Genomic DNA, 252,369 nt, shown 5'->3' on the forward strand with positions numbered 1-252,369 from the left:
TATACTGAAAATACATTATTCTTTGCAATATCTTCCCTTTTTTTAGTTTGTGACTTGGGTCAAGAATTACATTTTGGACCTTTTATTGCTGGACACAATACAATGTATCTGTGTGGCTGTAACATACAGTACAGTACAGTTCCACATAGCAGGAGAAGCCAATACCATAATATCATTAATAATTGTGCCCAGTGGTCATTATTTAAAACATTTACTGCATGTGGCAGACATCCTCATCCAGAGTGACTTACTTTTTTATTTCATTATATAATAAGAGCAGGGCCCTTAACCCTATCTGCTCAAGGGGCGCCGTATCAAGACTGACCCTGCGCTCAGACCCCAGGTACGCTGGGATATGCAAAGAGGGATTTCACTGTGCTGTAATGTATATGTGACAAATAAAGGCTTAACTCAAGGGCCCAAAGGTGGCGACTTGGTGGTGGTGGGGTTTGAACCTGGGACCTTCTGATCCACAGACCAATGCCTTAACCTACAGTAGAAGTAAGCTACCCTCTCCCCTTATAACAATAATAATGACACAATAATGATATAATGGCATGACAGTGATACAATTCTTGAGGGGTCCAGGTTGAATCTCAAATAGTGTTAAATGGAAAGTTAGTGCAATTTGTAGAATGTACAATCCTTTGTTCCACACAAAGTGCCCTTGACTAGGGGTTAGAATGGAATTTGGGATTTAGGCTGATGTTAGACACTAGTTAGCGTTTATAGACATAAATAAATGAACCTGTACAGTTCAGATGAAATTCACAAAAGAAACAATTATTACAATATGATATAATCAATTATTAAAAAATTATAAATAATATAAACTGTTATTTAAAAAGACATAACGTGATCAAATGTGAAGCCTCCTTTGTTTTGAATTGGTTTTGGCAGGCAGCTGCTCTCCACTCATGCTGGTGACTTACACTTGGTGTAATAAATCGTTAGAAGGAAAAAAGCGATACATATGGTTAAACATATGTTCCAGTGCTCAATTGTTTATTTCCACACCGCTCTTATCCAATCATAATGCTCAGTTGGAACTAACTGTTGTGTAAGTTTACTTATATCAGAGACACTGTAGGGATTTGGTTCTTGGATAATTTGCCAGATGAGGCTTTAAAATTGTGTGATGTCAAGTTTCATATGTATATTTTATAAATTGAGTGCAGTATGGCAGGTTTTACAAAGTGATAATTTTTGTTTTTCAGTGTGTCTCCACTCTACAAACCCCATTAAAGTGATTTCTGCGTTGAATTTGGAATCATTTTTGTGTGCTGATGCATGGACATTTTTCAAGCGCTGACTTATTTCTGATCGACATGATTTTTACCAATGTAGAAGAGTTTTTCAAGGCCTTTGACACGCCTTGTTTTGTTTTTCCAACAAACCAAAAGCGATGAGATAGGAGACAAAGGAGAAAAGTGGTTCGGCAGGCGTACCAAATTGATCCTCATGACATTTTTTATGGTGTGGTATCTTCTTCCACTGTGCTTGGGAAACCCCACCAAACATTTTCCTGAATCGGAAAAACAGGAATTTTGAGAAAGCATTGGTCAGATCCCTTAAAAAAGTAACAGCAAGCCTTGCCTGGCGGGGAGGGTAGATCAGCCTCCAATTGGCACCGGCGCTTCACTCCCTCTGCAGATTGTAATTTATAACTTTAGCCAGTGGTGTATTACATTGCCTTGCATCATAAAACACTCAACAGTAGAAATCACAGCTATGTTTAATAGTGAAAAGTGTGCGTATAACTATTTCTACACAAACAATGTGTCAAGAATTTGCAAGATTGGAATTAAACACCTGTGTAGACATAAGAAAACCACTTGTAAGTGTGGATACTCAAAATAAGCTTTAAATTGCAAGGGAGCATAAGTATTAGACTTTAGAGTAATGCACAAAGGTAATGCAGTCTTTATAAGTCCAGATTGACCCTGTTCCAGAGCAATGGGCAGGTCTGAATATACCGAATGACCAGAATGACAGAGTGGTTTGATTCTCCCATCATCAGTATAAACTCTGCGTAGAAGTAAATGTTTTAGTGTTGCATATGGTATTATTAAAACAATGCATTTGTTTTCTTTTTTTGGCCACAATAATTTTATACAGCTTAATACAATCCCTTAATCGAGTGTTGAACCAACACAGAAGATGGTTGTGTTAAGTTCTGGCCAATGCAGTAATGCAGAGTTTAATCTGTATTACTTCCAACCAGTTATACATACAAATTCTATTAACCATACGTCTAGTCTTTTCTAACTTTTATGTGAGCTTCTGAACCCCATGCTCCCTCATGTGACCAATCACTGCAATTACTGTCACATACTGGGCCGACCTGACCATGGTTAACATCTTTCTAAATCCTGAGCTGTTTTGCGTGTCTTTGCAAAGTCTCACTAGAGAATCCTTCTTTTTTATGTTATTAAACGGTCTACATCCACAGTTCTTTGGTTTGGAGCTCATTTTCTCTCTTTATGCCCACTTTCTCACATCTTTGTTTTTTTTTTAATGGTTTTGGGTGTGTTTCTGTTAATTAGCTTGGCCCTTATACATGCATTCCTTAAGTCTATAGGTTCAGTGTACACATACCATTATGGTGAGCTCTTTAATTAAAATGAAGCAAGCTGATAAGCTGCAATTTGGGTTTGATGCTGAACAATAAGTACTACACTGTCTGTGTGGATCAATGAGCTTTGATCATAGTGGACCTTGATTACAGCTTCAGCTGTGGCTTGCTGGTGTGTTCATCCACCCTGATACTACAGCGTCAACATCATCTTCACTAGTTTACACACTTGGCAATACTACTGTTATTATTATTATTAATAATGTTGGCACGGTGGTTTAGTGGTAAGCAATGTTGCCTTGCACCTCAATTCAATTTCCGGCCAGGTTTGATTCGGGTGTTGACCTTCCATGGTCATATAAGATGGGAATAAATACAATGGTCACCACTGCCCTCCACAGTCCTTAGATTGATGGATGAATTTATATATAAGCGCCTTTTAAGTACCCAAGGACAACCCGAGTTAACTATTAATTAACTATTAGTTAATTAACTTTTACTAATGAAGATATACACTGTTAGCACCTTAATGAGTTACGATCCTGAAAAACCTGCACTTGCATTAAAAAAAATTTTCTTGATGCTTCATAGCAGCATGGTCTCATGAAGCTGCCAGAGCTCCAGACTTTTCAGGAAAGTTACACGCTCACAGCCCTGGTCCTCTCTCTAACAGCCTTGACTAACTAGCTCCATCTAGTGTGTAACAAGAATAGATTAAGATGAGCTTTCCCATAGAGTAGGATGTGATATAATGTTTAAATAAAAATAGGTTCTCTGTTCTTTTTAAAAAACAGAAAACATATTATTATTACCAAGGCAGAACTGATTCAGACTCTTAAGTGTCTACATGTTGTATTTCAGAAATCTTGCAAGGCCACTCCATTATGCTGAAAGGACACACCAATTCCAGTTCCCATAAATATATTCCGTGCACGCGTGCCACTGAAGTTCATCTAAAGGGCATCTGTTATTGTAAGCCTGGATGGTCAAGTGTATTCATGAAGTCCATGGCAATTCAAAGAAAAACTAAGATAATACACAGCTTTGTACCCTAAATGAATAAATGTCAACGCACAATATCTGTAACATTGCACCTTCATGGTATATCATTTTAACAGATTCTATTAGGATTTATATTAAAATGCAACCTTATATGAGAAATTGCTTTTTCTTGCCAGTTATTCTGCACAATTCAAAAGGTGTGAGCATACATAAGGCTCCAGCTATACACACTTACTCACTCACTTACATGCTTTATCCTGTGTACAGGGACGCGGGGAGCCCATCCCAGGAGACTTTGGACACGAGGCGGGGTACACCTCTGGACGGGGTGATAATACATTGCAGGGCATGCATCTACAGTATACAGAGATGTGTTCCTCTCTTTTAACACAGAGAGTTTCTTTGTAATTAGCTACAGACTGAAGGCAGGTGTGTTTAGTGAGCTAGCACCGTGAGAGATCCGCACCTGTGGCCTGCAGCAGTGATCCTAGCTGTTCAGTGTAATCACTGTTATAAGGAAACATTCAGTATGCCTATCGAAATTGGCTTCAGAGAAATTAAAGCAGAGGGGATAAAGAATTTAATCTAAGAGGTCCTAAGAGGTTTGATAATCTAAAGTGCAGAAGATGGAAATATTCACTGCCTGACCCCAAAAATGTTGCATATTCAGAATTTACATCATTAAAACTTGGAAGCGAGAGTGCAAGACCATCAAATTTACATGGATGTCTGTGTATTAATGTTGTTTAACTGTTGCATTATAATAAATCACATTGTGCAAGCCTCTAGAGGCAGTGTTGTGATCTGGGGTTGCCTCAGTTGGTCAGGTCTAGGCTCAGCACAGTTATGTGGCAATAAAATGAAGTCAGCTGACGACCTGAATGTACTGAATGATCAGGTTATCACATCTGTGCATTTATTCTTCCATAATGGGATGAAAATATTCCAGGACTCAAATTGAGCATAAGGAATCAAATTCCACATAGAACTGGCCCAAAACACCACCATTATTATTATTATTATTATTATTATTATTATTATTATTATTATTATTATTTTTTTTTAATTATTATTATTATTATTATTATTATTATTATTATTATTATTATTATTGTTGTTATTATTATTATTATTATGTAACAATGCAGTCTAGAAAAAAAAGCAATGAATCTTGATAGCTACTGTGTGGTCAGACGATAAAGACCTTATTTTATTCACATCTCTGTAAGTAAATACTAAGGAAATAAATTATGTTTTGAGAATTATTTAATGATTAGATTTAAGTAAAATATAAAGCATAATTAGTTATATTTAGTTGCAAATATAGTTAAGTGCTACAAAAACAAATAAAAGAAAACTTAATAAATAAGTAGAGACACGTATTGAGAACAGATGCTGTATGGTTTTATGTGCAGTTGGTGCCCTGCATGATTATTAAGCAATTATCATCCTACCATGCTCTGTGGCATGTATAAAAATGTCACACATCAAGTTGACCTTTCGGATTAAAATGGCAAGAGAAAAAACGATCATGAAAAGTGATTTTGAAAGAGGTTCATTACTGTTGCACGGAGCCGTTGGATGGCTGGACCTTCATGTGAAATAGTGACAGCTGCATTTAGATATAAGTTAAAGTGCATGTGCCTCATATAGAGAAAACTGCACAAGTCTAAATGCTTTACGCCTACAGAGAGGCACCCTGAGGGCATTTTGCTGACGTGATCTGGGTCTCCAAAAGGGAAAAGTCACATAAAATGTTCTTTTTAAAGTTATTCTAACCCTTATATGATAAAAGATTTTATTCTGAGTATATAAAATGTATGTCAATACCTGTGAATACCAGCTGCGGTATTCACCAGAGCTAAAAAAAAAAAGAAAAAAAAAAACTCTTAAGAGAGGTTCTTGAGCAATGCATTGGCCAGAACTTAACACAACCTTGTTCTGTGTTGGTCCAACACTTTTATTAAGATGTATGAAATGTTTGTACAGGATAATACACAGTGATAATAAAATAGCATTGAATTTATCTTATTTTTAAAATTTATAAAACTGCAAAATGCATATCACCATGTTATGGTTGTTCTACACATAAAACATATACAGATAAAATGCTTTATTAAAGAATTGATGCTAAAGTGATTGCCGGTCACCTTGCATAGAATCATAAGATACATTATTGATCCTAAAGGAAATTCCAGAAATAATTCAGCAGATCAATAGAAACTTTTGTCTAATTTCAGTTATACACACAATTATACAGTAGTGTCTGTAAGAGAGAGGCACTTCTTACTTCTCTCTGTTTGTATTTATATACACACTCTATCACACACATACAGACACGTAACCAAACTCCCCCCCCCCCACCACCACCCCCACTCTGGGTTATTTTTCTTATTAAATCATACCAAATAAGGAGTTATTTTAATTTTCTGAAGGTTCAGTTAGGGGGCTGGTAATAAACATCTTTATCAAAAACAAAAATATTAAATTTTAGGATACAGACAGTCCTTCTCAGCACAGAATAAAATACAGTACATGTATAGAACACAAAGTTCTGAGCACTTACTGTAGTATCAAGCTTTAAAAGAGCCTTTTTTTCCCCATCAGAGCTAGCAGATATGTATTTACCAATGAGTAATTCCACCGAACAGGCACAAGTGTAAGTGTTATACACTCACCGGCCACTTTATTAGGTAGTGCTGGGTTGGACAACCTTTTGGCTTCAGAACTGCATTAATTCTTCAATTCATTTCAATTCAATTTTATTTGTATAGCGCTTTTAACAATTGACATTGTCGCAAAGCAGCTTTACACAATCAAAAGAATCATTTCATTCTTAATGGTCTAGTTTTAACAAGGTGCTGGAAACATCCCTTAGAGATTTAAGGCCATATTAACATGATAGAGTCATGCAGTTGCTGCAGATTTGTCAGCTTCATGGACATGTTGCGGCTGGAAGTTCATGCTGGAAGTCTTACGTTAAAGAGATCTTTAACATAAGACTTCCAGCATGAACTTCCAGCCGCTTAACACACAGTATGACTGCGAAAAAATCCCTGCTATTTTCCGTTATCTCCCAAATAAGGATGGGTTCCCTGACGAGTCTGGTTCCTCTCATGGTTTATTACTACTGCAATCTCAGGGAGTTTTTCCTTGCCACTGTCGCCCTCGGCTTGCTCATCAGGAACTAACTGATTATACACATTTCCATAATTTTCTTTTGATTGTCTTAAGTTGCATTGCGATAATGACACTTGTCGAAAGTGCTATATAAACAAAATTTCATTTAATTGAATCTCCTGTTTCACCACATCCCAAAGCTGCTCTGTTGGATTGAGATCTGATGACTGGTGGCTATTATGTCTATACAATTGTTTTATTTATATTTATTATGGATTAAATTGTAATGTACAGATGTTAGCAACAAACTTCAACCCTGACTGCCTTCCACAGTATAAGACATTACTTATTACTTACTCATATCAATACATTAATATTGATGGCAGCTTGTAATTAGGGGGTAGAGCAATTTATCTCAGCTTTAAATGTCAACAAATGTTAATGTGTAATTTCTTCTTCTTCATTCACAACTTCATACATTTTTAATTTTAAAAAACCTTTTTTTTAAATAGTTTTTTAACAGCCATAACCTAGTATTTCAAAAAATTTGTTCAGCCTTCAAGGGTAGTGCTCACTGACTGAATTATTTTCCATAGAATTATTATTGCACTTGTGGACAAAAACCACAACAAGCTCTAATTTAAATCCCAGGGTTTTAAAATTATTTTTTTATTTATTTTTTTTACAAAAAGGTAAAGTGTGTAACCAGATCCATTTCTATTATAAAAAGATAGAGAGAGGAAAAAAGGATTATTATGGAATGTGTAATGTCTCACTCATTCTCATTCACTATACCATCTATCCTGTTTACAGGGTTGCGGGGATGGAGGCCCTCCCGGGAGACTTAGGGCACGAGGCAGTCTACACCCTGGACAGCATGCCAATCCATCGCAGGGCACACACACTTACACGCACATTCACACAATACAGACACTTTGGGAATAATCAGCCTAATCTGCATGTCTTTTGGACTGTGGGAGGAAACTGGGTCACCTTGAGGAAACCAACCAAGCACAGGGAGAACATCAACTTTGGTTGAGAATCTTATACAGTATAAAACATACTTTAATAATGCTATCTCTTAGCTGCTAAACTATATACTGATTGACTGTATGTTATCCTTTCTTAACTCTAATAGTCACAAGTTTTAGTAGGGAAAGGCCATCCTTCTCAACCAAAACCAGTGACTAGGAGCCACTGCTGCTCAATACGTTGTCCATAACATGGTAAAAAAAGGTATAATCTATTGTATTTGCTACTCATCGAATTCATGGCTTATTTCTAATAGTTATTTATATATATTAAAATTCAGGCTCTTTAGTTGTAAAAAAATGGAAACGTGAGAAGTGTTGTCTGATTGTTGTTGATAGTCTTTTGGCTGCTCCTGTTGAGGGGTCGACACAGTGGACCATCCAATCCACACAACATGGCACAGGTTTTAAGCCGGATGCCCTTCCTGACGCATTCCTCCCATTTTATCCAGGCTTGGGACCGGCAGGGCATTTAGTGGCTGGGGTCTGTTTTTTGGCTGGGATTAATCCCAGGTCTTCTACAAAGCAGATCAGAAACCTACCACTGAGGTGGTCGCGGGGGGGCCTGGAGCCCATCCTAGGAGACTTAGGGCACAAGGCGGGGTACACCTTGCATGGTGTTCAATCCATTGCACACTTTTATTTTAAATATTTTAAATATAATAATATTACTCAAACCACTTATGTACCATTTAGTTTTCCCAATGAAATACCATGAAAGTAAAATGTATTACATTAAGGCACACTTTATTTTTTTGCTCAAACAATTCTCAAGAAAATGTAGCAAACCATCACAAAAAAACTCAGATAAACTCAGATGTCTGTGTTTACTTCTCAAGGTCTTTATCCATGATACGGCCTTCACAGTATGTTCCACTGCTGCACTATCAGTAAAGTTGCCTTGCAGAGACATTGGCGGAAAAAAAACTGCTAGTTAAAGATTAATTGAAAATAGTCAAAAGTAAAAAGAAACTTTAGTCCTGTTTTATGTTAACCCATGAACACTTACATTAACAATTACTTTAAACCACTTTAGCCACTTTATTGCTCATAGAAGCCATAGGCCTACATCTTAAGAAATCAACACACTGAATGTACACTGAATAGTTGCTCCTCTAGAGGTCAGTATAGCATGGAATAAAAAGCTTAGAGCTCATATTACTTAACTCATAATACTGTATATGCAACCTCTTACTGTCTGAACATTCACATTTGGTTCTTTGGATATTTCAAGTTTCATTATGTGAAATTATTTACGATGAGAAAATTTCTAGAGAATCAGGACATTTCAGACAGAAGTATTTTATCAGTGGTGCAAAAAAAAAAAAAAGACCCTTATAAGTGTTAAAAGTAAATACATTATATATAACAATATTTTATGTTGTTCTAGCTGTAGTTAAATGTTATGTTAATTCCATAAAACTGTTATATTTGTTTAACTATCTCTAACTGCAGAAAATGCCTACTAAGAGTCAGTTTAATGGTTATATGATGTACAATTAAAATACAGTAATTAGCACCATTTTCTTCAGATTCAATAATCTAAAAATCATATAAGGGCATATCAATAATTTATCCATAAGAAAGTTTACCATGATATAGGCAAAATGTAGTCCAAGATGTCTGCTAAAGCTTGATAACCACTGTGCTACCTATTGAGTTCTGTGGAACTCACCATAGTACTACCATGGTACCCACCGAAGTCTCATAACATCTGCTATGATACTCACCAATGTACAATTGTATATATTATAATATTACCATGGTATCCACTAACGTCTCATACTATTTACTACGGTATTCACCAAAGTATTGTTATACCATAGTACTACCATGATTCCCACTGAAGTGTCACAGTACCTACTCTGGAACTTTATAAAGTCCTATGGTGGTAATGTCTGAAGAACCATGGTAACACTACAGTATATAATTGTATGTACTTTAGTTTGTCAAAGTAAACTGCAGTACACACCATAGTTAATTTCTTCTGGTCTTATAATTTATGAAATAGTTAAAGGAACAAAATATCCCATTTGAAACAATAAACCGTTAAAAAAAACGCAGGGAAGCTCCAGACCAGCTGATACTTGTGTCTACTTTCTTCCACTTTTCCCAGTGTACTACTGGTGGACTTTACATGGAAAGGCTTCCTTGCCATGAGCTAAAGTGCTACACACAAAGCACTTCCAGCAATAATCCACCTTTGATGAAGAGCAGTAGCCTTTAGGACCCTAAACCTGGAAAGGTGGTATTAAGGGGCTTACTTTTAGCTGCTTAAAATTCTTTTAATGCAACCAAAGTGAGCTCAGTGAAAGCTAAAATGTGTTTTGTGACACATTTTCTTCCAATTTTTAAAACTTGCACTTGTGGCTTATTCTGCATATGGTCGTTGTTTGAATAGTAGTAAAGAGACAATAGTAAAGAGTGTAAGGGTCTTTAACACACTGCTGGAAAAAAAATGTCATTGTGCTTAAGAGTTTGAATATACTCACAGAATGCTGTTAATAAAGCGTAATAATAAAGTCTAATAAATAAATCTTTTATCCTTTATTTATCTCCCTATGCATAAATGCAGGACAGTTTTATACTACCAACTCACCTTACTGTCAATAATATGACATTGAAAGAGCTCTCCATAGCGCACACATATCATTTATCAACCTCCATTGCACAAGTGTTAATGATGAGCCACAAACAGATAGAAGAGGTGAGCCAAACATGAACAAATATTGATTTGAAAATGTAGTGCAATGTGCAATGCATAGAAAGTAATATAAATAATCAGGCAATACAATCTGTTTAAATACACGTTAAAGTTTGGTGCAGGGGTTATGTGAGGTGAAATACAGAGATGGGTGCTCAGCATGTTAATAAGTAACAGACACACGCTTCACAGCAGCAACCAGTGCAAGTCCTTCAGTTCTGGAGAACAAAGGAAACTCTCTGGCCAGCTGTTAAGGGGCATGATTAAAAACTGGAGCACATGCCTGGAGGTGGATTCAGCGAAGGTGATAGAATGACAGATGAGACCATTGGCAGGGCACAACACATGGCCTAATATTGTAACAGTGTAATTATACACCTGTCTGACCTAATCTCTGGAACTATAAGAAGTAAAAACAAGCACAAACACTATTATCTGTCCACAAGTGCTCACTCTTACTGGAAAAAAATACAATCATTTCAGATTTTCAGGACCAATGTTAAAAAGAGGATGCATTTTCTAATATTTCAAACATAAAAAACATTAAAAGATCCCACTGTTACAGTTCAGTGATCGTGCTGAGATCAAATAACAATTATGAAGTACATCAATAAATGTGTAAATTAGTTCAAGGAACTGCATGTTTGTATATTCGATGCATGTAATGAGAATTGGGTAAAGGCTAACTGCTAAAATGATAAATAATAAAATATTCTAATCAGATGAGCAACAATTATCAAAAACATTAAAACAAATAATTAGACAAAATAGAAAAATTCTAAATAAAATGTAAAGCATTATAAATGTTAGGTTCTTTAAATGGCCACCTTTAGCTTTAATGACAGCTTTGCACACTCATTCAGTCCTTTTACCTGATTTATGAGGTGGTCACCTGGAATGATTTCATAACAGTTTTGAATGTGTTCCCATTTATGTTGAGCACTTGTTGTGCGTAGTGTGCAAAGCTGTTATTAAGGTGCATTGTGACTATTATGTGGTTAACAAAAAAGCCTTTATTTTCTGACCTCACTGTACCTATCAGGAGGTACAAGGACTGCTTTTACCCAAACTGCATTGTTATATACTGCTTCTAATTCTACCTCTACTACTACTAATAATAATAATAATAAACTCCTTGACCAAGAAAAATACACATTTTAATATTTACTTCACCTGCATGGCCTGTCATTTGGTTAACAGTTCGTATATAAATATTATTTCTAATGCTGCCAAGACCACTTTTGTACAATTTAAGTTCTGAAATATTTGGGAATAACAAATCCTAGATGAGATGGTCATTCAGTATAGTCAGGTCATCAGATGATTTTATTTTATTGCCACATAACATTGCATAACCTGGACCTGACCAACTAAAGCAATACATAACACTGCCTTCTTTTGAGTCCTTTTAGGTACGCCTCTGCTTCCACATTATTATGAGACTACAGTAAGTTGCATTCAGGTCCTGCTAATCATCAGTCCTTAATTTATTTATTATCAGAAGGTGTGCAGAATTTTGCCAATTTTCTGATCTGATGATACTGTAAATTTAACATATGGTATAAGGTCATACAGATAACAATTACTTTAAATTAATGCTCCTGAAGATCGATCTACAAGCTATTTTTTATATAAATAAAATGAGGATGAAAATTAAATGTTGTTTATCTGTGGTTTAATTTGTCCAATTATAAGATCTGCTACAATCAGATTTCTATTAGGTTTTTACACAGAACAAATAATTTAAATTTACACATTTATATACACACTGTATATAGTATATATAACACAACTGCTCATAACTTCCCTTTTACTCAACAGTTTGATTTCATTTATGGCGCAGGTTTAACTTTAATCAAATCCTGAGGGACTGGCAAAATTGCATTAAATTCTGTCCTGTCAGTTTTGTGTGATGCTGTGACAAATTCTGTTTGGAAGGACAGGCAGAAATACATACAGAATTTGATTTCGGGTCCTTCAATGTATAAAACATCATTGTTTATATGTAAATATATCATTGAAACAAAACCTTTCTTGACATTACTGTTCTTGAACGGTTCCGGAACAGCCAACCTTTGTGAACAACTGACTGATACTGAGGAAAAGTCGTTAAGACGTGTACGTGTGTCCCAGCTCTTGACTGTTAGTGTATATGTATGACTACATGAGTGAACTTTGTGTTTGTGTGTAGTGACTAATCGGTGCGCTGTGTCTTTAAGTGGCAGGACGCCGTGCAGTTAGTGTTAGTGGGTGTTTAATCCGCTGAGGGCGCACTACTAACCGTCACAGCGCAGAGCAGACAGCTCGTCCCCTGGACACACTCCTACGGGCTAGTTTCCGTCAAAAGCGGGCAAAACTTTCGCGCAAGTCACTTTTACGTGTGAACATTCCTGGAGCGCCTACATAACCGACAGTGGAGTACTTTACTGTGCGCTTTCCGCGCGGTTTGTGGACTTGAGGCAGAACCGGAAGTGAACAGGTGAAGTACACCTGCTCAGGAGCCATGCGTGTGCTTTGAAAAAGAAACATTGTGTTCGTTTGGAGTTTTTGAAGTGTTGACCAGCATGCGCGTGTGGAACCGTCTGTCGGCTCGATAATCTTTTGCGTGTTGCTGTTTTTTTTTTCTCTCCACGGAAGTGACCTGAAAGTGTTGCTGTCTTTAAAAGTCGAGCGCGATGGGGAACCAGGTGGAAAAACTGACACATTTAAGTTACGATGAAGTTCCTACAGTCGACCCGAACGGATACGAGGACGAAAGCGGGCCGCGGATCGGAGTCTCGTACATTTTCTCCAACGACGACGACGAGGATGAGGAGCACCCGGCGGAGAAAGGCGGCGGCGGCGGCGGGGACGACGACGACGACGAGGACGAGGAAGGAGAGGAAGGCTACGCCAGCCTGCGTGAAATGGAGTGCGCGGTGTATTACCGCGATGAGTGCGTGTACGAGAGGACGGCCGCGGAGACGGGATCGCTGCAGTCGTGTGAGAACTTGCTGAACAGATGCAAACCGGGCGACTTGGTGGAGTTCGTGTCGGCTGGTCAGTACCCGCACTGGGTGGTTTACACCGGAGACTTCCAGGCGGTCCACCTGCACAGGAGTGAGATTAAAATGGACCACCTCTCCGACGCCGCGCAAGGCAAACGCGGCCGAATCGTGAACGACTTGTACAAATTCCGCGCGCTGAATCCGGATGTCGTGGTGAAGAACGCGCAGGATCAGATAGGTGTGAAAGACGGCGGTGTGTGCTGGAGGAACTCGGAGTGCTTTGCTGCGTGGTGCAGGTTTGGCAAGCGCGAATTTAAAACCGGTGGAGAGCTGCGCATCGGCAAGCAGCCTTACAGGATGAAATTACATCTCTCTGCGAAGAGGAGCCACGACCTGGAGTTCCAGAGTCTGGAGGATCTCATCATGGAGAAGCGCAGGAATGACCAGATCGGTCGAGCCGCCGTGATCCAAGAACTGTCGAACCATCTGAATTCTAGCGAAGAAGTCAACAGCGACTGCAGCTGTGATTGATTTACTGAAATATCTTTTATAAGGACAACTTATTGTATATGGACGTACATGACCAAGCCTTAAAACATCTACAAACCAGTCCATCATATCTCATGGTCTCACGATCATAAGAATCACACATGGCACCTGATATATAAAGTTATTATTAAAGTTATGGTCAGGTGGCAAATGTAGCATGTTTTGGACAGGTTTTTGGAGGAGAAGTTAAAACCAGAGTAATGTGGACAACTCTATACAGGGTCACAAGGGGCTCGGGGTCTACCCCAGGAGACTTGAGGTACAAGGCGGGGTACATCTTATCCTGTATGTAGGGTCGCAGGGGGCCCGGCACCTACACTTAGGGCACGAAGAGGGGTACACCCTGGTGCCAACAGCACAACCTTTCTAAACTAGATAATTAATTTACAATGATAAAGATACCCAGTTCACTCAAGGAGTGCCCTGAAATAATACACCAAAGCTAACGTTTCCTGCAAGGCAGTATCCGCCAGTTTTTGACTCCTGAACTTATTACCTTGTTTTATGGTCTTATCTGTGTGAGCACAGCCACCTACATGGCACATTTCAGTGGATCAATAAAACATTTGTTTATATTCACTACATGCCGACATTAATCATAGGTTTTGTGTTCCTCAAGCCAATTGATTGATAAGTACCATACATGCTTGCACATCACCCTTCTTTATAGAACACCATAAAAACAGCAGCATTGTATTTTATTTTTTTACAAATCAAAAACCAAACCGTACTTTCAGGTGAAAAGACACTACATATGAACTGTTCTCTTTGTTATGGATAAAATTACCATGTATTTTCTTTTTTTACCATGAAAATAAATAATATTTTGAATAAATTGAGCTAGTGATACAGATATATATCGTACATTGCAGTTTCAAAGTGAACACTAAAGTACATATTATTTACATGACATTGTAAAAATACATTGTTTTATAGTGCTGCAATTAATCACATAAAAATCTAAATCACTATATAGACCTGAGAAATTATTTAATCACAAAAGGGTGCAATTTATTACAGGTATTATACTGATAGTCTGCAATTTATGTAGAGTTTGTCAATAATTGAAGTTTTTTTGTTTGTTTTTTGTTTGTCTTTTTTTTGTTTTTTTAGAATTTTGAGTTAATAAATATTGACAAACATGCACTTAATGAGATTTTATGTTTTAATTATTTGGTCCTAGTCTATATGAATATTTGAATACACAATGATGCGTTTAATATCAAAATGATCACAATGTGATTTAAAAAATTCAATCGTGCAGCAGTGTACATTTATTACGGGTGTTTGTTGAATTGATGCACAATTAAAAATGTGTTTCGTTTAACCAGGAATGTTATAATGCAGCCACTTTTTTATATGACCAATAGCATTTTGAGCATTTTCTAACACTGTGGTTTCTGCAGCTCATGACACCTTTAATTGTTAAAAATCAATTCTGCAGTACAGATTTATTTCATGATAAGCCAACTATTTTAAATTAGAATCATTGTTTAAAAACGTACTGTAATATTTTGCTCATTTGTTAAAGCCCTAAAAAGCTTTCTATGCATTTACTCTTTACTGAACAATATAGATAAAAAAAATCAATCATATTTCAGTTGTCATTGATATCCCTGCTTGTTGTTTTTGAGTAACTAAATTTTGGATTTTCCTCAATTTAATGTGAATGTAAAGTAATATATGGTAATGCCTATACACTGACCATTCACTTTAATAAGGAACTCCACTTTCATGTAGTTATCTAATCAGCGAAATCTAGCACCAGTGCAAGTTCATGCATATACACGTATACTTTAGTTAAAGTGTGATTGTTGCATGTTTGTTGATTTAAGTATTACAAAAATTTCTAGGAACCCCACACATAACATTCTTTAGCATTTATTCAGAATGGTGCATAAAATCATTAAGTTAGTGACGGTTCTCTTTTTCCTTGTTGACAAAAGATTTTGTCTGAGCTTCCAGGAAGGATGTAGTAACTCAAATACGCACTCTTTTTATCTCCATGAAAGCAGAAAAACATCTTGCACAAACATTTAGCCCTGACGTGGATGAGCCACGATAGCAGAAGTCACCACAGGGTTCCAGTCCCGACAGCCAAGAACAGGCTCATCCATGATGGACTCAGATTCTCATTTTTGGTTGATATGAGTGGAGCCATATGATGTCTTCTGTTGTCATGGTTTATCCAGGTGAAGGTATAAGATAATTTTCTGTTGATCACGGTTGCAAAGAATGTTAATTTGAGTTACTCTGGACTTCCTGTTTACTCGGACCATTCTCTGACGCCTATAATAAACAAGATGCCATGCAACATCCTGTATTTTGTGAATTACTGTAGAAGATCATCAGATTCTGAAATCTGAAAACAACCATATCACGCCACTAAATCACTAGGATCACATTTTTTCCTATTTAGATGTTTAATATGAGCATTAACTTTGGATCCTGACCCGAATATGCGTTCATTTTCAGAATTGCAGCTGCTGCCACATGATTAGCTGCTTAGATAAATAAATGTGCATTTATTAGGAACACCTGTTCAAATGCACTTTTATTTATCTAGGCAGCTAATTTATTTATCTAAGCAGCTGATCACTCAATAAATAAGCAGAAGTAACTTTGCAAATGGTATACCTAATGGCTAAAACATTGTCCTGCTGGAATGGGTTTGGGTCCTTCGGTTCCAGTGAAGGGAAATTGTAATGCTGCAGCATACAAAGACATTCTATACAGTCAGGTACTTTCATCATTGTGCTGGCATTTTGAGCAAAACCCTTATACTGGTGTTAAGGCCAGGTGTCCAAATACTTTTGGACATATCATGAAGGTGGTATTTTCCAGCAAAATACAAAGATTCCTTTATTCTTGCTTTGCTCTGTAGAGCATTTGGGGTCCCTGCGCCTCACTTTGGGAACCACTGCTGGGCCAGCGCTCTGATTTCTGATGGGTTGATATGCATTCATTTTAGATAAAGTCATTTTTTGGCACCAGTGTGCAAACAACATTCCTTTTAAAGCTTCAGACTGATTCGACACAACTGTACCCGGGGGAGACAAATAAAATTATTTTTGATTGTCAAGCAGAGCAACAAAGCGGTGTCTTTATATTTTAATGTAATTTAATATGACAACTCTTTGTGAATATGTACTTTGTGATCATACAATCCCCACAGATCTGAAATAGGCTTGGCTGGTGGTCTGGGAACCAGGAAGTAGAGAATATTTTCATATAAATTATTGTTCAGACTATATTTTCTGCATTTAATTTGTATTTTTTTGTTAAGCATTTCAGTGTTTTAAGCAAAGCTCAGTAATAAACAGTCATAAACTGAACATATAAAAGTCATTACATTTGAGCAAAAACGACATTGATTTGAATTATACTGTATTTATCTATGTATTAGTCACATTGTGTGTATTGAAAGTGCTTGTGCTGTGGACAGACTGGGTAGTCGCTGTATGACTCACTGCAACTGGAACACACAACTTGTCGGGTATGAATTCAGAAAAGTACTGCTATGTACACGGTTGTAAGAGTATATAATTTTATTTCCAGAAGTACAACTGTGTCAAGGAAACGTAGGAGTCAAGGTCAGTAGTAATTACAACACAGCTTAATAAAAATATGACATGAGAGGGTGTTGAGTGAATAATTAAACTGTTTATCTATTTGCTTTTGGTTATCCATAAAGAGCAGACACTGAGCAAACACTTCACTTGCACAATGATGACATAGTTTATAGACTATGGTTTAACTTCAATGAAGAATCTGAGATTTCTCTGGGTTCACACATCACCGTTGCATGCAAAGGCAGACTCAGAAGCACTATCTACGCCTTCAACTTGTTTAAACTCACAGACATCCATGATTGGTTAGTATCTCTTGACTCTTGGAAGTTGAACTTGCGAAGTCTGGTTGATCGTGTTTATTTGATTGTTTAAACAGTTAATAGCTCTGAATATATGCTCTTGGTTTGAGTCCTGTGTTTACTTAAGCTTTTATCTCATACTCATCTTTAAAACCCAAGTCTATTCAGTGTGTACAAGGCAATATTAAAAAAAACTAAAATAAGAATTTGGTGGAAACTGAAAGTATTGCAGTTACAATGCTTCCAGTGTAAACTGGCCTTTAATTAGTTTGGCTATTTCTGTGGGGTTTTTTTTGTAATGTCATGACAAATGGGAATTGTACGTAGACATGTTTTTACTTAAAACCACCCTATGTGCCTTTGATACTATGAAAAAAATCAAGAAACAGTCCAGTGTTTCATCACCTAAAATAACAGGTCATTAAATTGGGAGAAGAAGAAGAAGAAAAAAACAGCAGCCAACTTCAAACCATTAAAATGAACAACTTGATAGATGCTGACTTAGAGCCGCATCACTTCACGGGATTATCCAATAAATGGTTATGTAAATGAGATGTGTCTTCTGTCTGCTATATACAGTACAGTATAATCTCACACTGGGTAACCTTTAAGCGTGGTGTATAGTATATATGAAGGTGGACTTACCGTAGTGAAAATGTGTATTATACTGAAAAGAAGAAGAATGTCCAACAGTCTGACAATTTTTTTTTTTTTTTGTGGTTTTAGGATACTATTCAGCTGTTTATATAGTAGCCTGCATCATGTCGATCCTCATATAAGTATGCAAGTGCTACTGCATGAGACAATAGTAAATGACAATTCTAAAGCAGAACTTTAAGGTTTAGTGTCTAAAGTTCCTTCCTCTAAATTTCATAATCTGCTTGTGAATTGCTCAGGGCTACATGAATGTATGTATGTATGTATGCATGTATGTATGTACAGTATGTACTGTATGTGATCCCATTTATTAAATCAGATACAAAAAAACTGTTCTGAAATGTACACTTTATATGTAATGTTTAACATTTTAACTAACAAAACAGTTTAATGGCAAAAGAATTTAGTAAAAGACACAATAATGACCCACTTACACAACTTTATCCAGTCCACATACAGAACATTGTCGACCACAGTAACACAGAACACAGGCACATCTCAGATCTCTGTCATAACCTGTCTCGACAGTGTCTAAAAGCAGGGTTTATAGCTTTCAGTAGCCTTTGGCTGCAGAGATCTTACTCTGGTCTGCTTGTCATTTCCACAGCAGTCCCATATTTATTTAAAGTCAAACAAACTGGATAAGTAATACTAATTATTACAACATTTTACTATGTGTAAAATGGAAAAAAACATGTTGGCAATACTCATGATTAGTATTGCCAAGTACCTCATGATTCAATAGCTTGTAGATCCACATTTAGCAACAATAACTTGAATTGATCATTTCCTTTATTAGTCTTTCACATCATTTTGAAAGACGTTTGGCCCATGATTCTTTACAACATTACTTAATTTCATTCCGGTTTTTGGGCAGTTGCTCTCTTAAAGTCCTGCCACAGCATTTTAATTGGGTTGAGATTTGGACTTTGAAAAGGCTATTCCAAAACCTTGATTCTTTTATTTTGAATTCACCCTGTTGTAAATTTACTGATGTTTGGATCATTGTTCTGTTGCCCACAAGGTTCCCAGGTCTTGTGGTGGCAAAACAAACCCAAATCATCAAGTGTTCCTCACCATGCGTGACAGTGGGTGTTTGTTCTTCTGAATTGCTGTTTGTTTTTTTCCAAACATGGTGCTGGTAGATGAAAGAATTCCCCTTTGATCTCACTTGTCCATAAAACATGGTATAGGGCAATGTTGGCTCAATTGGTTTAAGGCTGTGGGTTACTGGGTTACTGATCAGGAGGTTCGTGGTTCAAGCACCAGCACTACCAAGTTGCTTCTCCAGGGTTGCTGTATCCTGGCTCGCCCTGCGCTCTGACCCTAGCTTCCAAAGCTTGTGGTTTGCTTAAATGCTTCCATGACTTTTTAAACAGAAGAGGCTTTCTCCTGGCAACTCTTCCAAAAAAAACCTTTCCTTAACATTTAACATGCTCGGCTCAGGTCTGTAGGATCTGAGCTATACAGTCTGTAGATCTTTTTTTTTTTTTTTTGTATTTCTTGGCCTGACCTTGGGGTGAATGTGCTGGGGCATCCATGCCTGGGAAGACTGAAAAACTGTCTTGCACTAAATGCTTCCATTTTTATACCCATTCCAAGATTGATGTGTAGAAACAACTGCTTCTCTAAGAGCATTGATTATATATTCCCCACTTGGCATTGTATAACCATACACCTGAATGTTTCAGACAAGCAAACTGCTTGTCTGAAAAACTTCTCCTATTATGAAGGTCTGCACACCTGCTGATGATCAATCAAATCAAGGGCTGTTGATTAGCAGCACCTTGCTGCAACTAACCCTTACTGCCTTCCGTGGAAGCAAGAAGAGGGTACTTTGGTATTGTCACAGTGAAAAAGTTATATGTTGTTGTATGTCTAAAGTTTTATTTGCTTAATACTAAGACCTTATATTGTCAGATGGTTTTTATTATGTTTTTACACAAAAACACATAGAATTAATAGAGGGTGTACAAACTTCAGAACATGACTAGACAGTTGTTGACTGTATGTTGTAAGATTACTTTTAATTTAAGATTAGAATTTTGACAATGACAACGATAATAAAAAGGCATTTGTGTCAATTACTTTATATACATAGCGTTAACATAAGGGTCAAACAGGTAGCGTGTTGCCCAAAATGTCTCCTGGACCCAAGTCTGGGATTGTAAAATAGTCCTTTTAAAATCTTGAATCTTGAATTGTTTTTATTCAGAAAGTCTCTCTGCAGCAGTCAAGGACAGTAGAGTAGTATTGCGTTGACGCGCTCTTGTTTGGCGACACCAGTCTGTTGTATGTATCCGAGGAGTTGTTGTTTAACGTCGGCCATGTATTTTTGTGCGAAAATGTAAACGATTGAAGCACATTTTTAAACCTGGAGATAAATACAAGCAGATTTTCTAAACCATGAATATCACATTGCAATATTGCACAAGATCTAATAAATAAATAAATAAATAAATACGAGTCAAAATAATGAGTTTCACTAATCAAATATTTTCCCATAAGCTACTCTACGCTGAACTTTTTGAACACACGTTACATTACTTTTGCACACACCATATTACATCTGTTGGTGTACAACAGATGTAATATGGTGTGTGCAAAAGTAATGTCAGCATTAAGGGTTTTAGTGTTGACCTCCTTGCTCCTTATAGACGTGCTGCTCTCTCCATCAGGAGCTTAATTTTTACGCTGCTGTGGCATCATTGATCATGCTATTTTTCTCAATATATTTCGACGTGGAACTGGCTAGCAGAAGAGAGTATGATTGTTCTGATGATTTCATCATCACTCTGTTATTCATCCATGAATCCCATTTCATTTTTTTATTTCCTACTGTTTATATCCAATCTCTTGTGTCTGTTCATCACCTTAGTGTATAGCTTTTTTCTCTGGCTGACCCTTGCTTCATTAAAACAGAATGGAATTAGTTTTTATTAGAATGATTTGTCAACCCAAAGGAATTGCGGCTCTTTACAGATCCTGCCCCAACAATTGGTTTAGATGGGTTATATACAGTAGTAGTCTCTTTTAATCAGCTTTCTTGCCTGCTAAGCCTACATTCCTGCCTCTTGAGGAAACGAGGAAGTAAAGTGTTCCTTGACTGGAAATCGCAGTTGTGCATTCTTACAGTTCGGTAGCTGTGCACATTAATTCTCAGGGAAATTCTGAGTGATTGGTTATTCCAGGGATAAAATTGTCATGTGCAGATCACAGGCAAGCCTTCAGAAACATCCCACACCATCTTCTATTAACATCAATCAAGTCTTCTTGTGTGTTCTCAAAAAACCTTCTTCCATCCACTATTCTCTCTCACTATGGTCTATACCGCTTTATCATGTTTTCAGGGTCGCAGGGGCCTGGAGCCTATCCCAGGAGACTTAGGGCACAAGGCGGGGTACACCTTTGACGGGGTGCCAATCTATCGCAGGGCACACACACACACACACATTATGAGCGATTTGGGGAATCTCGTTTAGCCTAATATGCATGTCTTTGGACTGTGGGAGGAAACCAGATTACCCCGAGGAAACAAAAAAAAATGTCATCTTCCACTGCCTGTTGTGTTTTAAGCACTAAGATGCACTTGCTCACCTGTCGTTATGTTCATTGAAACATTAAAAGTATTTGCCCTGTAGAGTCCCACGCAGAGACGACTGAGAGGACGGAAGGTTTATGTAATCTAAACGCAGCATTTAACAATGATAAGGGGAAAAATTAGTCAAATATGTTATTTATTTCTACCGGTTTTTGATAGTTATAATCTGATTATGAATCACAGAGCAGATCTTATTCCTGACACAGGAGTAATATTATGGTAGAGTAAAATGTATTTGTTAAATGTTTGATTTTTTAACAATAATATAATCCATAATAAAAAATATTTAATAAATGATAATAAATTATACATGAATTTATACTGTATGAAGTGAGAACCATTGATGAAGCTGTGTGAATTGATACCATGAAATTCAAAGGAATGATTGTGATAATGAATCGTGGTGGAAATAAAAGGATCCCTTTCAATAACATTATGCTAATTATGAAAAGAGGAATAAAAAGCTTTATTGTCTTGATGATTTTTTTGGTCATATCTAATTCCATTTCAGATGAGAAAGAGCCCGTATTTGCTTCAGGGATTTGCTGAACCTGTGAACGGATTCTCTTCAACACAATAGGACTAATCCTTTGACAGGCACCTGTTTCGAATTAGAGTGCTCTCACACGCTCAGTGCCTGATTGTGTGTGGACATGGCAAGTCCTAAAATTCAAATCATTCTATTTAAGATCTAAGCATGCCACTAAATATGACATTGAATGATAATCTTTGTCTATGATTTTCTAAGGAAATAACTTCTTGTAGTCAATTATAAAGTATACTGTATAATTATACCTTTCTCTTCAAGTTATCATTATAACTTACACTTATTATGTACAAATAATTTTCCATTCCTTTCTGCACTGGGTTAAAAGCTGATTCAAGCAGTGTAAAAAGCTGTCATCCTATAAATACGAATGGATTACAGCCCACAAATTGAATTACTAGAAAGCGGAACAGAATGACAAATACAAACAGTTTTCCTTTGGATTCAATTACGATCGTAAAGTTTATTGCTTGGATCAGATTGCAGAACAATATGGAAAAATAAAATTAAACTGACAAGCTGCCTTCGTTTAATAAATAAAACTACATTTTGATCTCTTTATTTGCACAATGCTAAAATGATATCATCATTCTTAGATAACTATTAGACTCTCAGCACCTGAAACAGTTTGTAAAATCTTTAGTACTATAGTCATTAGAAACACTGTCACGGTACAAGAGTGGTTCTTAATCCAAGTCATAGGATTTTGCCTTTGCTTTCTTAAACACCAAGTAGATAAAGTGGTTAAACATTTGTAAAGATTTTGTAAAAGTACATTTTTGGCATGTACAACAGGAAAAATCACAGAGTCCAGATTCCCTATGTGGTACCCTATGATTACCTTAATGTAGCTAGCTGTATGTAGTTTTTTTTTGTTTAGTATTTGTACAGTGATTAAACCAACATAAATAATGAAAGGCGGCATGATTCCTTAGTGCTTAGCACTTGCACCTTCAGGGTCTGGGTTCGATTCCCGCCTCGGGGTCTGTGTGCATGCTCTTCCTGTGCTTGGTGGGTTTCCTCTGGTTTTCTCTCACAGTCCAAAAACATGCAGGTTGGGCTAATCGGCGTTTCCAAATTGCCCGATAGTGTAGGCATCAATCTGGCAAACCGTCCCTTTAAATAACTGCCACAGAAATGACAGATACTGTATATCTCCAGAGTAGAGAGTATGTGCCAGATGGCACGTGGATGGACCAAAAATATATAAAAACTTGAAGCCAGCATTTCTTAGGACAGTGACGTCTCTCAATCACAGCATATGAAAATCTAATACTGTATAGTGATAAGTGATTTAGCAATATAAAAAAAGCTTATTAACCAATGACTGATAAGAATTACAAATAAATTCTACTGTATTTACCGTAATGTAACTAGCTGTATGTAGTTTTTTTTTTTTTTTTTACAGTGTCAGTAATATTACTGTTCAAGACTGGGTTGAAATTCAATTTGAATGGAAATCCAACCTTGGAAATTCATACACATCAGCTCTTTCTGCTAAACCGTGCACTGGCATTGCTGTCAGAAGCCATTAGTGAAAGAAAAGCACCCCGGGCCCTCAGTGATTCAGCGCTTTAAAGGCAGAAAAGAACAACATGAATCCACAATGTAACAAAAGCAAGGCTCTTACATTTAAACATATTAATCCATCCACTCATTGCTAAATGATGGTGGGCCACAATGAACTATGATTTCACACCACAACGATCATTGCTGTACTGTATGTGAATGTATGCTGATGGGAACTTCAACCTCTAGCCATTTAAGGGTGCACACACCCACTTACGGACTTGGATATTTTAAATATACTATACAAACTAGATAAGAAGGGAAATAAATTGTGTAATTTTGATTCCAGTTTTTTTATTTGTATAGCACTTTTAACAATTGTCATTGTAAGAAAAACCAGTAAGAAAACATGGATGTCAGTTAAAAGCTTAATTGTGTGGACCAATAGCTCTTGCCAAAAGTTTTGAGAATGACACAAATAATAAGATATTTATAATATATATTGTAGATACAGTATGTATAACCTCTCTTTTCAATGTTGTTTGAAATTTTGTCAGATGTTCAGTCATCAGTCCTGTGTCATGCAAACAGTAAAGCATTCTGAGACCATCCATATGTGGGATGCTTCTCATCAAAGGGATCAACTAACAATTTTGCCTATGAACACAGCCATGAATAAAGAATGGTACAAAAACATTCTCCGAGAGCAACTTCAACTTATCATCTGGGAACAGTTTGTTGACAAACAATGACTTTTCCAGCATGATGGAGCACCTTGCCATAAGGCAAAAGTGATAACTAGATGACTTTTGAAATTTTGAGTCCATGGCCGGGAAACTCCCCCTTAATCCCATTAAGAAATTGTGGTCAGTCCTTACGAGGTGGATGGACAAACAAAAACCCACAAATTCTGACAAGCACTGATTATGCAAGAATAGGCTGTAATCAGTCAGGATGTGGCCCAGAAGTTGATTGACAGCAAGCCAGGGCGGGGTTGCAGAGATCTTGAAAAAGAAGGATCAACACTGCAAATATTGACTTTTTGCATAAACGCAATGTAAATTGTCAATAAAAAACCTTTGAGACTTTTGAAATGCTTTTAATTGTACTTCACTGTACTATAGAACATCTGACAAAAAAAATATCTAAAAACATTGAGGCAACAAACTTTGCCAAGTCATTCTCAATACTTTTGATCATGGCTGTAGTTGTTGATTGATCCCTTTTGTGTGGCACAGGTTTTTGCTTTTAGTGTAGAGCCTGAAGGCAGATTAAAATAATTTAAATGAAGCATTCCCAGGATAAAGCAGTTACTAAAAATGCAAAAATGAATATAAAAAGACAAATAAAAAACCCATACAATGCTCATCTATTGATTTAATCACTCGCTGACCTCTCCAAATGATTTGTCACTCATTAAATTAATCAATTTTTTGGAATAGAAAGCATTGTTGTTGTTGTGATCATGTCTTTGTATTAATAAGCTTTCAGTAAGCTTCAACTTCTATACATTTTAAAAACTATATAATAAAAAAAAAGTTTTTTAATTCTTATTTTATATTGTATCACGGATGCTTGTTTCAGCTTAAAATAGTTGTCTTTTTTACCTCATAATGTTATTTTACAAGTTAAAGCAAACGAAAGCCAGTAAGAGACAGCAAAGGGAAATTCTCCGCCCTTCCTCTCGAGTGCAGGGGAACACTTATAACAATGATAAAGGCTTGCAAAGGAAGTCTGGTAGCTTAGACAGAGTAAGTGACTTTGCAGAAATATTGAACCTAAGGTTGTTTAGAGCAATGCTTGGTCATGCAGGTTTATGATTAAAGGGTTTATATCTAAACTGCTTTTTAAATTAATACATTAATACCACTAGTATCCCTCCTACACCAAGCGCTACGGTCAAACATAACCGACTATACACTGGGGTAAAACAATGTATTATTTATATTGTAACAGAATTATGTACTAGGGCAATGTATTACTTCTATAATAGATGTTACTGCATAATGTTTTAAGACAAGTCTATTTCGAAACCCCTCATCCTCCAGAATAACATTCTGTTCCTGTAAACATTGTTATCAGGCGAGGTGTAGCTTCCAGGATTTCCTTGGCAGTCACAACTCCTCCTGCAACACATCAAGATTATTGGGACTGAAAAAATGAAATAAAATAAAAATTGACAACTGTTTTTGCATCAATCTTGAGATCAATTTTAGAGCAGAAACTATGTCACATAGAATAAGTACTTGTAAAAAACTGCTTTATTTTAAATTAAAAGTCTAGTTGTGGTAGATACTCAGACTGAAAACTTTGAAACACCAAATTTAACACATAGATGTATAGTTCAGACCGGTTTTAAGGTTAATAATTAAATTATGTCACTTACTACTTACACTTAGACTATTAAGAATAAGTTTTAGTTCTGAAATGCCGCTTACTCAGAAGCCAAGTCATATAACAGTAGTCTTTACAGCCATAAAAATTTTAGTTTAGTGTAAAAAAACACAAAATGGTTTATGTTTAAAGCTTTCAATTATGATTTCACTCACTTTACTCACTTACTTATCACCGATATGCCACTTTATCCTGTATACAGGGCCAGGGGTTGCTCAGTGGTTAAGGCATTGGACTACGGTTCGGAAGATCCCAGGTTCAAACCCCACAACCACCAAGTTGCCACTGTTGGGCCCTTGAGCAAGGCCCTTAACCCTCAACTGCTCAGATGTGTAAGGAGATAAAAATGTAAGTCGCTCTGGATAAGAGCGTCTGCCAAATGCCCAAATGTAAATGCAAATGTGAATATACAGGGTCGCGGGGGGCCTGGAGCCTATCCCAGGACACAAGGTGGAGTACACCCACACACAGTGCACAGTACAGGCAATTTCAACCACCAATTAACCTAATCTGCATGGTTAAAGTAATCTTTGGGCTGTGAGAGGAAACCGGAGTACCCAGAGAAAACCCCCAAGTACGGGGAGAACATGCGAACTCCATGCACACAGACAAAAGGCAGGAATCAAACCCTTGACCCTGGAAGTACAAGGTTTTACGTAATGGTGTAAGTAATTTAAATGCATTGAAATTTACTAATTTAATTAATAAATTAATTACATTTTATTGCTTTTTTACTTGGTTGTGTGTAAAATTAGTGGAGGTTTTCAGCATTACTGTTACTATTTAGAGAAACAGACATTTTGGCCACACCTCCAACTCTAAATATGGCTGAGGATTTCATTAATAGTGTAACAGATTTACTTATGGTATATGCACAAAAATGCCCCAAAAGTATTGCCCATGGCTGGGATTCAATGGTAATAAATGGACGTTTGTATTTGCTATTAATATTCATTCATTTATCCGCAGCAGTGGCTTTATTTTGGTCAGGTATAAAGTGAACCTGCAGCCTGTTCTGGTAACACTGAGTGCGAGGTAAGAGAATTTACCCTAAATATGGACAGCGGTTCCTCACAGGGCACCATTCATTAGATGTTAACTCCCAGTATATATGATAAAATATTTGTCAGCCAGGTGGAGGAAAATGTAATTTACATCCCAGGATAGTGACTAGTTTCAGTTATACATACACTACATGTTTCATTACTACCCAGATTCATAGTAACAAACCACAGGCAATATCCTTCTCCTAAGGATGACATTATTTTTTTATGGAGACAATCTAAATTACTGTGATTAGAGATTAATATAAATGACATAATTTTTTAGGAACAGGTAAATGCCACCCTGGATCTCAAAATAAGCTTCTTTTAACAGCATCAGCAAGGTGCGATGTCATTTTTTTTTAACCAAGCTTTCTGGGTGAATACACTTTTTAGCAAATCGCAGTGACATTTTTTTATTTGCATGGACCAACTGATCAGGGAGCTGGGGTCAGGAAGCATGTTCAGTGTTTTTGCCCAACTTACTCTTGTACTGACACATCTTCTGTGCTGGATCATAGTGACATGTATAGACAATGTTATGGCCCTCAAACAAGTGAAAATGAGCATCAGCACCTCTATATGCAGTTGGATTATGGACTTTCTAACCAAGACCTCAGTCTGTATTGGCAATCCAATGTCGAATTACCTCTCCTCTCATTCTACAGATGTCCTCCTTATATATATATATATATTGCCAGATATATCAATCTAGTTGAAATGCTGTGGTGGGAACTTACGAGAGCTGTGCACAAGCGACTCCCCAAAGTCGCTCAGAATGAACTGAACATTGCCTAAGTGAACTAAAACAATATTGTAAAAAAAAATGGGCCAAAATTTCTCTACAGTGATGTGAAAGACAATGATGATAAATTCATACAGAAAAATATTACTTCAAGTTATTACTGCTAAAGGTGGGTGTACAAGCTACTGAATCATGTGTGTGTGCGTGTTAAGGTGGAAAAAGTAATATGTTATTTGTCTGAGGTTGTATTTTTCCTAACACTGAGACCCATATATATGTAAAAATATACAAATATACACAGTATATACATAGCACACACACACACACACACACACACACACACACACACACTCACAAAAAAAAATAAAATAAATATATATATATATATATATATATATATATATATATATATATATATATATATATATATATGGTACAGTAACATACATACTGTAACTATTAAGCCCCCACTGCTTGGGTGTGAATTGCATTAGTATCCATAAAGGTTTTATCATGAAATGTACCAGAGTCAATATCACACTTTCCTCACAAATCCTTGCACAGAGCAATAGAAAAGGTGAAAATTACACTTCAAGCAATAAAACATCTTTTATAAGCTTTTCTCTTTCACCAGTGTGTGGCATGTCGCATGTATGCACAGTTTGCACTATAAAGTGTCTTGGGGAAAAATTATATGTATTCTTTCATGACATCCACACCTTTCTTACTGTTCTCACAAGCATCAAAGAGGCTCTTTAATCCACTCTCTTTTTTTTCATCTTAAGACAGTGGTCTCATGCTTTTGTGTGAAATCCCAAACCTTATCTAATCCCTCTTTCACATCTCAGCACCTCATGTTTCCCATCTGACTAACTTCTGCTTAGCTACAGAAAAGAACCACAATGGATGCAATTTCATATGTATAAAAAATCTATATAGATGTATAACACATGCACTTATTTTTGGTACAATGTTCCAAAATACTGTATAGTTATAATAATTTTATCACATAAAAAATGGTTAATAAGTTTTTTTTTTAATAATTTCTTGCACGTTTATCTCCTAGAATTAGCAAGTCATAGCAAGTGTTTAATTTTAGGCATCCAACAATAAAAATTTGCTGGATCTCGGCAAAGTGAGAAGTGATCTGTTTAGTGTGACCTGATTTGCACAATTATTTTTCACATGTTGATTCATGAAACATTTAGCAATCGAAAACAGATCATTTTTTCTCAAAATCTCCTTCGATATGTTTTCAGTCATACAGCTCATTTTTATGTTTAAAAGCACTTAATCAAGATATCTAGTAATAAAGACTATTTTTCACTTATCTGAAAGTTTTCTCAGTTTATTAGCTTCACTAACAGTAAGTGCCAGATTGAACAAGACAAAAATTTTCTGTGTTTCTCAATTTTACAGTATAGTAGAATAAAATAAATTTGAAATCCTATCCAATAAACACCATTGTGCAATAAATAAAGTGCTTTCATGGGGAAAGAAAGACATTTGTTTAATTGCATGTAGGTAATTACATAAGGAGCACTGTGAACTGTGCATTACATAGACTGACATTAATTCAATCAATTTTGTACCCAAGTCTCTACCAGTGTACAGCTAACTACCTCATGTGTTGAACTAAAAGTTGTTTCTGTTATACAACTGCACAGTTATAGAAGGAATTTATACTGATCAGAAAAAAAAGCAGTCACATGTAAAGTGTATAAGATTGATTATCTTTTTACATCGACATCTGTCAAGAGGTGGGATATATTGGGCAGCAACAGAACAGTCAGTCGATGTCTTGAAGCCGATGTGTAAGAAGCAGGAAAAATGGGCAAGCATAAAGATCTAAAAAACTTTAACAAGATCAAGTTCAATTCAATTTTATTTGTATAGCGCTTTTAACAATTGTCATTTTCGCAAAGCAGCTTTACACAATCAAAAGAACTATTTAAGTTTGTATGAAATGTAAATGTGTATGAATCAAAATGGTCAGATAGTCCCTGATGAGCAAGCCGAGGGCGACAGTGGCAAGGAAAAACTCTCTGAGATGGAAATAGGAAGAAACCTTGAGAGGAACCAGACTCAACAGGGAGCCCATCCTCATTTGGGTGAAACAGAAAGCAGGAATTGAGGCAGGTTGTGATGACTAAAAAGGCAGGTTTGAGGATTTCCAAAATCATAGGTCTTCTGGGGTGATCCTGATATGCAGTTGTTAATATCTGCCTATGTATCTGTTAATATTTGAATTTATTTTTATTATTTTATTATTTGCACATAATGTAAATTTATGATTTTTTTTTACAGCCAAAAGTTTTACTATGTTTTTATTAGGTCAGGGACTCAATTAAAAAAATTATCTAATTAATTAGAGGCTTTGTAATTAATTAATCGAAATTAATCGCATATAAATATTTGACCTGAGAACAGTGAGAAGTACGTTTTTTCATATGGATTTTTAGCCATTGAATAATGACTCTTCAACTCTATATGTTTAGCATTGAGGTGATACTTGAGGCTTGATGTGCTGCGGTGATATGCAAATTCCTTGTTGCATAGCTTGCATGTTCACAGTTGTCCATGTTCACTGTGGTTTGTTTTTGTCTGAACGCTAGTTGGTGCTCCAGTATAATCGGTCCGCCGAAACTCATCCAGTGAGAAACGTTCCGCAGTGCAAAAATAAGTGCGATTAAAATGCGTAAAAAAATCAAACGCGTTATTTTTGTGTAATTAATTAATCTAAATTAACGCGTTAAAGTCGCCGCCCTAGTTTTGATATATTTCTATTTTTTTATCTCATTTAATTTTTAGATTCTTATTGAAAACTCTTACTTTTCTTATTTATTTTTTTTTAGGCCTCAGCAGTCGTATAAGAATTTCATTCCTTTGCATGACTGTGTATGTGACATAAAATTAGTTAAATATGTTACAGCTCACAGTGCGTCACAGCTTGCCGTTCATGGGGCAATTCTTTTGATTGTGTAAAGCTGCTTTGTGATAATGTAAATCGTTAAAAGCGCTATACAAATAAAATTGAATTGAATTGAATTGAATTGAAATTGAATTGGGCTGTGTAGCCACAGACTGGTCAGAGTTTCCTCCGGTGTCTACACAGTCTAGAGACATGCACTGCGGCCTTATTGGTGTTTACAAACTGTCCATAGTGTATGAATGTGTGTGCTGCATGGGGTATAATGAGTTGACACCCCATCCTGAGTGTACCCTGTTTTGTGCCCTGAGTTTATCTGCTGAACCTGGAGACTCCTTCCATAAATGCCAAACAAATGTCTCATGAACATAGCCATCTAAACTAATATACATCTTTCTTTGTTAAATAACAAGTTTTTGTTTGTTATTTGTTTTAGACAACATGGAGAATATGCTATACAAATTCATGTGAATGAGTTGTTAATGTTTATAGAAAAAATATATATGTATCAGAATAAGGTCATTAATATAAACCTTTGTTTATCATTTTATTTGGATTGCAGAGAGCAGAGCTGCTGTTATTAAATGAATTATGTGTATGATCATGTGACGTTCAGCATAAAACAGTTACAGAAAATACAAGAAACTACCCAATTAGAATGTTAGAAGGTTGTATTCACAAAAACAAAGAAGATAAGAGAAAACAGTAATGGTCTTTAGAGTAGACTTGCATGCTGTCAGTTGTGTCAGACTCTGACAGGGTAAGGAGCGCTGTAACTGACTTCTTCCCAGCTGAGGATCATCGATGTGACACACGTTAGCCCTCCTCTCTTTGATTTACCCTGTAGGATATTGTGTGTGTCCCTGCTCCAAATTTCCCTGCTTCCTTGCAACTTCTTAGATGCTTTTAAAACTGACCCATGGCTCTTATTGTTTCATCTCTTTAAAACTTAAAATTGTAAATCACTGTATTATGATGCTGTACTTACCAAACCGTGAAAAATATTGCTTTGTCACAATTAAAGTTTAGAGCATTTTAGCCATTCTTTTTTTTTTCTTTTAAATAACCCTAGTACAGTGAAACCTTCCAGAAGCAGGCTCGTATTCCAAAACACTCGTAAACCAAATTAAATTTTCCCATAAGAAATAATGGAAACTCAAATTATTTGTTTCACACCCCCAAAAAATAAATACATAAAAATAATTAATAGAAAATATTAAGTAAAAATAAACAAATTAACCTGCACTTCAGCTTTAAAAAAAGTAAAAATAAATCCCGATAGATAAGTATTTCCGTTTATGCACGCAGGCGCTGTGTGTGTGTGTTTGTGTCTGTCGTTATGTGTGTGTGTGCGCGTGACACCGTGTCAATTCACAAACACACACACACTAAAGACAAGAGAAAGAGAGAGAGAGAGAGAGAGAGAAAAATGTTGATTAGACTAGTGAGAGACGCGCACTAAGCAGGGAAGATCACCCACTTCTGCATCGCAAGAGAAAGAAAAAACACTGGCCCAGTTGTGATCACGTGACGCTTGGCATCAAAACAAGAAGTGCATATGTAATATGTGCTTAGATACGTATTATATTGTGTGTGTGTGTTATACATGAAATTTAAATTGTAAAATTCTAGAATTTGTCTGGGTCTCTTGAGACAATGTGCATTTACAGTAAACTTATATTTTTTGGGCAATTGTACTTGAAACAATTGATTGTTTACTTGTTTTTAATAAGCAAAAAACTAGGGGAGGATGTCTTCTCATGCGATGTAACAATAAAGGACAAATCTCACTGGCTTGTTTAGGTTCAAGCCAATGCAAAAATGGATATAAAAAAAACAAAAACAACAGAAAATTCACACTGAACACTCATCTTAATGTCTAAAAATTACTAAATTGTGAATTTTGCTAAATAAGTCTCATTTAAGATGAAAACTTGGTATGGGTTGCTTGCTAGGATAAAGGTCATGTTCTAAGAGGAGAAAGATTTTTTGAATTCCCCACTATTTGAAGGGAGGACTCCTTCTGCTTAGGTCTAGCAAATAACTTGCTCTGTTTATCATACTCCTCTTCTCTTGTTCTTCAAAAAATGCACAAATGATAACTTACTCCAACCTTGGTCTCTGGACATTTGCATCAGGGAAATCTAAACCACTATCCCACATATTAAATGTTTCTAGATTAATGAAAGGAATTTATGGTGTCATTTATGTAGTAGGTGTGTGTGTGTGTGTGTGTATGTGTACCACTATGCTTGTCTCATTTCCTGTAGGACGGAGGTTACAAAGGCACTTTAGGAATCAGAAGGTGCTTTAATGTTTATTTATGGTTGTTGTAACATAGGAGCGAGTAACATCCAGGAGTAACAATTAGTAGTAACACTGAAATAAAATAATAAAACTTACTCTTGTTAGCCAGTGCCAGGTTCCTAAAGCCATAAAAGACCATATAATGACATCCAAATAAGCATCCTGGGTAATTATCATCTTTTCCTTTCAACTAGTCATTGTAACAGTTAGACCCAGTCTGTATAAAGATAAGAAGAGTTTGATGTTTCGTCTGGTAATTACCAGTTATGCTGAGATTGTTGTCTTACACGTGATCTTATTCCAGGGACTCACTGCATTGTTTACACAGCCCGGCTCTACATCTTTCTCTCTCTAAATATCATTGTATCCATTGAATACAGATTCACATAATGCTGCTAGATGTTAATAGTAAGTCTAAAATAATGGCAACTGATATTACACTTTCAATAAGTTTGTCCAAGAAAAAAAACAAAACAATGTTCTGTTCATTATTCCGGGGTGTTTTAATCTAAGTACTGTTCTGCGTAAATGGAGCAGCAAGGCAAGAGCGAACCAAGTCCCTGAAATCCTATTAGAGCCAAACTGATGTAAGATTATTAAAAGATTAGCTTCACCTAGTTTCATCTCAGTACATGGTTTGGACCTCAGTGTAAACAAAGAGCCTGTACACAACAAGGGTGACTGAGAATTTAACCAATGACACTCCTGCCACAGTGGGTAGTGTTTATGAATTTGGAAGTGGAGCTAACTGGTAAAGTCAGTATATATAGTATGACTTCAACACAGTATATTGAAGCTTACACACACACATACACACACACACACACACACACACATAAACACATGCATATGAAGGGTGTTCAAGTCAAACTGGCACTTTCTCATCAATAAAGATGTAAAAACCGAGGGGCATTTACAGGAGACTTCAGGCACAGTACAGTGATTAGACTCCTAGCTGCAGTAAAACAGTTGAATGATCCAAACGTAAATGTAAATTCTGGCCGAGGTTCAGATCATTGTCTTATTGCATGACCTAATTTCAACCAAGGTTTATCTGTTGGACAGATGGCCTCACATTTGCCTTCAGAATACTCTGGTACTGTATACAGAGGAGTTCATGGTCGACTCAATGCATTGCTGCAGTAATTCATGCGAAGGAGCCCGGACCAGTATTGAGTGCTGCCGTACATGTTCATACTTTTTTAGTAGTCCAACATTTCTGGTTCAAAAATCTTTTATTTCTATTTGTCTAGAGTAATATTAAAATTAAAAGATATATTATATATCAATCTGTGTGTAATTAATCTATATTATATATTGGTTTCACTTTTTAACTGCTAAAATTTATTTAAAAATAAACTGTTAATATTCTAAAATGTAGCAGAGGTGCTTATTAGGTAAAATAGGTAATATTTATTTATTTATAACAGATACTGTACAGTCCGTGTCTCCCTCTTCTGGCTAAACTGCCATTGTACAGTCCAAATGTACTGATGACTCAATAATTGTACTGATGTGTTAATGGTTCTATTTTTCCTTCTGCGTTACTTTTAACATTATGAAGCAAAATTAAAACCAAAAAATACTACGCAGTTGCTCTGTAAATACAAAACAAAAGACAAAATAATGTCCTATTTGCTACCAAAGATGTTTTTATGATAAAACAAAAACAAAAGAAAAATTGCTGTGCTACTTTCTAACTCTTGTACTTAAAAAAATGCCCTTGTATGACTTATGCAACAACCAGTTTTCTTGAACTGTAACCAGAGTCCAAACTAACACAAAAAACATAACTTCTAAAAGGAATATATGTAATACAAAATTAAATATGTAGTACAAGATTATATATAATAATACAATATTACATAAATATACTAGATTACTGTGCAATACTTACAAGTGGCCTTGAATCATATTCTGATGGTACTTACTGTTTTAAGAACTTTGTTTTTTAAAAAGATTATTATTATTTATTATCTTTATTCTTTATTACCTTTTTTTGGTTAACAACTGTGAGCACCTGTAACCGAGCATAAGCAATTTCCCTCTGGGATTAATAAAGTTATTTAAATCTTTGAATCTTTGGATCTTTAAATGTAAATTTTTTGACAGCAATAACTCAGAAACTTTGCTCTCATTGTTAGCCAAAATATATTTAGAGACCTTTGTTGAAATCTGATGCAAATAATCCTAGTCAGAAGCGAGTTAAATTTACATGTACATTTACACTTTAGGCAAATGCTTTTATTCTAAACTGTAGAGTGTTGAAGCTCGCGCTCAGCTGCTCAGGACTGATCATTTGGTGGTGTCCTGGAGAAGAGTACAGATCCTACTTTAGTTTGAAGATCATCCTCTGTTTGGTGTTTAAAATAATCCAAGAAGTGTGATGAGTAATTGGTTAGGATGTTTAGGTGCTGGACAGAGACACCTTTGAGCCTAATGCTGTGAAATTGTTGAATGAGACTCCTGTTGATGTATGTTGGATCAGATACTACTGTATTTGTACTTTGTGAATTTCTTGCATGAAGTTCATATCTTGTGTACATATCTATCTATCTATCTATCTATCTATCTATCTATCTATCTATCTATCTATCTATCTATCTATCTATCTAAGCACTAAACACTTACAGTGCCTTGCAAAAGTATTCATAACCCTTCAACATTTCTCTATTTTTTTCATGTTACAACCACAAATGTAAATGTATTTTATTGCAACAGTTAATTTATTTTATGTGACAGACCAACACAAAAAGGCACATAATTGTGAAGTGGAAGGAAAATGCTAAATTGTTTTCAAAGTTTTTTTTTTTTTTTTGTTTTTTTTACAAATAAAAATCTGAAAAACTAAAATCCAGTGGTTCCAACTATTTTTAAAAGTCACCTAATTAGTAAACAGAGTAATAATTTAATAGCAGTAATTTAATCTCAGTATAAGTACCACTGTTCTGTGAAACCCCTTAGAGGTTTGTTTGAGAACATTAGTGAACAAGCAGCATCATGAAACCCAAAAAACAACAGACAGAGAGGCAGTTAATCAGAGAGGCAGCCATGAGGCCCAGGGTAACTCTGCAGAACTGGAGAGATCCACGGCTCGGGTGGGGGAATCTGTCCACAGGACAACTATTATTCATGCCCTCCACATCAGCAGAGTGGCTAGAAGAAAGCCATCATTGATAGAAACTTTGCATGGTGGTGGCAGCATCATGTTGGGGGATGCTTCTCTTCAGCAGGGACAGGGAAGCTGTTCAGAGTTAATAGGTGGAGCCAAATACAGGACAATTTTATAAAGAAATCTGCTAGATTCTGCAAAAGTCTTGGGACTTAGGCAGAGGTTCACCTTCCAGCAGGACAACGACCCCAAACATACAGCTACAATGCAGTCAAAGTCCAGACCTGAATCCAACTAAGAATCCATGGCAAGACTTTTAGAAAAAAAAGTAGAAAAAGAAAACAGAGGCTCTCCATCCAATATAACTGAACTTGAACTATTTTGCAAAAAAGAATGAGCAAAAGGTTTACTTTCACAAGCTAACTGTTGGGGTGGAGATTCTGTTCTCTCGCTGTTGTTTGACAGTTTCAAACAATCCAGAAGAGGAACTGGCTAAATCACTGCTTATCATGTGTTCGTTTGCACAATTCAATCGTGTTTGTTTTGTCCCACAGTTTTTGTTCCACTGTTGTTCGGAGTCTCATTCTGGGCGTATCTGCACCTTGTGCCCAAAATACCTGTTATTCTGTCATGCTACATGCTACCTATTGAAAGATTTTCTGTGCATGTGTCCTTTACTGTGTGTCAGAGTTTGTATTGTAAAAATCTACCATAGAATACATCGTATGCGAAATGCTTGAATGGCGAATGACTCCTGTTACAGTAAAAGTAGTAGCACTTCTGCTTTATGTTAAATGACTATTTTAAAGTGATACAGAGCAGCAATTTATAACATTAATTGTTTTTATTTTTAATCGCCCTAGTTGAGATCAGTCTTGGACTCTAGAGAAAGAAACCTACTGTTTATATACTTTTTCCTCGACTCATAATCATGCGATTTGTGTCACTGAATTGTTCTTGGTGGGGAAGTACCATTTTAGCTTCCCTCATGATTCAGACATTAGAACATGTGCACTTAAGTTTGTTTTAACAAATGTTTTTAATCATTTGTATCAATATACAAACATTTCTACAATAATTTACGTTAGATACGTATTTAGCTACATGATACATAAAAATGAAAGTAAGATGAACGTAGGAATTACCAATATAAAAAGCAAGTGTCCATACAGTATTATCTACATTTTAAGACATACATTTTGTACTCCGGAACGCCTATTGGTCCTGCTGTGTCAGGAAACACTGACAAAACATTTTATGGTCATATTTCAAATGTAAACGATTCAAAGTAACAAATTTACAGAACAATTAACAATGTCTAAAATCGCATTGTAAAGCTTGTTGGTTTATAAGGTGTTGCATTACTTCCGATACTGATGAAGATCGCTGTATATATCTGACTGTACGCCATATAGTTCCTGGTACAAAAGAAACAGACATACATTACATTACAATCAATACATTAGTATGTCATATGTGCATAAATACTTCCATGTGATTTCATTACAGGTTTAGCAAAAAATATAAGATGTATCATTCCTGCTTACATTATAGACTTGGTCATAATTTCTTTTTATTACAACTTTTCAAGCATAAATTTTACCTGATAAGGTGACTCTGTAATTTCCACCTGCTTTGGTCTGCTAGACGTTTGCCGGAATTTTCCTTTGTCTTAGGACAAAAAGGAGCCTCAAGTTCATTTACATAAGATTTACTCCAAGTCTTTGTCTTACGTACCAACGAACGCACACACACAGTACCTTTCTCACTGGAGTTCTTATGCGGACGCGAGCTGTTCTTGTTTTTTTCCCGTGATGCATAGCAGTAGACAGAGATAGTAATAAGAAGTGTGAGAATTATATCACAGGTAATGATACCAATGAAAACCCCCATGTTTAGGTGATAACATGTACCACAGTCTGAAAGAGAACCAGAGAGACGCCATATTAGTACGACATACAACCTGCTTTAGGAAGCAAGCACGCTTTTTTTTCTTCACTAACAGAGCAAACATTACCTTGAGCTGCTGCTGCATAACCTGAGAAAATATTTGAAACATTTCACGTTAGAAGCAGCACCCATATAATGTTTTTGCTCAAAATTTTACATCATTCAAATGCACTACCAAGAAGGTAGGACCTTAGTTTTATTGTATTATTTTTTTTTTATAGATTTTAATAAACATAAGTTTGGTTATAAATAAATCCAAACAACATCGCAGATGTAAATATAAAAGACTCAAAAATTTTCAACAGGTACAACAGAGATACAACACAAACTCACCAAAGAGTCCACTGACAAGAGCCAGGAAGTGCAAAATCCAGCCCATGGTGGCTGTACCTAAATACAGTGAATTATCCTCCTGTAAAGGATCAACAAATATTTTATCCGAACCTCATGTACAGGATCCTTCAAAGTTTGTGCATATGACTGAAACTAAAAAAAGGACATGGGACGTAGATGTGTCATGGTCGGTCAGTGTGATAACTAGGAGGAGTCACGAGTTTTGTTTTGCTTTTTTTTTTTACACAGAATAAAAAACACATTCTTCTTCGGTCCTTTAGTACTATTCAGTAAAAACAGAAAAGATGTACAAACACTAACAAAAAGAGTAAGGCTACTGTAGATGTCAGACGTGTTGAACCAATTTTTTAAATATACTTATACATTTAATCTAACATATGTATGAAAAACTTTTTTTTAGTATTTTCCTGTGCTAATTTTCAGAATTTTATTCACATTGATCGTCCATGCACCTTTTGCCTAAAATAAATGCAGAATTGATCCACCTATTTTATAAACCTCATATATTCAAATTGGTGTGTGTGAGTGTTGAAGAACATGAGATCGGCTTTTGGCGTGCGACAGTTTCCGTCCCTGCCCAGGCCTGTTTTTGTATGTCTATGTTCTCGGCATGTGGTTAGTGTGATTCAGTGTTGTGGCCTTACAAATTCACATGTCAGCACTGTCTATGGCGATAAGCGGTGTGGTTTTTGTCAGCAAAGCATGGATAACCTGAAGAATTGTTACTTGAATCTTGTAAGATCGCAGCCTTCAACAACAAAGGATATTCTTTAAAGACTTTTCTGCATAAAAGTACATTTAAATATCATAATGGTCAATGTCCTCAGAAAAGTCACCATGGCAGCATCTATGTTGCATGAGTAAAGCATGGTCATGTGGTTTAGACTTTTTGTAGTAGAACCATGCTCTAAAGAAAATGGGAACATGGTTCAGTGTGGTTTTAAAATGAAATTACAAATGAGGTCTAAAAAATGTATGAAGAATGTTGAATTATTGTTGTTATAAACAACTGAAATGGTAAACAATATGAAATTATAAAGAAATGTTTTGAAGTAGCCCAGTCACAATAACACTGACATATAGATATGGTCGTAAGCCTTCATTTCCTGTCAATATTTATGCTCGCTCTCTCTCTGTCTCTTTATCTCTCTCCTCGTCTCTCTTCATCTCTGGCCAACTTTGGGTTTTTCCAATGACCTTTATTTGAACTAAATAGAAACTTTTTAACTCTTATAAGTAAAGTCCGATAATACTGTTATTTTTTTTTATTTGATGCTAACAATGCCATTTTTAGAGCATTCTTCCATTTTTATTGTTTCATTTTTTTGAATGGATGAATAAATCCTGGGTTCTCCTTTCCACTCAGTCATGCATGCACCAATGCATATAACCCTGACCATAACCCTGTCCAAATTGGCATATATGCAACAAACTTCCCTGTTCTGTAAAACAGGTCATGGGGCTCCAGTTCAAGTCCTCTGAGTTCTCTTGAATATGGCACTTTTTTCTTCCAGATGCCTGAAACCAAGGGTTAAGCTAAACGCTTCATCATATACTTGCAAATAAGAGTACATATTACAAGATGATGTATACGCGTTAGCTAATGTAACTAGGGTTAGCACGATTCTGAGCTAAATAACTAATTCTAACATTAATATCCCTCTGTTTTTTCTCTTACATCTGAAAAAGCTTGAGATATGAATGTCATATTGTCTATCTTGTATAGAGCCTAAAATATACAGCAGATGAAGGAAATCTCTTTAATTGAACAGTAAATTCCTGCCACAGCTCCACAGTCACCAGCTACTTGAGCCTCGAGCATTTCACATGCTTTGTCAAACGCTGATGGTTCTGGTCTAGCATCAGTGTCATGATCTTAAAGCAGCAATTCGGAATCCTTTTTTTTATGTCATTAATTTCCTAGTGTATTACATCTTTTTTTAACAATCAGATTGGTGAGACCCGCGTTCTGGTTTAGTCATGTGACATTCTTATAAACCTTATAACACATCCATTTAGAGCATGTCAAAGATCCACAGAACAAAGTCTTAACTCAGTCAAGTGGCTTCTTTCTTGTTTTTGACCTTAAAACTCTTCCACTAAATCTGCTTTTTAACAAATTCTTGGTTAGCGTGCTGCGCTTGGTGGGTTTCCTCTGGGTACCCTGGTTTCCTCCAACAGTCTAAGGACATGTAAGTTGGGCGCGCATGCTTAAAGCATCGTAAAACATCCATAGGTTACCTTTCAGTCTTTGGACTGAGACGTTTGTTCTTTGTCACATGACTCCCATAGACGCTATACAGTGCAGTACACAGGAAACAGAATTGAACGGTTCTCCTCAATGAGTCTTCCAAGTCCTAGTCATAGACGCTATGCAGTGCAACAGATTTAAAAGAACGAACAACATTCGGATATGATGGTGAGCTGCTCTTTCTGTTTATCATGATATGTTCTTAGCTGCATTGTAATATTTTCATTACTGGAACTATAGCCAAAATTTGTGTATGTAGACGTGTTTGGGGGTCTTTTTATTGAAGATTTTACATTTTATTTCTGGTCAAAAGAACGAAATGAACTAAATGACTCAAAAAAAGATTTGTTCATTTTGATTCAAAGAACCAAAAGATTCAAAGAGCCAAGTCACTAAAATGATTCAAACCTCCCATCACTACTTTATAGATGGTGAGGGAGTGGGTGTGTGCAGCAATAAAAAAACGTGTGGCTCTATGCCACACCAGAATATTTGTTGGTGTTCATTGGCATGTGCCCAATAATTAATCTTTAGGTTTAAGAGCAATATGTCCATAAATAAATATAAAAATTTTTTCTTTCTATTCCTCGCATTTTTTTAAGGTCACCCATTACAAGCAATATAGGTAAAAGTTTGTCATAGAAACTGATGATAAAATATTCACATCCTGGCAGCTACAAATTGAAAATTTACTCCTAATTTTTAATGATTGAGTAATTAATAGAATTATTAGAATGATTATTGAATTATTTTTGAATTGCCTTGTGTGTGTGTGTGGGGGGGGGGGGTCCCCCAGTGTCCCAATCCAGTGTCTTCTTGTGCCAGTCCCAAGTCTGGATAAATGCAGAGGGTTGTGTCAGGAAGGGCATCCGACGTAGAACATTTGCCAAATCAATGATGCAAATCAAGAATATAATTCCCATACCGGATCGGTCGTGGCCCGGGTTAACAACGACCGCCACTAGTGCTGTTGACCTACAGGGTGCTGGTGAAAATTGGGCTACTGTTGGTCGAAGAAGGAGAGGAGGAAGGCGTGTTCGTAAGCAGAGAGAGAAGAGGAAAGGCAAGAGTTTATGAGTGATAGTAGGGACTTTGAATGTTGGGACCATGACAGGGAAGGCAAGAGAGTTAGTTGATATGATGCAGAGAAGAAAGGTGGATATACTGTGTGTCCAGGAGACCAGGTGGAAAGGTAGCAAGGCTAGAAGCTTAGGATCAGGGTTCAAATTGTTTTACCATGGTGTGGATAGGAAAAGAAATGGAGTAGGAGTTATCCTAAAAGAGAAGTTTGTAAGGAATGTTCTAGAGGTGGAGAGAGTATCAGATAGGGTGATGAGTCTGAAGCTGGAAATTGAAGGAATAATGTTAGTGGTTATGCCCCACAGGTAGGATGTAAGTTAAAAGAGAAGGAGAAATTCTGGAGTGAGTTAGATGAAGTGATGCAGAGCATCCCCAGAGGTGAAAGAGTGGTGATTGGTGCAGACTTCAATGGACATGTTGGGGAAGGGAACAGAGGTGATGAAAATGTGATGGGCAGGTTTGGTCTTCAGGACAGGAATGTAGAAGGACAGATGGTGGTGGACTTTGCAAAGAGGATGGAAATGGCAGTAGTAAATACTTTCTTCCAGAAGAGGCAGGAACATAGGGTGACATATAAGAGTGGAGGCAGAAGCACTCAGGTTGACTACATCTTGTGTCGACGTTGTAACCTGAAAGAGATTAGTGACTGCAAAGTGTTGGTAGGGGAGATTGTAGCCAGACAACACAGAATGGTAGTGTGTAAAATAACCCTGGTGGTGAGAAAGGTGAAGAGGACAAAGGCAGAGCAGAGGACAAAGTGGTGGAAGCTGAGAAAGGAAGAATGTTGTGAAGTCTTTAGGGAGGAGTTGAGACAGGCTATAGGTGGTCAGGAGGTGCTTTTAGTTGACTGGACAACTACAGCCAATGTGATCAGGGAGACAGGTAGGAGGGTACTTGGTGTATCAGCAGGTAAGGGGAAAGTGGACAAGGAGACTTGGTGGTGGAATGAGGAAGTCCAGGAGTGTATACAGGGAAAGAGGCTAGCTAAAAAGAAGTGGGACACTGAGAGGACTGAAGAGAGTGGACAGGAGTACAGGGAGATGCAGAGTAAGGTGAAGGTAGAGGTGGCAAAGGCCAAACAAAGAGCATATGGGGACTTGTATGCTAGGCTAGACAGTAAGGAGGGAGAGGGGGATCTGTACAGGTTGGCAAGGCAGAGAGATAGAGATGGGAAGGATGTGCAGCAGGTTAGAGTGATTAAAGATAGAGATGGAAATGTACTGACAGAAGTAAAGAAGGTGCAGGATTTTAAGTACTTGGGGTCAACGGTCCAGAGCAACGGAGAGTGTGGAAAGGAGGTGAAGAGGCGGGTACAGGCAGGTTGGAATGGGTGGAGAAAAGTGTCAGGTGTGTTGTGCGATAAAAGAGTATCAGCGAGAATGAAAGGAAAGGTGTACAGGACAGTGGTGAGACCAGCGATGCTCTACGGCTTACAGACAGTGGCGCTGAAAAAAAGACAGGAGGCAGAGTTGGAGGTAGCAGAGCTGAAGATGTTGAGGTTCTCTTTGGGAGTGACAAGGATGGATAGGATTAAGAATGAGTTTATCAGAGGGACAACCCACGTTAGATGTTTTGGAGATAAAGTCAGAGAGGCCAGATTGAGGTGGTTTGGACATGTTCAGAGGAGAGATTGTGAGTATATCGGTAGAAGGATGCTGAGGTTGGAACTGCCAGGCAGGAGGTCTAGAGGAAGACCAAAGAGGAGATTTATGGATGCAGTGAGAGAGGACATAAAGTTAGTTGATGTGAGAGAAGAGGATGCAGAGGATAGGGTTAGATGGAAGCAGATGATTCGATGTGGCGACCCCTGAAAGGGAACAGCCAAAAGACAAAGAAGAAGAATAGCATCCTATTAAATATTTATTTCTATATCTGCCCATGTTTCTCATTTGTATATTTTAAAATGAGTCTAAACCGAATATTCTGATAAACCTTGCAGGCGTTAACTGAGAGCAGGTGATTTCTGTGATCTCAGTGGCCAAAGAGAAATTTAAGTTAACAGCATCTGTGAAGCTTTATTCTGAATAAGGTCCTTCAAAGTATTGACGTATTTTTTTTATTTTTTATTTACTGACTTGGAATATTTTGAGTAGGTAATTTGTCCCTTCTTTATATTCTCCCTGACAAATACAGTACATGCTTCTTCCAAAAGCATCTCTTTGACCAGAAGCTCATACTCCACGACAGGACCATGTAACACATGGAGGAAACCATTATTTGCTTAGTTCTGCACACATGAGCTTAAATATTCATATGATTGGTTAGTGCATCACTAACTGAAAACGAAGAACGACATAAGAATATTAGTGACCTGTGGCATGGGGTTCGGTGTTCTGTGAAGCCAACTTCTTCCACTTGTCAAACCCTTTACAAGTTTATGAAGCTCGCTTCGTGCTTCGGCTACTGTCATGCTAGGGCAGGTGTGGGTGTCAGTGAAGTAATGCTACAGCATAAAAATGCATCATGCGCAAATATGTGCATAAGGGAAAGACCCACATAAGGGTGTTAGGTGTCAGTGAAATATTTATCTAGCCTTGTCAAGCAGACGTCCTGTTCTAGCCTGAATTACCCTGGTGACAACGATAATGCACAGGATTTGATCATTCAGATTAGCCAAAAAGCTAAAGTATTTTTCTTTGGTTAGTTATCAGGATGAAAGATAACAATGGCTTAGCTTTAGATTGTCAGTGGATGCACAGACTGCAGTGAAAACAATTCCGCTTATTGACCAAAAGATTACTGTATAATTGATTGAGTCTCATAGTTAGGCTTTATTTTGTCTCCTTAATTAAATAAGATTGGGGTCACATGCACAATATAATGTAGATATGTATTCTGTATAAAATCTAAAAACAAAGAATTCTTTATTTTATTTGAGGTAAATAGGTAGTTACCTAAACACACAGGACCTGTTTTTATATTCTTTGCTCTCGTAAGTACAAAACAGTTAATTATTACTTTCAATGTACATTATGGTGTGCTATAAGATGAGGAACAGAAGAATACAATATGATTTTAAGCAGTTAACACTACCTATTGTACCAAATAATTTATTACATGCACTGTGACTGTGGTGTTACATGATCTCATGATCCACAATCAGTACATTTTAATCAGCCATTCTGTCAGGCAGTCACGTCCGCCAAAGAATAATTTTACTGAACAAATGATGAGATACTGGATAAACGTGTATAGTGAGAAACGCTGTCTAGTCGTTGGATCTTTATTGAGCTCCATCTGTTCTTTACAACACTTTCAAGGAGTGTTCACAGCCAGATTTTCAGTTTAACTATCATTTTAATAAAATCAAAACATTGTTTAAGCAGAATATCAGAGCAATTTACATTGTTATTAAACATGTCTCTTTCTGACACATTGTTTTTTTTTTCACTCTTCCTTGTCATCCATCAGTGGAGAAGAGGAAGAATTCTATCTAATACATTTATGAATTAATTTAAATTTGTAGATTTCCAAACTAATTAACACCCAAAAAAAAGATAAAACAAACCAAAAAGACTTAAATAGATTTATTTATAAATGTTAAAATTATTCACAAAATACAACTGTACAGGTATAATATATGAATATACATCAATGTACTGCAACAATGCACCAATCAGCCATAACAGTAAAACCTTAACATTGTTAACATTAACATTATGTCCATTATTGTTTAGAATACATTTGTGCCACAGAACCACAGAATCTGACTTGTCCAGAGCATTTCATGGATGCACAATCAGTCCAAAATCTGGGGAATTTTGGAGGCCAGATCAACATGTACAGCAAGCTTTGATGCACTGAGTGTTCTAATACCTTTCTATCATAGCCACTATTCATTTTTTTCAGCAATTTGTTCTACATTAGCACTGATGTGGGATTAGACCTGCAGTTTATTGGTATATAATTGAGTTATGTCCTGTTAGGTTGTATGTATGTAGCACCTTGGTCCTGGAGGAACGCTGTTTGAATTGACAATAAAACCCTACTAAACTTGACTTATAGTTATAGTTATAACTTATAGTTACTGTTATGTGGTGTTAATATTATGGCTGATATATAAATAAATACAATGATTCATACTTGTGCTGGTCTGAAAAGTAGAGTAGAAAAGGCTAGAACCACACCAGCGTTTGTCATGTTTTTGTTCCCGTCAGACCTTTATCCTCTTACATTCCTGATTGTTTGCAGTTTGCTCTGACATTCATGTAGACTTTATCAGCTGTGAAATAATGCACATCAAATGAATAACATCCACAACTGATAAAATGTCCATTAGAATTACAGGATTTACCTTTTTCCTTCTTGATTCTACGCTTACTAGCACAGTAATACGTAGCAGCGACAATCAGTATCGTAAGTGCGATGTCACCAAGAACCACACCTGCCAGCATACCTGGAGCTATCCGGTAACATGGACCGCTTTCTGGAAAAAGCATAATTTAAAAAAATTAATTAATAAATCATCTTAGCAATTAATCTTGCAATACTGCAATATAAAGTGTATATAAAGATCATTGATTATAAGCATCATTGTTGTTGAAGATTTAGTAATCTAAAGCTGATGCTTACCTGTCTTTTCTGCCCTGATCATGGCTTATGATAGAAAGAAGAGAAGGAATGGAAAAAGAAAATGAGACCTAAATATACGCCAACAGTTAAATATCAGCCAAAGCCTGCTGGATGAAAGATTTATTAGTAGTTTATTTTAGCATAATACTAGCAGTAATCAGTAGTTTATTTTTTAAGAGATTCAATACTAGGATTACATTCTTAGAAGTAAAGTTAGATTTCTGACTTGATAAATCACTGAGAAATCCTCTAGCTCTGTCATCTTCACAATTAGGAAACTTTTATTCACCTACACATGTGTATGTTTTCAAGTTGCCAACGTTACATACTGTACACACATTACAGTCATCATCAAAACACCTTAAAATAAAATGGATTGCTAAAGGCTGTTTTAAGGTTAAAAAATTGTGGTATTTAACAGGAACTCATCAGATGGCAAACTTTGCTCAAAATTAAGAGCAACAGTTTTTTTTACTGGGTTTGAATTTCCTGTACTGTAGGTTTGGGGCTTCAAAAGTACACAGGCAGACAGACAGACAGACGCGCGCACACACGCACACACGCACACACATTGTACAGTACAGTACATTCTAGAACAATATTGGAGATTTTAAAACTATATAATAACATTGAATTGGGTAACTAAGCAACATCATCATCAGTCAGTTAAAATTTTAAGACGCAAAGGTCAAATGTTCTTGAACAGTGCTTGCATGAGCAGTATTGCATCAGTGCATTTGCAAAACCCATCAAGCACCATGATGAAACTGCCTCTCATGAAGACCTTCCCAGGAAAGTAAGACCAAAACCTACCTCTGCTGCAGAGGACAGTTACCAGTCTCAGAAATCACCAGTTAACTAACAGTCGCCATGAGATTAGGGTGTTTATGAAGGACTTACAGATCACACACATCTCAATATTAACTGTTGAAAGGATATTACTGTATTGGTTATTTTGACTACCTTCAGCATTGTTTCACCATAAAAATCAGGAAAGACCATGGAATCAAAATGTGTGTCCAAACTTTTGACTGGTTAAGGGCTTTAAACAATTACTACATTCTCAGACATGAAGGGGAATACATTACTCAGACACATACTGAGTGGAAACAAAAAGTGTATGCACAGGAAATTGGTAGACCAAGCAAATGCAAACTAGGGTGGTCGCACTTCAGATATGAGAAATGTGCAAAGGTGTGAAAGAAAAAAAAAATGCAGTTACCTAAGTAAACGATGAACAGATACAAAGGAAAGCCTTGGTTTTTCATTTCCGGTAAAGGCAGATTTCAACCTGCAAAACAATGTTGTAAACAAAAATGCAGCAGTTTTGTTATAAAAACTCTCACCAACTAACTTAATGAATGACATTATGATATATACTGTATCTGAATCTAAACACATTTCACCTAAAAACATTACCATACCTTCATTGCCTTTTGAACTATATCTGTTGCTGTACTGCCTCTTCCAAATGCCTGTAACTGTATACTTCCTAAGCACCACAGACAAGAGTGCCTTATGTACTGTAAGTACTAAAACCTCCTATATTACTATATTATTCATTCTAACCAGAATAAGATGTAAAAGTGAAATTGGGTAATCTGTATCAATGTTGTTTTTCTATATCTGGTTTTTAAATCATGTAAATGATAACAGTCATTTATATCCAAGGGATCATAGGATAGGAGGATCATATCCAAGTGATGTCAGAAGACTCAATGTCTTTGTTTACATCATGACAGCCTGCTTGCTGTGAATCGTACAGACCGGGCAGACAGTGACCCCTGAATGACAGATGACGGCGCGCATCAGAACAGCTTTCATCCCTACAGTATGCATTCATCATTTTGTAGAAATCATGGCCAGGCTAATTAACAAGGATCTAAACATAAAAAAAGGGTAAACAACTAAATATAGTAGCAACTCAGTGATTTGGTAAGGGTTAGGCCAGAATCTACCGAGTTATAAATTTGGTTTGGCTGTTTCTTTTTCTTAAGGTAAAAAGTATTTTTTTTTTTTATTTGAGATCAAAAGAAAAAAAATGAAAACAATTTACAGTTTAAATAAGTAATTAATTTTAGAATGTTTTCCATGTATTATGACTGTGTGGAATCAACCATAACCATAAAGTATACAGGAAAGAAAGCAAGCCTTCTAAGTCACACTTTAAGTAACATTATGATCACTTTTTACATTAATGTTTCTTGTTTTAATTGTAAATAATACACCAACACAAAATGTCCCCGACCTAAGTATCACCTACAATCAAGCCGTGTCTCTTTTTAAGAACCTAACGATTACAAATTGTATTTTGTCACCTCATCATTTATAGAAGAAGAGGGGTTTGTTCTGTGCTCTTCTGAATAAAAGTTTCAAAACTACTAACCGAAAAACAAACAAACAAATAAACAAATCGCAAATGCAAATCAAAGGGCTATGTTGGGCCAATATTAATGCAAAGTGAAAGATATCGAAAAAAGAGCTTACCAAAAACAGAAACAGCTTGCTTAGAGATCGGCAGGATGAGAAGTAGTTCACTTTTTTCCTTAAACACAGAGGGTTTTGTGGGTGGAGGCTGTGAGTAAGTGGAACATACACTACCTGTGCCTCGCATCATCATTTTAAATATCCTGAAGTGTGGGGGGAGTGAAACTATTTCTAACCTATTTCAATAATGGATTTATACAGTTAAGTGTGTAAACTTGAGGTGTAAATAATTTAACTTTAACCCTTTCTCACTACACTATGCTCGTTTACTTCGCCTCCCACTGCTGATTTCTAGTTCTCTGACTTTTTCATCTCTCTCTCGTCTTTTCTTCCCTACAATAATATACAGTTTAAGAGATTGGTTTGGTCAGCTGCACGTTCATCATTTACCCAATAAATGCTAAACTTTAATATTTAACTAAAATTAAACTTTAATATTTATGAAATCATATTCCGGTGCATCTAATCTATAATGGCAATCAAAAGGTTACAGGATGGAAAAGTTTGTGTATTGAGTTCTAACAAATGTTTTTGACTCATCATGTGGTAAGAGGCTGGCAACTAGAGGATTTATTTGAAAATCACAGGGCAGTCAAAGTAGATCAAGAAAAACCCACAAACTCTATATGGTGAACTACATAGAAGTATTTATTCTATATTACTGGAAATCATGTTTTTATTATGTCTAAAAATTAACATATTGAAAAAATATGTAGTCAATGTCAAAGTATAATAATAATTATAATAATAATAAAAATTATTATTATTATGTTAAAACTGTTATTAGTGTCCCAGCTTAAAATCATTCCCCCTTTCGACTCATTAGAATAAAGTTTTCACCCTTGTAATGCAAATGGTCTTAAGTATCTAAAACATTCCACTTGACAGTTGTGGGCAAGGACTCGCACTGCATAGAGCACATCTAAATGAGAACGCTAGCTACCATTTTTTCCCACTGTACTGTAATTTTTTTTTAAACTACCAACGGCAAAACAGCTTATACCCAAATTGTGTTCACTGTTTAAAAAAAACAAACAAAAACATAATACTTATTGTTTCAATTGATTTTCAATTCATACACATTTTTTTTATTTCTTACAAATTCCCATGATTTTCTTTTGATTGTGTAAAGCTGCTTTGCAATGACAATCATAACAAATAAAATTAAATTTAATTGATCTACTTGTGGTTAATTAAACATGAGAAAAGGATCAGATGAAAACATGCATAGTCACACGGCAATTACACAAAATGCTTCTTACCCAATGTTAAAGAAGAATAAATAAATAATCTTCGATATCCTCATCTGTTTCTGTGTTCTGAACATTGTTTTCTTTTTTGAACTAGACATATAAAGAAATTCCTGTTCTTCTTCTGAAATTACATGTGAAATTTCAGTTCCTAAAAACAGGGATAAAGCTTGGGGACTAAAGGCCTGCATAATATAATTGCTGAAAAAGTTAATGCTAGCTAGAATAGAAAATTTAATTCAATTCAATCCTATTCGTATAGCGTTTTTAACAATTGACATTGTTGCAAAGCAGCTTTACACAATCAAACGAATTCTGTTTATGTGAAATGTAAATGTGTATGAATCAAAATGACGCAGGTGAGGATATCGAAGATTATTTATTTATTTCTGAAGCTTGCTGTGTACAGGGTTGAGTTACCTTAGACCGGTCAGAATACACATGCTGCCCCAAGTCCATCACCGACGAGTCCACAGTGGGCATGTGAGCATCAGAATTGGACCATGGGGCAATGGAATAAGGTGGCATAGAGTGATAAATCATGTTTTAAATTTACATTTGGCAGATGCTTTTATCTAGAGCGTCTTATAAAAAGGGCTATGAAGTTTCCGTCACTAGATAGATCACACAGTGTGATTGGCGTGATTAAAAAAGTAAGTGGGTGCTGGGCCATTTTTAGCTTTGTAGGCGAGCACCAGGGTTTTAAATTTGATGTTACAATGTAGCACGTTAGAGTACTTGGATTACTTTTTGATGTAAAGAGTAATCTAACGCATTGAGTCACAGTACTCACTTATTTTTTCCAAAATGTAATCCGTTAATCAGACACGTTATGTAAACCGTGAGCCAGACAGCAGTCACAATCTGTTAGTGTGTGTGTGTGTGTGAAAAAGTCGTCTGTTATACCCCTATCTCACCTATGCAGTTTGACTATGCGAGGACCGACGCGTGGAAAGATGAAAACCTAATCAGGGTGCCAAAACTCGTGGATGAATCGTACTTATGGCTAAACCGTATAGGTGAGATATGGTATTAGTAGTTAACAGATTATAGGCCAAACTGAGTGATGATTATAAAGGTCTTGGCTAAAACAACATGAATCACAAAAGAGTTTTCATTTTCTGCAATAGGAAAGTACTCTAACTAGTTACTTTAATCAGAAAGTAACAGTGTAATGTAACTAATTACTTTATAAAGACGGTGATTTAGTAATGTAATTATTCACTTCAAAAAGTAACGTCTCTCAACACTGCTTCTAGGTAAGAAGCAAAACATTGCCATGCTGTTCCACAGATTCCAAGGCTTGTAAGAATATAATAGAATCTTGCGATTGACTGTGTCTAATGCAGCCGACAGGTCCAACAGGATGAGGACAGATGATGGGTTAGTTACACTAGCAGCATGTGACTTCTTAAGTTCAAGTTCAAGTTCAAGTAGGCTTTATTGTCATTACAACCATATACAGTTAGTACACAGTGAAACGAAACAACGTTCCTCCAGGACCAAGGTGCTACATGCAACATAAACTTACAACATAAATTAACAGAGACACTAAACTAGCTAACCAAGAGGCCTAGTTAACTGGCTAGCAGAGACAGGACAGAGAGATCTAACATAAATTACAACATAAATTAACAAAAACTAACTAGCTAAGTAACATTTTTACAGACAACATAAAGTGCACGTGCAAATGTGCAAACAAGAGCAACAACAAAGTGACAGTGCGCAACCACGACATAACAGAACATAAAATATGGTGTTGAGGTAGTGGGTAAACGTAAACATTCCTTAAAACAGCAGCAAGATTTGAGGAATTAGTGCAAAAATGTAGTCCAGTAATGATCATTGTGCAAAAAGATTGTTAAAAACAGTGAAGCATTTACAGGTTGGTGTGTACGATAATTTGGTGGTGTAGGTCAGTGTGTCTGCACTTGTGTTGATTAGTCAGTCCAGTCTCAATATTTTGAGGTAGTTGAGTTAAGCTGTGTGATAATGTTTGTGTTTGTGTGTGTGTGAGTGTGTTTGTGTTTATCAGTCCAGTCCCTTTTTGTTGAGGAGACGGATGGCTTGTGGAAAAAAGCTGTTGCACAGCCTGGATGTGTGTGCCCGAATGCTTCGGTACCTTTTTCCAGATGGCAGGAGTGTAAAGTGTGTGTGAGAGGGGTGTGTCCGATCAGCCACAATGCTGGTGGCTTTGCGGATGCAGCGTGTGGTGTAGATGTCTTCAATAGAGGGGAGAGAGGCCCCGATGATCTTCTCCGCTGTCCTCACTATCCGTTGTAGGGTTTTGCGATCCGATATGGCACAATTCCCAAACCAGACAGTGATGCAGCCGCTCAGGATGCTCTCGATAGTTCCTCTATAGAAGGTGGTCAGGATCGGTGGTGGAAGCTGGGCCTTCCTCAGTCTTCTCAGAAAGAAGAGACGCTGTTGGGCTTTCTTCTGTAGGGAGCTGGTGTTGAGGGACCAGCTGAGGTCCTTCTCTAGGTGGACACCCAGGAATTTGGTGCTTTCGACAATTCCCACAGAGGAGCCGTTGATGCTCAGCGGAGAATGGTCGCCTCGTGTCCTCCTAAAGTCAACAACCATCTCCTTTGTCTTGTCAACATTTAGAGACAGGTTGTTGTCTTTACACCAGTCTGTTAGCCTCTGCACTTCCTCTCTGTACGCTGACTCGTCGTTCTTGCTAATGAGACCCACCACGGTCGTGTCATCAGCGAACTTAATGATGTGGTTCGAACTGTGTGTTGCTACACAGTCGTGAGTCAGCAGTGTGAACAGCAGGGGACTAAGCACACAGCCTTGTGGGGCCCCAGTGCTCAGTGTGGTGGTGCTGGAGGTGCAGTTCCCGATCCGTACTGACTGAGGCCTACCGGTCAGAAAGTCCAGGATCCAGTTGCAGAGGGAGGTGTTCAGGCCCAACAGGTTCAGCTTCCCAATCAGTTGTTGGGGGATGATAGTGTTGAATGCTGAGCTGAAATCTATGTACAGCATTCGAACATATGTGTCCTTCTTGTCAAGGTGTGTGAGGGCAAGATGGAGTGTAGTGGAGATTGCGTCGTCCGTTGAGCGGTTAGGACGGTACGCAAATTGCAGTGGGTCCAGTGAGGAGGGCAGCAGGGACTTTATGTGTCTCATGACGAGCCGCTCGAAGCACTTCATGATGGTGGGTGTGAGTGCAACGGGACGGTAGTCATTGAGACAGGACACAGTAGACTTCTTGGGCACGGGGACGATGGTGGTGGCCTTGAAGCACGTGGGAACGACGGCGCTGCTCAGAGAGATGTTAAAGATGTCGGTGAGAACATCTGCCAGCTGTTCAGCACATTCTCTGAGCACTCTGCCTGGGATGTTGTCTGGTCCAGCAGCTTTACGTGGGTTGACTCTGCGTAGAGTTTTCCTCACCTCAGCTGTAGTGAGACACAGCACCTGGTCGTTCGGAGGAGGGGTGGTCTTCCTCGCCGCTACGTTGTTCTGCCTGTCAAACCGAGCATAAAAGTTGTTCAGCGCATCTGGGAGGGAGCCGTCACTGTCACAGGCAGGTGATGTCGCCCTGTAGTTTGTGATGGCTTGTAAGCCCTGCCACATGCGCCGTGTGTCACCGCTGTCCCTGAAGTGATTGTGGATTTTCTGGGCGTGTGCGCGCTTTGCCTCTCTGATGGCCCGAGAAAGTTTGGCCCTTGCTGTTCTGAGGGCCACCTTGTCTCCCGCTTTGAAGGCAGAGTCTCTGGTCCTCAGAAGTGCACGCACTTCCGCAGTAATCCACGGTTTCTGGTTGGGTCGTGAGATGATGCTCTTGGAGACAGTAACGTCATCGGTGCACTTGTTGATGTAGCTGGTCACTGATGACGTGTACTCCTCCAAGTCAGTGAAGTCGCCGTAAGTTGCAGCCTCCCTAAACATGTTCCAGTCAGTGCACTCGAAACAGTCCTGAAGAGCAGAGATGGCTCCTGCCGGCCAGGTTCTCACCTGCTTCAGAACCGGTTTTGAGCGCCTGACGAGTGGTCTGTATGCTGGAATTAGCATAACAGAGATGTGGTCTGAGTAGCCGAGGTGGGGGCGGGGCTCTGCCCGATATGCGCCGGGGATGTCTGTTAGTGACTGACAGAAGGGCAGTCTCTGTGGAATGTACCACTTTGAATCCAGATTGGTTAGGATCATTAAGGTTATTTTGTGGGAGATAAGGAGACATTTGGTTATAAACAGTCCTTTCATGAATTTTAGAAATAGAAGCGATACTGCTGACTTCTGCTGGACCCAGACAGGGTTTCTTAAGGAATAGGAGTTATTCTTAAGAGTTATTCTTAGGGAATAACTCTTGCTTTTTTAAAGGGAGCAGGAACATGACCACATAAAACGGAATGGTTAATGATGGTTAAGGTAAAGAAGATCTTATGAGATGGACATCACATGGACAGGAGAGTGTGTGTCACTTCTGAGCCTGCATCAGAGATGGCATATGGATACACTCATCATCATCACATCATGTATACAGGGGGTGGCCTGGAGCCAATCCCAGGAAACTTGGGGCACGAGGCAGGGTACACCCTGGACAGGGTGCCAATCCATCGCAGGGCACACACACATACACACCCCCAAACACTATGAGCAATTTGGGAACATGAATTAGCCTAAACTGCGTGTCTTTGGACTGTGAGAGGAAACTTGAGTACCCTGAGGTAATTCACCAAGCACAGGGAGAACATGCAAACTCCATGCAGACAGAAGCAAGAATCAAGCCGGACCCTGGAGGTACAAGGCGACAGTGCTAACCACTAAGCCAACGTGCTGCATGGCGTCAGGATACAAAATGGGGAAAAAGGCAAACCTGGCATGAGGTCATGTGATTCCTTGGGCAATGTTCTGCTGGGAAACCCTGGGGCTGCAGACTGCGGCAATTGTTCCACTGTAAGGAACAAGAAAAAAAAGGCTAAAAAAAAAAGAACAGTATGCACAGTGGGCAAGATAATATTGTAGAACCTGACAAGAATGTCATCAGTGCATTCACATTTCACACATGTGCACCACAACCACTGAGAGATGATTAAAAGGAGACGATGGGGGACTGTTACAAGATTTGGGTGATAGGGTACCTGAAGGGCCAACTGAAGTCAATGTTACTTATATAGCTCAAAGGTCACAAGGTCTGACATGTACAGCAGTGTAAAGCAATCACAGTATCATGGCCTGTTATCTAACTCAAGAAGTCTGTTATATTGAAATTTTGTGAATTTGTCTTGTCTAAAAAATTTAAAGCCTATTCAGTTTGACAGCTGCTATACACACTATGTCCACTTAACCAAAAACTTCTCTTCATCTGTGACTTGCATAGCTGCTGCAGAAACTGCTGATCTACTGGAACTTGCGTACAAAACAGTTTCTAGTATTCAGACAGGATGGAAAGAGAAACAAAACATACATATGCACTAAGCAGCATTGCAGTGGTAGGAAAATACCTTGGTGAGCAAGGGCAGTTAAATTTAATTTAACTCTGGAAACACCATGCTGTCTTTCATGAAGCTGGCAATAAACTATAATGCCAAAAGTTTGTAGACATCAAACTTTTTTTTTTTTTTTTTAAACATCAACTTCACAGTTGGTTCTCCCCTTTTGCTGTTACAAATACATGCACTCTTCTGGAAAGATGTTACCCTAGATTTTGAAGTGTGGCTGTTGTGGTCTGTGTTATTTCAAACAAAATAGCATTAATGATGGCGCTCATGTTAGGTAAAGAGCCGTTGTTATTTCGAGTTCAATTTCGAGTTAGTTCAGTGTGGCAGAGGTCAGTCCAAACTTTAAAAACACTCCCATCCTGGATCTCAGTTTGTCCACAGTGGCATTCCGTTCTGGGACAGGTCTGACCCTTTTAGTTTCAGTAAAAGGAAAATTATTGTGTTACAATAAACAAAGGCACAAACTTTGTGGCAAGAGTTTGGGGAAGGAACACACATAGATGAGAAATGTACATTCAACTGGAGGAAAGAAAAAAAACTGAAGCGAAAAATAACCGATTGCGCTTTTATTTCCACTGACGTACAACGTAATGTTTAACTCATCTCATAGCTAAAATTATACCTCCATCATGAACTCTTGTCTTGTTATACGAAAACAAGTCTATGTCAAAGAAAAAAAAAATGTCGGAAAAAAAATAGTTTCGATAGATTTAATTCTGAGGATAATCTCTTAAAACGATTGCACATTACCTTTTAAATGCAATTTGATATTCATACACAAAAAGAAATTAGCTAAATTCTGTAAAACAGTGTAAAGCATTTGTGAAAATTACCTGCATAATCCGCAAACCATCATTTTTTAAAAAAATATTTAGTGTTTTATTCATATGAATATGAACACACACACACACACACACAGTCCATTACTGTTTTCTCCAAAATACCGGATTCAAGAGAAAGATTTTCTTTGCTTTAAATTAAACAGAAGAAAGAAAGAAAAGAATTTAGTATAGAGTTGTATATTTTATAGTTTATGTTCTCACGCAAACAAAAACCTGTAGCAGTTCAAGTTTACAAAGCCCAGGATCGAGGAACTGGCAGGAACAGGAGAGACTTAATGCTTCATACCATGTTGGACCAAGTCGCTTTCTAAAACCATTTCCCCACAAGTTTCACACTGCACTATATCCGCTTCATCACCTAACTCCACCAGTGTGCTCTCCAGACCAAGGCCGTTGTCCTCATGTGGTTCGTCTCTCTCGTGTACGTTGTCCTTTGATGCTCTCTCTTCCGGGTTTGAGGAGACTGATGCTGGGATTTGATCCTCTTCTGTTTGTCTCTTAACGGTTGAACTGACAAGCATGTCTGCTGAAGAATCAACACCACGACAACAAGGCTGCATTTTTACAGCACTAACACTCTGTCTCTCTGTGTTTGCTGTTATTTGGGCGTCACTGCTCTTTCCAAGTGAGGGGTTTTCCATCCTTAATCCGCTTGGCTTTTCACCGCCTGCTGTTGTTTCTGCGTTGTCTGAAGCTGTAGGTGGCGGGGTTAATAGATTTTCCTTCGGCTTATTATCGCAATTATTTTTCTTCATCATGCTCAAGACCTGTGCAATCTCTAGGTTGGACAAAATATTCTTTTTCTGGTCAGTCTTTGCATTTAGCCGAACAATTTGCATCACGGGTTTAAATTTTAAATTAGACTCTTGTTCACGCTGTTTTATCACTGTGTATATTTTTGTTACTGAACTAGATGTGCACGGACCATCTAATAGTGTCCATGCTGTTTTCTCATTTTTCACAGTTGGTAAAGGTATCAGTACATTGGAGCTAGGCACCGGGCCAGCCATGTCTTTTAACAGTACTGTTCTGTCAGGCTCATTTTGTACTGAACAGTTATTCAAGGGTAATGGAATGTGAACCACCTGTGGAGCCGACAAGCTTCGCTTTGAAACATCAGAATGAAGCTTTTGGGGAGCCTGGATGGCGCTGGATGCAGACGAAGATTGTACCGGTAAAAGCATAACCAGTGGTACAGAAGAAGCCGGCTCTTTGTTTGAAGTGAATGTAGTCAGACCTTCAGTAGCTTTTGTTTGGCCACTTAGTACAACAGCTGGACGTGACTGTGCAAGCTGTGGGAGCGGTCGAATTTCCCTGCGTGTTGGAGTGACAACTGGTTTCTTACTTGAATTTGGCTTTTGCTTCTTTAAGAGAATCTGTAAAGACATCAGAATAAGTGATTATTTTTTGTATTTCTGAGTGTAATTTACACAACACAACACATCTCAGATTATTACAAGTAATATCCAAAATATGCACATAAATCTTAAATTATTTTGATGCAGTGTGGATTAAGATTTCTGGAAGCTCCCATTTGTACGGATTTTGCTTTCTCCCAAGGTCCAAGGACATTTGGTCTCTGCTAACTGGCGTTTTCAAATCTAGTGTGTGATTGGGTGTGTGAATGTGTGAGCTTCGTGGGTTGGCACCCCATCCAGGGTGGACCCCACCTAGTGCCCTGACATCCTACACAGGATAAGTGGTATAAATAATGCATAGATGGATTATGTGCAGTACCTCAATGTAAAGCATGCAATCTGTAACCCTAACCATAATCAGAATATGTAGAGAGCGCTCAGATTTATCAGCTCATCATTAAGTGAAGTACAAGTCTACCTGAGTCTTCAATAACTACCTGGACTCCATATTAACATCAATTAACATCAGCTATTATAGCTGAACTGCCTGCCACCCAACACACTGTATGAATGCAGATCATTTACTGCTTTCTGTTTCACCCAAATGAGGATGGGTTCCCTGTTGAGTCTGGTTCCTCTCAAGGTTTCTTCCTATTACCATCTCAGGGAGTTTTTTCTTGCCACTGCCACCATGCATATACTGTATATATAAACGTTTATATAATGCTGGATGCCAATTTGTGTATAGTTTAAAACTGCTTGTTTCACTAGTGCATTGATACCGTGTAAGTTTTCCTTCTTTCTCCAGTGTCATGATCAGCCTGCCTGCTTTACTTTTGAAATGCTTTCCTTTATTGGAAAAATAACGGGGTTTAATCACGAAAGGTGTTCTGTTTTTGCAGGACAACACATGACCTCATATCGCCCACCTAACTATTTGCACATCAACGGAACTCGGCTGGAAGTTATTGCCACATCCAACCTACAAGATGCAAGATGAGTAAGATTGAGCAACCTCAAGATGGTTTTTGGAATTTTTGTCTGTCTGTTTGTGCATGCATCACATTTAAATTTGAATGGGGTGTTCACAGGTTTATATGGCTAAGCTTGAGGTAACATATATGCTTTGTTTCACTGCACGAAAAGTACTTTTAAATGACCATATATAATAATAATAATAATAATAAAAAAAAAACATAAAATTCGCCTTTAAAATAATCATTAGTTTTTTCTTAAAATTTAACAGATGGCGCTGTGCTTTATTTTTTTTTATATGCACTTATGAGTGTGCAATTCAATTCAATGTAAACGAAGTCGTGGGAACATCTAGTATTAGATATGAATTTTGTTCTTGTTGTGTCAACTGTTTATTAAATGATTAATAGTTCATGGAAAAGCGTAATAGATTACCTCTGCTGGATTCACAAGCCCACAGGTTTTAAGATGGCTGTCATAAGCCTGCTGATGACAAAACCCAACGCCACACTTTTTACAGAGACATGGCCGCTGAGCCACATGACCTCCCATGTGCGACATGAGCATAATGGATGAGCGAAAACCCATGCCGCACTCCGCGCACTTCAGGATCCTCTGATGCATCCCGGCGTGCTTCTTAAGTTCCTCTGAATTGTCAAAGACCTGCCCACACTCCATACACCGGATGTCATTAGTCTTTGAGCTCGGAGCAGTCTGATGACCCCAGCAACCTGTGTCCTTCTTGTGCTTCAGGAAGTCCTCCTGACTCTGGAAGACGACGAGACATGCCACGCATTGCAACTGCTCTGGTTTACACTCGTGCTTCATGTAAAGAGAGGATAAGCGGAAATGCCGCTTGCAACGTATGCAGGTGTACGGCAACAGGCCCAGGTGATGAAAGCTGTGGCGCAGGAGCACGGCTTTTGTGGAGAACGCCAGGCCACAGTCCGTGCAGACGAACATGCCCTTTTTGTGACGCTTGAGATGGTAAAGCATGGATCTGCGATGGCGGAAGCTGTGTTCGCATTTGGGGCAGGGGTAGCGTTTAGCGCGCCGCTTGTGTGTCTGCACGTGTTTCTCGCACTCCACGAAGCTGGTGAAAATGCGCTTGCAGAGATCACACTGATAGAACTTTTCCTCAAAGTGGTTCGTGTCCAGATGGTGCTTCAGTTCGTCCTGTGTTGCAAACTGGGCTGTGCAAATGACGCATTGAAGAGTGGACGCTTGTCCGTGAGAGCGCAGGTGCTTGCGATAGTTCACGAGGTGACAGAACTGCTTGCCGCATTCTGCGCAGCGGTAGAGACGAACGCCATTATGTACATGCAAATGTTCATGTAGGAGGAACATCGTGGGAAAGCTGAGGCTGCACACCTCGCAGCGGTGCTCTTCCCAACCGTTTGTATCTGAGGAGACATAACAGTAACTATTAACTTGTTCACTGCAAAGAGTAAGGATAATTAAATAAGTAAATTTTTATTTATTTATTTATTTGTTTTTTTATTATTATATCCTACTGTATACTGGTAGAAATAAAGTCATTTGAACAAAAAGGTAAAAATGAGAATCACCAGGGAGCACACAATTCAAATTTAAATTCAAATTGTGAAATACTTACACAAACTAGAGTAGGAAGAAAATAAGAGAAGCAAATGGCAACAGAAAATAATGTAAAATATAAAACCTACAATATGCAGTAATTTTGTTAGAATAAGATAAAATTATAAAATGTATAATTTATAAAAATATAAAAAAGTGCAAACTGTATAAACCATATGAAATGTGTGTTAGATCCTGAGGAAGAACAAATTCGATATTATTACGATACAAACGATTTAATATAATCACGTTACTTAGGTAGAGATTCGATCTGTATCATGATTTTATCTCCATTTAATATTCAATCGTTTTTTCAAATTTTGTTACAATTCTACACAAACAAGGCAAATAATTCACTCCCACTGTGCAGGATGCTGTGCTGCCTGCCAATGTGTAAATAGTTTAGAGCACACCACCAGTAGGATTATAGATTATTATTATATTTTTGACCAAGTTGTATAACATTCATTTTGTTAGACTGAAGAACAAATCAAACTTATGAACGTGCTCCCGGAAAGTACCTTATTTATAAGTAGGGGACAATTTCTAATTTTTAAAAACCGCAACTTGGGTAACAGTGCATAAACTGGAACATTAACTAATTAAAATATGTAACTGAGTAAATGTTCCTCACCATCTCTTAGGTAATGCTTATACTTTCATGACACATGAACAAAGATCACTTAAATTTTTAGTGAAGTTGCATTGTAAAATAAATAAATAAATAAATAAATAAATAAATAAAAATCAACAGATGAAATTACCTTTTTGTTTAATAGTGAAAGTACACACACACACACACAATGTGACAAGAACTCAACAGATTGGGACTAAACATTTGTCTTGTCATAAGAAAACAACTTGTTAGTGGGATTAAATTAAAGGTTTACATTTGCTAGAGCGCATTAAGATTAGACTTTGAAGTAATGGAAAAAGGTCCTGTGAACTGATGAGTCCAGAACCTATTCCAGAGCGGTAGGTGTGTCGAGGTAAGAAGGAAAGGGCATGAAGCAATGTGTCCCATCATGCATAGAGCCTACTGTACAAGCCTCTGTACGCAGTGTTAAGATTTGGGATTTTTTCAGTTGTTTAGGTCTAGACTCAGCAACGTTATGTCTAGGGCTGTAATCAAATATTTTAGTAATCGAGTATTCTACCAAAAATGTAATCAATTAATCAAGCAATCAGATAAAATGTACTTTTGCTTAATTAAACAGCAATGTCAAATATATAGGAGAAACAAAGATTAATTGGTTTTCTTTTTAGAAAAATCAACTTAAAAAAAAAAAATGCATGCAGCATTTTATCAAACATAAACATTGCCATTATTCATAATACAAGGAATAGCTTATACCCCCATCTCACCTATGCGGTTTGACTAGCGTGAGCCGGCGCATTCGCCCGCCGTCGTTCCGCGACGTTCTGCAAGGTCCGCAAACTTCCGCGAGGACCGCCAAAAAAATTTAACGTTTAAACATGTTTTTAAGGCGACTTAAACATATTTTCGCGTGAAAAGATTAAAACGCAATTGCAGTGCCAAAACTCAAGGTGAATCATAATGAACCATAGTTCCGGCCACCGCGTGATGAATTAAGTGTATTACAGTGCCATACATTCTTATTTTAAAGCCTCTTTTCAGATGCAAAAACTAAAAAAATTAAATTAAATTCAAATGACTTTAAGGGTCAAAAAAGCTAAGGCACTCATTAAAATTTATAATTATACAAAAACACAAAAGGTGTGCAACTAAACTTTCAGATCTAAAAGTTTCAAAATCTACAGCTCAGACATAACATAAGCCTTTACTGACGATTTCTGTCTGGTTTCTTCTTCTCTTGGCTCGCTGATAATTTTATCGCTCCCTTCCATTTTGTAGCCCGCACCAGAATCCTCCCTCAAATTAATACACAGCTAACTGATTGCGTCTCTTTACGCGTTGTGGGTGATGTAAGCGCATCTTCTTCGTTGGTGTTTACTGGCGGCTTGCACCTGAAAGTGCACTTTGTTAAAAGCGTGCTGTCAACAATAAATTGCGTAAAAACATAATGCAAGCTTTTAAAATTAATTAAAAGAAGCTTAGGGCAGAAGATTTGGCCTCGATCATTTTATGTAATCGAATTACTCGAGGAATCGTTTTAGCCCCAGTTATGTGGCAATACAATGAAGTCAGCTGACAACGGCCAGGATATTACAACGATGGAGTTTGCTTTTTCCACTTGATGAAGGGCCATATTCCAGGAGAACATTTATGTGACTTTAATTGTAAAAAAGTGGTTCTAGGAGCACAAGGAATCATTTTCACACATGAACTAATCAGAGCTAAAGCAATCAAAGAAAATCATTGAGTGTGTGACTTGTTCAAATATGATGTTAAACTGTTCATGAAAATCAGAAGTGCTCAGCCAGGCGAGTCCTACTGCTGAAAATATGGGTCAAAATAAGGGAATTGTCAAATATGTTACCTGTTAGTGACCGTAATCAGTCTATGTGTCACACATTATTTATATGGGTACACTTTTACACTCTTTCTCATCAAAATTTTTCAATCCAGTTGTTTGAAAAGAGAAGACAAAAAGCTAGTTAGGGTGCTGATCCTGCATTGAGGGGAGTGTATTTGGAGAAACAGAGAGAAGCACAGCAAGTATTTTATGATCCAACAGACCCACTTTAATCGAAAGATGCAGGCTGCTTGTAAGTACCGTGTATAATGTAAACTACATTTGGGAGGAGGGATTTTTCTTACAACGCCCCAAAGTTGGGGAAAAGCCTTCTAATTAGTGATCGGGACTCTGTCACAGTCTCAGTGTCGCTGTTTAAGTCTTGGCTGAAAACCTATTTATTTTTCTTATCTATATTATAGCCAAGCATTTTGTAAATAGATTTGTCTATTCTCCCTGTTTCTTGTTGGGGATCTTGTCGCATGGAGGAATGCGTAGTCTGCTTGGGATGCGTGTAGTGACTGGGGACGGATACACCTGAAAATGAAGATGGTCTCAGACTTGGCTGATGCAGACAGCTGTTCTCTGATGACTTGTGACTGCAGTCACTCAATAGTTGAGGACTGAATTTCCTACAAAATTCTAAAATCATATTAATCCTAAATCATTTTTTGTTGCAGGACAAAGTTCTGTTAGTAACATAGTTGGCAAACTGAGTTGTGAAACTGTGCTTTACCTTGAAAATAAACTGTTAATGTTTAAGCTTTGCAACAAGCAGATAAGATACACTGAATGAATTTACTCACTTGAAACACTGTTTGTTCTACTGAGACAACAATGCCCTTGTATTTTGTGTCTTCAAAAAATATAAAATTTGGCCTGTTCTTGTAGATCCATGATGACTTTTTAAATACCTCACATTCAGCGTTTATGAAATATAGCTCTAAGAGTCTCCACAACTGCACTACTCAGGAAAATATTTGTTTACACACTCACTCACCTGAAGACAACCCATCATCACATTCCTCATCTTCTGTCGAGTCGTTGTCATCATCGTTGTCATCATCTTCCTCATCGTCCTCCTCATTATCATTTTCGTCTTCTTCCTCAGAAACATCAGCATCGCTAGCCAGCTTCCTCTGAGCTCCTCCTTCTTTCAGCTCAGCATTCTTTCTCTGATCTTTGTGTAATTTTTTCCTTTTGTCCCCTTTAAGTCGCTCTTCAGCATTTTCATCATACCATGGATATTTTCTTCTTTTTTCTCTAACACATAAACTTTGTTCTTCATGTACAGTCTTGTCGCCATCGCCTGTGCTCGTCTCTGTGGAATCTGCATGCACTGAACTGGTACTAAATTCCTGAGAGCCATTATGACTGGGAAGAGAAATTGGATGAACAACAGGAGTAAAATGCCTCACAGATGTTTCCTCCTGCACGAGCATGTCCACTGGCGTGGGACACGCCGACGTCATTGTTGCAGATGCATTGTCCAGGTCTGCATTGTCCTGATGTGTCTCTTTCTGTTTTAATACCTGGAAGTCCCAGCTTGAAAAGCCCAGCTCAGTGAGCTGGATGTCAATAGTGAACTCTGAAGCCATGTCTGCTAAACAATAAATAATCAAAATAAAGACATCCGTTGCACTGACACTTTCTTCTCTTTCTGCACGCGCAGTGTGAAAAGGATTGGTGTGCTGTTAGTGTTGTGTTGCTAAGAGCTGCTAGCTAACCTTCCTAATCCACCTCACAGATTCCGCTTTGACTTTCACAGACGAGTCATCCGAAAGCACGGATTTCGCAAAGAACTGCTTTCAAGAGGCCAACAAATTAAATAAATAACTACTAAAACTCGTTTACAGAATAAAAATATGCACCATTTTCTAATACTGCCTGCTGCTTCTTTTGCTTCTTCTTCCTCTCCATTGGGGTTTGGCGGTTGTTATGACAGGATAAAGCGTAACCGCGCCATCTAGTGTACTGGAGTGCGGAGGTCCTTAAATATAAATAAAAGAAAGGTTTTGGTCAGAGCTGTCTTTTCAATACGTTGCATGCACATTGCAGTACTTGGATATGTACTTAGTTTAACCTGCACTATAAGTAATACCAAAATGTTAAGTAAAAGTAAAATGTTATGAAGAGTTATGTGCTAATCCACTTTAAAATAAATTACTGATAAGCTCTTTGCTCAATGTAAACAAACTCATACACCAATAGATATTTTTAAAAAAAATCAAACTAAATACTTTTACTGGGATTAGTCCATATTAACAGTGCTGAAGGTATAAGTCATCTTTATATGATCTACTTTTTCAATTTATCATTTCTGATTCACTTGCTGATTACTGAACAGGGAGTTCTGTTTAAATTGTGTTTCTTTGTATTGATAAGTTATACAGACAGTTTTTCCGTACAGTAAGACAGACAGACATGTACGTGGGTCCTCAACCTAAAATCATATCACTGATTACATTAAAGCTGATCAGCTTGGTGACTATGACCAGACAACTCATACATGAACCATATATTTTCCTACCTCAAATAATTAGGGCTGCATACCAGAGATATTTTTAATAACAATAGTGTTTTAAATAATTATTACCGAATGCATAAGGCTATCAGGAAAAATCTGATTCTAGCCAATCGAGAGACTTGAGCTAACTGTTCAGCACCACAGCTGTAATTAATCCCAAACTGTTTGATCAATGCTGTTAGACGACTAACTTTTGTTGTTGAAAAAAAAAAAAACTTGAAATTTGGAGCTGCCATCCATTTGCTGAATCAGAAAGTCACACTTTTGCAATCAGGCTATCTTGTCACACATGAGCATCTAATCTAATATCTGATACATTAGACTGGTGTATAAAGCCAGGATCTTCAGATGATGGTCACATTTTTATCCACCATGCCATTACTGCAGTTTGAATGCTAATTTAGCTTTTAATTCCTTTGTTTTTTCAATATAAGCATTATATAACAATCAAGTACAGTGAAATTACTGAAGTGTTTTCAGGCACTGAAACTCACTTCCTGTCACAAGTTATTATATTATTTATTTCTCATTTGTCCCAAAGGACACTGTAGTCTATATGGATTGATATGAAGAGACATTGTTAAGTCAGTAAATGTTTTAGCTTTTAACATCATTACACATCTAAATTACTAAAACTACAGAATGAAGAACTGAACTGTCAGTTTCTACCACATGCTTTGTAGTAGACTTTAAAGTGAATTTGTTTAACTGATTATTTATTTAATCAATTGTAAGCTTTATCTTACTTAAAGTGTCTGAATCAGAATAGACAAAATTCTGGACCGTAAACATTTGCACACTGATTCCAAAACATCTCCTTAAGGTGGTATTCTTTAATTTTAGCCAACATGGGGAAATTACACTGCAGACACAGCAGAATACATTTTTTTCCAGATGGATACAGTGGTCAAGGTTTGTGCATTACTTAAAAAAAAAAAAAAAAAAATCATCCAAAATAAATCATCATCAAAACACAGGGCCACTGTGTAGGCATTAATTTACAGATGTCATATGAAACAGTTTAACTTGCTTGGTAACACAGACAGACCTGAGCTAACTCTTCTGATTCAAATTAAAACAATTAAACTTATTCTGTGCATCATTTTAAGAGTCTCAAAAATTTACCTGCAATACTATGATAGAATGAAAGGCCATATAAAAGTTCACAATGAACAATTCTCACTAAGTAATCAAAGTAATATCTTTGCTGGTTGAAGTTTGCATGATTTTAATGGAGTACATGTACATACACCTTTAAAAAGTTAGCTCAGATAAACAAAAGACCAGGCATCTCTTCTCAAAACAAACTGGAAAGAGACTGAATTCACTCCTACATAGCAACAGGTTCTGTACATGGCATCCTGTCGCATCATCAGGGTTAGGAGGCACAGATCAGATTATAAACAAATGAAATTAGTTTTTTCTAAAAAAAAAAAAAAAAAAAAACTCAGGGAAAACATGGAAAATCATCTCTTATCACTCAGCTCTGAAACTGTAGTCGCTGGTAACAAAGTTTAAAAGTAGCATCAGGAAATTAAATAATCAGCTAGTTCTCTAATTGATGAAGACTAATTCCACTTAGGCATACCATTTTCCCCAAACCTCTAAAAAATCATGTAAAAACAACTCAACTCACTCGTGATAGTTATAAAAAAATTACATTAAAATATTGAAATAAAAGCCAAATTTAAAGCCTTTCACTAGGAGTGGGCTTTTCTTTATTATTAATAATCAGGTTCATGCCCCTACAGTTCTGCCATGTTGTAGACATGGGTTTGATTATGCTATACATTTAAATCGTGGCCCAAACCATATACTATGCCACATCTATAAAAACATCAAAATGAAATGAAGCCATTTGAGACTTTTGGGTTTCCAGTTTCCACATAAAACACTCCAGAAAGTCACCCACTCAAAGCATATTAACAAAAACACATTTCTCTCACCTTCCTTCACTAAAGTCCACTTTAAAACAACTGAAACCCTCTCCCCTGTTCTGTCAAACCCTCGTTCCTCTATTATGCACAGCTTATCTCTTATTGGCCCCAGCAGACTTCTCTTCCTCCTTTTCATGGCTCTGTTGGTGGGCTTTAAGGTTGCTCTCTCGACCAAAGCTCTTGCCACATGTTGCGCAGGAGTAACGGCCAGCCTTGTGTGCGCGAGCCATGTGGGCCTCCAGCTGCTCAGCACGGTTAAAGCTCTCCTCGCATTCTTGGCATGGATGTGGTTTGCGCTGTGTGTGCTTCTCTTTTTTGTGTGCTCGGAGCTGAGCTGGTGCAGAAAAAACGAGATCACACTCTGTGCACGGGATTTGGCGAGCTGCTGGAGAAGCCGCCTTTGGTTTCTTGTTGTCGGATTTGTCTTCGTCAGGGTTGGAATCCTGCACGCCAGATTTCGGTGGTCGTCCTCGCCTTCCCGCTGTTTTGGGTTTAGCCTCGGCTTCAGGTGCTGCTGTTGGTGTTGGCACGTCCTCAGGCGTCTCCGCTATTTCGGTTTCTTCACTTTTGCTCAGCTTTTGCTTCTTTTCTCCAGTCGCTGTGCTAGTTTCGGCTTTGGGAGGCCGGCCGCGCCTTTTGATTGGGGCGCTGCCATTGCAGTGCTGGTCAGAGGCGTGGTTTTCTTGATGCTGCAGCAGCTCGGACTCATCTTCAAAACCCCTGCCACACTTACCACAACGGTAAGTTTTGTTTGCATCGTCAGTGTCATTTCCATCTGCGGGTGCAGCGTGCTGAGCCAGACGATGTGTACGGAGAAGTGCCGGGCTCCGGAATGTCTCGGGGCATTCTTTACATACAAAGTGACGCTCAGGACACACCTGCCGTCGGTGTGTGGTCAACTAAGGACATGAGAAGACAAACTGACCAATTAAACAGGGCCGATAAAAAAAAAAAACTGATTTAAACTATACAAGTTAGTTACCACAGCATTAGGTAAAACTAATAGGACAGCATTATATTAGTTTCAGTTTCTTTATGATCTATATGAAATAATAAAAGAATGGAATATGGCGCATATGTTGCCTTCCTGAAGTTTTAAATTAATAATACTTTCTTAGATCTTAATTATATTTGTGTACTCCTGTTTAAAATAGTTATTTTTTTATTTTTACAGCTACACATAGTAAATAAACAAGCAATAAATATAATGCTTTAAATTGAAGATCACGGTAACCCACACACCAGTCGGCTATTCTGATTTTTGTGATCGACTTCAAACACCTCGAGCAGTGGTAAAAATCTTTTTCTTACAAATCTACTTAAGCAAAAGTAATCGCCTTCACACATACATATAGTATCAATATCAGTAGCTTACAACAGCATTGTCAAGCCAAAAAAGTCTGTCTCTCTCGTCAGTATCTGTAACTGTCTCCTCTTCTGATTTCAAAAACCTGATACATAATTAGGGAAGGCAAATCATGCAATTATGCATAACAGCCAGCAGGTGCAAATACTACGCACCGTTCGGGGTATGTGATGCAATATCACGGCTGCTTTGCGGCAATGACAATTGCTAAAAGCGCTATACAAATAAAATTTAATTGAATATTATGCAGAAATGTACTGGAGTAGAAAGTACAAATATTTGTAGGATATAGTGGTGTAAAAGTAAAAAAATAAAAATAAAAAAATAGCATCTAATAAAACTACTTATTAAATACAGATATGTGAAATCTATACTTCTGTAAAGAAACTATGTAAATGTACTTAGTTACCCTTCACCTCTGATTACACATGAGAAATATCACACATTTTTGTAATGGGCTTGAAATCATCGCATCTGTGTGACGCATGTTAAAAAACATTTAACATGAGATTCATTGCTGTTCCATACTTGACTGATCACTGGTATGGAAATGATAGCTAATTAGCTCAATCAGGTTGGTGCTGTCAACTTATTCTTTAGACAGACCGATTTTAAACTCTTTGAACCTAATAAACTGGCTCCTTATCCAGGTACGTTTAGAAAGCAATTTTGTTCCTGTTTGACCAGGATGTACAGTAGCTGCATCTGATTTTTCCAAACTGCTACACAAGATGATGAGCAGCAGGAGTCAAAACCAGCCTATGCTCTAAGGACACAGACACATGCAATGACGCCAAAGAAAGTCATAGGAATATCCCTGTACCTCCGAGAATGTACGAAAGCTCTCTTTGCAGTGAACACACTTGAAGGGCTTGTCTTCCTTGTTGTGAGTGGACTGGTGTAGAGTTAGTTCCTCGGAGGATGGAAACGTGCGGTCGCACACATAACAGGTGAAGAGTGTGTCACACTACAGGAAAGACAAAATTACATTATAATTTTATAAAATACAACTCCCTAAAAAATTTAACAGCTCTATATTCAGAAAAGCACTGTCATTCAATAAAAACAAAAACAAACAAGTGACTTTAATAATATTAAACAATAGGGAATATTACATTTTATTGTTTGGTATTGCTGTAATCCAGTGGTTCTCAAACATTTTCTGTCATTCCCTGCTTAAGGGAGTGGGCGAATTTTTAAGCCCCACTTGTCAACAAAATGATAACGAAATCGGCCAAGTTTACTATTTATTGAAGTATCAATTTCTAGGGATGCACCGAAATGAAAATTCTGGGCCGAAAACGAAACCGAAATTTTTGGATGCACTTGGCCGAAAACCGATACCGAAACCGAAAATGGCTTCATCAAAAAACGTTTAAAATATATATATTTTTGTTTGTATTAAAAAAATGTTGCATATTGCAACTTTGCTGTCCTCATCTGAAACTTTGAATTGCTTCCAAACCGCCGACATACTCCGTGTTTGATGCATAATGACAGCGCGAACGAGACGGGAGGATGGGAGAGGCGTGGCAACAATTTCGGCTTGTATTTTCGGCGCTTTCTTACATTTCGACCGAAACCGATAATGCTATTTCGGCCGAAAATTTTCGGCGGCTGAAATTTCGGTGCATCCCTATCAATTTCTATAAGTTCAAAACAGATAAAATAAACGTGCAATTGTTATAACAAGCTTACTTCGTCACTTATCTAGAGGTCTCACAGGTCTCTTCTCTGCCCCCACCATCCCCACCGTGAATCCAAGCGCAACATAGGCTTCATCATGTTTTCCTTTCGACTGGCTTTTTGGTTGATTAGGCTGCAGGTGCTGAATCACCTACTTTTTTGTGGTCCATGCAACAAACGTACCCATTGACGTGATTATGCTCACTACATACAGTACGCTACTGACCCGGTTTGTGTCCGCGGTTTTATAGTTTTATATTCGCATCTCTGAATTCAATAGCTAATAAGCAAATAAGATACCCACGTATATTTCCTCTCTACATTGTCTTTAAGCAACATCTGCCTTAAATTATACATGTTTAAAAGCATAAACACCATTATTCTCTACGGCGCACGAATGATTTAGGGATCATTGTAAAATGCTGCACACCAACAAGAAGTGTAGAACGATACTGATCTTCCCTTCTGTTCAGCGCCTAAAGGATCAAAAAGCAACTTTGTTGCCAAACTGGAAACTAGAAATGCCAGACTAGTACTGCCTGATAAAATATTAATTTTTAACAAAAATACAGAAACATCCACATCCAGCATACACATTGTAATAAATGAAATTACATAAATAATAACAAATGTTTTCTTATATATTGTTCCTCTGGAATTAACATGCCGACGTTAAACCGTTATTGTTGCACTACGGTTACACTTTTTCTCTGACGTTATTTTAATTTACTTGTATTAATGATCCATTTCTTTGCGTGTGTTTGTTTAGTTTAGAGTGTCCAATCTTTATTGTCAATAAAGAAAAGCATGAATTAGAATAGGTACTTTCCTATTATTTTCCACTAATTCCCTCCCATTCATTGCGCCCCACCTGTCATGTCTGTATTCCCCACACTTTGAGAACCACGTCTGTAATCAATGACTAGTTACACAGTCATATAGTCAGATAGTGCTGTAACACCTACCTGTAGCTTCATAGCACAGTAGTCTACTACTTTGTAGTCTGTAATGAAATATGTCTAGATCGCCCTCATTTAGTATTGCTTGTTCAAATGGGCGCAACATACACTAGTCTAACGTCACAGAGCATTAAATTCTTTAACAAGTAAATGTTAATAAGTAGATTTGTATTGGACTAAACAATTGTTGGTATTAATACACTTTTAAAAATGAATGTGTACAACAACCTTGGTTAAAATTTTCAAGAAACTCGGTCATCTAAAAGGATTTAAACTAACCTGCTGCAGTTGCTGTTTGTATTCTTCACGGTGACTCTTCTTCATATGCCTCTCTTTGGCTTTAGAGTTGCAGAAGGTTATAAAACACTGGAAACATTGCAAGCTCTCATGCTGGTCTGTGAATTGAACAAAAATAGATTTTTACCCCCAAAACAATTACCTACAGTTATTACTGTAAATAAGAAAAACCTGATCTTTTTTTCCATGATTACATTTCCTTTAGTTGAACAGACAGACGCAAGCTTCAAATTGTCCCATCTTTTTTTATTCTAGTTATTAACGTATGCATATTTCCTAATCTATGAACCGAAAAAGTTATTAGATACATCATTTAATCCCGTGTAATCCTTCTTATTTATTTTTTTTACTGGTTGATCATTTAAACCTGCATAAAACGCAAATGTTTATTATAAAAGCAGAAGTATGTAAAAATGGCATCGTAATTAGACTAACAGCACACGCTTTCACATAGACCACGGCTTTAAGCTTCAGTGAAACCTTAGGATCACAAGAAGCCGTTTACAAATGCCAAAACATGTGCCTCAAAAATAATATCTGAGCTGTTAGACACAACACGCATTTGGAAATTAAATTTAATGCTCCAGAGCAGGATGTGAAAACTGATCCATGCTCAGAAGTGTCATTAATGGATCCAGGGACAATTAATAATAAGTCAGGAATTGTTCGATACTAAAAAAAACAATACAACCCCACTATAATCAATATTATTATACTCAGTCTAACTTTGCTTTGATTGTCTTGAGCATCTTCACAGGTGAGAACAGAAAGCAGTTCTTACAGGACTGAATGACAGGAGGAGGAAGAGGACGAGGAGGATCAGGGAGAAGGATCGCGGTGTACGGCTTCCCTGCTTTCTCGGCATTCACATCAGCAGTGGCAGCCGTCTCTCCACCTCCCATCACGATCTCCTCGATCTTCAGTAGATCAGAATCCATTCTGAAGGCCTATATGGACATGCACAACTGAAAAGAAACACATGGATATTTACAAGACTATCAAACAATAAGACTATTAAGTAAAGTTTTTTTTATTCCATTATTGGACAGATGAAAATAGGTTCTTTTAAAGTCTGGTTCTTCTTAGGGATGTTACAATTTCATCAGAGATTTATTTATTTTTTTGTAAAAGAAGGTAGGATTGTGGCCTTGCATTTCCAGGGGCAGAGGTTCGATTGCCGCCTCGGGCCTGCACGAATGGAGTTTGCAGGTTCTCACCAAATGTGCTTGGTGAGTTACTTCCCAAAGTCCAAAAACATGCAGATTGGACTAATTGGTGTTCCCAAATTGACAATAGTGTATGAAAGAGCATGCAAGTGTGAGCCCTGTGCTGGACTGGCCCCAAGTCCCCTGGAATAGATACCAGGCCCCCACGGGACCCTGTATACAGGATAAAGCAGTATAGACGATGAGTGAGCAAGTGAGTTGTAAAGAAATATGTTTAAATCGTAACAATCATCCGAGGACAAACGTGGCAAAGAAAAACTCCTGAGATAGCAATAAGAAAACAAACACTCACTCAGATAAACTTAATCACTTAAAAAAAAAAAACAGAACTGATAAACACACACACACACGTGCAAACACAATCAACAACCATTCAGCAAATTTCACATAAAAACCTGCTTTATAACGGCTTTGCACAATATTAATTGTGAGAACTGTCTTTAGGTCTTCGCTGCTAACTACAAGAAATGTTTACAGTTCGCAATTCATTACCAGAACATTGGATTGTCATGTTGTTTGTCGTGTTCTCTTATTGCACGTGCACATTATGTTGTCTTTTTTTTTTGTATAATAAATTTAGATCTGTTTTGTCTCGGCTAATTAGATGTCTTAGTTAGCTAGTTTTTAACCTATGTTGTTTGGTCCAGAAGGAACTGTGTTTCCTTTCACACTGTACTGTACTGAACTGTAAAGGCCTTTTCGACACCTAAGCCTCAACTCATGTGAGTGACATCAGATAGAGTGGATTGATCTTACAGGCTAAGCTCTGCGTACTAATTAGCTGCTTCATGATGAAGTTGATCTTTAAACGTGTACACACCTAAGAGGCAAGTTTAGACTTGAGAAACAATAGTGGTAAAAGTTCAGAGAAGTACACCAAGTTTGCAGTCTTTCCTCAGCTGTAGTGAGACCAGAGGAGATTTTACACAGACTCTTATTATGGTTTGAAGCCCTCACCTCTTACTATCTAACATTACTCCTAAGGCACTCTTGTGTATTACGGTAAACTTTCCTTTCATCACAAAGTGGACCTGGTTGTTGGTGTAGCCTGTCCTGCTAACGTAATTAAATTGCCAGGAGGAGTTCGTAACTAATATTTCAAAAAAAAAAAAAAAAAAAAGTTCAAGAGTCATGTAAATCCTGCCGTGACCACCACCACCACCACCATTGACGGCTCGGCTAGCTAACGAATTAGCCAGTTAGCTCTAAACAGCAAGCAGGACAGATGTAAATGATTGATTTGTACTAAATGTGCGGAAAGTTAAAGAACAGAAAAAGAAATAACCAGAAGAGTCAAATAAAGCGCAGGTAAAACGTATGTTAGTAATGAGCTGTGAAAGAGTTAGACATTAGCTAGCTCGTCGCTAACAACCCGGGGCCTGGTGACATGGCCTTGTCCCAGCTGCAGGAAAAACACACCGCCAGCAGTCCGAGCAAACGGCGGGCATGTGCTCCAGTGATTCAGCTCATACCTGGTTAATGATAAAAGCTAACTTTTGCGTGAATTCCAGGCCCAGAACAAACCATCCTGTATGTATGTATGTATGCTGTAGCTAATTTGTCACCAAGCTAAGCTAATACCCTCAGAATTTAAACTAGCCAACTGTTGACCCGAATTTGTTAGCAACCTGGCTGCTAAGCAACGCCTTAACAATTCGGTTCGCGTACAAAATATTTAGCAATCCCGGGAAGGGGGAACGGTAAACAACAAACAACGAGGGTTACTGCTCGCTTACCTTATATAGCTGCACTTTTTTATGGAGGGAAAACACCAGCACAAACTACTCCTGCAGTTGGTGTAAAGGGGGCGCAAGTGGGCAGCCGTTACTGTAGCCTACGGTTAGCTCCAGGCGTGGAGTTAATAGGGGCCAACTGCGCATGCGTGACCCAAATTCCGCCTCCCCCAGGTAAATCGGATCATATGGTTCGGTTCACAAAAAAACAAAACAAAAAAAAAAACCCGACTCTTTGTCTGAATCATTGATTCGGATACAAGCTTGAGCTGTGCTATTGTGACCGGTGGTTGTTCTTGTCATGGCTCAAGTTATTTCGTGAGGTTTTATGCTACCTTTCAATAAACCAAAAAATAGCATTGTATTTCACAGAGTACGTTTACATAATTGCAAAACAATACATCATTTAATACATTATACAGTAATCCCCAACATACGAACGAGTTTCATAAGTCCAACGAACATTGTCTATGTAATGGGACACTAACGATATAAAATATAGACAGTATAAATCTAACATGATCCGTGCTCTTGCCCTTGTTCTTTAGAATCGTGCCGATGGTTGAGCGATTTGTGTTAAAAAAAACAAGCAATGTCTGCCACTTTTTTGTCAATTATTTTCACTTTTGTATCCATCATAATTGCTTGGCGCTTCTTAGCAGAACCAGCTTCATCGCCGGACAAGTGATCCATGTGAACATCTGCGATGGAACATGTGTGAATGCATGGTAGCATCTTTAAAGGGCCGTAACTCGAATGTTCATATGTATGGGACCTAACTATATACTTACTATATATTCATCATCGGTAATGATCCTCAACATGAAGGATGGGAAACTTGGCAGCAAAGTCTAGCAAGGACTCCATTAGCATGCCATGGATGACCTGTCCTTCATGTCAAGGATCATTACCGGTGACAAAATTTGGGTGTATGGGTCTGACCATGAGACAAAGCAAAGTGGTAATGCACGTGGTCAGAATAGCACCAGTCGCACAGCTCTTGATGTACAAAGGACAATGGCTTTTGGCATGCTGATGAAAGTCGGTGCTCCCTGTGACTGTACAGTACGTGCAGCCTTGTGCTGCCATCTGTTGTTGCGTCTCAATCTCAAAACTTTTAGATACCACCTTACAACGTATAATGTTTAAAATTGTCAGTACCCATTGGCCCCTTTTAACTCCGCTCCTAAAAGTTACAGTGAGTCCAGCCATATCAGCTTGTTTTAGACAATTTACTTCCAAAAACTCACTTTTTATTATCAGTAGAATCAACCCTTTAATTTTTATCTCAATAAATTCACCAGTATTATTCATATTATTCAATATACCATATGAAAAACAAGAATAAAAGTTATATTGTGAATTCACAAGATTTACTCGTAGAATTGGCGGACATGCATTAGGATATAAAGTTCATTTGTATAATTAATCAAATTCTTGAAGCAAACATTTGGTTAATTATATATGATCATTAACACTGTTTACTTTACCTTGGGTCTCTTGACTCTTCTACAAAACATTTTAGTTTCATTATCGAGTTAGTGTGTAAACGTGTTTATTTTTAAATACACTGTAAATAAAAATTCTAATTGATTTCATAGAAAGAGGACAACTGAGGCATAAAATATACAAAAATTATAGATCTGCAAGGTCACAGTTTTACAAACACACCAAGCTTCTTTTATGTACTGTACATACAAACACATTTAAATAATAGTATAAACAATAAAACACACCATGGAACACATTCTTTACTTAGCAATGAATTCATTACAAAAATAATATCGGACAAAACAAAAGACATTTTAACAGTTCAAAAGTAAAACAAAATTGACACGATGCATGCTTTACTGACATCTACCATATATTAAAAAAATTATTCTTTTCACAGTTTATAATGTCCAACTAATATTTTTTGTACAAATTGTGGACCTGTGGATACATTCTGAACTGACGCTAAATACCTACACAGTGCAAATATGGTTAAAACTTTAACTTTTAAACAATTGTCTAATTGATTTATCATGTAAACAAAATTCTAACATTGGTTGTTTTCAAACCAAAATAAATAAATAATATGACAATTCAATGGTTTGACTAAAAAAGCAAAACCTAAAAAAATAGATATCTTAAACAAACAAACAAAACCCACACAGCTCTGGGCTAGATTTTATTTTGAAGAAGACATGTCTGTTATACCCCTGAAGGTGTTGTAAAAACACCTGTCTAAAAATCTCCTTAGCAAGAATATTTGATCAACTGGAGGTCCCCTGCCCAACACACACTAACACACACATTAGCTAAAATAGTATGCTGAAGACAGAAAAAAAAATGTAATCAAATCCATTAAAAAAATGGAAGAGTCTTAGATACATGTGGTAACAATAAATTACAGTATACATGGACTAGCCCCTGGTAAATGCATATGTTTACATAATCCATATGTTAAATAAGGGTTAAAAAAAAGGGTCTCTGAAAATAAAGGAAAAATGAACACGAGAGCTAAAACTATTTAGTTGTTATATACTTTGGGTCTCAATACATATAAACCAAGCAAAACTGCTTTTTTGATTGGAGTTTAAAAATTTTAACTGGTGGCTACACACTCTGATGTAGTGTCTCAGAGATTACTTAAAAAAGTATAAAAACGCACAAGTGGCCCACCTGGGCGTGGCAAACCAATGTGTATAACTTGCTACCCTGTACTATTCCTACCAAACAACTTGTGGAACAATGTATAAGGCTTCAAATGTATTAGGCACTCAACATGTGATTCCAACAAGTGAAAAGTATAGTTATATTCAACTGGGTTCTATAATTGAGTATTACAGTTGTGGTTATTATCTTACTTTTGCAAGCAAGTTAAGCAAATAAGATTTTTCCTTCATTTATTGGTGTTTGTTCTTTTAATAAAATGAGTGCAGATTAAAACATGATTCTGCCCTACACCAAGAAACAAATCAAGAAGGTTAAAAAAATCAAAACAATAAAAATATTGGTTTAATATGGCTAATGATCAAAGCAGTTTAGCAGATTTATGTAGTTCCTTGATTGTGAAACTTCAGGAAGCAGTTGTGATTGCGAGATATACAGAGGAAAACACAGCATTTAAGACAACGTACTCTAGACATTTGCTCACAACCTCCAAATCTACACCTGGCCTCTTCACCCTCGGAAAGTTGTTCTGGCCAGTGACCCAAACCATCATATCGTGTGACTGCATCAGGTAAAGGGGTCTCAAAGACATCCGAATGTCCTGTGGAGGCATTTGATCCAAGCTGTGCTGGTATTGGGAGATATGGAGGCGAGGAGTCTTGTACAGCAATATGGCTGGAATGAATTAAAGCTTTAGAAACTTCCAGTCGGAAAGCCATAAGTGACAGTGGCTCTGAAGGATGGTTTTGATTTTGCTTGTACTGTAGCCAAGAATTAACTAATGCCAGATCAATAAGGTCCCAAAGAACAGACTGTGGCCAGGCACTGGGTGATGGGCTTGTGCAGGGTGTGCGATAAAGGCTTCTCAAATCTCTGTTCAGATTTGCAGCTTTGATGGCTCTCTCAAAACCACTGACAAGCGATGTTGAGCGTGACTTTTCCTTTGTTACTGCTGACAGAATAAAGCCATGATGGCACCTGAACAGTTTCAGTTTACCATCAGACGTGACAAACTCATCACCTATTTGCCCCCTAGCACCACCAACTTTTCCAGCACTGCGCACTCCTGCCTCTAGAAGATGCTCCAACATGGAGGGCGTTGATAGCTCAGGCTTGCAAAGAAATACCATTCCGTGATTATCAGTTTTTTCTCGAGAAACCATTTTCTTAACAATCTCCTCTCTGTTATAGTCACTGACTCGCAAGTTAAAATCCATGACCAATCCAGCAGAATTTATCATGACTGTGTGATGTAATGAGTGTGTTGGGTGTCTCTGAAAGGGAAGGAGATACTGGTCAACTCCATAGTTTCCGTTTCGTTTAAGTGCTTGACACCCTTCTCGAACTCTGTTTACTATTGCCTCAACCTTCCATAGGGGATCTTTCTTAAATATCAAAACGTCTGTGCAATTCTGTGCATCTTGATCTTTATGTGTATCCTGTCCGCTGCAGTTTAATCTTTCCCCTCCAAGACTGGCAAATCTTAGATTAGATGCAATTTCAGAAAACATGTCTGCAGGCATGGCATCAGCAATCAGTGGCACTCTGGTAAACTCCTCCCAGTACAGCTTCATACTTGGAAACTAAGTGAAAGAAGGAGAAAGATTTAGCATAAATCTAGATTTAGTATTTAGCAGGTGAAAATTTTATTTAATTTTTGTTTTAATTTTCACTTTGGTCTAAATGTCAATTTAATCAAAATTATACACAGGCAGCTCAAGAGTTAGTGGCACACTTGATAAAGAATTACATTAAATAGATTTTCATAATCAGACACTAAAAATGAGAAAAATATAGTCAAATGAAAAAAAACAATTCCATGTTTAAATTATTTTTTTTTTTACCAAAACCACATGTCACAAATTGACACAAATGTCCTGCAGATATAATATTTAAAAGACTAAATTTTCTTTATTCACCACCACACACATAACCTCTCCTAATCCAGGAACTTGGTCCTCTCTTGTAAACTCTCATATTCGGGTCACACCACATATGTACAATGCAGCAATCATCTTCAAAGTTTAATTATGTGGTCAATTAAACTTTTTTTTATGTTGGTCTGGATAGATATTTTGGACTTTTATCCAGGTAGAATATTAATTCCAAGAACTAGAAATAGCTTCCAAACAAATGTATAAAGCCATATGTATTTTGTTGTTCTCTGTACCACTTATCCTGTACAGAGTCTTTGGAGGGCCGCAGCCTATTCCAGAGGACTTGGGCCGTAGGTGGGGTACACCTGGAGAGGGGTGCAAGTCCATCGCAGGCCACAAGCACACACACACACTACGGGAAATATGTAAATGCTACTTAGCCTAATCTCTATGTCTTTGGACTTTTGAAGAAAACTTGAGTACACAGAGGAAAGCCACAAAAGAACACCAAGGCGAGTCAGGAATCCCCCAACCTGGGAAGTGCAAGGCCACAGTGCTAAAGGTAGCCATAGGTTTTGAAGAGCAATACAGCCTCCTCTATAAAGGTCCTCAATCATTATTAACTATTTTACAATAATGTTTCCTGTTGTATTCATTGCCAAAAAGCTGTTTGTTTTATCTGATTATAAAATCTCAATAATTCAAGTTGTGTACAGTGAACTCTAGCTGCTTAGGTTTGTTGATGGACAAAAGAACAGGCTTTCGTCTCCAACTACGGTCGTGACAAAGGTTGCAAAATATGTGTCCTCTTCTACAAGGGATCATTACAGCCCCAATATCTTTCTGTATTTCACTTTCAACAGTGAAATACAGGCATTTTCAGCCACCTACCTATTTTTCGTAGGACCACTGTTTGATGTTAACACAGGTCACACTTTTGTCTCTTTTCCTTTGTGCATTCTCTAAACTTTCCCATGCTGATAAATGACTACTGGAATCAGGCTTTTGTTTGTTTTTCTTGTGAACCAGGAAGTCAAATGAAAACGCAAACAATTTTAATACTGCACTAAATAACATCTGACCCTCACAGCCACATGCTTACCTTTCCCAAACTGTTGCAACAAAGTTGGAAATACAGAATTGCTTATTATGTGTTTTTTTGCTGTAGCACTACAATGCACTTTCCTCCTGAGACTTTTGGAATGTTTTTATTTTGTATGTTTTTTCCCCCTTGAATCAATTTGACCATTTTTTAACTGTAATTGCTAATGCTAAATGCTAGTAATTGAGGGAGCTGTCTGCATACATTTCACTTATTGAAAAAAGCCCTGACACTAAATTTCTTAAAAACATAAAAGAAAATGTTTGACAAAGGAGGATCATACAGAACTGTTTAATGACAGAATTCCATCATTAACCTTCAGTAACAGTTTTATTGTGATGAGAAATATGGTGAATCATGAGGCCAATCCTAAGAACATTGGGAATAAGAGAATACAGCCCAGATGATGTAGACACACGCCACACATAAGATGTGCTGTTATTCCTACACCATTCCTATGATTTGGATGTGGTACTCTCAAGTTCATGATGGAAGTCTGAATTATTGTACATGTTGTTAACAAACGTAGAAAATTTACTGTGCATATTCCACATATCTGTACTGTACTTGAGTTCTACTTCACATCATTTCTGCTTGGCATAGCCTTTAGCCATGTGTAGCATTTTAAGTGGGAATATCGCCACCTGTTGACTGTTATGTTTAAATGTGTGATCACTTTTCTCTCCAATAAACAGTAAGTTCATAGTCAGGAGGAAGCGAGGGACGGAAGAGAGAGACTTAAAGGCTACTGTGAGCTAATACAAGCTCAGTTCTTTTGATACTTAAGTAAATTTGAAGATGAGTACTTTTGTATTTTTATTCAATGTAAAAGATGTAAATAAAGGACTTGTATTTTTACTTTATTATTATTTTACTGGTTAAGTACAAAATTTGTGCACTTTGCCCACCAGTGAGCTTAACTACAAGAAAATGTTGAACACAGCTAAAATAACTACAATATGACTGTCAATATTTATAGACCTGGTTGAATGCTTTTACTCACCTTTAAGGTTCCCATTGCAATGTGGATTCCTACAAACTGGGCCACCTCCTTTTCAGTAACAGGCTTTGTCAATTTTGACGCTTGCCCTGTACAAGCTGCAATATCTTTCCATGTATTCCAACCAAAATACTGAATGAAGTAGTCGATAGGCTCACAATGCTCTTCATTGCCTGTCGGTTGGTCATCTGCTTCAGGACAGCCTAAAATTCTACTGAAAAAAAAACAACACAAAAGAATGTACACATCAGAAGGCAGAAGGTACACTTTTACTAATATAATTATTTATGGCAATAAAACTTACTTAGATGTTTTTGCATGCTGCTCACTGTCGGTCGATTCACACTGTCGCACCGCTCCATTAGCACAGATATCATGGTAACAAGACATGAGATGAGTTTCAGTTTCTGGCTCGGAGTGGACGCTCTCGCAGTTCTCCGTATCCGATGGGCGGGAAAGGAACTGTAGAACATCTTCAGCGCTCTGCTGCTCTGCACCAACATTGCCTACATGTGACAATCAAAAGTTTTTTTTTAATGAAAATTCTTTTACTTTGCTTGACATCACATTGCCTTAATATCGAGCAGAAAAAATAAGCTTCAGTCATACTGCTGTTACTTACCATCTTCAGGGCTGGTGTATAAATTATGGTGCATTTCCATTTGTGAGCATCCTATCCTCATGTCACACTCCTCTAAACCAGATACAGCCCCTACAGATTAGCAGAAAATACATTATCTGTTGTCTAGAACTTCAGTTCCGAATTGTCATTGACTTCAAATATTTATTGATCTTACATGGTCGAGTCCTCTCTTCCATCACTTCTGAACCTGAGGTGCCTTGATTAGTAGCTTGAGGCTCCACCATCATCTCCCCCTCCTCTTCCTTTACAGGGTAGAAAATACACTGCTTGGCAGTAGACTGAGCCACTGTTGGGGAACCAGAAGAAACTCCAACTGCAGAATGATCTGTTTCTTTACAGTGTGTGAGAAACAGTGATTAAACACCAAATACAAGGGACAAAAACATACAAAACAACCACATTTATTAACAAAATACATACCTGGACATGCAGTATGATCAGTTTGCATATCTTGAGCTTCCTGTGAAATCAGAGGATCATTTGAAATTTGCTGATCTTCTGCTTTTACCAAAATCATTTCGACTCCTTGCAAAAAATCTCCATCGTTGACCTGAACATCCTGGGGTGTGAGAATAGATGGACTGACTTCTGTTTTCACATCAGTAGAGGTGCCACCAGAAGTTAATCCATTATCTGACTGTAAATTTTAAAATTCAAGATTTAAATTTTGTGACAGTAGTGAAATGCAATTGCAACAACTTCAGACTGAGCAGATTAAAAAAATAAAAACCTCTAATAAGGATAATATATGTATAACTTATATTCTTGTTTACAAGTTTTGTTTCACACAAGTTATACTGGGCAAATATACAGAAAGCATAAGTAACACTATTTCCTTGCTTTTAGTGTTGTGAAGTCATAAGTCGTGGTAAGTTCACACGATGGAAGAGTTAAATAACATAAAATGCTAACATAACCAACAAATAAAAAGCACAGTTGTGGCAGAGCACCCCTTAATTAACATTATAAAAATTAATCTAAGTATTAAATAATATTCTTGATTCAGACTTTTGTGTTCATCCTGAACACAGTATGTGACTTACATATAAAAATTTTATATACAGAAAATTTTTAGCCAAATGCACTATTTAGACCTATAAACAAGATTAAACATATTGTATACAGAAAAACATACCTGCTCTCGAGTTCCACTCTGGCAGTGTACGGAGAGTCGTCCCTTCTTTAGGCTACTGGAGGAACGCCTGTTTTTCTCATGTTCTCCAGACTTCTGAGTTAGAGAACCACTTTCTGGTTTCATCATCTCCAAAGCACTTGTAGTACCAGGTTGTGGTAACACAGACACTTCCTGAGCTTCTGAAGATTCCTTCAAGGCTGCAGTGGCATTAATGATTTTTCTCGTTTTGAGCATTTCTTCATTCATTTCCTCACTGTTACCCGTAAGTGAATAAAGTTCAAAGACAACCCGGCAGTCTTCTTCACTGGCAACCAGCTCTTCTGTATGTCTCTTTTCAGCAGAACATCTTTTTCCAACTTGTCTCCTTCCCCTACCTTTGCTTCCTCGTCCTCTTTTTCCTTTTGGAATAGAATTGTTTTTTTGCCTGGCTAGTGTCTGAACAGATATCTCGTCTGCCTCTTGCTTAATCTCAGATTGCTCCGTTATGTGAGATCCAGCATTATGAGGGGATCCTGGATTTACAGTTTTTAAAGGCAGTTCGTTCTGAATAAAGGTAATTTTGTTACCAAATGTGTTGTGGTTTGATTCTCCTTCCTGTGAATCAGAGACCTTAAGCGCGATATTTAGAGAGGGGGTATATAACTGAGAAGATACTTGGGAATCTTTTTCATTTTTGTCCAAATTGATCAAATGCACATCTGAGGGCAGTGCCCCTTTAATAGCCATTCCTTCCTGTGGCTCAGACAATGTGAGTGAGTGAGCGTCTACATTCTCCTGTTCAGCTCTCTTAACTTTATCTGATTCAACATGATTGGCAGAAGATTCACCAGCTGCTTTTTTATGTCCAAGTGAAGGTTCTTGATTAAGATTGTCATTGTGGTTATCCTCTCCTTCAACAAAAGTTGTTGTCACAAGAAAAGAAGGCGAAGGACTGAGGGCTGGGAAAGAAAGCCTGGGCTCATTCCTTTGTTCATCTCCTAAACCAATCACTCTCATTTCTGAATCTACGTCCCAGTCTGTTGGTACATGCATTTCAAAGTCACTCGAGTGGACTGCACTTGCAAGCATTATTTCATTTGACCTCAGGCTAACTGCACTCATTTCAGAAACATCACAGGGCACAACAGAGTGAAACAATGCCATGTGCTCTTGTAAAGCAGATACCTCCGAAAAGCTCTTCCCACAATCATGGCATCCAATTATGAGCCGAGAATAAGGAGGGCTTAATGCAATTTCCTGATCTATTTTTGCAGAGGATTTACGCTTTCTCACAGCTTTTTGATTTGCCCCAGAGGGCATGTCACTGTCGACACGAGATGCGTGCAAACGAGAAGACTGCTTTGAATCTACTTTGGATTTTTTTACAATTGTTTTTGACTTTTTCTTTTGGCTGGGTGCTTGCAGTGATTTTTGTGTCCCTTTCTTTGCTGGCTCTACTGTCGTCTCATGGTCATAAATTTCTTTTGTTTGACATGTATGTATTAGTTGGTGATCTAAACCTGTCGTCTTAGCATCCAGCTTGTGCACCTTCAGTTGTGGTTGTTTATGACCTTTTAGCAAAAGCAAGGCCTGTTGCTTTATTTGATCGATGACTGGGGTCTCAGATACATTTTTATCTTTCTCCCTTTGTTTTGCTAACTTGTAGGTTTTTTTACTCACCTTATTTACTTTATTTACTGTGATCTTACTCTTTGCTTTCTTTTGAGATTTTGCCTCAGGAACTTTACCTGACTTTTTCTTCTTCGGCACAGGGGTTTCATCTTGATTTGACTCCTGAGTAGACTTTCCTTCCTTTGCCATATCTCTCTGGTTTTCAGATTTTCTTTTTTGAGGTTTCCCTCTGTGTGCTTGTTCTGACACCTTCATTACTTTTTTGTCACAAGGAAAATTAAGGGCCTGGGTGAGTCCAGAAGACTTTTCAGTTTTTCTTCCCTTTTTGTGCTTCTGTTTCAAATTTTCCTTTTTTGACAAAACAGGCATATTTCCTAGATCAATGTCTTCTTGATCTTTACATGGACTATTTTTAGAAATATTTAACAGTTTTTGCTTTGAATATTTTTTCTTATTTTGTTTAGATCCAAAGTGGTTCTTTGTCTTCTCTTGTTTTTTCGGTTTCTTTGAGCCAGCTTGAATTTTCTGATTTGGTGTTATGGGTAATGAACTTTTTGCAACTTTATCCTGAGTTTTCAAATGCCGGGACTTTACCTGCTTTTTAGAACTTTTCTTCTTAATTGGCAATGACTTCTTAACCTTTGGGAAATCTTCTGCCAAAAGAGTTTGATCGTTGGTTTCCACTTTGTTGCCTTGCTGTACACCTGATTTACTACAGGTTGCCTGCTCCAAGGAAGAGCTTTCTTGATCAGGCTGTATGTTCCTAAGAGAAGAGTTATTCATGTTTAATATTTGATCCTCTGGTAGTGGAATTTCATTAAAATTCTGTTGCTTCAACTGGATTTCATTGTCTTGTCTATCATCAAGTTGTGGATTCCCTTGCTCAGTTGCCTCGATTGCATTTTGACAGTGGGACTTAGTGAGTTTATCTAAATTTGGCGGCTCAGTTTGTGGCTCAGGGTTTACTCCTAAACCTATTACCTCGGCTGCCTCTTGAGTTTGAGGATCTGCACTGGTGTTGGTTAAATCAAAAATAACCTTACTCTCCTGCATAGTTTGGGTCTCATGTTCAATTGTTAAGTCTGCAGCTTCAGAGACCTTTTGACTTGGTTCTGCATTAATGTTGGTCTTCTCTGACAAGGCGATGTCTTGTGGCTTGGTTACAGGTTCCTTCTCACTTATGCTACTTTCAAAATCAGTTGTCAAAGATGAATTGTTCTCTGGTTCTGCTGTTTTGACATCTATTATGTTATCAATCTGCTGTTCTTCTGTTGTAAGAACAAGTGGATGACTGGCTTCCAACTGAGGCGGTAAAATGTCCTTTTCACCCTGTTCTGGCAAAAGTTCATACTGAACATTATTTACCAGTTCTGCTGTGATGTCTGATTCAACAACTGTGACATGGTTCTCTGCAGAAATAGCTGTCCCACCATCAATCACAGTTTGCTCTTGTTCAACAGCAACTTCAACCTGTAATGATTCTAATAACACGTCTTGCTGAGTTCCAGTAGATGATGTTCCTTCATGTTCCTTTTCATCCTCCGCCTGCTGAAGTCCAGTTTGTTGTACTGTTGGCTGCGTGAAATCAAAATGCAAAGGTCGTATAAGGCCTTGTGGCTGTTGCATTCCATTGCTTGGTGTCTGCGAAGGTAACTGATCAACTCCAAGTATTACAAGCTGATTTACTTTCTGGACATTTCCCATTTTCTCTATTAATCTTTTAATATGTTCAACTCCAAGTGGGCTTATTTGCGGTACTGCCTGTCCAACAGCTTCAACGTGTGGTAAAGGTAGTTGAACTACTTCAGTCAGAGGTGTAACACACAGGCCTCCTTCTCCCACAGCACTGTTGGATGATGTAATGGTTGAGCCCTGTGAGTGCCTTGTTCTATAGTGGTGCAGCTGTGATTTGGCCGTCTTAAAAGACTCGTTACATTGTGAGCATGAATATTTCTTAGACGATATACCTGAAAGTAGAAAGAAATGCTTTTCATTTAAAACAGGATAAACCATATACATTTCCCATAAATGTATTTTGCATGCAAAAACTTTGCATCATGCCTTTAGGAAGGCCCTAAAGTGGTCCTTTCTACACTAACCGGCCAAAAAAAAGTCAGCATTTAGATTTAGGAAAAAAAGTACTTTGGCATAATGACCACTGTACAAGCCTCTGGAGGCAGTGTCATGATTTGATGTTGTTTCAATTGGTCATGCTTAGGATCAGTAATGTTACTTGGCTGAATGTGTTGAATGACTAGAATTTAAATTATGTTATCCCATTACATTTTCCATATATCTTATCTTCTAGGTCACGAGCGGTCGTATACGTATTTCACTGCATATCATGCTGTGTATGAAACAAATAAAATGTTTTTCCTTCCCTGATGACATGGCCATAGTCCAGGATGACAATACCAAGATTCATCAGGCTAAAATTGTGAAAGAGTGGTTCTAGGAACTTAAAGAAATAATTTTCACACATGAATTGGCCACTACATTTGTCCTAATCTTCTCCTAACCTTTACAATGTACCATGAGTACAATTGTGTTGCTAGCAAACGTTCAGTAATAAACATTAAAGGCACCAAAACAATTATGTAACGTTAGTTAAATGACAATAACACTGTGCCGTTTCCAGAATAAAAAGCATCTGCAGTTTAGGATGATGCCCTGGCACAGTCCAGGCCGGTGTTGTTCCAGAAAGTGACCGGTTGCCAAGACTTAACTGGACTCCTTCGATGCGTGTGTTGCATACTGACTACAAGCACAAACCAAAGACTTCATTCTGGTACTGTAGGTATAGGATTGATGTTTTATATTTGCTCGCCCCGTTCCTTTTTCATTTGGTTATTACTCCCACCAACATTAACATGCAGCTTCAGTTTGTCACTGCTTTGCATAAATTTCAGCAAAGAACTTTTCTGTAACAGCAATGAAAAATCTCACTCACTTTTATGTTATTTCAAATTTTTCTTCAGCCCAAACAGTGCCTCGTTCTCAAATTCGGACATATACTTTGTGTGACAGCAGCTGTTAGACCTATCCAACAGCATGAATATATATTCAGTAAAGTTGACCAAAACCTACCATTGCTATCAACATAAATTTTATAGCAATACCAATTTTATATATCATTTTACTGCCCATCCCTACATGCCACTATCACTCCCTGGAATACTATATAATGCACCCATTTGGATTATCATCATTGACTGAAAAGGTAAGACCAATTTCTTTTTTTTTGCTATACAAAGAACAGCAAAAAAAAAAAAAAAAAAAAAAGAGAGAGACAGAGCAGAATGACAGCTTTTTTTTTCTTGATATTTTCATGCGAATCTGTTCGGAACATGGAAAATGTTGTTAAAACATTTTTTTTTCTAAAAGATTTTTTTCCCTTCACACACTCAAAATGTATTTCCACTCTCTCTTGTGCTCTTGTATACTAAAAACAGGGCCAGGCATGTACTATTTTATTTGATATAACTTACTGTATTAGTTACTTGAACCTGAAGTGTTGATTCTAGCTGTTACACACAGAAAATAGATTAAAAACTGAAGAGAATTAGACTAGAATTTAGACTTAGAAGTTTGTTAAAATCAGGCCATAGAAACTTATGCAACAATAAATTCTACTCTGAATTTAGTTTTAAATTACCTAACAAACTCTGACATTTACCTTATGCAGAGAAGAATAATAATATGTTTAAGTCCTAGTTAGCTGAGTGTCAAAAGAACATAGCCATCCTATATCCAGCGCCAACATTAACATGCAGTTTCTCACCACTTATTATCAACAAATTATGGCTTGTTTATTTACTTGACCAGTTATTTTCAGAATTTTTGTCTATCTGTCTGTGCACGCATCACGTAAAAACTACTAAACGAAATGTAATAGGGTTTTCACCCCATTTTTGGCTGACCTTGAGGTAACCTACTCGCTTCATCACAATCGAGCCACAGGAACAGGAGATATGCTAATTTGAAATTTAAATGAAAAACGCAATTATATTATTTAAACAAAAAAAAAAAAACACCTTGAAAAAAAAAATTAAGTCCATCTTAAAATTCAGCAGAGGACGCTGTACATGTCTTTTATACGCACTTATGAATGTGCAATAACTTCGTTATCGCTTAAAGTTTTTTTTTTTTAAATAGCCTTTTTGCTTTTCCATTAAATACATCCTGCATTAAAATCTTATTGTGTCCAATATTCCTAGGTTTATTCTCTGGGTAAAACCTACCGCACAGATGTTTACTGGGAAAAGCAGACCGGGAATTGAACTGCAATTATTAACATTTTTAAGTAGTGGGCCATGGGGTTCAGCATCTGGGGGTAAAGTCTATAGGTGTAAAATAAAGAAATGGATACAGTACAACAGTGATCATGAATTCTATGATCACTAAGAGTGATGGTCTACATGCGAACGCATTTTACTACACAATTTTCCCTCATGAAAACAATAGTATGATTCACCTTCATGTCAGTTAATCATACACTATGTTCATGGAAAGTTCATGCATGAGGAGAATGTGCCATAAACCTAACTGTTAGACAAAGAGTACTACTTACCCTTACCCCTCCTTTTCTTGGTTTTGCTTGTGGCATTTGTCGAGTTTTCTACACCTTCCGTCCCCTCATTTTCATGTGCTTCCAGGTGCTTTTGCAGAGCTTTGGGCATGGTAAATCTCTTGCCACACTCTTTATGTATGCAAACGTATGGCCTTTCTCCAGTGTGTACTCGCTGGTGGTACTTAAGCAAAGTAAGGGTCTTGAAGAGCTTGCCGCATTCTGAGCAGGTATATCCCTGCTTGTTATAGTGTACCTTTTTATGGCTTGTAAGCTCGGACGATCGACTGAAAGCTTCTCCGCAAATGGGACACTTAAATGGCTGCTTCTCTGTGTGAGCGCGCTGATGCGCCATGAGCTCCGTAGAACAGGTGAAATGTCGATCACACACATAGCACGCGAACAGCGCATCACCAAGAATGCACTGTTCATACTCAGAGGGGTGGTTCATTTTAAGGTGGCGCTGCTTGCTCTTGTTGTCACTGAAGATGATGTGGCACTCCAGGCATTGCAGTGAAAGCTGAGATGCTGAAAAACGTTCACACACTGTTAACTTTGCAAGTTCAAATTCAGTGTAATACAGGTAAAAAAACAGAAGAAAAACACAACTATGACAATACTTAAAAGCTAACGTCTTAGATACATGAAAATCAGCAAAGAGGTCAGGAAAAACTTACAGGTGAGTGGCATCACTGTAGGCTTGGACATGTCCAGTTTTAGAGGATCCATTCTGTCCTTTTTTGGCGGGATGAACTTTCTGACACTTGCACCTACTTTAGAGATTCCCGTCTCTCCAGGAGCTGTAGGGCTAGATGTCACATCTCCAAGGGACTCTTCACATGATGGGGTTTCAGCTGAACCTTCTGACGCTTCACTGGGATTTAAGTCTGGTACTGAACTGCTGATCGCCATTATATCATTTGGCATACCTTGATCTGGATACTGATTTGACTCAACAGGGTGACTGGTTATTTCGTCTTCAGTAGCCTCATATGTTGGAACTGCAAGCACACTTTCCTCTGGCATGTCCTCTGCTGGAGATATTGGTTCAATTATTGCTTCTGATGGGACATAAAGGTCGATTTTCCCCTCGCCCAGACCAATGACCTGTGCTGTAAGGTCCTGATCTAATGCTGTTTCTGCGGGAGACACGTTCTCCAACTCTAGAGTTATACCTTTGGCAAAAAACATATCAGTGACTGACTGACTGGCGAGCTCCATGATCCTAAATTCTCCAGAAGGAATCGGATGAATGAAGATTTAGAAGTAGTAAAAAAACTCCTGAAATGCACAAAACATAATAACAAAAAAATGTTAATGATGGGACATTTAACAAATGCAAACTGTTTAAATCACACAGTTTAGTAACACAGTGGTATGAAGTGGTATCAAAACGTTTTGAAATTTGCGCACAACAGATCCAGCTGCTTTTGCTGTACGTTCTCCTACAGACGCCTTAAAACCTGGCAGTAGAATTCGTTATTAACAGTCTGGCCCCTGAATTCTCAAAGCACAATGCTGCAAATGTCGAAAAAGAGGATGAGCATGCACACAGTCGATCTGCGGACCTTCCTCGTCTTTCTCGGTCGTGGAAATGATGGGCTCTTCCACTTTGAAGACTGTTGCTTCGTCACCGGTAATGATCCCCGACATGAAGGACAGATCATCAACGGCACGCTGACTTTAATACCATCTTCCTCCTGCTCCTGAGTCAGCAGTCTGATGACAAACTTGGCAGCGACACGGCGCCAGTTCATACCACACATGAGGATTGCCTGGACCGTTCCATACGACACACTGACAACGGCAGCAATGGCGCAATTTGCTCTACAACGGTGATCACACACAAGTTGCCGAATGGTTTCGACATTTTTGGAGGTTGAGCTCGTTGAAGGTCTTCCTGATTTTTTGTCTGGCGGTTTCAGTCTTTAAGCGCGTGAAGCACCTCGAATGACCCATCGCAGCATCGCTGTAAACTTGCAGTTTCATGCAGAATTTCATATTCGCTCTTTGTTCTAACTTGCTATCCATGACGAAAAAGCAGACGTGGTATCGCAGGTGGCCGGAATAGCCGCAGCTGCATAGCTTCAAGACGATGCCTTTTGGCACGCTGACTAATGAAGGCGGGTGCTCCCTGTGACTGTGCATGCAGCCTTGTGCTGCCATCTGCTGGTGTGTTACAAAACTAGTCTTGAAACTTTTTGATACCACCCAGTATACAGACCTCACAAACAATAAACAACAATATAGACGAGAGACTGCAGCTTTTAAAAATATATATTAATTTGAAAGGTATTAAAAACTGAAAAGCGGTTAAAAAAAAAAGAAAGAATGATATACCTTTATGCAGAGAATGAATAAGTGTTGGCAATAATCTCTAACCGTGCTCATTACCCACTGATGTGTTGTGTAGGGACTGTGTACGGTGGCTACATTCATTCAGAATGCTAACTGCACCAGAATAATGCGAATATTTTAAAAACCAAACACATATTTCGACTAACAACGGCTTGACTCTTGACTCTCTCTCTCTCTCTCTCTCTCTCTCTCTCTCTTTCACCCCGACGCTTCCTCGACTCGCCCACTGTTATCCTGGAGCAGACGGCTAACTATGGAAGCTGACGCTAGGCTACCTGATTTATTCACCCTTATAACGCTCTCTCCCGACCCTACTCATACACTTCACCAAAAAACATGTCTACTAAATTTTTTTTAATATAAATTACATCCCTTACAGCCACTGTAATGAACAAAAACCTTACCAGAACGCTGTTATGCTGCCGCATTTATCCAGCCTGCATTGTTTCTCCTTCGCATCATCACCAGCTTCCACCATATCAACGTGAATCCGGAGGGTGTGACGTCACACGGGAGGGGGCAGATCCTCATGGATATTGTAGTCCTTAGCATTGTTCCTCTGGGTTTATTTCCAGGCAGGGGCGATTCTAGGATTTTGTAAGTGGGAGGGCACAGGGGGGAACAGGAACCAGTACGGGGGCGGGGGACCAGGGCAAATCAGATTCAATTGGCAATATATAATGGCTTAGAAAGCATGATTTCCAAAGTCTTGATCAATGCCCTGTGTCCTAATATGAGTAGTATTAAGTTAAATGTGGTTTTTGTACATTTATTCATAAAAACAACTGATAAAGTAACATTTAAAACTTTAGCTGTCAAAAGAATTTTAAATTTACATCATGTAGAAATAATAAAATAATTTAAAAAATCCAAATAATATTGAATAAAATTGAATAACTGCATTAATCAGAAAAAAAGGTCAATGACAACATGTTAATTTCGCTATTATCTCAACACCACCTGAAAATAAACAATAAACCCTTGGAGTTATAAATAAAAGCATATACATGTACGTACATTGGTTAGAACTCGCTTTTTCAATGATATCTTTATGTTTCATACATTGAAGGACCCAAAAACAGTCTCAGAAAATTTTCTGTCTATCTAAATTACAGTATATCACAGCATCACGTAAAACTGGCTGGACAGAATATAATGAAACTTTTGCAGTACTTAGATATCTGCTTTAATGTTAACCTGCACCGTAGTTGAAATCAAAATGCAGAGTAAAACTGATGTTTGAACAGTTATGTGTCCTGGATTTATTAATCTACTTTAAATTCAACTACTAATAAGACTACTAATTAATAATTACTACTTTATTTCTTTGTATTAATAAGTTAGACAGAGAGTTCTGCTGTACAGACAGACATGTATGTGGGCTTCAACATGAAATATTAATATCACTGATTACATTAAAGCTCATCAAATTATTTTAATCTTTCAACAGCTTTAACCTTTTAACTATTTCTACAAACTCTTTTCCCTTCAATAGGAGTGTATAATAGCGTATAATAAGTGCTTTGCTTTGTTCGGGACAAAAGAGTAAAACCAGTCCTGTTCATGAACAAATGCTCTTTACCCTTTAGACATTTCGTTTCAGAGCAGCATCACAGCATTCCCAGAACATTTAATGTTTTGTCTTTTCATGGTAGAAATATGACTTAAGGTGGCATGGGTGGTGCAGTGGGTAGCATTACTGCCTCACAGCTACAAGGTTCAATCTTTTGCATTGATATTCAACTGCTAGTTTCTGTGCATGACAAGGTGGGTTACACCCTGGATGGAGTACCAATCCACCGCAGGGCTCGCACATACGCATACTTACAGACTCATTTAAACACTACGATCGATTTGGGAATGCCAATTAGCCTGGCAATTAACCTGCATGTCTTTGGACTGTGAGAGGAAACCGGAGTACCCAGAGGAAACCCACCAAGCACAGGGAGAACATGCAAACTATATGCACACAGATCTGTGGCTTGTTAAATCAACCCTGGACCCTGGGGGTGCAAGGCGACAGTGCTAACAACTAAGCCACCATGCCACCCTGGAAACTTCTCATCATGTTGTAATACCTTACACACAAGTATTCATCTGCGTGTTTCTGTGCCTGTTCACCTGTGGGGGTTTCCTTATAATTTTCTAGTTTCTTCCCAAAAAAGATGCCCGTAAGTGGATTATATGCACATTAGGTGGCATGATGGCTTAGATAGATAGATAGATAGATAGATAGATAGATAGATAGATACATAGATAATAAAATAAAATAAAAAATATATATAATAATAATAATAACAACAACAACAACAATAATAATAATAATAATAATTATAATAATTATAATAATTATTATTGTTATTATTATTATTATAAATTATTAGCACTGTCACCATGAACAGCCTGTGTCTGGGTTTGATTCTCACCTTGGGGTCTGTGTGCATGAGATTTACATGTTCTCCCTGTGCTTGGTTGATTAGTTAAACCAGCTGTGTTTAAGAAAAATAATTGTCCAAACTGTGGTGGACACTGACCCTGCAGGACTGTAGTTGAAGACCTTTAACTAAAGATTATCTCAGGAACACTGAGCATGAGGTGGGAATATAGCCTAGATGAGCTGGCAGTTCATCATGGGGCACGCACAGGGAATGCACATATAGCCTATATTCAGAAGCTCAACCACACCTGGAGCAAATAATCTTATATCTATAGAAATGGAACATTTTAAGGCACGATACTAAGTAAGCTTTCTCCCTCTGAGAAGGACGGTCTGTGTCCTGAACTTGAGCATCTCATTTTTGAAATAGACGGTTATTACCGAACCCCTAACTGAAACTTCAGAAAATTTGAATGAAAGCTTGTTCGGTATGATTTATAGACAGAGACACCAGCAAAGAGACTGGGGGGCGGGGGGTGGTTCTGTATGTACTAGTTATGTGTCTGTACAGTATGTGTGCGACTGTGTGTATAAATACAAGCTGAGAGAAATAGGAAGTACCTATCTCTTACAGAAGCTATGTTTGTTTACTTGTATCTATGCATTTAAACGGTGAACAGCTGGCGCATGATAGTTGAAAATTGTCAGACAAAATCTAATGATGATAAACTTGCACATAATCTATCTGTCCAGAGTACTATGTCTGTTTTAGACGACCTAGATGAATGTCATCACAGGACCATTCCCTCAGCCTCTCCCCTCAGAGGGCGTCAATGACGTCCCAACAGCTCGATACATCCACAGTCGCAGCACCAAAGAACAAAGGGATGTATAACAGCATATTGAACTATTGGTTTACTAAGGGCTTTACTAATTACTCCCAAAAGTCTTGTGAAAAATGTGTCATTTGTGCAGTAATAAAACTTTGCTTTTGCTCATCCAGATCCTCTCTTGTCTTTACGTGTCTTTGATGCTCGGGTCTGTGTGACATGCGGAATAAGCTTATTGGCATTTTCAAATTGCCGTTAAAAATGCATAAATATTAAGAGATTCATATTATTTGTGTGCCTAAGAGTGTCAATTACTGATTCACTGTAGAGTCACCTGATCATTCCTGTTTTAACCATGTATTTGCTGCTTTAACCTCCTCCTAAAGAAAGTCTTTCTATAAGTCTTATCTATAGAAAAACAAAAATAAATAAATCCTCATTCAGTTCTATATTTCTATTTATTAGGGGTTAAATTATAACTGTGAGGTCCTCACCAATGTCTATAAACAGACAAATAACCTCACATGACAACAGGAAAAAAAACAAGCAATTTTCAAAAAAAAAGTTGTTTCTGTAGGAGCTTTCGGTTTCTCATAACATTTTGCCAAAATTGCTTCAAGGCGTTTTTTTTTAAAGTAGTCTTTATGGTTGAATTGTCATGAACATGAAATAATGCACTTAGAAAAGCTTGTATGTCACAAGATGTAGCTTTCATTTTTTTTATTTAGGCATTTAATAATCTATTTGCTGGGAGGATTGGGAAAATTGGCACGTGTCCCCATGGCTGGGGTGTCTATTGTAGTAGGTTTTAACCCTCCCAGTTTTCCCATTTCCATTAACAGTTGCTTTTCGGAGGTAATAACTGATGTCCTTTCATTTTTGGCATGACTTAAAACGAGAGAAAACTAAACCATCAAGAGTGCCGCTTTTATGGAGGTAGTCACACTTCTTAATGATTAACTAATCTTGTACATTTCCTTAGTAATAACTGGCTGATTTAGACTTTTTTAATTAAGATTATGACAGTAGGAAGGGTGTGCATTGTTTAATTCCAGTAAAGTGAAATTGTAAGTGTACAGCACACAAAGACATTCTCAAGAATTCTGTGATGCTTCCCTTGTACCAGCAGTTTGGGTAAGGCACTTTTAAGTGTTTTTAAAGTGTCTCTTTAAGACAGCTAACCAAGGTACTGAATACATTTTGATTTATTAATCAGTGTAAGTTACACAGTTAGTTAAGCTATATAACCATGTGGGTCTTAAACTCTTTTAAATCAGCTTCTGAGTGAAACCAAATATTACGTTTGTTAGAATTTGAAAATGCAGTTGTGTAATAAAAATGCATTTTGAAAATAAAGGCTTTTTGTACGTACAAATTGTTAATGGGCTTAAACAAACCGCATGCCTACATTGCTGACCAGATTTTAAGTTTAGAGCTGTGATGTACAAATGATTATGCTGACATCATTCCTTGAGTAAATAAATAAGGATGCGAAACAATGTGTGGCAAGGTTGTAGATTTCAAAGAATGGCTATAATCAGATACATAAAACAAATGACCATTCTTAAATAATAATTTATTTCTTAGTTGGTAGCCATGATGTTATTGATCCAGTCAATGTAGCGACAGACTTCAGCATAGACGCCTGGTAAACCAGCGAGAGCACATCCATAGCCCCAGGACACGACACCCTTCAGCTCTCCATTACATACAAGAGGACCACCAGAGTCACCCTGGAATGATAGACATACAGATAAATGAGTTAGTGATATACATGACATTATAAATGAACCTCACGCTTTATCTTGTATTCAGGATTGCAGGGACTTGGAGCCTATCCCAGGAAACGTGGGGCATGAGGTCGGGTACACCCTGGATAGGTGTTTACACACACAAACACAAACACACACACACAGGCTATAGGGAAAGTGGTGTTTTCCTATACCCAAAGTTAGTGCCTTTGAATTTTTTTTTGTGTAAAAACATGATAAAAAACATTTGATCATCATTGGTCTCAGTATTGGGCCAATATAACCTCGGACAGGCAACAATATATAACATTTTTCATTGTGCCATTATTTATTTAACAATAATAAAGCAAAAAAAAAAAACATTTGGCAGACACTCTAATCCAGAGCGACTTACATTTCTATCTCATTATACATCTGAGCAGTTGAGGGTTAAGGGCCTGGCTCAAGGGCTCAACAGTGGCAACTTGGTGGTTGTGGGGTTTGAACCTGGGATCTTCCAAACCGTAGTCCAATGCCTTAAACACTGAGCTACCCCTGGCCCCCTAGATCACGCATTGATTCATTTATTCAAATGAATGAATGCATGATCTGGTCAATGAATTAATCAGGTCATTTATTTATTCATCCATTCCTTCATCTTCAGTCATGTACCCATCATTTTCAACAGTAATCAAATTCAAACGCAACAATAACACCTTTTAATGTGACATTATCAATTCAGATTTGTAGCAATATACTCAGGTTAAATACTTTAAAACTGATTATTCATGTATTTTAATATAATGTATAATATTTATTATATACACACCATGCTCAGGCCAGCTATTAATGTTTTTTTTCAAACAAATAATTTTCAAAACATTTGTTAGAAATAATATTTGTACAGAAATTATTTGTTCCTTACCGAATACTACATTTGGATTTGAGTTTTAGAATACAATAAAAAATATTCTGCATTATTTACTGTACTAACACTATAAATATAATTCTCTTGGGATTTTACCTGGCATGAATCTTTGCCGCCCTCCAAGTATCCAGCACAGAACATGTTATCAGTGATTTTGGAAACGTAGGCTGAGTTGCATTGTGAGCGTGAAAGTACAGGCAAATTCAAGCACTGCAGTAGTTCTGCATAATTCACTGGAAAAGATTGCAAAAGTTTGTCACCTGTGATTTTTTAAAATAAAAATCCCCTTCTATTTAGTATTATTGCTGCCGTACCTCCAGTGTTGATCTGATTTCCCCATCCAGACACCAAACAATTCTCCCCTGCCACTGTACAAGAGGATGCCAGAGGTATAGGCTGCACATACTGGTTAAAAACTGCAGGCTGGCTCAGTTTAATCAGCATGAAGTCATTGTCATATGTTATCTCATTATAGCCTGGATGTGGTATGACCTTCTCAGCCCAAATCCTCTGCTCTGTGCCCTCATCACTGAACAAATGGTGTTCTCCCAGGTGAAGAGCAAGACGACGAGGCCTTTGAATGAATACAATTTAAAGGGCATAATCTGCTTTTTTGGGTTATTTTGCATTATATTCATACTACCAGTAAAATACACATATACTTAATACATGTAACGTTTTCATTAAAATACTTGTTATAAATGTAGTTTAATGGTAGTTTTTGAGGCTTCTGTTTTAAGTAACTTAATAAATTAGTAGTGTTGGGAAATTATTTTGACATTATTGTAACATTCATTAATATTAAAAGTATATTAAATAATAATTTATATAACAATAATAATAATAATAATAATAATAATAATAAAATCTTTAAGGTTCAGTACATTTAAAATTTTTAGAATCATGATGACGGTGATACTCTTTAACTGAGAAAAAAAAAAAAAGTGTTGTAGGATACTCACTCAACATAACAGTGTGCAGCAGACACGGCCCATCGGCTGTTAATTAAGGACGCTCCACACCACCGTTCTCCGTCATCATAGGTTAGATAAATCTGCCAGGGCTGCGAGTGAGGAGCACACTCATAACCCCCGATGATCTTATCATCATCAGCTCTGCTGTGGTCTAATTTACAAACATTTAAACAGACATTAATGAAATACAACAAACATGACATTTAAAACTGTAGATATATTTTAAGATGAATCAGTTGAGTAAGAAATAAAAAGATTTTCGACTTACGCACAAACACCAACAGTAAAACAACAACAGTAAGCCTCATTGCCACTGGTATGATTAAAACCGAAAGGGGTATGATAGACATGTGTATATATACACAAGTTATTATCTTACATGTGATGTCATGGAGCATTGCCCACAGTCAGATTTAGTAAAATATACCTGAACTGAAAACTAGCAACTGTTCAAACTATCTTATCAGATGGACTTGTAAATAAACATAACTACTTTAAGGTTACACACACAGACCGCTTAATATAGCCCACCTAAATAAATACAATACAGAAACCTTGGGAAAAACATCTATTTCTACATATGTCAAGCAGAAAACTGTTCAAATATCTAAAAGTTGATTTACTCAGGTTCATGTTTCTCCTACCTAGTCTACCCTAAAAAAAATGTATAATACTAAAGCAATAAAAAAGAAGCTACGTAAAACAAAGCAAAAAATATATTCTAATGATTCATGAATAATTTTTTTCTAAATAATTTTTATTTTTATTTTATGTTTACCTTAAATCTTTTTTTATTAGATTGTATATAAACTGCCTAGTCAAAAAACACTTTAGATTACGGTCATGGCATTATTTTGATAAGCTTATGCAATGTCACGACATTTATTTCTGTCAAGAGTTGCACTAATTTCTGCCCAAGATCTTATATCAATGATGGGAGAGTCAGACCGCTGCTTCTCCAGTGCTTCCCAAAGCTTCTTGATGGGATTAAGGTCTAAACCCTTTGGTGGTCAGCAGTGGCAGTACTTACTAAAAGTAAGGCAGAGAAGAATGCTACTTTTAACATGTAATTATTCAACATAAGAATTATTTATTTAAATAATGAAATAAAGTCATTTAGTCACAATATCCTGCTGTATTTGTTAATATAATTTATTTACAATAGAAAAAAAAACTAAACTGTATTACGTTCATTTGTGTTCATGTATGTGGGGCGCCGGACAAACGAGTGTCTATGTAGAAACGTACATTTTTAAAGCATGTGATTTGAGGCTAAGCTCTAATTGGATTTTTTTCAAATCATCCTTGGGGCACAGCACTGTGCGCACCGTACCCTCCCACTTTTGTTCTTAGCAATCAATATTGTTTTAAAGTATTTGGCTTATGCGATTGGACCATTCTCAATGAGTCCTATTAATGGTCAGCAGATTGTTAGTTAATGTAATGAATAGTGATTGATGTGGAAGCCAGCTAAATATGAGAGGAAATTCTGTAATTTCTTTGCTAAAATACCTCTTCGCAAGGACAAATAAAGAAAAAAGTTAAAAAGCTTGGACCAGATCGACCTGATCTTCTAATTAAGCAGCAGTCAAGTGATTGTGGCCGAGCTTACACTCCAGCACTTCTTATGGCTATTTACATCCGATTATTAAAAGTTTAATTTTCATTTTGTTTGCACCCTCCCCAAAAAAATTTGCACCAGCCGCCACCGATGGTCAATCCATGTGTAAAAAATATTTCATGCTCCCTAAACCATACTGGGTATGTATTCTCTATTAATCAAGGTTTTTAGCCCCTAAGCTTTCTTATGAATAAAATAAATAGTGATACATTGTTTTAGCAGCGGTCTAATTCTTTTTCTTCTAAGCCTAAGAAAAATGCTTATGATGTTGTACCTGGGATACTAGGAATGCAACAGATGTAGCCCATTTCCTGTAAACATCTGTGCGTGGTGGCTCTTGATGCACTCACTTCAGTTTACTCCACTCCTTGTGAAGCTCTCCCTAGTTCTTGAATTGGCTTGAGGTTGACAACCTCCTTGCAGTCATCCTTGTTGCTTGTGCACCTTTACCTACCACAATTTTCCCTTTAATTCAACTTTGCATGAATATGATTCAATACAGCAATTTCTGTGGGGTGGTGTGCAAGAACTTAGTAAGGTTGAAAGCAAGCCATACATTTCCATTCTGGATCATCTGCAGAGGACAAATGGTGCACAGAGGAAGACCAGCCAGGAGTGATTAGCAGCTGTCCAGTCTTGAAATAATGTTGATAGACGTTGATAAGAGCAAGTAAAGTTAGGAGAAAATAATTGTTGATTGACAGTTGATTGTCCAGAGTTACTCCAAGCTTAAGGGAGGAATCTGAATGCTAGATCCTGACAGTGGGATGAATCAACAGTTAAGCAGCAGTTTAGTTTTACTGAGATTAAGTTTTAGTAGACAAGATGCAATCCAGTATCTGACCTTTGCCAGACATGCTGAGATCCAGGTGGAATCCTAAGTGTCTGAGGGAGAAAAAGAAATAATGATGTAAGTGTCATGCACATAACAATGGTATGAAAAGCTGGGTGAGGATATAACTTCACCAAATGATTAAGAATAGAGGGAGAACAGAACTACTAAGTGTTGTGGGACACCAGTGGAGAGTCTGCATGGAGCAGATATGAATCCCATCTATGTCACTTTATACAACTGATTGTCTTGGTAGGAGGCAAACCATTGGCGTGTCATGTACCACCACGCACTGCACCCTCCGATCCTCCAGCACTGCTCGCCTCATCCCACTATCTCTCAGGGATCGAGGGTGGCATTCATCTAGGCTCTTTTCTGTTCTGGCACCTAGGTGGTGGAATGAACTTCCTCTAGATGTCCGTACATCAGAGACTTTGACTATCTTTAAACGACGACTCAAGACTCATCTGTTTCTCCAGTACTTGGACTAAAAAACAAATACATAAATGATTGGCAGAATCGCCATAAATTCCCTGACTATGCATATATTAAGTTTGATGAATTTCAGCCATTTATAGTTAAATATTTGCACATTATTGTGTCTTCCTAATGGGGTTATGCCATTCTGGACCACTATGTGGTACTGTTGTATTGTATATTAAAAGAAAGTCGATGTAGAGAAAGATAGGGATGGGCGATACTGCACGATTTGGAATCGATATATCCAATACTTTCCTGCAGTGGAGAGCAGTGTATCATCATTAATGAGGCGAATGCATTATGAATATCGTCTATATTTAATCAGTGTGCTAAAGTATCAAGAACTCATGCTAAAGATCATACATGACTCTCAACATATTACTCTCACCACTATATATTAGTTACCTGAATATTCTTTGCCTTCCTGAAATGACACTATACTACTGACTCCTCTCCTTGTTTCAGTTGCAGCTTGGAGTTTTCTATATCATATTAATATATTTGTATAAATTGGTGGTGTTGTAACAGAGGTGAATAGCCTTTCTAAACACATCGCAGTTAGCAATGTTTTTATTAACATCCATAAAATAACTCCTGTTTCTCTCTGCCATTCCTCACTCACCACAACCAACAGTCTCTGCTTAGTCACATGATGGCAGGACAACAAAACACAGCAGAACAGACCTTGGCATGGGGAAATTTTCTGAGAAAGCCAACTGAGACAACCTTCATATTCTTTTTGTTTAATTACAGCGTGTGCATGTGTGTTGCACATCATATGCCGCTGCTTTAACAACCAGAAAAACTTTCAGAACACTGGTAGGATTTTTACACAAAATTGCATTATGCAGATTCCTGTTGTTTTAGACAGGCTGCTACACATCTGCACATGTACAGTATGTGCACATATTCTAGCCAATGCTTGCATTTACACACTCTCTCACAGGGTTCTCAACATTTAATTCATGCAACTTCCTTCCAATTAATGTATGAAGCAACAATTTAATCACCTGGCCAGGGGTAGCTGAGTGGTTAAGGCATTGGGCTATAGTTCAGAAGGTCCTGAGTTCAAACCCCACAACCACTAAGTTACCACTGTTGGGCCCTTATTTCTTAAAGAGATAAAAATATAAGTTGCTTTGTAAAAGGGCATCTGCCGAATGCCTAAATGTAAACTTATGACCTATAAACCCTGTGTTGTGAACTTGACAAACAAATTCTTTCCATATGCAGTATTTTCTGTGTTTTAACAGTGACCACACCAGTAAATTAACATATACTGCTAATCCAGTCACGTAAAGCACAATAATCAATATAAGGGCCATCAAAACAACAGCTGAAATTTAGCACTTCATGTTCTTCACTGAAAGTCCAAATACCCCATTTTTCCCTGTCAATTTGTCAATCTGGTGTTTAATAATTCAAAATCTCTTTTCCCCAAAATTGCACTTTCTAATGATTGCTAACGGTGAAGTAGTAGCAGTTCGTCTGGCTACACAGTTTGATGGTGCTATGAAGGTAATCTCACTTTATTGGTTAATATTTCGTAATCATTTTATCAAGTAAGCCAATTTCACTCTGACTTCTTACAGTTGAACAATACTCTGATTGGTTAATCTTTCGATTTTTTTGAAAAAAAAAAAGAAATTGAATCCAACTCAGCCTGGCTTCCCTTTGGAAATGACAGGATGGGGGAAATTGCAATACCGTGTTTTATCACACATTCATCACATAACAGTTAAGGGTGCACAGTTTCAAACATAGTTAAAAACAGAGAAGAAGAGAATTGCAGTCTGTAACAACACATAGGAGTTTAATTAAAATGACAAGTACAGTCTGAGAAAACCTGAGAACCCTCAGAAACTGTTAGAAGTATTAGATGACCAGAAAAGCCAAAGGACATTTATATAATAAAATAATAAGAAGTACACTGAATGTCAGGGCAAAGAATGAAGTTTCCCTTACAACACTGTAGAATTAAATATTCTCTCAGGAGCCGCCACTACAACCGTGGAGCTGAACAGAGGCTTGTTCTGAAAAAAGGGCAAAGACAAGAACTCCTTATTGGCTTAAATAAAGTAAGATAAACTAAAGGGACTATCATTTTCTGGCTTCTGATAATGATTTTGAATCTATTTTGAAAGATATCTGGGTTGTGCACCAAAAAGGCTTCAGAGCTTGGATAAGCCCTTAATTATTGCCCACTGTGCCAGTGCCCTGTTACAAAGTATCACTTGGTGAAATTTTTCTATTAGGTTTCACAACTAAACTCAGCAAAAAAAGAAATGTCCTCTGACTTTCAACTGTTTTTACTTTCAGTAAACTAAAAATGTTTCACAATGTGTCCCTAAATGAAGAGAGGCTCAAAATCAAAAGTACCAGTCAGTATCTGGTGTGGCCACCAGCTGCTTGAAGTACTGCAGTGCATCTCCCCCTCATGGACTGGACCAGATTTGTCAGTTCTTGCTGTGAGATGTTACCCCACACTTCCACCAAGGCACCTGCAAGTTCCTGGACATTTCTGGGGGAAATGGCCCTAGCCCTCACCCTGCGATCCAACAGGTCCCAGACGTGCTTAATGGGATTGAGATCCGGGCTCTTCACTGGCCATGGCAGAACACTGACATTGCTGTTATGCAGAAACTCACGCACAGAACGAGCAGTATGGCTGGTGGCATTATCCTGCTGAAGGATCATGTCCGGATGAGCACGCATAAAGGGTACCACATGAGGAAGGAGGATGTCTTCCCTGTACTGCAAGGCATTGAGATTGCCTGCAATGACAACCAGCTCAGTCCGATGGTGATGTGATATACCGGCCCAGACCATGACAGCCCCCCCTCCACCTCCAAATCGATCCCGCTCCAGGGTACAGGCCTCCACAGGTGCATGTTAATTAATTGATTATGGTTAATTGAACATGCATGGAAAACATTGTTTAAACCCTTTACAATGAAGATCTGTAAAGTTATTTGGATTTTTACAACATTATTGTTAAAATACACAGTCCTGAAAAAGGGACGTTTCTTTTTTTGCTGAGTTTATTTTTGTCTTACTGTTACCTTACTTGCCATATCAATTTTTCACCGCCAAAAACCAGGCAATGCTCATCTGCCCCTGCACAAGTGGATGCCAGAGGAATAGGCTACACATACTGGTTAAAATTTAGGGGCTACAACAGCATGAAGCCATTATCATGCATTATAGTTTGGATGTGGTATGACCTTCATGACTGCCCTCATCAATGAACACAAAAAGTGTGTCCTTTCATCTTTTATGACAAGGGAAGGCCAACATATGTGTGTGATTGTCAGGTTACATTTCATTTAGACGTAAAAGACAACCCAAAAGTACCGCTTTTTTAGCAAAATATTTTTTTAAAAGCTTTATTAAAATCATCCTCTACATGACTGCCATTTCTTAGTAAACACATGAAGTGACTCCTCCAATTCTTGAATGCATTCTGTGAAAAGCTGTTTGTGCTTTAACTTTTTCTGGTATACCAAGGATTTTATGTGTTCATATATGTACACTTAATTATGAGCCTGTTGCACTGCTTGTTACCGCAAATATATAGTTGTCCAATCACATGGGACCAACTCCATGCATTTGAGCATGTAGACATTGTCAAGACAATCTGCTGTTAATTAAACCAAGCGTCAGAATGGGGAGGAAAGGTGATTTAAGTGACCTTGAACATTGTATGTTTGTTGGTGCCAGATGGTCTGATCTGAGTATTTAAAAAATTGCTGATCTACTCTTTTTTTGATGCATAACCATCTCTACAAGTTACAGAGAATTGTTTGAAAAGAGAAAATATGTAATAAGCGTCAGATCTCTAAGCAAATATGCTTTGTTGATGTCATAGCTCATAGAAGAATAACTGGTTTGAGCTGACAGAAAGGGAAAAGTAACTCAAATAACATCTTGTTACAACAGAGTTATGCTGGAGAGCATCTCTGAATGCACAACATGTTAAAAGTAGAAGATGTAAAATGTTATTTTTATAACAATGCCTGGTCCGGTGAATCTCAGTTGCTGCTGTGACATTCAGATGGTAGGGTCTGAATTTGGCATAAACAACATTACAGCATGGAGCCAACCTTCTTTGTAATCAAGACTCCCCTTTGCAACAAAAATATGGATTATGTATAGTAGATACATGACAATCAAAACTCAAGAGGGTAAATACTTAGGCAAGCCATTGAGCATATATGGGAAGACCTAGAAATAATAATCCTTTAGGATAAACAGTAAATCATTTAAGTGGTACCAAAATTTTGCTGTATTTCATAAGGTGGTAATTATTAACGTTTTGGACAAGAAAGTACCTCCAAAGATAAAATATCTCTTTACATCAGAGAGGCTCTAAGGATTGGACCTTTTTAGAAATTCATGCACCTGGGTGGAAATTGCGCAGACTGTTTTTGTCCTGCACTTTATGGCTGAAAGTACAGCCTGCACTCTTCTGGGAAGTCTTTCTACTAGACTTTAAATTGAATTTAATTTTATTTTATTTGTATAGTGTTTTTAACATTGACATTGCAAGTAGCTTTACACACTCAAAAAAATAGTTTAAGTTTAAGAAACCTTGAGAGGAACCAGACTCAACAGGGAACCCATCCTCATTTGGGTGAGACGGATAGCAGGGATTGATCTGCATCATACTTTGTGAGAAAGCGGAAAGTGGATCTGTCCCCAGTCACCACACACATCCTTAGGCTTGTTTATGCACCTAGTTAAACAGCCAGACAGGAAGGTGTTACAATAGCCCAACCTAGGGGTGAAAAAAAGCATGCACTAGTTTTTCTGCATCATTTAGTGACAATATATTTCTTATCTTAGCAATATTTCTGAGGTGAAAGAATTCTATCTTGGTAATATTATCTACATGTGCTTCAAAAGGTCTTTCACTGTGGCACTTGGATGGAACAGAAAGGTCATCTAAAGTTACAGTGTGATCAGATAGGTTACTTCTAGCTGCTTGGGGTCCTATGTCTTAAACTTCTGTCTTATCAGGATTAAGCAGAAGGAAGTTAATTAACATCCAATCTCTTATGTCCTGCACACATTGCTCAACTTTAGTAAACTGTTTTTTCTCGTCTGGTTTTGCTAAGACCTTTAACTGTGTGCCATCAGCATAACAATGAAAACTAATACCGTGCTTCTGAATTAAGTTGCCCAGAGGAAGCATGTAAAGAAGCAAAAAGCAGTGGACCTAAAATTGAACCCTGTGGAAAACTCCACTTTTAAACATGCTGAATGGTCACCATTCAAATCTACAAACTGATAACGATCAGTCAAATAGGATCTGAGCCACAAGAGGGCCGTTCTCTTAATTCCTACTACATTTTCCAATCTGTGAAGGAGAATACTATGATCAATAGTGTCAAAAGCTGAGGTTGAGTAACACAAGTATACTGACGCAAACCTGATCAGAGGCCAATTGGAGGTCAGCAGTTTAACTTTAACAACTGCTGTCTCTGTGCTGTGATGAGGCCTAAATCCAGACTGATACATAAGGGGGAGGTTTATAATAGCGGCCTGTAATTGTACAGCTGACAGGGGTCAAAGTCAGGTTTCTTAATTAGCGGTTTAATAACTGCCAATTTAAAGGATTTGGGAACATACCCACTGCTGCGTGAACAGTTAATTATTTTCAACAGGGGTTCTGTTAATGCTGGTACAAATTCCTTGAAAAAATGTGTCGGTATCGGATCTAATTCACAGGTTGCTGATTTTGAAGAAAAATTAGTGAAATTAGTTCACTCTCTTCAAGGAGAGTAAAGTATTCTAGGTTCTGATGTGGTGTGGTTAGTTTATCATCTGTATCAAAGCTTGTCTGGTTTCAAAGCCTGAATTTTTGCCTAAGATTTATGATTTTGTTATTGAAAACGTTCATGAAATCATCACTAGTGTATGTTGTTGTGGAGATTTCTGCAGTGGTCTTGTTTTTAATTAATTTAGCTATGGTATTAAATAAAAATCTTTGATTATTTTTTATTATTTTATCATTAAATGTGGAGCGATACAACGATCTAGCAGCACTGAAAGCTTTTTTTTACAGTTCAGGATGCTCTTCTTACATGCTATTTGGAATACTTACTATTTAGTTTGATGGCGTTCTAATTTTAAAGCGGTTTGTATTTAAAGTGCGTCTGTGGTCATTAGTAGCAAGTTTCTTTTCCCTAATCATTTTTCTTTTAACTGGAGCTACATTATCTAAGGTATAACGAAATGTTGACTGTAAATATTTAGATATTCAGATTAAGTTCTGTGAAGTCAGACGGCAATCCAATCAAAGTTGATAACTCTTAGAGATTATTGATAAAGCTCTGTGTGGTATTTGATGTAAATGTATTTTTAAAGCCGTAGCGTGGTGCTGTGCGAACATTATTACTATACACACCTTAATTGAGACAAGTCAGTGATCTGAGATAGTTTCAGACTGTGGAATTGTGATGATATTTCTTATACTTAATCCGAATAATATTATTAAATCTAAAGTGTGACCTGCCAGGAGTGGGTCCTACTACACACTGATTTACTCCTACTGAGTCCAGTATGGACATAAATGCTGTTCTTAGAGGGTTTTTGGATTCTCAAAATGAATATTAAAATCTCCAGCAGTTAACACTTTGTCTACTGAAACGACTAGGTTTGAGAGGAAATCTGCAAATTCACAGAGAAACTCAGAGTAAGGCCCTGGAGGTCTGTAAATGATAATCAGTGAGATTGACTGAGCTGACTTCAGATTTGTCATATTTTAAACACTTTTTATGTTACTATAGAGAGCTTCAAATGCATTAAATTTAAATCCATGTTTTTGTACGATAGACAAATTATCATTGTAAATAACTGCGACGCCTCCTTCTCTACCAGTTAGCCGAGGCAGGTGTATGTAGCTGTAGCCAGGAGCACTAGCTTCATTTAGAGCTACATACTCGTTCTCTTTAATCCAGGTTTCTGTTAAACATAATATATCAAACTCCTGATCTGTGATAGTTTCATTAACACTTATTGCTTTACCGTAGATGCGAAAGATCTAATATTTAACAGTCCTAGCTTCAGATTAGAGGTGCTGGCTGTGTATTCAGTGTGTTTTGAATTTTTGGTTTAGCTTCAGGAACAGACACAGTCTCAATATAGTGAACCCTGAGTGATGCAGCTAGTAGATGGCTGGTTTAGCCTGTTTGTCTGCCCCCTGGGCTGGGCTCTGGATTGTCACAGATTAACTAGGCCTCTTCTGAGACTATGCGCTATACAGTACTACAGGAAATGAGAGCAGCACCTTCCTGAGTGGGATGGACACCGTCCCGCACAAACGGGCCAGCTTTGCCTTCAAAGGTACCCCAATTATCTATGAAGCCCACATTATTTTCGGAGCACCACCTGGACATCCAGTGGTTCAGCGACCATAACCTGCTGTAAGCTATGTCGACCAGAGTACTACTTCATCGGACATCGCCTATGCTAATTTAAACCTCTGTAAAGTTTATATTAGTGTATATTGTTAGCTCCTGCATGTAGCTATCTTAGAGAACCTATGCTGTCCTAGAGCCCTAAGATTACCTCAAATTATGTCCAGTTCCCAGGCTCCCGGGATACACCTAACCTCTACTGCCCCTAAGGCCTAGCTAATTTCACATGCCTCAGTATAGAGTCTCCTATAACCAAAGCTCTTTCAGGTTTCTCAGCGGGTTCTCTCAGTATTACTAAGAAGAGCACACCTGTTGGACACATGAAGCACATAGGAGGTGTGATCTGGTGGGCAAGCCTTATCTTTGGCTGAACGAGTATGCCGCCAAGTCGTCACCTACTCACTCCGCTGTGAGGGATCTAATGCCGGAGTCGAGGGCTGGCTATCTCCGCCTGCGGCACCCAGACTTTCCGTTACGTGAATAACACTGCTCTAGCGCTTTCTAACCCCCTTTTAAAGTCTGGATGTGCTCCTCTAACTTTAATATCTTCTCCATCAAAGTGCTTACTAACACACCTATCACAAATACAGTAACATCCTGCACTCTACACACTGAACAAGCTGAAGGGTAGACATGATAACGTACCTCTGTGTTGGAGTTTTAATTGGTTAGTAATGGATTCCGCTTGTTGTTCTCCGAAAAAGCACAAAAAATGGGAAAAGGAAAAAGTCCAGTAGTATTCGAACATAAAATTAGTTAACATTGTTATTTAGTATAAAGGAGAAGGGAATATAATTTAAACGCTGATACTTTGGAGTGTGGCTGTAGAAATATGTATCAGCTTTAGTGAGGACGGGAACTGGTGTCAGGTGAGAGGACTTGCTCCACGGTCTGCATTTTAATACATTCTAAATCGTTTAAGTGGGGCTGAGATCAAGGTTCTTTGCTGGCCAATAAAATAACTTTTTCTTCCATACCAATATTGAAAGGCCATGTCATTGACACTTGGAATAGCTCTAACTTAACCCCCTCACCCGTTTCACCCTATGATTCCAGTGAGGAGAGATTCTGAATAGTTGCGTGTAGTTAAGGCCATAACCCACAAATGGGTGTGAACAGGTGCCCACATACTTTAAGTCATATGATGTAGCTACACAGGACTCATTTTATAAGTTGTTTCATAATTTGTTTGGTTATTACTTACCATTTTAAACTGCCCTCCACACCAATAAGTAAACTGCTACCTGCACCGGACATAATTTGAGGTAATCTTAGGGCTCTAGGACAGCATAGGTTCTCTATGGCAATTAAGAGGAAAATTTAAGGGAGAAATACAATTAATTAAACAAATCAGTAAACTACAAAGAAATCCATTTTCAAACTCTATGTTGCTGAAACAAACCATTTTGTACTGTAATTCATACTCTTGTCTAATGTTTATTTTAATGTAAAATGCGCACCATAAAACACGTAGCATATTTAGAGGTTTATTCACTCATCTTCATAGAATTATTTCATGTGTTTACATACACTACACATAATTACAACAGAGTTCTTTTCCAAAGACAGCTTACACATTATGTTTCTCTGTAAGAGATAGCTGTTTTTATGTCACTTTACACTGGGAGGACAAAAAACAAAACAAAAGTCTTATTTTGAACAGGTGATCACATCATTAAAGATGCAGTATGTGAATCGTAATTTTCTTAAATTTACATTCAGTTTAATGCTTACTCACTGTAACTAAAATTTACTGAACATGAAACCAAATGTTTTAAAAAAAAAAAAAAAAAACATATATAAAGCAATTAATAATTTAAAAGCATTTTTAAACAAATAAGTTCAGGTTTTTTAAGGCATCGTCATTAACCCTGTACTTATCTGACTTGGGTATGTACTGTCAGATTTGACCACAGAGTAAGCACAGTTATGAAATAATAATAATGCACTGTTACTGAACAATGACAGTCCATGAATAGGAATCTACATGGAACATATATGTACAGCACAATTGCAAAATTAATTACAGCAGCTTGAAACGTCTACATTAAAGTGTGGAAGGGGAGAGAAAGTTACTCCAAAGACATGGTCCACCTGGTGTATTCACATGAAGAGTCCTTGAAGCCTGTAACCCAAATATGTGGCAAAATTTTCCATTAAATTTTTACATTGGTCAAAGCGCTTCATTATAATGAAGTCTACTGATGTTTGTTTTATTTGTTTAATTCAAATTTGTCATCTGAAAATGAAGTTTCATCATTTGTCATTACCATTACTTATTAACATGTTAATATATATCAAAACTTAAAAGCAATTAATTAACCAGCTTATTATATACAGTAAATGACAGGACCACCGGTGCATGAAGGTGTCCAGAAAATTACATACTGTTAAATATTTTCAGCTCTAAATAAAGGGCTTTGTTCCATACAGAATATTCATTCCAAACTTCACTGTTGCTCACTGTAACAACTTAATTTTTGTTTAAATGCCACAAGCTTTAAAAAAAATTATCTTGGACTAGACTTTGGATGTATAATATCTCTACTTTTTATTCATTAATCACAAGGAGTTGCTAAATAACTAGGAAGCAACAGCATTAGAACATTTACAAGACAGTCTTCTTCTGTAGAACGGGCTGCTTTCCCTTGCAGATTTTCATTAAATAATTACCAAAGCTTGAAAATGCTTGATGACAACTAATTTTTTAATTTGCTACTAGTTCTGATATTGAAAACATAGCAGGTGTAAAAATAATTAGAAATGAGACTACTATTGTTTAAAGAGCAGCAAATGTAACATAACAGGCTATCATATAACAGTGGAGACTAACGGAGCCAAATCATCTGCACACACTAAAACTACAATAGTTAAATATTTTTCAACAAAGCAAGAGAGATGTGTAATTAAGCTACCTCGGACTAACTCAAAACTCTCCACGTGCATGATCGATGTAATGTTGATGCAAGTCTGTTTCCTGTTTAAAAGAGATCCCACACTCAATGCATGTTAGGCTCTCTGTATCCCTGGAAGATGCAGGTAAAGGGGTCGCCTCTACCTCTTCATCACCCATACACTCCTGGTGATGCTCGATCAGCTCCCCAATTTCAGCAAATGTCTTTGGACAAAGAGAGCAATAATAAGCCTCCGTGCACTTGTGGAGAGCTTTGTGCTCCTTGAGTGCCTGTGGGGAAAGAAACATCTTGTTGCATTGGTGACATTTGAAATTTTTGTTCATTTGCAGGTTAGCAGCAGTTGAAGGTAGCTTTGCTGGGGATGCCAAGTTCGTGCTTGAGACCTGCAGTGTAGCTGAAGATCCCGATGCTACAGAGCTGTTAAGCCTGTAACGAAGCTCGGTTGGGAGACGCCGTCGTACTTCATCGTGCCAAATGAGATGCTGCTGTAGCTGAGATTCTGTCCAATAGCCACGACAGCACAGCGCGCAACAGTGAGGACGCGTCCTTGCTGCCTCTTTATGGGCATCCAATTGCTTTTCACTGGGAAAAGCTTTACCACATTTCTGACATTTAAAAAGGCACTTTGTACCGGACTCTAAAGGTCTCTGCTGCGATGGCTGCTCCTCTACTACCTCTGGTTTATTTGGTTGTGCAGGACTTCTATTGGTTGCACTACAGATTCGTTGATGGTTATGCAGGGATCCTAGCGATCCATAGCGCTTCTCACAGTGTAAGCAAGGGAAGGGTTTTATTCCACCACTAACGCTACCTGGTGGTCGTCCTCTGGGCCGCCTGTGCTTCTGCCATTTGTGTGCACGGAGACCTCTTGCGTTGATGAATTTCTTGTTACACTGGAGACAGTAGTTTTTCTTCTTTGGTTTGTCTTTTCCGATTTCAGCTTTGGATGGATTTGCGATTGGTTTAATAGGTTGATCTGATACTTGTACTCTACTTAGGTCGGGCTCATGAACCTGTGGCTTTGGTTCAACCTCAGGTAGCTTGGTATGATGGGAGGCAAAGTGGTCTGCTAAGAGAGATCCACTACTAAAAGATGCATCGCAGTCCGGGCAGTTCAGGTTTCTCTTCGGAGAATCACCACTGAGAAGTTCAGTAATTTTAAGATTTAGTTCGGGGTCCGGCTGGGCCACAATCGGCGGATGATATTTTTGGTGGCGACGGAGGACACATAGATAGAAGAATCCCTTCCCACACAAATTACATAAAAAAGGACCATTCTCCATGGTTTTCCTTGACATTTTACTACTTTTTAATATAAATCGGGCTAATTTCTTGTCCTTATGCCATCTCCGGTGTGTTCCAAGGGCAGAATTTGTAGAAAATTTCCTCCCACATTCAGAACAATAAAACAGAGCCTTTCCTGTCGGTTCTTCAAGTTTGACAGGAGACTCATTTACATGTTCAGACAGTGATTCCACGGAAGTGGATGATTTGCGGTGTATTCTTTTATGAAAATTAAGTGCACCAATAACAGAAAAGCCTCTGCCACAGTCATTACAGGAATATTTCATGTCAGAGGTAAAGGATGGTGTTTTGAGTTTGTTTTCAGAAATGTCGTCCACATCTTCACACGCCTCGTTTCGAACATCGTCTTTCGGTGCACTGGGATCCAATTCCTTTTCTTGATTAATCTCTTTCTGCTTCCGTTTTGCTTTTGAACAGCGTTTTCTATGCATTTTTAATGATGACTCACAAGTGAAAACAGCATGGCAGACTGGGCACTGAGAGCCATTAGACTGTTCCATTTCCACTGGAAGGCCGGTTTCATAGCCATGGCTTCTCATGTGGAACTGAAGGGCCATGGCTCGTGAAAATTTTTTCCCACAATCAGGACAACGATGCACGTTCTTCTGCATATGTTTAACCTGATAGTCAAATGACTTTACTGGAGGCTGGGTAGCTTGGGTTTGGTGAATAAGCTTATGTTTAAGAAAGCAGCCTATAACACGATAGGATTTTTCACAAACATCACATTTATACAATTTTGACTTGATGCGACTAGGCATTACCCGAGGTGTGTGATTGGAACTGCTCATCATACCTCTCTTACGACCTCGTCTCTTGCGTCTTATGTGCCCATTTTCAGAATTACCAGTGTCTTCGGAACTGTTTGTGGTAATATCGGCACATTGCGGATGATACTGTTTATGATGAAACAAAGCTCCCGTAGACCAGAATCCTTTCTTACATTTTTTACAATGGTGAACTTTAGGACCCAGTAGTGTCTTACTCGGATTAAACTGCACTGTCTTTTTATTGTCGTCACGGTGAGAACAGGTTGAAAGCGTTCCTTTACCAGTGCAAACCTTCTGATGGTTATTAAGAGTACTGAGGTTCGAATAGCTTTTGTCACACCTGTCGCATTCGTAAGGCTTCTTTACTTTGTTGTGATGCTGCTGATGAGACTGTAGGGCAGAGAGGCGCGAGAAATGCATTCCACATATATCACACTTAAAGCTGTTTTTCTGCAAAGTTGCAAGCTGGTATTGAATCGACTTGTAAGGTTTTCGGTCTTCATGTTTTGCCAGGTGAACGTAATGAGAAGTCTTAGTGAAACTTTCATGGCCACAGATCTCGCATTTCATCGAAATTCTTTTGACTGGATTTGCCATTTTAAGCTTTCTCCGGAAACGTGATTTCTTCCCTATTCCTCCTGTATGCCATAACATGTGACAACGCAAAGATCCAGCCTTATCAAATGTCCGATTACACTCTGAGCATTCATACTTCTTATCCTCCGGTGAAGGATTTTGGTCCGTCTCTGTTTCTCCTGATGCCTTGCTGAAATTCAGACAGTCTATCTGCATAACGTTCACATCGTTCTCTGGATCTTCTGGCTGCAAAAGGTTTACAGATTCTTTTTCCGGGGTTAAATTCAAGTCTTTTTCCTCCTGGTCTGATTCACATAATAACTCGAGATCAGGGTTTTGTTGGGGGCCATAGTCGTGTGTATGACTATCAGAAGCTGCCATTATGACAGGTTTAAAATCATCTCCTTTAAGCCCTTCTGTGCTAGCTGTTCCATCATGCTTAAATTCTTTTACTAGATCATTAGTTTGAACGATGTTTTGTGAATGCACTCTACCTCCAGTGAAATAAGAAGCCCTGTCTTGGATATTCTGAAAAGGCACAACTGTTTGTCCAGCAGAGAACTTCTGAGAACTCCCCTCCATAATGTCACAAAACTCATCGGTATGACAGAGCTGATGTGAATGCAAGGCAGAAGCACGAGAAAATCGTCGGCCACATTCCTGACATTCAAAAGCCTTCTTCTGCAGCTGAAAGACTTGATGAAGGAAACTCTTGGCTGGCGTCTCTTCGCTATGAGCCGATCGTACGTGTTTGTTGTAGAATGTGGCCGAAATAAAAGCCTTGCCACATTCCTTACACTTGAACGGCTGCTCATTACCGGGAAGCTGCTCTCGTCTTTTATGCCAACGTTGATGGCATGCCATTGCCATGGGACGGTGAAACGTCTTTCCGCATTCAGTGCAGTCAAACGATCGCTTGCCACGCCCCTTAACTGTAGTGCTCGAACAGTTGACAGAGAAACGCTGGTGTGTCCCGAGGCCGCACATAGTGCGGAAAGATTTTCCACAGTCCAAGCATTCAAAAAGTTTTTTCGGAGACTCATCTAACTGTTCAGAAATTGTGTCAGTTTGCTCTGGTTCATTTTTAACTGTAACTTCCTCAGCTAGGTGTTTTTCCCCTTCACTGTTTCTCGACTTGAACAGCTTCTCTTCATGACAACGGCGATGCGCATCGAGAGCTGATGCACGAGAGTAAGAACGGCCACAGGTGGGGCACTGGAAGGACTTTTTCTTCAAATGGGCCAACTGATGGAAAACAGATTTTGAGGCCTGCTTGTGTGAACGCTCATGATTAAGGCATTGGCCGACTGATGAGTAAGTTTTACCACACTCTTTGCACTCAAAAGACTTCTGTTTGGATAAACCCTCACCAGTTTCCACCAATGATTCCTGCTTAATAATGTCATTACGGTGTTTGAGCTGGTGAGTAAAAAACTCTTTTGAGTTTGAAAATTTGCAACCGCACAGAGCACAACACAAGGTTTGATGACCTCCGTCTGTGGAGACGAGCAAATTGTCCCACTCGGAGTCAGTGTCCAAACAGACTATGGGGCCGTCATGGGTGTGCTCCCGGCGGTGCTCCAGGTACGCCTCCTTGCTCCCAAAAGCCTCGCTCTTTTCTTCACCGCAAAATGACCAATCTCCTAAAAACAGAAAAAAAAAGAAAATGTCAGGAAGAATCCTGTTTGCAGATGAATAGGAAAAGAATCCAATTTCTGTAAAGCACATCATAGGTTAACGATATGTAAACAACTCGGCAAAAAAAATCAAATATTACATCTGAGCATTAGGACTGTGTTATGCAGCGATTTTCAATCAATTACCATGTAAACTTTATAAATGGACATTTAAGGCATACCATGACTGTTACAAATCAGTTATAATAAATGACCAATTATACTTTTTTTAACAAAAAAAATTTAACAAATGATTATTATTCGAAGATTATGTGCAGAGTAACTCTTACTATAAAAACAATAACTTACTAGAACAAGCGTATTAATATTAAACCATCTCTGACAGCAAAAAGTATTTTCCAAGCTGTACGATGTGAAACATAACACACACATCCTGACCAATCAGGTTCTATTCATTGAACCGCACTGTGGAACAAATTATAATGTGGTATAAACAAACTCTTTCAGATCAAAGTAAACATGTAAAAGTAGTTCAGTTTTGCAATTTTCTATTATTTTAAAACTTCACCCATTTTTCCTTACACTGCATTTCAAAATCTCCACCTGACTTACTTAACATCCGCATACTATCTGATGCGAGTCAGCTTGATTACCTGAAAGGAAGCACAGTATCATGTGTTACAGTGTACATAAAACTACACTTCCCATGCTGCACGGCGGCACGTCAACAGAGGGCACTTAATCCACGTGACCATTATTTTCTTAATTGCCAGATATTGGTCGTAAAACTTTGCCCCAGTTTAATTTTAACCTCGCATAATTTCATTTTTGTTTAGTTACAATTATTTTACAGTTAAACTGTTGTATAATTATAGTGAAACACATGACCAATATTTAGATACCACTTGCATATTCTCTTATTTGAAATGTATGTGCTAGAAACAAAAACACGTGCAAGTGTTAAACAGAACTTCTGATCAAACACAATAGAAACAAAGTGTTTTATTTATTTATTTTAAATAATAACCAACGGTCAATCCTTCGACCTGAGCTCTGGTTCAGTAATCATGTCCACGCGTGTGTATTACACAGCAACATTTATATAGCTCCCTTTGATGTCATCTATTGATCAGTATGATCAATGTTCGCAGTTGCAATATTCAAACATTTAAACCTTGAAAATAAAAAATAAAAATAAAATGTTTAATGCACAAAGCTGGTAGAGAGGCGGTGTTCCGGTGGCCCTCATGCACACTTACCCTCATCACGTCCGAAATCTTCCCCTCTGTCCGACTGCTCTTCCCAACCCTCTTCACCGACATCGTCCACGTGCACGGTCACGTATTCACCCTCCTCGGCCGGCTCTTCCTTTATCCTTATAGCAGGCACCGATGCGCTCGTTAATGCCGCAACTTCTGCGTGCTCCTGGGCCTCGGGTGCGGGAGCGCCGGTTCTTACAGCCTGTCCCGCAGCGCGGCTCTCCGCACACAGTGCTTCACCAGGGCGTGCTGGGTCTGCGCTGCGCTCCGCGCACGAGTCGGGTTCATTTTCCGACGACGCCTTCTCGACGTTTTCTCGCAACCTGGTTTGCCTCCCCAAGTAAACAGCAGCCATGTTGCTCAGGGAGCTTTCTCTCCCTCCCTCGCTCTAGATCTCTCTCGCTCTTCCTCCTTGCCTCCTCCCTCCCTTTGTGCCGCTCTCACGGAAACACACGGTGCATTTCGCGGGAAAGGACCTATTATCAGAGTCAAGAGGAGGAGCGCTACTTCGTAACACCGCTATTCCGAATAATCCCTTTTTTTCTGCGCCAGGATTGGTTACACAGGAAACAGGCGTCCAGGTTTAAACGTCCGCTAGGGGGCGCCAGAGAAACAGCTAAATTGACGCTATCCAGTAAAGTGTGATGTAAAGAATTCTCGTATATTTCTAACATTTTAATTAAAGTACCACAGGAGAAGTGTTGCATTGTGCTGTTTTTGTTTCCCTAAAAGGGAACGATTGTTTAATTTATATAAAATTGACTAATTTTATTTTCTATTCATTCATCCATACTAATAATTGTACTGTACGATTGTCACAGTTGTTACAATTGCTGCAAAATTCACGCTAATCTGTGAAACATATTCGAATGCACTTAAAAAATTAGTGCAATACAAAATACAAAAGGATACAAAATAGATTTGTATTAACATATTTCTAACATTTCAATTAAAGTCCCACAGGAGGAATGTTACGTTGTGCTGTTTTTGTTTCGTCCAAAAGAGAGTGACTGTTTAATTTATATTTAATTGGCCTATTTTATTTTCTATGCATTCATGCATAAAACGCAATTGTACACTACTAATAATTGTCATGTAATTGTTATAGATGTTACAGTAGTTGTTACAGTTTTTACAGTTGCAGCAAAATCAAGGCTATCCAGTAAAAAATGCTTCATTAAATAAATTTGTATTAACATATTCCTAACATTTTAATTAAGGTACGACAGTTGTTAAAGTATTTTTACAGTTGTTTCAGTAGTTGTTAGACTTGTTACATAAGGCACAGTTGTTATGTTACAATAGTATTACAGTTTTTACAGTAGTTACATTTGTTCCAGTAGTAGTTAGAGTTGTTACAGTAGCTGCAGTTGTTACAGTAGTTGTTAGAGTTTTTATAGTTGCAGCAAAATTGATGCAATCCAGTGAAACATGCTCAAAGTTTAAACATTTCTTGCTGACAAAATTAAATCAACACAATCAACACAGTCATCACCGACTGATGCATTTATAAAAACAATAAATAAATCCATAGTTGGATACAAAATAGATTTGTGTTAATATGTCCCTAACATTTTAATTAAAGTACCACAGGAGGCATGTTGCGTTGTGCTGTTTTTGTTTCATCAACTTTGATATTTGATTACTATTTTAGCTAATAAATTGCTCCATATAAATGCCTTTGAATTTCTCCTTTTCATAAATGACAGAGATAGAGAGTAAAATATTGAGAATTTAAGATAAATATTGTATAAACAATGAAAGAAATGACATGAGTTTATCATGTAAATTCTTCACCGTTGCTTCCATAATAAAGACAACTTACATTAAGTAGTCAAAATGCTTACCAGCATACATTCAGAATGCAGTTTTAATTGCAATTAAATTGGTTTAAAATTATTAATTTGATGAAAGATACCCTTAATTGCTCTTAAATGTATTTATTCTTATTGGGTTCAAGTTGTGTTAAGGTACTTATCGATATTTCCTATACTAGCACCCTTACACTGTGTTGCTTTAATAATACAAACCCACCTGTGCGCGTGCTGCTAATGTGAGCTATTAACCAATCCAAAACAACACTTCCGAAAACAGGTGGAAAATGACAACACCGTGATGGACTTCCGGCCGTTTCTAGCGACGTAATCCAGCGGTTCATTGGCGGTACAGACAATTGTTATAATAAAAAAGCATTTCTTTTTATAAATTAGAGATATTCCAGTATAGTCTTCTGTAAACAAACATGACTTCAAAATGTTACCATACTTAATGAACAGACTCTTTATTTTAACTATATATTAAGCAATCTTTTGTATATATTCCTATAAATTACAACATATGTGAACGCACATACTGCCGTGTCGTAACGCTAATAATAATTTATGGTTTAGGAAGTGACATCGTGTTGCATCGTGGGATTGATCCTCCATGTTGTCTGAGGGAGCGGTTACATTTTTATACAGCACCTCATTTCGCGTGTTTGTTTTCATACCTTTTGCTCACGCATTTAGTTACAAACCTCAAGACTTTTAGGCTTAAGGCAAATACATCTCTCTATCCACACACACAGATAGGATTCCTTTGAGGCATTTTGTTCACAGTTGTACTGCATGTTATTCAATTTTGAACTTTTCAGCTCTTTAGGCATGCATGTTGGTTCCTGCAAGTTATCTAAAATGAGCAAGCTTCAACAAAAAGTTGTGAATGAAACTTCATTTCTACAAACTTGCATTACACTTTTTGTTTTCTCAGCAGAAATACTTAAAAGTAGAATAATTATAAGGGCAATTAAATAATTACGTATAAGTAATGATAAGTACTTTTTCCTAAAAATGTAATAAAATTGAACACAGTTCAGTACTAGGTATTAATTAACAATATTGCACAGGCGGGTTTTGCGATATGAGCAAGATTGTAAAAGGGTATTTTCAGTTGCACCTAGCTACAACTTACCCTCTTAAAAAATGTTGAAACACTAGTGGGCTACTTAGTAAAAAAAAATGTTATATGTTGTTCGTCTGAGGATAAATTTGCCTAATACCAAGGCTCGCTATGATCACATGATTTTTTTTATGTTTTTACACACACGTGCGCGCGCGCAAACAGAAATAAAAGAGGGGGTACTAACTTTTGAATACAAACGTATTTATACACACTACCAGTCAAATGTTTGGAAACCCAATCTTATTCAATGTTTTTTCTTTATTTTATTGGTTGTACCCTTGTATAACATTGTATGTTAATACTGAGGACGTTGAAGTTATGACAGAACAAATACAGAATCATGAAGTCAACAAAAACGTAAAATAACAAAATGTTTTAGATTTTTTTTTTTTTTAGTTTTTGCTTCGATCACAGCTTTACACACGCTTTGTATTCCCTCAATCAAGCGAGTTCCCAGACCTGTTAAGTACTGCTTGGTTGCTTTTCCTTCACGCTCCAGTTCAACTTGATCCAAATCATCTCAGTTGAATTTAGATCTGGTGATTGTGGAGTGCAGGTGATCTGATGCAGCACTTTGTCACTCATTACTACTCAGACGTAAATAGTTTTTATTGAAAACAAGGCTTTGAAAAAAACAACTTGGCTGCAGGCAGTGAAAAAATGCAACGACGATTTGGTTTTGTGCTTACCTGAAAAAGTTTTATAAGAAATTGGTAATTTTAAACACAGTTTCCAGGACATTAACTATTTGAATAACTGGTTTGTTTGACTTAACTACAGTGAAAGGTAGTGTAGTAAAGCTTAAGAGACTAGTTAGACTAATCTGCATGAACAGTTTGTGTTGGTCTTTTTACTACAGCAAAACATGAGTATTTGTGAAAGATGCAAGCAGCTTAGTTTTTCTTAACTTAATGACATCAGTTGTTACATACAAATAAATAAATTTTCTGCAGAAGCTCTGGTAATCATAAATTTAAGCGCATTTAACTTTTTAAGTTTACCTAAATAATAATAATAAAATTTTAGGATTTTAGATTCCTCTATTATAAATCTCTAATTAAATTACATTTTTGTAAAGACTGAATAATAATATTCCAGGACAAATTCAGAACAGCATGATTCCAACTCTTTAAAGGAGGCTTGTATGGAACAAAGAGTAAAAACATTTATTATAATTCATGATTATAATTATGATTATAATTATTCATTATTTTCATGATTGTTAGGTAACTTTACTAGATTTATAGACATTAAAGGATCAAGATGATCAATTCCTGTGAGGTGCTCAAGTGCAGTATGAACAAACTGGAGCTGAACACGCTCAAAACAGGAGACACCCCTCAACACTACTACCCCCACACACAAAAACAAACTCCAGCACAGGATGTACTTTCTGCGCCAACTGATAAAGTATGGTCTGACACAGGAACTGTTGATACAGTTTTACATTGCAGTCATTGAATTGCCCCAGGCACCATGTGGTTTGGTCGGCCACAAAAGAGGACAGACTGCAACAAACAGTAAAAATCGCAATAATAAAATAATAATAATAATAATAATAATCATTATTATAATTGGTACACCCCTGCCACCTCTTTATATCTTGTACTTTACAAGAACCAAAAGACGGCAGGTGTTGCAGATGCCTGCATACCAAACTGCTAGACACAAGAACTGCCTCTTTCTTTAGCCCCAGACTCTATATTTCAGTCTTTATTTAATCTATATAGTTCTTAAATGTTGTCTATTTGCTGTGGATTGTCATCTCCAAACAAAATGTACTGTTATTATATATGCCTATGCTTTTGAGATCAAATTCCTTGTGTCTCTCGCCGAGTGTGTGTGTGTGTCAACATACTTAGCCAGCAAACCCGATTCTGATTCAAATCAAAATTTATTGAATCTAAAACTACAAGGATCAGACGGAGGTAGACAGAAAACTTTCAGTGATCTTACATGAAGGTCCTAGTGATATTTTCCTCCTGTGTTTGCCATTTTAACTTACAAATACAGGCCTTAAACATTAAAAGCAGTTCAGTGTTTCAGATATTTGACACAAAATGCTGTACAGTAAATAAAACAAGAGAAACCAATGTGACCATAAGTCTACAAATAATAGCCCTTATTCATTAAAGTTGCGTCGGATCAAATTTAATCATAAAACCTAAGCAAACTTTTTGTCTGACAAAATTAATTGGGGCACATTTTGACAACCTAAAAGGCATGATTTTCAGTTAAATAATCCCAAACAAAAAATCAATACATATAACACACAGAAAGTTAAGTAGTATTTGAAATGTATAAGCGTATTCATGTTCAAGATGCAGCATATACTGTGATTTGGTCCTGGATCTTAGACAGGCAGGATATTCAAAAACACTGTTTTTGAGTTTATTCCATTAGACCAAAACACACCAGGCATGATTTTATTTACTTCAGTCATTTTTTTCCTTAGTGTTCAATTAATTTATTTTAGTGCTTTATATGAAATAAAGATTTGTTTATTTATTCATACTGAATACACATCTATGTATAAATAAATCTAAATAAATTCAACTTGTGACTAATTTGACCTATTCATAATGAATAAAAATACTCTGCCATAAATATAATTCACATACCAGCATGTGAGGTTGGAAAACAGATTAATTTTGAACCAGATTTTGACCCAAAAAAATTTTATGAGTAACTTTTACTTGGCTTCGCCCGATTTTTCCCTCTTTTCCTGGATTTACATTGTATCTTTGAAAGCCTGAGAAAATATATTTATTTTACTGCTTCACTATTACATCACTTACATAAACTGGGAATGGAATGTAGAATAACAGTTTTATGAATCGGACACAAATCACACATGACAGTCTGCACTCTCTGCAGTTGTTTCTTTGCAACTTTGATGAATAAGTGCAATGTGTCATTACAGACTGAGAACATTAGCCTGGGTCTGTATAAGCACAAAACTTTCTCCAGGTGGACAATGGGACAACGGCATTGTCCAATATTATAACTGAAAGTTATTAAAAACAAACAAACAAACAAAAATGAACTACTTAGAAATCTAAGCAATAGATTAACATGTGTGAGAAATAAACTGCGAAGTGAAATAAACTCAGTTGAATATTTGAACCTGTACATGTTGAACATGTTGCAAAATCTCATTTGTATTAACTGACTAATTACTGGTGGTCACTTCACATCTCACACAGTCGGAATACAAGGAGAAATTCAGAATTGAGGAGTCAATAAGCGTCACCTACAACAGTTCTTTTGGCACACTAACAGCCAGAAACTTGAACATTAACATTATACAAATCAGACCTCACCTTGAACGTGTTGCATATAGTGTACCTGTAATTCTAGTTCGCCAGGTAACGTGCATCCACAGATCATGCAACGAAAGCGGTGATCTGTGGCAAATGAAATTTGACCGATAAGTTTTTTCGGTTCAGTCTGTTGAGTTGAGGGCAAAGCCTGTGGCAATACTGGTCTTTCGTTTATTATGCCTGGTGGAGTGAAGACGATGTTCTGAGGTGCTGGACCAGGAAGTTGCCCTGCTATAGTATGGATGGGATGAGCACCTGGCAAGGCAAGAGGAGGCGCCAAAGGGAGTGGTGAGGTAATAAATGGAGCGGCCTGATTTAAGATGATTTGAGGGGCAGACACTTGCTGCTGTGGCCCCTGCTGCACTGATCCGTTTAACAGAGCTTGGGAAACAACTGGAGTGGTCTGGAACCCGAACACCGCGCTTCCGTTCCCATGAGAAAAAGGAGCTGCTCCAAACTGGACACTTACTGATCCCAAAGTATTTGTTTGGGCCTGGTGGAATTGTTGTTGCTGAATAAGTTGTAACTGTTCAGGTTGCACAGTCTGCTGTAGAAGCTGAATTTGCTGTGGTGATTGCAAGACCAGTTGCAATTGCTGATGTTGCTGCTGTGAAGGTGACGGAATTATATGGAGCTGGGGAGGCTGAGCCCCTGTTTCATTCACAGGTTTGTCTTTTGAGCTGACACTCTTAGAGATTTCAAGAGAAGATACAATATTTAAAGGCTTACTGTTGCTTTTACTAGTAGCACTGTCATCTACCGAATCTGCATTTTGCCTTGTTTGTGTTGAAATCATTGCACTGGCTAGAGTAGTCGATTGTTGTAATTGTGGTTGCTCAGATTTATCAGATTCTGCATTACCCTGCTGTGTGTTTTGACCTTGAATATTTAACCCTTGGCTTGGAGAATTCTGAGTGTTGGCCACTGGTGAACGAGTCTTTGCATCCGACGATAAAGACCCATCTGCAGTGCCTGGTGACTTTGGAGTTGATGGTGAATTAACCCATGAAGAAGGTTGTTGCTGCACCTTTGCCTCATTTTTGGATAAGCCATCGCTCTTAGTAGGAGATGATGTGCTAGTTGAAGCCGTGTCACTGTTATTTTGCGCTGTGCAGCTCTCAGGAAGCTGTTTGAGAGCACTGCCAGCTTGTCCTGATGCTGCCGCCTCAGCCCAGCTAGAACTCTTGGGTAGACCATCTGGTTTTGGCAAGATAGGTTTGAGATGTGTTGCTGACTGCCATTGTTGCCTGAAATTATTAGACTGTCCTTCAGATGTCCATTTAGACTGCTGCTGTAGCTGTGAGTGAATTTGAATTTGCCACTGTTGTTGCAACTGAACAGGCATAAGCGGAGTTTGCTCATTCCTATCTGATTCAAACACATTTGACTCTTGCCCCACCAAGTTCGACACGGAACTGGGCAAAATCTGATCAGTAAAAGGATTCTGTTGCAACTGTGTTGCCCTGTCCACACTTCCTCCCATTCTTGGCCAACTTGAAACCCATCTACCACTTCTCCTGCCCCGTCCACCCGCACCTGTCCTTCCTCTTTGGGAACCAACAGTCGAAGAGTACGACTGGTTTGCTCCTTGACGCTTTCGTGCATGTATTTTTTGATGAACAAGAAGACTGCTTAGCCAGGGGAATGACTTATGGCACTCTTGGCAACGGTGTGGCCTCTCACCGGTGTGTGTATTCAGATGGTCACGAAGTAAGTAGGCTAAACCAAAACTCTTGTTGCAGATGTGACATTTGTGAGGCTTGTCTCCTGAGTGGCAAAGCATGTGGCGCTGTAGTTGACTCTCATCGCTGTAACCCTTGCGGCACTGTGTACAGCGGAAAGGCTTCTGTTGATGCAGTCTCTGGTGAGTCTTCATGTTCTGAAGAAACGCAAAGTCCTTTCCACAGTCAGGACACTTGTATGGCTTCTTGCCGGAATGGATGATCAAATGCTGCTGTAAATAACTGCTGAATCGGAATGACTTTTTGCAAACGTGGCACTGGTAACCTCTGTTGTGTATGCGCATGTGAAGCTCTAAAACGGAACGGTAACGAAAGCTTTTACCACACTCCTTGCATCTTAAACTTTTTTTTTCCATCGGGTCTCCCCAATCTCCATCGGCTGAAATATTATCATTGCTAGCTGAGCTGGCCACACTGAGAACCTCCCTCTTTAGTGGAGTTGCTATAACCTGATGAGTCAAGGCGTGTGACTGTAAGGTGGATTCATCTAAGAACTGGAGAGGACAACTGGGACAGGAGAACACGCTGTAATTTTTTTTCCCATTATTCAGGTTTTCATATTCTGCTTCGTGTGTCAATATATGGGCCCTAAGATCAGCTGCTTTGTAAAAGAGCTGAGGACACAGTGGACAGTTTCGCTGGTACTCCATGTTTGTATTGGTGTTCTCTTTTCCTATCGATCCCAAATCTTTGCCATTGGGCAGTTCATTATTTTCTGTAATAGCTGCCTCAAAACCAGCAGAAGTAGCAAGTTTCTTGTGCTGGCGACAGTGTGCACGCATATTCTGCGCAAAGGCAAATCTTTTCCCGCATTCTGTGCACCGGTATGGCTTCTGGCCAGTGTGAAGGTATTGGTGCTGCTGCAAAAGGCTGCTGTATTTAAAGGTTTTGCCACATATGGTGCACCGGTGTGGCCGTTCTTCAGTGTGTTTGCGGCGATGGTCGTCCATGTATGAGCGGTGCCTAAAGACCATGCCGCAGTCAGGGCATTCGTAAGGTTTAAGGGCAGCATGAGAGCGCTGATGAATGTGCCATGTTACAGCACACTGAAAGCCCTTATTGCATTCAAGGCACCTGTAAGGACACTCTAACGAATGGCTCTGCATGTGCGCATTGATGGACACTCTGTATTGGAACTCTTTGCGGCACAGCGGACAGCGGTAAGGCTTCTCCAGGCTCTGCTGGCAGGCGTGAAGCTTAAATCGGATCAGAGATGCAAAGCATTCACCACAGTGATCACATTCATATAGCTTTTCTTCCCTGAACTCCCTTAGCTGAGACCGCTTATAAGAGACCAACGTCGAATCCGGTAGACCATTTTGTTTGTGCTCACTGCGGTGCTTGATGAGACTGCTGCGATGCTGAAAGGTGAGGCCACATTCTTTGCAGGTAAGAGACGCTTGCTCGTCTTGATGCATGTGGAAGTGGCGATGCAGGTCATACGTCTCTCGTCGAGTGAAGCTTTTGCCACAGTCGCGACAGTTCAGACGGGTTTTCCGCTGCTTATCAGTAACATCAGCACCATGGCACATCTCATTATCTCCTGCAACTCTATCCACTCCTTCTTCGGGTTCTTTGCTTTGGACTTCACCTTTGGGTTCTCCTACTTCCTCTTCTGACATTTCCTCTCCTTTTTCCTCTTCCCCTTCCTGAGAGTCACCATCACACTCCATGTCCACACTCAGATCTGTCAGTTCCTCCTCTTCCTCCTCCTCCTCATCTTGTGCGATGATTTCTTCATGTTCTATGATACTTTCAGTATCTAAGTCAAGGTCTTCTGTTGTCTGGTCCTCTGGTGTGCCTTGATGAACTTCACGCCCTGTGCAAAAACAGCATAATAGAAGATTTATTGCTCTTTAGCTGAGGATATGTGCATAGTAATTATATTTTAATATTTAAAAAATGGTACATGTGCACAGATAATATATTTACCAGACAGGCAAAGTTTAAACATTGCTATTGCTTTTCATGTCATTTTATTATAATATCTATCTATCTATCTATTCATCTATCTAACCTTCTATCTATCTATAGATCCACCCACACAGAGTGCTCCACACGAGGTGTGTTCAAGTCAAATCAGGACTTTTAATTGTGCAGAATAAAAGAACACAATTATGAGAGTAAAAACTACCTTTATACCTTTATTTCTCTTTATAATCAGTGTGTGTGTTCTATCTATGTTTATATATATATATATATATATATATATATATATATATACATATATATATGGGGGAATTAATCGCTCAACTAATCGATTATCAAAATATAAAACTATGAATATCAACTGCATTCTTCTCAGAAAGGCTCATGCACTTATCACTTATTTTAACATGAAATGTACCCAGGAAGATAAGGAAACTTTATGTCGCTTAGTTTTAAAGTCTAATATGCGAGGAAAAAAACAGTTTATAGCTCACCAGTGCACTGGAAAGGGGCTTTTCACAGACTTAATAAAGGGATTAAACGCACTGTAATACACACAGGCTGCTCTGGCGTCATTTTGAGGTCTGAGCAAAGCTCATGCCGTGTGTGTGGGTGCACGCATAAAATGTTTTAAAATGAAATGGCTCACACACACACACGCGCGCAAAGGCATGCAGAGCACCATTTTGTTTCTGTCATGGTGTTTTTTTTAAAAGTTCCACAGATAACATCTCGCATTCCACCACGTGCTGGCGAAATTAAGGAGACGCGTAAACACTGCAACGCACCGATGTACTCCACGGAAGCCGGCGTATTAATTTAAGCCACCTATTATGGAGCCCTGTAAGGAATAAAATCCTGCAGATGCAGGTCAAGATCGTCAGTTAATGTTTACCTTACACATCAGAATGCGAACATGTGATCTCCGTTACCATGGCTAACCCGCCATCCTTATAGACACACAGATCACATTTTTCTCCACTGAAGCCCCGGACCTGTATCTGCATGATTTTTTTTTTAGATTATGCTGCTGCCACATAATATGCAAAAGAAATAAGACAAGTCATTATGCATTTATTTATTTTTATATTTAACTATTGATGGTTTAATTTGCATTAGAAGCAAACTCTAAACATTAATTTGCATTAGAAGCAAACTCTAAACATTAAAACCACTATCTCATCACAATGGCACGTGTCAAAGGGTGGGATATATTAGGCCGCAAGTGAATAGTCAGTTGTCACACTTGGTGCAACGGAAGCAGAAAAGATCGACAAAGAGTAAAACAAAGCGCAAAACTGTAATGGCAAAACACATGGGCAGATCAAAGCAAGAATGTAACACAAGAAGATTAGTGACGTGTCTCTTACAAGTGTGAGCTCAGGCTAAAAACAGCTGTTTGACACAATTAACCAGGTCAATGTGTGTTGCGCAACACGGTGCCAAGAATCATGCCGTGTGTGTGGGTGCACGCATAAAATGGTTTAAAATGAAACTTTCTTATGTTGGCACAGAGAAGCCACCAGCTCTCGTCAAACAGGAAGTTGAAGGACATCGAGCTTGCCAAATTAAAAGACATTCCAGGACTTTTCAGCACCACTTAATTATCAATCTTAGCGATCCTTTGTATAATTTGCTTGAAATTTTTTTTTTTATATTTTGATTTTATATTTCTCATATGAATATTTTTTTATTTATACTCTTACTTTTTTTAAGTATATTCTTATTTCATATTCTTTATTTGAATACTATATTTTATTTTTTATAATTTTTAGGTCATGATCGTACAAGCATTTTCACTTCATATCATATAATGACTGTTTGTGACAAATAAAATAAACAAATTTTCAATGAATAAACTGTAAACATAAACATATATAATTGTGTTTAGAAGTTGACATAGATTTAAAAGTCATGGCAATAATTTTAAATGTTTTATAATATCTCTTTGAACTGGTATTTTTCTTTAAAAGCATAATTGTATAACAAAAAACTTTAATAGAAGAACACCCCAAGAATTTGGAACACAGGGTTTAATTTTATTTAAGTTTTATCATTTTTTTCTGAAATCAACACAGGGCCAAAATTATACAAAGAATCGCTAAGATTGATAATTAAGTGGTGCTGAAAAGTCCTGGAATGTCTTTTAATTTGGCAAGCTCGATGTCCTTCAACTTCCTGTTTGACGAGAGCTGGTGGCTTCTCTGTGCCAACATAAGAAAGTTTGTTCTACAGCTTTCATTGGACTAACCAACATACAGACCCCAGTGTTTCCCACAAATCTAAAATATACTTGCGATGAGAGGCCAGCTGAACATTACCTGCCAGCATAAATGTGGTCTTCTACAAACAACAAATTAATATCAACTTTAAGACAATATTTAAATTCATATGATATTTCTATTAATCTCACATTTCAGAGATGCAACCTACAAACCCTCCCCTCTATCTATGTTATGTTACTCTTTATTGCACAATCCTGACCCTGATATATATATATATAACTCAGGGTCAGGATTGTGCAATACAGAGGACCATTTTCCTTTTTTAGCACAATGTAGACAATATGATGAACTGAATTTTATTTGATTTTAACCAACTATACAAACTGTATTTTTATTATTTTCTGGAGAGTTTTATTTCTTCTTTTATATACACTTAAAAGTCATATTAAAAGTCATGGAAATATTGTGTTTTTAAATATTTTTTTAAACTGGCCTCTTTCTTAAAAAGCATAATTCTAATACAAAGAAACATTAGGATGTTAACTAAGTGTTGCGAAAGGTCCTGAAATGTCTTTTAATCTGGCATGCCCGATGCTTCTCAACTTCCCGTAAGTAATCACTTTAAATGTGAGAAATTCTCTAGAGTTTAGTCCTTACATCAAAAGATTTTTTTTTAAAAGTCACATAGAAAAAGGCAAAGAAATAGCACAGATCCATAAGTTCACATGATTTTATGGTTGTTTTTGTTTGAAAAAAATATTTAATGTGATGATAATTTGCACATTTTGCAAGTTTGATATTTTTGAGACATCATTCCCATATTCTGGTGGCAGTAAAAATGTTAGTTTTAAAAGTAATGTGTTACCATCAGTACACTTTTTATTATTCTTTTTATGGAGGCTGACATTCACTGCATTAATTGCCTCTCAGTACATCACTCTTATGCTAAAAGCACAAACAGCTACAGGAGCCGTAGCCTGAGACAGTAACTGTCCGTTAATAGTTCTTGCAGATTTTTAAAAAGTGTGGGCAAATATACTTGATCCCAATTATACTATTTGTGAGAAAAACACGTAACCCTGGGAGACTGTCAAGGCATAGACCTGCCATGAACTGGAAGCTGATGGAATTCCAGCATCACTCACTACACTTGAGTGAGTTTTCCATTGATGGCGCAGTGTCCAATGACACACACGTACACAGACACAAAGAGCAGGATAAGTCTTGAACAGAGTGAGAAAATGGATCTTTAACCTCTATAATGAGACTTGCTTTAGCTTTATGCATCATGCGCACTGTACACACACGCATACAGACACAAAATAAAATATATTTTACACACACACATGTGGGCACAGTGTTATAGTAAACAGTTAATGCGGGCTGGTATGTTGATTATACCAGAGACGTGCACTAAGACCCAGCGGGGGAGGCGATTACCCACAATTCCGAAGCACAAGAGAAGAACAAAAACGTTGGCTCAGTTGTGATCACATGACACTTGGCATCAAAACAAGAAGCGCATGCGTGATACATGATACTCTGTACTTGTAAACCAAGACTTGTTTGTTTTCCAAGTCAAAATTTATTAAAAATCTTTGCTCATCTTGTGAAAAACTCGTAAACTGCGTTACTCGCAATCTGAGGTTTCACTGTACTGCACAATTATCATACCACAAAAAAAACAGTTAAAAAAAATTAATTGCAAGCCTGACATTGCCATGACTAGTGTGTGTGTAAACTACAGATTGCACATGTACATAAAAAGAATAATATTTAAAAAATATATACATAATTTGTTTCGTCTTTTAGCTGCTCCTGTTAAAGGATCGCCACAGCAGACCATCTGATCTGCAGGCTTAATGCCCGATACCCTTCCTGACGCTGCCCTCCTATTTTATCTGGGCTTGGCACTGCATCAGGCTGGGGTTTTAGAACATTTTAGAATCAAACCTAGGCCTTCCGCATGGTTGGCGAGAAACCTACCACCTGAGCCACCAATGCCAAGCAGGCGAAGTCGCTGGTAACCTCTAGTTAATAATAAATGACCTAGGATGTGTTTATTTAACTCTTCTGAAAAAGGAATAAAAGTCTGAAAATGAAATTTAACATGTTTTACTGTCAAACTGTTCATATGTCGGCTATGGATCTCATCTGAGATTTATATTTCTGTGTATATTTGCATATCTGGCCCATTACATTACTGTCAGGTTTATACTCTGGTTTATGAACGGTGCAGGAACTTAACATTGTCATCGTGATTGATCTCACGCGGGAGCAACAGCATAACACACACTTTGTTTTAAGTGTGTAGTTCTGATCACGTGCCTATTTCTCATCTTTCTTCAATCAGATCAGGGTTCTAGGTGATTCTAATGAATGGAGCTGCATCCTAATCTTTAACACTAAATAAATATCAGTGCTGTCCAATGAGCCCATGGTGCTGAATAAAGAAGTCATGTTTATTTCTGATTGGACAAACAGCAGCCCTGCTGTTTAGGTCTGTGTGACTAATGATAGGCGTGCAGTGCTGTATTACGGTCTAATAACGATCTGACACGTGATAATTAATCCACCGGGCTCGTGCTCGTACTCACCCGTGCCCCGTTTGCCCGAGATGCTGCACGCCCCCCTCCCCACCAGCTCCTCCTCTGACCCGGACCAAACCAGCGCGAGCTCCTCGCCATCCTGTGGAGCATCACCCAGTTTCCGCCTCGCACGCGCCTTCCCCCGGTCCGATTCTCCACTCTGGTCGGGTGAATCGTTCCGCGCCTCTGCGGGCTCTTTCGCTTCTTGTGCGTTCGCGTTTTCTTGCAAACGATCCTCCCCGGATTGAGGCGCTCCATCTGCCGTAACCTCGCGTTCACCTTCTTTATGTTCATCTCTCCGTAAATCACTGTTCTCGCATTGGTTATCCAGGCTCTCCTCGGGCTCAGGCCGTACAGCGGCCATGTTTTACTCTGTGTTCGCCGTCTCCCTCCCCCCGTGACGTCACCGGCACGTTTTTACAGTAGGCATTAAGGCCTATGCATTAAGCGCGCCCCCTGCTGGGCTGGAGTGTACTGTATCCAGGCAGCCTTCCAAAAACGGCTGATTTTTTTTTTAACGAATGCATTTGTGGCATTTTGTAAATTATAGTAGAAAACCGTTGAAAACCTCACTGCAGTCTTTGATGATATCTACAACATACCTATATATCATACGATGACAATATATATTTTTCACATGTATTACAGAATATAACTAATATTATAGTATATATAAACATAGTTTTATAACTTATATTCTGTCTGTTGTACATATTTATTCTTATTATAAATGTTTTAATCTTTTAAATGATTTTATCTTTTCATTTATATACTGCATATAAATTAATACAGACACACACAAACACAAAGTCATTTCTGGGCCCTCGCATAATTTTGCCATAAAGCTGCAGGCACATGATGTCTCACTTTTAGTACAGTGAACTCATTGTCATGTTCAAGAAACCAATTTAAAATGATTCGTGCTTTGTGACATGGTGCATTATCCTGCTGGAAGTAGCCATCAGAGGATGGGTACCAGTCATAAAGGGATGGACATGGTCAGAAACAATGCTCAGGTAGCCCTTGGCATTTAAACCATGCCCAATTGGCACTAAGGGGCCTAAAGTGTGCCAAGAAAACATCCCCCACACCATTACACCACCACCAGCAGCCTGCACAGTGGTAACAACGCATGATGGATCCATGTTCTCATTCTGTTTACGCCAAATTCTGACTACCATTTGAATGTCTCAACAGAAATCGAGACTCATCAGACCAGGCAACATTTTTCCAGTCTTTAACTGTCCAATTTTGGTGAGCTCGTGGAAATTGTTGCCTCTTTTTCCTATTTGTAGTGGAGTTGAGTGGTACCCGGTGGGGTCTTCTGCTGTTGTAGCCCATCCGCCTCAAGGTTGTGTGTGTTGTGGCTTCACAAATGCTTTGCTGCATACCTCGGTTGTAACGAGTGATCATTTCAGTCAAAGTTGCTCTTCTATCAGCTTGAATCAGTCGACCCATTCTCCTCTGACCTCTAGCATCAATAAGGCCGCATACTGGATGTTTTTCCCTTTTCACCATTCTTTGTAAACCCTAGAAATGGTTGTGCGTGAAAATCCCAGTAACTGAGCAGATTGTGAAATACTCAGACCAGCCCATCTGCACCAACAACCATCCCATGCTCAAAGTTGCTTAAATCACCTTTCTTTCCCATTCTAATATTCAGTTTGGAGTTCAGGAGATTGTCTTGACCAGGACCACACCCCTAAATGCATTGAAGCAACTGCCATGTGATTGGTTGATTAGATAATTGCATTAATGAGAAATTGAACAGGTGTTCGTAATAATCCTTTAGGTGAGTGTATATACTGTATACTGTAATCATACAGGTACGATTGCAACAACTCTAGACTGTGTGTGTGTGTACAATCGTATTACGATTAAGTAATTACAAAAGAGTTTTACAAAAGAGTTGTTGCAATCGTATATTGTTGCAACCATGTATATGACATAAAATTCTAGAATCTTGAATCTTGATGCATCTGATTTCAAAAGGCCCTTTTGCATTGTCTCTGCCAGTGAATTAAAGTGTTGGCCCATTGCCTTCAGCAGTCGTGAAATATTACCTGTTGAACAACAACTACAGTGAAACCAGTATACAACACTGTCCATCACCATACACTGCATAGTTTGAGTCGCATAGTCTCCATACGCATAGTCTCCTCAATTCCAAGTAATGCTGTAATCTTGGTGATGGTAAGGTTATGCATATATATATATATATATATATATATATATATATATATATATATATATACATACATACATTGGCGCATATCGGGCAGAGCCCCGCCCCTATCTCGGCTACTCAGACCACATCTCTATTATGCATACAGACCACCTCGTCAGGCATTCAAAACCAGTTCTGAAGCAGATGAAACCCTGGCCAGCAGGAGCCATCTCTGCTCTTTAGGACTGTTTTGAGAACACTGACTGAAACATGTTTAGGGAGGCTGCAACTTACAGCAACTTTACCGACTTGGAGGAGTAAACGTCATCAGTGACCAGCTACATCAACAAGTGCACCAATGACATCACTGTCTCCAATATCATCTCACGACCCAATCAGAAACCGTGAATTACTGCGGAAGTGCGTGCACTTCTAAGGACCCGAGACTTTGCCTTTAAAGCAGGGGACAAGGTGGCCCTTGGAAGAGCAAGGACCAAACTTTTTTGGGCTATCAGAGACGCGAAGCGCGCGCACACCCAGAGAATCCACAACCACTTCATAGACAGCTGCGACACACAGCGCATGTGGCAGGGCTTACAAGCCATCACTCACTACAGGACGACATCACCTGGACGGCTTCCTCCCAGATGCACTGAACAACTTCTACGCTCGGTTCAACAGGCAGAACGACGTGGTGGCAAGGAAGTCCACTCCTCCTCCGAACAACCAGGTGCTGTGTCTCACTACAGCTGATGTGAGGAAAACTCTACGCAGAGTCAACCCACGTAAAGCTGGTGGATCAGACAACATCCCAGGTAGAGTTCCTTAGAGAATGTGTGGAACAGCTGGGAGATGTTCTCACCGACATCTTCAACATCTCTCTGAGTAGCGCCGTTGTTCCCACGTGCTTCAAGGCCACCATCATCATCCCTGTGCCCAAGAAGTCTTCTGTGTCCTGTCTCAATGACTACCGTCTCGTTGCACTTGCACCCACCATCCTGAAGTGCTTCGAGCAGCTCGTCATGAGACACATCAAGACTCTGCTGCCCCCCTCACTGGACCCACTGCAATTTGCGTACTGTCCTAACTTTACGCTCAACGGCTCCTCTGTGGAGATCGTCGAAAGCACCAAATTCCTGGGTGTCCACCTAGAGGTGGACCTCAGCTGGTCCTTCTACACAAGCTCCCTACACAAGAAAGCCCAACAGCATCTCTTTTTTCTGAGAAGACTGAGGAAGGCCCAGCTTGCAGCACAGATCCTGACCACCTTTTATAGAGGAACTATCGACAGCATCCTGAGCGGCTGCATCACTGTCTGGTTTGGGAATTGTGCCATATCGGACCGCAAACCCTACAGCGGATAGTGAGGACAGCGGAGAAGATCATCGGGGTCTCTCTCCTCTCTATCGAAGACATCTACACCACACGCTGCAGACGCTGATCGGACCATTCCGCTCACACTCACTTCACCCTCCTGCCATCTGGAAAAAGGTACCGAAGCATTCGGACACACACATCCAAACTGTGCAACAGCTTTTTTTCACAAGCCATCCGTCTTCTCAACAAAAATGTGTGTATGGACACCTTGGGCGCTTGCCAAACTTTGTTATAAAGCTGGAGGCACATGATGTCTAGAATATAAAATTTCCCTTTAGTTCACTAGAACTAAAAAGCTTAAACATGTTAATATGATGTTTTCCTTGAACAAAAAGGAGTTAACTCTATATTAATGTCATCTCTTTAAAATAGGATGTTCAACAAGCATATACAGTATTTGTGTCATGTGCAGGAATCCACATACTTTTGGTGTCTAGCATCTGACATTTATGATTAAACCTGATATTTTAGCCTCCAAATGAGGTATTTGCTATAGAGGAATCGATTCCAACAGACACACCTGCTTTACATGTATGTAATACTATGTCCTATATACGTAAAAGCTGCAATCCTAGTGAGGGTGAGGCTTTGCATAAGAGCCAAGCAGTGGTGAGTTTTTGACTAAACATATAACAACCGTCATTTCTGGGGCCTTTCAAAAATGTTGCTACGAAGCTAGAGGCGCATGATGTCTAGAATATAAAATTGCAATTTTCCTTTAGTTCATTGGAACTTGAAGGCTCAAATAATATGACATTGTTTTGACACAAATGTGCTAACTCTTCATTAATGCAATGCCTTTGAAACAGGATGTTCAACAAGCATTTACTGTACGTGCATCATGGGCAGGAATCCATATATTTTTTGGTTTGTAGCATCTGACAGAAAGAGATGGTTCCAATAGATGTACCTGATGACTGGACTGCAGATGGTCTTCTAAGGAATGATGGAATGTAGCCAGCGTTTACACATCTTGCAACACTGGCACTATGAAGTATGTATTTTTATATTGAGTAAATTCAATTACCCAAGATTATGTGCTCTCACATCCAAGAGTTGCTTGTGGGTTTCTAGCCGTCTCTGTTCACAGTCCCAACTTATCAACTGAACATGACCCTAATTTTAAATTGTACAAATTTATCAGTCACCTGGTACATTGCTGCTGTTTTAAAGGTTTACAGTACATCCAACTGTACACATGTACAGTAAGTATATGTAAAAGTTTTTTTTTTAGCTTGCTTTTAAACAAAATGGAAAGGTGTATGCAAAACAAGAATTTTCTTATTCCATACTTTTTGGCATATTTTTTACGTATGTGTAAAAGATTGAAGGACAATAAATCATTTAATTGACTTGATATGGTGAAATTATCACATTGTTTATAGGAATAGGATACACTAGTCAGCCATATCATTAAGCTCTCTTTTTTGTACCAACAAAACAGCTCTGAACCGTTATGGCATGACTCCACAAGACCTCAAAATTTGTACTTTAGTATTTGGCATCAAAACATTTGCAAGAAATCATTTAAATACTGGTGGATCAGACTTGTTTGTACATCCCACACATTCTCAGTGGGAGTGAGAGCAGTAAAAGTTTTTGAAGTTTTGTGTTTCTCAAACCATTCCTAAAATTCCTTTTTTTGTGTGTTTGTGTGTGGCAGGATACAATGTCCTGCTAAAAGAGGCCACCGCCTTTAAGGATTTCTGTTCTTGTGAAGGTTTGACTTGGTCTGCTACAATGTTTAAGTAAGCGATACACAGTAACATTCACATAAATGCCATGACTCAAGCAGGGCATTGCTTCTCTGGCTTGTGCTCTATCAATAGTGCATTGTAGTGGCATCTTGCACACACAACAGAGGTAAAAGAAAAACGAGATTCATCAGATCGGCCCCCCTTATTCCGTCACTTGTAAGTATGGGGGAACAGAGGTCAGGAAGGGTAATTTAAAAATATGAACCTCGAACACCCATTAATTCCACCGGTTGTCTTCTACTTGCAACATTTTTTGTAGGTACCCAGCAAACCTTGGTCCGAAGGCGACGTCCTGTCTCTGGCCAAAACCAGTCATGGTAGTAGGGCATTAATTGGTAAAAATTTTACCAATGTAGGCATTAATTGGTAAAAATATGTGAACCAGCACAGTTCTTATAAATGCCATCAGATACATTTGTACATGTCTACAGTTGCTTCAGGTTGCATGTATATCTGTTACTCTGTCTTTTAGCTAAGTGTTCTTCACCCTCCAAGCAAAATTTGGACGATTGATGATCATTTATGACAGCTGTTGTGAATCAGATAACGCCAAACATGTTTGTTCAACTTTTATTTTGAATAAATTATTAACAATTTTTCAACCATGATGGCATGGTCATTGCAACGGTCATTAAACATCCAAATGTTTGCTGGGTACTAACCACTGCATACCAGAAAACCCCACAAGACCTGCTATTTTGGAGATGCTCTGGTTCAGTCGTCTAACCATCAAGCTTGTCAAAGATAATCAGATTCTAACACTTGCCCATTATTACTGCCTTTCAACACATTGACTGTTCACTTGCTGCCTAATTTATACTATTGCTTCACAGGTGCCATTGTGAGGAGATAAGACAACTATTCACAACTAGCTTTAATGTTATGGGTGATTAGTTTATACAGACCACAGCACATAGGAAAGACGCTAATGTGTACCGTTTTATTGTACACTCTTCCAAATAACATTTTGTTTCTTTCATTTGATTAGATCGATTAGGCAGATTTTACTGTAGCTCCTGAAGGCCCAAGGGAACAAGTCAGTGTATTTAATAGGCAGGGTGTTTCCAATTACTACTACTACTACTACTATTACAACTATTTTTCTTTAGCTGTAGTTGTGTATGTAGTTGTGTTTTAGCTGTATGCATCAAAGATATAATTCCAAATAAATGTTTAGAATTAAATACAAAAACACTTCTTTCAGTTTTCTTTTCACTTTTGGGTTATTAAGTGGCTGAATGGGATACAAGTCAGTACTTAGGGATAGTCTACATAAGCATGTTAAAGACAGTATTAAACAAATCTTTGATCTTAATAGATTTCCAACACTCTCTGTCTATTAAATATTTGTTGACAACATAATCACAGATGCATATTTAATGCATTTAACCCCAGTAAATATTTTCCATAATAAGACATGAGTACACCATATGATTTGTAAGGTATTTAATATATAGCAGATAACAATGTATTTTAATATATATATTTTTTCTCTTAAACATTATTTTAATGTTTAAAATACAGTATATTGCTGCAAGGGACAAGCTACTTTATTAGCTGGCGTCCCCTTTAATCCATGTTTTTTATCCAGACATTTTCTCATTAAAGAGCTTTCTTATTTACATGATGGGGCTATAAATATACAAAATATATTCACCAATCTATTGAATCTACATTGCACTGCATGCAGAGAATATAGTAGAGCATGAAGTGGTTATTCATTTCACTTAAAATATTTCATTTTAACCTAACAGTGCAGTCTTTCTAGAGCATTTAAATTAATTAGCAACTAGTACAAACATCCTTCAACACCAGTTACTCACAAACCATTTCTGGGGGGGAAAAATTGTTTGCGCAACACAACCATTTCAAGTTGTTAAATGATTCAATTATTAAGTTAAGACAGGTCTAAATGAATAAAGGCAAGACGTGGTAAAATAAAAAATAAATAAAAAGAAAAAAAAATGTGGTAATTAAGAATATGCTTAGACTATGCCAGTGAATACATAACAGCATCAGGGTTATTCCATGTCAAATAATCTGCAGAAAAGAGCTTTGAGTATAAATCTCATATAGGGATATGTGTGAAAATGTGACATAAATGGAAAGACTGTTCAAGGATACCTATTGATCAATTTAAGTTTGGAGAAAACGAGATACAAAGCCTTCAAGTAAATCCCAGAAGCATTTTTAGCATAAAAAATAGGATCCTGATGTATAATGTCTTACTGGCCCTTTGGGATAATGATAATGTTTATGTTACTTAAAAAATATATAATGATGTGATGGTGCAGAACTGGAGCATGAACATATTATAGGATTTGCTTTATATATTAATAACATATAATGAGATATAAAAAAATACCAACATATATTTTTCTACCTGCATATATCTATACCTGTATCCTGATCAAGACTGTGTGGGTTTATAAATTTGCAATGTAAATCTATAAGTGTGCTAATGTCCCAACTTGATGGCTGAAAGGTTAGACTGATGTTTAAAAGAATCGAGAAAAATTCAAAGTGAAAATATCTAAAAGTATACTGTCCATGTAAACCTCACAAAGCTAAACAATACATATAAGTATTTGGCACAATTTAATATTTTAGTAATGCAGTGTATGAATGTTCATAGGTCATACCAAACTAAAAAAAAAAAAAGGTTTGTAAATCTGTTTTTTTAACACTGATGGTTTTCTTATTCAAATGAATATGTTAATGAATGCCAATCACCTGTGAATTGCCAAGCAACTCATGGCATAGCTGATTTGACTATGGGGCAAAATGACAAAGGATTTTTCACAAATAGCAAATTCCTTGTTTGTAATAACAACCAAATATGATTGGAAATATTGCTATAGCTTCTTAGGTTTGTTACTTATGCTAGTTAGGTAGTTTTAAATTAAAAAATAATAAAATAAAAAAATATTTTGTCCTCTGCTACACCTCTTACTGTAAATCCAAAATGTTTTGCAAGGAGACATTTACAGTGAAGTCATGTACAATGTCTTAAGCTGCATTTTGGTACTCTAATTTAGAGAAACACTCGCCACTCACCACTTAATTAGTAAATCCGGGGCACTTGTGTATTCATGCAGGTTTCTAAGGAGCCAGTCATGAGACAGCAGCACAATGCAAAATACAAGTCAGGACATTTAGGTGATGTTCACATCGGTCTCTAGTCCAGAGAATAGTATGTTGGGAAAAGACATTGACTGAGCCACAGTTGTGTGGGTGAAAGAGGTTTTTGATAAAAATATACATGAGCTGTCAAGAAGGATATGTGGAGTAACTCAAATAATCACTTTTTACAAACTTGGTAAGCAGAAAAGCATCTCAGAATGCACAAAACATAAAACTTTAGGTTGGATCAGCCTTAGAAGCAGAAGACCACATTGAGTTGCACTCCGGTCAGTCGCAAACAGGAATCGATGCGTTATGGGCACAGACTCTGGAAGTAAAAGATAAGATAATAACTCGCCTAGACATTTTCCAGATTTCAGCTGTCCATTTTTAGTGATCCTGTGCTCATGATGGCTTTAGATTCTTGTTCTTGGCTGACAAAAGTGGAACCTGTATTCTTTTGGCCTTCTCCTCTTGGAGCCCATGCTTGAGGTCAGCGTTTGAGACAGATGTGCATTCTGACCTGAGATGGTTACAGCTCTGGAAAAAAATAAGAGACCACTGCTCCAGAACACTTCTGGAACGTCATCAAGAGGAAGATGGATAGTCACAAACCTCAAAGCTGCAATGTTTGCCTTTTTTGCGTGAAAAAAAGTAAAAAAAAAAAAAAAATAAATGGTGAAGAGTATGCCAAAATTCATGAAAGCTGTAACTGCAAATCGGGGCATTAACACAAATTGTTTACAAATTATTTGCATTTTGTTTAATTTAAGTTATTAAAGCTTTGAAAATACTGCATGATCTTGGGTGTTGTGATGTCATTTTCTTTAAATATATACTTTAAATAGTTATATTTTAGATTTAGAAGAAATATTGTCAGCAGTTCACGAAAAATGCAACAGAACTATTCATCTCACCAATACTGTACATGGATCTGTAAGAAAAAAGAAACAAACTAATTATTTTGCAGTGGTCTCTTTTTTCCAGTGGTCTACTTCCTGTCAGCTTAACCTAGAGATTCTCCTTTGATCTCTCCCATTATCAATGTTTCAGCCTGCAGACCCACGTCTAACATGATTTAAAAAAAAAGGAACGTTCTGCATAAACTCGAATCTGTTGTGTGAAAAACCATATAGATACATACAGTGGTGTTCAAAATAATAGCAGTGTTTTTAAAAAAGTGAGTAAAGCTCTATATCCATATAATAACTTTTAAATTTAAAATCATATAAATGCATTGGATACCTTGCACATTCTATTCTGAATCACAACATGAAGAAAAATGTGCTAAATGTATATGTTTAATGTAATGTAAGTGAAGAAAAACAAATATTAGTCTGTTAAAAAAAATAGCAGTGTGGAGTTCATTTAGAGAGGTAAAATACTCTGTAAAAAACAGGTGTCAAACAAGTTCCCCTTATTTAAGGATGAATGCAGAAAATGTTGTCCTGTGCATTTCTCTCTGAAAATCAGAGTAAAATGGGTCATCCAGACATTGTTCAAAAGAACGGCGTACTTTGATTCAAAAGTTGTTTAGAGATAGGGAAACATACAAAAAAATGCAGAAAATGATGGGCTGCTCTGGTAAAATGATACCAAATAATTTTTAAGCTTTAAAATGGAGACCAAAACCAGACAGACATGGAAGAAAACGGAAAACTACCATTCGAATGGATCGAAGAATAACAAAATTGATTGAAAGAACATCTAAAGTTACCTGTTAGTACTGTTACTATTAGAAGACGGCTATGTAAAGTCAAGCTATAAGCAAGAAGCCCCCGCAAAGTCCTATTGTTAAAAAAAAGACGTGCTGAAGAGGTTACAGTTCGCCAAAGAACACATTGACTGGCCTAAAGAGAAATAGCGCAATGTTTTGTGGATTGATAAAAGCAAGATTGTTCTAGAGGCTGCAGACAGTTGGTCAGGCGACTCACAAACACTGAATTCAAGCCACAGCACACTGTGAAGACAGTGAAGCATGGAGGCACAAGCATCATGATATGGAGATGCTTTTCGTACTATGGAGTTGGGCCTATTTATCACATTTCAGGTATCATGGAGCAATTTGAGTACATCAGAATACTTAAAGAGGTAACGTTGTCTTATGCCGAAGAGGAAGTGCACTTGAAATGGGTGTTTTAACAAGACAAGACCCCAAACCCACCAGTAAGCGAGCAGCATCTTGGTTCCAGACCAACAAGATTGACGTTATGGAGTGGCCAGCCCAATCACCAGACCTTAATCCAAAAGAAAAGCTGCCGCCTGAAATTAAAAAAGCTGTTTCTGAAGCAAAACCGAGAAATGCAGAGGAATTGTGGCATGTAGCACAATTGTCACAGATGTGAAGCAGTTCTCAGAGATGCACAAGAAAGATTAAACATCAAGCATTTTTGTTTAAATGGTAAATTCATCACTTTATGAAGATGAGTGATGACACTGCTATTTTTTTGAACAGACTAATATTTGTTTTTCTTCACTTTAAACTAATATATTTAGCACATCTTTCTTCATGTTGTGATTCAAAATAGAATGTGCATGGTGTCCGATGCATTTTTGTGATTTTAAATTTAAAGTTATTATATGGATATGAAACTTTACTCACTTTATTTTCAACACACTACTATTATTTTGAACACCATTGTAGTTTCTGGAATACTCCATCTATCTAATATCAATATCTATTCCTAAAGACACAAAAATAACACTTTCTTCATTCCGATGTTTGATGTGAATATTACCTCAAGCTGATAGCATGTTCACCTACATGAATTCATGCATTGCGAGTGCTGCCACATGACTAGCTTTATATACAGTAACAGTAGACCTATCCTGTAAAAATATAAAAACCTCAAGTTAACCAGTCTTTTCATGCCAGTTCTTTGATGAAACTGTTCAGGTTCCCATATCTTTTATTGTACAAAGTTTGCAAATCTGATCCTGGAGCAACCCATGTTCAGATTTTGTCACACACAAATGCACTTCAACTCACGAAGGTGTGAAGAGGTGTGGATTAGCTGATTATTGGTGAGAAGTGAAAACACTAAAGTATGCTGGACAAGGTTACTCCAGACCCAGGGATGCAAATCTATGTTCCATCATGGAGATTTTGTTTTTTATAGGGAAAGACAACCTTGTTTTTACATCCGTCACCTAAACTTCTTTTAGTAAATCAATATCCCATGCTGTGTTGTGTAAACTAATTCTACTTAACTCCACACAGTCATTTAACACAGAATAACCCATTCATTTAAGTTGTATAATCTTTTTATGTATAACTTAATAACATTTTCTTTTCTTTTTTTTTTTGCAACAGGCAAAATGTAGTCTTGCATGGCATAACCTGTTCTTACTCAAATGCACACCTTAATATAAAATCTTTGTAGAAATAAACAGTATTTCAAGATAATTTACACATCTAATGCCTACGCTTCCGCCTGTGGTCTCCTGTTCTACCCCGGCATGGCCTCTGAGCATTCGTCTCAGTTGCTGATTCAGGCTGTGAAGTGCCATCCAAAATATCCGGGGGAAGGGGTACGGAAGTAGCAGCTGTTGATATTTCTTCACTTGCATTTTGAGGAATTTGCTGTTCGAGCTCCTGGGATAAAATTTGCTGTGGTAGATCTTCTTGTTGACGATGCTGCAAATGTTCTTGAGACAACCGTTGCGGAAGCTGATGATGTGGAATTTGGTGCTGCGGGGGCTGCGTTTGCTGTTGCTGCATTTCAAGTAGGCCCAAGAGTCTCTGTAAGAGCACATTATTTTGTTGTAAGCTGATTGTCAGAGCCTCTTGTGAGGCCACAAGTGTCCGCATGTCACGCCTGAAACCTTCGCCGAACTCCCTTAAGTTCTGCTCGAGGCGATCTCCAAGCTGCACAGCTGCTTCCCCGAGGCCCCGAAGTTCATCCTCCAGCCAGGAAGTACGTGAAGGGGGAGGCTCGATGGGGCCCTGATGAGCTCCAAGTGATGGTTCTGGACTCGGCTGAGGAGTACCATTCAAAAAGGGGGCACTATAGAGTGGCGAAGGAGGAAGCCAGCGCTCAGATGTTGGGGCTGGGACGATTCCCAAGCCAAGGCCTAATCCCAGCTTGTCTTCCATGCTGTTATCTACGCCTTCACAATTAGTGCTTTCCTCACCTTCCTGCTCATGAGAATCATCCTCCTTTTCAAAGCCATCTCGCTCAGAACCTTCTCCTCCTGTAACTGAAACAGAAGCAAACTCAGTAATAGTTATTTTCCCATAATCAAAAACTTTCCCTATTAAGTGAGATTACACAATAAAAAACAACAGTGAAAAGCATTTACTTAAAAACTCTAGGGGTTTTTAAGACAACCAAGTTAAATTTTTAAGAAAAAGATTTTGCCTGTGTCATAAAAAGCCTGTGCCAACAGGGAGAAAAATCCTTTGATGTGATCACCAGTCATTCACTACATTCAGGTGATCAGCTGACTTCATTTTACTGCCACATAAGATTTTCAGACTGACTAAGTGTAGACCTGAGCAACTGAAGCAACCCCAGTTTGGTACAATAGGCACTATGCATGATGGTTCCATCACTTTGTGTGCTTCCCTTTTTACACTGACCTGCCCATTGCTCTGGAATAAGATCAATCTGACCTCATCAGACCACATGACCTTTGTTTCATTGCTCCAAAGTCCAATCTTCATGCTTCCTAATGAACTGAAGCCTTTTTCCCAGAAAAGCCTCTGTAATGAGTGGTTGTCTTATGGCCACCCAGCCATAAGACCCAATCCTGTGATTGTGAGTGTGTGGAAATGCTTTCTACTGTTGATTTTTATGAAGCACTAAAAGGCTCTCTGATCATAATCAAATGTATTTTTTTGGAGCATATTTTAGAAAAGTAAACGCTTTAGTACTATCTTTCCAGGTTTTAATACTGCATTGGACCCAATTCTTAACCCAATTTCATTAATCTAAGCAATCCTATTAGTTTTTTTTTATGCAGGTCAATAATTTGAACCATCAAAAAAAATTTTTTTCCATGACCACAGTATACATCTTCTAGCTTAGCTATTTACGCCACTAAATTGTCGCTTATTTAAAGCCCAATGATGATGTTTACAAACCACACACAACACACAGCAGCTCAGTGGTTAAGGCATTGGACTACGGTGCAGAAGATCCCAGGTTCAAACCCCACAACCACCAAGTTGCCATTGGGCCATTGAGCAAGGCCCTTAACCCTCAACTGCTCAGATGTATAGTAAGATAAAAAATGTAAGTCGCTCTGGATAAGAGCGTCTGCTAAATGTAAATGTAAATTTATCTCAGTAAATATATTTCTAAAGGTGCTATTGACATAGAATTTTCACCAGATATTGGTAAAAACCTATGCAATCAAAAGAAATCAAACCATTGATGTCCATGAATTAAGTTACGTGTCATAATGTGAAATGAAACAGGGGAAAAAGTATTGAACACATGAAGAAAAGGAGGTGCAAAAAGGTATGGAAAGCCAAGACACCAGTTAAAGTTAGTCAGTAATTAAAAAGCAATCCAGCTTAATAACAGTTGGTTTAGTCCCAAATGACAGCCTATAAAAAGGTGTTTCGTTATCTAATGGGTAATAGTTCTCTCAAGACCGTGGCAACCATATTGTTGCAAAACATACTGATGGCATTGGTTACAGAAGGATTTCAAAACTTCTGAAATGTTCCAGTGAGCACTGTTGGGGCCATAATCCGGAAGAGGAAAGAAGAGAATTTCACCATAAACTGGCCTCGACCAGGTGCTCCTGGCAAGATTTCTAACAGAGGAGTGAAAAGACTTATCAGAAGAGTTATCCAAGAGCCAAGGACCACTTCTGGAGAGCTTCAGAAACTGTTCCAAAGAAAACAATAAGCAATGCACTCCACCGCCATGGCCTGCATGCACGCTTTCCACGCAAGACTCAGACGAAAAAGCATGTTGAAGCTCGCTTAAAGTTTGCTGCACAACATTTTTCACTTTTTGTAAGTCGCTCTGGATAAGAGCGTCTGCCAAATGCCTAAATGTAAATTTGGACGAGCCTATGAAATACTGAGAGATGAGACCAAAATTGAACACTTTGGATGCAATAATACACATTAAGTTTGGAGAATAAATGGCTCTGCACATCACCCCAAAAACATCATACCAACAGTGAAGTTTGGATGTGGGAACATTATGGTTTGGGGCTTTTTCCAGAAAAACTTTAAATAATTGAAATAAGGATGAACGGAAAAATATCCTGAGACATTCTTGATAAAAGTCCGCTGCCATCTACCAGGGTGATGAATATGAAATAAGGGTAGATATTTTAGCAAAACGATCCCAAACACACAGCCAAGGACATTCTCAATTAATTTAAAAAAAAGAAAAGAAAGCGGCTACAATGGCCCAACCAATCACCTGACCAGAATCCAATAAAAATAAATAAAAAAATCTATGGAAGCAACTGAAGGTCAAAGTTCATAGAAGAGGCCCATGGAGCGATCAAGACTTGAAGACTGTTTGTTTGTGTGGAAGACCGGCCCGAAATGACACCTGAGCAATGCACGCAACTAGTTTTTCCATACAGGAGATGTCATGAAGCGGTCCTCACTAACAAAGGCTTTTGTATGAAGTATTAAATACATTTCAGTAGGTGTGTTCCATACTATTACCCTGTATCATTTCACATTATTGCACATAATTTATGGACCTCTATAGTTAGATTTTTGGATTTGATGTGTGGATTGCATGGGTTGTTACCAACATCTAGTCTTTGAAAATATATTTACTGAGAAAAAATGGTGGTGTGTTCAAAACTTATTTTACCCGCTGTGTGAGTGTACAGTACATGTAAAATGTTTTTATTCTTATTAAGAATAACACCATTTTTTTTTGTTTGTACCAAATACATTTAAAACATTTACAAAAGGTATACTTATGTTCATGTTATTACTTTAGGATATGAAAAAACATGTGCAAACAACATCCTGTACTGAAAAAAAAAAGGATACAAACCGAGCAACAGGAATCTGCTTTTTTATGCAAAATTAACCTTCCTCACCTGGATCAGTGTCAGACAAACAGGTGAAACTGGCCTTTCCCCTTGTACTCAATTTTTGTCGGGCTTGGTGAAACCTGGGGCTCAACTGGCTCGGGCCTCCCAGGACTGCACTTCCTCTACTGGATGGAAGCCAAGAGCGGAACCTTGCATCTGCCAGCTTTCCACCGTTGCGTCTCTTCAGGTCATCCCAGCGCTTCTTCACTTCCCGAAGGGTGCGTGGGACTCGGGATACAGCATTTACGCGCTCCAAGATTCCAGCCCATATTCGCTCTCTCTCACGCCGCCGCAGTCTGCCAGCTGGGCCAAACAATTCCCCTTCACACCGGGTTACTTCTGAGACCAGCACCTCCAATTCAGCACCGCTAAACCTACTCTTCCTTTTACCTGCACCTCCTGAAGCCAGCGCTGCAGAAACACTTCTGTCTGATAGGGAAAAGCAAATGTGTTAATACTACTGGAGAATTAAAAATACAACATGTAAAACAAATGTTGTAAAAATAATAATAATAATAAGATAATGAGAGCAAATCTGCTTTGTAGTGTGTTATGGGCCATAAAACAAACATACACACCTTTAAAAATAAACTACAAAAATAAATGCAATACATTATGATAACCTCACTTGACCCTTAACCTATAAAGCTGCCAGTGTTATCTTTGTCCATCAGGGTGAACATCTAAACATGTTATGAAGGCATAGACAGGAGTCAGTCTATGAAGGGGCTGGGCCGTCACAATGACACGGACGCTCCTCATAACCAATATTAATATTTTTGGAATTATCCAGGACATTAGATCGAGTGATCTCAAATTCAGGTTGTAGATGCTTTAGTGCCTACCCTACTCCATCACAACCACATCACCTAATAAAGAGGGAAAGACTAAGCCACAGAATACCTTAGATCTAATTTCATGATAATAAAATAAGGTTTTGTTTATGATCAAAAAGTGATAATTTGTTTTTAAAGTAATACTAATAATAATAATAATAGACAGCAGAAAGAAAGGACAAGCATAAATGGGCAACCACATATTAATGCAGTAGCATGAGAGTAGGCCTGTCATAATTACATAAATCACACTAAGTTTTTACAACTGTTACCATGACCTGTAAAAATGATAAATTTCTCAGTCAAAAGTCAATTGCTGTATGTAACTCTCTGGCTTTGATCTATGGACTACTGACCTAAAAAGAGAAACTCTTATTTATATACAAATGAACAACAAATAAAATCCACAAGATTTTTTTTTTTTAAGAACAAAGGTTATGCTTAGAAACGTGTCAGCCTTTCTAAGTGAACAAGTGGACTAAAATCAACAAAGCAGTATTGTTTATGCAGTCATTTCTTTTACTCAGGTGCTGCTGATAAGCTTTACCACTGCATTTACTGAAGACTCACTCTTGTATGAGCAACTCTGCAAATAGCACTGCATCCACAGGCATTTTTCCTTTCTGCGTTAATGCTCTTGTGGTTGAATGGGCAAATCCCCACAGCAACAGTCTAAAGTCTAGTGGAAAGCTTTGTTGCATTCTACAGGCTTGTTTCAAAATATAATGCGAAACCTTTTCAGAACAGTGGTGAGAAACACCACAAACCTGTGGAGATTTACTGTAACTGTATTTACTGTAACAAAACTGCCACCACTCTTTATTTCCTGTGTGTGTATTTTTCTTACAGTGCATTTCATTCTATGCTCTGTGCAATTGTTTTTTAGCTTGGGAAAAACACCGAGCTGACCTGACTAGTGTTTCAACTGTGCAATGATACAAATTCCACAAAGAGAGTAAATCTGCCATCATCCTTAGCCTCCCACCCGAAATTGCTAAAAATCACTGACTCCCATTTGCTTTGTTTAAACTCTCACACTTTTACTCCTGGAACAAAACCAAACAACTTCTGTGTCTGTAGTCAGGATGTGATGTTTTGTTATACCTGAGCTGGTTTTGTAGTGGTGTGTGTTTATACAAATTTCCTGTTAATTCTCAACTGCCTGCCCTGACACAGTGTTGACTTTAAATTACTAATTAATCCACTGACTCAATAAGGTTTTTCATCGTTTTCTTTTTCATTTAAAAAACTTTTTACACTCTGCATATTAGTGATCTTACTATGACACAGAAGCTCTGAACCATGTATTGAGTAAAAGGGGGCGTGTCCAAATGAAGCCTTGCGTTTGCCAGAATCACATGACTGAATCATTATAAAGGAGATTTTTGTTTTTAAATTCTTTAATCAAGATTCAGGAAAACTTTCTTTTTTTTTGCACTCCACAATGAACTTTACATTTACTTCTTATAAGGAAAACGCACACAAAATCATGATTGCAACTTCATGAAATGAACCTTTTGGTGAAACTATTAACTGGGAAGCCTCATCACCTAAATGGTGCTTCATCTCGCAATCATTGCTGCATATATTATGTAGATTCCCCCTTTCACCACCAAAACAGCGAGGCACTGTGTGTTCTGCAGCCTTTCAAGTGGAACCAGTGTTAACCTTTTTGAGCTACACTCGCTCTTCTATTGGAACAGTCTACACAGACCAGCCTTCGCTCCCACGTGCGTCAGTGAGCCTTGGATGGCCATGACCCCGTTACCGGTTTATGGTTTTTTTTTTTCTTCCTTGCAGCACTTTTGGTATGTCCTGACCACTGCAGACCAGGAACATCTCACAAGAGATCCCAATTTGGCTCTTGTCAATGTTATTTAAACCATTATGCTTGTCTGTCTTTTCTGCGCCACCTTGTGTATCGCTCTGCTTGTCTGTGTTCACTACATAAAACTCAAATCCTACCAACAGTCCATTCCGTTAAAACTGTCACTATGCTTACTAAAACCTGTGTGTTCTAAATAGCAACTAATACTTGAAAAATTGTTTGCCATATTGTGTCTGAAATGTGTCAGTTTGCTTAATTTTAGGCCTCATCCACACTACTGTATACACTAGAGTTGAAGTTCTAGTTGGAATGTTGATACACTTTGATTTCGGGAAACTGCTATATTAGACTTAACAACACTAATTAATAAATCAAATCATCCAATAACAGGTCAATGAAACAGTATAATCGATTAAATTGCACAGTCCCAGCACACAGGTACTTTTGTCCACATTAAAATGCAAAAACCAGCTGTCTAAGTACACCAAACCAGCAGACGATGATATAAACCTAGTTATAACACCATGTTGGCCACACAGAAGCCTAAAAAAAGGTCCCGCCAAGTATGTCACACTCTTATGTCAAACATATGAGATACTATACAGCACATGCGACATGCCAGAAATGTCATTTTCAATGTTTTCCAGAAGGGCAATTTTTCAGTCACCTAAAACAGTTTTTCTGTGGATGTGAAGCCAAAAACAGACAAATGCACCCGTTTAAAAAATGCGTGCGTGTGTGTGGTCAAAGCCTTAGATTCGTGTTTACAGAGATTTTGTATAAACACCTTATTACACTTACAACTGTGCTGTGGTATTTTAGTTATTATTTACATTATGTGTTAATATGTATACTTAATAAATGGACAGGCTGGATTTGGCTAAGCTTTAATTCAGATTCATCTCATACACAACATGCGCTTAAGGAAATATTTTTTATACTATCCATTAGCATGCATTGTAGCTTTGCATTGATAACACCCAAATCAGAATCGGTTTCCTGTTGAGTCTGGTTCTTATCAAGGTTTCTTCCTATTGTCAACTCAGGGAGTTTTTCCATCATCACTTATCAGGAACAAACTGATACTTATAGTCTAAATGATTAGCCCTACATTTTCAATGTACATTTTTTTTCAGTTTTTTTTCATTCTGGAAAGCTGCTCTGTGACAATTTCCATTTTTAAAAGCACTATACAAATAAAACTGAATTAAATTGAATAAGCACTGGATGAGGTACCAGGCACATACGCTGACAAGGTTGTATGTATTAACATAAGCAAATTTTTTAGATGATTGATCAGTCCTTAACATGATCGCTAACTCGAATAGTAACACTTAATTTCACAGTTCAAATACAGAGTCATCCTATACTATTCTCCTATTGGTGATGTCAGGAATAAGCACTATGTCACAGTGACACTAAATCGCCAGCCAATCGATCTTAACCCAAAGGAGTCTTTTACAGTCTGCAATATTTGTCAGTGACAACAAAATCGTGTAGCAAAAATGTGTGTAAAACTTAATTCCCAGTCCAAAACACAAAATACAATTACGGCTAGATTATAAAGGTAGTATGCTAAAACAAAGCAAAAGAGACAGCTAAAAAAACAATTAAGTTATAAATTGCAAATATATACATGGCAATAAATCATCTGATGAAACTGTTTTTATTTGTGACAGCCCCAATTGAGAGCTAAAGCAAACATTTAGTGAAAGAATACAGTATTTGTTCTAGCCTGTTTTAAACATATGAACATGTTGATGTATTGTAACTGACTTTTGTACCTGAGCAGCATTAACCAAATGATTATTTGTCTTGTGTGCAGTAAACATTTTTTTAATTATTCATTGTGAACGGTCACCATTCGAATTTGAAGTACCTTCGATTAGTGACCTATCTGATGGAGAAAGCCTACTGGCAGCTTCAAAGTGCTTCAGTGATTGGATAGGTGCAGCTTACTTTGTTGAATGGGTAGCAGGTCATCAGAAGCCACTCCAGGAGCAACAATGTTGGGATGCACGACCACGACGTTGAAAGGCAGGCCTGCGTGATCGCAGCTGCCTTCAGAGTCGTCGTCTTCACGGGGGAAGCCGTCTTCGGAGACCCGACCGCCGAAGGCACCTTCAGGCGACTCCACTTTAATGTGCATGGGAGGCGAGCGCTCATATAGCAACCCGCCCTCCTCATAATACTCACTCATGGGTCAGAGCCGAGGCAGCACCATTCACAAAAGTGCCATCACACTCAGCTAGATGAGTGCTCACTGAGTGTGCACATTGCATGATGATGATGTGCCTCAATTACAGTCAGACACCAGCTAGAAAGTGATCCCTCAGGTGACTGAAGAACGAAACTACAAAAGTGGAACTGAAGGGAAAACTATTTCCTCATATAGAGAGAACAGAGGACAGTCTTCTAACATGAGTCCTGTTTGGACATACTGGGGATGCATAGATTCTGAAAAAAAATAAACTATAATTCAGAGGTCACGATGATTGACATGTACTTTAAAAACATGTTGTTGTTTTTTTTTTTTAAAAATGGTTGTTTAAAGAGAATAGACATGTTATGCAGCATTATGTACTCCATCTCATGGAGTCTGAAAACCAGGAGTAAATTCTGAGCTGAGTTAAGCGAACAAATACATTAAAACAAATCAAAAACAATAAACAACACAAAAAACACTCAAACAGGTGAATTAAACCATGTCCGGTGTGTGCTCTGTCGCATTAGTGATCCTTTATTCTGCACCACATCCGCAATGGATGCCCATCCGGCATAAATTAGCTAAGCTAACGGCTAGCTAGCAACCATAGCCAGAGCTTGTAGCTGGGAAATGAACACTGTCGCTGAATAACACCGTTTTGCCCGTAACACTGCTGTCTGAACAAGCGTGAGCGTTTCTCACCTTCGTGCCGCTGGTATGTAACTCATGGAAATTATACAAAAATATCTACCTTTAAAACGTAAAGTCTATGAAGAAAATCTTTCATGGCTACATGTACACAGTCGGACAGCTGTCGCAAAAATATGACGTCACGTCGCCCCTGACGTCTGGTCATAACAAGCGTGACGTAATGTATAATTTGTCTTATGTTTTATGTTTGATATTTGATCTGGATTTTATATGGTTCTACTATGCCGAGCCTGATTTTTGCATACTAATTAATACTAATATTAATAGTATTAATGAATAAAATTATAAAATAATAAATAATAAAATGTGTATATGAATAAAAAATAAATATAATAACAAGTTTTTTTTTTTTATATTGTATACATTATATTGTCAAGTCAACTGTAAATAGTTGTTCGTATAATTAAATATTTTGCACCTAAATCTTTTTGTACTTTTATACTTTTAAATATTGTAATTGTAATTGTTTGTGATTTTTAAAGAATAATAAAAAAAAACAAGTGTATCATTTATAAAATTCCATAAAGTAGGCAACAACAAGAACAATTAATATACAATATTGTCATTACAATTGTATTATTGTTTTAGTTTATTATTATTATTATTATTATTATTATTATTATTTTGGCAAAAATGTTATTTATAAATATAAATTCTAGACATGTATTTGAACATTCTTTGAACCTGAAACAAATAAACTTAAGCAACTATATAAATAATAAATTATATATATATATATATATTTTAATGAAACTATTTACATCTACCTGAAGTTTAACCTACACCATATATGAAATTAAAAATGTTGCATAAAAGTAGTGTTATGAACAGTTATGTGCTACTATATATCAGTGTAAGCAAACACTTACTTACTCATTGTCTATACCGATTTATCCTGTATTCGAAGGGTCGCGGGAAGCCTAAAGCCTGGACAGGGTGCCAATCCATCGTAGGGCACACACATACTCACACATATACAGGTGCTCACACACTGCACCAATAGATTAAATATTATAAAAGCTAGACTGAATATTTTTACTGCGATTAGTTAATATTTTCACCGCTGAAATAACATCGCTGAAGTGGAATAAATGAATTTTAACATGCTGGAGTCATATTAAGACAAAACTTCATCTTCATCAGAACTTCCTTTTTTATTTTTCATCTGTGATTCACACTCTGATTACCGAACAGGAAGTGTATTTGGCTGATGATGAAAGAAAAATAACATAAACAAGGCTTAAGATACTCAAACTTACAAAATTGTATTTCCTTGTATTAATATGTTAGACAGAGAGTTCTGCTGTACAGAGAGACAGACAGACATGTGCGTGGGCTTCAACCTGAAATAATAATATCACTGATTACATTAAAGCTAATCAGCTTATTTTTAGCATTATCCTTTTAACTATGTCTACAAACTCTTTTCCTGTCAATGACGGGTACTTCAGCCAGTCTACAAATAAATAAAGGGAAAAAAGACTGTGTGAACTTTATGGAAAAATTTACAGGAAGTCTGCAGAGTAACTTTACAGTTACTCTGCTCTGTGTCAGAGGAATTATAAATACACTCATATTACATTATTTTCATTGCACTATAGTCTTGTCTTTTCATTTATTTCATTCTCTCTACTATACTACTTTTTCAACTTGCTGGTGCATGTCATGTATAGTTCTGTTTCTGTCTATGTATATATATATATATACAGTGGGGGAAATAAGTATTTGTTACCATACAGATTTTCTAAGTTTTCCCACTTACAAAGAAATAAATGGTCTATAATTTTTATCATAGGTTTATGGTAAATGATTGAGACAGAATATCAACCAAAAAAAGCTCATGATACAAATGTTATAAATTGAGTTGCATTTCTATGAGAGAAATAAGTATTTGATCCCCAAGCAAAACATGACTTAGTACTTGGTGGAGAAACCCTTACTGGAAAGCACAGTGGGAAGACGTTTCTTGTAGTTGGTTACCAGATTTGCACACATCTTGGGATGCATTTTAATCCACTATTCCTTACAGATTTTCTCTAAATGTTTAAGGTTTCTTGCCTTGGCAACTCACCATTATTTACCTCATTAATGCACCTTACCTCCTGGATTAAGCCCTCACATGGAGACATCACTTTTTCGGGTTCACTGCACTTACACCTGTTGTCCTCATTAGTAAACATTTAATAGCATCATTGAATGGTAGCAAAAACATAATACACCAATTAGTAAGAACACAAGAGTGTGTCAAATGTATTAATACAATTAATACTTATTATGTCCTACTAATCCCAAATATATAAGATAAAATAAAAAATGCATGCGAAATTTAAGCTTGAGTCCTAAAAGGCACATTTAAAAAAAATTGTTTACTTTGTTGTATAATCTGTGAACTGGCTGTATACAACTTCTCTTTGGGATTATTCTACTATAAGATTACTCTCTCTCTCTCGCTCTCTATCTATCTATTACTGATCAGTGCTATGTTAAATATTTAATGGTGACGTTCTTTAACAAATATTGCTTTGTTTTATATTCTTGTATTTTTAAAAATAAAAGTCTGTTTACTGTATTTTTTTAAATAAATAATAGTAAAAAACTACAATAATTTATTTCATATAGCAATACTACACCATTAAACACAAGAATATACTTGAAATCATGGGTGCAGATTTTGAAATACTCAAAACATAAAAAATTGGTTGCTTCTTTGACAGATGTTGGTTCCCACACAAGTTATATTTAAGAGTTGTTTTAGTATGTGAATGTGATAAGCTTCTTGTTTCCATTAGGGTGGAGCTTTGACCTTGCCAATAAGTAGTAAATTGATAAGTACATTAAAATACACATTTTATCACATTTTATTTCATGATTCACAATATTATACATTTTTATAAAATATTTATTGGGGCCAGAAATGAGCTCTTGTGTTAATAAAAGGAAATCCTTACTCAGTCAGGATTTTCCAGTTCCTTCTCTCAAAAGGTACATTAACTCATAATTTAATAACCATTTCCCTGCTCTAAAGCAGCATGACTTTCTCTTATGCACATAATTTATTTCTGCAAGTGAAAGGTAGTGGGCTTATGAACTATTTCAGTTATATAACACTTTTAAAATGCTAAATGCTAATTTTGGAAAGGACAGAAACCATAATTCTCAATGTAATAATGTGTACTACAGTCACTACAAAACAATGATCTATTTCCGTGGTGTTAATATGCATCATAAAAAAATAAGAATTAAAATAATAAAAACAAATAGCATTTTCCTGAAATAGCAGATATAAACAGAATATAATTGTAGCTGTAGATTTGTTATCTGTACATAGACAAGCCAGCCATCTGCATTTTCTCAAGCAGGTAAATCATTCATTTGTGGATTTAAATAAATTTAGAGATAAGAGAATATATAAAAACTATGTTTTTCACCAAACCTTCTGCTGATCATCACTGACCGAATTATGAAGTGGATCATTTTACTCTCTCTCTTTGCAGTGGCATGTACGTTTCTACTGTTTACTTCTGTTTTGTACAGTATATTAATAGAATTTGTTTATTATATTGTTTCTTATTATTTTTTTAATAAATGTTTAGGACAAATTTTTGTATGTTGTGGCTCGTAATATATATATAAATCTGCAATTATTTTCTTTCTTTCCTCTCTCCGCTAAAAAGTCACTGCCCCTGTGAATGACGATGATAAGATTGTTGGAGGGTATGAGTGCAGAAGGAATGGTGTTCCCTATCAGGTGTCTCTAAATATTGGATACCACTTCTGTGGAGGCTCTCTGATAAGCAATCTCTGGGTCGTGTCAGCTGCTCACTGTTACAAGTCGTAAGTAAAGGGCTTTTTATTCCCGAGCCTATCCCAGGAAATGTACACGTCTACAATTTCGTCTACCTACAAAAAAAGGGGGGGTTAATACTATTTTCATTGTAGAGTATTTTCATCTTGTAATGGACTCTTGTATTCTTTCTATTAGGCGTATTGAGGTGCGTTTGGGTGAGCACAACATCGATGCCAACGAAGGAACAGAGCAGTTCATTAGCTCAGCAACGGTCATCAGACACCCCAGTTACAGCAGCAGCACTCTCAACAATGATATCATGCTCATCAAGCTGAGCCGGGCTGCCAGCCTGAATAGCTACGTGCAAACTGTGGCTTTGCCGTCCAGCTGTGCTTCTGCTGGTACAACATGTCTGATCTCTGGATGGGGAAACACCCTCAGCAGTGGCAGTAAGTGTTTCTTTATACTGTACATCCATTAGGATGTCACAGTACTTCTTACACAAGCAGGTACTACACTAATGTTTTACATGAATGCTATTACTAATAGCTTACCAAAATGGCTTAGTATGCAGAAAGGAATTGTTTTAACAACTGTGGCTATCATATTTTTTTTTAAAAGCAAACTACCCATCCAATCTGAGGTGCTTGGACGCCCCAATCCTGAGTGACACCACTTGCAGAAATTCTTATCCGGGTCAGATCACTAGCAACATGTTCTGTGCTGGCTTCATTGAGGGAGGCAAAGATTCTTGCCAGGTAAACAGATCATAGTTTGTCCAACAATAAGTCATTTTAATTTACAAAATGCACAAGATAACCATAATTTAGAGTTAATAATATCAAAGAAACAGCATAAATTACATTACGATAAATTTATGTCTACAAGCCAAAGAACAGAACATTAGTGCTGCTTCTTTGATTTTATTAATGATCAATCCTTTTCCTTCCCATTTCCAGGGAGATTCTGGTGGCCCAGTCGTGTGCAACAATCAACTTCAGGGTATCGTGTCCTGGGGATACGGCTGCGCTCAAAAGAACAACCCTGGTGTCTACACCAAGGTCTGCAACTACAATACCTGGATCAGGAACACCATGAGCAGCAATTAGTTCCTTCAGATGTCACACTTTGTGGCGCTCACTACAACACCACCAAATATATGTGAATAAATAAACTAAATTACCTTTTTCTCTGCAAATGAAACACTTGGGTAATTTCTTTTAATCTCAGAGAACTGAAACTAGTTTAACACCACACTACAGAGTAGGGGTTGGGCATAATGCAAAGCAACATGAGTACTGTAAATTACTGTTCCACACCAATACGAGTTAAAAAAAAAAAGCCAAACCAATAGAAATCAGTCCCAGTCCTAGTGATGGAACATGGAACTAAATAGTTCTAGCAAACACTGCAGAGCTCCATGTGATAAAACATCGTTTTAAGGATATCATTATTATTTTGAATTGTAGATAAAAAGCAAACTAAAACATTTTCTTTACATTTTAGGTCTCTAAAACTGATAAAGAAATTCCTTTATCACTATGGTGTTAGATTTTGCAAGTATGATTCCTTCGTGTGTTTACATTTGCAAAAAAACACAGTACTTGCCACTCCTACGCTGCCACCTCAATTGAACTGGCTATATGATATGGTTATGTGGTTAACCTACCCAAGCACATGAACTGGAAAGGAAAACAGGAAAACCTCTATTATTTATGTGCTGATTTACACAATTAGTCAGGAAACTGAGACACACCTCAGGTTACACACGAGCAGCCTTTTTACTTTAAACACAGCGCAATGATTGGCACTTTAGGCACTGCAGACTTTATGTAATATTGAGTTAGGATCAATAAAGGAGTCCAATAGGAGAGTTACCTACAGCCACTGGCACACATGGGTACATATGCAAAAATGCACATGCACACAGAGATCAGTCATTGCCCTACAAACTCTGCGGGCACTGTTTCACTGCATTCCCTATAAGACTATGATCAGTTTTTTTTTTTTTTTGGCCAAGTGGTGACCAAGGTGTAGTTTTGGAGAGGCCGACTTAGCAAGTGCTTTTTAACCCATCTGAATTTTAATCCTTGTAAGCCTTTGTAAGCCTAAGTGAGCAATACTTGTATTTACCATAAGGTACATGGTATAGGATTATCTTGAATTTCAGTCAAATCCTACGTATCTGCTTCTCCTTTCATGTAGATTTATTAGATCATTTGAAAACATGCACTACAGAGAAAATACATTTTAGGTATAAAAAGTGCAGATATATTAGATTTAAAATATATATACAAATCAATATATACAATTTAAAAAAAAACACTCTCGAGTATGTAGCACTCTTGATAACAAACCTTAACACTTATAATAATGTTAAAATGCACAACATCTGTTTTCCAAACCAATTTTAATCACAAAAATGTACAGCAGTTTTGAACAGTTATCTAAACTATTTAACCTGGAATTTTTGAAAAATATTCCAGTCCATGATCATTAAGACACATGTCATTTTAACTACACAAGTAGTTAAGTGCTATAATTAAAGCTTCAACAGACCTAAAAGAAGAGATATTTCACTTTTAACATCCAAATGCAGGCAATGCTACCTACAATCATTCGATAAAATGATGTCTGCCTTTCTTAAATTCACATTAAAACCATGACAAGTTGTGCACGTCTACATCTAGTAGAAACTGTTTTTAGAGCTTAGAATAGTGATTGAAAAATCTCCCATGCAGCGCTCTTGGTCAATGTTTAAAAACGTCCTCTAAAAGTATGATGAGAATACATTTATAATGGCATCATCTTTATATCTCTCCTCTGGCATGTTTCAAGTAATGTTCATGCAAAGCTGGAAGAAAGGCAAAACAAGCACCACAGTCTGTGCACGCAAGATGCCCAGCTTTGTGCAATGATTTGGACTCCAGAGCAGACCCACTGTGCATTTCCTTAGTTGTCACGGAACTCATGTAAGCACACATAGAGCTTTTTATTTCTTTTGTTCCTAAATGCGTTGGCTTAGAATCCGACGAGAAAAATGGAAAAGTCATATTTTGTGCATAACCGATATCCATTTCCAACTGGGTTTGTGTTTGAACTGAATCTGAAGGGATGGAAGTGAAGTGATGTCCATGAATGAGATCTTGACACGGTTCCGAATTATTTTGATGAGATGTAGAAATGGCAAAGTGGAGGTTGTTTTTGTCAGGTGGATAGTATTGCCCCTTCTTCCGTTGTTCGTGCCTGTTATTGTTTTGGTTATTCAGTCCTTTAGGTGAATGGCATAGCTGATGATTGAAAAGTAAATCCAAGGTTTTGAAACTGGCAACACACTTACCGCATTCATAAGGTTTCATCATCGGCTGCACATCAACCACATACGGCATGTCTACCTGTGAGTTTTTAAAACAATGCGTTACTCGATGCCGCTTTAGGACTATAGCTGTTGAAAAACCTTTGCCGCAGATGTCACATAAATGAGGCATGCTTGACTGATGCCATTCCTGTTGATGGTTCTTCAAACTCGTGGCATTGGAAAAGGTGTGAGGACAAATGGGGCAGAAATATGCATTAAGCTCTGGATGTTGTTGCAGGTGCTCCATGTATATACTGGCAAAGCGAAAACCCTGACCACATTTTGGACAAAAGAAGCGGCCTCGTCTTTGTTTGTGCACACGCTGGTGACGCCAAAAGTTGCTCCAGTTTTCTAAGTTTTTCCCGCAGTGGCCACAGGTGAAGCTCTTACCCCGAGCATGACTTAGCATATGGGCCCGCAGTCTTCCGACATGCCTGAAAAGCCGTCCGCACCGTGGACACAAATACTTCCTTGGGTCTGATTTCTGGTCCAGGCTGTTTAACAAAGCTACAATATAGCTCACTTTAAAAGGTTGACAATGGCTAAGATTGCTTTGAGGATCATAAGCAGAGGTGGCCATTACCCTAGGGGGGCAAGCCAGCAGAGATGGATATTTCTTAGGTTTCTGAGGCTGGAAAAAGTCAGACTGTGGTGCTTCTCTCTGCTTATTCTGGTATTCCTGTTTACAAGATTCGACCAAGCTGGGTTTCTGCACTTTTATGGGTGTGGATCCTGTACTTGCAACCGGTGAGCCTTGATCTGTTTTAGGCTCTGTGGTTTTGGTTTCTACCTTGACTGAAGAATGACTATGAGGCTTTGACTTTGCAAGCCACATTGCAAAACAGTGTTTTGTGTGAGTGTCAAGTTCAGAGCGAAGACTGTATTTCTGACCACACCTTTCACAGCTATAACGGTGACTATCTGTGTGTGCTTGCACATGAACATCATACTCATCTCTCGTGCCAAAGCACTTTTTACAAAGGTGACACCTGAAGGTTACAACGCCAGCAATTTCCATATCTTTTAAAGTGGCATGGGTTTGCCTTTTCCCTTCGCAGGTATGACCTTTCAGTGTCCCAATCTGTGAAAATCCTTTCCCACATTTAGAACATAGGAAGGGTTTGACGGACCAGTGTACTCTTTCATGGACTCGAACAGTGCACGCCTGTGTAAATGCTTTGCCACACACTCTGCAAGAGTAGGGTTTTTCACCACTGTGAGTCCGAAGGTGTATTTTAAGCACCGATTTGTAAGGAAAGATCTTTCCACAGATAGAGCAGGCAACGGGTTTTCTGCTCCTGTTGAGAGGCTCAGTGCTTTTGTCTGAGCAGTCATTTGTAAAAACTGGAGTCACACTCACTTGGTTCTCTCTCGGTGGTGTCACACTCTTGGGAACATTGGCTTTGTTTTGATATATGCTAGAATTTTGCAAAGTTACACTTTTAGGTGCATTATGGATCTTGGTGTGTGATCTAAGGTTGGAGAGTTGGGCAAAGGCTTTACCACAAATCTGGCAACTGAAAGGCTTCTCTCCTGTGTGGACACGCCGGTGGATTATGTAAGCTGATGCATGATTGAATGGGCGTCCACAGAACTCACATTTAATAACACGCTTCTCCTTGCGTGGACGGCCACGATATGAGGAACTGTCTCTTTCGAGTGGATTATCCGCATTCACTGCATTGCTTTCTTCAGAATGAGATTCAACTACAGTCGAAGGTTTCTGATCACACTGCTGATCATTGTGCTCCTGCTCATCCCCTGAAAGTGGTCCAGGTATAGAAGCTAAGCTATTCGAGACATTATTCTCATCAGCTGTTTGGTTAGATTGCTCAGATCTCTGAAGGTCCACCTTAGAATCATCATGTTTGTGGTTGCCGTCATTTGTTTTCTCATTGGAATCATGCAGAAGCTTGTCGTTAAGTACCGGGATTTCTGCAGAGTCAGGTACGGAATTTGTCGGAGTGGTATGCAGAATTTCGGGATGATCAGAAGAGTCCTTGTTATTAATGTCCACTGGATCATCATGCTGCCTGTTGTCTTCTGTAGGCATACATGTGTCTTCCATGATTGTGCAGGACTCCTTCACTATAGGAATTTGCTCAAGTTTATCCACTGTATCCTCATGTGACTTTTTCATTAGTTCAGCACATGACATTCTCCTACGCAGTGTTAAAAGAGAACCAAATACCATGTGCCTTTATAAAAGGTGGCACAATACGTCCAACAAATAATCATTGTAAATAAGCTGCTTTTAAGAGAGCGAGTTGTAAAGCTGTTCAAAAAGCCACTGTGTCTTTAACGCTGTTTGTTCAGACAAAAAGATAAGACAACAAAAATGAAAGGGTGTCATTTTTTTTCCCCTTTAAAAAACATACATATATTTATGTTGCCTTATTGGCCAAGCTCTCCAATCCTGAAATGCTTTGCTTGATGTCCTGTTTTGTCCTTTTATACATGTATGCTGCACCAGGAACCTGAAAAAAAGATTAGAAATAAGATTTTAAATGAAAGTATACCAATAAAATAGAACAGAAAGTACTATAAGCAAGCTTTAAGACTAAAGACAAAATAGAAAAAAAAAATAGAAAGGGATATAGTTAAAATAAACATTCACATTAAATCACTAAAAATAAATTACTTCGGTAAAAGATGTAACAAACTACAACTACACGTAAAATATTTTTGCACATTCAGTTTTTAATACAATTTGCAGTACATAATTTTCTCTGTCATTTTTTTCACTTTTTCTCCGGAGGTTTACAGACTAGTAGCAGGTCCGTTTGCTTTGTATTTAACTACCCATTTAGTAAAATCTCTAACAAATTCTAAACGCATGTACTACCTCCATTGTGTAATACATGCGTTTAAAATTTGTTACAGATTTTACTAAACAGTAAGTTAAACATGGCATCAATCAGTAAGAAATTATTATAGGTTTATCTGTATACTGTATTTCATTCAATATTTTAGCAGAAAATTAAATATTCATATTTTAATAATTTGGTCCTAAAGACTAAATGAAACATCTCTGCTTGGTAAAAACGATTGATTTTGAACAAAAGATATTTTCAAAATCAGTTTATTTATTTTTATTTTGATTCTTATTATTATTTTAATCAACTACTGTATCCTGTAGATATTGTAGCCCGTCAAAGTTATCTGAGGTTTTGACAATGGATGAAAGTGTAGCACCAACCATTCACACACATGCAAATCTCATGACTTTAATATGTTTTTTATTTATTTTTTTTCCATGACTTTTCCAAAACCTTCCGATATGTTTTTTTTTTTTTATATATAATTTTCCCAGATCTTTTAAATGTGATTCCTACATTTCAAGGTGTCGTTCATCTTGCTATACAGAACCTTAAGATTATACTCGGCTAATTTGCAAACAAAGCTAACCACAACTAACAGGATGCATAAAGCTTTTTCTTTTTTTTTTTGACGAATCAATAAGACCTATATTCTAGGTCTTATTGTATGTATGCAGACGAGCAGGGACCAATTTTAGAAAAATGAATGGCCTACAGCAATGCAGTGCAAAATAATAATCCATCCACGTATTCACATTTACATGCATAAAGCAGCAAATGTAAAAATGTAAATGCAAATAGTAAACTGTTATGCCTGTATTTTAACTGTTTGACGCTGAACAAAACGATCATTCTGTCATTATTATGTCTATCAATTACGATTCCTCACTAGTGACAACATATGGAGTATGCTCTGGTTTAAAACTAGGTCAGATAAATAACAGGCTTTAAATCCTATGGCTTTGTTTAATTAGTTCTGGAAACTTATCATAAATATTAGAAATACAATGTAAATATTTAATCACAAATATTTAATTTTTTTTTTCAAATTTAAATACCAAACTAAACATTTAAAACATTTAGAACATTTATTTATTGTAAATAATCCAACTGCAGTACCATTAGGGCCCACCAGCGGGTGCCAGTGGGCAGCAGCCTACACTTTGGCATACACTGACCTAGAAGCTAGCCCAGACTGTTTTCTTGTTATAATACATTAAGGTGGTAGAATTTGCCTGTTTTGGCTGGCAATTTTTTTTTTACAATGGGTTCGAAGATTAACCCTATTAAAGAGCAATCAGATCCGGGTTCTGAAAGCATGTGAAATTATTTTGCATTTTTCACATTGCAGGCCTGAATCAAAGCTAAAATATTAAAGTCTGCAAGTTTTCCTCTTTTTTTGGCCAGGCAGTATATGTATGTATTGTTATGTATGCGCTGATGGAAGCTGGCCTGCTGTTGCTTGGATACAATTCTGTTAGATTAATGCAATCATTCCCAAGTTATAATTACCTTCAAAATCAATAAATGAAAACAGCTATTTCTGTGGGTAAATGATAATAACAGTTGTTTTGTTTCCCAATGCAACATTGATCCTCACAATATCAGCACTTATATAATATATAAATAGTTCAACATTATACATATCCATTTCTTTCAAAACATACTCATAATATCACTAAAATAAAAACATACTTTTACTTTTAATGTATAAAATAGGAATGTCCAGATGGGTCCAGACTCAGCAAAAATGATAGAATGGAAAAAACAGGCAAAGTCTTTTTTTTTTTTTTCAGTATTCGAATGTCCAGTTCTGGTCAGCCTCTGACCACTGTAGTCTCATAGGACTATTCTTGGCTGATATGGAACATGTTGTGGCCGTCTGCCGTTTCAGCACAGCATGGGATTAGAGTGTTTTTTTTAGTTACTATGGGATGATTTCATGTTAAATCAACTAGCCGCAGACGACTTTTCCATCACTCAGTCTCAAATCTTTTTCCTATCGTTTGCTAGCACTTACAAGTCCTAGAAGGCCCAAATTCACATAAATACACCAAGATTCATCGACATAGCTTCATACTTTGTACATCATAATGGAAAAAGTCTTTCAAATAAAAGGGCAGCTTTGCATATTTTCTTTATTTTTATTGGCTGCCACTTTGTTTTGGCTGCGAGTTGACTAAAAAAAAGAGGTTTTTAGTTCTCATAACAAAAGTCAGTTCCGTAAAAAAAAAAAACACACTTTTAATGACTGTAACTAAGCATATTATACTATTTAAATACAATCATAGGAACTACACAAGCCTTAATTAAACAGCTGCAGAAATACTTAATGAACTAATGTACAGTGAAGGAGCTCTAATAACATATTGTTTCAACGGCTTGAGTTAAACACCAATTCATGTTTTGCAAGCAAAGACATTCACAGCTTTTTCTGATTGGGGCCATAACAATGTTTTGCTGCCCTGCATTATGAAGGAGATTAAGGCTTGTACAGTACTAAAAACTAGCAAAAAACCTGACACATGTTAAAAGATAACCTTGCAAACACGACATTTTCTGACAGACATTTAAAACTCAATAGCATTTGAGATGGAGGAATTTTCCCTATTCTGAAGATTGGTGTGAACATTAACTGAAGCTCTTGACATTTATTTATGAACAAGATAGATAATAGCATTATTGTACAGTTGTACCTGGGGTGCCAAGTAAGGATAATGACTCCAGGGGGACGTTAAAATTTTAAGCATAAATGTTAATGGCTTCATCAATGTTGGAGTCACAAAATGTTAGGCTATATCTTGTGGCACCCCTGGGAATGCCTGATAATTTTAACTCAGAATATCACAAAAGGGCAAACAGCAATAAGCTTTAATAGGAGAACAATGACAGAACTGTTACTCCTGTACAGTCAAATTCTGGCTTTTGAGCTGTTTTTAAACTGTGTCTTAAGACAATTTAAATTATCAGATTACACAATCAAGCCACAAACCAGATGTTAAAAAATGCTAGGATAGTAGGATATCCGAAGAATTACTCTACTCAATTTTGTGGTTCATACAGATCAAACACTTCAGCGGCACTAATTTAGCCAAATACTGTTGTTTGGCATCCATCAGGAGTGCGATGTAATACATCCCTTTCTCCTTACCTTCATCTTCAAGCATAAATCATTTAAAGCTCTCACTGCATGTTGAACTGGTTTGTGAGTCATACTTAATTAACCTCATTATTATTATTATTACTGTTATTCGTAGTAGTACTAGTAGGATTTGCACCCAATGTGACAATTCCATGGTTTTAATTATTTTAATTAATCTTCTGGCTGAATGTGAATTCTTTCCTCATGAGCATGTTACACTGTTATTGTCAGTAATTATTTGTGCAAGATTATGAATTACTGTTCTATTTTACAAGGCTGGCAAAGGTAATGTAATATTTGATCATTGCTTTTATCTGTAGTGTTTATGTTTGGTATTTAAGCAGTACAGATTCTACTGAAGCCCACTGCAATTACTGGATTTATTATTATTTTTTTTTTATAAATAAGTTTACTGTGATGAAAACCTTTCTGCTATGACTTGACTCGCTTAGGGCAGAACATGATTAAACCCATGGAAAATAGGATGCATTTCACATTTCTATCAAAAGTTCATCAGAGTGTAAAGAAAAAAAAAAGCTTGTTCTGACCCAGTTTTATCCTATATTATATGTCTCGCCTGACTATTTTACTCTATTAGCACGTGAGAATTATTAAACTTGATTGCTTATACAGTATGTTGCACACCTCCTGGGACTTTGCACAATGCTCATTTTCACACAAACGAGTTGCACTCAATTGTATTTTATACTGTAAAATATATGCACTTAATACCTCATACACTTCTATTTCAGTTTTATTTTATTTGCCACATGGTAAATATTTTTCTTTTATTTCCTATTATCTCTCTATTTAAACATTCTTTATGATTATTAATTGTACTTGCTAGTTCAGTTCATTCTTGCAGAGAATAAGCAATTTACTGCATATCATACTGTATGGCTGTGTATGTCTCATCTCATCGTCAATACCGTTTTATCCTGAATAGAAGGTCACATGGGGGCATAAGTCTCTTAGGGCATGAGTCGGGGTACACCCTGCATGGGGTGCCAATACATTGCAGAACACACATACACACAGTCACAGGCTTATTCAGACACGATGGGCAATTTGGGAACGCCAAATAGCCTAACCTGCGTGTCTTTGGACTGTGGGAGGAAACCAAAGTCCCCAGAGAAAACATGCAAACTCTATGCACACAGACCCAATGCGGGAATCGAACCCAGACCCTGGAGGCGCAAGACGCTGACCACTACACCACCATACCGCCAGCTGTTTATGTGACAAATAAAATGTTAATCTGATTACTTTCTTCAAGCTAGAAGAAGTAACATGCAGTGATCCTCATACAAAAGATCTAACAAGGATATGCACACAGTGTAGCAGAGATCAAACGTTTTTAAAAGGTTAAGGATGTGTGAACTTTAGGACTAACCTAGGTATAACTTAGCAGCATGTTTGAAGAAAAAAAAAAAAAAAAACTTTCCAGAAACATTTTTCTTTCCCCTGGTACATCAGTTCAGTGTCTGATTCGATGTTAGATCAGAGTTCAGGTGGTTGATGTAACTGTGGCGGTTCTTTTTCTACAGACATAACAGAATAATGAGATAATCAGATCGACGTGTTATGCGTGTAACAGTGCAGCATGCATGTGTGAAAGCTGAATGTTTGCACGGTCGGTCGCGGAGGCTTTTATCGCTCTGCATGTTGATGCTGATCACACGTTTATCCAACATCCCGCGCATGCACTCACACATTCTCACTATTAGTGTGTTAAAACAGTTTTTTTTTTTTTTTTTTAAAGAATCTTTTTCTCTGTTTACTCGACGTGACAAATCGCGACTTACTGGAGGCGCTATTGCATCCGGCACGCGCACAATCGCCGAGGGTCCTCGGGGATCATTTAATTAGAAAACACCAAAGTCCGCGCCTGCAGTGCTCCTCCTGGAAATGCTCTCTTTCTGACATCGAGACGCGTTTACTCTTACTCTTCTGCAATGTCGGCAAAGTGCATACAAGTCACTAACACTGCATTTTCAACGTATAATCGTATTTATGCGCCCGGTAGACCTGCGAAGACAACACTAGCTAGTTTTACACGACGGCCACCGGAAGTCGCTTTTTTTTTTTTTTTTTTTTTTTTTAGAATAAAAGACTCAATCAGGATACAATAAATTTGACTGGATTTGCCTATCCTTTAGATAAGTAGCCTCACAATTACTAACTGTATACCATTCTCACAATGTACTCTCCCTCTCCCAGCAGTGACAAGGGTATAATTGTTCACAGCACAGTAGTGTCATTGACATTACACTGGCATGGTCGTGTGTGTCTGTGGGTGTGTATGTGGTTATGGTCTATGTGTAGCAGGGAACAGCCATTGATCACATTTGTTTTCAAAAATCACCAGACAAGTATTCAAGAATTACACATAACCTCTGATCAGAAACTGAACAGTACTATAGTGTTAAACTCAGGTCCTGTGTGCTGTAGTCCTACAGAGATGTGTGTTTCCCTGTGTGTAACAAACCACATTTACCTGGTTTATACGATGAATCCGGTTAAATGTCTCAGTACAACTGATGTCTAACCTCTGCAGTCCCGTGGCCTTCCTGGACTGGGGTCTGAGACCAGACGATGAACAAAATTTTAAATATTATATATATAAACATATTTTTTGGGGGGGTTTTTTTTGCCCGTGGTAGGACCTCTGGTCAACATTCACACACGCTACGGGCAATTATCAAACACCAATTAGTTTAATCTGCATGTCTTTGGACTGTGGGAGTACCCTGGGGAAAACTCACCAAGCAAGGCGAGAATATGCAAACTCTATGCACACAGACCCAGGAATCAAACCCAGACCCTGAAGGTGTAAGGCTACAGGGCTAACCACTACACTACTTTGCCGCCAAGAATAGTTATTATGTGTCACAAGTTAATTAAAATAGTCTCATTTAAGTTTCATTAGGAATTTAGTTGTTTTAGTGTGCCTGAGCAATGTAAAATATAACTGATGAAGTAATACCAGTGCTACACAGATACACTCTATTATGCTGCTGTCATTTGTGTACATGTTCACCATGTAACCCTTTACTGAGTAACTTAAAAAATGTACAAGCGTGAAAACTGACCCTATTTAATATACAAGGTGGTATCAAATATTTTTGAGATTAGCTCTGTTTACAAGAGTTTTATTATAATTTGGGGACAAATTCTCAATGAATAATCTCAATGAAAAAAGACTATAAGCATGCATTTGGTTAAGCTGCAGACCTGCCTTGCCTTTTTCAGTCATGGAAATAATGTGCTCTTCCACTGCTCCGACTGTTTTTTCGTCTCAGGGTTATACCCGTAAACCCAAGTTTCATTATCGGTAGTGATCTTCGACATGAAGAACGGGTCATCTACAGCACACTGACAGAGTTCTTGGCAGACTTCAATGCGATGTTCCTTCTGCTACTGGGTCAGCAGCCTGGGGACGAACTTGGCAGCAATACAGCACTGATCTCTTGTCATCTTTCAGTAATGTTCTGCTCTTGAAGTGTGTGCGCCAGTCAAAACACCAAAAACGACTCATTGCAGCATCGCCGTAAAATTGCTGAATCATGGCTGTGGCAGATTTGCCCAATTTCATCCCGAATTCCACATTCCCTCTTTGTTCTAACTTGCTGTCCATGATGAAATAGCAAATGTGCTAACACCCATGGTCAGAATAGCAAAAGTTGCACAACTCCTGATGTACACAGGGCGATGTCTTTTGGCACACTGACTTATGAAGGTTGATGCTTCCTGTGCATACAGCTTTGTGCTGCCATCTGTTGGCATGTTACAAAACTAGTCTTTTTGATACCCTCTCGTATGTATTTTATCCCCTATGAAATCTTTTATTACTTTGAGTATAAAAAAAGAATATTGACACCAGCTGCTCTTTCTCTAACTCTGCTCCTGAAACCATTGTGCAATTGTTTTGGAACAGTGATCATTTAGAAAAAGTTCTCTTTTAGGGTTCTTTGATGAGAAGAAAGAGAAATATTTTATAATAAATAAAATACCCATAATTGCTTTTTATATAGTATTTTATTCATAAATGTAATAATAGTATCACGCTCTTTCTATTCAAAAATGACATTGAAAGATATTTGGAAAGAATAAACTTTTTAAAATACTCCAAATCTTTTTTACATTTATTTGCGTCATATGGGATAAATTTGTAGTTTCTAATTCTGGTGCTCTGTTACAGTGTTCAATATAATAACAAATCAATACATCATAGCCATAAATGCTTACACAATTTTGGCCTTTTTTAAAACACAAATTGAATTATGGCAGCAACATGTAGCACAGAGACATGAGAGCAGAGCCTCTCATTTTGATGACATTCTGCCAGGACGTTGGATAGTGCTGTTGAACTCCCTCCACGTTCCCCAGATTTCTATCTGTAGGGAACACTAAAGAATGTGAAGTACCGTAGAAAACTAACTACACTGGCTGCACTGCGGGAAAAAGTTTAAGTACTGTATCATGCAGAGCAAGCCCTTTGGACACTCAAGTCAATGTTGTTCATTTAGTAGTTAACCGTAATCAAAATGTCCAGATGCTAATGGTGACCACTTAGAGCTACTAATGTAATTGCATAATTTAAACATTACTTACAGCTATACTTTAATGTTTATGTAAATAAAGTCGATATAAAAAAGTCGGAGTGTGTATACATTATTTTATTTATTATTTTTTTTAATTTTTTTTTTTTATTGTGCATACATTATTTTGGGCTGCACATATTACTCGTGTACACAAGAGGCAGTAGAGCACTTTGTCCTCAGTTTACACACCGCTTCTTCGCTGAGAAGTGACCCAGCGTTCCCCCGGTGCAGCGCTTTGAATCCTGACGCTTTTCAGTTTACCAAGAAGAACCGATTCTTTTGGTTCACAAACCGCTCGGCTGTACCTGACAGCGCACTTTAACCAGTGATTGTTATTTATCTACGTATGGCTAACACTGGTTTATAAATATTACTACTGTTCCTCCTGAAATATCAGAAAGACTGTCAAATGTCAACTGAAACGTATCATAAGTATTTCTGCAATAATGTGATTCTTTAACACGTTTGATTTATATTTATCCTAATATCTAATAGCTTCAATATCTAATTTAAGCGTTTTTTTTTTAGCGGTGTAGCGGATCCTCCCTGTCTCAGCTGAGTCTCTCTCTCTCTCTCTCTCTCTCTCTCACACACACACACACACACTGTATAAACGTAACGCTAACGAGCAACTCGGATGTCAAGAGTTTTCGGTTAAGAGATTTGGTTAATGAACTGCACAAGAGCAGCAGGATTTGTCTACAACACGGTGAAAGGAGAGAATAAACCCGAACGACTCGTATAAGCGAATCGGTTCTCAAAGTTCACTTAAAAGAGCCGACTCTACCCCGAACGACACACCGCTGCCACGGGAAAGCGTAGGACTCGTCTCGAGATCTGCGCTAGTCGAACACCCCGTAAATAAATAATAATAATAATAATAATAACAATAGTAATAATAATAGTAATTATAATAAACACAACGAACCAGGTACTTACTCTGTTTGGAAACAGCTTTATATTTGCGCCTGTGCAGACACCGAGGATGATGTCTCGGACAGATTTACCCAGCGCCTCTAGCCGGCACATATCATAATCAAGGTAAAGACACGAAAAACAGCCTAGGTTACGCAACTATATTATTAACAACAATGTTGAATAATACTGTTTTTCTTATTAAGCTTAAGCATTTTTAGAAAATGTTCGTAGGTCTACATTCACATTTGTACAGCAACGTAATATTGATGCGAATCGCAGTCACCTCCCGATACGATATTGTCACGGTCCTTGGGCGCCGATTCGATTAAAATTTCGATTCTATAAGAATCGCGATTTTATAAATATCCAAGTTCGATATTACATTTTCATAAGTTTTATTAAAAGTTTAGACCTTCAAAAAAGTTAAATGATGAACTTTTCCATTCTTTATAACATTATTTTTTAAAGCACACCATTTAAGCAATACAAACTAATTTCAAATACAAGAGTTTACTGTGCATCACGTACTGTATATGTTCCCTGCTTTAATGATTTTTTTCTAATTAAAATTAAAAAAATTTACTCCTACCACATTTGTAGGATTACAAAGAGAAGATGATGTTCTACCACCTCAAATGCCACCGGAGTCTCAAAAGTCAAAAGTGAGCATGCAAGTGTTCTTTAGTTGAGTAACTACAAGCATGCAGACACCTTTGTTTCTCACACGGGCATGCAGGGCTTCTAATGTTGTTTTGAGACTTGTGTAAGTGTGTGTAACGAGTGGATTTTGAGAATAATTCGCTCAGAGTTTGGAGAAAAAAGGCAGATAAATGGCTTAAACATGCAAAAAAAAATTATTATGTAACGTTATAAAAATGCGTTTCTGTTGCACCATTTGGTAGCTTCTGCGATCGGTACAGAATCTGTAATATCTGAGGCTGTTCAGCTGATCACCAGTCACGGCAAACTGAAAACCACCCAGTTCTGGTCACTGGCCAATCAAGCAGTTAATTTCTATTATAAATGTAATAGATTTTAAAAACTCTATTGGGCAGTCAGTCTGGTGATACGTGACTCACCACAAAAAGAATTGTGATTCATTTCTGAAACTGTTTTCTCCCCAGTCTGTAGTTGTTAATGCTCTGCTCTCTCTCTTTATCTGTTTTTAAATTAAACCACACAAACTCCTTTAAGATGTTTAAGCTTTTAAATAAATTAATTTATTTAAAAAGACCAATTGAATCACTATTACTAAAGAGGCAAGACTAATAACTAGAAGAATTCAATAATTAATGTGACATCATTCATGGACCTAGCTTTGAGAACTACAGTAGTTCCTTAGGAGTTAGCAAAGAAAAATTTATTACAGTGTTACCTCAGCATACGAATAGCCCACTTCTTAAATTTTCACCTTAAAAACTGAAATTTTTGCTAAACATTTGCCTCAGTATGCAAAGCATTTTTGGTAAACAAACGATTGAACTGATTCGAACTGTATGCCGGCTAAGTTGGGAGTACGTCTGGGAGCTGTTTAAAACTTGTTTGCATCAACAAAAAGCCAAGAGAAGCAAGTTTACCTATTTTTAAAAAGATTTTATAAAGACATAGGACCATGGTTTCCAAGAATGTTAGCAAGGACTGTAACAAAGAAACAAAGGGAGACACTTTAAGTTTTGTTTTTAAAGCAGCTGATGCCAAGAGGAATCATAAATTAAGGTTAAGTGCTCTTTAATGTCTATTAATTCCATATTTTACTTCATCATTTATTACTTACCTGTCTTTTCTAAATGTTTTGATTGTGAAAAAATATGATTATAATGTTGAAAATTGGTAATATTGGTATTGGTATTATCTGCATTAAATTCAGATGGTGAGGTACTACTGGCACGCGCTTCGCACACACAGACACACACTCGCCTGTACCCGAAAGGAGTTGGGGGTGGGTGGGGGCTGTAAAGGCGAATGTGTATGTGTGTGTGTGTGCGCGCGCACGCTTCTGCTAATTTTACTAATCTGAGAATTTTAATTATTTGATAGTTTATTTCACATTTCTTGTTTGAAAAGGCTAAATACAAATAAAAAGTGAACCTTATTTTTTTGTACTGTTTATATATACTCAGCAAAAAAAGAAACGTCCCTTTTTCAGGACTGTGTATTTCAACAATAATGTTGTAAAAATCCAAATAACTTTACAGATCTTCATTGTAAAGGGTTTAAACAATGTTTTCCATGCATGTTCAATTAACCATAATCAGTTAATTAACATGCATCTGTGGAATGGTCGTTAAGACCTTAAAAGCTTACAGAAAGTAGGCATTTAAGGTCACAGTTCTAAAAACGCAGGACACTAAAGAGACTTGTCTACCGACTGTGAAAAACACCCAAAGAAAGATGCCCAGGGTCCCTGCTCATCTGCGTGAACGTGCATTAGGCATGCTGCAGGGAGGCATGAGGACTGCTGATGTGGCTAGGGCGATAAATTGCCATGTCCGCACTGTGAGACACCTAATACAGCGCTACAGGGAGACAGGAAGGACAGCTGATCATCCTCGCAGTGGAAGACCACGTGTAACAACACCTGCACAGGATCGGTACATCCGAATATCACACCTGCGTGACAGGTACAGGATGGCCACAACAACTGCCAGAGTCACACCAGGAACACACAATCCCTCCATCAGTGCTCAGACTGTCCGCAATAGGCAATCCATGAGGAGGAGATGCACTGCAGTACTTCAAGCAGCTGGTGGCCACACCAGATACTGACTGGTACTTTTGATTTTGAGCCTCCCTTCATTCAGGGACACATTGTGAAACATTTTTACTTTATGTCTTATGGTGTTGACTCTTTTAGTGTTCTTACAAATATTTACACATTAAGTTTACTGAAAGTAAAAACAGTTGAAAGTCAGAGGACGTTTCTTTTTTTGCTGAGTATAAATATATATAAATTTTTGCCATATCGTCCAGCCCTAACACACACACATCAAGCTTTTCACATGATATAAAGGATAACATGTTTATCAGGCCAGGCCACCCTTTTTCATTGATCAGAGCTCCAGTTCTGATGTTTATGTGTTCATTTTAGGTCCTTTCGGTGGTGTACAGGGGTTGGCACTGTGACCAGTCTTCATCTGTGCAGCCTGAAACATAGCAAGCTGTAATGTTCTGATGCCTTTCTGTCAGGGCAGTTTTGGTAGGTACTAACCACTATATACATACATATAAGGAACACACTATAAGAACAGCTGTTCTGACCCAGTCATCTATTTATCAAAGTTTAGCCCTTGTACGAATTACTCAGTTACTTAGGCTTGCCCATTTTTCCAACACATTAGCTTTGAGAATGGATGGTTTATTTGCTGCTGTAACAAAATAATTAACGATATTCACGGCAGTGTAATTTTTTATTGTTTAAATTTTTATCATTTATAATCATTGTATTATTATTGTTATTAGAACTTTAGAATATTATTATTTTATAGGGAACATTTTTATAAATAAAATGTAAACAATTATTAATTAAAACTGATCTGGCCAAGGCCAGTCTGGACAATGTGTATACTTTAGTAAAAATTGGGAAATGTCCTACCATAAGGCGCTAATCCAGAAATCTTTTGCTGGTCTCTCCGACACAGAGGTTGTCGTGCAGGGTATTAGGGCTGGGTGGGCGCAAATCAAGCATAAACACAGGGACAGAGCTGGGGCTTGGCAAAAGAACGGCACTGAGGCCTGGCATAAAGACAGAGCTGAGGCTTAGTGTGAGGTTTCTTGGGCTTTTGCCATAGGCTTTGAGCTGGCATGACCCCTCCAAATCCAGATGGAGGCATCAACATGGCATCTCTGAAATCAGATGGCGACACCAGCATGACATCACTGAGGCTGAGGTGCAATGCTGGCATAAAGTCCTCAAACCCAGGCGATGGAACGAGCATAATTTTCTCAAAGCCTAGAGGTGGAGCGAGCATGATGTCCTTGCAGTCCTCCAAGTTAATGGAAGCAGTGCACTTCTCTTAAATCCCTCTAGTGGAAACAGCAATGCCAGAGACAAATGCTACTCAACGCCGGAGGATTTTGCTGAACTAGGTAGAGAAGGGTGCCGCATCAGGCTGTGACAGGGCTGGGCATGGATTAGACAAAGCAGGGTGTGGCTCAAGTGGTGCAGGGCATGTCTCAGGCAGAGCAGGGCATGGTTCAGACAATGCTGGACTGACAGACAGGCAGAGTCTCAATATTTAAACCTCAGGGCTCTCAGTGAGCATATGAAAGTTCTCAGGAAACAGGACTAAGAAGCAAAACAGGCCTCTCAGAAGGCAAATCAGTGCTTTTGGGGCTTTTAATAAGCATAACACAGCCACCATTAAACATAACAGGGCTCTCTGCGCTTTAAATAAGCATAACAAGACTCTTGGGAGTCACTCTTGGGAGTCAGAGCTCTTTGGGCTTTGTATAAACATAAAAGGGATAAGGAGCAAAATGATGATAATGGACCAAGTTCCAAAAAAAAAAAAGTTGAGCTCTGCCAGTGGAGGTCTTTCTATCGAAGCTAAAGTATCTGGGAGTGTAGTGTGGCAGATGTCCAGCTGTATTGCGAGCTCTTTAGCTCGTTGCTGGATACAGTTGGTTAATGTTGCGTGCCCTTCTCTGCTGAGAGGTAACTTGCTCCCCCCTTCTCAGTTGGTATGGATAGCCTCTTCACCCTGGGTTGTGCGCCAAAGGGCTTATGCCTAATGGCAAGTTGTTCACTCACCTCTGGTGATCTGTTCCTGGATCTTGTGTCTCTCTCACTCTCTCTCCAGATGGTAAGGCAACTACCCACAGTCCAATCGTCTCACCAAGGTTGTTAAAGCGCTGTCCCAAAAATAAATGTAAAAAATTTAATTAAAATGAAATTTAGTGGTCTTGAAGTTTGGAATCAGCATAAAAAAATCACAACACTCAAGAGTTAATGGGCACAGAGCACTCTTCAGGGGTTATCCCCATCCAATGATATTATCATAAATATAATGTTATTAATATTTGAATGTCATTTTTACTATATGGAGGGACTTGCTGATATGTTTGTAATTAGAATTCTGTATTAATGCATACTAATTACAGTTTTAAATTATTCCCTTGTGCCTCCAGAGTTAGGGTTTGATTCCTGCTTCGGGTCTGTGTGCATAGAGTTTGCTTGTTCTCCCCGTGTTTCCCTCCGGGTACTATGGTTTCCTCCCACATTCCAAAGACATGCAGATTAGGCTAATTGACGTTCCCAAATTTCCCGTAGTGTGTGAGTGTGTGAATGTGGGTGCTCTGCAATGTATTGGCACCCTATTCAGGACGTAGCCTGCCTCGTGCTCTAAGTCTCCTGGGATAGGCTTCAGTCCCCCTCGCGACCCTGTATACAGGATAACTCGGTATATGAGATGAGTTGAGATGAAATGAATTTAATAAAAATATAAAAAAAGTTAAAAAGCATCGTATTGGTCATAATGGAAAACAATCTACAGGCGCATTTACTCCTCATATTTTAGTGACTAATAGAGTCTTTTCTTTTGCTAATTATTATAAATCTTACCATTTATTCAGTTTATTTTGTGAGCAGATTTTAATTAACAAGAGTGAGTGCATTTAAGCTGAAACTTTTAACCACTAAATGAGCTCATTTTAAATTTGATGCCTGCTACAGGTCTAAAAACCCAGTTGGGGTGGGATCAACAATTTTTTAAAAGATTCAGCCAAATTAATTGACATGTGTTCTGTAACATGATTAGTTATAAAAGGGATGTCTAACAGTGGCAGAGCCTCTCAGAAGTAAAGATAGGCAGAGACTTTTCAATCTGTGAAAAAGTGCATAAAAGATTGTGGAACACTTTAAAAACAATGTTTATCAATGCCAAATTGCAAAGGGTTTGCAAATCATCTACAGTGCATAATATCATCAAAATATTCAGAAAAAACTGGAGAAATCTCTGCATAAGGCACAAGGCTGAAGACTTTTGTTGCATCACTTAACATGCTTGTGTCATTTACATTATTAAATGGGCCCAGGAATACTTCCAGAAACCACTGTTGGTAAACACAGTCCATCTGCTATGCCAACTAAAGCTGGATCATGCAAAAAGGAAGCCATATCTGAACATGGTCCAGAAGCGCCTTTGTGTCCTGTGGGCAAAGGCTAATTCAAAATGGACTGTGTCAAATTGAAAAAGTGGCAATTAGTGTGTGGCACTACTGAAGACCAGTTTGCTTTGATAGCAGCCTTCAGCTTGTAACGATCGAATAATTTAATTACCGGGTTACACTAACATGGGAACTTTAATCTAGTCTCTGGTGAAGTGTTAGCCGTTCAGGATTCAGGACAAGAACAGATACACACAACTAATGTAAACGGTAACCTAAAGTTTAATAAACCATAAATAAACAAAAGAGGTGTACCAAAACCAACAAAACTAATAATAATAAGCAGTTTTCTTATCAAAAGCCTATATAAAAAAATCGTTTTATGTGGCTGCGCCTCGTTCTCCTGGGAAGTGCGATCTGGCCTGTTTGGCTTTCCAACTTTCTGTGTATTGTGGTCTCTTGCTCCGCTGTGGTCCTGTGGCTGTCGAGTAAAGTGCATGTTGCCAAGTCAGGTGTGTGTGGTTGGTGAGTAGGCCGAGCCTGTGGTCCCTGGAGTGGTCAGCCAGTCGGTAGCTCCGCTGGGGTTTTCTACGGTGGCCCTGAAGTGCAAAACAAATTAACAAAACTGAAAACAAAATAACAAAACCCAATACAAAATAACAAATTCAAAACCAAATTAACAAAACGGAAAACAAAATAACTAATATCTGACTGGCCTAGAGGTGCAATACAAATTAACAAAACGGAAAACAAATTAAAAACCAAATAACAAAACCCAAAACTATTTTTTTGGAGGGGGGGAGTTTTGTTGTTTTGTTTTTTGGTTTTGTTATTTTGTTTTCGGATTTGTTAATTTGGTTTTGAATTTGTTAATTTGTTTTCCGTTTTGTTAATTTGTTTTCCGTTTTGTTAATTTGTATTGCACTTCTCGGCCAGTCCGATACAAACCGGAAAAGGTAGGTATAGTTAGCGAATGAAATGCTTACCGTTGATTGGACGAGACATCTGTCACTCAAGATATACAGGAAGTACTGTAGTAGCGGTAGATTCGTGTGTGTATGAATGTGCAAACATTATTGTGGTTTCAAATATGGCGAACTTACGGTGGCCCTGAAGTCAGTTTTGTTAATTTTTTTGCACTTCACGGCCATCATAGTTTAAAGTGAAGCAGAACACACAAGAAACAAAGATAAAGAAACAAGTTCCTACTTCCTGTATATCTTGAGTGACAGATGTCTCGTCCAATCAGCGGTAAGCATTTCATTCGCTAACTATACCTACCTTTTCCGGTTTGTATCGGACTGGTCGAGAAGTGTAATACAAATTAACAAAACGGAAAACAAATTAACAAATTCAAAACCAAATTAACAAATTCAAAACCAAATTAACAAATCTGAAAACAAAACAACAAAACTCCCCCCCTCCAAAAAAAATTGTTTTGGGTTTTGTTATTTGGTTTTTAATTTGTTTTCCGTTTTGTTAATTTGTATTGCACTTCTCGGCCAGTCAGATATTATTTATTTGTTTTTTTTTCGTTTTGTTAATTTGGTTTTGAATTTGTTATTTTGTATTGGGTTTTGTTATTTTGTGTTCAGTTTTGTTAATTTGTTTTGCACTTCAGGGCCACCGTAGTTTTCCCTTACGTTGTGCCCCTGCAGACCTCACATGAATTGACAAACTGTCAGACCTTCATGCAAGTGGGGGCCACCAGGCATCATTGAGTATATGTAACAGGGTTTTTATTCTCCCCCATGGTCCACCTGATGGGTGCTTATGATAGTACTGCAAGACCCTCAGGGTAATAAATCTGGGACCACCAGTCAAAAACTGGATACCTCTGGGTTAATAATTGTGAGACCACCAGTTGGAATCTTCCTCCTCGCCTCACAGGAACACTACGATATACACCGCCTGGTGGTGTTTAAAGGTGATCCCCTGGTCCCGTGAGTCTTGGAGGTCCCCTCCAGTGGCCAGTTGAGCTATCTGGCTGTCTTTCTGCTGGGCTTGTGATATCTCGCACAGGTCACCGAGCAGGACGGAGGGAAAACTTGAGGGTAGGTTGTGGAAGGTCCACCTTTGGCAGCAGCGCGTAATGAGAGAGAGAGAGGCATGAGAGCGGCAGCTGAGGGCCCCAAACATACTGCCAAGGCAACTAATGAGTGGCTCAAGAATAAGCACATTAAGGTCATGGAGTGGTCTAGCCAGTCTTCAGACCTTAATCCAATAGAAAATTCACGGAGAGAGCTGTAACTAATCGAGTTGCCAAGCAGCAGGCAAGAAACCTTAAACATTTAGAGAAATAGTGGATCAAAATGTATACCAAGATGTGAGCAAATCTGGTAAACAACTACAAGAAATGTCTTCCCACCGTGCTTTCCAGCAAGGGTTTCTCTACCATCAAATACTATTAAATACTTAATTCCCTCATTGAAATGCAACTTAATTCATAACATTTGTATTATGTGCTTTTTCTGGATTTTTGGGTGATATTCTGTCTTAATCCTTTACCATAAACCTATAATAAAAATTATAGATCCTTCATTTCTTTGTAAGTGGGCAAACTTAGAAAATCTGTAGGGGACCAAATACTTATTTTCCCCACTGTACAGAGAATATACAGATAAAATATGTTATTTCAACTGCAGGATTACGTCGAGTCATAAAAGCATAATCTACAACATCATTATCCTGTATACAACATAAAACAAGTGCATTGCCCATAATGCTATGATGAGCGTTAGCTTTAACATTAGCAGTATAAGCATCCATCCTGTTCTGAAAGACTACACAATACCAGAAAACACCCCAAAAAAGACTCCCCCTACGGGCCACCAGTATGTAACGATCAGATAATTTAATTACCAGGTTACACTAATGTGGGAACTTTAATCTAGTCTCTGGTAAAGTGTTAAGCGCTCCGGACAAGAAAAGACGCACACAACCAATGTAAACGGTAACCCAAAGTGTATTAAACAATAAAAAACAAAAGAGGTGCATCAAAACCAACAAAACTAAGAATAATAGTAATATTTACAACATATACAAAAAACGATGGTGTGTAAGTGAATGGAATGATAGTCCAAAGTTATTTGTGAAAGGTGTGTGTAGTGGGAGAGCTGGATCAGCCTCACCGGAAGTGTTGTTAATAATTTCGGGAGCAGGAGTGAAGTGGTAAAGCAGACTGGGGGTGATAATCCATCTGGAAAGGATATCCGCCGACAACAGTCTTCACAATATATTTCGACTCCGAATTCATAAACACAAAACTTTGCACTGTAACTCCTTATACTCTCCTCCTAGAGCTTCCCCTTGGGTGTCCTTTTAACAGAATCCCTTGACCCTGTTACATCATTGGGATGACCTCGCGATGTGGCTGCACACTCTCGCGAGACTTCATCCCTAAACCAACACACAGTCTTTGGGACACAAACTATAACGAGTGCGATTTATAAGGCACAGCAGTTTTCTTTTCTTATCCTGCTTATCTTCTTCTTTGTCTTTCGGCTGTTCCCTTTCAGGGGTCGCCACAGCGAATCATCTGCCTCCATCTAACCCTATCCTCTGCATCCTCTTCTCTCACACCAACTAACTTCATGTCCTCTCTCACCGCATCCATAAATCTCTTCTTTGGTCTTCCTCTAGACCTCCTGCCTGGCAGTTCAAACCTCAGCATCCTTCTACCGATATATTCACATCTCTCCTCTGAACATGTCTAAACCTGTATTCCGTCTTACTGCGGCTAACCTTCATTCCTCTGCTTTCCAGACCATACCTCCACCTCTCCAAATTTTCTTCCACCTGTTCCCTGCCCTCGCTACAAAGCACAATGTCATCTGCAAACATCATAGTCCATGGAGACTCCTGTCTAACCTCATCTGTCATCCTGTCCATCACCAGAGCAAACAAAAACGGGCTTAGAGTCGATCCTTGATGCAGACCCACCTCCACCTTAAACTCTTCTGTCACACCTACAGTACATCTCACCAAATTCAAATTCAAATTTTATTTGTCACATACACAAACATACACAGTACGAAATGTAGTGAAATGCATTTTACGGCTGCAATTGACCCTAGAAGAGAATTAAAGTTTACAAATAAGAAATAAATATGAATAAAAGAAATACGATAGAAATTAAATAAAAATTAAATTAAACTAGGAAAAATAGAACTAAAAATAAAAATAGAAATAGAAATATGATGTGCAAAAATAGAAATCTACTGTACAAATTGAAATATACTGTGCTGTGTGTGCAAATATGCATGGAATAAAGTGACTTTGTGCAGAGGTTATTAAAGTGTCTTTGTGCACTGGTCCAGGATGTAAACGTAAAACTGTAAAATGTAGTGTAGTTGTGAAGGTAGGTGTGCAGAGTTATTAAAGTGACTTTGTGCAATGGTCCAGGATGTAAGCAAACGACATGTAGTGTATATATGAAGGAAGGTGAGCATGTAATTGTCCATAGTGTTCATGGATGTAAGAAGATTGATGGATTTGATCAATTATGAAAAAGATGAAAAGATTGTTAGATCTGCATAGTGGTGTGGTTGTGGTTGAGAGACCTTATCGCCTGCGGGAAGAAGCTCCTCCTCAGTCTCTCTGTGTTGGCCTTCAAGGAGCGGAATCGCTTCCCAGACCGCAACAGAGTAAACAGTCCGTTATTGGGGTGACTGAGGTCCTTCACGATCTTCCTGGCCTTGGTCAAGCACCGCTTGCTGTAGATTGTGTGCAGGTCAGGGAGCTCGATGCGGATGATGCGCTCAGCTGATCGCACCACCCTCTGTTGAGCTCGTCTGTCCTGCATGGTGCTGTTCCCGAACCAGGTCGTGATATTTCCCGTCAGGATGCTCTCTATGGTGCAGGAGTAGAAATTCCTGAGCACCTTGGAGGGCAGTCTAAAGTCTCTCAAGCGTCTGAGGTGGTAGAGACGCTGCCGGGCCTTTTTTACCACGGTGTTGATGTGACAGGACCATGCCAGGTCCTGCGTGATGTGAACACCGAGGTATCTGAAGCTGTCCACTCTCTCCACTGGGCTCCTGTTGATGACGGGGGTCTGGTAGTTCCTCACCTGCTTTGTACTAAAGTCCACTATCAGCTCCTTTGTCTTACTGACGTTCAGGAGGAGATTGTTTCTCTGGCACCAGTTCTCCAGATTTCCAACCTCCTCCAGGTAGGCCGTCTCATCGTTGTTCGTGATCAGGCCCACCACAACAGTGTCGTCAGCGAACTTGATGATGGTGGTGGAGCTGGTAGTGGCCACGCAGTCGTGGGTGTACAGAGAGTACAGCAGGGGGCTCAGAACACAACCCTGGGGGGCTCCAGTGCTGAGAGTGAGGGAGGCTGAGACATGTCCGCCCATCCTTACTGCCTGTGGTCTGCCAGTCAGAAAATTGGAGATCCACTGACACATTGATGAGCTGAGTCCCAGGTGCTCCAGCTTGGTGGTAAGTGTGGAGGGAATTATGGTATTAAATGCAGAACTGTAGTCGATGAAGAGCATTTTCACATAATTCCCCCTCCGAATGTCCAGGTGAGTGAGAGATGTATGGAGGAGATGAGAGATTGCATCGTCCGTGGAACGGTTTGTACGATAAGCGAACTGTAGTGGGTCTAGTGGGTCTGGTAGTGAAGAGATGATGAAATCTCTGACCACTGTCTAACAGCTCTCATACATGTCCTGCACCACTCTAACATACTTCTCTGCCACTCCAGACTTCCTCATACAACACCCAGCTCCTCTCTTGGCACCTTAATTACCTTCTCTGTACTTCTTCGCCAGCATCCTCAAAGCAAATACTGCATCTGATGTACTCTTTCTAGGCATGAAACCATATTGCTGCTCACAAAGCTTCCACTACTCTTTCCCACAGCTTCATTTTATGGCTCATTAGCTTTATGCCTCTGTAATTGCCACAGCTCTGCACATCTCCCTTGTTTTTAAAAATCGGCACCAATACACTTCTCCTCCATTCTTCTGGAATCCTCTCACTCTCCACGATCTTGTTAAACAAACTAGTTAGAAACTCTACTGCCACCTCTCCTAAGCACTTTCATACCCCCACGTATGAACAGCTACAAATTGTTAATAAAACATGCTGTGTCACTTTGTGTTGGTCTATCACATAAAATCTCTATAAAATACATTTACATTCATGGTTTTGATCTTACATCAAAACCATGCCCCCACAGGTATGTCATCAGGACCAATAGCCTTTCCACTCTTCATTCTCTTCAACGCCCTTCTCACCTTACTTTTACTAATATTTGCTACTTCCTGTTCCACAACAGTCACCTCTTCTACTGTTTGTTCTCTTTCTTTTTCCTCATTCATCAACTCTTTAAAGTACTCCTTCCATCTTCCCATTACCCTTCTGGCATCTGTCAGTACATTCCTATCTTTAATCACTCTAACCTGCTGCACATCCTTCCCATCTCTATCTTTCTGCCTCGCCAACCTGTACAGATCCACCTCACCCTCCTTACTATCCAATCTAGCATACAAGTCCTCATATGCTCTTTGTTTGGCCTTTGCCACCTCTACCTTCACCTTACGCTGCATCTCCCTGTACTCCTGTCTACTCTCTTCAGTCCTCTCAGAGTCCCACTTCTTCTTAGCTAGCCTCTTTCCCTGTATACACTCCTGGACTTCCTCGTTCCACCACCAAGTCTCCTTGTCCACTTTTGCCTTACCTGCTGATACACCAAGTACCCTCCTACCTGTCTCCCTGATCACATTGGCTGTAGTTGTCCAGTCAGCTGAAAGCACCTCCTGACCACCCATAGCCTGTCTCAACTCCTCCCTGAAGACTACATAACATTCTTCCTTTCTCAGCTTCCACCACTTTGTCCTCTGCTCTGCCTTTGTCCTCTTCACCTTCCTCACCACCAGGGTTATTTTACACACCACCATTCTGTGTTGTCTGGCTACACTCTCCCCTACCAACACTTTGCAGTCACTAATCTCTTTCAGATTACAACCTCAACACAAGATGTAGTCTACCTGAGTGCTTCTGCCTCCACTCTTATATGTCACCCTATGTTCCTGCCTTTTCTGGAAGAAAGTATTTACTACTGCCATTTCCATCCTCCTTGCAAAGTCCACCACCATCTGTCCTTTGACATTCCTGTCCTGAAGACTAAACCTGCCCATCACATTTTCATCACCTCTGTTCCCTTCCCCAACATGTCCATTGAAGTCTGCACCAATCACCACTCTCTCACCTCTGGGGATGCTCTGCATCACTTCATCTAACTCACTCCAGAATGACTCCTTCTCTTCTAACTCACATCTTACCTGTGGGGCATAGCCACTAACAACATTTAACATTACCCCTCCAATATCCAGCTTCAGACTCATTAACCTGTCTGATACTCAGACAGCACTGACTGTGGAAACTTCACACTGAACTTCGAGCAACTTGGATTCTGTGCCTCACTCTTTCTCCAGACTCTACGATCTTGAATACTGAGCAATGGCCCAGTTAAATTTTTTCCCATGTATGACACTTTAGACACATTGTCGTTATCCCTGGATTAGGAGTGGACTCGGAATGCAACAGTTGTAGCAGCTTCTATGTGGTGGCACTTGATGCATTAACTCCAGTCTCACTTTATTCCTTAAGAAGCTCTCCCAAGTTCTTAAATCAGATTTCTTCCTGAGGCTGCAGTCATTTCTGTTGCTTGTGCATGAATATGCTTCGATACAGCACTTTGTGAACACCCAGCCCTGTCAGTGATTACCTTCTGTGGCTTACCCTCAGTCATCGCTTCTGGACAACATCGTCATCTGTTCAGCAGTCTTCCATATGCGTGTATTCAACTAAACCAAGAGATACATGAACTATTAGGAATAGGAATTTAATGTGTCTTTCAAGGTTTGAAATATTTCACTTTGACAATATTACCATTTTTTAAGATGCATTTTACAGTGAGTTCCATAAGTATTAGGACAGTAATAAAAAGACTACCAATACAACAAATTTTAAATGAAGCAATCAACATGGTATAAAAGTGTAAACAAATTTGTTTTAATTTAAGGTGTTTCAATAAAATATTAATTTAACCATTTAGGAATAAGATGGCCATTGGCTTTCCATTTTTTTCCATTTTCACTGGGTCAAAAGCAGTTTCATGGTTGGTTGTGGCCTGTTTCCTTGTTATTCCATGATGCTATAAGGAAGTAATTGGTCGGAATTGATTCCATGCAGTACCTTGCAAACATATTTATACCATTTGAAATGTTTCACATTTTGTTAATGGTGGATCTGGGGTTTAAGTGTTGGACTACGGTTCGGAAGGTCCCAGGTTCAAACCCCAACATCACCAAGTTTCCACTGTTGAGCCCTTGAGCAAGACCCTTAACCCTCAATTGCTCAGATGTAAAAAAATAAAATAAAATAATAATAATAATAATTAGATAAAAATATAAGTCGCTCTGAATAAGGACGGCTGCCAAATGCTCTAATGTAAATGTTAAAGTTAAGCCTTTATTTGTCACATATACACACTGGACAGTAAATCGCTTTCTTTTTATTTTTTTTCACATATCCCAGTGTAACTAGGATCATGATACAGCGCCCTGGAGCAGGCAGGGTTAAGTGGCTTAATCAAGCTGGTGGAGCTGGGACTGGTGCAAGTAAAGGAGCCAAGCATTAGGCTGAGAAAACACGGTAGAATTTTTCTGAGTAATAGAAAGTTTAGGAGTGTTCAAATCAGCAATTTGGTATGTTTTTTTTTTTTAAAAAAGGAATACACTGCTTAGCTCAGTAAAACCAGAAGGCCCTGAAGAGCACAGAAGTCAGGTATAAAATTTCTTTAGGACTGGCATTCTTCACCACATTAATAATGTGACATGGCCATTAATGTGCCGGGGCCATGATCACAGAGTTGCTTAAAACTGTCCACTGTGACCTTGTTATTTGTATTATTTTGTGTGGTTGGTGGGGATTCCTCTCCTGTTTTCTGGTAAAGTCACTATCAAAAAATGTCACACAAAAGTGTCATCAGAAAACTTGATATAGGAAATAGGGTTGGAAGTGGCCACATAGTCATAGGTACAATTTAATACAATGGGAAAGGATGAGACATGACTGACCACCCATAATGTGTGTGGCCTGTCAGTCAGGAAACTAGAGATCCACTGAAACAGGGACAGACAAGGTCCCAGGTCCTTCAACTATGGAGGGAATGATGGTGTTAATTGCCCAACGATGTTCAGATGGATCGGGGTTGTGCATATGAGCTGTTTAAAGGCATTGTTAAGGAATTTGAACAGTATTTAAATGGTTCCTGGGTATCAGGTTTGTAAAGTCTCAGACCATCCTTTCAAAAAACTTTCCATATCGATCTTGTGTACCGACAGCAGGTCGCCACGGCGTCTAAGGTTCTGGCCTGAAATGCTCCCTGGTTGGTGTTCACTCTCCTAAAGGTAGTCTTCACGTCATGCTCTGAGATGATGAAAGTATTCCCTGTACTGACACTCTCCTTGTGCATGCTGCCATAAAACATATTTAGCTGCATTCATCCTCTTGGTGGTTAGAGTTTTGTAATTTCTTCTTGTTTATATTCCTGGCCACAAGCTCTGAGAATCACACTGTTGGAACTATCATTCTAGTTTTCTCCAGTAGTGTCTCCTTCACCACTCTATGGTTGTTGTAAGATGCAGCCGTGTACTTGTGCATGTTTCTAGTGGTGAGCTCCACATTACAGGCAGTGGAGCTCACCACTAGATCTCAGAGTGCCTCTGGCATTTTTATCCACCCATGGCTTCTGGCTGATAAATGTTGTGACAGTGTTTATGTAGATGGTATCATCCATCTGGTTCTCAGTTATCTTTTCCCTCTTGGTCACATCTTTAGAAAATTCAGTATACATTTCTGGTGTTTTGCAGATGATACACAACTTTATATCTCCACAAAGCCCTACTCTGCTCTTCTACCCTTCCACCCACCGACTGCAACACTTGGTTTTCCTGTAGTTTTCTCAAACTTTCTACTTATAGGGTCAAAATCCACTTTACTCTACTAACTCTGCAACAGATTCAGCTTCAAAACATTTCTTGTCTCTGCCTATTCCTCACCCCACACACTGGTGCCACTCTCATACATACACTGGTCACTTCATGCACTGATTACTGTAATTCACATTTAACTTAAAAACACCCCCATAAACTTCACCTTTTCCAGAACTCTGCTGCCCGAATCCGAATTCCTATAATACATCACATCACCCACTCATTTTTTAACAACACGAATTGGCTCCCTGTCAAATTTGGGATATAGAGTTTAAAATTCTCTTCCTCATTTTTAAAGTAAAGTTAAACCTCGGAATGCGAGCTTCCGGAATAATTTGTTCCGGAAGTGTGCTTGTAATTCAAAGCACTCGTATATTAAAGCAAATTTCCCCATAAGAAATAATTTTCTTTTCTTTAACTTTAAAAAGAAATGTAGCTAATGTGAGAAGAAAAGAAGGAGGAGGAGAAGTGGGCTTAATGCTTTTGGTGTTGGTCCATTTATCAATATTTGATTTAACAACCATTTAACAATATCAGGTGCTCTTCTTTCGTTTCTCAGGTCAGTTTTTGACCTGACAAACAGGTGAAAAACACTGGTTTAAATTAAATATACTTGATCTTTGATATGTAATACCATAACAATACTGTATATTTAGTGCAAATAAGATAAATTTCACTTACCAACATATGGATAGATGGAGAGGAGGGTTAATACAGTAGGTTTGATCTCTGATCCTGCCTCTCTGATCCTGCCTCGGTCTCACTCACACCATATTCTCTTAAAATACTATTAAATATTCAGATCTCAATAAATGTATGAAAATTGGTGGTCTAACACAGAGGTCCCCAACCACTGGGCCGTGAATGATTTGGTACCAGGCTGCACAGAAAGAATGTAAAATATATATTTGATTTTATTTCCATTTTATTGATTTTCAGAGTCTGCAGAGTGTTTTTATATATAAAAAAATGATTAGATCATCTTCCATTGACTTGTGTCTGCACAGTGCAACATGTGATTTACATGCTTTAAGCCTGCTCTGTATAATCCTGAAATCACCACAAAAGCACTAAAACTCCCGCTTCCATTTCCAACAACCTATCTTTGTAAAAAGGGTTTGTCTGCAATCACATCAACAAAATAAAAATTTCAGAGCAGACTGGATATGAGGAATACAATTCTGGTGACACTGTCCCTTCTAAATGGAAACATCTCGTCACAGGAAAAAAATCTCAGGCCTCACACCGATTCTGTGTTATTGTATGTTGGGTATATTATGCATCATTATGTATTATTATGCTTTGTTACGATCGAGTGATGGCCGGTCCGTGGAAAACATAAACATCTTACATAAAACTGTTCCCTGGTGCAAAAAAGGTTGGAGACCACTGGTCTAATATTAGCTAAAGTTAGTCTGGCTTGATGGCCACCATAGCCCAAAGAGATGTTACATATAGTCTTGTAGCTAACACAGCATAGTTAATGCTTTATTTAATTGAATTAGAAGCTACTACAACAGTCAGATAAAAGTTAAACAGATGAATGAGTTACTGAACCTGGTCTGTGATGTAATATCCATCATGCCACATCTTCAGGAAAAGTTTCTCTTGCTAACTTTTTACTGAAGATGTGGTCTAACCTCTTTCACTTAGTCGCTCAGTCTGTTCACTGTGAGAAACCTTTCTCACTTTGGCAAAATGAACAGGTACAGGAGCGGTAGCATGAGTGGGAACTATCTGCAACTAGTAAATCATGACATTCTCTCAGACAGAGTTTTGAAAAGGGTACGCAAATACACATGGGCAGCTGTCAATAATTCAGCAATCCGCCAAAGTACTCTATGTGCGGGAAACTATTGTCTACCAATTACTGTTGAGAACTCCATCCAGAGTGCTGTGGTCTGGCCATCATGCTGGCATAAAGCCATATTTTTAAATCAAGTACTGTCTGGGGTACTGCTTGGGGTTGTTTATGTAACTTTAAAAGCTAAGCAATTTAATATCGCTATAATTTACTGGTGCATGTGACAATTGTATCAGCTGTAGGTATTGCCTTAATAAAAACATGGTGATTCACAGGTGGTTTTTTGTTTGTCTTGCTCTTGGAGTATTTCTAAATAGGGTAGGCTCTAAACCGTTCACGTTCCAAAATCATGATCTTAGTTTTATCGTCATTCGTGAATGCTCAGGACACACAGGTGATGTGCTCCATTCCTCCTCCTTTTTTTTCCAGAAGTACACCGCCCACAGCCAAAATGATGACATCTCCAGACTGTTACAGTTCTATATTAGGATTGTACAGCAGCATATCATTTTGGCTTAGAATTGTTTAAAAATGGCACACAATTAACATAATAATGGGTGGATAGTGTGAAGAGCATGTTATATTTGGCAGTTTCTTCTGACAGCGTTATTTGCCAAAATCCCATGTTAGCATAAAGATTACTAAACACCTGCGGTCCTACAAACAAAGCCAGTGGCTGCTGCACTGAGCATAGAATAAATTTCTCCCTACATTTTACCTTATTCAGATGAGTGAGGTCTATACGGGTCCATGCAGTGCTATTTTTCTTTAGAACTGGCACCATTTGTGCACAACAGTCTCTGGTTATTACGCTGAGAGTGTTCATGCACTCTAGCTCATCCTTCATTTTGCCCATCAGCTGGATTGGAACTTAGATAGTAGAAAGGACCTATGGTATTGCATCTGTCTTCGGTTTTATGGTGGGTGGCTGCTTTACCCTACCTATTCCAGCGCAGATTAAGGAGTAAATCTTTTTAGCATTTAGCGGTCTGTTCTATATAGGCTTGCCACTTATTCTAGTTAAGTTATAGCCAGATTGCATAGGAGGACGATATGCAAATTACTGGCGACAAATACACCTACTGTTAGAGGTGCAACGGATTGCAGTTGATCTGTGCTGGAGCATTTTGGCTTCCATTTTTGCTTTTATGGGAGCATTTTGGCTTTTCCATAAAAATATAATGATGACAGGAGAATAGACAAAACGGTTACAATGTGCAGGCACTTTGGTATGAGAAAGCCGTATCAAAGCGGCAATACATCGAGCATGGCCACACATCTGAAGTGACATCACCCTGGTGTGCTGTCAGGATGCAAACCACAACAACCATAGCAAGCTTACCGCTGCATTTAAGCTTTTTGCATCAGAGTCAGAGCAGGCTAAAGCGATTACCAAATTTTTTGTATGTTTATTGCATGAAAAACATGTTGAAAGTGCTCAAGCCATGCTACGAAATACCCACTACAGCCCGGACTTTACAAACAGGATAAAAACTAAATCTTATCAGATGCATCCTCTATTGTGATCACCATAGACGAGTGGACTTCAAGGTCTACAGAAAGCTACGTAACTGTGACTGCTCACTACATTACAGAGATGCGAAGTCCGGCGCTACAGACACGCCCCCTCCAGCAGAATCACACAAGCACAAATCTAGCGGAGCTTCTGATAGAAGCGGGAGAAGAGTGGAAGTTAAAGAGGCACAATGCATGTAACAATAGCCCAGCTACCACAGATAATTCCAGAAACCAAGTAAATTCAGTGACAGATGCTGAACTGGAGCCAAAGATATCTTGCTTTGCACATATGACAAATTTATCAAATTTTGTAAATACCCTCACATGGCAAAGATGGCTCTACCTTGCTGTGCCTGCCACTTCAGTTCATAGTGAGAGGGTGTCCTTCACTGCAAGTGACATAGTGACTGCCAAGAGGTCTGCTCTCCCCCCAGAGAATGTAGACATCCTTGTCCTAATATGAATATTTTATTTTAAAATTGTATTTATTCGGCTGGTTATTTTTATATTTGTTAAAACCATAGGTTTCATAGGTTATTTTTGTTAAAAAAACTAAATTTGCTTGCTTTTTTTCTGATCTATAAAATGATCCGATCCGTGACTCAAAAACCGTGATGTGATCCGAACCATGATTTCTGTGATCCATTGCACCACTACTTAGTGTCCAGTTAGTGGCACATAGGTTAGGTTGCTTTCCTTTCACACAGCTGCTAATCCACCCACTGCATCCATTGCAGTGTCAGGAATTGGTTAGCTAGCTGCATGTGAACTAGTTATACGTTTTGCTTCATCGCAGCCTTTTTACAGATTAAGAAAGCATCTCTCACTTGTGCAGCTCTGCAGATACCACACAGACTCTTCTGACTAAAACACTGATGTCCACACAAATCGAATTACATTTAATGGTTTATGCAGCCCAGTTTCAACCTGTACAGACATGACCAGAGGTGATTCTCCAGTCTGTTGGGGCACAAGGCAAAAATGCACAGGAGGCCTCTCCGACACACCTATTATGTTTCAGTGCTAGGACCTGACCAGAGTTTTGATTAAAGATTATACTTGTTTGTCAAAGATAAGTCTTGTTTTTTCTATGAATGGTTTATCATGTAGTAAATATTTCCTTAAATGAGGGTGTTGCAGGGGAGAGAGTGAAAGAGAAAGTATGTGGTAGGGAAAGAGAAAAGTTAGGCATGCGTACAGTCATTAAATGGATAAAGTAATGTATTTTTGTGCAGAGTGCAAGCAGGGACTCGAACGACTAGGTATGACACAAAATTAAAAGGGAGATCCAGAAAAAAAGCACGGCCATGTGATCTCCCTGCAAAGTAAGGCAGTCAGTCACCAGACATGGTGGATCATAAAATTCTAGCTGTTCAGTTAGATAATGTGGCCCAAGACCATCGAATTCTTTATTCTAGACAGCACACCTACATATTGCTGATATCAGTCTCAGAGTGGCACTTACAGTGCATCCGGAAAGTATTCACTCAGTTTAAATGGCCGGCCAGCTCTAGGAAGAGTCCTGGTGGTTTCGAACTTCTTTCACTTAGGAATGATGGAGGCCACTGTGCTCATTGGGACCTTCAAAGCCTTACAGAAATTTTTCTGTAACCTTCCCCAGATTTGTGTCTCGGAGGTCTACAGACAATTACTTTGACTTCATGCTTGATTTGTGCTCTGACATGAACTGTCAACTGCGGGACCTTATATAGACAGGTGTGTGCCTTTCTAAATCATGTCCAATCAACTGAATTTACCACAGGTGGACTCCAATGAAGCTGCAGAAACAGCTCAAGGATGATCAGGGGAAACAGGATGCAGCTGAGCTCAATTTTGAGCTTTATGGCAAAGGCTGTAAATATGTACATGGACATGTGCATTCTTAATTTTTTTATTTTTAAATAAATTTGCAAAAATCTTGTGTGTTGTGTGTATAATTCTGAGGAAAAAGATGAATTTAATCCATTTTAGAATAAGGCTGTGACATAACAAAATGTGGAAAAAGAGATGCGCTGTGAATACTTTCTGGATGCACTGTATTCCCGACTTCTATTTCGACTGTCTGATAATGTTCACTCTGTTCAACACATGAAGTGGAGAGAAGTGGTGCGGCTGTGAAGGGCTTTAATGCCAGAGTTGGGGAATTGCCAACAATAACTTTTTTACTGTGCTATTATTTATATAAAAAATAAAGCCAAATTAAAAAAAAAAACAAGTGGGCAAGAATAAGTTCACTACAGACTCAGTTTGTTCAGATTTACTTGTGTGCTCCTGTTGCACGACTCAATTTTGACCAAGCTTTAACTGTAGGACAGATGGCCTCGAATTTGCCTCTAGAATACTCTGGCATAAAGAGTATTGCTTGGCAGTGGGTATGAACTGTTTCTGCTGAAATTCTGTTTGTTTTTTGCCAAACATGACTCTTAAGGACATTAAAGCTAAACAACTCCACTTTGGTCTCATTCATTCACCTGTCTTAACCACAGTCTTGTGGTTTGTTCAGAGTTCAGTCATGCTTCCATATTCTTTACAGAAAGAAGAGGATTTCTTATGGCAACCTGTCCAAACAAACCATACTTGTACAGTCTTCTTCTAATTGTGCTATCGTGGACTTTAACATTTAACACACTCAATGAGGCCTGTAGGGTTTTAAAAAGCAGTTTTTGAGTTGCATTACTCTTTGCTTAAAATTCCACTTGAATTCTTGAGTTCTTGGTCTTGATATAACACACGCCTGAAATCCTGTGGAAGCAGTAAGGGGTACTTAGTATGGCCCACATGTTTTTCTCATTTTTCTGTTAAATAATTAATGGTGAAAAAATAATAATAAGGCATGGTGAAAAGAGTTATGTGTTGTTGTTTGTCTGGGGTTATATTTGCCTAATGCTGAGACCCACTGATCAGATGCTTTTTTAAATAATATTTTTTACACAAAATCACAATTAAAAGGAGGTACTAACTTTTGCACATGACTGTACATCACAGGACTAATAGTTTGTTTAATAGTATTAAGATCACCTGATTCTTTAGACCAGGCCGACAATGAGCCTTTGTCATGCATGTCCCTGTCACAAGTTTATTAGTCACTTAATAGTCAGATCACTTTTGATAGGTACTAATTAAAGATGCATCAATCGATTGGCCAGTGACTGGAACTGGCTGGTTGTCAGCCTCACATACTCACATCCCACTGTGCTGATTGTACATGTGCTCCTGAGTAATGCAGCAGAAAATAATTCATACGTTCAAGTCTAACTTTAGCCACTTTTGCAGAAAATACCATAGTAATTTGATATTCTATGATTTAATATGAATATATTTATGTATACTGTAAAATATATTTTTTAAAGAAAAAAAATACTATTGGAATTGGCCAAAACTAAAAGTGACAGGTAATAAAATCAGAATCGGGCAAGAAAATTGCAAATTTGCAACAACTGCATACTTGGAAGACCTGCCATTTTGAAGAACTGACTGTTTACATGCTGTTTAACTATTAACTTATTCACTTCATTCACACATATAGTAGAGCATTTGAAACTCTGCAAGTGTTTTGCAATATAAGCAAAATTAAAAAATAAATTTTAACTTAATAAACGAGTGAGGTCTTGATATAGGAGTAGTACGCATGCGCTTTGTCTGCCGAGCATCACATGATAACAACTGAGCCAATGGTTCTTCCCTCTCGTGCGCTGCGAGATTGTGCGTAATTCTCTGTCTGGCTCAGACTCACTCCGGCTCTGCGTCACTTGTATAGTCAATTTCTGTGCCTGTGTACTGTTTCTTAAAACATTGTCACCCAGTGTGTGTGTGTTCCCATAAAGCAAAAGCAAGTGTCATTACTGTAGAAAGGTTTCTTGTTAAAGATCCAGTTTCTATAAGAAAGCAGTGATTCCGTTAGTGTGTGTGTGTGTGTGTGTGTGCACACAGGTGTCATTAGAGAGGTTCCTTGTTAAAGAAATTTCCAGACAGAGCAGTGTTTCCTGTTAATGTGTGTGTTTGTGCGTGCACATGTATGTGTGAAAGTAGTCCGATCCCTCCTCCTCTCCTCTCTCATCTTACTTCAGCTTCACACACACACACACACACACACACACACACACAAATGGAAACACTGTTCTGTCAGGATTATTTTAGAAGGTAAAGTGCAGGTTAATTTGTTATATTTTTACTTTATATTATGTATTTATTATTTTTCTTTGAATATTTTTGGGTTGGGGAACAAATTAAAGAATTTGTGCTTTTGAAAATATTCCAATTTACTATATGTTCAAAAGTTTAAGGAAGATTCCATTATTTACAGCTTGCTTTTTTCTCTTTCCCTTATAGATGTGAAGAATCTGATAGAGGACGAATTAAAAAAAAAAAAAAGAAAAAAAAAACTTATGGAGGGTCATAAAATCAAGATTTCAAGAGACTTGTATAGTCTCTCAGGGAATAATACAGATCTTTGGGACAGTATATGGAAACCTATTAATCCAGCCTTCTGCTTGGCGTGCGACTCTATTTTCCCTGACAGGTTAGCACTTGAAGAGCACACATGCCCCTTTGTAAACTTTATTTGTTCATGCGGTGTTAGTTTCCTTAATTATCCTGAAATGTGGGCACATAGTACTTTTCACAGCCACAAAGCCACTTGTGTACCAAGTCATCAAAGTGCAATCCAGAGCAGGATAATTGCTACTAAGGAACAAGAGTCAAAGTTGAAATTGCTAGAGGCAACAGCAAAGAACCTTGGTCTTCTTCAGAACACTGCACGTCTTGCATGTTTGCCTTCTCCTAAACCCATGTACAAAAGTGGACAAACCATAAACCTGTGCAAGCGTTTCAAGCCAGTTGTAAAGCTAAGGACTATCCAGAGATTTTATTCCAAAGGAAAATACATGTGTGCAATTTGCCAAGAAGTGTTTTGCAAACAGGACGAGCTCATTGAGCATGTTAACAGTCACTGCAAGACCTACATTTATGGCTGCAATCATTGTGGGCTGCTTTTAATTGGAAGTGTTCCCCCAAAACCTTACCACAGGTGTGGTCCATTTCAAACAAATTTTTCAAAAAGGTTTACTGTTGGCCAAATACAGAAAGACCCATTATTAACTTATTCCTATGCTTGTCCACACTGCTCTATAAAATTTGGTCATTTGGGGAACCTAGACAACCATATATACCTCAACCACTCCAACATAATCAATGGTCAGGAAACTCCAAAAATGTTGTCTCAAGTAAGAAGTGTTACAGGAGTGGCCAGGACTTTGGACAGAATGCCAAATGAGATAGAACAAAATAAGAAAATGACTTGTGCCCTTTGCGGGAAAAGGTATGACACGATCAAGACGCTTGGGATGCACTGGTGCAAAGTTAAAGTGACTTTGCTAAAGCCAGAGACAATAGCAAAGATGTCTGGCAAACAAGAACAACAACAAATGGATCCAAATTATCTGGCAAAGAGAAGCTGCAGTGAAGTTACCTTTCGGTTTCAGGACAGCTGCAACATCAAGACCATTGATCGGTCAAAGCTATTAGAAATAAAAAGTGAGCCAATAGAAGTGAACCTTAAAATGAGAACTTTTTCCCATAGTGTGTCTGTAAAAACTGAGTCTGAATTGCAGGATGATAATTATGAACTGAAAAAGACTGAATCTCTTATTTTACCAAACAGTCAGGAATCTGAGGAAATCTAAATTGTGGTCTTGGTAGTATACATTCAGAAAAATAAAACCTTAAAATCTCATTAGAATTATTGTTTTCCTTGGCTTGATTGTTTGTAACTTATTTATATTAGTACTTGACGCAAATCAATAAAATGTTTTTCTCCCATTATTCTTGTGTTGGGCTTCTTACTAAGTAATTGTGGCATTGAGGAGGACTAAGCAGGTATGTGTGGATCCATGGGCAAAGAAATTAACACAAAAACAAGCAAACCAAATCCAAAATCCAGACTAGAGACAAGATAATATGATCACTTAATACAGTACTCATTTCAAAAGAGCTTTATTTTTACTTATTTTTACTCTCTAAAAACTGATAAACACAAAAGGTAGATATCAGACAATCTTAATTAGAACACAAAACACTTGGACCTAATTTAACAGACTAAAAGCAAACCAGCGACTGGGGCTGAAGACTGAAATAGAAATGAAATGAATTGTAAACAAAAAAGGCAATCAGTCAAAAACTACAAAGTGCTGGGAATGTTATAGAAATTCTCTTTTCTTAAATAGCACTTCCAAGCATGAGACAGCGTGAAAACCTTGTGCAGAGTGAGAACCATGGAGACGACACCCCACCACCTGGGTATGAAATTCACCTTTAATCTAAACCAGACCAAGAAGATAAAACTGGCAGAAGAACAGTCATAGAGCTGTGCAGTCCCCAACTGTTCTACTGCAGTGGAGAGCAGAGATAAACTGAGTCTTCATGGTTCTCGTGCCAATATGTCCAGTGTGCGAGTGCATAAACAAAAAGCACACTACACTAGGAGCTTTACCTTGGCTGCACTTCTCTGCCATGTGCAGTGTGTTTTACAAGAAAGATTGAGGCAGGCCAGGCTTTATCATAACTTGAAAGTGGGGACCGCTCTGTATGATTGAATGAATACCAGATAACCTCCATGGGCATAAAAAGATGCAAAGGTTTCATCTTCACCAGTGTTGGGTGTTCAAAGTAACAAGGTAACTTGGATTACTTTTTTGATGTTACGAGTTATCTAACATGCTAGGTCTGCCATTTTAATGAGAGTTATTTTGTGATGTAATTACTTACTTAAAAGTAACATTCCACACCACTGATCTTCACTACCTCAATATTGAATTAAAATATTGTAACCACATGATCATAGGTTAAAATTTCACTGTTCCCAATAAAGCAAAGAAGATTATTTTTCATCCACCCTGTACAAGAAGGGCCATGATGCCAGATTAAGCATGCCAGCATTTAGGTCAATCTCTTAGTGATACTTAGTGTCCTGTGGAAGTTTACCAGCGGGTCTACCACACAAGGTACGAACTATGATCTGTTCTATGACAGGTTATAATTGACTGTTTAAGTCTTTTTTCTGTTCTAAGCTACAAAACACCTGAAATCTGCCCTCTCCTGCCCAAAACCAGCCGTAGTCTCTGATGCAGAGGATGTCATGCTTGGCTTTGGAGACACAATGCTGTTGCCACCACCTGAGAACCCCTGGGTGCAACATCAATGCTGCAGGATTATGCTGTTGCCATCCCTTAGCTTCAGACATTCTGTATTGGAGCCCGACTTGGCTTTGAGGATCTTGTGCATGTACCACAATGTCCTTATTTACTACATACTGTTAATTTAAGTGCATATGACTATTTAGCAAGCGAGTAAGCAAGCTAGAAAAAATAATTCTGATGTTTTTGCACGTGTTATGGACATCACTATAGAGCTCTACCCTATCGCATACATTTCAAAGGCCAGACTCAATGCTACTGTTGGACTGAATTTTCACTGCCTACACCAGGGGACTTTCTGTATTCAAAAATGAAATACATTGTAAGTTGTTTTCTTTTGATAATTTCTAGGGTACTTATTTTCCTGCTGACACAAGATCAAAAGCTAGAAATGTAGATTGACCTTTAGACACCATTGATTTAAAACTAACCAAAATCATAAAAAAACACACACACACACACACACACAGTTTATACAGGATAATGGCTGACGCCACCCTCAGCTTTGACCTATAGCCTATGTAGGGACTAACAGGCCACTTCAAATGGAGCCATGAATCTGTCACCTTCCAGTAAAAAGGCGCCCTCCTAATACCGTTATATCTCTTTCGATGGTGTAACACAGTTGGACACGTGACTTGGTCGAAGGAGGAAACCCAGGTTGCTTTCACCAACCCCACCTAAGTGGCGCAAATCAGCAAGCCGTTGGACGAGGAAGAGACATGACATCAGCAAATAAGGAAAGGAACGGTTACCCTTCTCCAGCTCAGATGATGCAAATCTGGAAAGCACTTCCTTGCACCCCCCTGGCAGAAGGGCAAATATAAAATTATATATATGTGCTCATATAGAATGTGTGATATATTTGTGTTGCATTCAACATGTTTATCATAAACTTAAGGAGTGTAATCAACCTGTACAACCCTTGCTACAGATAAAGGTATGAATGGGTATGCAAGACATGGGATGTTTGGTATCAAATGAAAGCTCTGTGTATTTAATGAACGTTGTTAGGCATGAAATCTTAGTCATATGAACCAGACTCATGTTAATACACTTTGCCTAAATTACTAAAACTCCACTGAGATAGCCTCCCACGTGACAGCCCAAACCACAGTTTAATGTATGCATAAAAAGAAGGTGGCAACGCCCATAACCATTACTGATTAGAACAAACGGCTGTGGGACAGACCCGCGGCGTGAGATTAAAATCCAAAGTCCGAGCAACCTTAGAAAGAGATTCGTCATAAGCGGCTGAAGGTAAACAGCCATCTTGACCTTCCGCCCTTGCGGGCGCTATGCCACCTCTGCTGGCGTCATACGCTCTGCAAGAACTCTCAATGAGACTTAATGCCAGAACTCCAAATTCCTGCAAAGAAAAAACCTTCAGAAGAAGTTCCACAGCACCGCTATCGGTAATCCGGCAACCAACGCCTCACAGAACGGCTTTCCTAAAAGACGTACCAACCAATCAGCGACGCCGTGATTCCCTTCGCTGGAGGCGAACCACCGGATGAGGACAAAATGTAACGCAAGTATACCACTGTACACTGTAAATTTGAATTCAGTTAATCAAATTAACCCGAATTGTTAAAGATTCGATTCACCTTTGTTCCAGAGCTAAACACTACATATTAGTGGTGAAGAATGTGACAGTCATTCTTAGTCGAGTTCCAAATCAATGTTTATGCCAAGCTCCATCAGTTCCATGTCCATCTCTGATCCCATACACATGCCAAGATCCAGCTCAATGCCAAGCTTTCACCCAGTGATCATGTTCAGTTTCTGGTTAATTAAAACTTGTCTCAGACTTTTTATTGTGCACTCCAGCCATGTTTTTACTATTGTAAGCAGTCCCTAAATTAAGTATTCACTTTTTTAAAATAGGATATAGAATTTCATAAATGCATAAGTCAAAAAGTTCTGAAGTGAGTTAGCCATGTTATGGACATGCAGAAAGGTACAGGTTCACTTTGTGTGTCTGCTATTAATTTCACTTTTTATACAGTTGTAAATCATGTATGTTTACAATACACTTTTATTTTCAGTTCTATGTTTATATGTGTATATTTTAGTGTCTATTATACTAAATGTGTATATTATATACAGGATATGTCTTATTAGTATAAAACCTAGTATGTTTCACTTGGGTGTTTCTTTCTCGAATGCCTAGAATGACATATTCACCTAATTTGATGTAAAAAAAATTGGCATATTATTAGATTTTTTATATTTACCTTAACAGTAATTATTTACCCACCTATGGACAGAATGGGGAAGACCATTTTGACCTTGGGTTACGAGCATAATTTATTCCGTAAGTGGGCTCGTATTTCAAAACACTCGTAAACCAAATAGAATTTTCTCATAAGAAATAATGGAAACTAAACTTATTCATTCCACAGCCCCCTAAAAATAAATACATAAAAATAATTAACACACTATATTAAGAAAAAATAAAACAAATAAACCTTTAAGAAAAAGTACAAATAAATCCAGACAGATAAGTGTTGTTGTTTGTGCATCTGTTAGGCACTGACAAACTTCGATGATCTAGATTTTGCGAATAAATTACTTAGTAGCCTTCCCTGCTTAAACACCCACTTGATAATTTTTGGAGGAGATTTAAATTGTGTTTCTGATCCAGTTTTGGATCGCTCTACCTCTCGTGTTGTGTCCCAGTCTGCCATGTCTAAAATATTTTTTGATTTCATGTCACAGAATGGCCTTGTAGACCCATGGAGATTCCGTAATAGATAAAAAAAAATCGTGTAGATAAAAAAAATCCAATTTTTATTTTTTCAGGTGCATTATTCATACTCTAGAATTGATTATTTTTTCATTGACATTTTCATCTTAATCCTTCTGTTGTTTCTTTAGATTATTTAAGTATTGTGATTTCTGACCATGCTCCCTTATCACTGGATATCCAATTATCACTGCATAAACAGACCCCGTCGTCTTGGCGGTTTAACTCACTTCTTTTAGTGGACAGAGTTTTGTACATTCATTTCTAACACTATTGATGAATTTTTGTTGTTTAACCATCTTGAGTCCACTTCTTATTCGTTATTATGGGAAACTCTCAAGGCTTTTCTTAGAGGGCAAATCATCATATACTCTGCTTTTCTAAATCTAGGTCACAAGACTAGGCTCAACGAACTCACATCAGCTATTAGCAAACTCGACCATATTTATGCAGCTAATCCTTCTCTTGAGTTGTACAAGCAACACATTGACTTACAATCAGAATTTGATCTTCTTTTAACAAAAGAAACAGAATGTATGTTGTTACAGACTCCGGGAACGTATAATAAATATGGTGATAAATCAAGTAGAATAATAGCACATCAGCTAAAACGACAGCATGCCTCACCATTGAACCATTGTCTATTAAGCTTAGATCTCTTGCTTTTAAAGGTATTATTCATAATGGGTTGAAGCATAAATTATACCTATATGCCGATGACTTGTTGTTATATGTGACTGATCCTGCACCCTTTATTCCTGTTATTTTAACCATCTTGGATAATTTTGGTTCCTTCTCTGGGTATAAACTAAATTTGCATAAGAGTGAACACTACCCGGTTAGTAATAGTACTTTACAACTTCAGCATCTAAACCTGCCTTTTAAATTCAATTGTTCAGGCTTTAAATATCTTGGTATTACAGTGACTCGTTCTCTGTCTGACCTTTCTCATGCCTCTCAACTTCTCCTCTCTTATTTCTGATGTTAAATCTGATATTTAGAGATGGAGCAATCTGCCTCTTTCTTTAACCGGAAAAATCAATGCAGTTAAAATTATCATTCTCCCTAAATTTCTTTATTTTTTTCAATCACTTCCTTTATTTCTTCCTAAGTATTTTTTGGATTTCTTAGATAAAATCACAATCTCTTTTCTTTGGGCTGGGAAACCTCCTAGAATCCATAAGACCTTACTACAGGGATGTAGACTTAGTGGTGGACTAGCTCTGCCTAATTTTTTTAATTACTACTGGGCTGCACATATTCAAAAATTAAATTTTTGGATAAACTCATCTGAATCCCCATGGTGCAAATTAGAGTTACTGTCTCGTAAACCATTCTGTATATTAGCTATACTTTGCACTTCATTTCCAATCAAACCCCCTCAATACACTGATAACCCAGTGGTACTTAATACACTTAAGATTTGGTATCAGTTTAGACGCCACTTTAAATTTGGATCTGCATTAGCAATGGGTCTATTGCATAAAAATAATTTGTTTCCCCTGTCACTTTTAGATTCAGCATTTTAATCATGGCACGACAAGGGCATCCAAAAGTTTTATAATTTGTATGAAGATAGAGTATTTAAAAGTTTTGCTAGTCTGTCCTCGGAGTATGAGCTGCCTGCAGCTCATTTCTTTCGTTACCTGCAAGTTCCCAGGCAGCCCTGGGAAAATCTGATCACATTTAATCCATATCAGCGAGGTGTAATATATCATTTTTTTTATCTTATGGTGATTGTAAAATCGCTAAAACCAGAGATGCTTGGGAAATTGACCTGGGATTGCAGTTGAGTGAGGAATGTTGGGGGAAGGCTATAGACAGAATACGCTCCAGCTCTTCCTGTGCCCGTCTCAGTCTTATTCAATTTAAGGTTTTGTACAAAGTCCATTAATCCAAATCAAGGCTGGCTAAAATATTTCCTGATGTTGAGGACAGATGTGCCTTTCCCTGTAACTTAAGTCACATGTTCTTTTTGTGCCCAAACCTGCACAACTTTTGGACATGTTTTTTTAATCTCATGACCACTATACTTGGGGTACAGTTGAACCCATGTCCATTAACTGCTATATTTGGCATTACAGACGTTTCAATTCCATTAAGTTCTGCACACAAAGACGTCGTCGCCTTCTCATCTTTGTTGGCCAGACATACAAAACTTTTACACTGGAAGTCCGTTAATTGTCCCTCAATCTCTCAGTGGATTAAAGATTTATTATTTTTTCTTAAGCTAGAAAAGATAAAATATACACTGAGAGGTTCTAATAATAAGTTTTTTCACAAATGGCAACCATTTATTGCTTATTTCGCAAGCTTACAGTTACTGCCTGAATGATTATCTGGGCTGGGTCAAGCATCGGAGTGGATGTATGACCAATCTAATTCACACTGATTGGTTTGAGCCAAAGGATGCCAGGATATGTGTGTGGGTTGGGTGTGTGGGTAGTTTTTCATTTTTCTTTTCATTTGATAATAATAATACATTTAATTAGTTGCTTTTGCAATGTTTATGTATGACAATTGTTCAATAAAAGAATTGGGAAAAAAAGAAGAAAAGAATCACGACAGAGCAGTGTTTCTGTGTAGAGCAGAGAGAATAAGTGTGTGTGTGTGTGTGTGTGTGTGTGTCTGTAAAGGCGAAAGTTGGAGGGGTCTGTGTGTGAGTGTGTGGAGCACGATCTCCAATGACGCGCGCACACAGACAGAAAGAACAGGCTGAGCCTTGAGCAAAGAGAAAAAATGGATTTTTAACCTCTCTAATGAGACTTGCTTTTGCTTTACATGCGTGCTGTACAGTACAGCTGCTTCATGGTGATTACATGTATTTTCAAGACCCTGTCCATAGTTGAAATGCTCACAGATTGTATATTTTCAAAGATACCGTCGTCTTCAACAATATTACTTTGTATCTCCTTTAGTCTTATGGCATTGTTAGACATAACCATGTTGCAAATAGCTTCCTCCTGCTGAAGTGTGAAAAGGCCACCCCTGCGCGGTTGTCTAGCAGTCCTACATGAGAAAACATAGTGTAAATTACAGTAGTATAAGGATCAAAGGATTTTGATTCATACAGTAAATACCTAAGAATACTGTATACAGTACATGGATAACCTAAAGTGTGTTACAGTATACTGTATGTAACAGTAAGTATACAGTATTACTGTACTATACAGTACTTTACATACCTGTTCTCTCTACGAAATGATTGATTTATTGATGACACAGTTGTTCGTCCAACATTTGGCTGCACCCTTCAACCACCCTCTTCCATTGTAAGGCCATGATTGATAATGTGATTCACCAGTGTGGCCCTGATTTCATCTGGAATCTCTGTGTATCTTTGGCATCTTATACCCTTCCTCTGTCGTGTCTTAATCCTCCTCTTCTTCCTTCAGCTTCTATTATCAGAAAGAGGAACACTTGTGTTGTGCACTGTACATATATATATATATATATATATATATATATATATATATATCAGTCTTCATGTGTTGCATCTCTGAGTTATTTCACAGAACTGGTTGATCATTGGTTGACACGATAACGACGCTTAAAAATTTATGTCAAACGTAACTGATGCGTTAATGTCCAGAGGGGGCAGCCGAATTTTTTTAATGGTCCAATTTTCTTCACCACACTAATGAACACAACTAATTTCACACTGAGCCCAAAAAAGGCTGTAAGAAGCCATTACAGACTGCTACCGCACTCTCCAGAGGTCATAACGAATTTGCATCAGTCGGGACTCGGTAGCAAATTTGAGGAATGGGGTATTACATTTTTTGTATTTATAAATATTTTGTTATTATTTATGATATAATATGCTGAATTATATAAAGTACATACTGTACAGTGGAACCATGGATTGCAAGTAACGCGGTTTGTAAGTGTCAAAAGAAATTTTGACTTGAAAAACAAACAAGTCTTGGTTTACGAGTACCAAGTATCATGTATGCGCTTCTTGTTTTTGACGCCAAGCATCACGTGATCACAACTGAGCCAATGGTTTTTCTCTCTCTTGTGCGGTGGAATTGTGGGTAATCGTCTCCCCTGCTTGGTCTTAGTGTGCGTCTCTCACTGGTATAATCAACATTCGTGCACGCGTGTACTGTTTACTATAACACTGTGACCATGTGTGTGTGCATAAAACATCTTTTATTTTGTGTTTGTATGCGTGTGTGTACAGCGCACATGTACTTTTACACGTGTGTGCATGCACGTGTAAAGCAAAAGAAAGTCTTATTAAAGAGGTTAAAGATCTCTTTTCTTTCTCTCCCTGGGTCAGCATGCCATTGTGTTTGCGCGCATAATTTTAAGTTTCACTGCATGTATAGCGACAATAAAGAATATTGAATCTTGTTGGACTAAAATGGATTTTAATATTTTTTTCTCAGAATTCTACACACAACACCCCATAATGACAATGACTAAGGCCCTTCTCCTCTGATCGCTCAGTTTAGATGGCCGGCCAGCTCTAGGAAGACTCCTGGTGGTTTCCAAGTTCCAGGGGATAGGAAATGTCCAATGTAGGCAAACAGCTCCAGTCCCTGCAGCTAGAGAGCGCTGGTCCCGATTCCGCCTGCCCACACTGAAGGGAATAAGCACACGAAGGCGTTGGATATGGGGAAGGTAGAGTGTCTATCTGTAGCTGTTATGTGTGTGCGTGAGTGCGTGCGTATCAGTTTGTAAGCCTGTAACATCCCGTAATAGTCTGCGCCAGGTGTCCTTGAAGGGGGGGGGGGGGGGGGGGATTCCAGAGCGTCTCGTTATCTTGGTCTTCGGGGAGTTAGTTATGTCTCCAGCCACGGCCTTGAAATGCAGTAGCTGGAAAGAAAAAGGCCAGCCGAAAAAGAAAATCATATTTTCCAGGTTTCAATCAATATCTGCCAATTTCACAGATATTTAATGTCCATCACTGGTCTCCAGGTCTGTCCAAATCACGTTGCATAGCTGCTAGTCTCACCAAGATGTTATCCAATTTGCGGTCCAGAACCACAGTCTGATTACTGACAGCTCTCGTCACCACTATTTCCCAGCCAGCCAGTCTCTTGGGGTTGAGACTGACTGCTTTTAAGATTTTTCGATATCCAAGTATCCCACCTAATACAATCAGCAGAATCCCTGTTATCAGAGTTCCGAATAGGTAGATATCTTCAACATCCTCCAGAGACAGTGCGGCCAGGCACACAATGCGCCACTTCTCCCAACCGTCCATCGTGTATCCAGCAGCAAACGTCCCAGCAGGACAAGTAGGTTCCCCAGAACCCACATTTCTCGTCGAGAAGATTGTGTCAATTGCATTCAGAGACCACTTGATCAAATCCATATTCCTTTTTTATTTTCAAGAGCAAGACGAGGAGAGTCTCTGAATAGTATTCACAAGACAGACAAGAGGAGCAAGCGGGGAGAGATAAGGGAGGGAGAGCAGATGCGACCGCCTTCGTCAAGAGCAAGAGAGAGTGATTTGTGCCTCAAGACATACCTGTCTCGGAGGTCTACAGACAATTCCTTTGACTTCATGCTTGGTTTGTGCTCTGACATGAACTGTCAACTTTGGGACCTTATATACACAGGTGTGTGCCTTTCCAAATCATGTCCAATCAACTGAATTTACCACAGGTGGACTCCAATTGAGCTGCAGAAACATCTCAAGGATGATCAGGGGAAACAGTATGCACCTGAGCTCAATTTTGAGCTTCATGGCAAAGGCTGTGAATACTTATGTATTGTTTACTTATGTATTCATTTTGTCATTATGGGGTGTTGTGTGTAGAATTCTGAGAAAAAAATTAATTTAACCCATTTTAGAATAAGGCTGTGACATAACAAAATGTGGAAAAAGTGATGAGTAGTGAATACTTTCCGGATACACTTTAATTGTTTTACATAAACTAGACAGGCAAAGTCAGTGGCAGACAGTGGACAGGCCAGATAAAACAAAAGTTTGAAGAAGTTAAAAAAGTATCACATATTCTCAACAGGCCTCTCTGACTAGCGTGCTAGCATGTAAGATATCTATGAATTCTTGTATAAAGTGAGAAACAGATCAACAATTTAGTGGCAGACAGGACAAGAGCAGACAGCATGTGAGTTGGTAGAAGACCTTTTGCAGTTTCCCCATTCACTGTTGTCCCACTGTCCCCGTCACTGTTTTCAGTCTCTCTCTTTTCATTTCTATTCTGCAACATACTGTATCTACCGATTTCTAATTCAAAATTATAAACACAAAGTGCATATCAAAGGTGTGTTCACATAATATTTGATGGTTCTCATGTAGACCAAGACTGCAGATTTACTGTATGATGACAGAAAGGGGCCAGCAGCAAATGCAACACAGATTGGTAGTAGGGTGTTCTAAGGTTTTAAAAATTTACAGTCTAAAAGTATCATGTTGTTTTAATATTAACTGACTATTTAAAACACTCAAACCAGCAAATTGAGATAAACGCAAGAACTATTAACTAATGGATAATGTGTATGTAAAAAAAAAAAAGAATATATATATATATATATATATATATATATATATATATATATATATATATACAAACACACACACACACACACACACACACACAGTGGAACCTCGGATTACGAGCATAATTCGTTCCGAAAGTGGGTTCGTATTCCAAAACATTCGTAAACCAAATTTTATTTTCCCAAAAGAAATAATGGAAACTTAAATTATTTGTTCTACAGCCCCAAAAAATAAATACATTAAAATAATTAATACAAAATATAAAGTAAAAATAAAACAAATTAACCTGCACTTTACATTTCAAAGGTGTGTGTGTGTGTGTGAGGCTAGAGTAAGTGGAGACGCTTGCTTTCAACCCCTCCTGTCTCCCCCTTCTCATCTTACACAGTAAAACTTTCGTCTGAATTAAACACACACACACACATTAACGGAAAGACTGTTGTTCTCTTCTAAATTATTAAAGCTTCTCCTTGTTCCTCGCGACAGCATAACAGCCCGTTAATTAATGCTCGTTTAATAATGAGTTGGACAAACTGGTTGATGCCCGTTCTTTTATTTTCTGCATTGTCAGGCTATAGTACAAACTTTCGGGTGGATCCTGCACTTAAATCCAACTAAAAAAACTACTGAAGAACAAAACTCAGGCTCTATATCCTAGCTTACATCTCGCATTCGCGTTCACACACAGGACTGCATTTCCCACAATGCATCTCCCGCACTGGACTACACTTCCGTAAACAGAGGTCATAAACCAACGTCTCTTTCCCGCTACACTGTTTTATCTAAAAATACGAAAATTAGCAGTAAACATCGCTAATGACACTCGTGTGAGCGCAAACTAACAGTCACAGCAGTAAAGTAAAACAAACAAACAAATTACCCAGCACCTTACCTCTGAAAAGATTTGTGACAGAGCAGAGTGTTTGTCTCTCACCCTAATATTTGTTTGCATGTGTATGTTTGTGAATGGGGCTTCACACACACATACACAGCCGGCACAGTGTCAAATTACGCTTGCGCGCAAACACACCGCGATGAGGAAGAAAATAGATTTTTAACCTCTGTATTGAGAATTTCTTTTGCTTTACTCGCGTTATAAAGTACATGCTCTGTACACACACACACACTTCTGAACACAAAATAAAATATGTTTTACATACACACGGGGTCACAGTGTTATAGTAAACAGTACACGCGTGCACGGAGGTTGATTATATCAATAAGAGACAAGCACTAAGACCCAGCAGGGGAGACAATTCTGCAACGCAAAAGAGAGAAAAACCGTGCATGAAGTGCATGCGCGAAACATGACACTCAGTGCTCATAAACCAAGACAATGCCAAGAAAAATCTTTGCTCGTCTTGCGGAACACTCATAAACTGTGTTACTCGTAATCCGAGGTTTCACTGTATATATTACACATACACATATACAGAGTTGTGAAAAACTATTTGCCCCCTTTCTGATTTCTTATTCTTTTGCATGTTTGTCACACTTAAATGTTTCTGCTCATCAAAAACCGTTAACTATTGGTCAAAGATAACATAATTGAACACAAAATGCAGTTTTTAAATGAAGGTTTACGTTATTAAGGGAGAAAAAAACTCAAAATCTACATGGCCCTGTGTGAAAAAGTGATTGCCCCCCTTGTTAAAAAATAACTTAACTGTGGTTTATCACACCTGAGTTCAATTTCTGTAGTCACCCCCAGGCCTGATTACTGCCACACCTGTTTTAATCAAGAAATCACTTAAATAGGAGCTACCTGACACAGAGAAGTAGACCAAAAGCACTTCAAAAGCTAGACATCATGCCAAGATCCAAAGAAATTCAGGAACAAATAAGAACAAAAGTCATTGAGATCTATCAGTCTGGTAAAGCTTATAAAGCCATTTCTAAAGCTTTGGGACTCCAAACCCCAAGAGCGCAGAGACAACTCATCCGAGAGGCCACAAAAGACCTCAGGACAACATCCAAAGAACTGCAGGCCTCACGTGCCTCAATTAAGGTCAGTGTTCACGACTCCACCATAAGAAAGAGACTGGGCAAAAATGGCCTGCATGGCAGATTTCTAAGGCGCAAACCACTTTTAAGCAAAAAGAACATTAAGGCTCGTCTCAATTTTGCTAAAAAACATCTCAATGATTGCCAAGACTTTGGGGAAAATACTTTGTGGACCGATGAGACAAAAGTTGAACTTTTTGGAAGGTGCGTGTCCCGTTACATCTGGTGTAAAAGTAACACAGCATTTCAGAAAAATAACATCATATCAACAGTAAAATATGGTGGTGGTAGTGTGATGGTCTTGGGTTGTTTTGCTGCTTCAGGACCTGGAAGGCTTGCTGCGATAGATGGAACCATGAATTCTACTGTCTACCAAAAAATCCTGAAGGAGAATGTCTGGCCATCTGTTCGTCAACTCAAGCTGAAGCGATCTTGGGTGCTGCAGCAGGACAATGACCCAAAACACACCAGCAAATCCACCTCTGAATGGCTGAAGAAAAACAAAATGAAGACTTTGGAGTGGCCTAGTCAAAGTCCTGACCTGAATCCTATTGAGATGTTGTGGCATGACCTTTAAAAGGCGGTTCATGCTAGAAAACCCCTTAAATAAAGCTGAATTACAACAATTCTGCAAAGATGAGTGGGCCAAAATTCCTCCAGAGCGCTGTAAAAGACTCGTTGCAAGTTATCGCAAATGCTTGATTGCAGTTAATGCTGCTAAGGGTGGCCCAACCAGTTATTAGGTTCAGGGGGCAATTACTTTTTCACACAGGGCCATGTAGGTTTGGATTTTTTTTCTCCCTAAATAATAAAAAACATCATTTAAAAAAGGCATTTTGTGTTTACTTGTGTTATCTTTGACTAATAGTTAAATGTGTTTGATGATCAGAAACATTTTGTGTGACAAACATGCAAAAGAATAAGAAATCAGGAAGGGGGCAAATAGTTTTTCACACCACTGTATATGTCATATAATGTATGTTTTCTTTAAGTCACAAGCATGTTAAAAAGCATAAATGAAATAATATTTTGTTAAAATTTATTGGGGTGTATAAATGTGAATTTTACATAATTTTTTTTTTTTTTTTTTATAAAAATACAGCAAACTCGTGCTGCAAACACAAACTGTGATTTCATAATGAGTCAAACAAAGTAGTGGCCGCAATTCGATCAAGGACAAAAAGCACACAAATCCTCATTACCTACAAAGATTTGTTGAAGATCTCATTATATGTTTTCTTCGCTTGATGCAGGCAAATTAATAAAAGAGCGATGACTGATCTCGTAATGACTTTGACAGCCTAAATCCTGTTTACATGAAATAAACCTGCTCCCAAACAGGTTTAAGCTTACGGACATGTTGCTAGGGTAAGTTAACGTACGAAGAACGGACGCCTTAGTTACAATGCTGGAAACAAACAATTATCTAGGAGGTCTTATTTGTTGCAGCATTACAGTCCCCCCTCACTGAATATGAGCCCTGGGGTCCGTTCTTCGTACGTCGCTTACTCAGTTAGCTGGATTTGATTGTTGTGGATTTGTCCTGATCTTGGATTGTTTCGTTCTTCGATGCGCTTCTTGCATTTGTTGTCATAGCAACATATCCGTAAGCTTGAACCTGTTTGGAAGCAGGTTTATTTCATGTAAACAGGATTTAGCCTGTGCTCCTGGCGGGTTATGATTGGTTGAAATGGCGAGGTCACATCTGATTGGTTAAAGAGCACAACTGAATGCCTCCGAGTGGCGCAGTGGTAAAGCGCTCGCCCTATCATCCGGAGGTCGCTGGTTCGAACCCCGGGTGATGCTGTTTTCCTCTCACAGCCGGAGGCACAGAGAGAGCTAATTGGCCGAGCTCTCTCAGGGGGGAGGGATGAGAGGTACTTGCGCTCCCACATTAGTCACGGCGCTACAGCCAATCAGGGGCGTCTCTGAGCTCGCGCACACGGAAGGAGCGGCTAGCGCTTTCCTCCGAGTGTGTTACTCCGCCCCTAACGGTGCGTGAGCGAGCAGTTCGAAAAGATGCGGTCGGCTCGCGTCACGTGGTTCGGAGGAAACACGGGATAGCTTTCGTCCTTCCGACTGAGTGGTTGTAGTAGCCTTGATGTGTGTGGGAGCCCCCTAGTGACGGGGAGTAATTGGCCACGACTAGATTGGGGAGAAAATCGGGGAAAAAATAATTGGACAGGACTAAATTTATAAAAAAAAAAAATTAAAAAAAAAAAAGAGCACAACTGACATGGACTGACTCACGTGGGAAAAGGAAAGTATATGCCCCGCTGCCATGCCCCCCACATAATCGCTATCAAATATTATACACTCAACAAGAATATAAATGCAACACCTTTGTTTCTGCTTCGATTTTTCATGAGATGGACTTAAAGATCTAAAATTCATTCCAGATACACAATATTACCATTTCTCTCAAACATTGTTCACAAATTAGTCTAAATGCGTGATAGTGAGCACTTCTGCTTTGCTGAGATAATCCATCCCACCTCACAGGTGTGCCACATCAAGATGCTGATCTGACATCATGAGTAGTGTACAGGTGTACCTTATACTGCCCACAATAAAAGGCAGGTATGAATGTGCAGGTTTTTGCTTTATTGGGGGTCTGGGGGACTCAGAACCGGTCAGTATCTGGTGTGACCACCATTTGCCTCATGCAGTGCAACACATCTTCGCATAGAGTTTATCAGATTGTCAATTGTGGCCTGTGGAATGTTAATCCACTCCTCTTCAATGGCTGTGCGAAGTTGTTGGATATTAGTGGGAACTCGTATACGCCGGTCAAGCACATCCCAAACATGCTCAACAGGTGACATCTCCGGTGAGTATGCTGGCCATGCAAGAACTGGGACATTTTCAGCTTCCAAGAACTGTGTACAGATCCTTGCAACATGGGGCCGTGCATTATCTTGCTGAAACATGAGGTGATGTTTATGGATGTATGGCACAACAATGGGCCTCAGGATCTCATAACGGTATCTCTGTGCATTCAAAATGCCATCAATAAAATGTACCCGTGTTCTTCGTCCATAAAAGATGCCTGCCCATACCATAACCCAACCACCACCATGAGCCACTCGATCCACAACATTGACATCAGCAAAGCGCTTACCCACACGACGCCACACACGCTGTCTGCCATCTGCCCTGAACAATGTAAACCGAGATTCATCCATGAAGAGAACACCTCTCCAACGTGCCAGACGCCATCGAATGTGAGCATTTGCCCACTTAAGTCTGTTACGACGACAAGCTGGAGTCAGATCAAGACCCTGATGAGGACGACGAGCATGCAGTTGAGCTTCCCTGAGACGGTTTCTGAAAGTTTGTGCAGAAATTGTTTGGTTATGCAAACCAATTGTTTCAACAGCTGTCTGAGAGGCTGGTCTCAGACGATCTTGGAGGTGAACCTGATGGATGTGGAGACCCTGGGCGGGTGTGGTTACATGTGGTCTGCGGTTGTGAGGCCGGTTGGATGTACTGCCATATTCTCTGAAACGCCTTTGGAGACGGCTTATGGTGGAGAAATGAACATTCAATGCACAAGCAACAGATCTGGTTGACATTCCTGCTGTCAGCATGCCAATTGCACGCTCTCTCAATGCTTGTGGCATCTGTGGCATTTTGCTGTGAGACAAAACTGCACATTCCAGGGTGGCCTTTTGTGGGCAGTATAAGGTACACCTGTGCACTACTCATGATGTCAGATCAGCATTTTGATGTGGCACACCTGTGAGGTGGGATGGATTATCTCAGCAAAGTGCTCACTATCACACATTTAGACTGATTTGTGAACAATGTTTAAGAGAAATGGTAATATTGTGTATCTGGAATGAATTTTAGATCTTTAAGTCCATCTCATGAAAAATCGGAGCAGAAACAAAGGTGTTGCGTTTATATTTTTGTTGAGTGTTCAAGACCATTAATACAAATTTTTGTATAATGTTTATTTTTTAACACATTTATTTTTCAGGGGTTTGTCATAAAAATATGCAAATAAATATTTATATATATTAAAAATAAATATTTTATATTGATAAATTGGATGAAACTAAGTTTATTATAAAATAAACAATAAAAAAGTATACATGCTGTATTTGAAAAAAAAATATTAATATTTCTATTTTTTTCCATATACAATATATTTATTTTCATATTGCTTATTTTATTGTCTCATGTAATTTGTAAACCATTAACCTATGAATTTATGTTTTAATATAATATTTGATAGCGATTATGTAGAGGGGCAATCCATGGCAGGGGGGCATTTCAGCGCATAACACGTGTTACAAAAAAAAGTTGAGCTGCTCTTTTTCCATTTCGTCAATCAGAGGGCTTGTGATCAGTGTTTCTACTGTCGATGCATATCGCCTTTTAAACCAACACACGAACGCGCAATAATCGTAGACAACTCAATCCAGCTATACTAATCATCAACAAGAGGTGTGCTCGAAGAATCAATTTAGCCAGATCGGAATTAGCACGATGATCTGATCTTAGATGTGTCAGTTTATCTCAGATGTGTCAAGCGACATACGAAGGTGTGATCTAATCCAGCTTGACAATGTCCCTGTTTACAAAGCAAGGTCCATGACTACATGGTTTGCCAAGGCTAGTATAGAACTCCAGTGGCCTATGCTGAGCCCTGACCTCAACCCCAGTAATAATGCTTGTGTAGCTAATAGGCAAATCCCTACAGCCATGTTCTAAAATACTATAGAAATCCTACCCAGAACATTGGTGTTTGTTTTAAATTTAATAAACACTGTAATAAATGGAACAATTAAATGCTTAGTAAACCTAAAAACATACTATTTCACAGTATTTAATTGTACAATATGAAGTTCAGTCTTCCAAAATAATGCCATAAAAGAAACTTTAATACTGTACATTCACAATGCACTGAGATTACAAATAACACCTTTATTTACAAGGTTTTCTTCAGCTGTCCATGCACTTACCAAATGTTTTAAAATGCTTTGTGTCTGAGTGAGAACAGTTAAAAAAAATATATATATATTTACACTGAGACATAAACAACCAATATCTTACATAACATTTTAGGCAAAAAATGGGTGTACATCACCGTAATACATATATTTTCTTTCACTTTTCTTAATGGACAATCACATCTAGCTCCAAAAAGCCCAACAGGCCTTATTTTTAATATCAGTAAAGTTGTGTCAGGATTTACATAAGTCAAACTAAAGTAAAAGTTTCCTCCAGATTTACCAAAGTTTTTGAAATGCTGATTTTCTTTATACTTGCATATGTACATTGATCACTCAAAGTGCAAAACGCATTTACTGAAGCACACAAAATGTAATAAATTATCAAGTGCACATACAGCTGGGAACATTAATATTATTATTAAACAAAATAATAGTAAGAAAACATTTAATTCACTAATCTAGTGAACTAGCAAACATTTTTTTTTTTAACTGAGACAACAATGCACATCTACCATTTTGATTAGGGCACTAAAATGAAATCAATGGGATTTTTATTGGTCATTGATTTACAAATTTAAAAAATCTGGTTAAATTGAGCTTAGCTTGGGAACGAGGTCTCTTGTTTGTTCGCTTAGGAAATCCAAGACTCTAAAGCTTTTTTTCTTGATAAATGAACAATATTAATTAAAAGGCAGAGATTCTTAAAAAAAAATTAAAAATATGACTGATTGATACTATCTATTATAGAGTCATTATGCAAGTCACTTATTGGCTCATCCAGGATTATAGCTTTGTTACCGTAGTTAAGTAAAATAAAGTAAAATGACTAACCCTACAACATGGCAGTACAAATCATGGAAACCATGCTTTCACTTTACCCCATTTAAACAGTCATAGCTGTTAAACATTAGGTATTAAGCTTTAAGCTTTCATTAAACACAATGTCTTATCCAGCAAAGTAATTGCCAGATTGCACCAAATAATTAGAATGTGTCAACACAATTGGAAAATATTTATGGCAATTTTATATTAAGTGTCTGTTTAAATACAAACAGTATTAAGGGAAAAATCTACTGGTGTCTTATTTTTACTGGTGGTACCATCGACTACCAACTAATTAAATGAGGACAATGAAATGTGCATCATTTTAAGAAATATTTTCCATAACATTATTTAACATATTTACACAAACAATTTTGAAGCTATTACTTTTACTAGTTCTAATAAAACTTTGCAAAGTTAAATGCACAAAAAAAAAAAACCTCCCACCGCCTTTTTTTTTTTTTTTACTTCTTACTACTTGAACGTCATGGATTACAAACCATAATTATGCAATAGATTCAAACTCCCCAATTGGACTTGTGCCATGAAAAACATTTGACTGTGGCTGTTCCACGTGTGTGGCACTCATTTTTGTTGACTCAAGTACATCCCTTAAAAGACAGTGTTCCCTCCTTTTGTGGTTATTTAGTGCTTCTAGGTCTGGATAACTGCGCTGGCAAATCTGGCACTTAAAAAGACTGCTCTGATTTTGATGAGAAATTCCTTTATATATTTCAAGACCACCCAAGATGCGATGAACTCGCCTCCTGTGGTTTCTCAGTGACCTTATGTCAGGGTAGGTGCGTGAACAGATTTGACACTGAAATGGATAGGAATGACTCTGCTGCAGATTTCCTCTTGAAGGCTGCAGTCCACCTCCTAGAATACGGTGGACCCTCCTCCTGTGATTTTTCAAGGACTGAATATCTTGGTAGGTGCGAGCACAAATTTGACACTGAAACTGCTTGGCCTGACTTTGCTGTACAATTCCTTTTGTCAATTCCTTGGTTTCAAAACTCCTAATGCTGACTGGATTTAGATGTTTTGGCTTATGAACCTTTCTTAGATGGTCTTTCAGCGACTGGAGTTTTGGGTAACTGCGTTGACATATCTGGCAGCGAAACGCATCTGATGAGCTGCTTTGTGAAACATGTGCTGACTGAACAGTAGGTGACTCAAAATCTTTGTTTGTGTTATGGATATTCCGTTTATGTTCCTCAAGTGCAGCATGGCTTGAGCACTTACAACCACACATCTGACACATCAAACTTTCTGCTTGGCTATGTGACAACAAGTGCCTCTTGAGTCCTTCAAGACTGCTGAACCAACGTACACACACTGGGCAACGAAGAGGTTTGAAAGCAGGAGTACAAGTGTTGGCTCGCATGTGGACTTCTTGGGCTAAAGAGTTTTGAAAAGTCATGCCACAACGAGAACAAGAGTGTTTATTTTCAGTTGTAGAATCTCCCTTGCAACTCCGTGTTAGATGCCTTAGCAAAGACTTACGTAATCTAAAGATCTTTTTACATCTGTGGCAAACATATGGGCCTGTGAAGGGTCTGCGATTGAAACGAGATCTAAACAGATCTTGAGAATCCTTTTTTGGGTTTTGCACTGATAGCTGAATGTTTGACTCTTGCTGAGGCTGAGACTGTACATGTGACTGCTGCTGTGAACCTCTGTCCTCAATTTTTGGTCTTGAAGTTTGCAAATGCAACTGCTGATGTGCTTCAAAATCAGCCCAAGACTGCAAATTCTCACCACAGTGTGAACAGATGTAAGACTCTAGAGCATGCATTTGCAGGTGTTCAAACAAAAGCCTAGGGCAGGTAAAACTAGCACCACACTCACAAGTCACTTTTCTGGGGAGCACTGATGGTAATGACATAATGCCCCAGCTGCCACCCCCAACATTACTACTGCCCTCCTGTCTCACTTGGTTTTTTGAAACTGGTGGCAAAACAAACGTGTTTTCCTGAGCTGACTGATTTTGCTTGTCAAGCCTCCCGTTTCCTTCCAGTGGATTTGTACGTCTCATGGACTGGCACCTCTTTCGGTGCATATTCATATTATCTTTACGAGTAAATGATGAACCACAATGGGGACATGGAAACCTTTTCTTTAACCCAAGAATATTAGCAGACACATTTCCAAATGAATTTTGCTCCAAAAACTTTCTTGATCTACAAATCATAAGATGCTGATTTAGTGTAAAACGTCTAGAATAGCTTTTCTGACATCTGTTACAGGAAAAACGCCGTGCTCCACTATCAGAAACTTGCACCTGAAAGTCTTTATTTATTGAATGTGTTAAATTTGATGTTTCACAATTAACAGATGGTTCTAAAATAATGACCTCATCATCAGTATTTTCTTTTGATGCCTCGTCTAAATTATTGCTATTTTCATCATCAGTCAGCACATCAACTTCAGCATCATCTAGTGGTACAGTCCACTGCCCTCTTTCTAATGATTCATTTCCTTCGGTGTTGCTCCCTGCCGTTCCCTCATCTTCAGAGGCTGAAGAGTGAACGGAATCCTCTTTTTTCAACATTTCATTAATATTTTCCGTTGACTGCACTAAATTCAATTTAGAATTATTGGGAAGAAAAGGTGGGAAACTTTCAGGCAATGTTTCACATTTAAAAGAGGTAGTGTTTATCTGAAATTTATCCTCACCTAGAGACTCTGCCTCCTCTTCACTTTTTATAGAATTATAGCCCTCTGTGTTCACAGCAACATTAACATGGCCTGCTGAGCTTTTCGTTGACAAGAGTTGTCCTTTTGCAAAAGTCCCCTCTCCAGTATTGTAGACTGCGGCATCTTTTCGGGCTAAAGCAGCTTTCCACTGACATTTATGTGTTTTAAGCCTGTGGCGCCTTGTATAGCTCCGATTACACAATTGACAGTGGAATAATTTTCGTGGATACATCATTGTGGGAAAAGTGGTAGTTGTTCCAACATAGCCAGAACAAATATGGCTATCCGGAGCAGAAATTACACTAATGACAAATTGCCTGCATCGGCGACAAAATTTTACTCTTTCCTTCCTATGCAAGGCATGATGCATTATTAAGCTGTCTTTGTTTTGAAAAACCCTACGACAGATCCCACACTGAAATCTACCTATAACATTGTCCCTGCAAAGCTTCTGCCGGGTCTCAAGAGCCACCACAGGACACAAGGCCTTGGTCATAGATACAACCCTGCTTTTGTTTGTGAAGGTCCTATTTGATATAAAACGTTCCCGATAGGGGGCATATTGTGCAACCTTTTCCCGTAACTGATTATCAGTGCACTCAGGGTTTGATCCAGATATAGCCACTGGAGCTTGTACAGGTGCCCTAGGTGAGACTTTTCGAGGGGGCAGGGCCCTTTTGTTTTGGCCCCATTTAATCTGGGGGGGCTGTCTCTGGCTCATATAGGCAGATGCAAGCATTTTAAGAAGTGTTTGCTTATTTGTTACTGTTGACTGATCTTTTAATTCATCACTATCAGAACTATTTGCGGTTTCATTTTCCAAATAAATAGTTTTATTTTCAAAGGACTCGCTATGTGCTTCGGTGGAAATCACAGAACTGGATACACATTTTGGTAGCAACTCATCATCATGCTCTTGTGAGATGGGATGCTGCATAAGATTCATATTTGATGGAGGTAGACAGTCTTTTGTCTTAACTTCAGAAATTGTTTGCGAGCTCTCATGATGCGACTCTTCAGTAGCATGGGAAGGTGGACTGGAGAAGAGAACTGGAGCAGAGTAGTTACCATCTGTCATGACTTCAGTTTTTATAGGTGAATTGTTATCCGACTCTGTAAGAGCTTTCATTTCGTGCACTTTATGCTTTTGAATATCTTGAGTGTCCTGTAATCCTTCCCCACATTCACTTATATGTAAATCCTCAGTTTCTGGAGGGGACAATAGCATGCAGTGGTGCTTTTCAAACAGTTCTTTGCTGTCAAACAATCCACCACAGTGAGTGCATGCAGGTGATGTAGCCCCTTGTGGACTAGAAACTTCACTAGCATGAGATGCTTGATGTACCAAGAGAGATGCTAAACCATGAAATGTGGCTGAGCATGCCACACAGCTGTATGATTTAGTGGAGGAAGTCCCAGTGGGTCCTGTTTCTTGTAGCCCGAGCATTGTGGGATGCCAGGAAAAACGGCAGTACTGAGTGTTAAATACTCAGTTGTGCCACTTTTTGTAGAGTTCCTAAAGAAGAAAAACAGAAGGAAAATCAACATGGGTCAAAACAGGGATTGTTTTCCTGCCATTTAAAAAAAATAAAATGTCAGTATGGACAATGGTAAATTGAAAAGAGTTTACCAATTAGCTGGAATCTGTAATGAACTATTAACAAATGAAATGCTTTATACCAAGTGTGCGATTGTAGTGCAAGATATACTGTGTAAGGTTTTAGGACTTAGGACAGTGAATATTTTTTGGGTTAAACCTCTTTTGTGATATTTCAGTTTTGGTTAAGAGTGTTTTTCCCCCACTTATAGTTATCATTACCCGAGTTACCAAAAAGGCTGTGAAAACTGGTGAAAAAGCCCTCATTACTAAGTCTGCAAGCTCTCTAAGGCTTTTATCTGCATGCACTGCCTCAATTCAATTTCCACAGATTAAATTTTCCTTGTAATATGACCTTCCTTAGTACTACTATGCATATCACTAAACTATTAGGTCAGGGCCTAATACTGGCATTAAAAAAGGCTTTATAAAATTAAACTGAAAAAAAGAAAGTAAAAGCACAAGCTCATATACTAAGACATAACAAAAACTGTAGTCATTCAATTATGCGAAGAAAAAAAAATGCTGCTACATAAACCAAACCCCCCTTCGCACATAAGCTGTAAGACAAACAAATGCTTCAGCTGACAAAAGTGTAAGGTCACACCAATGAAAGATCAGCTGTAATTACCAACAGGGGGGGGGGGGGGGGGAGTTTTAATAGGATAAAAGCTGGCTTATGAATCGGGTATACAGGTGGTCCCAAAAGTCTCCATACATTGGGGAAATTAACAATTTTTTTTTTCATACTTGGTTTATATAGTGTTTTTCAGACAGCCTTTAAGAGGTCCTATCATGGGGAACATACTTTTTCAGTATCTTACTGTATATTTGGAGAATATCTGGAGTACTCAGCAGCCCGCTAATTGTTTAATTAAACAACTTAGTCATTTTAGTAGGCAGCCTCTGTCAGAAATTGTGCGAGAAAATAAACCATTCATATTTTAAATGTCTTTGTACACAAGACCCGGCCTCTATCTGAATATTTCCCACTCAAGATATTTCTAAAAATTCACCATTTAGTTTTTCGCTGACGGCAAATTGCCCCAGCAAATTGACGGCCCAGGTCATAAGAATGTCTAGAGGTGGGCTTAGTAGCTGCATGCTGCACAAAACATTACATTAGCTACCTGGGTCAGAGGACCTAAGAGCTGCATGAATTAACTTTCGGAAAAGCTTGTTTATGTGTTCCAATCACTTTGCGCCTGACAGCTACAACACCAAACAATCTATTCCTAAACAAAGAAACAGAATATGGCTATGACAAAAAAAAAAACTTTTAAAATAAATATTAGTATTGCTTGTGAAGTTATTGCTGTTATTTGCTACAATATTCACTCAAAAGTATAATTTTTCTGGATCACAATGTGACGCTGCTGTGTTGTTAGAATCAAAGTTGGTTTTGTAGCTTTTTTGATTACTTGTTAGAATCTAGGTCAGGCATCACTAAATGGCAGACTACAGTCCGAATCTGAACCGGGTGACAGTTCTATCACGATACTTTTCTGATAAAAAAAAGAATCATTGATATACAAGTAATTTTAAATCCATGTTTAAAGGTTGAATGGAAAGCTAGTGCTTTATGAAGGTGAAAAATTAGAGTCCCTAGAGAAAGGGATTCCCTTGAGGGAAAAAAAGGTGTTTGTGTGTGTGATGGGGGGTGGGGGGTTTGGGAGTGGCTCATTTAAATTAAAGGGACAGGTACAACATCCTACTGTTCTAAAAATGGTTATTTAAAAGGGGCGATTAATTCTTGAGGTACTTCGATCAAAGCTAGACATCTCATTAAGACTATTATTTATTGCTTTATTAATTAGTGGAAAAAGGTATAATGTCTCATAAGAATGCCTACGACAAAAGAAGACTGTACTGAAATCACTGAATTATTGAAATCATATCTAGTGCAGAATATTTGTTAGTACCGTAAATAGTGAAGAGACAACAAAACTTAAAACAGTCATTATTTTATTTATGCCTCCTTTTTAGACTTTTTGTACTGAGAGTGGATCCGGACTTTTAACGAGCAAAAAATGTTTTTGTGAACTGGGATGTTTCATGCAAACAGTCAAGTTAGTTGATGGTGTTATTAGTGACAACCCGTGTTTTTCCTCGCTCATACTACACATATTACTGTGCTCCCGAGATAGCAGTGATCCGAACGATTTTGCATTGTGACCCTACCTAATCCGTCCTGATGCCCTACTTCTGGTTGGAGGTCTCATGATTTAAGAAGCACTTGGTGCTGCTAAGGACAGGTCCAAATAGGCAGCCACGGCCAAAGGCTTTAGACTTTTACCTGATTCAAATAATTTTGCTACAACAACTTACTACTACAATTGTCAGGACTGCAACTGCCAGATTCAATTGTGCAATTCATAATCTGAACACTCGATTATAAATTTCAACGATCAACAGATTATAGGTTTGTAAGGTAATCCGGTAATACCGTGTACCCGGTTATTTAAAAATAGCAAAAGTATTCCTTTAATTATCGTCATAAAAAAAAAATCTGTGTAACGTGTGCCATTTATAACAGGATTCGCACAGTCCTGGAAATCCTGCAAAATCCATGGCAGAAAAAAAAATAAGCTTTGGAATAGTCATCTTAACTGTTTAATAAAGACGACTTCTTGAGCATGCATGTTTGTGTGTGTGTTCGCAACAGTGAGTTGGTAAGCATCTGTCTAATATTTTAGTATAATCATTTTGGAGATCTGGGAATGGCAGACATCAGATCACCACATAACACATTAACAATGATTATCAATTATATAACAGTAAACTGAAGACAAGATCATGAGTACCCAAGGATCACCCTTGCCTACAGGGACCAAAGGACAGTACATCAGGAACAAAACCCACAGAATAGCCAATGCAGCGCAAATTTGTAGAAAAACAGTCGATGTCAGCCACAACAGAAAGACACCAGAACAGACAGTGCAACTAACAATCCGATTGCTACCCATGGGAAAAGCTAAACAAACAAGTCTGATTCTCAGAGGTCCCACCCTCAAACCCACATCACCCAAAGCATCTGCTGCTAGTGTCTTGGTGCAAGACACCATAAAACACCCCAGAGGTCTTGTTGTGTCCCGAGAGCACAAGAGAAACCTGAAAACCGAGAGCACAAGAGAAACCTGCGCAATACTGGACATAATATTTTGCATTGTAATGCTATCAATGATTGGGGTGTGTGTATGCATGTGTGATCCTCTTATGTGGCAATTCATGTATTGCCACACTGACCCAAAAAGAAATTTTTTGCTAAAAAGATTTAATAGCTAATTATTTGTGAAGTTTGTTTAGAACTGAGGGAAAAAAAGATCTAATTAGGATATTTATAAAATATCCCAAAACTAGGGATGCACCGAAATGAAAATTCTGGGCCGAAAACAAAACCGAAATTTTTGGATGCACTTGGCCGAAAACCGATACCGAAACCGAAAATGGCTTCATTAAAAAACATGTTTAAAATATTTTCTTTTTGTTTGTATAAAAAAAATGTTGCATATTGCAACTTTGTTGTCCTCATCTGAAACTTTGAAGTGCTTCCAAACCGCCGACATACTCCGTGTTTGATGCGTAATTACAGTGCGAACGAGACGGGAGGATGGGAGAGGCGTGGCGACAATTTCGGCTTTTATTTTCGGCGCTTTCTTACGTTTCGATAATGCTATTTCGGCCGAAAATTTTCGGCGGCCGAAATTTAGGTGCATCCCTACCCAAAACAAATCAAATCTGCAAACATGTACATAAACATGCACAAATGCACACACAGTGAGACGTCTGACTGTAAAAAATATTTCTGCAATTGCTGTCCTAGTCTCTTGTTCTCTGCAGAAGATTTCTGAGGCGCTATTAGAGTAGCCATTGTGTTCTTTATTAATTCCCTGACCAAAGCCCATTAGTCCAGTTGCCAAGTGTGGCCAGATGGCCATCTCTTGAAAGAGCCCGGATGGTACCCAATTTCTTCCATTTTACACTGATGGAACCCACTGAGCTCAGAGGAACATTCGATGCTTTAGAAATGGTTTTATGCCCTTACCCAGATCCACGTCTCACCACTGTTGAATTGCCGAGTGTTTCTAGGACTTTGTGACTTTTGGTTAGACATTTATGGACATAAACAATCTTGGATCTTGTAACAATTTGGACTGACAGGTGGACAGAAGTCAAATGCTAGACTTCCCTCAAGTTAATAATAATAATAATTATTATTATTATTACATTTACAATTTTAGTGCCACTCAATTTGTAATACCAAGAATATTATTGCCAATTTTTTTTTTAAATGCCTTCATTATGTGTAAAGCGCCTAACTGATTAAAGCAGTGATCACCTACTACAACAATATAATTGCAACAATTATATTACTTTTATAGCAGTTCTATAGATTAGAAATTAGCAGAGTAAGTTTTGGAATTTGATCCTGACGAAGCCACACTCAAATTATAATACAAATGACTAGCTCAGATTGATTTTGACATTTTCGTGAGTGAGTGTTTCTGGTAGGCAGACAATTAGGCATTCCTTCTTTCTCTTTATCTTTAACTAAAGAGCTTTCATTTGTTAATTAAAATATTCCTGCAAAGTACTGTTTGCCATGTCCATCATTAATGTCACTTACAGTACTATAGTGGAATTAATTGTGGCAAACACAAACGAGTAGAGTAATACACAATAAAAACCCCAGCATATTAATAGAATTTTAGAATGTTTGAAATTAGTGAACCAAAAGTGATGTTCTAAACCTAAACTATTTTTTGCTTGATAGACAGACCTACTAAAAATGAGATATGATAGAAATTTTATTTAAAAAATAAAAAATATATATATATACTCAGCAAAAAAAAAAAAAAGGCCTTTTTCAAGACTGTGTATTTCAACAATAATGTTGTAAAAATCCAAATAACTTCATCTTCATTGTAAAGGGTTTAAACAATGTTTTCCATGCATGTTCAATTGACCATAATCAAGTAATTAATAATTGCACCTGTGGAATGGTCGTTAAGACCTTAACAGCTTACAGAAAGTAGGCATTTAAGGTCACAGTTCTAAAAACGCAGGACACTAAAGAGACTTGTCTACCGACTGTGAAAAACACCCCCAAAAAAACACCCAGGGTCCCTGCTCATCTGCGTGAACAGGCATTAGGCATGCTGCAGGGAGGCATGAGGGACTGCTGATGTGGCTAGGGCAATAAATTGCCATGTCCACACTGTGAAATGCCTAATACAGCGCTACAGGGAGACAGGAAGGACAGCTGATCATCCTCGCAGGTGAAAACCACGTGTAACAACACCTGCACAGGATCGGTACATCGGTACAGGTACAGGATGGCCACAACAACTGCCCGAGTCACACCAGGAACACACAGTCCCTCCATCAGTGCTCAGACTGTCCGCAATAGGCAGTCCATGAGGAGGAGATGCACTGCAGTACTTCAAGCAGCAGGTACTGACTGGTACTTCTGATTTTAAGATTTTGTACCCCAAGTACTGTACGCTTGTGCACCCTTTTTAAAATATTAGTCACATAAAAATATGTAATCTTATGAATCTGGTTATTTTCTTTGCCTATGCAACCCTTCCTGTCATGTTTGTATACTGAGCTACAGGCGTATTGGTCTATGGTATAGAATGTCCCAGGTTTAAACCCCACGACCACCAAGTTGCCACTGTTGACCCTCAACCGCTGAGATGTATAATAAGATAAAAATGTAAGTCGCTCTGGATAAGGGCGTCTGCCAAATGCCTAAATGTAATATAAATAATAAAATAATATAAAAATATTTTATTTACTATGAAGATGTCCACAAAATCACAACGATTATTATTATAATCACTGCGATTGAAATTATTTTATTATATTTTTGAGCAATTCAACACTTCTAATAAAAACTGTACTGAATACCTTTATTTCCGCATATTGCAATATATAAAAGGATACTGCAATGTAATTTTTCCCCAATACCTAATACACACACACACACCATATTTGAAATGGTAAACATTTGATAATGTAGTATATAAAGCCAAAATCCAAATTCAAGTATTCAAACACGACCAAATTAGAAGACAACGACGACTAGTTGTCGCAACATTCAGTCAAAAACGAATAACGGCCACTTCATTGACCATCACCCTTCACACTTCCCTACCCTTGAACACTTCTTCCTGAACGAAGACGACGACTAATAAGGGTTACATACTGTTCAGGAAGTGACATTAACAGCAAACAACAACAAAAGCACTTGTGAAACTTGAATAGTCTTTTTTAAACTGTCAGTGTGCCAAAGGTGTTTTTTAGAAGAACTACGATGCTTCCGAGTCATGGCACTCTGAAAAAATTGAAGATGGCAAAAGGGAAACAAGATTGAAGTCAATTTTAGTTTCGAAGCTAAGTAGACTGTGGGTTTTTTTTTCATACTTTTTGAAACTTATTTATTTACATTAAGATATGTAACATACATCACTGTGTGTAAAAAAATAATAATAATAAGAGGAGATTTCAGGAGATAAATTGACGTTACATATTCCAAAACACCAAGTGCGCCAGATTTGTCATCATCCCTGGGCAACAGTTAATTTAACCGGCCTATTAATTAAAAAAAAATATATATTTTTTTTTATGCAGAGCAAAATCACATCACCTTAAACTCTGCATCAGAACTAAACAGAGTATAAGACAAGATTATGTGCTTTATATCAGTTATAACAAACCTAAAAACACTAACTAGAACGTTCACAGGTTGAGGATGAAAATATATATTACTTATGATATACAAGTACATGGTTAGCTTGTTGCTAAGAAAAGACAAACAGAGTGAGGGCTGTATGTTTCTTACCCCCCCCCCAACACACACACACACACACACAGTCGATTTCTCCGACGCCGACAATGACGTCATTCCAAACGGCGAATTCTCACTTATTAAGCAAGTCGAAAGCAACATTAACACCTGGTGCGCGTGCTGTATCGTGCAGTTCACGAGCTAAATTTTTCGACTCGAATCTTTTCCGAATCGATTCATTCACTTTAGATGATTCGTTTAAAAAGGATGACTCGCGAATCGTTCCACTAGGTGGTAAATGTATGGAAATAGATGCAAACTTTTTCACGATTAATTCATTCATGACATGTACGATGCAACAGCTCACTCATGCATCTCACACCAGATATGTCCACGGCGGATTTCCCGCTTTCTACCGAAATCTTGCAAATAATACAAACCAGCGCGATCCTCACGGGCCCGAATGGTAGGCCCTATAGTGTAGATGGCGCACACTGGCATTATGTCTTAAATATAAAAATAATAATACTCTCTAACGAGCGGCGTTAGAATCACTACGCGACTAGAATTCAACAAAGACCAGCTAAAAAAGAAAAACCCTAACCAGGAACCTGCCTGACTAGTTTACAATTGCTAGCTAACTATTTGTGCATCCAAAAACAAAATGTTATTCATGAGCATTGAGGACTTACTTGGATCATTTTTTCCTGCTTGCAAAGATTAATGGACGTCACCGTCACACAATGGTTAGTTAGAGCGTTTCGGCATGCATTGTGTCAGTACCGTGCGCCGTCTCGGTCAGCAATGGTGGGACCTGCTATACTGGGCGTTCTGAGTCAGAAGTCGGAAGTAGGCGTATTCACAATAAAAGCCCTACCTTAAGTTACCCGCATACAGAGGAAAATGTATTACCGCGAACACTGACACCGCGGTAACACAGACAGGATAACGCAGTTACCAGGAAGATGAAGACAACACATAAATGGCTAATTATAACACATTAAATCCGTAACACTTTTAATCTTCATGAGATGAGATGTACAAGATTTATGAGATGCACAAGATTCGGTCGTGTTTCCTAGCACAATGTTGAATCAAATAAATTATCCACAGTCTGACTGTAAAAATATATTCTCATTAACTTTTAGGAAACACAAATACATTTTTTTTCGACATAATACCCTTGCTTTTCAATACACTTTGCCTATTTATCAACAAGTTTTCATATTCCTTAATTTATACAAATAACGAAAGATTTTGTACTGTTAAAGTTTCATTAAATTCTGTCCAGCCACCTTTGCGTGATGCTGTGACCAAATCTTTATATTTATTTCTATAGATGAGTGAATTTTAACATTTTAAGAGTATACTTAAATTACACTCATTGAACACTATTAGGAACACCTGTACAAAAATGTCCTCTTACATAATACATGGATTCCAGATTAAAGGCACTTAGATCACATTTTCTCATGCGCTGATTATGTGAATGTTTATTTAAATATTTATAACTGCTTAAACACATAATGCTGCAATAAAGAAAAACACATAATGCTGCAATAAAGAAAAACATGCCCTGAATATCAGTTTTGTGGTCAGAAAAATGCCTTTTGGATGTGAGGGGTCAACGAAGAATAGCCAGATAGGTTCAAAGGAAAACAGTAACTCTGATAACTATTCTGTAAAACTGAGCAGAAAAGAACTGGAGATTGCACAATCCATTTAGTTATGTATCGTGATTCTTTTATGTGGCAAGTTTTGCAAAATAGTTTAAAAATGCTAATGAGTTAAATGCCCTTTAATGGTCATCTGAGTTAGTGGATTTATCCAACAGAACATCTTTGGGATGTGGAAGAATAGGTGATTCACAATATGAATATGCACCTAAAAAATCCCTAGGAATTGCATGATGCAGTCATGTTAACATGGACGAGATGTTCTTAAGGAATGGTTCCAACGTCTCATAAAATCCATACCAAAAGATTAGGGTACAGTGCATCTAAAAAATTACATTGTGAAAATGTTATACTTATATATAATGGAGCTCCAGAAAGATAATTAGGGAGAAAAACTTGCTCCCTCATATAATGATCACACACGCACCTTTAAAGAAACTGCTTAAAAACTAGAACATAAATAGCATTAAACTAAATTGGACAGCATGGAAGGAAAAATTTTAAAGAAAATTTATGTAAGTGTGTATGTGTGAAAAAAATGTGTCTAGATAATAATAAGATTGTCTCTGATGAGCAAGCCAAAGGTGAAGGTGACAATGGCAAGGAAAAACTCCCTGAGAGGAACCAGTTTCAACAGGGAACCCATCCTCATATGGGTGATAATGGATAGTAATTATATAACATCATGTGTGTTATGCAGCTGAAAGTTCAATATAACAGAATTTATTTAAATTAACATGAAGTCCAGTTCAGCACAGGAATGAGTCAGCAGGTGCAGAGGGCAGATGGGGTCTGGATTACTGGGAGCACAGGAGCAGGATTTGTAGCTCCAAACCATCATGAAGCAGAATCCAGCTGGAGCTGGTCCTTCTCTGAATGCCTCAGGATCCTCGCAGGTTGGTCTTGTCTACTGTAGCTGGCACAATCCCCAGATGCCTCGGGATGGGTGGAAAAATAAAGATCAGATGGAAAGAATTGGCGTAGTTGCCATTCAGGATAGATGTACTGGAGTATACAGTTATGGGATGTATTACGTGTATGCCAGATTAAAGAGCTGCATCTTAAGTCTACTTTTAAACTGGGAAACTGTGCCTGAGTCCCGAACATTGTCTGTAAGGTTATTCCAAAGCTTTAGAGATAAATATGAAAACGCCCTACCCCCTTTTGTAGATTTTGATATTTTGTAAACTACCAGACGTCCGGAGTTTTGAGATCTTAAGGAACGTGGTGGATTGTAACGTATCAGAAGACTGTCTAGATATGTGGCAGCTAAACAATTTATGTATGTAAGTAATACTATTCTGTAATAAATTCTAAACTAAACAGGTAGCTGGTAGTAACAGTACATTCTTCTAAACGCAGGCTAAATTGTGAGAGCTGTTGTGTACTGGTTTTTAGGCCAATAAGTAATATCTGTGTCTTATCTGAATTTAGAAAAAAAAAGGTATCAGTTACCCAATCTTTTATATCCTGGACACACTCAGTCCAGACAACTTGGGTATTTCGTCTGGTTTTGGTGAGATATATAACTGGGTATTATCCGCTTAACAATGGAAACTAATCCCATGTCTTCTAATGGTATTATTAGTAGGCATGTATATTGAAAACAGCAGAAGACCTAAAACTGACCCTTGTGGGACCCCATATTTTACTGGCATTACACCAGACAGTTCTCCATTTAGATCTATAAAATGGTATCGATCAGACAGGTATGATCTAAACCATTTTAATGCTTTTTTTTTAATACATCAAGTAAGACTAGTATTGAGATGCAGCCTTAGTCCGAAGCTTAAAACAAGTAATTTGCAATTTTAAGTAGTGCAGTTTCTGTACTACAATAAAATTGAGGAATGTGTAAAGGACAAGAGACACTGGATGCTAATTTACTTCCTCCTGAAGTACAGGTAAACCTTGGATAGCAAGCATAATTAGTTCCAGAAATGTGTTTGTAATCCAAAGCACTTGTATATCAAATTTCTCCATAAGAAATATTGGAAACTCAGATGATTTATTCCACAACACAAACATATTCATATAAAATTATGAATACAACAGTAAAAATAAAAATAAAACTAATTAACCTGCACATTACCTTAGAAAACAATGGTAGCTGATGTAAGGGAGATGAAAGAGAGGAGAAGAAGGAGGAATGGGGTGTTCACACACACACACACACACACACACACTCCAACAGATTCACTGTTGTTGGCTAAACTGTAAACTGTTTGTTTTTGTGTAACTTTTGTGGAAATGTGACATTGCATTGTCGTGGACACAAAATAAAAAAAAAATGCTTTAGGTGCACACACATGGTCACAATGCTTTAGTAAACAGTACACACGCACACGGATGTTGACTATAGGAGTGAGGCATACGCACTGAGACAGAGCATTCTGTACTTTGATGGGGCCTTAAACCTGACAAAAATTCTGCTAGGGTATTGTTTTCCTGCAAGAATGTGCATATTTAAGCTGATACTACCTTTTCTAATATTTTTGAAATAAAAGGAAGCTTTAAAATCGGTCTGTAATTTGTTATTTAATTCGGGTAAAAAATTTTAGGGAGAGGCTTAATAACTGCCAACTGCCATCTGAATCCCTACAGCCATAATTTTTTTCAAAGGTAAAGTGTAGGTTAATTTGTTTTATTTTATTTGACTTTATATTTTGTATGAATTATTTGAATATTAATATTTTTGGGTTGTGAAACGTATCGTGTTTTCATTATTTCTAGGAAAAATAACTTTGATACACAAATGCTTTGATATACAAGCACAGAACTTCCAGGGCGCATTATGCTCGCAATCTGAGGTTTAACTATAGTAGTGATGTTATTATGACACAGAAGCTCTGAAGCTTTTATCGAGCATAAGAGGGCGTATATACAGTACATATCAATTGTGCTTCTTGTGATGTTACAGTTTATTTGCTACACAAAATTTAATTACTTGATCGCAGTACCATAAGCTCTTGAATGAAGCTTCATGAAATTAAGCTTTTGGTGAAACTATTGGCTGGCAAGCCTCGATCCTAAATGAGGCTTCATTTGGCCATCACTAGTTTGTAGCTGTCTCAGGCAATATTTAAGCCTCATCATAGCTCAGAGACAGCACTTGTTAAAGTGATAAATTACCTTCTACTTGCCTCTCTTCAGGGTTGTGTCTCCTTGCTTGTGTTATTTGACTTTAGTGCAGCTTTTGGCACCACTGATCAAAATATTCTCTTTGATAGATTAGAAAATGTTGTGGAAACCACCCCCTCTTGACTCAGGTCTTATTCAACTGATCATTATGAGTTTGCAATTGTAAACAGTGAGAAATCTACATATACAAAAATTAAGTTTGGTGTTCAACAGGGTTCAGTTTCTCTTTATATGCTTCCTCTGAGCAAAATAATTCATAAGCATAGCATTGCTTTTGTCATGGAAAATGCTAATGTTTTAAGTTATTATATGTCCCAGCTCACTTTAAGAGATGAAATGTCCAAAGCTGAAAATGTTCTAGGCCAGATGAATCGCAGCTCAACAGGAGAGGAGGCGTCATAAGAAACTGTGCAGAGGGCTTCCAAGAGGAAGTGCTAAGGGGCCATTTCTCCCTGCAGTCACTGCAATGGCTGCAGAAAGAATAACAGTTAGTGCTTGGGAGTCTGCAGACCCAGAGGCAGATATTATTAGAGATGTTGTTCACAGGTAGAATGTGCTGTGATGTGCAAGGGCCTGTGGTTACGTGCACCTTTAAAGAATATGTTTGACGATTTATGAAACAAAGGGCAGTGTTATGTGTTCTGCTGAACTTGTTAAAACTATGCATAGCTATTGCAGAGAGCATCTCAGCTCATCAGTCGTTATAAGCTTAAAACCTGCCATTGGACAGTAGGGCCTTGCTATTAGAGTCACAGAACCAGGATATAAAAGGAGTTCTGCTGAACTTCGATGAGGTTCTTAGGCATTGTTCTTATTTTGAGGTTACAGGTCCTTGTGCTCATTTTATTTTCCTTTGAACCATATTGCTCAGTTATCCTTGTCTATTATATATTGCTTTATTTTGCTTAAGTAACTGCTTGCAATATTAAAACAATAAAAGGACTACCTCCCATTTGGGGGCTAGTACCCCAAGTGCTGTACTTTCGTAGTGAGTTATTTGAGAGCTGGAGAGATGACCCTAGGGGCTACTCTTCCAAGGACTAATTCTTAGATGAGTGCTGGTTTATTCCTGTGCTAATATTTAACGAGTTTGACACCAGGAAAGGTTTGCCCTTTGTCAGTGGATGTTCCTTGTTGGTTATTGTGGTAGGAAGTGTTTATCACAGGCGCACAGCACCTTCCACTGTTATGCTGATGACACAAAGCACCTTCCACTGTTATGCTGATGATGTGTTCCGCAAGACCAGCAAAGATTTTTAATAAATTTTGACTTGGAATACGAACAAGTCTTGGTTTACGAGTAACGAGTTTCATGTATCACACATGCGCTTCTTGTTTTGACGCCGAGTGTCACGTGATCACAACTGAGCCAACGGTTTTCCTTTCTCTTGCGCTGCAGAATTGCGGGTAATCATTTCCCCTGCTGGGTCTTAATGCCCATCTCTCACTGGTATAATCAACATCTGCGCACGTGTGTACTATTTACTATAACACTGTGACCATGTGTGTGCGTGTAAAACATATTTTTTTGTGTTTGTAAGTGCATGTGTACAGCGCGCATGCACTGTTTCTTATAACACACGTGTGCGCGCGTGTGAAGCAAAAATAAGTCTTATTACAGAGGATAAAGATCCATTTTCTCCGTCTCTGTTTCAGCCTGTGTGAGCTTATGAGTGTGCGTGTCCCTCTGCTTCACACACACACACACAAACACTCTGGTCTACAAAGGTAAAGTGCAGGTTCATTTGTTTGTTTGTTTTACTTTACAGCAGTGATTCCGTTAGTATGCGCTCATACGACTGTCAGTAGCAACGTTCCTTGCCAGCTGTTTGACGGGAGTGTAATCCAGTGCGGGAGATGCATTGTGGGTAATGCAGTCCGGTGTGTGTGAACGCAAATGCGAGATGTAAGCTAGGATATAGCGCCTGAGCTTTGTTTTCTTTTCAGTAGTTTTTTTAGTTGGACTTAAATGCAGGATCCACCAGAAAGTTTGTACTATAGCCTGACAACGCAGAAGATAAAAGAATGGGCATGCATCGACCAGTTTGTCCATCTCATCATTGCACAACCATGAATTGACAGGCTGTTCCGCTGCCGCGAGCAACATTAAAAATTCAGCAGAGAAGCTAACAACAGTTTTTCTGTTAATGTGTGTGTGTGTGTTTGTGTGAAATTCATGCAGCAGCCAGAGTACTCACTAGACCAGATGATACGAACACATCACCACTATCTTATCCACACGGCATTGGCTCACAGTGAAGTTTTACATTGATTTTAAAATAATACTATTGACTTATAAAAAATACTAAAAAGTTGAGGGCCACAGTACCTGAGTGAATTCTAGGGTTTATTAACCACCACGCTTACTTAAATCAAAAGGATGCAGGCTGCTTATCAGTACCTTGTATTATGAAAACTACATCAGGGGCAGAGGTTTCCTTATAATGCCATGAGGGTATAGAATAGCAATTAACAATTAATGTTTGAGAATTAATGTGCAAGCTAAAAAACTATATTTAGCAAAGGCTTTTGTGATTAGTTTTGTAGTATTATGGTGAACTGGTATGTTTTAAAGGCGACACAGTGGTGTAGTGGTTAGAACTGTTCCCTTGCACCTTCAGCATCGGGGATCAATTTCTGGTCAGGCTCGATTCCTGTCTATGTGTGGATGGAGTTTGCATGTTCTCTCTGTGCTTGGTGGGTTTTCTCTGGGTACTCTGGTTTCCTTCCAGAGTCCAAAGACCTGCAGATTAGGTTAGTTGCTGTTCCCAAATTGCCCGCAGTGTGTGAGACAGTGTATGTATTTGTGTGCCCTGTGATGGATTGGTCCCCACCTCGTGCCCTAAGCCTCCTGGGATAGGCTGCAGGCCCCCCACAACACTGAATACAGGATAAAGCAGGACAGACGGTGAGTGAGTGGTATGTTTTGATTCTGTCTTCTCCGGGAACTTCCCAGTGAGCCCTCATGTCCGTGTTTGCTTTTATTTCTCCCACTTAGTTATGCTGTCATAGTTAGTCCCAGTTACGTATGTGGTCATGAAGTCTCTGCTTGTACTCTGCACTATATATTCACCTTATATATTATGTGACTGTGACCATACCCAACTATTCTACTATACTCTCTTTCTCTTCTCCCGCTCTCTCTCTGTTGTGGTCCTGAGCTGTGATCCAGATCCTCTCTGCCCTCCGGACCTTTCTGTCTCATTCTGGTGCCCAGGCTTTTGGTTAGAGATCTCATCAAATAGAGGCCCTGTGTGGACTGCTTGGGATATGTGTGGTGACAGGTAACAGTTCCACTTTACCATGAAGATGGTCCTGGACTTGGCTAAAGAGAGTTCTCTTCTGACTTGTGATGACAGTCAGTCAATAGGTCAGGACTAACATGGCCACAAAAAGTTTTGTACCTGAGCATTCAGTAATGTAAGTGGACCCCATATTAACAAACACCTATCTTCTTAAACTGAATGTCCAGCCCCCTAACACATGATATAACTGCAGATCCATCCCAACTATCCATTATCACCCAAATGAGGATTGGTCCTCTGTTGGGTCAGACCAAAAGTGCCATATAAATAAAACTGAATTGAATAATAATAATAATAATAATAATAATAATAATGACAATTGTAAAAATCTGTAAGTCCCTCTAACGGTGTAAAATATATTAGGGACTGGCCAAATAAAAAACATTGCACATTGTAATAGTTTGTTAACCCACCTCTAGATTTCAGCCACATTTATTTTCACATTGTTTCTTTCAGCATGGTTGTTTATGAAAAGAGAAGCTACTCATTGCATGAATTATGGTTATAAGAATTTTAAAGGAATTATAATCAATCCAATAAAAGACTTAAGTACATGTAGTTGCTTATTTAAATCCAAACTACAAGTACAATTTCTGTAATTTAGTTATTTTAGCAGAAAGCATGGTTATTTGCTCAGAACAAACTTTAAAGAGGTATACTTTAGCTGTATTACCTCAACCTGCTAACCACAGCACTATGATAAAACACAATGTTGGGGAGATTAATGATTTTGCAGACAATGGGCTGGGAAAGTAAAGCTAAGAAGTAAGGTTCAGAAGATCTAGGAAGCGGTGTGTTCATAATCAAAAGAAAGTCTGGCTTGCTAACTAGGCTGAAATTTTTAACATCTCTCTATCCCAGGCTAAGGTGCCTACTTGTTTTTAGGCACAATTATCCCATTGCCTAAAAACAGAGCTGCAAATTTGATGAATCAGCTGTCATCCACTCTGCTTTCACTCACCTGAAGGGCAGGTATTCATATGCAAGGCTGCTTTTTCTGGCCCTGTATGTTCTGCATTTAACATCAGATACTAGTCAACTAACTTGGGCCATGGAATTGTTGACAGTTGAGGGAGAGGGAGTAGAAGTGGAGAAGACGCTGGCGCTGGCTGTTCGCCGCTTCTTCTGCTGCTGTTTTTATTTTTTATATGGACTATTTTAGTAACCCGACGGCTGTTTTTTTTTTTTTTTTAACTTTTGTAGTTTTTATCTTTGTTTTTTTGGCGTTTCTCAGCCTGCCAAGACTTGCTAAGTGCTTCTTTGGGCGTTTGCTCTGTGGTCTCGATACATTGGAGTTTTTGCGTCTGCATCTCTGCTTTTGGTGCGTGGCTAGCTTTGTTTTGCTAGTTTTTCTGGCGACCGGCATTAAGCTAAAATACACCATTCCGCAGTTATTAAGTCATAATAATAATGATAATAATTAATTATTAGAACTTTATTAATTCCAGAGGAAAATTGCTTCTTCGCATATCCCAGCCTAACTGGGGTCAGAGCGCAGGGTCAGCCATGATATGGCGCCCCTGGAGCAGTTAAGGATCTTGCCCAAGGGCCCAACAGTGGCAACCTGGTGGAGCTGGGAATCGAACCGCCGATCTTCTGATCAGTAACTCAGTGCCTTAGCCCTTTGAGCTACCACTGCCCCCCAAGTCATAACAATTATTTCATTCCAACGTGCATTGCAACCATAAAAGAACTCCGCCGACCACGCTTTGTCCATAAGTCCTCGGCAAAAGTTTGTTTACCATCAGCCTGGCTATTCTGCTTCATCCATTCCATCTGTATGAACCGCTGTCGCTCATCAACCACATTTACATTTTCATTTAGGCATTTGGCAGACGCTCTTATCCAGAGCGACTTACAAAAAGTGCTTTAATGTTTACATCATTGGATACATACTTACACTGGGTTAACTAGGTTAATAACTAAGTGCCATTAGTCCAACACAACTGGGAAGATTTTTTATTTTTTTTGGGGGTGGAGGGTTAGTCCAAGTACTGGAGAAACAGATGCGTCTTGAGTCGTCGTTTAAAGATAGTCAAAGTCTCTGATGTACGAACATCTAGAGGAAGTTCATTCCACCACCTAGGTGCTAGAACAGAAAAGAGCCTGGATGAATGCCGCCCTCGATCCCTGAGAGATGGTGGGATGAGGCAAGCAGTGCTGGAGGATCGGAGGGAACGTGGTGCAGTGCGTGGTGTAATTAGCGCAGAGAGGTAAGTGGGTGCTGGGCCATTTTTAGCTTTGTAGGCAAGCATCAGTGTTTTGAATTTGATGCAGGCAGCTACAGGAAGCCAGTGCAGGGAGCGGAGGAGTGGGGTGGTGTGGGAGAACTTGGGAAGGTTAAAAACGAGACGTGCTGCTGCATTCTGGATCAGTTGCAGAGGACGAATCGTGGACAGAGGCAGGCCTGCCAGGAGTGAGTTGTATTAGTCCAGTCTTGAAATAACAAGGGACTGAACAAGCACCTGAGTAGCCTGTGAAGAAAGAAATGGGCGAATTCTTCTGATATTGTGAAGAAGAAATCGACAAGAGCGAGTAAGGTTAGCGATGTGTGGAGAAGATGACAAATGATTGTCCACGGTTACCCCAAGATTGCAGGCGGTGGCTGAAGGAGTGATTTGGTTGTTGTCCAGGGATATCACAAGGTCTTGACCTGGGGATGAGTTACAAGGGATAAACAACAGTTCGGTTTTACTGAGATTGAGCTTCAGCTGATGAGCAGCCATCCAGAATGAGATGTCTGCCAGACATGCTGAGATCGGGGTGGAAACCTGAGTGTCAGAGTGAGGAAAGGAGAGAACAAGTTGGGTGTCGTCTGCATAACAGTGTTATGAAAATCCATGCGATGATATGACCTTACCAAGAGACCAGGTATAGAGGGAGAACAGAAGAGGGCCAAGTACTGAGCCCTGCGGGACACCAGTAGAGAGTCTACGTGGGGCTGATGTAGATCCCCTCCATGTTACCTCATATGACCTATCTTTTAGGTAAGAAGCAAACCATTGCCACGCTGTTCCACAAATTCCAAGGCTTGTAAGAATAGATAATAGAATCTTGTGGTTCACCGTGTCAAATGCAGCTGACAGGTCCAGGAGGATGAGGACAGATGACGGTTTAGCAGATCTAGCAGCATGGAGCTTCTCAGTGACAGACAGAAGGGAAGTCACTTTGAATCCAGATTGGTTTGGATCATTAAGGTTGTTCTGTGAGAGATAAAGAGACATTTGATTATAAACAGCTCTTTCAAGAATTTTGGAAATAAAAGAGAGCAGTGATACCGGGCGATAATTGTTAACTTCTGATGGGTCCAGGCAGGGTTTCTTGAGGATGGGAATAACCCTCGCCTTCTTAAAAGCGGCAGGAACATGACCAGATGATATGGAATGGTTAATGATGGCTGAGGTGAAGGGAAGGAGGTCTTGTGAGATGGCCTGGAGCATTGTGGAAGGGATTGGGTTTAATGAACAGGTGGTGGGGTTGGATGACGAGATGATCTGTTGAATCTCATTAGATGACAGGTTGGAGAATTCTGCTAAGGGAGGGAAGGAAAGGTCCTGAGGTTCTGCCGTTGGAGTTTGGTTGAAAGCGAAGGACTGGCGGATTGCTGCAATCTTCCCATCGTAGAATGTGGCAAAATCGTCAGCAGTCAGAGAGGAAGGGGCAGGAGGAGTCGGTGGGTTAAGTAGTGAGGAGAAGATGTTGTGGAGTTTGCCAGGATCATGTGCAGAGGCTTTTCAACTTTTGTCTGAAGAAGGGAGTTTTGGCAGAAGTCACATCACATGAGAATTTGGAGAGAAGAGTCTGGTAAGAGATGAGATCTGCATCAAGTTGCGATTTCTTCCATCTTCTCTCCGCAGTTCTTAATTCTCTCCTGTTGTTGCGCAGTACATCAGATAGCCAAGGAGCAGGACAAGACGTCTTCCTTGGTTTAGCGACAGCGGGCAAAGGAGATCTATGGATGAGGAGAGAGAGGAGAGGAAAGTTTCAGTCGCAGTCTCTAGTGGTAAAGAGGAGAAGGAGTCTGGGTCTGGGAGGAATGATAGGGTGTATGAAGACACACAGGAAGGAGAGACAGAGTAAAGGTTTTTGCGGGTGCGAGACATTTTGCTGGTTAGGTTTACATAGAATGGGAAGGGTTATGGTGAAGGATACCAGGTAATGATCAGATTTATGAAGAGGAATAGTAGTGATATCTGTGACTGGGGAAGGGCGGCAGAAAACAAGGTCGAGAGAATTCCCTGCCTTGTATGTAGGAGGGCAGCTGTTTAGGGTTAAAGAGAAGGAGTTAAGGAGAGGGAGAAGGAAAGAGGATTGGAGTTTATCAGATGGAAGGTTGAAATCTCCTAGAACAGTGAGAGGAGTGTTAGCAGAAGGAAAAAGACTAAGAAGTATGTCCATTTCATCTAGAAAGTTTCCTAGAGAGCCAGGAGGACGGTAAATAACTAAGATGAGAAGGTTAATTGGAGAGGTTACTTTAACTGCATGAAATTCAAATGATGAAAAACTGAGATGAGACAGGGTGATAGGCGAGAAGGACCATCTCTTGGACATTAGGAGACCTGTACCACCACCTCTGCCAGTTTCTCGTGGAGTGTGAGAGAATACATAGGCAGAGGATAGGGCAGCCGGTGTAGCTGAGTTCTGAGGAGATATCCAGGTCTCAGTTACTGCCAGAAAGTCAAAAGAGTAATGGGTAGCTAGGGCAGAGATAAAGTCTGCTTTCTTTACAGCAGATTGGCAGTTCCAGAGCCCACCTACCACCAGTGCAGGGCAATGAGACAGTACTGGAGGGTAGATGAGGTTTCTCGGAGATCTGCCTCTGCTGTGCGAGTAAAAGCATCTTGGTCTGTGAGAACTGACAGAGATATGTTGAAGACACATGCTACTGTAGACTAAGGTAACTGTCTATAAAAACTTGTAACTTCTTGGTAAACAAGAGTTTGAGTCAATTCTCTGTGCACTACCTTTGTTGCAGGATATTCTTATAAACCGCTACAGACACTTGTGTCTGTAGCATAGACACCTTCAATATATGTAGCTAAGCCCTGCCCACAATTCACACCTTAAGGAAGCCTGAAACTACTTCACATCATCAGAGCAATGTTACTCCAGGTGTTTGCAGCATCGGAAACACCACGAGATTTCTGTCGGACAGCTCTGAAAACTTTCCGAAATGCTACTCACCAAGCAAGACAGAAAACGCGGAGTGGATCTCACTGTATTACGGGCATTACATAACCTACTACACCAAAAATGCTTAAAATAGAACTTTTTAATTCACAATCTCTCGCAAATAAATTAGTCCTCATACAAGATCATATTATGGATGAAGCCTTGGATTTTATGTGCATAACGGAAACATGGCATCAGCCAAAAGTGTTTTTACCACTAAATGAAGCTTGCCCCGCTGGTTATAGCTACTTGGAAAAAGCCTGCAGTACTGGACGTGGTGGTGGCTTAGCTGTATTTTACCAACAGCAACTGGATCTGTCTCCCCCCACTGTGCCTACACTGTCTTCATTTGGATGCCTTGCATTTAAGTGTAAAGCCCCTCTTCCCATGACAATGCTGCTTATTTATTGACCCCCTAACCACCATGCATGATTTTCTTACATACCTTTGTACCACTTCTGCCAACATTATTATACTTTGTGACTTTAATGTTCATGTAGACACTCCCTTCTGCCATTTGGCAGTTAAGTTTTTACAACTACTGGACTGCCTTAATCTTCAACAGCATGTTGATGTTCCCACACATTTCAGAGGGCATAACTTGGATCTGGTTATTACAAATTCTGTACCCATTAGTAACCTTTTTCCCTATCTGGGGGTGTCTGACCACAAGGTCGTTTCGATGGAGCTGTCACTCCCTTGTTCCCCCACAAAAGCAAAATGATAAATATGTTACAGAAATTTGAAAAAGATCAACCCAGATACTCTGTCATAAGATCTTCAGCATCTCTCCTCTGTTAAATGTTCCTCAGTCACTGAGTCAGTTGACTTATACAACCAATCCCTTAGCAGTCTACTTGACTTTCATGCCCCTTTCAGATATAGAACTGTCTGCTTCTCACATTCAGCCCACTGGTATACATGTGAGCTGCGGAAGATGAAGACAGCTGTTTGCGTTCTTGAGCGACGTCTACAGCCCTCAGGACTCACTGTTCATAAGCAAGCTTACAGGGAACATTAGAAGGCATCACAGTTTATTTAAATATCGTTAACAACAGCTCTGGAAATTCGAAGCAACTTTTCTTTTCTATTAATCGCCTATTGAAACCACTATTTCAATCTCATCTGGAAGCTACAGAGGAGAAATGCATTAACATCATCACTTTTTTTTAGGAAAAAAGTGGATACCATCCGCTAGTCTCTATCAAGTTCCTCTGCACTACCTGTCCTGATGAATGACCCACAGCCAGGGATCTGCAACTTTTCAGCTGTTTCTCTGAAGTTGCGCAGCAAGAGGTTGAGGTCATTGTCAGAAAGATAATTAAAACCATCAAATTGTGCTTTGGACCCCTTTTCCTACAGTTTTGATTAAATCCAACCTTTGTGCTACAAGTCCCTTGATTACCAGGATAATAAACCACTCTCTCCAGACTGGATATGTTCATGCTACATTGAAATCTGCTGTCTTCAGACCACTTTTTAAAAAAATCCAGGAGTACTTGCAAACTACAGGCCCATTTCTTACCTCCCATTTCTTTCAAAAGTGCTGGAAAAAGTAATTACTGCACAGCTTCAGTCTCATCTGAAACGAAATAATTTGTCTGAGAAATTCCAGTCTGGTTTCCGTCTGTTTTTTTGCCTGTGGGAACAGTTCTGGTTAGATGCACGAATGACCTGCTGATGTCGGCTGATGCTGGTGTTCCATCAATTCTCATCCTGTTGGACTTTGATACTGTTGATCACAACATTCTTCTTCAAAGATTACATCACACTGTTGGACTCTCTGACTCTGTTAACAACTGGTTCACATCTCATCTTACTGAAAGAACGGAGCATGTTGCCCTGGGAGAGGCTAAATCCGCTACACACAATGTCACCTGTGGTGTTCCTCAGGGCTCTGTGCTCGGTCCCATTTTGTTTATTTTGTATATGCTTTCCCTGCGTTGTATCATCAATATGCTGATAATACTCAGCTCTATCTCAGAATAAATTAAACTCCCTCGTCTACACTGCCATCATCCACTTTGACCATCTGTTTGGAGGAGATAAAGTAATGGATGAATCAAAACTTACTGCAGCTAAACAGCTCTAAGACTGAAGCTATTTTAATAGGCAGCCCATACCAAGTTAGGACATCTAACATCACCAGTATTACCTTTTCTGGTCAGGACATACCATTGTCAACATCTGTTATTAACCTTAGGGTTAAAATGGACTCATTTGACATATGAGGATCACATCAAACATCTGTGTAAGATGTCTTATTTCCACCTCAGGAATATTGCAAAACTGCAACCAGCATTCACTTTTGCCGATGCAGAAAAGTTAGTCCATGCATTTCTCTTCTCCAGGCTGGACTTCTGCAATGCACTTTTTATTGGGATCACTGGAAAAATCATTCAAAAGCTGCAATACAGTATATTCAGAACAGTGCTGCTAGGATCCAGATGAGAGGGCGTAAATACGACCATATTACGCTCATTCTTAAATCTCTTCACTGGTTTCCTGTTTCATTTAGAATTGATTACAAGGTTGCCCTTCTTACCCACCAGTGTATTTATGGGGATGCCCCCCCCCCCCTTCCCACCTCAAAGAACTTATTACCTCACATACGTCCACATGCAACCTCCGCTCTGCACCAGTACATCTTTTGAGACCTCCTAAGACCAAGCTTCATACTATGGGAGATTGGGCTTTTTGCTTAGTTGCACCTAGACTGTGGAATGCTCTTCCTGTGTATCTAAGGACGCCACAGACTGTTGATGCTTTTAAATCTGGTCTTAAAACTTATCTTTTTATGAGAGCTTTTCGGTCAAATTAATTTGTAGCACTTTGAGATTTGTTTCACATATAAAGTGCATTATAAATAAAATGTATTATTATTATCATTAAACTTCTGTTGCTCTCTGTACTTGGGTATTGAACTTCTTGACAAAGATCCTCCACCATCATACTCAACATTGGCTCCCCACAAGGGTGTGTCCTCCAAGCCTCCTCAAGTACACAATACTTACATATGATTGTTCTGCAAGGTATCCAGGAAATCATATTGTAAAGTTTGAGAATCACAGAGATGTGTTTGGACTGATATCCAGAATGACGAGTCAGCATACAGGGTTTAGAAAAGCTGGTGGATTGGTGTAATGTAAATTATCTATATATCAATGTGGGAAAACAAAAAAGATGGTAGTGGACTTTAGGAGAGGAGGTCATAAATCTTTCCTCTTCAGAAGAGGAGAAGCTGTGGAGGTGGTGATGTCTGGGTCTGTAAGTCTCTCATAAAGGGAGCATCATCAACACTAGATGTCCCAGAGAGCAGCCATTATAATATCCTTAATCACCTGTAAACAGATGCTTTTGTTATGTAAACAAGGTGGGGCCATGCTGAGCCACTTCAAGGAAACTTGTGTTTCACTTTGCCATCTTAGGGAGAAATCAACACATGTTTTTTTTTTCCTTTGTTGCTGAGATTTATTGACAAAAACAGTACAAAATAAAATAAAAAACAAACCAACCATTTGCACACATATTTACAAATAATAATAAAAAGTAAGTGAGTACATTTCAGAAATCACTTACAATCCTGGCACTGCCATGGTATCTCCCGTCTGCATTTACCACATGTGTATCTGTAGCAGCGAACACATCACACAGTGGCATGACAGTGTACTCCCGCACCATCTGGTCCATCACATCCACGCCACACTTTGTGGTGTTGTAAAGGGTGACAGTGTTTGGCTTCCTTTTGGTGGTATTATTAGTCTGAACCACACTGTGCATGCTGCTAAGAATATAGACGGTCTTCTTCCGTTTGGGCGCATACGCCGTCAACGTGGCATCAGTGGTTGAAAACACCAAATAAATAAGATAAATTGTTATTTTCATAGCAGTTTTACACACAATGACACAGTTGGAGGTGTTGATTCTAAAAACCACAAAAGACCTGCAACATACCTTAGTGGTGAATTTATTGCGATCTGTGTGTCTAGCGGATTGAGGAATTTCCTGGCGAATCTTGTTGACTGTGTCAAGGATGGTGGTTTTCTGGCTAAGCAGTTTTTGCGCAAGTAACAGCGATGTAAAGAAATTGTTTGTGGTAACATTTCTGCCCTTGTCTAGGAATGGTTCCATTAGCCTCATCACTTCATTTTTGGACAGTCTCTCCCCACAGGAGCGACTGGGGTCCTTGCCAAGATATGGGAGGACATTGCAAATGTACTTGGATTTTAGGTCGCAAGCAACCCAAAACTTGATCCCAAACTTGTCAGGTTTAGTTGCAATATACTGCAGGAAACAGCAGCGAGTCTTTAACTGGAAAAGCTGTTCATCAACGGTGATATGTAGACCAGGGTTGTAGGACGTTATGCAGTTGGTGACAAATGATCCCCGCACATTGGAAATTGTAGCGAAATTATTAGTCTTTGCTCGATCACTGCGGGTGGACCTGTCGTCAAAGCGTAGGTGTCGTATGATGTCTTGGAAGCGGTTTCGCTTCTATTAGGGTGAAAGGGAGATGCGTCCCCACCTGTTCTTCACGCCACACTGTGCCATCTTTCGCTGTCTCTGTCAGGTCAGTCCCCAAACGAGCTCTCTTTTTAGGTTGAGAAGCAGTCTTCTCATCTGCAGTGTAAACAAATTCAAATTGTGAGCAATGGGAAAGTCAAATGATATCACAAATGCATGCATAGATACTAATAATAATTCCAGTATCTCCTCCTCTGTATCGGAATAATGTCTGAAATATCTTCCTAAATAAAAAGATACAACTAGAGCAGAAAAATGTCTTGCATTTCAGATGGCAGTGAATGTCTGCTAAAGTGCACAAACAATAAAGTGGAAAATATAAAAAAGGCAGAGTAGATATTTCTGTCACTCCGCTTGCTCAGTTACTTGTTGTAAAATAAAATACGAAGTAATATAAAATGAAACTTAACCTGAAGACTGATCAGACAGCTCTGAATCCGAATCTGGCTGAAGTTCTATGTCTTCTCCAGCTGAGTCACAAGGGTTTACTTCACTCAGGATGATTTCCAAGGCCTGCCGAGTGGTGAGTGTTCTCTGCATTTCTTCCCTTGGAGATGAGGTTCGTACACCACAGAATTCTTGAAGGCACTGAAGTAGTAGGCTATGTGCAGTGAGATTTTATCCACCTCAGCACAAAAGGAAGTTCTCAATTGATGCTAATGATAGCCAGCAGCCAGTTAGAAACCTCTTGGCTAAAGGAGGGTTAGAAAAGTCTGGAACTTCTAGTGTTAAAAAGTCTCACCAATGCCTTGGTTTCTTGAAAAAGGCTTAAGAAGGCTGGCCTCAGTTTAACGGTGCTGACTTTGTTTTATCTGTGTGTAGTGGAGAGAGCATCCTGACACCTTAATTACAGGTTGTGGAGGACATCTGAGGCGTTCTCCATAGTGGTTAACAGTTTCTGTAGAATCCTCAAACTCTAAACATTCCAGGGGAATCCTCAATATTAAGCTAGCCTTCCTAATTAGCTTGTTGAGTTTCCTAGAGTCACTGCATATTGCCTATTTCTTGCTGAAACAAAGGATTTGTCACTCCATACTACACAATCCTTAGCCCTATATACAAAAAAGTAAGTGGGCAAAAAAGTATTTAGTCAGCCACCAATTGTGCAAGTTCTCCCACTTAAAAAAATGCGAGAGGCCTGTGATTTTCGTCATAGGTATACCTCAACTGTGAGAGACAAAATAAGATAATTTTCTTTTAGGATTTTTAAAGAATTTATTTGAAAATTATGGTGGAAAATAGGTATTTGGTTACCTACAAACAAGCAAGATTTCTGGCCCTCACAGACCTGTTACTTCTTTTTTAAGAGGTTCCTCTGTCCTCCATTCGTTACCTGTAGTAATGGCATCTGTTATCAGTATAAAAGACACCTGTCCACAGCCTCAAACATTCACACTCCAAACTCCACTATGGCTAAGAACAAAGCTGTCAAAGGACGGCAAAAACAAAATTGTAGACCTGCACCAGGCTGGGAATACTGGATCCGCAATAGGTAAGCAGCTTGGTGTGAATAAATCTACTGTGGGAGCAATTATTAGAAAATTAAAGACATACAAGACTACTGATAATCTCCCTCAATCTGGCGCTCCATGAAAGATCCCACCTTGTGGTGTCAAAAAGATCACAAGAACTGTAAGCAAAAATCCCAGAACCACACGTGGGAACCTAGTGAATGACCTGCAGAGAGCTGGGACCAAAGTAACAAAGGCTATACCGCCAAGGACTCAAATCCTGCAGTGCCAGACGTGTCCCCCTGCTTAAGCTAGTACATGTCCAGGCCCGTCTAAAGTTTGCTAGAGAGCAGTTGGATGATCCAGAAGAGGATTGGGAGAATGTCATATGGTCAGATAAAACCAAAATAGAGAAAGAATGCTGAATTGCATCCAAAAAACACCACACCTACTGTGAAGCATGGGGGTGAAAACATCACGCTTTCGAGCTGTTTTTCTGCAAAAGGAACAGAACGACTGACCCGTGTAAAGGAAAGAATGAATGGAGCCGTGTACCATTTGAATTTAAATGAAAACCTCCTTCCTTCAGCAAGGGCATTGAAGATGAAACGTGGCTGGGTCTTTCAGCATGGCAAAGATCCCAAACACACCACACGGGCAACGAAAGAGTGGGTTCGTATGAAGCATTGCAAGGTCCTCGAGTGGGCTAGCCAGTCTCCAGATCTCAACCCCAGAGAAAATCTTTGGAGGGAGTTGAAAGTCCGTGTTGCCCAGTGACAGCCCCAAAACATCAACAGGAATGGGCCAAAATACCAGCAAGAGTTAAGTTTCACAAACCTTGTGAAGACTTACAGAAAACGTTTGACCACTGTCATTACCACCAAAGGGTATATAACAGTATTAAGATAAAATTTTGTCATTGACCAAATACTTATTTTCCACCATAATTTGTAAATAAATTCTTTAAAAATCCTACAATGTGATTCTCAGGATTTTTTTCTTTTCTTATTTTGCTATTATAAGATATATAAGGTGAGGTATGAGGTATAGGTATACCTATGATGAAAATCACAAGCCTCTCTCATCTTTTTAAGTTGAAGAACTTGCGCAATTGGTGGCTGACTAAATACTTTTTTACCCCACTGTATGTTTATTTAAAAAACAAAAATGGCTAAAATGCTCTGAGCTTTGAAGGCTATAGTAAAGGCTGTGTTTTCTCAAGAAGTCGAGTCCGCCTTGTACTTCACCGTGGACAGTGTCTGTGTTGCATCTCCAGTCCAATCTGTTGTCATTATGTGACCATCAAGGTTTCTGTAGCTCTCCACCTCTTCACCCAGAATGTAGGCTATGTTTGGTGTAGCCCTGGAACTTCTGAGGTCCACAACCATCTCCTTGATCTTGGTTCAGGACAAGGTGGTTCCTCTCGCATCAACTCACAAAACTGTCCACTAGGCCTTTGTACTCAGCTTTCTGACCACCATTAACACACCCCACAATTGCAGAGTCATCTGAGAACTTCTGCAGATGACAGGTGTTGTAATGGAAGTCAGAATGTGAAAAAAAAATAATGTGAAAAGGAAAGGCAAGAGTTTTTTTCCCTGCGGTCTCCAGTACTGCTAACCACTTTTTCAGATGTGCATCCCTGCAGCCTCACAGGTTAAATTGTGTTAAAGGCACTGGAAAAATCAAAGAACATGATTCTCACAATGGTGCCTGATTTATCTAGGTGAGAAAGGGTTTGCTGAAAAAGATAAAAGATTCCATCATCCGCACCAACCTGAGAGTGGTAGGCAAACAGCAGTGGCTCTAGTAAGGAGCTAACCTTGAGCCCTCCAAAACCTTCATTATATGGGATGTAAGCACAACTGGTCTGTAATCATTAAGGGTGGATATAATGGATGCAACTTTTTATGACAGAAACAAGGCAGGAGGTCTTCCACAGAGTGGGAACCTTCTCCTGAGCCAGTCTAAGGTTAAACAGGTGCTGTAAAATCCCACATAGCTAGTCAGCACTGGCCTTTAGAACTCTGGGGCTGATACCTGCAGCGCATCTCATTTTGATTCAGTCTCCCCAGCTGCCTCTTTACCTGACTTCTTGAAAAAGAGAGGGGTTGAGGGGACTAGGGGGGCACATCCATGTTGCTGGACGAATGAAATGGGGCGGTGGTGGAGCTGTGAAGTTTATTACCATGGTGTAGAGATATGGTTAGTGTGACCTCCTAATTTTAGTCGCTGGGGAGGTATGAGAAATGGAGTTGTAAAGACTTTGAGAGGACCACTGGGGATCCTGTACTACACCCTGTTGAAGAAAAGGTTTAGCCTATTTACTCTGCTCAGGTCTGCCTCAGTCGACCATCCTTATCCTGGTAATATTCTTCATACCAACATGTCAAACATCTGCTCAGGTCTCCTCAGTCTGAATACCCTTATCATTAAAAACAAAAATATTCTTCATACCAGACCACACATGTCTCACGTCTCTTACATTGTTCAGGCATTCGCAATGCTGTTTATTATGTCGTGAATACCATTAATTTTTCCCGTTTGAATCACTATACAGGTGCAAGCCCTGGCGGCAGGGTCCAGGTTCAATTCCTGGCCAGGGTCGATTCCTGTCTGTGTGTGCAAAACTGCTCCCACTGGGCCAATTAACACAAGGGCGAAATGTATTGCTGAGTCAGTGTGCTATGGGAATTCACACAGGATAAAATGCTCATATTACTACATATGTCAAGCTTTAAATTACTTGCTAAATGAAAAAAACCCTTTAAGGTCCCACGGTGAGTCGGAAAAGTCAAGTCAATTATGAGGTTAAGCAATTGGGTAGAAGTGACAGATTTGGAGTGCATTAAATCTCATTAAACCATGGTAAGAGTTCCATGTCTGTTGTGAAAGTGTTTTCCAAAGATTTAATCATTTCATGTTTGGATGCTGTCTTTCTCATGCTCACTGATCACTCAAATTTGTTGATGGTCATGTCTGTTTCCTTATGGCTCTTTTTTTTAGTTATGCTGTCAGAGTTAGCCCATAGTTCACATTCACCTTATACATCTGTGTCAAAACCTAACCCCTCTCCCTTTCTCTACCCTCCGTGTCTCTGTGTCAAGCTCTGTGTCACTCCCGAGCCACCAGTGATCCAGACCCCCTCTTTCCCTCTGGACTCAGCTATCTGGCTGATGCAGATAGCTGTTCTTCCATGACCTATGTCATGTCACTACTCAGTCACTCAATAGTTCAGAACTTAAATTCCTACGAACAGTTTTGTACCGGAGCCTCTAATAATGAAATAGACTCAATATACCAACCACATCTGTTATATTCAACTTTTAGAGTCTGGCTCCACTAAAGGTTTCTTTCTATTGCCATCACAGGGTTTTTTTCGTTGGCCCTGTCGCCCTCAGCTTGCTCATCAGGGACAATCTGATATTTATTCATACATATTTTCTCTTACATACTCTTACATCTTTTATGCTCATTTCCCTAATTTTCTTTTGATTCTGTAAATCTGCTTTTAGACAATGACAATTCAACTGGAATTCACATTGGGCCATTTCTCACTGGTCTCCTATGGATACCACCTCCCATTGTTAAAAAAATCATAAGTGGCTGACTTGTCTCTATGTTGTTGTACAACCTCATGTAACACCATATAAAGATTTCTCCAGATAAGGTTCTATGCAGTCACACATTTAGAACCATGGTTAAAAAGGAATTCAATTCTATGCTTGATATAGGTGTAGTTGTCTTTTAGCAATTTGAGACTTGCCCAAGTCTAACGGGTTGATCTGGTTCTGTGTGGACTACAGAACAATCAATGCAGTGTCAAAAATTGATGCACACTAAATACATCTTATTGAAGAACTTCTTGATTGGATAGGCAGAGCTCATTTTAATTGATACTGGATTTGAAGTGGTTATAGTGGCAGATTACCTTGACTCCAATATTCTGTTAAAAATGCTCTTTTTCACACCATTTGTTACACTAGTTTATGACACTGTTGTTTAGGTTTGGTCACAACTTTTATCACATTTCAGTTCCGAAGGTGTGCTCTGGTATCTGGCAACAAGATGTTAGAAGTCCTATAAGTTATGAGGTGAAGCATTTATGGATCAGGTTCGTTTGTCAAACATCTCCCACTGATGCTTGATTAGATTGAAATCTGGGGAATTTGGAGGTCAAATCAATACCTTGAACTCGTCATGGTTCTCAAAACATTTCAAATTTTTTGGGCAATGTGCCAGCGCACATTATCTTGCTGAAATTGGCCACTGCTATTTCGAAATATTGTTGTTATGAAGGGGTGTACTTGGTGTGCAACAATATTTACATTTATATTTATGGCATTTGGCAGATGCCCATATGCAAGTGCTTTAAATTTTTCATCAATAAATGCATCCTTACACTGGTGTCCTAAGCTACTAATTAAAAATACCATCATTCAATGACTATCAGATACTTACTCACCGTCTGTACTGCTTTACTATGTGTATATGGTCGCAGGGGCCTGGAGCCTACCTCTGGAAACTTGGGGCATGAAGAGGGGTACAGCCATGAATTTGGGAGTGCCAATTAGTCTAATCTGCATGTCTTTGGATTGTGGAAGGAAAAACACCAAGCACGAAGAAAACATGCAAACTTCATGCACACATAGGCGAGAATCGAACCTGGCTGGGAATCAAACCCAGACCATGAAGATGCAAGGCGACAGTGCTAACCACTAAGCCACCGTACTGCCCGACTGTCTGTTAATTAATTATTTATGGGGGAGGTTAGATCTTTAGACGTTGCTTAAAGATTGCCAGTGACTTTCCCTTGCAGACATGTAGAAGTTTTTTCCAAACTTCCAAGATGTCTTCCTCGACCCATGACAGATGGTGGGTCTGCTTGAGCAGCACTCAGAAGGATCAGAGGGACCATGCTGCAGTGTGGGATGTGATAAGTCCTTTGAGGTAAAATTGTGCTGGGCTATATTTGGCCTTTTAGACAAGCATTAGTGTTTTATGCAGGTAGCTACAGGAGGCCAGTGGAGGGAGCGGGGGTGGTGAGGGAGAACTTGAAATCAAAGAAGGTTAAAATCAAGTAAGTTGCAGTAGTCCAATCCGCAAATAGATCTGGTATTTGCATTACTAGGCTTTCAACTGCTGAGCAGAGCCACTGCCTTGTTCATTGGGGTTCAGTACAGAGAGCACCACTGGCCATCAACGGTAGTACTCCTATCATGCAGAAAAACTATGATGTTCTACAAATCAGCAAAGTCTCAGGAAAGAAAAAAGGATTCTGCATTAAAGATTTTAATGTTGTTAAATTAAACAATCACCCTTTATTGAACGTCTTAATGCAGTATTTTGTTATGTTTAAATTTTAAATGTTTAAAATTTAGACTGTTTAGTGACATTTCATCTCTTTTTTTAAAGGTGGGTGGGTGTAAGGGATAATACCCTGCTCCTACACAATCATCTATTGCCTGTGGGGAGGTTCCACTCTCCCATGAAGATCGTCCTAGACTTGGCTGATGCAGATAGCTGTTCTCTCATGACTTACGAATTCAGTCACTCAACAGTTCAGGACTGAAACTCCTTCAAACAGTTTTGTACCCGAGCCTCCAATAATAAAAGTAAACTCAACCACATTTCCTGTTATATTGAACTTTCAGCTACCTAATACACACAATCTCTGCCTATGGGGGCAATAGCACCTTTCCCACCCTCACTGTTTTGAATGCAATGATATATGCAGTATGTGAGGTATTTCAGATGCTTGTTGTAATTCCATAATCCAACATGGATTCCCTGCTGTCTCTCATAAGTGGCTGAGGTGGGCATGGCTGGCAACAAACCCTGCCCCTACAAAGTGCTCAGTTGGGTGAAAGGAAGTACAATATGATTACTGGATGGATGGATACTTTTTTGACCATTAAGGAAATTCCATAAGGAAAACTGCAGCAATTGTGATTTGCCAAGACCAAAAAAGGGGGTAAGGCAGGTCCTGAATAGCTGGCTACTATAGCAGGTTTGTACCCATTTTAAAAAATTTTTTTTAGATATCACCAGCCTTTGACTGACCTCACTAAAAAGGAGGTACTAGCACAATGGCCATTTGATGTTCCAGTGTCTCACTTTTGCACAATGTAAAATCCGAAATATTTACTATTACACTATATTGCTAGCCAACCATTTTTTTACTTAAACATTACAATTATTTTTAAGCACATTTAGTAAAATTATTTAAAGAAAAATTGCATATTGTAAGTCACATTGAGTACCAAACCTTATTTGAACTTATTTGAACATTGGACAAATGGTACACTTTCACAAGACAACTGTAGCACTCCCTC

At 38.4% G+C, this 252,369-nt stretch overlaps 15 protein-coding genes across 19 annotated transcripts; 3 read left to right on the top strand and 12 right to left on the bottom strand.

Moving 5' to 3' along the window:
- Positions 1-12,640: 12,640 nt before the first annotated feature.
- Positions 12,641-15,021, top strand: lratd2b (LRAT domain containing 2b). The gene has a single exon (XM_053493700.1). It carries the CDS (start codon positions 13,108-13,110, stop codon positions 13,948-13,950), a length of 843 nt encoding a protein of 280 aa, XP_053349675.1. The 5' UTR covers positions 12,641-13,107; the 3' UTR covers positions 13,951-15,021.
- Positions 15,022-37,709: 22,688 nt separating this feature from the next.
- On the bottom strand, positions 37,710-39,140 carry tyrobp (transmembrane immune signaling adaptor TYROBP). Its single transcript, XM_053495168.1, has 5 exons — positions 38,967-39,140; positions 38,701-38,721; positions 38,444-38,602; positions 38,287-38,354; positions 37,710-38,101 (listed from the first exon to the last, which is right to left on the bottom strand). Exons 1-5 carry the CDS (start codon positions 39,010-39,012, stop codon positions 38,045-38,047), a joined length of 351 nt encoding a protein of 116 aa, XP_053351143.1. The 5' UTR covers positions 39,013-39,140; the 3' UTR covers positions 37,710-38,044.
- Positions 39,141-45,830: 6,690 nt separating this feature from the next.
- hcst (hematopoietic cell signal transducer) lies at positions 45,831-49,517 on the bottom strand. 2 transcript variants are annotated; one of them, XM_053493820.1, is made up of 5 exons: positions 49,378-49,517; positions 48,113-48,181; positions 46,891-46,914; positions 46,613-46,744; positions 45,831-46,540 (listed from the first exon to the last, which is right to left on the bottom strand). In XM_053493820.1, the coding sequence occupies exons 2-5, from the start codon at positions 48,156-48,158 to the stop codon at positions 46,488-46,490; spliced, it is 255 nt and encodes an 84-aa protein (XP_053349795.1). In that variant the 5' UTR covers positions 48,159-48,181; positions 49,378-49,517; the 3' UTR covers positions 45,831-46,487. The 2 variants fall into 2 exon arrangements, with proteins under 2 accessions (XP_053349795.1, XP_053349797.1); XM_053493822.1 differs by lacking the exon at positions 49,378-49,517 and adding an exon at positions 48,315-49,347.
- Positions 49,518-56,631: 7,114 nt separating this feature from the next.
- wu:fe05a04 (zinc finger protein 699) lies at positions 56,632-65,256 on the bottom strand. Its single transcript, XM_053493573.1, has 3 exons — positions 64,290-65,256; positions 59,691-60,658; positions 56,632-58,298 (listed from the first exon to the last, which is right to left on the bottom strand). Exons 1-3 carry the CDS (start codon positions 64,885-64,887, stop codon positions 57,195-57,197), a joined length of 2,670 nt encoding a protein of 889 aa, XP_053349548.1. The 5' UTR covers positions 64,888-65,256; the 3' UTR covers positions 56,632-57,194.
- Positions 65,257-66,629: 1,373 nt separating this feature from the next.
- LOC128520903 (zinc finger protein with KRAB and SCAN domains 7-like) lies at positions 66,630-75,156 on the bottom strand. The gene is made up of 5 exons (XM_053495341.1): positions 75,024-75,156; positions 72,843-73,026; positions 72,044-72,159; positions 69,943-70,086; positions 66,630-68,652 (listed from the first exon to the last, which is right to left on the bottom strand). The coding sequence occupies exons 2-5, from the start codon at positions 72,997-72,999 to the stop codon at positions 67,846-67,848; spliced, it is 1,224 nt and encodes a 407-aa protein (XP_053351316.1). The 5' UTR covers positions 73,000-73,026; positions 75,024-75,156; the 3' UTR covers positions 66,630-67,845.
- A 1,228-nt stretch (positions 75,157-76,384) lies between these two features.
- LOC128519837 (uncharacterized) lies at positions 76,385-85,907 on the bottom strand. Of its 2 annotated transcripts, none has more exons than XM_053493735.1 (7): positions 83,433-85,907; positions 82,718-82,934; positions 82,452-82,628; positions 82,277-82,366; positions 81,959-82,160; positions 81,658-81,865; positions 76,385-79,258 (listed from the first exon to the last, which is right to left on the bottom strand). In XM_053493735.1, exons 1-7 carry the CDS (start codon positions 85,824-85,826, stop codon positions 78,056-78,058), a joined length of 4,491 nt encoding a protein of 1,496 aa, XP_053349710.1. In that variant the 5' UTR covers positions 85,827-85,907; the 3' UTR covers positions 76,385-78,055. The 2 variants fall into 2 exon arrangements, with proteins under 2 accessions (XP_053349710.1, XP_053349709.1); XM_053493734.1 differs by having other exon boundaries at positions 81,658-81,868.
- On the bottom strand, positions 85,829-90,882 carry LOC128520013 (zinc finger protein 76-like). The gene is made up of 4 exons (XM_053494023.1): positions 90,288-90,882; positions 89,614-90,138; positions 85,935-87,010; positions 85,829-85,843 (listed from the first exon to the last, which is right to left on the bottom strand). Exons 1-4 carry the CDS (start codon positions 90,829-90,831, stop codon positions 85,829-85,831), a joined length of 2,160 nt encoding a protein of 719 aa, XP_053349998.1. The 5' UTR covers positions 90,832-90,882.
- Positions 90,883-96,730: 5,848 nt separating this feature from the next.
- LOC128520401 (trypsin-like) lies at positions 96,731-99,156 on the bottom strand. Its single transcript, XM_053494630.1, has 5 exons — positions 99,076-99,156; positions 98,796-98,958; positions 98,148-98,407; positions 97,930-98,066; positions 96,731-96,908 (listed from the first exon to the last, which is right to left on the bottom strand). Exons 1-5 carry the CDS (start codon positions 99,113-99,115, stop codon positions 96,759-96,761), a joined length of 750 nt encoding a protein of 249 aa, XP_053350605.1. The 5' UTR covers positions 99,116-99,156; the 3' UTR covers positions 96,731-96,758.
- An 11,476-nt stretch (positions 99,157-110,632) lies between these two features.
- Positions 110,633-118,250, bottom strand: si:ch211-261d7.6 (zinc finger protein 91). Of its 2 annotated transcripts, XM_053494947.1 has the most exons (3): positions 117,624-118,250; positions 112,077-116,370; positions 110,633-111,286 (listed from the first exon to the last, which is right to left on the bottom strand). In XM_053494947.1, exons 1-2 carry the CDS (start codon positions 117,976-117,978, stop codon positions 112,088-112,090), a joined length of 4,638 nt encoding a protein of 1,545 aa, XP_053350922.1. In that variant the 5' UTR covers positions 117,979-118,250; the 3' UTR covers positions 110,633-111,286; positions 112,077-112,087. The 2 variants fall into 2 exon arrangements, with proteins under 2 accessions (XP_053350922.1, XP_053350921.1); XM_053494946.1 differs by having other exon boundaries at positions 110,633-116,370.
- Positions 118,251-122,441: 4,191 nt separating this feature from the next.
- zgc:66448 (uncharacterized protein LOC327401 homolog) lies at positions 122,442-132,748 on the bottom strand. Its single transcript, XM_053495301.1, has 2 exons — positions 132,383-132,748; positions 122,442-127,450 (listed from the first exon to the last, which is right to left on the bottom strand). The coding sequence occupies exons 1-2, from the start codon at positions 132,735-132,737 to the stop codon at positions 123,879-123,881; spliced, it is 3,927 nt and encodes a 1,308-aa protein (XP_053351276.1). The 5' UTR covers positions 132,738-132,748; the 3' UTR covers positions 122,442-123,878.
- A 10,685-nt stretch (positions 132,749-143,433) lies between these two features.
- On the bottom strand, positions 143,434-153,499 carry si:ch211-261d7.3 (uncharacterized). Of its 2 annotated transcripts, XM_053493910.1 has the most exons (4): positions 153,396-153,499; positions 152,447-152,944; positions 147,830-148,252; positions 143,434-144,997 (listed from the first exon to the last, which is right to left on the bottom strand). In XM_053493910.1, the coding sequence occupies exons 2-4, from the start codon at positions 152,685-152,687 to the stop codon at positions 144,213-144,215; spliced, it is 1,449 nt and encodes a 482-aa protein (XP_053349885.1). In that variant the 5' UTR covers positions 152,688-152,944; positions 153,396-153,499; the 3' UTR covers positions 143,434-144,212. The 2 variants fall into 2 exon arrangements, with proteins under 2 accessions (XP_053349885.1, XP_053349886.1); XM_053493911.1 differs by having other exon boundaries at positions 143,434-144,991; positions 152,447-153,488.
- Positions 153,500-156,835: 3,336 nt separating this feature from the next.
- prss1 (serine protease 1) lies at positions 156,836-158,394 on the top strand. The gene is made up of 5 exons (XM_053494669.1): positions 156,836-156,904; positions 157,079-157,238; positions 157,387-157,640; positions 157,813-157,949; positions 158,151-158,394. Exons 1-5 carry the CDS (start codon positions 156,865-156,867, stop codon positions 158,298-158,300), a joined length of 741 nt encoding a protein of 246 aa, XP_053350644.1. The 5' UTR covers positions 156,836-156,864; the 3' UTR covers positions 158,301-158,394.
- Positions 158,395-159,582: 1,188 nt separating this feature from the next.
- On the bottom strand, positions 159,583-168,560 carry si:dkeyp-84f3.9 (zinc finger protein 234). The gene is made up of 2 exons (XM_053493600.1): positions 168,316-168,560; positions 159,583-163,026 (listed from the first exon to the last, which is right to left on the bottom strand). Exon 2 carries the CDS (start codon positions 162,741-162,743, stop codon positions 160,002-160,004), a length of 2,742 nt encoding a protein of 913 aa, XP_053349575.1. The 5' UTR covers positions 162,744-163,026; positions 168,316-168,560; the 3' UTR covers positions 159,583-160,001.
- A 3,444-nt stretch (positions 168,561-172,004) lies between these two features.
- On the top strand, positions 172,005-197,258 carry LOC128520086 (zinc finger protein 883-like). The gene is made up of 3 exons (XM_053494117.1): positions 172,005-172,155; positions 175,121-175,228; positions 195,801-197,258. The coding sequence occupies exons 2-3, from the start codon at positions 175,204-175,206 to the stop codon at positions 197,150-197,152; spliced, it is 1,377 nt and encodes a 458-aa protein (XP_053350092.1). The 5' UTR covers positions 172,005-172,155; positions 175,121-175,203; the 3' UTR covers positions 197,153-197,258.
- A 17,507-nt stretch (positions 197,259-214,765) lies between these two features.
- On the bottom strand, positions 214,766-227,593 carry im:7147486 (zinc finger protein 62). The gene is made up of 2 exons (XM_053494116.1): positions 227,458-227,593; positions 214,766-219,891 (listed from the first exon to the last, which is right to left on the bottom strand). Exon 2 carries the CDS (start codon positions 219,820-219,822, stop codon positions 216,181-216,183), a length of 3,642 nt encoding a protein of 1,213 aa, XP_053350091.1. The 5' UTR covers positions 219,823-219,891; positions 227,458-227,593; the 3' UTR covers positions 214,766-216,180.
- Between the last annotated feature and the right edge of the window lie 24,776 nt (positions 227,594-252,369).

The sequence above is a fragment of the Clarias gariepinus genome, chromosome 4 (assembly GCF_024256425.1).
Source record: "Clarias gariepinus isolate MV-2021 ecotype Netherlands chromosome 4, CGAR_prim_01v2, whole genome shotgun sequence".
Lineage (NCBI taxonomy): Eukaryota > Metazoa > Chordata > Actinopteri > Siluriformes > Clariidae > Clarias > Clarias gariepinus.

Excerpts from the sequence above, each read along its gene's own strand:
- lratd2b (XM_053493700.1), top strand. The coding sequence starts at position 13,108 with ATGGGGAACCAGGTGGAAAAACTGACACATTTAAGTTACGATGAAGTT.
- tyrobp (XM_053495168.1), bottom strand. The coding sequence starts at position 39,012 with ATGGGCTGGATTTTGCACTTCCTGGCTCTTGTCAGTGGACTCTTTG. Across the intron at positions 38,603-38,700 it reads TTATGCAGCAGCAGCTCAAG|ACTGTGGTACATGTTATCAC; the intron begins GTAATGTTTGCT and ends GTTCTCTTTCAG. Across the intron at positions 38,355-38,443 it reads TAAGAACTCCAGTGAGAAAG|ACAAAGGAAAATTCCGGCAA; the intron begins GTACTGTGTGTG and ends TTTTGTCCTAAG.
- hcst (XM_053493820.1), bottom strand. The coding sequence starts at position 48,158 with ATGAAAAACCAAGGCTTTCCTTTGTATCTGTTCATCGTTTACTTAG. Across the intron at positions 46,915-48,112 it reads TCTGTTCATCGTTTACTTAG|CCATGATCAGGGCAGAAAAG; the intron begins GTAACTGCATTT and ends TTCTATCATAAG. Across the intron at positions 46,541-46,612 it reads TAGAATCAAGAAGGAAAAAG|CTGATAAAGTCTACATGAAT; the intron begins GTAAATCCTGTA and ends ATTATTTCACAG.
- wu:fe05a04 (XM_053493573.1), bottom strand. The coding sequence starts at position 64,887 with ATGGCTTCAGAGTTCACTATTGACATCCAGCTCACTGAGCTGGGCTTT. Across the intron at positions 60,659-64,289 it reads TGATGATGGGTTGTCTTCAG|ATACAAACGGTTGGGAAGAG; the intron begins GTGAGTGAGTGT and ends ATGTCTCCTCAG. Across the intron at positions 58,299-59,690 it reads GGCTTGTGAATCCAGCAGAG|ATTCTCTTAAAGAAGCAAAA; the intron begins GTAATCTATTAC and ends ATGTCTTTACAG.
- LOC128520903 (XM_053495341.1), bottom strand. The coding sequence starts at position 72,999 with ATGGATTCTGATCTACTGAAGATCGAGGAGATCGTGATGGGAGGTGGA. Across the intron at positions 70,087-72,043 it reads ACAAACAGCAACTGCAGCAG|TGTGACACACTCTTCACCTG; the intron begins GTTAGTTTAAAT and ends TCTTTCCTGTAG. Across the intron at positions 68,653-69,942 it reads GCTTTCGTACATTCTCGGAG|TTGACCACACACCGACGGCA; the intron begins GTACAGGGATAT and ends TCATGTCCTTAG.
- LOC128519837 (XM_053493734.1), bottom strand. The coding sequence starts at position 85,826 with ATGAATAACTCTTCTCTTAGGAACATACAGCCTGATCAAGAAAGCTCT. Across the intron at positions 82,367-82,451 it reads GGAAGAGAGGACTCGACCAT|GGGCTGTATCTGGTTTAGAG; the intron begins GTAAGATCAATA and ends GCTAATCTGTAG. Across the intron at positions 82,161-82,276 it reads ATACACCAGCCCTGAAGATG|GCAATGTTGGTGCAGAGCAG; the intron begins GTAAGTAACAGC and ends TGTCACATGTAG.
- LOC128520013 (XM_053494023.1), bottom strand. The coding sequence starts at position 90,831 with ATGGAGCTCGCCAGTCAGTCAGTCACTGATATGTTTTTTGCCAAAGGT. Across the intron at positions 90,139-90,287 it reads TACAGTGATGCCACTCACCT|CATCTCAGCTTTCACTGCAA; the intron begins GTAAGTTTTTCC and ends AACGTTTTTCAG. Across the intron at positions 87,011-89,613 it reads CAAGAAAAGGAGGGGTAAGG|GTATATCGTCTAAGAAATAT; the intron begins GTAAGTAGTACT and ends TTCTACTTTCAG.
- LOC128520401 (XM_053494630.1), bottom strand. The coding sequence starts at position 99,115 with ATGAGGCTTACTGTTGTTGTTTTACTGTTGGTGTTTGTGC. Across the intron at positions 98,408-98,795 it reads GCTGCACACTGTTATGTTGA|GCCTCGTCGTCTTGCTCTTC; the intron begins GTGAGTATCCTA and ends ATTCATTCAAAG. Across the intron at positions 96,909-97,929 it reads GCGGCAAAGATTCATGCCAG|GGTGACTCTGGTGGTCCTCT; the intron begins GTAAAATCCCAA and ends CTATCATTCCAG.
- si:ch211-261d7.6 (XM_053494947.1), bottom strand. The coding sequence starts at position 117,978 with ATGGCTGCTGTTTACTTGGGGAGGCAAACCAGGTTGCGAGAAAACGTC. Across the intron at positions 116,371-117,623 it reads AGATTTCGGACGTGATGAGG|GAGATTGGTCATTTTGCGGT; the intron begins GTAAGTGTGCAT and ends TTCTGTTTTTAG.
- zgc:66448 (XM_053495301.1), bottom strand. The coding sequence starts at position 132,737 with ATGGCCGCTGTACGGCCTGAGCCCGAGGAGAGCCTGGATAACCAATGC. Across the intron at positions 127,451-132,382 it reads CTCGGGCAAACGGGGCACGG|GGCGTGAAGTTCATCAAGGC; the intron begins GTGAGTACGAGC and ends GTTTTTGCACAG.
- si:ch211-261d7.3 (XM_053493910.1), bottom strand. The coding sequence starts at position 152,687 with ATGAGTGAGTATTATGAGGAGGGCGGGTTGCTATATGAGCGCTCGCCT. Across the intron at positions 148,253-152,446 it reads CCTGCTACCCATTCAACAAA|ACAGAAGTGTTTCTGCAGCG; the intron begins GTAAGCTGCACC and ends TTTCCCTATCAG. Across the intron at positions 144,998-147,829 it reads TTTGTCTGACACTGATCCAG|TTACAGGAGGAGAAGGTTCT; the intron begins GTGAGGAAGGTT and ends CTTCTGTTTCAG.
- prss1 (XM_053494669.1), top strand. The coding sequence starts at position 156,865 with ATGAAGTGGATCATTTTACTCTCTCTCTTTGCAGTGGCAT. Across the intron at positions 156,905-157,078 it reads CTCTCTCTTTGCAGTGGCAT|TCACTGCCCCTGTGAATGAC; the intron begins GTACGTTTCTAC and ends TCCGCTAAAAAG. Across the intron at positions 157,950-158,150 it reads GAGGCAAAGATTCTTGCCAG|GGAGATTCTGGTGGCCCAGT; the intron begins GTAAACAGATCA and ends TCCCATTTCCAG.
- si:dkeyp-84f3.9 (XM_053493600.1), bottom strand. The coding sequence starts at position 162,743 with ATGGTATTTGGTTCTCTTTTAACACTGCGTAGGAGAATGTCATGTGCT.
- LOC128520086 (XM_053494117.1), top strand. The coding sequence starts at position 175,204 with ATGCCTTTCTGTCAGGGCAGTTTTG. Across the intron at positions 175,229-195,800 it reads TTTCTGTCAGGGCAGTTTTG|ATGTGAAGAATCTGATAGAG; the intron begins GTAGGTACTAAC and ends TTTCCCTTATAG.
- im:7147486 (XM_053494116.1), bottom strand. The coding sequence starts at position 219,822 with ATGCTCGGGCTACAAGAAACAGGACCCACTGGGACTTCCTCCACTAAA.